This window comes from Camelus ferus, chromosome 13 (genome assembly GCF_009834535.1).
Source record: "Camelus ferus isolate YT-003-E chromosome 13, BCGSAC_Cfer_1.0, whole genome shotgun sequence".
NCBI classification, from domain to species: Eukaryota; Metazoa; Chordata; class Mammalia; order Artiodactyla; family Camelidae; genus Camelus; species Camelus ferus.
The window spans coordinates 46,727,944-47,016,301 of NC_045708.1; the positions used below are offsets into that span (position 1 = coordinate 46,727,944).

At 37.8% G+C, this 288,358-nt stretch overlaps 6 protein-coding genes, 1 long non-coding RNA gene, 2 other non-coding genes and 1 pseudogene across 20 annotated transcripts; 7 read left to right on the forward strand and 3 right to left on the reverse strand.

Moving 5' to 3' along the window:
- The first annotated feature begins 17,656 nt into the window (after positions 1-17,656).
- FOXD3 (forkhead box D3) lies at positions 17,657-20,173 on the forward strand. Its single transcript, XM_032494461.1, has one exon. It carries the CDS (start codon positions 18,114-18,116, stop codon positions 19,557-19,559), a length of 1,446 nt encoding a protein of 481 aa, XP_032350352.1. The 5' UTR covers positions 17,657-18,113; the 3' UTR covers positions 19,560-20,173.
- A 15,256-nt stretch (positions 20,174-35,429) lies between these two features.
- LOC102505442 (60S ribosomal protein L29-like) lies at positions 35,430-38,652 on the forward strand. Its single transcript, XM_014556370.2, has 2 exons — positions 35,430-35,580; positions 38,084-38,652. The coding sequence occupies exon 2, from the start codon at positions 38,174-38,176 to the stop codon at positions 38,501-38,503; it is 330 nt and encodes a 109-aa protein (XP_014411856.1). The 5' UTR covers positions 35,430-35,580; positions 38,084-38,173; the 3' UTR covers positions 38,504-38,652.
- Positions 38,653-49,504: 10,852 nt separating this feature from the next.
- Positions 49,505-102,942, forward strand: ALG6 (ALG6 alpha-1,3-glucosyltransferase). Of its 6 annotated transcripts, none has more exons than XM_032494467.1 (16): positions 49,505-49,653; positions 50,559-50,665; positions 53,226-53,487; positions 67,093-67,177; positions 72,521-72,610; positions 73,771-73,859; positions 75,748-75,830; positions 76,473-76,537; positions 79,947-80,132; positions 80,729-80,864; positions 82,727-82,812; positions 84,156-84,240; positions 87,248-87,318; positions 92,283-92,351; positions 92,484-92,682; positions 102,809-102,942. In XM_032494467.1, the coding sequence occupies exons 3-16, from the start codon at positions 53,406-53,408 to the stop codon at positions 102,863-102,865; spliced, it is 1,383 nt and encodes a 460-aa protein (XP_032350358.1). In that variant the 5' UTR covers positions 49,505-49,653; positions 50,559-50,665; positions 53,226-53,405; the 3' UTR covers positions 102,866-102,942. The 6 variants fall into 6 exon arrangements, 4 of the variants coding, with proteins under 4 accessions (XP_032350358.1, XP_032350359.1, XP_032350356.1 ...); XM_032494465.1 differs by lacking the exon at positions 102,809-102,942 and adding an exon at positions 98,571-99,734 and having other exon boundaries at positions 49,506-49,653; XM_032494466.1 differs by lacking the exon at positions 102,809-102,942 and adding an exon at positions 98,571-99,734 and having other exon boundaries at positions 49,523-49,653; positions 50,566-50,665.
- Positions 99,784-168,024, reverse strand: ITGB3BP (integrin subunit beta 3 binding protein). Of its 4 annotated transcripts, none has more exons than XM_032494472.1 (10): positions 167,881-168,024; positions 150,436-150,478; positions 148,366-148,443; positions 136,911-137,046; positions 127,242-127,299; positions 114,877-114,928; positions 114,351-114,444; positions 113,966-114,025; positions 107,726-107,776; positions 99,784-102,651 (listed from the first exon to the last, which is right to left on the reverse strand). In XM_032494472.1, exons 1-9 carry the CDS (start codon positions 167,883-167,885, stop codon positions 107,727-107,729), a joined length of 576 nt encoding a protein of 191 aa, XP_032350363.1. In that variant the 5' UTR covers positions 167,886-168,024; the 3' UTR covers positions 99,784-102,651; position 107,726. The 4 variants fall into 4 exon arrangements, with proteins under 4 accessions (XP_032350363.1, XP_032350362.1, XP_032350361.1 ...); XM_032494471.1 differs by having other exon boundaries at positions 114,865-114,928; positions 167,881-168,022; XM_032494470.1 differs by having other exon boundaries at positions 114,850-114,928; positions 167,881-168,019.
- LOC116668049 lies at positions 132,286-154,376 on the forward strand. The gene is made up of 3 exons (XR_004325115.1): positions 132,286-132,469; positions 153,355-153,362; positions 154,365-154,376. It is a non-coding gene; the product is annotated as an uncharacterized LOC116668049 (long non-coding RNA).
- On the reverse strand, positions 161,856-161,983 carry LOC116668400. The gene has a single exon (XR_004325567.1). It is a non-coding gene; the product is annotated as a small nucleolar RNA SNORA16B/SNORA16A family (small nucleolar RNA).
- Positions 162,565-162,653, reverse strand: LOC116668401. The gene has a single exon (XR_004325568.1). It is a non-coding gene; the product is annotated as a small nucleolar RNA SNORA16B/SNORA16A family (small nucleolar RNA).
- Positions 168,025-168,244: 220 nt separating the features above from the next.
- On the forward strand, positions 168,245-209,815 carry EFCAB7 (EF-hand calcium binding domain 7). 3 transcript variants are annotated; one of them, XM_032494464.1, is made up of 15 exons: positions 168,245-168,391; positions 170,507-170,694; positions 174,140-174,351; positions 174,965-175,051; positions 175,619-175,814; positions 176,247-176,368; positions 185,323-185,464; positions 188,413-188,522; positions 190,845-191,002; positions 191,642-191,775; positions 195,911-196,059; positions 204,402-204,611; positions 206,758-206,865; positions 207,867-207,918; positions 208,166-209,815. In XM_032494464.1, coding segments are annotated over exons 2-15 (1,869 nt in total). In that variant the 5' UTR covers positions 168,245-168,391; position 170,507; the 3' UTR covers positions 208,168-209,815. The 3 variants fall into 3 exon arrangements, with proteins under 3 accessions (XP_032350355.1, XP_006181331.1, XP_032350354.1); XM_006181269.3 differs by having other exon boundaries at positions 207,867-209,358; XM_032494463.1 differs by having other exon boundaries at positions 168,290-168,386; positions 207,867-209,815.
- On the forward strand, positions 208,411-210,429 carry LOC102504923 (annotated as a pseudogene).
- A 16,476-nt stretch (positions 210,430-226,905) lies between these two features.
- PGM1 (phosphoglucomutase 1) lies at positions 226,906-273,598 on the forward strand. 2 transcript variants are annotated; one of them, XM_006181267.3, is made up of 11 exons: positions 226,906-227,370; positions 248,619-248,781; positions 249,126-249,272; positions 250,517-250,642; positions 252,952-253,142; positions 254,393-254,547; positions 257,003-257,118; positions 265,781-265,916; positions 268,725-268,908; positions 270,402-270,536; positions 272,932-273,598. In XM_006181267.3, the coding sequence occupies exons 1-11, from the start codon at positions 227,125-227,127 to the stop codon at positions 273,019-273,021; spliced, it is 1,689 nt and encodes a 562-aa protein (XP_006181329.1). In that variant the 5' UTR covers positions 226,906-227,124; the 3' UTR covers positions 273,022-273,598. The 2 variants fall into 2 exon arrangements, with proteins under 2 accessions (XP_006181329.1, XP_006181328.1); XM_006181266.2 differs by lacking the exon at positions 226,906-227,370 and adding an exon at positions 243,023-243,637.
- The last annotated feature ends 14,760 nt before the right edge of the window (positions 273,599-288,358 follow it).

The following is a 288,358-nucleotide window of genomic DNA, read 5'->3' on the forward strand; positions in this document are numbered from 1 at the left end:
AACTCTGCTACTATTCTTCAAGTTCATTAGGTTAGGATCCGTATTTAAATAACTTAGTAAGATTTCAACACGTGCTTTCTAAAAGCTGAATCAATGCATTATAGAGATAGAGAGTAGAGGAATTAAAATAAAATGCTGGGCATTTTCAAACAGAAAATTACCAAAGAAAATATATGCACTCTTGGAAAGGGTGTTAGAAGGCTGGATACACAGTAGTCAATGTAATGTATGCTAATTAATTCAATATTGAAATTTCATTTGATGCAATCCAAGTATTTTAATAAGAACCTCTCATTATGTAACTGATGCCTGATCTGAGAATGCCTATTCCTTTTTGTATATGTAACAGGATCCAATCTCCTTTCCTTAGCCTGTAAGACCCTTTATAATCTAGCCGGGTCAACCTCTCCAGCTGCATTTCCTGTCCCTCTGCCACAAAAAACTCCTCCAACTCTTTTTGCCTCAGGGCTCTTGCCATCTGGGGCCATTCTGCCACGTGGAACACACTACCCACCCCTCCTTCTCTCCTCACCACCCACCAACTACCCCAAAACTCTTACATAGACTGGTTCCTCATCTTTCAGATCTTAGCTTAAAAGACTCACCAGCCAACTCTATCTTGAATGTCACTATAGGCTTCCCAGCTATTATTTTCTACTGTAACACTCTGATTCCTCCTTCATCACATTTTGTACTATTTTTGTTTCTAAACTGATCTATATTATCTGTCTGCTCTATCAGATCCTATGGTCATGAGAGCAGGAACCAACCATATCTGGTGTGGTTACCACTGTTATACCTAATACCTGTTGTATAGTAGGTTCTCAGTTCCTTCATTTGAATGAATGAATAAAATATCAAATACATGAATTTCTAACTGAAGTGATAAGGTGACTTTGGTGTCTTAATAAGCTTCAACCTCAAAAAAAAAAAAAAAAAGCTAAAACAAACAAACAAAAAAAGCTTCAACCTCAAAAACTGTAATGGTTAGAACACTGGACCTGGGTTCAAATTCCAGTTTTAACTGCTTACTAGGTGTGTAGTGTTAGTAATTTCCTTAGACCCTGTAAACCTTTTTCTTCAAAAAGGGACTAAAAATAATATTTACTTCTCAGAGCTGTGAGAACTGAATGACAATATTCTTCCCTCCCTACTTATCTATTAAGGACTCAATAAATGGTTGCTATTATTTATATTAGAATATTTTGTCTCCCATTGTTTGCTTGTTCATTATTTGTTTCACATAAAGCAACAATTTTACAATAATGAGGTAATTTTTAAATTTTTTTGGTGTTTTGTAGACAGCTTTATTAATGTATAATTGACATGCCATAAACTGCACTGAGGTTATTTTTTAAATCTGATCTTGGCACAAAGGGTCTTCTAGAAAATGTGTGATAAGGAATGCTAGCCAACAACATTGTGTATAACCTTCCACGCTATATGAATACAGTATGTCCTAGTTGGAGGAATCTTCAGGAAACACAGTTTAGATTCATTAAACAAATATTTACTGGGCACCATCTTGTGCCAGGTAGTATTCTACAAGTTAGAGATGTATTAGTGAATAAAACGGACAAAAAGCCTTGCCTTCCTGGAGTTGACAATCTAGTATCATTTGCTGTAATATAGAAGGATTTTAGAAACTTCATAAATTTTCCTCATAGATTCTTTTAAATAGCCATACATTGTGCTTTAAAAGCATGCTGTATACCAGAAACTAACACAATGCTGTAAGTCAACTATAATTCAATATAAATAAATAAATAAACAAACAAACAAATAAATAAATAGGCAAGCAATCAAATAACTAAAAAGGTTTTAAAAAGCAAGGCTGTAGATCCATCTGTCACATGAAGTGAGTACATCTATAACAAAGGACCACCTCTACAATAGGCTTAAAGTGCACCTAGCAAGTATCCGATAGTAATCAGATACAGTTCTTTCATTCCTTAACAGGTTATTCTCTGAGAAACTTTCTAGCTACAACTTCCTCCACTCTTGAAGCTAGGGGTGATAAAAATTCTTTCCGTTTTTCAATGTGTAAAATCCCAGGTCTGACTACAGCGTAAGGAGAAAATATATGCTATAATATAAGAGGAAAAACATGGAAGACAATGTAAGGGGAGGAGGTTGGTTTCACTGGGCTTCAGAATTCCTAAGAGTCAAAAAGAATGTGCTTATTCAATTCTGTTATCTCTCTACAGTCTAGATAGTGTTTTATCAGACTCTTAGTTGCAACTCATTAGGGGGCCATGAAATTGATTTTGTGGGTCGTGACAAGCATTTTTTCCCCCAGAATAGGAAAAAAAAAAAAATCATAGTACAATGTACATAGTGTGAATCTCATTCTATGAAACGTGTGTTTCATGTATGTATGAATCTAGTTACATGCATTTATATACCTGGTCACATATTTCTTGTCGTGAGTCAAAGATAAAAAATACCACGAATCTTCATATGTTGGGAGGAGTAAGAGGAGGATCACTTGTAAGTACAAAGTGAGAATAAGCTGATTTTTATAAATCAAAGAAAGTTCAATATTAAAACTTCTTCAAATGGTAATCAACTTACAGATTTTTGTTTTAATCATTTGAGAGGAGAGTGAGAAGCATTATGACCAAATGCATTCACTGTTAATTCAGAAAATTGATGCGCATTTATAGCAAACCTATTTTAACCCCTCTCTAAAACATACAATGTTCTGTTCAGAAATAAAATGAAGGGTATGCTGAGTTTACCTTTAGGTTCAATTCCTAGCTTTAAAGTACTGTAATCACCATTAAGATTTAGCAATCCTAGATAAAAAACAAATTTCTTCTGTAATGCACAGGGAACCATATTCAGTATCTGCAAAATAACCTTTAATGAAAAGCAATATGAAAATGAATCTATGTGTTTATATGCATGACTGGGACATTATGCTGTACATAGGAAATTGACACAGTATAACTGACTATACTTCAATTTTTTTTTAAAAGTCTTAGCGATCCAAAGTCCTTGGTCCCTCCCAGGGAGATTTGATCCTTCCTTCCTTTATAAAATAACAAGTGAATATGTAGGGCAAGGATTAATCTCATTGTAAAACAAAACAAAACAAATGTTCCTACCTTAACAGTGGTAAATTCAGGTTTCTCAACCTCAGACTTTTTAATTCTGGGCTGAAAAATTATTTGCAGTGTCTTGTAAATATTATTTGAAATAGGAGCCTCTATATCAGGAAAGTCATTTCTTAGGATATTAATTCATATCCTTTGAATGTTATTTATTTACATGGCTTTAAAAGCAATTAAGACATTTAGGGAACACAAACCACAGATTAATGTACATTTTTCTCTTGGGCAATCTATCATTCAAAGGCTTACCCATACCCTTTTCCACCCAGGGAGATAAATGTTTCAGAACCAGAGAGGCATATTTCCTCTCTGTCTGGTTTCTTAGAATTCATTTAAACATGCTTATTGAAATTTCCTGTCATGCAATATTTTAGCAAGATACCCCAAATATATACAGTGTGCAGACTGTAAATATTGCATGACAAGATTGCTACCAAGTTTTCTTCCTTAGGCAAACAATACCACAGTCAAAATCCCCTATATAAACAATTCCAGTCAGTATGTAAATGAGATTAACACAATAAAAGAATAAGTATAGCTGTTTTCCTCTAAGTCTTTTAAATAAGTAGGAGTGAATATTCAAAAACTGTAAATGCCCTGGGGACATGCAGGCTCTTTGTGAGTTATCACCACTGATCTACAGGAGGACAGGAGGACTGCCCATCTCCAAACTAAGTATCACTTTCTCTACACAACGCCCAAATCAGAGCACAAAGAAAACTGTTTCCTCTTTAAGGTTCTGTGTTCAAAAATTTGTGAATTCCTAAGAAGTCTCAAGGAATTACAGACTGATAAGACTACCAGAGACAGAAGATTTCATGGCTTTTTTGAGGCCAATTTCCTATTCCTGAAAAAGAAAGATACATGTCAAAACTAAATATGACTTCCTTTAAACAACTGGAAAATCAGGGCAGGACACTAAAGGTAAAGTTATCTAAGTCAATACATAAAGATTAATTTCCTTAGGCCTCTTAGAATGATCTCTAGGCCATGGTTTATACTAAATAAAATACTCCAGAAAAAAAAATGGTAAGTATCAGAAATGGTTGCCACCCTTTTTACCAGTTGAGAAGGTCTGGACTGAAATCTTCCTCCTGCCTAGCTGCCCAAGGGTGGCAAAGTAACCAGATCTCTGGGAAACTAGCTCATTTAATAGGCCGGAACTGGTCAGAGATATTAGAATCTTGATCTTGTTTCAAGTTTCAAGGTTTATTCTCCTTTGTTTTAAAGGAAAATAAACACTGAAAGTCTGATTATTCTAAAGTTACAATGTTGGCCCCCACAAGTAGAGGCCTTGACCATAGTTTTCTGTTAATCTACATCCACCAGGTAGATATATGAATTCAACTAGGTTAACACTGAGAGCTAGGGAATGGTCTTTCTTTTAAAAGAGTTCCTTTCACTCCTGCAGAGTGGTTAAAATACAGACTTTGGAATCACATAGGCTTGAGCTGGATGCCTGTTTGGTTACTTCTGAGCTGTATGGCCATGAAAAAAAATTGCTTAATCTAATCTCTCAACTAAAAAAATGGGACTATTAATCAGTAACTGCTAGATGGGGTTGTTATGAGGACTGAGTAAGACAATTCACACATATAAATGGTAGCTCAAAGACGACTGAGAATCAGGAAGCTACCCACGCAGGAGGAAGAAGAGGAAAAAGGAGAAGGGACAGGAAAGGTGGGTGCAGGCCATTAGAAGGGTGAGGGGAGAGGAAAGGAAAAAGAGAGCCATAATGATAGTAATCACTTCTTTGTGAAGTACAGCCACTGTACTTTGCAAACACGTAATCACCAAAACCCGCTTGTATCCCATTATCCACTACTTTCTCCAGCCTTCACCTGAGCGATTGGCCCATAAAACCCAAACCAACCAAACAAAAAACCACACAGCCATGCTGATTGGGTTTCACTTTAAATTCATGACCACAACTAGCAACTGGTTTAAAAATAAAGAAAATTTGCTTTTTCTGACCTTGATTAATGCAGTTGCTCAACTATGTAACAAAGAACCTAAGTGCTTCCATTGTTTTATTCTGCCAGACTCAAGGGCAAAAGATGACAACTGCAAGTATGATGCAGACATAATGTCTAGCAGAAGAAGAGGAACACCTCCTTCCTTGGAGACCTTTTTGTTGACAAAGAAAACCTTTCCTAGAAACCCCTCAACAATCTTCTCCTTCTTTCTCATTGGACAGAATGGTATCACTTGACCATGTCTTAATCAGTCTTTGGCAAGGTGGATGAAACCATCACAGTTGGATTAAATCAATGAAGTTTCAACCCTTCCCACCACCCACACCCAGAGTAGGGTTCATTTTCATCATTATACATGGCTAGGAGGATGACAGAAGACACCTGGGGAATTACATTAGAATAGAATTATATTGGCAGAAACATCACTAGATTGGACTAAAATGGGTATAAACAGCACAAAATCAAAAGAGGTCTTTGGATCCCCCAACACTCTACAAGCAGGAGGCAGGCTAAGAAAACTACTCAGCTGCAAACACGTGCTATCCTTCATGAGAAAGGAAGGATGACATGAAGAGTAGAAATAAGAACACAAAAGTTGGAGCCAAGAGCCACCAAGAATTATTCTCAGGCACTGAGCCCTAATCAAGGAAATGCCAGCCTGTCCCTAACTGAACATCAGAATTGCTCTGGATCAGTTACTCTTGTGTGGCTCCCTATTCCCTCTTTTTGAATAGGAGCACCTGTACAGCAGATATCCTATGCCTATCCTACCATTAAATGTTGGGTGTGTGTGTGGAGGAAGATAATTTGTCTCTTTAGTTCACAGGTCTTCAGAGCAAGAGGAACTGTACTCAAGGAGCTGTACTTATGGAACTACATCTAAGAAGTTTCATTTGCACCTGAATTTGATTTATATGATGAGATTCTGAACTCTGAGGTGATACTGTATTGGAAAAAGACTTTTAGGAACTTTGGGAGAAAAAGAGTACATTTTACATGTGGTAGCAATGTGAGTCAGAGGGAGCAGAAAGTGGATTGTGGTAGCCAGACTCCAAGGTGGCCCCAATGACCCCAACATTCCAGTATGCACATTTGCAGTACAGTGCACTACTACACTGCATCAGTGCTGTTCTGTGTGACCCTTAGAAGTGATAGCATGTGATGAGGCTAGGTCATAAAAGACATCGTGGCTTCTGCCTTGCTTTTTCTCTTACATCATTTGCTCTGGGGACCCAGCTGCCATGTCAGAAAGACACTTAAACAGTCTTATTAAGAGGGCTTCATGGCAAAGAACTGAGGCCTCCTGCAAACAGCCATGTGAGTAAGCCCCAGTCAAGTCTTCAGATGAATGCAGCCTCAGACATCAGCTTATCTGCAGCCTTACAGGATATACTAAGCAAGAATCACCAAGCTATACCCTTTCTGAATTCCTGATCCACAGAAACTATGAGAAAATTAGTATTTACTATTTGTATTTTTTAAATTTAGGGATGATGTAGTGAGAGACAATAATTCAAGGTGTCATTAAAAATTCTATAATAAAGTTTTCCTAAAGACTGCCTGATCTGAGACATTCTCAAACTCAGTTATCAAAAAAGTATTAGGACATGCAATTATATTCAATATCTTATAGTAACCTATAATGAAAAAGAATATGAAAAGGAATGTATGTATGTTCATGTATGACTGAAACATTATGCTGTACTCCAGGAATTGACACACATTGTAAACTAACTGTACTTCAATTAAAAAAAAAAGTATTAGGGTCCCTTTTAAAAGAAAATAGCATAAAAGGGTTGACACATATCTTAATCCCAGGAAAAAACAAAAATCAAAACTCTACAGTAATGACTAGAACATAAAGATCTTCATCTTGTGCATCATCTTCCATAATTCAAATAATTAATATTAAAATTATAGAGGCATTTAATCGATATGCTCCCACTGAAAGGTTTAATTCAGCTGTGGGTGCCAGTGAGAAAGCTATCAGGGATGAGAAAGGCAAAGAAGGGAGCGATAAAAAGAAAGATGGTATTAGAGGGCAGTGCAATATGGTAGGTTAAGAGCCAACTGCCTTCAAATCCTGGCTGAGTGACCTTCCTCATTTGTAAAATGGAAGTCAATACAGTCCCTCCCTTGCAAGATTGTTGTAAGGATTAAATAAATACATGTAAATTGCATTGGAGAGCACCTAGCACATAGCATGTACTTAATAAAAATCACTTCCATCATCCTGGAGGTGTGGATGGGATAGGAATGTATAGATGTATTTTGTGTCACAAAAAGATTCAGTCACAGTCTTACTTGGCACGTTATTCTGCTTTAATTTCCCTTCAGGAAAACCTCAGGAGAATGCAAAGAGAAGCCCTGATTTAACTGGGAGGCAATTAAAACTATAGTTAGTGGCACCTATATTTGCTTTAAGCATTTCTCTATCCATCAGTAGAAAACCTGACAGCCAGCTTGATTATGCTCTAAGTGATGAAAGTTATGTCTACTATGTATGCGGTGACCAAATAATTTACTATCCAAACTGGGACACTTCTGAGAATAAACTAGGACCTAGATATAATTATACTTGAAAAGTAGGCTTAAACTGGAACTGTTCCTGGCAAGGAGCAATGAACATTTTGGTCATTGTGACTTTGGCACAAGTTCATGGAACGAGGCAATACGCATGTTTTAATGAAATCAAACAATAATATTTTGCAACTATGCACAGAATGAAGAAATGATATCTACTCTCAATAACTGCCTATCAGAATTTGAATAAACAATCTACTTATATTGAAATAATTTCTATCAGAGATGGCCAAACCCTTATAATAAGATCTATATAACAATTACACGTAATAAAAATACATCTCAGAAACACTTGACCTTGTTGACTAATTTATCTTCTCAAAAGTCCCTATTCCTTGCTTCCCATGATTGAACTTGCTCCCAGTTTATTCCATTTATTTTCTCAATTTCTTTAATGGGTTCTTTTTCTTTCTCCCATCTTTGGTATTCCCTTGGCCTTTTTCTCATCCCACACACTCCTGTTTGCTGAGCTTATATACTCTCATTGCTTTAACTATCGCACTTGAACACTGATGGCTCCTAAGCCTTTATTTGTAGTTTTGACTTCTCTCCTAAGGTCTAGACCTAACCTATGCAATATAACAGCCATTAGCCAAACGTGGCTATGAGGCACTTGAAATGTGGCTGGTTCAAATTGTGCTGGCTGCAAGAATGAAATACACATCACTTAGTCAGAAAAGAAAGAATGGAAAATATCTCAATAATTTTTGTAAAAACTGTATGCCGAAATGACACTATTTTTAGGTATATTGGGTCAAAATGTGTCATTAAAATCAACTTACTTCTGTTTCTGTTAACTTTTTTCAATGAAGCTATTAGATATGTAAAAGTACATACATAACTCACATTTGTATCTCACATTATATTTCCATTGGACAGCACTGGTCTAGATTTCTATCTCTATAATTATATGGACTCTGAAATTTCACCAGCACCTCAAATTCAGTATGTGCAAAATTGAACTCATCATCTTCTGCATTCAGTCCATTTTCCACACCAATGATAGAGTGATATTGCTAAAACACATATCCAGTCACATCACTGCCCTGCTCAAAATTCTAGAAAAGTCACTTCCAAGATAAAAAATAATAATAATCTAAGCCTCTCAATCTCTACCTTCAAGGGCTTACAATGTCCCCTCTCTCACTCTTCACAACTAAACTGAAAATTCTGAGAAGGCTGGGACTCTGTCTATCAATCAGAAATCAGGAAAAGGCATTGCAAAGACACAATTCATTAAAAAAAAAAAAGTGTTTTTGGTGTGATCCTTAAAACTATGTGTCAAACTCTACTCTGAATGTTTTGGGTATACTTATTACAACAACTCCATAAAGAAGATACTATTATCCCCATTTTACAGATGAGGAAATAAAGTACAGAGTCTTAAGGTATGTGCTCAAGGTCACATAACTGGTATATAATGGAGATCATGGAGTGTCCTGGAAATGGAATATAGTCCCATGGGGCTGGAGCATGAAGTGTAAATGAAACTAGAAGGTAAGTTGGAACCAGATCACATCATGGCACACCTGAAATGCTTTCCCGAAGAGTTTGGGGTTTTTTTTCTATATACAACAAGGTTTTTGATCCAGGAAGTAATTGGCATGCTCTAACTGATATTTAAGGAGATAACTTGGGTAGTCATGTGCATGACCGAGGTGCAGGAGAGTGTTCCTCCATCTGTATTCTCCCTCTCAATACCAACTTTTCCTCTAGACCCAAATTTCATATCTGGGAGCTACTATGAACTTCTCCTTTATTAATCAGACACTTAATACTATCAATTTTCCCTTCTAAATCTTTCTCCAATTCATCCCATCTTCTCCAGTCTCACTGCCAGTAATTTAAGTCACATCTTCATCACCTCTTACTGACATAACAGAAATAGCCTGTTTACTACCTCCAGTCTTACTCCCTCTAGTTTATCCTTCACATGTCCCCAGACAACTGTTGCCAAATTTTACTCTGATCATGCCAATCACCAAGTTATACCTTTCAGTGTAACTTCAGTTACTTAATACCTTCAGTATTAACTTCAGGCTCTTTAGCGCAATATTCAGGAGGCTTCATGATTTCACTCTTGTCTACCTCTACAGCATCGACTCCAGCCACCCTCCCGTTTCAGTCAAATTAAATTATAAGCTGCTTCTCACATCTTGCATACCTCCTACACATTTTGGGAAACCTTCCTACACACTCCTCTTTTCCAGGCAGAGTTAGATGTAACTACTCTGAACCCCTGTAACATTTTGTGATAAATATTTATAAAATTAATTAAACAACATTTAAACTACAAACTTTCTCAAATAAGTCACCCATCACAGTGGGGCTGTGTCTCACTAATTCAGTCATCAAACCAGTATTTTTTGAGTGCTGCCAGTCCCTTCCCCATCCCCTCACCCCCAACTCCAACCCAAACCAAGAGTGCTTGGCTAGAGGCTACGGAAACCACAGTGAACAAACACAGATCAAACTTCCTGCCCTTGTGGAGGTAACATTCTAAAGGTGAAGCCTACCCTCTAAATATTCTAACCCTGCAGTTCTGAGCCTGGCCCTTGAACTAATGTAAGGTTAGAAGAGTAGCTGGGTCTACCAGCCAGACTTTTCAGTAGTCTCTCCCTGTGAGTCCCCTCCCTAGGATCTTTTCCTTTTATCCGTGTCCCTTGTATAACTTCTTCTAAGTGTTAGTCAAAGCACTTCCATATAATCCAAAAGGAATCATACCAGACGTAGACAAAATTTCTAAGCAAAGTTCTATTTTTATACTGTAACTTTTCCCTTCTTCCAACTCTCATCTGCTTCTTTGTCACATTCTATTCTCTATTTCCCTTCAGACCAAGGCACCCTGGCTGTCTAGAAGTATGGTTAGACATCTTAGTACTTTGTTTTCCCAAAGTATTCCAGGTTCTAATTTATTTCTCCCTAATCTTCCTAGTATAGCCCTAAAGTCAGAACAAGCTCATCAGTATTACTTTCTGTATTGGAAAACTTCACACTGTCTCATTCCCCAAAGAGTGGGAAGGCCCTACTCAGTGTGCTATGTTCCTCTATCATGGCACTCATCATCCTGGAATCTTGAGTTTAATTCTTTTCCTCCCGAGCACTCTCCAGAGTCTAGAACTGGTCAACAAAGTATTAATAAATAAGTAAATGAATATATATGTGTGTGTGTGTGTATGCATAGATATCCTTCCTCTCCCCTTAAATTCATCTGGGACTTCCGTCCTTCTCCCATAGGTTGTGGGGAGACCTACAGAAAGAGGCAGTCAGAAATAATCTGCTTTGGACCTAAGGCTAAGAAAGTCCTTTCTTTAATAAGAGTGTTAGAAAGAAAAGAATTTAAATTTTAAACACGTGTTTCGATATCCCAGGTTATGTCACATCTGTATGTGCACCTTTCGTATGTGGCTTTTGCATTTTTTTGGTAAATTCAGTTTGATCTTCTGAGAGAAAAATGTGTGTATTCCCATGGTGTTTCTATATGTTATCCAAGTGGGTCCTTTCCAGCCTGTATCATACTCTTTCTGAGATTTTGCCGAGGGAACACTAGGCTGAAACTGAGGAACCAACAAACTACTTAAATTTAAGTGTCCTGTTGCCTGTGTTTGGGAGTAGGGAGAAGAAGAGGGAGAATCCTGCATTAATACAAAAGCCATAACCTTTCTGAAGGGCAGAGTGTAAGAGGTCTTCCAGGTCACCTGGGTGCTCTGGATCATGCATAAGTAGGAAATGGACTCAATACTCCCCACAGAGAATCCTTCCCTTGGGACGGAATCCTCCCTCCCACTGCCCTCCCCCACACAAGACTGAACCCGCACAGTGTGTGTGCAAGTGCGGTGGCGACTGCTTCTAGAACCAGACCTCTCAACCTCTCCTCTCCTAGCCAAGCTCCGGAGATGTCAAAGATTCTTAAGCAGGGGTTTTCCAATCTGCCCCTGAGGCTAGGCGGGCGGGCCCAAGCTGCGATGTAGAGAATTCGATGTCCGAGCGACCTCCTCGGAGGAGTGGATCAAGTTAAATATAACCGCGCGAATGGAATGGCGCTAAAAATAAGGCAACAGCTGGCCGGTCCACAGCCCCGTCCCAGGAAGGGCGGGGGCCTGAGTGGTCTTGTGTAGGAAGGCCGCTCCCGGCCCTTGGCCCTTGGACGAGGAGGCAGCAGCGTCCGCGGGCCCAGGCCGGAAGGCCGGTGGGTGAGCGTGAGCGGCCCTGGGCCTGAGAGCCTCCACCCGCGCGGGTCCCAGGGACTGGCCTCAGGGTCGCTCGGGGGCCCGAGGGGAAACTTTACGAAGGAATCAGAACCCCGGGTGAACTTGCCTGGATGTGACAAGGTAGAAGGGCTGGGCGCTGAACTCCCGCCCGCCCCGCCGCCAGAGGGGGCTGAGCGCGAGGGAAGGAAGCCGTACCCTCGAGAAGGCCCGGGCGTCGCCGGAGGCCGGAGCGCGGGCGACGTGTGGCGGCAGCGGCGCGCGCGCGCACACACACGAGGCTTCGGTGGCGAGGGGTGCTCGGCCTTTGCGCTCCCACGTTCCCACAAGCCCTTTCCCGCGCGCGCCCCTCCGCCCTGCGCGCCCTCCCGCGTCAGCGCCCCAACCATCAGGCCAACAATTGAAACGTTTCCAAAACGGGCTATTTATTTGCTCCCAATAAATCGATCGCCAGTGATTAAGAAATCGATGTGGCCCGGGTGGGCAAGTCGCTCTCGGGGAGGGAAAGGCGCTTCCGCCCTGGGCCCGCGGGGAGACCAAGGACGGGCTCCGGCCTGTGAGAGGCGTGTCCCGCCCGGGCCATACCCGGGGACCGCCACCTGGGTGTGTGGGCCCCGCCAGGCCGCGTTCCCTCGGACCGCGAAGGGCGTGCGCCCGCCGCCGGCGCTCCTCGACCCCTCTCGCCTTTCCCTCCAGCTCGTGGGGGAGGCCGTGGCCGGCAGCGGCCGCCGCGCCGCTTCCAGGCTTTTGTTGCTCCTCCGCGGGCTGAATGGGGGTTTTGTAAAGCGGGACAGATAAAAATGAGCAGCATCATATTGTTTGACAGAATGATCCCATATGATGAAGTGTCGGCTCCGAAGGGGGTGAAAATGGTGAATTCCTAAAAACCCAGCCCTCGGCTCCTCCGCGAGCTGCCGGTAGCCTGGAGGGATCCAGCGGACAGCCGGACCCGGCCAAACGGTGTCGGAAAGACTTTCAATGCTTTCAACGCCAAGTCATTTCTAAGCCCCGATCCTGCCCGGGACCTTTCTCCTCGCGGATAAAAAGAACAATTTTCGAGAGAAAGGCTCGTTTTGATTAAATCTGACATGCTGCTGATAACTCCATGCTAATGTGAAATAATTAACATAATAGCCATAATTAAAAGCACGCTAACAATGCCATAAATTTATCACACAATTTTACTAGCTTTCTGCCCCTAACTGCTCTCTCATCGTTAATTAAACGTGTTGCCTTTTACAGAATGGATGTTTATACATTTCCAATATAAATAAATTCAAAACCATCCTCTCTCTCTTTCTCTCTCTCTTCCTTTCCCTTTGGTCTCTCGCCATTACAAGGCACTTCTTGGCATGGGCCCTGAGTGGCGGACCCCTTGAAAATAAATGAAGTTTTGAGATGCAAATCCAAACATGAACATTAAATCCTCCCCTCCCCCCCCCCCCCCCCCCCCGCCGCCAAGATATCTGGATAGGTATACAAGGATGGTGGTAAGTGAGTCGAATTCCACCTTCTTGGAAACAGAAATAACTTTGGGACCCGGGTATCATCTCAGCCCTTCCCACCTCCCTCAGTGGTGTCCATCCAGGCAGAGGCGGATAACAGTTTAACACATCTATGAAGATTGTCAAGAAAGAGCCGACTTGGGTTCTTGTTTTTTGTTTTGTTTTTGTGTGGGTTTTGTTTTTTTTTTTTTTTTTGGTGTTTTTTGTTTTTTGTTTTGTTTTTGGCCTGGGGGAAGGGTATATTCCAGATGGGCTCCACCCACGTTTGTTTCCCAGTCAGTAGAGGGAGGGTGGTTGCTCTCAGTGCGGGTCGCGCCTCTCACTGCGCGGAACCTGGTCCTTTCTCCCCGTATTGTAAGAAAAGTGCACTCGCGCCCAGGGAAAGATTCTGTCTCACCTCGGGCCAACGATTTATTCAAACCATTGGTATAGTCTCTGACCTAAAGGAGGAGGAAGAGGGCACCTGGGTTCGCTTCGTCCTGTCGAGGGGGTATGTGGGCCATTCCAGCCGTCCGCAGACTCTGACCGTGCCCCTCCTCCCGTGTTGACCAGTTAAGAACCCAAATTGAGTTGTAATTAATTACCCTTTCTCCGTCATAAATTGTTCCATCCACTTCTCCTCCCCTCGACCCCCATCTCACCCCCTAGGACACACTCTAAATCTTCCCCTCCCCCGAGACATCTCAATTTCCTTCCTATCGATCCGGACTCCACTTTTCTCTCTTCCTGTTGCTAGAACCTCAGTCCTCTCCACCACCACCAGCCCCCCCGCCCCCTACAGCCCCAGTCCTGGTGGATTCCGCAGCTGGGTACCACGGACTCTGCCCGTCCCAAGAGAAACGGAGAGAGCCTCGTTACATTCTCTTTTGGCTGAAACGTTTCAAACATTTGAACAGGTGAGACAGCTGGCTGCCATCTTCTTTAAATCCTCCCTGGGAAGTTTGCTCGTTGTGACCCAAGTAGTCACTCTCACTCATAGTAATTGTGTGTTTGCGTGTTTTCATTCTCCTTCTTTGTACCTCCCCCACTAACCATCTGAGACTCAGAAAATGTTTATCACATTTCCCTTTCCTTCCCCCCTAATATTTCCGTTCCTTCTATCACATTTTTCTCCCCCCCCCCCAACAAATGTGTCACTTTCTCTCTGCATCCATCTCGCTTCTCCCATCTCTCTGTTCTAAAGTTTGGCAGTTACTGACAACTTGGGCTTTTAGCTGCAAAATAAAACTACGCGGCAAACAGGATTTACTTAGCCCGGAATCTAGTCGGCCTAAGGCAGGACCCTGCACCGCGTCAGGCTTGAGCCCTTCCGCCCTGGCGGCGTCCCGCTGCCATCGCAGCGGGAACCTTCCCGCCTCCCACCTGGGCTGCAGCTTAGCCTCCTTCCCGCCACGGAAGGTTGAGCTGCGCTACTGTTCTCTCGGAAAGAGAAAAACGGTGGCCGATTCTCCAGCCGAGAGTGATCGCAGGAAAATCCGCCGACTCCTCTGGAAATCGATAACAAGCCGTTGGGCCGGCACGGGCGCAGGACATCGGGGCCGCAGCCAGTAGGTCCTGCACGTCTCATCATTTAGCTAATAGAGTCGAAAAGTTTCTGTAAGGGCCAGATCCGGCATCAGATGGTAACACTGATTGAACAAGAGATTAGCACAATAGATCTCTAACCGAGGGGAAGCGTTGCTTTTCACGGTATGCACCGTAATTAATGGTATGAATCAATTAATTTGACTTTTATTGTGTGGTAGGAAAAAAGCGCAACAAATGGAACTGACGGCTGGGAGTTGTTCATTCCCCACCCCTTCCCCCAGGGAGGTTCCAAAGAGATACGGAGGAATGGATGCATCAAGCCTGGTCTTGGCCGAGGGAGGCTGAGAGGCAGCGCCCAGCGGCGCGAAGGGAATCCTGAGAGCCAGCCCTAATCGGAATCAAAATTAGGCTCATTTGGAGGCTACTTCAAGAAGACTGCAGAGGGCAGCCCCTGGAGCTGCCACCCTCCCGCGCGCGCAAACACACGTGCACGCGTCCACGCGGGCCCAGCCTCCTAGGCTACGGTGGGGCGCGTGCTGCGGCCAGTGCTTGCTGGGGCTGGACAACCAAAAGCTGAGCAAAAGGAAATTCTGAATTTGTGAATTTAGAGGTTTTTTTCTTGTTTTTTCGACCTTACTTCTGTAATTATTGGGTAGGGCAGTAATTATTGCAGCCGCAGCCTCCGCTGCCAGGGGGGAGGGGCAGTGGGCAAGCAGCTCGCCGCTCCTGTCGGTTCCGCAGGAGGCTGTCTAGATGGTATTGTAAAAGGTTCGGAGCCTACGGGCCAAAAAGCGGTGCAGCTGCGGAAATAAACTCAGATGCTTTTTACAGTCAGGTGTAACCGGGGTATCATTTAGATACAGGAAAATCTTGTACTTTTATGGGTGTCTCAAGGTGGAATAACTGCCCCCACCCTGTCCCCAGATTCACCCAGAAACATCCTGCGACGTGGGGATCCAATGTGCTAGTGTTTAATCCGGGAAATCATCTAATGAAAATTAAAGTCAATCGGTATGTGGCACTGCCTATAATGAAGCAAGTTTACGTGTATGTGTCTGCGCTTAGGAAAAAGGGAGTCGTAGGTGAGAGAGAGTACCACTGTCCGCCAGGCGGACTGGGCGAATCAGAACTACCACTGTTCGCCAGGAAATATATCAGTTTCTTGGTGTCTTCTGTAAATATTTCACTATGTCCTCTCGGACCATCTCCCATTTGGTCCTTCCTCTGGCGAGGCCGACATTCCCCTCCTAGGCCTCAGCGGACAGACTGGGCTTGGGTTGCAGGAGCCTGCCCCACCCGGCAGGCGCTTGCGGCTCGCAAGGAGGCGGCCTAAAAATGCGGGAAGAGGCGGTGCGTCGCGAATTCACCAGGTCAGGAGCACTGTTAGGAGGTGCGAGGTCCACGCGCTCCAGCAATGCCGCGCACCCGCGGGCGGTTTGCGTTCCCCTCCACCCCATCCCAGTTAAATGCCCACAGTCTTTCCTACCATCACTGACTTTCCTTGCCATAGAAACTCGGTGTGCACTGGCCGCATCCTCGCCTCTTCCTCCACCCCTTCTGCTGCTGGTTTCTGCGGAAGTTAAATCTTGGAGGGTTTGTTTACGCCCTAAGAGGAAAGAATTCACATTAGTTAGCAGCAACTAAGAGCCTAGCCCGCTGGCGTAACCGAGGCCGCCCCCACTCCCAGGATGCTGGGCCCCGGTGCCTGAGAAGTCACAATGCCCGCTCCCCGCGTTGTTCTGCCATCCCGGCGTGGGCGCGGCGTCTAACCTAGAGGCCCGAAGCCTCTTCCCGGCCCCACTCGACTTACCCAGCCCGCTGCCAATCCCGGCTCCTTCCCCAGCACCTCATTTCCGACTTTTTCACATGCTAAGTCGTTGAACAACTCCAATCAGCTAGTTACAGCTTCCTTATTTATAGGTTCCCTCTTATTTTATGTCTTTTTTATTTCTCTCGGCAACTATTCTAATAGATTAATCGATAGCCATTTTCTGACCTTGGGGAACCCGAGCTGATGCTGTTGTGGCCGCAAAAATATATATATATATATATATACACACACACACATATAAACACGCCCACATCGAGCAAGGAAAGCGAAGGCAGGACCCAGTGATTTGGCTTTAGGGAGGAGGAGCACCACCCCTCAGTAGGTGTCTCCGCCGACTGGGTACTGAGGCAGGAGGGGCGTTGAAGTCTAATTAGCAAGACAGAGCCGGGACGCAGCCCTTACTCTTTAGAGCTAAAAAGAATCAAAAACAAAAAACAAAATAGAGACTACTTACTAAGTTTTTCTCTTAAGAAATACAAGATGGGAATCTTGTTCTACATTCTACGCCCAGTCCCTGCCAAGGGAGCTTTGGCAAAGAGGAGGAAAGGAGAGGGAGCTGGGAGGGCAGGGCAGCAGAGCCGCGGGGTCCCGCAGACGCTCTCAGGCCCACACCCTTTCTCACGCGCACCCACCCCCACTCACACCCAGAGGCTCCCTTGACCCCCGCGCGGGCTCCAGCCTAGGGTGGGGTCCTGGGGCGGGCCGGGGCACCCTCGGGCCCCGCAGGATGCTGGCGCACGGTGCCGCGCAGAGTTGCGCGTCCCTCGTCCCTTTGTTGACAATTCTCTGAACCAACTTGAGTTTGGCCGGCTCCGCGGCGGCCCTGACGTCACGCACGGTCACGTGGCCCCGCCTCCCGCTGGATCTTTAAGTAGAAAGTAATCTATCAGGCCAGTCCTTAAAACAGGACTTTCGACTACGGGGGCTTCGGCGTCCCTTTTACCCCCCTCCCCCGTTGGCCCTGTCCGTGCCCTCCCGAACTGCTAGGCGCCCGGCGTCCCGCGCCAGCCTGCACCGCTCTTGGTCCCCACGACCCAGTCCAGAGGCCGAGGAAGGCAGGCGAAGTGAGGGGGCGCGTCGTAGAGAAGCCAGCAGGGCCAGGAGCGGTAGCGAGCGCCTAGTACCGAGCGCCGGGGACAGCTGAAGTTTGCGGAGCGTGACCGCGGGGGGCGGACGGCAGCGCCCGCTGCTCGCGATGCCGGGCCGCCGAGTGTGAGCCAAGCCGGGAGGGCCCCGAACCACCTACGCTCCTCTCCCCTCTCCCAATCTCCCATCCCAAACCTCCTCTCCTGAGCTCGGCGGCAGCCCCTAAAGACCCTCCTAGCGTGCCACTCCTTCCCCGCCGCCGCCACCAACCCCGAGGAGGGATGACCCTCTCCGGTGGCGGCAGCGCCAGCGACATGTCCGGCCAGACGGTGCTGACGGCCGAGGATGTGGACATCGATGTGGTGGGCGAGGGCGACGACGGGCTGGAGGAGAAGGACAGCGACGCGGGCTGCGATAGCCCCGCGGGGCCGCCGGAGCTGCGACTGGACGAGGCGGACGAGGTGACGCCGGCGGCACCCCACCATGGGCAGCCTCAGCCGCCGCACCAGCAGCCCCTGGCACTATCCAAGGAGGCAGCTGGAGCCGGGGCCGGGCCAGGGGGCGAGGCGGGCGTGTCCGAAGCCGACGGCTGCAAGGGCGGCGTTGGCGGCGAGGAGGGCGGCGGGAGCGGCGGCGGGCCTGGCTCGGGCAGCGGTGCGGCAGGCGGCCTGGCCCCGAGCAAGCCCAAGAACAGTCTGGTGAAGCCGCCCTACTCTTACATCGCGCTCATCACTATGGCTATCCTGCAGAGCCCACAGAAGAAGCTGACCCTGAGCGGCATCTGCGAGTTCATCAGTAACCGCTTCCCCTACTACCGGGAGAAGTTCCCCGCCTGGCAGAACAGCATCCGCCACAATCTCTCACTCAACGACTGCTTCGTCAAGATCCCCCGCGAACCGGGCAACCCAGGCAAGGGCAACTACTGGACCCTGGACCCGCAATCCGAGGACATGTTCGACAACGGCAGCTTCCTGCGGCGCCGGAAACGCTTCAAGCGCCACCAGCAGGAGCACCTGCGCGAGCAGACGGCGCTCATGATGCAGAGCTTCGGCGCCTACAGCCTTGCGGCGGCGGCCGGCGCCGCGGGGCCCTACGGCCGCCCCTACGGCCTGCACCCTGCGGCCGCGGCCGGCGCCTATTCTCACCCTGCTGCCGCGGCAGCCGCGGCGGCGGCCGCGGCGCTCCAGTACCCGTACGCGCTGCCCCCCGTGACACCCGTGTTGCCGCCCGCCGTGCCGCTCCTGCCCTCGGGCGAGCTCGGCCGCAAAGCGGCCGCCTTCGGCTCGCAGCTCGGCCCAGGCCTGCAGCTGCAGCTCAACAGCTTGGGCGCCGCCGCGGCCGCCGCGGGCACGGCGGGCGCTGCGGGCACCACGGCGTCGCTCATTAAGTCCGAGCCGAGTGCGCGGCCGTCGTTCAGCATCGAGAACATCATTGGTGGGGGTCCCGCGGCACCCGGGGGCTCGGCAGCGGGCGCTGGGGGCAGCGGGGTAACTGGGGGCACCGGGGGTGGCGGGGGCGGCGGCGCGGCGCAGTCCTTCCTGCGGCCGCCCGGGACCGTGCAGTCGGCGGCGCTCATGGCCACGCACCAGCCGCTCTCTCTGAGCAGGACGACGGCCACCATCGCGCCCATCCTGAGCGTGCCGCTTTCTGGACAGTTCCTGCAGCCCGCAGCCTCGGCCGCCGCAGCTGCCGCTGCCGCGGCGCAAGCCAAGTGGCCCGCTCAATAGGGACGCGCGGGTGGCCGGGATGCAGGGCCCGGCGGCGGCCTCGAGCGTCGGCTGCATTTGCAAGCTGCGCGCCCCGCCCCGGTCCTGGCCCCGGTGCCCAATCCTGGACTCTGCCTCTCCTCCATTTCCTCCCGCGAGCCCTCAGCATCGACCTTCGGCGGCCTCCACCCGGTCCTGCACACCTAGGCTGGCGGAGCAAACTCACGCGCGCCTGCGGGGAATAGCTCTCCGTCCAGGTAAAACCGAAAACCGAATTTTTCAAAAACGTACCCGACGGCGCCTGCTCTCAGTACCTTGGGGATGGGAGGGAAATTCTTTGTACATATTTGTAGAAAAATTATTGACTTTCCTTTTGGGGTTTTTATTTTTTTAAGAAAAAAACAAATTCAGTAGATTTAGAGCTCTGAACTTTCATTTTTTTGAAGGTTCACTCTCCGCAGTTTTATGTGAGAAAAAAATGTATAGAGACGTTGGGAGATTTTAAATATAAAAAAATTTTCAAAAGGCAAAAAGTGTCATTCTATTATAAAAGTCTGTTTATATATGAATGAATATATATGGTATTCTAAATGTTATTCCATCGTGTTGTACACAGCTTTGTAAATAAATTTTTAAAAGGCTCAGCTTAGTGTTTTATTTAGGTGTCTGAGGTAAATAACAAGATTTTAAATTAGTATTTGCTTTTTATCTTTCCCAGATATTCGAGGACTTTCAAGTAATGACCTTTTCAGACTTTACTAATTCATAATTTGAGTGTAAGAAAAATAATTGGAGAAAGGAAAGAATATGCCTAATTTAAATCGTATGAATATTTTCTTTTAGTTTTCACATAAAATCGAGATGTGGGTGATGATCTCCTTCCTATCAATCCATTAAATCTAAATGACAAGATAGTTATGTAAAGTAAGCTGTCATTAAAAAAAATTCAACCTAATTCAAAACATCAGCACAATTTTATTTTACTTTTTTTTAAATATCAGACTTTATCTTTCACAATGTAAACTTCCCAAATGAGAGTTCTTGGTCATTTCAATTATCCTTTCAAAAGAATGTGAATTCCAAACATCTCCCTCATTTTAGCATTTAAAGCTTTGAGTTTTCAAACTATTTCTTTTCATCCCTGAAGTGGGATTGGTAATAAACCCAGCTGACTTTTAAAATATATGTTACGGCACTTTAAATTTTGCAGTGGAATTGTATTTCCTATATTAACCTGATAGATACACAGTTGTTTTATTCTTTCATAAAATTTTCTATTATTTTAAAATAAGATACCTCTTTCCTATGTCAATAATCCATCCACAACATAATTTCGAATTCTGAAGGATTCCTGTAGATGCCTCCTTTTCCTCCAACCCCTAGGCTTTCCAAAGGCCAAAAAATAATGGCCTTAATACCCTTTTAAAAACAGATGCATATCACTCCTCTTTTAAAAACTTTTTTTTAATACTTTAGGTTAGTTTAGTGTGAAATGCGAGATCACAGAACAGCATTGGGGAGATGTCCTTGCAAATTCTTTTTAATGTACATTTCAGCTGTTGCAACCTGAAGTATTAAGGTAGAAATGAAACATCTAGACGCGGGAAGCCGATTCCCATCACCAATAAATCCTCAAATGGCATCAATTCTAATTATTCCGTAATTAATTTAGCTGTTAAAATTACTTATGTGAAATCGCTTTTTAAAACTGGAGCGGGCACTAGTACTGTCAGCTCGGCCCTTCTCGCGTGCTGTTTGCAAAACACAGCCAGTCCTTGGCGCGAGCGTCCACCTCGCCTCCCTGGTCTCGGAGATGCCTCCCGGTTGCTGATCCCAGCCTTATTTCTCTGCTTTCGGCGTGGACTAGGGAATTGCTTTGAAAGACAGTTCCTCTCTAATACCGAACCTGTTTTCCTGGTAAACAGTAAACATTATTGTGTCCTGAGTAAACATTCCTTCTGGATCAGAGTCCTAAAATAAAACAGGCTGCCGGGGGTGAGATCGTTTAACTTGATAAACAAGAACCTGATAATCAGCCGCCACTGAGAGAAGCCACAGTAACCTTCACGGAGAAGAGATTATGGACCACACAGTCTCGGGCGGGTCCCTTCTAATCTCTTTTTACAAGGAAAACTAAACGGATCTAAATTTGTTTGTGTGTTGCAGCTATAAAAGTAACAAGTTGTTTCACAGTTGTGTCTGGCTAATCGGTTTTTACACAAACAGCAAATGGTACATGATTTGTGCAAACACATAGAGGTTATTTCTAAATTTAGCTGACACCCCTGGGAAAAGGGAAAGGCAGGGCTTCTTGAATTCACTTTTAGCCTCAAGAAGCTGCTGATCCAAGGCTTCTAAATGACATTGGATAACAGGAGCCTCATTCCATCCCTGATCCTTTGTTACTTATAAAATTACTCGCTCATATTTCCGCGCATAGCAGCAATACCGGCCGAGCCTGCACCCGCGGCGTGACACTCGGCCACAAGCTGCCGCTTGAGATCCGCAGGGCTTTTTTCCCGTTACATTAGGCGGCGGGGTGTAGAGGAGAGATCTGCCGGCAACTTTCCTCCCAGACACTTTATCAACCTTGACATAGAGCCTGGAGATGGTCCCCTTCCTTTATTTCTTGGAGCATAAGAGACTCTTAGACCCAGACACCAAACCGACCAATGGCTGTTTAAAGTCCTGGCAGGTGTCAGGGAGATAGGCCTGGCCGTACCCACTCTGAAAAGCTCTTTTTGGTTTAAGCTTGTTAAACCACGAAGGCTTAGAGCAGAAGGGGAAAATGCAAATATCATATATAATAAACGCAAGCACTTGGAGGAGGGAGGGCTTGCAACCCACATTTGATATGACCGAACGCGGGCACTAGCGAGAAAGGCATTGAAATCCCCCTTTTACATTGAGATTTAAAGGCAACACGACTGATATCCGCTTTTTATTTCACTTAGGCAGATTTATTTGTAATAAAGAGGGGAAGCAGGTAATTTTTTATGGGGAGGATTTTAGCTATCGGCTACACACGAATTTAAACTGGTTTCCACTTCCTCCGGCACTCATTTCTAGAAACTCCATCCAGTTCCAAGGCTTGTGGCCCCTAGAGCATCCCTTGGATGAAGTCCCTGAGTGGGGTCCCGGTACTCAGTCTCTCGGAGAAAGGAGGGTGGATCCGGAGGTCCAGGAAAATGCGTGCGAAGACTAGAGCAAAATACAGGCACCGGCTGTGTAGGACTCTTGCTGCAATGGCGGACGTGGCCTGTAGGGGGCGGCGAGCAGATGGAAAACTTCCCCGTTTGTCTCTGAGGGTCCAGTCCCAACCCTCTGAGACCTCTCATTCCCTCCCAGGCTCTAAGCACCCTTTCTTTTCTCATCCTCCCTGACTGGGACACCCAGCTCGAATCTCGGAAAAGCTGTTTTCTCCGGCCTCTGTCTTGGAAAGGACAGAGTCCCGAGGGGAGTTTGCCCTAAAGATTGTGAAGCAGTAAAGTTTAGTGATGAGGAAACATAGACTTGGAAGCAATTAAGAGTTATATTTGAGGTTATTTATTTTATGTGGCTTATACGAAGAGTCTTGGCAGTGAGGGGACCATGAAAGGCTGGTGTGTGTGTCTGTGTGTGGGCACATTTTAACTAACATGGGTTCCTTGAAGAAATGTCCTGAAGAGAATGTGATCTGAAAGAAAGTCAGTTCCAGAGCCATGTGTCCGTTATACTCCACCTGTGTCTGTGATGGTGGCATAATTAGTGGATGAGCTCCTGTCTAGGAGGTGGCATAGGGAGGTTGGAAAGGTGTTTTCAGAGTGCCTAGGTTGAGTCAAGGGGGAGAAGGGGGGCGGTTGTGTGTATGTCTATTTCATGGGAAGGGATGACAGGAAGCAGTGGAACGAGAGAGGCCTTCCGGAGGGGGAGGGCGTCCCAGACTAGGAACAGGCATTTCCTGACTGTGACCTTGCACAAACTGCTTGGCTTCTTTGAGCCTCTCCATTCCCTTGCCCCCACAACGAGAATTGAGGAGTCTACCTGTCACTTGGACTTGCAGGATTAGGCGAGTTGGTGCCAGCGAAATATGTTGTATAAACTGTAAAGACCTAAGGGGATGTAAGGAGTTTGTTAATGGCTTCTGGAAAGACAAACAGCTCTGTTTCAAACACCTGCAGTGTTTGGCTTGGTTTTGAACAACTAGATTTTAGGTGTGAAAGATGAATTTTTCTATGAGGGATTGCATAGCCTATTCTAGCCCCCTGCTATCTGAAAGGATGGAGCAAAACAGGCTGGTCAGAAAGGGCTTTTTAAAAGGTGGCGTCTCCTCCAGGTCTTGAGTCCTTCGATTCGCCCTGGGCCTGAGGAGATGCCCATAATGCCCAGCTACTCTCAGCCTGCAACCCCAGCTCCAGAGGCCTGGTATATTTCTTTTGGTTAAGCGGTCTACTTTGCTGTTTGCCCCTTTGCTTCCACTGTCCGAGGCAAGTGCGGAAACCTGAGCCCTACGCTGACAGACGCCCATTAGCGCAATACGCAGCCAACGGGGCGAATTAAAGGTAACCAGATCCCAAACCCGTGTAAAAGACCACCCTCCCTTTGCCTCACTCGAACAGTTGGCAGAATTACACCCAGAGCCAACTTCTCTCTTAACCATCCCCATCACCTCCCCTTACCCTCTTAGGAATGTACAAGCATTCCTTGCTCCCCGAAGGCCAGCCAGCCAGCCAAGGAAGAGCAGGTACTGAGAGCAAACTTTGAACTGCTACAAAATCAGCCAAGGAGTCGTAGAAAGCATCATCTTATTTTTATTTCCCGAGGGGTATCTTATATCCTAATTTTTCAAAATAAGGATTAAATTAGTCACCTCCCTTACTTTACTATAAAACTCGTACCAAAAACCCTCCTTCTTCAGATAATTTTGTGCTTATGCATACAGCTCCATCCTGTCAGTGGCGAGGTGGGGAGGAAGAGGGAACACCGTCATTCCCTTGTTTGAGTCCTCCGGGGCTGAATTTTGGAGGCATCTTCAGAAAAAACTGCCCTACAGAACACCCGCTCCCTCTTTCCACCCTGGCCCTGAAAGTTCCGTGACTTCCCCAGGGTCACTCAGCAGCCCAAGTTGTAAGCTATGGAAACACTCAGCGGAGGAAAAACTGTTCTCTACCCAGGAAGGATGTCCTACTTGAGGAAAGGAAGAAAGCGATCAGTGGGACAAGGAAGGCTGGGAAGAGCGGAGAGAAGAAAAAGACAAATGCAGAGAAATACTAGGACTAGTGGGACTCAGCTCGCGGAAGGCCAAGACCTAGACCCTGGGCGGCCGGGCGACCCCGGGCGCCCGCTGCGCCGCGACCCGTCCGCGCCGTGCCGCTCGCCCAGCGCTGGGCCGTTCTGCGGCGACCGACGGCTCGATCCCCTTCTTGCCTCATAATTTAGGAGGGGAAGAAAGGAGGCTGGAATTCCAGGCCCGTGGCTACCCTCACTCCGAGGGGTCAGAGGCCCAGCCTCATCGCTCTGGTGTCGGGAGTCGGTCCCCACGGGTGTCCCCACCCCCTCCCACGCCGGGTCCACCTTTGCTCTAGCCTGCGGGACTCCAGCTCCCCCTGCCTGGAAGGAGGGAAGGAAGGGAGAAGAGAATTGATTAGGGAAGAAACCCATCCGTAAAAGACACCCGCTCCCGCAGCGCCCCACTGACTCGCGACCGGAACAAATCTCCGCGGTGTGAACCCCGGTGTCCGAGAAGCCCCAACCTGGGATCTCTGGGGAACCAGGGACAGCTGTATTAGGTTTTGGTTAAGTCACAGCCCTGGAGGTCTTAAGAAGTGTCGTGAGAACTCCGGCGACAAGGCCAGGGTGGGGGACGGACGACAGTGCCCCCCGAGTCGGGCCTGTGCGTCCGGTCGCTAACGCGTGGCAGGAAGTCTCCTCTCCGCCATCCCTAGCCCGCCGCTCCCGCTTCAACGGACTGGGCATTTGGAATGCTCATCTCTGGGATCCGGCGACAAGAGCTGCGGTGCCCGTCTTACCGGAGAGGGGAGCTTTGGTTCTTTTTCGCCCTCCATCCCTTCCACCCTCTCATCTCGACAGATGGTAAGCGAGACTCAGTTTTCTCCAAAGGATCAACCACACATTTTGTCCGTTACCCTTTTCCGCAAGGGGCGCATGCCCAGGATCGTAGCGAGTTAGCAACCCCAAACCTTAAATTTTCTTTTTGCTCTGAAGCTCCATCCGGGAGACAACGCCTCCTCCGGAAAGCCCTCCTGAGCCTCCTAGCTCAGGTTAGTTGTGCCTTCTTGGAGCCCAGGGTGCCAACCAATGAACCATTGCCAACGATACCCTGTGAGTTCCTACTGTCTAAGATTGCTGAGCACAAAGGGGACGATCAAAATTATTTGACTAATTTAAGAGACAAACTAGGACCATGGGAGTGGGGATGAGGACCCTTAAAGGCTGTTGATTGATCAAATGAGGCCTTTCTCGAGTTGAGGGGACTGTTTCTTCCCATTCCTTTCCTTCAGTCCTCTTTTTTTTTTTTTTAATAATATATGCTTTTTATAAACATCATGTTAATTTTTTAAATGAAGGAATTTAAAAAGCATTTATTAGAGATCTAAAAAGTGTAATATTTTTTCTGCCATTGTGAAATTAGTTGAAAATTCCTTGACCTAGCCTAAAATACCAGCAGACAGTTCCCACCTCCAGCCTAATGAAGAAAACTCCTCTAGAGTACCGTGGGGTTTTCAGCCAGCCTCTGCTTCAGTTCTCCCAGTAGAAGAAGAATCACTACCTCACAAAACGTCCATTGCACTTAGGGGCATCTCTTTCTGTTAGAGTGTCTTTCTTTCATAGAACTCTTTTATTTCCTTAGTAAAGTATAGAGAATTTCAGAGTAATTTGCTTAGATTTCAATATTAAAGATGATCATGTTGTTACTCATTGGGATTCTTTATCTTGAAGCACAAAGAATCCACTGTGGTTTGGCCTTTATGTTAAGACTACTGTTTGTGGAGAAAACTGAGCAAAAGCTAAAGCTTTGAGAAAGTATCAGGATTCTGTATTCAGTAAACATGTTCCAGGGCTGTCCATGGGCCTTGCTCTGAGACCTACTTGCAGAGCCCTGGTTATTTACCACCTCCTCTAGGGTTGGGTTCAGACTATACTGGTAGTAAAAGTTTTGTGGATGGTTGTTAGACTCTTAAGTTCTTTTTTTTTTTTTAACCAGATTTTTTTTTTTTTTAAAAAAGCATTGTTAGAAAGTTAAATCATTTAATTTCTCTTTCATTGTTGTAAACATTGGCATAAAAGTTAAATCTCTTACCTGTCAGTTATCCAAACCATTAACCATATGAAACTAGGACCTTAGATGGCTTCCCTAAATAATATATAGATTCTACTATTTAATACAGAGAAGAAAGAAAATCCCAGATTATTTGGCCATTGCCCTCCAATTGGGATCAAGATGATGTGCTCTTTAGTATTATACACATTATGCATTTTTTTTTGCAAATATATATCTAGTTTATGTGGTTCCTATTGATTTAGTCTTTTTTTTTTTTATTATTGAAGTATAGTTGATTTACTGATTTAGTCTGTATATAGCCCAGTTAGCGTCTTTCTTTCCCATTGTTACAGATTATACCAGTAAGCCATCTCTCAAATTCTACCATCTTGCAAATGTAAATGTTGGTTACAAGAGCAAGGTGGTATCAAGATCAGCACAAATTAATCACAACCACCGTGAAACATCTGCTTTATTGATGGTACTTCAACAGCATCACCTTTCCACATACATCAGGAATTATGACTTTATGATAAAGTTGCTCTTGCTGCTGGAGGGAGTCGAGTACAAGAGTTAATAGATTGGATTAAAAGACAAGACTAATTCTTAGTCCTAGCCCTGACATTGAACTTGGAAGTACCTGATAGACTCTGTATTTGCCCATATAAAGACCACTATCTTTTCTTATTATAGAATATTGGCTTTATTCCCTGTGCTGTACAATATATCCTTGTAGCTTGTTTTATACATGATATTTTGTACCTCTTAATCCCCTACCCCAATGTTGCCCCTCTCCCCTTTCCTCTCCCCACTGGTAACCACTAATTTGTTCTCTGTATCTGTGAGTCTTTTTCTTTCTTGTTATATTCACTAGTTTATTGTATTTTTTTAGATTTCACGTATAAGTGATATCATACAGTATTTGTCTTTCTCTGTAAGGACCACTCTTATAAATTTAGCTGAGAGAAAAAAAGAGAGGAAAGAGAGGAATTATAGTATCATACCTATCATTTCAACAGCCAACAGGTCTTTTTGAGTGACTGTTTAAAAATGCAGAAATTTTTTTAAACCTTAATTTCACTTTGTCTTGATTTAAGATATCTGTTATTCCAAGATATCTGTGATTCAAACTTCTAGCAGTTTGATGACTCCTTCACTCTGATACTGATAGTGTATATTGTATTTCAGGGGAGGGGACTGAATCACCCCCCCACTACCACCCTTGGGGCCCCATGAATAAAGTAAAGAAGCCCCACATGAGGCTATGAGCGAATCCACCCTCCACTTTGGGAACCATCATTCTAGTATAGTACATTCAATATATTATATATGTGTGTGTGTGTATATATATACACACACACACACACTTAATGGGCTACTTTAACTATTGCTTTTAAATATTCTTATATAAATGAGATGAAATGTGAGAAAAAACTTTATTAAATTAGAAGAGCTAAAAACTTACTGTGTAAGAGATAGCTATACTGCATTTTCAATCTTGATTCCTTTACTAGGAAGGGTTTGAGACGCAGAATGATGTTCTGGGAAGAGCATGGGCTTTGGATCTGATAGTCAACCAAATCCTGGCTCTGCCATTTCTGAAATGTGATTTTGATCGAAGCTATTTGGTCTCTCTGAATCTCAGTTTTCTTATCTATGAGATGGGGACTGTAGTATGAAGATTTACTGTGGTATTTGGAGCACTCAGAAATGGCGACTATTAATGCTTTACAGTTTTGCTGATTTTTATAGTGGTCATGTTTTTATTAGGTTACCTTTATTTTTTTCTCTGATATTATGAACCCATAGTTGTTACACTTGATATTTTTAAATGATGTTGCTGATACCACTATCCCTTCCATCTGCTTGAGCTACGTATCATTTTTGTGTTCTCACAACTTAACAAATGTGAAACAATTTACTCTGTAGTGCCACTTGGTAAATCACTTTTTCACTTTCAAAGTATTTTTCAATCTTGTGGATGAGAGGTCTTGACAATAGTCATTAAAGATATGATGGCACTTTCACAAGAGCAAGGACATGTGCCTTATGTCTTTGCTGAAGTCTGGTCTAGGTGTATTCATTTTAACATTTTTCTAGATGTACACTAAGATTTCACTATAAGAAGTTACTGTCTGCCTAGATTGTATCTGATCAGGCAAATACCTAATTCCTAGCTTGTAAAGACTACCTCAGTTACACTATCTGGTTAATGGGAGGATGTGATGTTGTACAGTTAAAGGAAGATAGAATAGAAGTCAGTCAGTTGGGTTTGCTGCCTTGTGATTTTAGCTAAGCCACTTGAAACTGTAAACCTTAGATTATGATAATCTAAACATTATAAATCTGTTTTGCTTAAATTAAACCAAACATCACTTTAAAAGTGTGAGAAAGAGAGAGAAACACAAAGAAAAAGAGACAAAAGAGAGAACAGAAAAAAACATTTAAATGTGAAGCTGCCATGAATTCCATTCAGTGGGCATGGTGTACAGGGAAATGAAGCAAGGGAGGCATGAGGTTGCTGGTTCCAGTTAGTCTCTGTTCCTTTATGCATTTGACACTGTATCTTGCTACAGAAAATAGGATGGGCTCTCAATGTTTATATATACTGCCCTTATATTTTGTACCACATGGCCTCCAAATGCAAGCCATCTCTTATATCTAGAGTTCAACCGAAGAGGCATCAACCTGTTCCAACAATGGAGGAAATGCTGACGATTAGATTAAGGGAGACGGTATGCGTGTATATTATAAGGGCAAACTTAAGGGATTTTGTGACTAATTTTTATTATATTTGATTTTTTTAACCTTATATGTTACTTTAGAATCTAGTTCTTGCACAAAATGCAATTTCCATTGTAATATCTGCCTTAGCAGGGTTGTTCTGGGAATCAAATGAAATAATATATGTTAAAGTGCTTTGCAAAATTCATGGTGCTATAAAATGTAAAATGTTTCTCTCCTCTGGACAAGACTTGGCCGGGAATCCACTTAAATGGTTCTTTCCTGTGTTTTCACACAGAGAGTGAGTTGTGGCTGAGTACAGAACAATAGCATAGCAGTGATAACAAAGATACAAGTGAAGAAGATCAATTGACCACTTACCACATGCCAGGAAATGTGTTTAGTGCCTCCAGTGGATTATCCCAATTAGACACTGCTTTGGAAGGAGTTTTTCCTCTTTGATTTCTATCTTTCCAGGTTCTCCTAAGGGTACCTCAATTTCAAATAATGTATACACTTTCTGGGAAGCCTCCAAATTACTTGCACACGGGCATGCGTGTGTGTAGCCAGTTTGTTTCCTTCTTATACCGCTGAATTTAATAACTAAGAAGTGCTAAGTCAGAAAATACCTATTTCCTACTCAATACGTTTCCATGAGGAGAAATTTTTACTTGAGGACATGTGAGCCTTTCCTTCTTACTCCCTTCTCTTCTGAGGGAGGGAGGATGATTTATCTGATTGGCGAGTTTAGAAGAAGGAACCAGGCATTTGTGGATCAGCCACTTCTGCACATTTTGGACTTGCCTGCTCACAGAGAGGATGCATTCTGGTTTTCAGCCTCTGCCATGCCATGCCCTTAGCAAAACATGCTCTGTGCTTGTGGTTGAGCTCTGCAGCTGTTCAGGGCAGCCTATGACTGGGTAGGTAAGTCTGACTAGTTGAGCAACTATAAGCAAGTCCATCTGGTTGAATATTATTTAATTCAGCTTTCATTAGAAATAAAGCTAACGTTTCTTATCTCTGACTCCTGTGTCTACTTCTCAATTCATTCTAAATTTAGATAGGAAAGAGAAGGGTTATCAATTAACTACTTAAAACTCTGACAATAGACAATATAAGGGAGTGAGCAGTTAAAAGCCTAAGTGTGGAAATGAGATTGCCTAATTTCAAATTCTGGCTCTGTTACCTTTCAGCTGTGTTACCTTGTGCAAGTTACTTAAACTCTCTGTGCCTTAGTTACCCTGTCTGTAAAATGTGGGCAATAATACTACCTACCCTTATAGAATTGGTGAGAGGATTAAATAAGTTAATACATGTAAAGTATTTAGAATAGTCCTGGGTATACAATAAGCATTCAACAAATGTTAGCTTTTCTTATTATTATATTAATATTAATAGCCCAAAGATACAATCTGAATATTTGCAAATAATTTGCATTCAGAGTCTAACTTCCTTTCTTAAAATATGTTAATTTACTAATTCTCATCTCGGGGACTTTCTGCTGGTTAATTCTCTGTGCTAAACATAGTAATGTAGTCTTTTTTTCCTCCCTTTTTCTCTACTTGCCACAATCTGTAGAAATGGGGCTCAGAGTGACATTTCTTAGAGACACTTTAAAAAAATTTTTTTTTTATTGAGTTACAGTCAGTTTACAATGTTGTGTCAATTTCTGGTGTACAGCACAATTCTCCAGTCATACATGAACATACATATATTCATTTTCATATTCTTTTTCACCATGAGCTACTTTTTTTTTTTCCTTAGGGACACTTTTAGACTACTTTGATGAGGTCTTCAGACTAGTCCACTATGCTGGCTCTTATTTCAGAGCCCCTTTCCCTATCCTATACAGTTAAGCAATTAAGTAAGTGCTGTCACACGCAATGTGATGCTGCATAGAGCAGAATTTTTTTTTTAAAGACAGAAGCACCTGAATGGCTCTTCTCAGGATGCAGATATGCTGGAGTAATATTTGGGGAGAATATTCAACATTTTGTCCTGGAAAAGTTCAAACATACAGAAAAATTGAAACATTTTCAACATTTGCAACAAAGACCTATATACTCACCGTTCTACCATTAACATTTTAATATACTTGCTCTATCATGTAATTGATCCAGCCATTCATCTTTTGATCCATCCATCATTCCATCTTACTTTTCTGATGCAGTTCAAAGTAGAGTGTTGCAGTAATATTCTGAAATGCTAACTTTTAATTCTTCCCTTAGAATTTCCTACAACTCGGTTTCCTCTCAGGTGCAGAAGCAGGGTGGCATAGAGATCAGACCGAAGCTTGACAGCCTGGGCTTGAAATTCAGCCCTGCTATTTACCAGCCATGTGACCATGTAACCTTACTGCTACTAGTGTCTTCATCTGTAACTACAGGATAATAAAGGTACCTACGTAGCTCATGAAGCTGTTGTGAGAACACATGTCAGGTGCTTACAACAGTGCTTGGCCAGCAAACAATAGTAGAGTACAACTTGGGTTAGACAATGTGTACAGTTAGTTCTCATTTAATTCTCTTTCATTTTGGGACCACCCAAACCCCATGAGGCAGTACCATTATTATTAAAAAATTTTTGTATATTATCTACTATTATTTGTTACAGCAGAAATTCAAAGAGAAAAAAGTGTCTGCTTAGTTTTTGAGTTTTAAAACAGACATTTTGAAGTTGATGGCAAAAAGGAAGGCTTTGAAAGGAACTGGGCTCCTTGCCTGTCAAAAGCCAAAGTACTCAGGAGAAAATGTTCATGTTGTTAACAATTGATTTTGGAACAACAGATAAAGACTCTCAGCTAGCCAAGTTTTATAAAGTTTCCTAGCCTTGGAGAAGAGAGAGAAGAAGCAACCAGGGAGAAACTGGTAAGTATAAACAGGACCTTCCCCAAGCCAGACTGATTCCCCAAGTTGGGGTAAATGCCCCTGTGGATGAATCTGGGGATTTGAAAGCAGAGAACTGTGCTTCCTGTGAATATTTTCTGGACTCTTGTGCTGTAATTTTTTTTTAACCCCATCCCTCTCTCCAGTTCAAACTAGGACATCACTGCCTCAGAAGAAGGAAACCATAAGAAACAAAATGTTGGATTTTTGGCTTTTGAGCACCAAAACCCAAAGATATGGCAAAGTAAAACAAAACAAAACAAAAAACGTGCTTGGATGAGTACAGTTGTTTCTGGTTCTAGAGGAGATACACATTTTCTGGACTAGAAGAGAACTCAGGGACAGTCCCAGGCAGACAGGGACAGTTGGTAATCCTAGTTTCAGGTGGGGAGTGGGTCTTCTGTTTCCAATTATATTTGATATTTATAAAACGAATTACAAATGTCCTGGACTGGAAGAGAGGGACAGTCTTAGGCAAACTGGGACAGTTGGTCATCCAAATTGGGTTGTGGTCTTCTGTTTCCAATTATAGTTGATATTTACAAAAAAAATTTAGTGTTGTTAGGGTACACTGAGGACTCTGATTCAATATTCTACTAACAAAGGCAAGACTTGGCTCTATTTCAGTGGTCCCATTATATAGGACATAAGTAGATAGATGGAACTCCCCAAATTTTTAGGAGGGATGTTTTATTCCTGCATTACTGATTTCCGTTGGCTATAATTTTCAATTACTTCTATTTTTGCTTTTTAATTTAGAATTATAGTTTTAAGCACTTCATATGAATAAGCTATACAAAAATAATTCACACATATTATTCTCCAATTGTTTTTGTATAACCATATTTATTTAAAATGACTATAAAAAGTACAAGTTATGTGGAAATATAGCTAAGAGCACAGGCTTACAGCCAGACTATTTGGGTTGGAATCCTAGCCTTGCCTGTTACTAGCTGTGTGATATTGGACAGGTTCTATTTCTTCATCTGCAAACTGGGAATTGAAATAGTTTCTACCTAATAAGGTGGTGTGAGGATGAATTTAGTCAATGCATGTAAGGTGCTTGAAGCAGTGCTTGGCACATAGTAGGCACTCAAGGATTGTTAGTTGATTTGCAAGTTCTTTTACCCTATTGATGAAAGCTTAAGGGTGTATTTATAGCTCACTGGCTTTACAATTAAGACTTTACCACAACAAGTTTATACTGTATAGCACAGGGAATTATATTCAATATCTTGTAGTAACTTATGGTGAAAAAGAATATGAAAATGATTTTATGTATGTTCCTATATGACTGAAGCATTGTGCTGTACACCAGAAATTGACACAACATTGTAAACTGACTGTATTTCAATAAAAATTTTTAAAAATACAAATGACAAAAAAAAAAAAAAGACTTTACCAAGAGTTGAGAAGTCAGATGAAAATGTTTTCTGAGATGACACATTGTTTTTTCCTTAACTTTTAATGGGACTGTGCTATGGACTGCATTGTGTCCCATTCAACATTCATATGTTGAAGTCCTAACCCTCCACAGAAATGTATTTCAAGACAAGGTCTTTGGGAGATAAAGTTAAATGAGGTCATAAGGATAGGGAAACAGTCACCACAGTTTTCTTCACGACTTCTGCTCTACACAAAAGTGCCTGATGGAGCAAATGATGAAGTAGGAAGTAGGCCTGACTTCTCAGCCCAGCCCTGCCCCTCGTAACTGAATGACTCTGTGCAAGTTTTCTAGCCTCTTCATGCCTCACTTTTCTCCTTAGTATAAGATGAGGTGCAGGAGATTTATGTATTAATTGGGCTGAATTCCATATTTGAATATATGACAAGGCTGAGATGAAGAAGAAGCAACAATATAGAGATCAAGAACTTAGAAGACAAAATAGAGCCAGAAGCAGCTTCCGTGAGAATAAGTCCTAGGTTTTTTTGGTGATGTGGGAAGAGCATTGGATTTTCCAGAGCAGGTGGAGTGGGAGCTTGAATCAATTGCAGTAGGTCTTAAGAGGCAAGGAGACACTGGCTGCTGTCTGGGTTATGAAGAGATTTTGACTAGAAGCTCTTTAACTCATCTTCCAGCTCTTGGGTTCTACAACTTAAGGACTACAGATGGTGATGAAAGGAGCAAAGAGGGAGGATGAGGGCTCATTTATGTTAAAAATGAACTGAAATATATAATCGGTCCCCAGGTTCCCCTTCACTCCTGAAAACTACAAGGGTCTGTCTTCCTTCTTTCACATACGTTTTTCTCTACCTGCCCTTAATATCCATGTTAACTTGAATGGAGTGTCTTGTCTGGGTCGTCAGCATTCTCTGGAACAGCCCTGGCGCTGTAGGTCACTAGGGGCAATGCTGTCCCCTTTCACTTCATCTCCCATCTACACTTGCAACGTGTGTATTAGATTAGGGTGAGGCCCCTCAGATAAACTTTGAATTCCAGCTCTGCCATTCACTGCCATGAGAGTTTGAGCAAGTTACTTAAGCACTCTATGCTATATGCCATTTTATATTTTAATTTGTTATATAGGGATAAATAAAATACCTACTTCCTATCATGGCTGAAAGGATTAAATGAGATAGTACTTGTAAACTCTCTTCAAATATTAAGCACCTTGGGAACAAGGGCCATATCGTTCTTGTTCTCTTGCCCAGCACGTAGTAGGTGTAGTAACTGTTTTTTGAATGAATAAAAATGGCTTAGCCTTGTATCTGGAACATAGCAAGTGCTCAAGAAAAGAACACTTTATGTATTGCCTTCTTTAGTGATATTCAGTTGCTTTTGTTTGCCCAGCATCTGTTTGCTCATTTTCTGGCAGCAAAGCCCAGATTCTCCTTTGTGAAACTTCCCCTCCCTTATTCTCAGTTCCTGAGGTTCTGGTGGGACTGACCCCATAGCTCTGCTCCACAAGTTGGTATGTGGCCAAGGCCTGGCCCAATTTAGGACAGTGAGAGTCAGGCCAGATCTTTTTCTGGACCTAATGTGAGAGAGATTCTCTCTTTCCATCTAGGTTGCCAAGTTGGTAAAAGGTAAGCTGGAAGCTACTGGTGGCCATCTTGCTCCAAGAGGGAAGAATCTGCCCAGGAATAAAGGCAAGAGAAAGAAAAGCAGCCCCAAAGGATGAGGGGAAGCTGACTCCTGAGGATACCCTTTAGCACCTGGATCCAGTCAAAAGTAAGGCACACACAGGTCTCTTGTTTTTGAGGAGCTTATAGATAGGAACAGTATGATCAAAGAGGGTCATGCTGCCATGGAAACACCAAGGCAGGATATCTAACCAGGGTGTTGGTGAGCAGAGGTAGGTTGGGGAAGACTTCTCGGCAGGCAGGGAGAGATGTCCAAGAAGAGATCAAAATGATGAATTAGCCAGGTGAAGGTGGGTGGCATAGGGGTTGGTACATGTGAGAAAGTGTAGAAAAGAAATAGTGTAGGAAGGCTTAAAGGAAAGCAACATTATGGTGCTTTCAGGGAATTCAATAGGGCCAAAGCAAACAAAACTTTTCCAAACACAATCTCATTTAATCCAACATGGTAAATCTTACACAAATGAAAGCAATGTACCAGTCAGAATGTATTCAGTTGCAAGAAAGTGAAGACCTGATTAATGGTGACTTAAGCAATGAAGATATTTTATTATCTAGAGATAGGCAGTCCACAGTGCTGGTTACTGTAATTCTGTAATGTTTTCAAGCATCTAGGCTCTTCCATCTTTCCATTTTATCATCCTCAGATTTTGGTCATTATGCATATTATTTTTGGTGGAGAGAATAAAAGCTCTCAAAAGATGTCCACGTCCAAGTACTCAAAACCTATGAGTATATAACCTTCGATGGCCAAAAGGCCTTTGTAGATGTGATTTAGTTTAGAATCTTGAGATGAGGAAAGTAACCTGGTTTATCCACATAGGCTTAATATAAACAACGGTCCTTATAAGAGGGAGACAGGAGAGTCAGAATCAGAGAAGATGTGTTGAAAAAAGCGGAGGTCAGAGAAACGGAGATACTTGAAGATTCTGTGCTGCTGGTTTTGAAAATGGAGGAAAGGGCCATGAGCCAAGGAACGCAGGCAGCCTTTAAATACTGGAAAAGTTCTGACCTCCAGAACTGTAATATAATAAATTTGTTTTTTAAGCCACTAAGTTTGTGGTAATTTGACAATAGAAAGTTAATACATCATCTATGATTGAAAGACAGCTGTCGGAGCTCCAGATATACTTTTCGCATTTAATGCAGGAAGACCACACTGCATCTATCCCTTTTGTTAGAAAAGGAAAAACTTTCATGAGTGCTCTCCCAGCTGACTTCCCTCTACATATCAATGACTTCAATGGGACACGATGTCTACTTGTAGCTACAAGGGAGGGTAGGAAATTCTCTCACTTTCCAGCCTCATTTGTTTTGTAGATGGGTTCAATTCACTATTAATGAAAGCAGAAAATGTTATGCTGGGGTGTAGAACCTGGGAGCATGTGATTGAAGCTGTCTTTTCTCTGGGAGAAGAGGCCATGGGAGAGGCTTTGTCCTATGTGCTGGGTGTCATTCTCCCTCAGAGCCTAAGGCACAGTGATGGAGTGCCTCAGAAACTGTGCTTCTCATAATTGGGGGTTCAGGTGATTTTGGAAAGTGAGAATGGAAAGCATTTGTGAGCCTTTGATTGGGGAGTGCTGGTGTCTGCCTTGAACCAGAGTCATATGAAGCCTATGTTCCTGATAAATTGATAAGTTGTGTGGAGAGGGTTGAGCCTGATCCAAAACTATAAGAAGAGGTGAAAGATGAAAAATTACAGTCAGAAGAAGGGCCCTAGAAAGCACAAAAGAAGGTGAGAGCTGGAGTGGAGAGAGGAAAGAGAAGTAAAACCAAGTATCCTATTTGGAATATAATGCAGAGAAATCTAGGCATTATTTTTATCCGTGTTTACTGTTTACCTGTTTGGTAGTTCTCTTCTGGGGACAGGCTTCCCTCCATGAGAGGAAGTGATGAGACTGGTGCTCATTGTCAAAAGCTTAGGTAGACTTCCCAGCAAATGATAGATGTCTGGGCAAAGGATATGACAACTGTAGCTTTTGGCAGAAGTTCAGAAGCCTGCTATAGTGAACCAGCACTGAGAACACATAGCACGAGAACAATAGAGTGACTCTGGCCTGGAGACAAAACTAAACAAAAACCTAAGTTGCCTTTGGTAGGCAGGAATCACCCTCTTGGGCATTGACTGGACAATAGGACTGCCTCCCAAGTTCTGGCTGTTGGATAGCCGTTTGTTGGTGTGGACTCTCCACATATCTGAGTAAGGAAGCACCATCCTTGGTCCCCATTCCCACCTCCTATAGATATAGAGATATACTTACATGTATGCATAAGTGTGTGTGTGCAAAGATGATCATTGTATCAATGTTTGTAATTAACAAAAAAGCAGAAGCAGCCTAAATGTCCATCTGAAGGGGTTTGGTTAAATGAATTATGATATATTATCTGTAGAATAGAATGCTCCAAGGCCATTTATATGGCTGACATAGAGTAAGTTCTATATTATATTAAAGGAATCAAACAAAATGCATAGCAGCGTGTAGAATATGCTCCCATTGTGGGGGCTGTTGCCTCTGGGGATGGAAACTCAGGTTTTGGGGAGGAAAAAAGAAGCATTTTTGCTTGTTCTGAAAAAAAATTTTTTTTCTTACCAGATGTATTATGCCAGTTATCTATTGCTACATATAACAAATCACCTCAAAACTTAGTGGCTAAAGGGGGTGGACCCCAAGTTCCTGAGGAACATGCTCTTTACCAAGAAGCACACCAAGAAGGGCCTGAAGAAGATGCAGGCCAACAACGCCAAAGCCATGAGTGCACATGCTGAGGCTGTCAAGGCTCTCGGAAAGCCCAAGGAAGTCAAGCCCGAGATCCCAAAGGGCAACAGCCACAAGCTCAGTCAACTTGCCTGCATTGCTCACCCCAAGCTCAGGAAACGTGCTCATGACCGCATCACCAAGGGTCTCAGGCTCTGTTGGCCAAAGGCCAAGGCTCAGACCAAGGCGGCAGCTGCAGCTGCAGCTCAGGCTCAGGCTCCCAAAGGTGCCCAGGCCCCCACAAAAGCTCCAGAGTAGAGCCTTTCATCTACTGATGTGAGGATATAAGGACTAGTGCAACCCCTGGGCTGCTGTCTGCATGGGGCTCATGTCTACCTGTCCTGTTTGTACAAATAAACCTGAGGCAGGATCTGTCAGTCAAAAAATAAATTAAAAAAAACAAAAAACTTGTGGCTAAACAACTATTTTCTTTGGTTACAGTTCTAAGGGTCTGCAGTTAGGGTGGGCTCACAGAATAGTTCTCCTGATCTTCTCTTGGTCATGTGGCTGCATTTGTCTGGGGACTGGACAAGAGCTGGATGATCTAACATGGACTCACTAAAGTGTCTGGCTGTCCTGTGAGCCATCTGTCTGCAGCAGGTCAGCCTCAGCTTCTTGATATGTTGCCTGCGTTCAGGGAGAGCAAGGGCTGAAGTTTCAAGGCCTCTTGAGACCTAGAATCAGAGGAACTCATACAACACCTCTGCCGTATTCTGTTAGTCAAAGAAAGTCACATGGCCAGCCCACATACATTCAAGGACTGAGGAAAGAGATCCTATCTCTTACAGGGAGGAAGTTCAAAGAATTTGTGGACAATTTTAATCTACACATGCACATACTACTTTTCCCAATACTTAATTAAACAAATAAATATCAATGCTATTTGTAATAAATTAATAGGGTTTTATGAATTGGGTGGGACTTTGGAGATTATCTAGTATAAAAATTCTCTAATTTTATAAGTAAGTAAACTGAGGATAGAAAGGTAAAGTGTTTTGGATAAGAAAACATGGGTAGTAACAGCATCAGGATTAGAACCAGGTCTTCTGACTTCCAGTCTTGTGCTCTTAATTCCACAGTAGGACTTCCTTTTGCAAGAAAAGCTTTTAGTGATCTTTGATCTAGAGAACTTGACAAGTCTTGGACTTAAGAACTTTATTTATTTTTCTGATGTTATTGTTTTTTTTTTTTTTTTTGAAGTACAGTCAGTTTACAATATTGTGTTAATTTCTGGTGTACAACGTAGTGATTCAGTTATACATATATATTTTTTCCTTTTCATATTCTTTTTCATCATAGGCTACTACAAGATACCGAATACAGTTCCCTGTGCTATACAGCAGGACCTTGCTATTTATATTTTATATATGGTAGTTAGTATCTGCAAATCCTGAACTCCCAATTTATCCCTCCAACCACACCCCTTTTTCCTCCCCTGGTAATCACAAATTTGTTTTCTATGTCTGTGAGTCTGTTTCTGTTTTATAAATAAGTTCATCCGTCTCATTTTTTTAGATTCCACTTATAAGTGATATCATATGGTATTTTTCTTTTTCTTTCTGGCTTATTTCACTTAGTATGACAATCTCCAGGTCTACCCATGTTGCTGCAAATGACATTATTTTATTCTTTTTTATGGCTAAGTGGTATTCCATTATATATATATAGTATACATATGTTTATATATTGTGTATATGTGTTTTAATATGTATGTATATTGTGTGTGTATATATACGTGTGTGTGTGTGTGTGTATTGGGGTGTATGTATCTTAAAATTAGAGTTCCCTCTGGATATATGCCCACGAATGGGATTGCTGGATCATATGGTAAGTCTATTTTTAGTTTTTTGAGGAATTTCCATACTGTTCTCCATAGTGGCTGCACTAAACTACATTCCCACCAACAGTGTAGGAGGGTGCCCTTTTCTCTACATCTTCTCCAGCATTTATTGTTTGTGGCTGGACTTAAGAACATTAAAGGCTACATCTCAACCAAGCAAAGGAAAAGACTAAAGAAAGAATCCAAGTAATTCTGAGAAAAGTAAAATGGAATTTGAATTATCTAGGTAATCTAGCCTCAGCCCTCCATTTTTTTTTTTTTTAATGAGACCTAGACTTAGTGCCTCTGTAGAATGAATAATTTACCAAGTCATAAATAACTCCATTAAAATTGCTTTATAAAATGTTCAAAGGGGCCTAGATGATGTTTTCTTTTGGGATATTTAAAAAAAAAATGTACTCTCAAGTATATTCAAGGTATTCTTGTTGGTCCCACTGGGAATTTAGGAGTTCTCTAACAGCTCAGCTTAGTCTTTAATTACTGTAATATTGATTATTAATTGGTTAGTTAATGAATTTTTAAATTAATTCAGCAAATGTCTATTGTGAACCAGCTGGTTCAAAATATTGCACTGAAAATTATAAAGACTATAGAAAAGAATGAGGCATTTACTTTCCTCTTAAGAAGCATACATTTTGTGGCTGGCCAACCTGTATATAACTAACTACAACATAAGGAGGAATGAATAAGATGCTGGAAGGGAGGCATTAGCAAAGAGGAATAAGAATGTAGAAGAACAAGTGTAGTAATGCCAGCTGGGCAGAGTGGGAAAGGCTATATCATTTGTGGCAGAAAGGAAGAAGAACCAAAAGAAATTTTTTCTTTATTTAGAGTGGTTAATAGAATTTCTTCACAGAAAGTTAAAGTTGGGGAATTTAAAAGGCTTAAATGATTGAGATGTATGTCTGGGCTATTGGGAACCTTCAGAATGGATAGTCTTTTTCTCCCCATAAGGGGATCTTTTGGGTACATAAAGCTCTGAATTGAAGAATATCTGTAATTACTATTACGTATGGATATCTGGGTTAGATGAAGTCTACTGAACAATTAAAATCAAAGTTCTGGCATGTCAAGGAAGCAAAAGCAGGGAAGTAGGCTTTCTAACAGAATTCTCCTTTAACAGACCTACTTCTTTTTGGGTTTGCTAACACAGTACAATAGATCATAAACTGATGAAAGAGGGAGGGACACAGGAAAATAATTTTTTGATTTATATAAGTACTTTTGATTTTTAAATTAAGGATTTATCTCATGTTTATCCACTGATATTTTCTTTTGTGTTCAAAGATCACCTAAATGAAAAGGTAAACAGCCAGGCAAATTTACTTAAAAGGAAACAACAAGAGAAAAATGCTGAAGTTGGTCCAAGTTGCAGTGAGAATGAATGGTAAAATATGTCTGTTCATTAGAAGTCCATCAACCACTTCCTTTACAGCCTTGAAACGCTGAGAGCAAGTTAAGTTGTTGTGAGGATGGAGTTTTAACCAGTTATTGTTGCTTTTTTGGTTCAAAGAAGACTTGGAATCTCATTTTATGAGTGACTATGTTAGTTTTCAACATCTGGTCACCTTATGATATGCAGCTGCTAATGGAGCACAGGATGTATATCATTGGATAAATAAGAACACTGTATTTGTCTTGAGGGACAACACATATTCTTGGGACTTTTATTGAGTTACGTTTTACTAGTCCTAAAATATTTAGAGTTATGTACTTAAAAGATACAGAGCATAGGTATTACATCCACAGAAAGTATTTTAGTCAGTGAATGTTCAATGTAGCAGGTAGAGATGAACTTAGCACGTCTTGTAGACTGAACTGAGAACAGACTCTTCAGCCATAAAATGCACTTAACAGTCTATTTAATAGTGGTGAGGTCCTTGAAAATGCAATATCCATGCTAATCTCGCCTTTTTCTAAATCACAGATGAAAAATAGGTCAGTTAGGTAAGAGCCTTCTCTTTCTATTTAAAGTGTGACATTTAATCTATTTAAACAGCCACCAAAACTTCATTAATTCAATGTAAGATAAGCATGCTGAGAAAATAGAGAACTTTAGTAAAAAAACAAGGTTTTCTAAAATTTGGTCTGGGTGTCTTAGGTTTTAGGACTCAATAAAATCTCTAGTTGGTGGTTTTGATCAAATCAGTGACACCAAGGAGGGACCAGAAAAAAAGCAACCCAGAATGTAATTAAATCTCACACTGTGAAATGGCTTAAAGGAGCTAAGTATTTTACAAAGGTGAGAGGCAAAAATTGGAAAAGGAGCCTCCAGAGAAAAGACTTTCCACTTCTCTGATGCCTCTAGGGAAAATTCATTTGGAAAGAGAAGTATACACAGACAGAAAGCTTCCAGCAGAGAACAAACCTAGGAGTCAAATTAGGGCTTAATGTAACTAGATTCCAGCCTTGGTGCATTTCATTTAAACCACAATGTTCTGTAGAATTCTTTGGAGATGAAAATGCAGGGTATCTGATAAATCGTAATTGCATTTCACTGGGGTCTATTTTGGAGAATGACTTTTCACACTTTTCTTCTCCAGCCCCTCTTATTTATTTAAACAGGATTTAGTACTCCTCTGGCCCCACCCTTGTAATCAGCCCAGATGTATACCTAGGGTAATGCAGTAGTTCAACTCTTTCCCAAGAACAGTTATAAAGAACAATTGCTCCAGTGTTTTGAAAAGTAAACACGATGATACTCCACCACAGCTTTGGATAGGGGTTTGGGGGAAAACTTCTCGTTGTTTTTTGTTTGTTTGTTTTACATTTTTTCTGATCATACATTTCTTGGGTTGCAGATTTGGGTATCAACTGAAGGGAGAAGATAATTTCCTCTTCCTAGCCCTCTTCTCCAGATCCTGAAATAAATCCTGGAGGAGAAAGGGCACCTAGAGGTTATTAACTGACTACTGTGGATTCAATAGTAGTTTAGTTCTGTTCAGTTCAGCTCTTATTCCAGAAAACTAACTCCATCAATTATAGAAAATAACTTTTTATAGATAGCTTTTTCCAAACCTGTCTTCACTGCATATCCAGGAAGGATTATTTTCCTCCACACCATCAAAGCACCTAGGTTCTTCCCTTCATTTTATGAGAATCATTCAGGTGATATGTAGTAGCTACTATTATTGGGCACGTGTGGTATCTCATTTAGATTTTTAAATCCATGTTCCTAGAGGCAGAGTGTTACTATTGACAATATCTGCCATCTCCTTTCTCATTAAAACCAAACCCCAAACCCACTGTAAAACAAAATGGTGATAAAAAAAAAAATCACATGCTACATATTTTGTGTCCCACCCCTCTCCTCAGTGCTCTTTTTTAGTTTGGCAATCTTTTTAAAAAATTGGTGAGCAAAAGCAAATACTCAAGAAGGAAGGAAAGGATTTATTTTGTAACTTACTCTGTTTCCCTGATATGGACTTTTATTCCTCACTATAAATAAAAATTCATTTAAAAATCTGACTTTAAATCTTGATGTATTTACAGTAAAATTTATAAGTTGGAACCTCCTACCATTTTGATTTATATGATTTTAAAATGGAGTTCTTATCATTTCCCTCGGGGAGACTTTTTGGTTTGAATACTTCTTACTGGCAGGTTACCTCCTTTATATTTAGCCCAAATTTTCATTTTCAAAGACCGTTTTAGACAAGTACCACGATAGCTCTAGCCAATGGATCTGTGTGCCACATAATAGAGTGTGACAATCCACTCAGTTGTGAAAGACACTGGAGATAAAGTAATAAAGTAGCATTTGTGTTATCACATTGGCTTTACAAATCTACTTAAACACTGACCCATCAGTGTTACTCATTATTGGAAATTATAGATGTTTGTAATTCTCCAAAATATGTTGGGCTAAGTTACATCATATATCATTTATTAAAATTTAAATTGAAAATCCTGGGCTAAGAGAGACGTAGATTTGTGACACTCCTTGGAGGTTTGGGGTCCATGAACCAATGAATACATTACATTGCCACATTAAAGATCACTTTTTATCTATAAAGATATAAGCACCATCCTATATTTTAATAACTTTTAAAAACAGAGTTTTAAAAATCTTATGATTTTATAGAGCTTAGACTTCCACACCAAATTATACCTGTGGACCTTTATACAAATTTATATTTCTTCCGTCTTATTTATATCTAGATATAAATACAGATGCAAAAATATAAATGTTTGTTCTTAAAATTGTTCTTAGATTCTGTTACAATAACACTGAACCATGTAGCAGGAACATGTATTTTATGGTCCATATGGACAAAATTATGTTCATTGTATGATTATGTGTATATATATTATATATACAGTTGAAAGATCTATATTTGTATGACAATAATTCTAAATGGTATCTGAAATAGATAGTAAAGATAACAATAATTTTTATTCTCCTGGGCTATATATAATACTAGTCTATAAACTCCTTAAAGGCAGGCTATTTATTCAATAATTATTGAATAAATGAATATATCCATAAGTAACTATAAATGAACTTGATTAGCTTCATTTAAGCAATAAAGAAATTTAAGTCATTCTAATTCACAGTAGATAATGCAGTTTTAGGTTGATTCTACTTTGGTCCCCAATCAAAGGAGGTTAGTTTCTGAAGTCCTAAAGCAATTCATCTCATCTATAAGGCGGTAGTTTGAAACAAGGTAGATTCTGTGTGTGTGTCTGTGTGTGTGTGTGTGTGTGTGCGCGCATGTGCATGAGCTTGCGTGCAAGCGTGCGTGCGTGTGTGCGTGCGTGTTAAAGAGGGAGAGGGAAAGGGAGGGGGAGAGAAAGGAGGAGGAGGAGAGGGAAGGAAAGGGTAGGCTAAATACTCTATAAGGAGACTCTGCCATATCAAATATTTGGCTACTCACCAGAGTAATTTATATAACAAAGGCAGAATAACTGCTTGATTCTTTTTCTTTATTTACCAATTTAAAAAATAATGGGTAATTAGCTAGCTTCCTCCATTGGTGACCTTTTCTTTTTTTAAAGTACCTTTATGAGCTCATGGACAATGTGGCAGACAATTCACATTTGATGTGTTTCAGTTCATTGTAGTTATTAAGCTCACTGATGCTCAGGGTGTTCCATCAGTGGCCCATGGGAGTCTCTTCACGGTGGCTCCTGAGTCCTTCTGACACAGACCTCGGTAGTCTTTGATAGTTTCCTTGATATCTGGTGTAACAAAATGTTCCAGATTTGTTTTTGTGTATTTCTTTTCCAAACCTGTAATGAGCTATTTCTCCAGTGATCTCCCATTCTTTTTTAGTAGGAATGGTATTTCAAGACCACAGTCTGTGTGCTAAGGATGCTCATTGTTATTCAGTTGACCTTTGTTTTCAGTCCTTTCAGTAGAAAGAGCTGGGAAATGTTTTCTTTCTATTTCCTCTCTTCCTCTTTTCCTCTACTTCCTTCCTTCCTTCTTTTCCTCCCTCCCCCTCCTCCTCTTCCTCCCTCTTTCCCTCCATACCCTTCTCTCTTCCTCCTTTCCTTCAATAGTTCAGTAAAATAAAACATGAGTTCATATTGATACTTAAGTTCTTTCTTACCTCTTTCCCACACCAAAAATCCTAGTATCAAAATATCAGGATGATGGAATCTGAATATCATATAAATCTTCATATTCTTTATCCCACTTTACAGATACAGTAGTCTTACAATAACAACAGTAATTCTAATGTCAACAACACAATTACTAACAATAATCTTTTTTTTTTTTTTAAGCAGGTCTTTTTTCTTAGGGTGTATTGCACTAGGGATTCACCATTAAATTACTATGTTTTAAAGTCCCTTGTAAGAGTTATTCTCTGTGTAGTTGAGTCACCAATTGGATACACATTTAAGTTCTTTTGTTTCATTTTGTTTCTGATTTTTTAGGGATTTATTTTTTCCATTTAATTTTGTTTAATAATTAACTTAATTTTCGAAGTTCATAGTCATACTAATGACAGTCATCATGTCAATATTTTGTCTTTTTTTGTTTGCAAAAATGAAAATGATTTGAAAATGAATAAAAATAACCAAGATTTATGTTTAATTATAGTCCTGACATCCATTTACTGTATTTCTTAGGGAAATTACACAATATCTCAAACCAGCATTTCCAACAAGTATGTTCATGAACCACTCTGTAGGATGGGACATGGGAGTTGGGGTATGGTATGGGGATAAGATTCCACAGTCAAATAAGTCTGGAAATTCTATATTCCCTTGGAGAGTCATGATGTGTAACAACACATAAAAGGCTCCGGGAAAACCTGGAATAAGGAATCCTTTTTGGATTTGTGTAACACATTGTTTTCAAACTTATCTCTATATCAAGAGATTGTTCTCATACTTTTTTTTTTTTTTTTTGACAATAGTTATTCCACAGAATGACAGTTACGTGGAACATACTTTGGGGAATGTTGCTCTCAAGCTTTCTTGTGTGTCAGAAGGGGATAACAATATCTGTTCTACCATTCTTTCAGAGTTTTTGTAAGGAGCAAGTCAATTGGATATGAACAACTTTTAGTATATAAAAGAGACAACTATTTTGCCAATGAATATATGGAAATTTGGAAATGTGGAGGTTCACTCTAACTCGCTGGAGGGGGCAAAGATATGATGAAACGTGGAGATTTCAAAAGAATGGAAAATGACTTGAAAGGGTCAATTGGAGAAGTACAGATATGAAAAAAATTCTATTTCAAAGAATAGCTATGATCAAATAAACGGTTTTCACCTAGAATCAGTGCAGTCCTGGGCCTGGTATAGAAAAGGGCTCGTTTTCTTAGCAGATGGAAGTGATCTAGGGAAGGGACTAGAAACTACTATAAAAGTATGATTTGTGTGAGGAAGTTCACCTATCACATTGAGTTTTGAGTACCTTTGATAAGGTATATACTAGTTTGTTAGGGCTGCTGTACAGAAAGCCACAGACTAGGTGGCTTAAGCAACAGAAATTTATATTCTCATACTTCTGGAGGCTAGAAGTCCATGATTAAGGTGTTGGCAGGGCTTTTTCTGAGACTTGTCTCCTTGGCTTGTGGACTGCCATCTTCTTCATGTCTTCACATTGCCCTCCGTGTGTAAGCATGTCTGTGCCCAAATTTCCTCATCTTGTAAGGATACCAGTCATTCTGAATTAGGGTCTACCCTAATGACCTCATTCAAAATGCATTTACTGAACATCTGTTATGTACAGGTGCTAGACATTCAGAGGTGATAGTACCCAGTGGAGGAAAAGAGCAGGAGTAGGTATATAGATGCAGTAGTGGGGCAATTCAGTTATGAATTAGAGGCTTTGAAGTTCCTTCCACCATTTATTCAATGAATATTATAAACACCAACTTTGTTCTAAACACTGTGCCAGAAGTTACTGGGTTGGGAGGCAGAAAGGAAAGACTGATAACAACTATCATTTGAAGATATATCTTTTATCACATATTGATATTTGTGAAATTATATGTTTTACAATCAGAACTAGTTTAGATGGTAACTTGTTTCTTTCTTAGTGGTGCATAAAATAATGGTGCTTCTTATAACTGACAGAGCCAATTAGATTTAATACAACACAATTTTTGTTTGCCAAACCCAGTTCTTGTTTATAAGATGCTTAATATTTATGATCCTGCAATGTACAACGTACTGGATTTCCTCCTACCCATGTAATATACTTCATCAGCTTGCCTTTTTCTTCTTAGCCTTAAATATGTGTGTACTCAGATATGGTTGTCTATTTTCCCTCTGTACTATCTCTATCATTCTTCAGCCAAATGAAGACTTTCATATCTTGATCTTTAGCCCCAGCTTCTTTCTTGGGCTCTGATTCATAACTGGCACTTGAATATTACTAGTTTGTTGTCTTGATGTCAACTTGAACTTAATACAATGCATCATCTTTCCCTCCAAGCCAGTTTCTCCTCCAGGCTTCCCCGATCTTTCAGTTTTTCTGGTAATTCAGATTTGAACTGTGGGAGCCATGCTTGACTTTTCCCTCTCCTTTGCTTCACCTTCTTCTACATATCTACTGTGTTACCAAGACCTGTATGCTTCCTCTTGCACTGATCTCTTCCTTTCCAGTTCCACTATTGCCATCTCAGTCCAGGCCCTTGTCTAATCATGCATGGACTACTGTAATGATGTCTACCTCTCTTTCTGATTCATCTCATCCATTATCACTGCTTTAAATTTTCTCTAACACTGTACTGTACACTTGCTGAAAGTCATTAAATGCTAAAAGTCATTTAATGGCCCCTTACTGATAATTGAATAAGTTCCAAACACCACAGCCTGGTATTCACGGCTTTCCACAATTAGCTTCATCACCACCATCTAAACTGGAGGAAATGCATTGTACTTTTCAACTGCCACAACTTTGCCTTGAACCATTTCCTTTCTCAGGAGTCCTACTCCCATCCTCCAGGCTTACTAAGCCTGGGCTTTTCTTCAGAGGTCAGCTGACTCCTCCAGGGAAAGCATTTCCCAGTAGCTTTTAGTTTACAGTGAACCCTCTTCTCAGAACTCCCTCAGTGCTTAATGCATAATCTGACACTTAGCATGTGCTCTTCTATTGCTTTCTAAACTTTTTGCATGAAAATGCCTTTCCAATGAGAATTAAATCTCTTGAGGGCAGGGACTTGGCCATTATATTTCTCCATATTTCCAGGGCCGATGGTCTTTTAAATTGAGGAGGATAAAATTTTAGATCTGGAAGGTTACCTAGCCCACTTAGTCATTTTACAGATGAAGAAACTGCACTCCAGAAACAGTTGTTCAGATCCACTTAGAATAAAGCCATAGACACAGCCAAATATTTGCTGATACTTATTGATTTTAAATTAGAGGGGCTGGCTTATATAGAATGGCAGAATTCAGAAGGGGGTTGGGAGGATGAGGGCATATTCAGACCAGGGGAAAGGAATGTGGTTATTACTTGCAAGTTTGGGAACAGGTGATCCAAGCTGCCTGATGGGGAACGCGCGGTGGCTACTGGACGGCAGCGTTGTTCTTTTGCATCACCTACAGGCTCTCGAAAATGGTCGGATGTTTCATACTGTTTCTCCCATGAAGTGACTTCGCAGACTTCTTCGCAGGTACGCAGCTTTAAGAAAGTGAAGCAGGTTAGCTTTCTGGCTCCTGGAAGGCAGAAGATGGCGCAGAGGAAGACGTCCTGCCCGCTGATGAGGACCAGCCAAGGACTGTCCACTCTGTGAGGCGAGCCAGGACGCGCCCCTGACAGGAATCCGTGGACTAAGCATCCGCTCGGGCCTTGGCCGCAATCCCAGGAAAGAAGAGCAAGGGGCTTTCCACCTGCCCCAAGCCTCACCCGGGACGCCAGGCCTCTCGGGTTCCGGACACTCGTGCCCCGCCTCCGAAGCCGGCCTCCTTCTCTCCGCGCCTTTTCCCCGCCCCTCCCCTCACGCTAGACGGGCTCGCTCCCGCGCCGGGCGCGTGTGCGGCGCGCGAGCACGCGGACGCGGAAGGGAGGCCGCTGGGGCCCTCCGCCGCGGGGGCGAGCGCGCAGGCGCCTTCCTGGGATCCGCGGCGGCGCGAATCTCCGCGTTCTGCGGGCGGCGGGGTAAGAGGCCGGGTCTCTGGGGGTTCTGGAGCGCCGGGCCAGGGTGGGGAGGGCCTGGGGGCTGGCGGCACGGCTCCCGGCTCCCCTTCGCTCAGTGGTTCGGCGCGCGAAGCCTCCTCAGCCCAGTCAGCAGGCCCGCTTGGGGGGTCGAGTGGGGGACGCGATGACGTGGTGGGACCCCGGGCTGCAGTGGCTTGGCATCCTGTTCCTGCGGCCCCGAGGGTCTGGCCCGCCGGAGAAAGAGTCAGGAGGGGTCCCCTTGGCGAGACGTGCTCGCCTGGGAGAGCAGCACTGCCTCATGCGGTGTCCACCCTGGGGAAAGGACCTTTCAGAATAAAAGGAACAGATTCGGCCCTGGGGAGTGGACGGCAGACTTTTCTTCTGTCCAGACGCACCCTCGTGGCAAAGTGGGACGGAAAACTGCTGCCCGCGTGGCGACTTCAAGGAGCGAGGGTGGGTTAGGAAGTTACTGTACTTTGCTTTACAGATGGGAAATGTAATAAAGAGCCCTTATTACCGTTCAAGAAGAGATCGGTTAAAAGCCTTACATAATATCTTTAACCACAAAGGACTCAGTAAAATTAGGAACCTCCCTTCTTCACGCGCGCGCGCACGCACACACACACACACACACACACACACACACACACACACACACACACACACACACACACACACACACACACACACACACACACACAGTACCGGCTTTCTGCCAACATTGTTCTAAGTGCAAGGATCAGAGCAGCGACTAAGATAGGGGGATCCCTGCTTGCATGGAGCTTATACTCTAATTGACTAATAAATGTAATTTCTTTTATACTTTTTTAAATTGGAATATAGCATATATACAAGAAGATACTGTACAGAAATCATAAATTGTAACTGGTTGGTTTATCATTAAGTAAACAGGACTTTTAACCACCACTGAAATCAGGAGACAACATTCACGGCATCTTCTCAGAAGACATCCCTGGGGACTTCCAGTCACCATCCCCTCTCCTCCCCAGAGGTAAACGCTTTCCTGGTTTCTGGCATCACAAAATTAGTTTTGCCCATTTATGAGCCTTTTGTAAATGGAACCATATAATAGGTATTCTTTTGTGTCTACATTTTAATCTCAAAATTATGTTTATGAGATTGTTTCATGTTTTGTGAAAATATAATTTCTGATAGTAAAAAGAATTGGGAAGAAAATAAAAGAAGGTAATGGTAAAAACAAGAAGTGGAGACATTAAAAGAGTGGTCAGGGATGAACTTACTGAGTGGATGACTTTAGCTATAACATAAATGACAAAAGATTGGCCATAGAGCTGGCTTAAGAGCATTCCCAGCAGAGGGAATAGGAGTGGAAGGGAACTGAGGTATGAAGAAAATTGACAGGTTCTAAAAAGAGGGGAGACCTTGTGGGAAAGTGGGAGGAGATGAAATTGGAAAGGTAGGCAGAGGTCAGATCATAGAGGGTCTTATGGCTAGGATATTTGGATTTTATTCGAAGTATAACAGATGTCAGGAGATGATGTTTTTGATGTCCTTCAGTTTATAGCATGAGCCACTTGTGGAGGATGGGATGACCTATCTGTTTTATTCATCAAAGAAACCCTACAAAAGTGGCAATACTTGGCAACTATTGGGGATTAGAGCATAAGTTGACATGTGGGGAAACCAAATCATCTTTTGTATTGTCAGGATTTATGTTAATTTGGGCATGTAATATGCATCCAAAATCAGATTTAGAATGCAGTGTAGAAATTAGTTATCTGTTCTCAACCCTAAAAATATTCTTGTAATGTGGCTGCTTAGCTTCTGTTTGAACCTGTTGAAGAGGAACTCCTTTCTCAAGAAGCTCATTTAGTTTTGGGGGCAGCTCTAATTGTTAGAAAAGCCTTCCTAATATTTAATGTAACATTAATTATCAGTTCTGGTTCCATACAGAACTAATCATGGTCATTTATTATCTGTTGTCTCCTCTTCAGTATTCAGGTCGTTGATTTTGCTGGTTTTTCACATTTAAATACAGGACTTTGAATTTACTTGAATTTATCCCTGTCATGATTTCTGGAGTTAGATTTGGTCCATTATAGATGTTGTCCAAATCTTTTTGGATAGGATTCTTTCATCCATCAGTTAGCTGTCATACCATTGTGTTCTCAGCAGACTGGATCAGCATGTTACTAGTTAAGCATTATGATCTTTTTAAGTTCATTATGATTGTTAAGTGTTATTGGTTGTCTTATTTTTGTTACTTAAGGTTCTTGGGGAAGTACTTAAAGATGGTTATGGAACTGTGAATAATTGATTTAACTTGGTCCTATTAATGATATGTTTCCCAGATGGAGTATTTTTAAATCCAGAAATTAGATTTGTAAAATTGATTTTCAGCTTGATGTCTTAGTAGAAAATAGAATGTTACATTGTGATTCTGGAATATATAGTGTAGCATGTTGATAAAAGGGGCTTTTCAAGTTAGACTAAAAAGGGATTTGAGAAGTTTATAATGACCTATAAACCGTGTCAAACCTGGAATTAACATTGGAAAGTGATTTAATCTTAATTTTTCCTCTTATCTTGGCTCTGTGGTAGAATTTCTAGTGAACAGTGAAATGATCAAAGGTGGATGCCGTAGGAAGGAATAAATACAAGGGGAATTTTTATATAAACCAAATTTGAATAATATATTCACATAGCCTTATTAAATGCTTTGAGTCATTCTGCCTGATTGAGATGCTGGACTTACTTGTTCTAGAGTTGTCCCTTGCTATTTTTATTTTAAGTAAGAAGATACTTTTTTGCCCCATAGATGGACTATGCCAGTTTTCCCCTAAATTTTTCAGTTGATTTGTTAATGGTATTTTTCTGAAAATATTTAAATTAAATTATATCCTGTGGTTAAAATGGCCTACAATTTTTCAAATCTTTTTACTTTTAAATGCCCCCCAACCCAAGGGAAAAAGTGAAAAAAATGAAGCATGTAAGTGGTTAATTGCATTTTACTGCTTTTGTATTTTCTCCTCAGAGTTGGGGCTATTCTTACTGATTCTTGCAAAGTTTCATTCTCTAGGATGGAAAATTGGTGTAGTTAGTGCAAGTGTATTTTGGAAGAAAAGAAGTAAAAATTAAACTATGTAAATTACTTTAGCCGAAGATTTTTCTCAAGCTAAATTGAAAGATAAAATTCCTCTTTCTCTCTATACCAAAGATAAAATCACCCCTTTGTTTACCTTTTTGGTCTTGTCCTTACCTGTAGGTGAGCATATGCTCTGTTTAGAACTGACTGTTCCACTGTCTACACATCTGTTGTTTGTCTTCACTCAGAAGTATTTCCTTGCAAGAGCAGATCCTTACTATACCTTTAGATATACTGAGTCCCATTTAATAGGGAGAGCTACCTTTTGAAGTACATTTCTCAACTAGAAGACTGGGAAATAAGAAACTTAAAACTATCCCCTTTCCTCGATTCCTCCCCAGCTTCCCCACCCCCAGTTCTTCATCTTTCTGTGGTTAATGGGTTTGTTGTTGGAGGTGCTATGCCCAGCTAAGTCTTGGTATCTTTTTTTCTTTTTTCCCTTCAGGCTTCTTCATTGACATAAAAATCAATATTTAACTGTTTGGAAACGAAGCATCACTTAAAATCCTGTCAAACTCCTAATTCCAAAGAATTGATAACATTTCTCTGATCAAGAAAAGAAGTAACTGACTACGTGTTAAAAGTATTCCGCATAAGTCCCCCTCCCTAAATTTGAAGAAGAAATATGGAGAAATGGTACTTGATGACAGCTGTGGTCTTAATAGGACTAACAGTACGGTGGACAGTTTCTCTGAATTCTTATTCAGGTAACACATTTTTCTGTTTAAGATAGGGAATTTATTTTGGCTTTTTGTTTGTTGTTTGGGGTTATTTTTGGTAATAGTTTGATGTTTTCTGATCAGGACAGAGAGGAATTTCATATTTTATTGGTGTGGTCAAGAAAATACACTTAAACATCTAATTCTAATAAAAAGAATTTGTGTAAGAAGTAAATAAAAGCATGGGCTTTGTGACATGAGAAAACAAAAATGTATTCTAACTGGGAAGATGACAAATTGAGAAACAATTATGTATTAGGCATTGAAGAGAGAAATAATCTAGTACTTCAAGAGGGGAGCGGAATCAAAGGAGCCTTTTTTATTTAGGATAGAGAAGGCATGTTACTACACTGGAAGGAAAAGGCCAGTAGAGGATAAGATTGGGAATGATGTGAGAGAGAGGGAGGGGGAATAGATGGAGTGTGGTCTTAGAGACTGGGGATGGGATTAAATTTAACCTTGTACATATTTGTTTAATACCTCTCAGGTTCCAGGCACTGTGTTAAGTGCTAGAAATACAAGGTGAGAATCCAGTACTTAAAGGGCCCATATTTTAGTAGATAAGTATTCACAATACAATGTGATAATTATAATGTTGAAGTATGTGTGAGGTTCAAAGGTAACAGAAATGAATGATAGGATGCATTAGAGAAAAGTTTTTGGAGAAGATGATGTTTGAGTTCAAGTTTGAAGGATGAGTTGGAATTTGCTAGGCAAATGAAATGGGAAAGGTATTCTAGACAGCGGAACATGTGCAAAGCCACAGTAGGTGGCATGAGAGCATGGTTATAATATTCGGTATTGGATAGCATAAGAAGAAGGAACCAAAAGGATGGAGAGGGAGTGGCTAGAGATTCGGCTATACTCTTAGCTTTGGAAATTATTTGTGTTTTAAAAAAATAACTTTTTTTTCAGAGACATAATATGTCTTTTTTTTAAATTGAAGTACAATTGATTTACAATGTTGTGTTTCAGGTGTACAGCAAAGTGATTCAGTTTATATATATATATATATATATATTTATATATATATATATATACACACATACATATACTTTTTCAGATTCTTTTCCATTATTGAAGATAGTCAAGATATTGAATATAGTTCCCTATGCTATACAGTAGGTCCTTATTCTTTATCTGCTTTATTTTTTAAATAACTTTTATTGTAATGAAAAATGATTATAGAAAGAAGGTTGGAGGTAAAGAGACAAATGAGACTATCCTAATAATAGATGTAAAAGCTACTATTTTTTGAATGTCTACCAAAAGCTAGACACTGAGCATTTCCCTCAATACTTACCACAACCACTGAAGATTGGTATTGTTTCTAATTTACAAATGGAAAATGAGGTAACCAATACAAGACAACTGGGACTCAAATATAGTTTTATTTTATTCCAAAATCAGTGTTTTTATGACTCTGCTCTGTGGCTTCTGAGAAAGAAGCTTTGAGTTAAGGCAGATAGTTGAAAGGTGGAGAAATGAGTTTAAGGAATATGGAGGAAGTAAAATCACTTGAATGCCGCAATAGACTTGGGTTCAAATCTTAGTTCTTTCACCTGTTGGCAGCCTGATCTTCGAGAAGGTTCTTAATCTCCATGAATCTTGTGTACTTCTGCAAAGTGAGAATATTAATAAGTACTTTAAGGGATTGAGATAATACCTGTGAATTGTGTTTTATTTTTAATAGTGTAGGAATATAGTTAGCACATTAATGACTCATTAATCAGCTGTTATCTCATTTGATCCTCACATCAGATCATTTAACCCCAGAATATTTATTGAGTGTCTGCCGTGCTGCAAAAATAGGTCTTGCTGGTGATCAAGTCTTTAGGTCTGGTCTTTAGGGTCTTTAGACCAAGAATAATAAATGGTATCCTCCTATGATATTGTGATTCATAATGAGACGTATATATTTGCTCTTCATCCTGGGTTCTGGCACAGAGCTCCTAAAACCACTGGAATTTTTAAAGTGAGAGTGATAAAGTTGTCTTTTCTTATGTTAATGATGTAGCTTTGGGACCCCATCTAAGGATGGGGCCTGGTTGCCAGGTGAACCAACCTGCTTAGAGGGTAGGAACTTTCAGTCCTACTCCCTGATTTCTGGGGAGGAGAAAGGTGGCGTTGGAGGTTGAATCCTTACCTATGGCCAGTGATTTAATCAACCATGCCCATGTAATGAAGCCTCCATAAAACCCCAAAAGGACTGGGTTTGGAGAGCTTCCGGGTTGGTGAACACATGGAGGTGTGGGGAGAATGGCATGACTGGAGAGGCCATGGAAGCGCCATGTCTTTTCCCCATACCTTGCCCTATGCATCTTTTCCATCTGGCTGTTCCTGAATTATATCCTTTTACAATAAATCAGTAATCTAGTAAGTAAAATATTTCTCTGAGTCCTGTGAGTCCCTCTAGCAAATTGATCAAACTTAAAGAGGAGATTGTGGGTACCTCTGATCTACAGTCTGTCGGTCAGAAGTACACGTGATAACCTGGACTTGCGGTTGGCATCCTGAGTCGGAGGGGGTCTTTGTAACCTGCAATCTGTAGGCAGTACAAGACAAGTAGGTCCTGAGACTGATGTCTGAAGTGTGTGGGCGGTGTGGGGATGCAGCCTTGTAGGACTGAACCAATAACTTGTGGAGTCTGTTGCTATCTCTGGGTTGATAGTGTCAGAATTGAGTTGAAATGGGATACCAGAGATTTGGGACACCATTGAAATGGTGTCCAGAGATTTGCTTGTGTCGGGGAGACCCCCCACTCCATGATGTAGTTGGGTCCTAGAATCACACTTTTACTTCCCTAGAGAAGTTCCGTCTAGTGGGTAGGGCAGACGTGTAAATATATGCTACATTAAAATAATAGTGTGATGTAAACAAAGTAGACTGGGATTGCAAGGGACTTCTATTTCAGATGAGAATGGCTTAGAATGTGGTGTTTAAGTTTGTTTTAAAAGGGAGAGAAAGATTTTACTAGGCAGAAAAGTTGATGAGGAAGAGTATTCCAGTAAGAGGAAATCGCATGAGCAGAGAACGGGAGTTCTTTTGAAGTGTAGTGAGGACGTAAGTGTTACTGGAATACAGGGTGCATGGTAAGTGGAACAATAAGAGATGCAGTGGTAGAAATAAACTGGAGCCAGACTGTGAGCCAAAATAATGTGTGAGGGATTTATCTTTTGAGCAATAGAGGTTTTTAAGCCAGGAGTTTACATAATCAGATTTTTTTTTTTTTTAAAGAAGACAGCTTTAGAGGCAGCATTGTGTTTGGAGTAGAAAGTGGAGAGACTGATGGTCGAAAGACCACACGGGCAGCATCTATATGCAGTGGCCTCACCTATGTTCATAGTACTTATTTGAAGTTGTGCGTAGCTGATTGCAGTGGGCTTGGCAAGGGACGATGAGGGCCTGGGCTAGAATAAATTTGAGAGCCACATTAGGTAAAAATCAGCAAAATTTAATGACAAATTTCATATGAGGATACATAAGGAAGAGTTTGAGAATAAGTCTGGTTTCTAAGTTTAGAGATTCTGAGACTGAAAACAGAGGAAGAGCAGATTCAGTGGGGGAACATAATGAATTCTCTTCTGGGTATGTTAAGATTTGAGTGGATTTTAGTCATATGGGAAAGGGGGAATTTCGAGAGATGGAATTTGGCTAGGGGCACGGGAACACATAAATCCATCTTCAGCTGATCACAGAAAACACTTTGTTATTAGTTAGGCTTCAGCTTCATGCTCCAGTGCAGCCTTCTGGTGCTGGTGCCCTAGGCAGGGCAAACAGCAGGACTTCTTTGTTCTTGGCTAGAACCAAAGTAGGCGGGTCTTATTTTTTCCATTTTCTCTCTAAGCTTACACCTAACTTCAGAGCTAGAACAAAGCAAGAACAAGAGATGAACTAGAAATCATTTGTGCCAGTTCCTGGAGCACATTTTATGTAGGTGGTCCATTCTAAGGCTTTCTAATGTTGAGGCAGTTTCCAAGTGGGAGAGTTCCTGTTAACTCCCCATTCTTCACAGCATTTGATAGTGTTAAACTGTTGAATTTTCGCCAAGCTAGAATGAGTGAAATGATAAGTCATTGTGATTTTAATTTTAATTTTCTTCATTGCTGAATTCATTTAGTTTGAATTTATTTAATTTGTATTTCCTTCATTTTTAAAAGGTTGAGCATTTTTTTTGGTTTATTGGTCATTTGTGTTTCCTTTTCTGTGGTATTTGCTTATGTCATTTGTACATTTCTATTCTTTTTTTCTTATGTGTTTTATATATATATATATATTTTTTTTTCTTATGTGTTCTGTATTCTGGAACCTAAACTTTGTATAAATTGCAAATATCTTCTCCCAGTTAGTGGCTTATCTTTTTGCACTTTTAAGATGTCTTTTGTTGAACAGGAGTTTTTGATTTCAAAATAATGAAATTTTTAATTTTTTCCTTTATGATTTGTGGCTTTTGTATCTTTAAAAATCCTTCTCTACTCCTAGGTCACAAAGATATTTTCCTAAGATTTTCTTCTAAAAGTTGTAAGATTTGTTTTTCCTCTTTTTTTTTTTTTTTTTTGCTCTTTCCTCTTTAAGGCTTTATCTCCTTAGAACTGAATTTTGTGTATAACATGTGAGATAGGGAAAAACAGTAGTCCATCCTTTCCCACAAATCTGCATCTCCCACCTGATAGTTCCACTTTACTAGTTTCTTAGCTATTCTAGGCTTTGCTCTTTCATTTTGTAGTAGGAAGAATTCTTAAATGCCCCCCAAAGATGTTCTGCCCTAATTCCCAGAACCTGTGAAAATGATGAGATCTACTTGGGAGTGATTGTGTTATGTTATATGGAATAGTTGACTTTAAGATAGGGAGATTTGCATTGGATTTTCCAGGTTTGCCCACAGTAATCACAGGAGACCTTAAAAGCAGAGAACTTCTCCAGCTGGCAGCGGAAGAAGTCCCATAGAGATTCAGAGCTTAAGGACTCAGCAGTGTTGCTGGTTTGACAATGGAGGGGGCCATATGAGAAGAAGTAGGAGTGGCCTCTAGTTGCAGAGAGTAGCCCCCAGCTAAAATCAGCAAGGTATGGGGACCTCCAACCTGCAACTAATAGTGTGAATGAACTTGGAAGTGATTTCTTTCCCCAGACCTCCAGATAAGAGCCCAGACTGGCTGACACCTTACTTTGGTCTTGTCAAACCCTAGGCAGAGAACCCAGTTAAGCCTACCCAGACTTTTGACCTATAGAACTGTTGGATTATAAAAGAATATTGTTTTAAGCTGCTAATTTTGTAATAATTGTTGTGGAGCAATAGAAAGCTAATACTTCCATATATGTCTTTAAAAATCAGATTGTTAAAATCCTATGAAAAATGCTGTTGAGATTTTGATTGGAATTATATTCTATACTATTGATTAATTTGGGGAAATTGGCAATCATTACATAGTAGGACCTCTAATTCATTAAGATGGTGTGTTTCTCCATTTATTTAAATCTTCTTTAATGTCTTTCAACAAAATTTTCCAGTTTTCTACATAGAAATTTTACATATCCTTTCTTAGATGTATTATTAGGTATCTTAAATATTTTCTTCCTCACCATTAGATAGTATGGTTTTTTAAAAATTACTTTCCTAAAGGCTTGCTCCTGGGGTATAAAAATGTGGTTGATTATTTTATATTGGCAACCTTCCTAAACTTATAATTCTAATAATTTATCTGAAGTATCTTTTGGATTTTCTGTGTAAAAAAAAAGTGATCTGTGAATAATGACAGTTTTATTTCTTCTCTTCTGCTCCTTACCCTTTTTATTTCTTTTTTTTTAATGCTAGGACCTTATAGTGTTGAATAGAAGTAGTGATTCAGACATTTTTGTCTTATTCCTAATTTTAATGAGTGCATTTAATTCACTATTGAGTGTATTTTTGTTCTTTCTAGCATTGAACCAGTCTTGCGTTCCTAGAATAACTGTGGTATGTTATCTTTTTTAAAAAGTATATTGCTAGATTTGGCTTATTAATATTTAGTTATGATTTTAGCATCTGTGCTCACATGTAAAATAGGCCTGCAGTTTTACTTCTTTAAAATGCCTTTGTCAGGTTTGTTATCAAGGTTCTGCTAGTTGCATAAAATGAATTAGGGAGTATACCCTCTTTTCCTAAAACCTGGGATAGTAAGAAAGATTGGAATTGTTTGTGCTTTAAATGCTTGGTTAGAACTTGCTAGCAAAACTTTTTGGGACTGGAATTTTCTTGTGGGAAAATATTTAGTGATTTAATTTCTTCAATGGTTATAGGACCATTTGGGCTTTCTATTTCTTCTTGATTTATTTTATAATTTTATTTTTCTAGGAATTTGCCCATTTTACCTGAGTTTTTAAAAGTATTGGCATAAAATTATTCATAATATTTTCTTACCTTTTATACTTCTGCTGTATTACTGCTTATGGTCCTTTTTTTATTTCTAGTATAGTTGATGTTGTTTCATTAAAAAAATTAGTCTTATTAGATGTTTATTGATTCTGTTAGTATTTTCAAAAACTAATTTGAGCTTTGCCCATCCTCTCAATAGTATGTTTAGGTTTGTTCTTTTGTTAACTGTTCAGTCAGATGCTTTAGCTCATTAAGTTTGTCTTTTCTAATTCAGTCATTTAAGCTATAAATTTCCTTTCAAGTACAACCCTACAGTATTTTCTACTTTCTATTGTGATTATGCTTTGACTCATGAGTTATTTGGAAGTATATTTAAATTTTTAAAAATATTTAGGCTTTAAAAATTATCCCTGATATTTTTAATTTAATTGCGTAGTAATAGGAGAATCTTTATGCATGGGACTAATTCTTTGAAATGTGTTGAGACTTGGCCTAATATGTGGTCAACTTTTGTAAATGTTCTGTGTGTGCTTAAAACAAATATGTTCTCCAGTTTATTATTCTGCATATATCCATTTACTCAATATCAATTGTTTTGATGCAAATTTTTAATATTCATACTGATTTTTGCTCTTTTTAATATTCATACTGATTTTTGCTCAGCTGATCTACCTGTTATTGAGAGAGGTGCAGTTTCTCCTTGTAGTTCTGTCAATTTTTATTTGTATATTTTGGATCTGTATTATTAGGCGGTTTAGATTTTTTTCCTTGTGAGTTGAATTACATGATTTCACTGTTGTGTCCCTGTTTATTTACAGTAATACTTTTGTCCTAGAGCCTATTTCCTATAAAATTAATATAGCTTTGATAGTTTCCTTTAGGTTAATTTTTGCTTGGTATATCTTTTTTCTTTAACTCTCTGTCTCTGAATCCCTATGGTATAAATCTATCTAACCAATTCCCTTCTGTAATTCCACTTTCTCTTTCCTACTGGTTTGGAAGCTATATTTTATTTTGTTCTATCAGGGCTTAGTCTGGAGATTTTCACATATATATTTAACTTAACAATTGGAAGTTCATATTTATATCCTCTCCTTGAACTACAAGGACCTTAGATTTGTAGTTACAAATCTTTACCTCTTGCCGCAAATTAAAATGTTATTATTGCCTAAGATTTTAGTTCTTTCATGATTTTTAGATGTTAGTCACTGTTGTTTTATACAATTGATATTTACATAGTAAATACAATTACATATTTTCTTTGCTTACCCTTCTTTTTACATATTACATCTTCTTTAGAGGTCATTTTCTTTCTTCCTGAAGTACATCTCTGGGAGGGTGTGTGTGTGTGTCTGTTGTTGGCAAACTCCATTTTTGTCTGACAATACCTTTTTTTCGCTCTCAATCGTAAAATTTTTGTGAGTATGAAATTCTGCATTGACAGTTACTTTCTCCTAATATTTTGAAAATCTCTGTTTGTTATCTTAGTTCTGTTGCTGATGTTCAAATATCAGCTGTCAAATTATTATTCCTTAGTAGGCAGTTTGTCTGTTCTCTCTTGCTGTAATTTCACTATGAAGTATCTGTGTGAATATTTAAAAAATTTATCCTTTTAGGATTGTCTGGGATTTCTGATTCTAAGGAATGGTGCCTTCTGTCTGTTTAGAAACTGCTCAGCCACTGTGTCTTATTCTTTTTCTTCCTTGTAGAACTCTGGTTGGATATATGTTATATCTTTGGTCTTTAATTCATTTAACAGATTTGCATAGGACACTTACTGTGTGCCAAGGGTAGGTGATATAGCAGAGAATAAAATAGACAATTTCTTCACTGCATTGACTTATAATCTTCAGTTATCTCTTCAAATATTGCATCTCCCTCATTTCTCTTGTCTATGTGCAACTCTTATTGGATAAATATTGGTCTTTTCATTCTCTCCTCTGTGTCTTATAATTGCTTGTATTTTCCATCTCATGGTTTTTTGTACTGCTTTCTTCATAATCATCAGATATATCTTCCTGTTCATTAATTTTTCTTTTATTCTGTTTTTTAACTGTCTATTGAGCTTTTAAATTTCAGTTATTACATTTTTTATTTCCAGAAGTTCTACTTGTTTCTTTTTCAGATCTTTTTTATCATTTCTGATCATCATCTCCATATTCTATGTCTTCACTTATATCTTTAAACATACTAACCATGATTATTTTATATTCTCTATCAGAAAATTCTAATGTCTGTGGTCTGATTTCATAGTTTGTTGTTTCTGCTGACTCTAACTTATGGTATTTTGTTTCTTCATGAGTTTAGTGGTTTTTTTTGTTTTTTTTTTTTCCAATTGAGAGCCCATATTACTTAGAGCTTTTATCTGTGGTAATTCTTTGAGACCTGAGTTTACTGTGTGTTTTTCCAGAGGGTTTGGGTTTTCTCTTGCTAGGCACCTGGAACACTATTAATGAACATCAAATTAAATTCTCGTTTTAAGATTTCTTTGGCAAATGCTTAGTGTGAATTCAGACCCCAAACTGGGTGAATATAGGCTTACAGTTAGGAATTTTCAGGAAACTTCTTTTTTCCTGTATGACCAAGGGCCAAGGCAAAGATAAATACTATCTTTACCATCTCTCCAAAAGCATTGTGCTTTTCATCCTAATAGAGATTATCTGACATTGAATTCCTACCTGTTCAGGTACTAGGCTTTGCCTGCTTACTCACTGCATAGAGCTTTTCAGTAAGATCATTGGATACCTTCAGGACAAATTCTTACTCTTCTGGATCTACGCTTTAAAAAAAAATGGTTTCTGGCCTCTAAGGAATTCTCTTATTTTGCTGCTAATTCAACCATACATTAAAATTGTATGTGTATAGTATATAAAATAAATAATTAAAAACATATAACTGTCCTGTGCTGGAGGAGTTTTTCTGACCTTCTAAGTCTTTCATGTTGCTGGACACTAGTTTCATCTGTATTTTTTAAAGCTCCACAGGTTATTCTGATATTTACAAAAGGTTAATGTAGATGATAGTTGAAGCCACAGAGTTGGGAGCATCTGTAGTGCAAGAAGAAAACAGATGTAACTGCTGATCATCTTCACAGAGAAGGCGGTAATGATTAAAGGAGACTGAGAAGAAACCATGTAGGATTAGATCCTGGAGAAGTTGTTATCCTGGAAGCCAGGAAATCAGAGAATTTTAGGTAATAAGGACTGGCCAACAGTGTCAAGTTTTAGACATGTCAAGTAGAATAAAGATTAAAAATAGATAAAGGATCACTAGGAGACCATTGTGAGCCTCCTAATTATCAGACCATAATGAAATAAAGACTAACTGGGAATTAACAAGTGGACATAGCAACTTTTAAGAAGTTCTTTAGGGAATGGAAGGAGGGAGTTAACTGATAGCTGGAGTGGAGTGAAGAGAGCTGAGGAAAAGCCTAATTAAAAGTTGTCATATGAAATAGGTGATTTGTGTTACCTTTGCTTTCAATCCATAACTGGTCCTTTGGTTAGTCATTCCCTTTTCTTACTTCAGCACTGTATTATTCCTGGTCATTATTTAGTTTGCAGTCCTGTGTCTTCTAATTTTCCTTTTATCTTCTAATTTTGACAGATACATTAATTTCTTTGCACTCTTTATATTGAGATAAAATTGAAAAAACTAAAATCAGGGTATAAGGTTAAATAATATAATTTTAAAAATCACACCATTTCAGTATTACTGGTTTATATAATCACATGCTTAATGGAAATTGAGTAGAGGACAATATGCATATGTGATACTTTTCCACCCCTGTGGCTTACATATAATACTTACGCTAACATTTCTCTCTTTAAGTCTGAGTTTACTTAGTTACTTCCCTCAACTGGAAAACAGGACTCCTGTTACTTATTTTAAACCTTACTCTTAAATTGTCTTGTAAGAAAGTCAACAGAACAAGAGTACTTTCGGATTACTGTATGAGTATTGTTATTGCACATTAGTAGAATATTTGTAGGCATCTTTTGTAGTTGCCTGTTGGCAAGTTGGTTGTTAAATACTTCTGTCAATTTTTAGATGAGAAAAATAAAAATGCTAAGGATTAAGAAAAATGGTGATTCTGTCCATCATAGTCTAACATTGAGCATTCATAGGTGAAGAACGTCCATATCATAGGAGGCTGGGAGGATTTATCAATGAGTATAACATCTGTGGTTCCATGAGAGTTTTTCCTTCTATGAAATAAAATACTGGGTTTTTTTTGGGTAATTTTTGTTTTTAACTTGCTTATTTTAGTTTGTTTTTTGTTTTTCTTGTTTTAAGAATTAGGAAGCACTGGAGTGAAGAAGCTCAGGTGAACTTGCTTTGTATTAGTCCTTTATTTCTTCTTTGGAAATGAATATATTTTATAGTTTCTCTCAGCTTATTGCTATTTGTAATGTGTCTTCTTACTCACTAAGGGCGGTTATTATGGAAAATTTTAGCTACATTCTCTTCTCTTAGAATGTTTAAAATTTCAAAGGAAAGGCAATTAACATGTATTGTTATCAAAGAAACTACTTGTTTTTAAAATTCTAACATAATTTTAAATAGTTCAGCAGTTAATAAAATGAACACTTAAGAGGTGCTTAAGCTCATTTTCCTAAAATGAGACAAAATTTAAGCTTTGTAAATAAACATTAATATGTTTTCTTTACGTAATTCTGAATCTCATGTAAATGAATTTGTAGAATTAATCACAGTGGAAGGAATCCTTTTTGCCCTTCCCAAGTGAAGCTCCCATAGGTACAGTTGGGTTGTCCTTCTGGGTTACTTTAAGGGCACTTTAGCAGTTTTAAAAACTTAAGTACTAATTTCATAGCCAGTGTCAGCTGAATTTATTGAAGTAGGTCAGACTCTGGATAGAAACTTGTTTCTCAACCCTAAAGAGAGTCATTATCCATTCTTTTATTTGTTAGAGAATGGTAATAAATTCTTCCACATTGACCACAAGTCTAGAGCAATTTCAGAAAATCTAGATAGTTGGATTTTTTTCAGGTGTAGGAAATTGCTTAACATCCTCTATGACTTTTATTATCCCAGTGGACCAAAAACAAACAAAAACAAAACAAACAAAAAATAAAAATCAACTCCTTTCTCCCCATAGACAATGGTTGTATTCTTAAAAAAGAGAAAAATACACACACTCCCACATACACATCAATAAAATGCACATGCAGAAATGCAGTTAATTCATCAGGGAATTATTTTCCTTTTTTAAATTTTTTTAATTGTAGGTTCATCTCCCCATCCCGTTCAGTTAACTAGGCAAGTTTTAACTGAAAGTATGTACTATATGCCTAGCAATATGTTTCCTTTTAAACTCTGGAAAATGACATTCCATGTCCATAGGAGCTAAAATTCTTATTTGGGTAGTGATTAGAAGATAGTTTAATCATGTGACAAAAATATATGATACTGAAAATACAAGTATTATGAGAAGTCAGTGATTAATGATCAGTATGTTTTTAATTTATAAGGGAAGATTTCATGGAGAATTTGGCAGTTGGGATGGTTCTTGAAGGTTGAATATGAGTTGATAGAAGAAACGTATGAAAATGGAGTAAGCAGTAACAGCAGAGGCATGGAATTTCAAAATGTCAGGCAGTAAGTTAAAGATGTTTTGGGGGCAAGAACCAATATATGGGTATTGTGTTAGAAGTAGCCTTGGCATAATTAATTGGTCTTCCATCACAAACTGCTTAGTGTTGCACTTTCAGTAAGTGGAAAATCAGGGACTCAAAAAATCAAATCTTCTTAAACTTAAAATCCTTGCTATATCACAGTGATGACACTGACATCCTTGCTATGTCATTTACTGGGAATCTGCTAGATGCAATTACATCTTGAGAATGCAAAAATGAACAAGATACGATACTTTCTAAGAGAGAGATGGGATAGGTGTGTGTATGGGGGGTGTATATATGTGTCTGTGTGCTGTGAGTAGTTCCTCGTGGTAATCACTCAATGTGTATATGCTTTGGAGATGTTAATCTGCTTTTACCATGATTATCTTATAGTGGGAGTATCTCCTTAGATTGAGATGCTAACATTTAAAGAATAGCAGTATAATAATAGCTGTTAAATGCAAAAATCTATACTTAATGTAGTCTTCCAGAGCTGGGGAAAATCTGGATTACATTCCAGTGAGCGATAATAGGTCATTCTCCAATGTGGCACACCTTCCTAATGGACTAATGAGGATATTTGACGATATGTGATTTTCACTTGTTGATTAAGAAACCTCTGTATATACTGTACCTCTTTGGGCCTTCTCACAATTTTGTAGTCAACTGCTAGCTAAATAATAGTTGTTTACTGTTTACTAAATGGAATTATCTTTATGTAGTTTTAAGTGGTTTAAGGTTGATAACCTACCTAACCAAGTTGTGAGGCAATATAGAGTAGGAGCCAGTCTGCCTAGGTTCCAATCCACACTCTGCTACTCATTACCTGGGAGGCCATTGCCTCTGTTTTTCCAGCTATAAAGTGGGGATGATAATAATACTTCATTGTTGTATTTGACATGCAGTAGACACTAACAATTGTTAGTTATTAAAGATCCATTATCCCTTATTTGTAATTTTGAAATTAAAAAAAAACCATAAACTGGCAGTTTTTATATAACTCATTTGACATCAAAGTCTGACCTAACCAATGTCTTTGTAATTATATAGTCTGTTTTTGGTTCTATACTTGACTTTAAGTTATTTATATTTAGTTTGTAAAAGCCCTTTGTGAAATACAGATATTTGTTACTGTTATTGTGTTATGATACTTATTGGACAGTATAGTTGACGGTCTTTTTCATGAAGTAAAAGTAAACTTGGGTATCTTATGATTAGTAATATCAACTAATTAATTAAAAACTAATTAACATTAATAACTAATGTTAACAGTATTTATTGAATGTTTGTACCAGGTACTATACTGAGTATTTTATATTCATTATCTTCTTTATTACAGTAGTCCTTAGGTAGATAGTATTGATCCTTTTTTTAATGTACTGAGACTTAGGGAGGTTAAGTAGTTTCTCAAGGTCACATAGTCACTCAGCGTGCTAGCAGTACAAGGATTCAGACCTCATCTTTCTCACTTTTTGCATAACTTCTGTGTTCTTTTCTTCCATTTACACTATCTCTGTAATTTAGAAAATTTTCATAAGGAAGTAAAATCACTGATACACTGAAGTATATTTTTGTTTTGCTTTTTTTAACCTTTCTTCTTAGGTGCTGGAAAACCCCCTATGTTTGGTGATTATGAAGCTCAGCGACACTGGCAAGAAATTACTTTTAATTTACCAATCAAACAATGGTATGGATAATTTTAACTTGACTTTATTAGTTTATCAGTCAGTTAATGTAGATTATTTGAAGATACTTAAAAGGAAGATACCATATTTCTTCATCTTGAGCATCCTCATCTCCCTGTAGTCTGATGTCACATTTACTACCCTACATATTGTTGGTTCATTTTGGAATTTCATCCTCCTGAAAGTTATCCATATACTCAGTTACCAGCTGGAATATGGTACTGAACTGGAACTTTGAGGATAGTACACTGTGTGCCACAGAAGCTCCTCAGGACATAAACTGGGGGAGTTTATGGACTAAGAATATTTCTTCTGAAGGTTTCACGAAGTTTCTCTGTTAGGAGCATCTGAGATGTAAAAAAGCAGCTTAGTGGTAAAGAGTGTAAGTACTAGTCAGACTGCCTGAGTTCAGACCCAGGCTCTGCTCTTTACTAGCAGTGTCAGCTTTGGCAAGTTATTTCACTATCTCTGCCACACAGTTTTATCACTTGTAGAATGGAAATAATAGAATACATTCACTGTTATTGTGAGGATTGAATAAAATGATAGATTTGAAGCACCTAGACCAGCACCTGCAATATAACGAGCTCTCAATAAATGTTAGCTGTAGTTACATCTTCACAGAAATCCATGCGTATGTCATTTTTGTTGAACATGATCTGGTAACAGTTGATGACATTACTTACTTATTAGATACCTGGTAGATTATTTTATTCAGACTGGCTCTACAAACTATTCATACTGTTCTGTTGATTGCTTTGGTCACTGCTTTTATATAACTCCTTTGCGAAGAGTTATATACAGGAACTTCATACTGAGCTCTCTATTAATAAGTTGGCTATACCCTAGTCCAAGTTTGGAGTATTTAAAATACAGGTCAGCTAAATATTTGATACTATTCTTTATTGCTCTATTTTGAGCATCTTACAGCTCCTCAGACATTGATTTAACCAGAGTATCACTGTTCAGGTTATTAGCACATTCTCAATGTTTTTCTCTTGCTCAGTTGGTCGAATAAGATGACATTTGCTGAGGCAAACCAGATCACTGCTTTTGGGCTTTGTAATTCTTTTCTATTCTTTTGTAAATATTACATGGATAAAATAATTACATTCTTGGCTATTCTTTAGTATGTAGTTGTCAAGAAAGATTTTAATACAAAATTAAATGTCATGTTTAGTATTGAAAGAATAGAGAAAATTGATAAATTTCAGTTTTTGACTTAATGCTTGGTGGGGAAAACACTGTTTCCAAAGTGAGAATGTAATCTTACTCCAGCAGAGTGGCTGGGCTATTCTCACAGTGATACATCTAAAGTTTTAGGTTTTTTTGTACCAGTATTCTCCTGCTTTGGCCCAGATAATCAAGAGTTGACTGTATTATTCATTTTCATTCTTTTTCTTTATTAAAAACCAGAAATGTATAACTCAGAGAATAATTGTATGATTGGGTTTTGACTATGGTCTGTTAGTCTTTAAAAATTATGAAATGCCTGAAGTAATCTTTGTGGTAAATTTCATAGTGTTGAAATTTTTATCAAGGATTGTATAGCACGAGGATCTGGAACAGTAAGCTCAGAAACAAAGACAGATAGTATGAAGAATTATGATTTATCACTGGTTTATCATAGAGTACTTCAGGAAGTTCATGAAAAATTAAAGTATGATTTACTGTAATGAATGTCAGAAAATGTCTCTTGATGAGTATGGATAGACTGAAAAACCCAAAATATATACCAGGCAATTATAAGAGAAACTGATCTGTTTCAGATTCACGTTTAAATGATATGATTTCTTTTTTTCCTAGTTTGAAGTTCATTGATATGTGATTCATAATGACTATCATTCAGTGGTACAATTTATAAAACAGAAAATATATACTTGGGGCAGGTTGACTATTGTCAACAGTGGATATAAATCTATATTGGAAATAGTATTTTTAATATTTTGAATTTGGGGGCTAATTTTGTCAAATTTGGTTAGTTTGCCATTATTGTTACCTAGTAATGTGGCTGAAGAATGGTTACTTATTTTTTAACTTCAGTTTTCCAAGAGTAAAGCCTTTTTGTCTTCATCTAGAAAGTTAGCTATAGTGTAGCCAGAACTCTTTTAATTGACATAGTTATCTAACATGTGAAATCAGAATCAATCAAAATCAGGTTGACTTTAAAAATGTCAGTTTTATAATCCTAAATTTAAAAACTCATTTTTTTCCATTTCATTATACATAACTGTAAGTAATAGAGGAACACTGAACTTTTTTTTCCTTTAATTTTATGATGAAAATTCCTTTTGTGTGAAATCAGGAGCATTGTTGGCATCAAGTAATAGAAAACCTAAGTAATAGTAGTTTAAGCAATGAAATAATTATCTCAGTCAGTAGGTCTTTGCAAGGCTGGTAAAGTGACTCAGTGATAGCAACCAAGGACTCAGGCTTTTTCCATCTTTCTTCTCTTCTGTACTTTCTTCTTGGCATCCGGAGGCTTTTCACCCCATGGGCAGTAGATGACTACCAGGCTGCGAGCACCATGACTTTGTACAACTACATTCAATCAGGAAAAACAGGAATACCTTATTTTTACCTCTCGTTTTGTTGAGGAGCAAAATCTTTCCCATCCTTAAAGCAATCATTATTGGAAAGAAACACCTGACTCAGTGTAGGCATGGTTTATACTTGGGGCTAGGAGAAGAGTCCACCTACCCCGAGTATGTTGCTTTTTAAACAAAATCACAGTTTTATAAATCAGAAATTGTGGGAATGACTGTTTATTTCAGCATTATTTGTAATAAGGAGAAACCTGAAATACTCTAAATATCTTTTGGTAGGGGAATCATTAAATAAAGTTTATTTCTCCTGTTTACATGAATACATGTTTTTTCTAGGTAGAGTCCTAGAAGTAGAATCTCCAAAGTAACCAGTTTTAATGGATACTAACACCAGAATATCTCTTTCTGCATACCCTTACCAATATTTAATAATAATGTCACCAGATGTTTAAAATTTTCATTTCCTTGAGTACTTGTGATATTGAGCATCTTTTAATGTATTTACTGATCATATTTTTTCTCAAAATTGCATATTCATACCTTTTTCTCATGTTTTTGATGGATTGCTGATCTTTTTTGTAATGATTTATGTGATTTCAAAATAAACAGTTACATTAATTTTCTATTCTGTGTAACAAATGACTACAAATGGTAATTACTTAAACACATATTTATTATTGTAGTTTCTTTAGGTTAGAAGTCTGGGCGCAGCCTAGTTCAATATTACGATCGGAATCTCAGGAGGCTGCCATCCAGTTTTCATCTGGGGAGTCATTCTTATCAGAGAGGCTCAACTAGGAAAATATCCAATTCCAAGTTCCCTCAACTTACTGGCAGAATTAATCTCCTTGCATCTACAAGACTAAGGGCTTTGGTTTCATATTGAAAGCTACCTTTATCTCTTAAAATCTACTTGCAGTTTCTTACCATGTGGCTTCTCTAATATATCCACTTACTAAAACATGACAGCTTGCTTCTTCAAAGTCAGTGAAAGGGAGTCTCTCTAGCTTAGCTAGCAAGACGGAATCTTACATGTACATAAAACATAAGCACAAGAGTGACATCCTATCATCTTTGTTATATTCTATTGGTTGTAAGCAAGTCACAGGTCTTGCCCACACTCAGGGGGAAGGGATTGTACGCACTCAAGGCAGGAACAACAGAAGATGGATTCATGGGGATTACCTTAAAGTCTTTCTGTGACAGTACTTAACAATATATAACAGTATTCTACATTTTTATCATTTTTTGTATGTGTATGTATAAAATAAATATCTTCCTGTTTGTTCTCATCTTTGATTTTTTTCTTATGGTATTTTTCATTAAATAAATTTTTACATTTGATGTACAGAAGTTCTTCGAACTGTTCTTGAAACTTTTCTTTAAGAACTATTTCAAATTAAAATATATTTTTGTAAAAAGCAAAAATACCCATATGTTAGAAATAATTGCATTTTGAAGTTAATGATAGCACTCTTGAACTTAATTTTGTGATTTGTGTAGCAGCGATTTTTTTTTTATGACAAAACATCTACTGAGATTATATGGGAATTCAGTGGGAAAATGTATCTGAGTGCTATTTATCCAATTTTTCAGGTAGATCTAAGACACATAAAGCAGGAGAATAACTAGTTGCCTTGTTTCTATTGGTAGATTTTGAAGCGTTATTTGAAACACTTTTACGCTGTCTTCCATGAATTTCTCTCTTCTTTCTCATGCATTTCCATAGGAATAAGGGAGTACAGTTGTTAGCCCTACCATTCCTTCTTCCCCATCCAACCAAGGGTTTTACTGTTAGTGAATATATCTTTGCATGCTTACAGCTTACTCTCAGTGCCTCTTTTGCTTTTCTCCAGTGGATCTCAAGGTTAAACTAAGTGAAAAAATAGCTTTTGTCTTAGAAGAAGCTGAAAATCAAGTTAAATTGTATTGGTCAAAATGTGATTCTTGAAATTATTCAGTGGTTTTCCATTGCTGTATCCATCCCGGCAGTTGTGTGGCTAATTAACTAATTAAAACTACAATGTGTCAATTTCTGATGTACAGTGCAATGTCCCAGTCATGCACATATATACATGTATTCATTTTCATATTCTTTTTCATTAAAGGTTATTACAAGATATTGAACATGGTTCTCTGTGCTGTACAGAAGAAACTTTTAAAATCTGTTTTTTTATATAGTGGTTAACATTTATAAATCTTAAACTCCCAAATTTATCCCTTCCCACTCCATTTCCCTGGTAACCATAAGATTGTTTACTGTATCTGTGAGTCTGTTTCTGTTTAGTAAGATGAGTTCATAGTGTCCTTTTTTTCCCCTCTTTTTTTTAGATTCCACATATGAGTGATATATAGTATTTTTCTTTCTCTTTCTGACTTACTTCACTTAGAATGACAATCTCTAGGTCCATCTGTGTTGCTGCAAATGGCATTATTTTATTCTTTTTTATGGCTGAGTAGTATTCCATTGTATAAATATACCACAACTTCTTTATCTAGTCATCTGTCAATGGACATTCAGGTTGTTTCCATGTCTTGGTAGTAGCTTCCTCTTTCACTCTTAAGGGTACCTTGGTTTAGACAATAAATTATTTAGTTACTCTATTCAATAACAACTTTGTGAGCTCACAAATTTTTTTAGAAGGAGAAGAGACAAGAAGGTTTAGGTTAATTTTTTTTAACCTTGTTTAACATATTTTTTCACTTTAATTAAGTTAAATGAAGTGAGATGTTATATTTGTGTGTTTTTTGAATATTGATTAATGAAATGATACTTTCTTTTTCCTTTTTTTTCCCCAGGTATTTTAACAGCAGTGATAATAATTTACAGTATTGGGGACTGGATTACCCACCTCTTACAGCTTACCATAGTCTTTTGTGTGCATATGTGTAAGTTTTTCTTCCTTAACATAACTCTAAATATTTATGCCCTTAGCAGATGTAGTAAGGAACAGTTTGTTGAATAGAGGAGAGATTGTTTGTAGCTACTATTGTATTTTGGTTTGTAGAGCACCATACCTTTATAATTGGGTTGTAGGAAAGTTAAATATCAGAGTTTGAACATTCCCATCATTTCTTTGGAGGAAAGGCTAGGGAGAGATACAAAAATCTAGCTTTGTCTTGAAGTAGAGATGTTACCATTATGTACTCATGGACTACTGAGCAGTATGTCTAATTTGGTTAGTTGTGCACAGGGGAAAGGTTTTTTTCCTGGAATGGCCCAAAGTAAAAGAAAAATAAAGGTTTAAATGGTATTCTGAGTAACCTGTCAAGTTAGAAACTAGAGTTACTGTAGTGTTTCATTTATGATTTAAGATCGGGATTGGAATTCCTTCTTCTTTTACAGAAATGGAATGGTTTAGAGAAGATTAGGCACTTCTGTCTGGGGCGGACCCAGTTCTACTCCATAGTGGTATTCCATTTCAGACTTGAAGTGTGTCAGCAGAGATATGAGGAACTTCTTCACAGTATCATCTGAACTCATTTGTTTTACTATTTCATATTTTGTAAAAATTAGCTTCCTGAATTAAAAATAAGTCTCCAAACTTCATGATAATCAGTTATCCTTTGCAGTGTTCAGGGTAATGTAATATGATTGAAAACTTATTTTTAACAATTACATTTAGTTCTGTGCAATGATTTGTGATTAATAGCTGTTTATCATAGCCTATTCTTATAATAACTGAAAAGATTATAAATTATAAAACTACGATTGTCTTGTTAATACTAGTGTATTGCTCTTTACTAAGTATACGTTTAATAAAAGAAATGTGACACATCGGATTGCTTTCATATGGGAGGACTTGTGACAGTAGGGCTTTCAGTGAACACGTTACATGGGTTTGTTGGAAGATGAGCAGGGCAGATTCTGTTTTATAGCTTTAATCACTTTCACGTGGTTAAATGCGAAGACTAAAGCTTAAGCCTTAACTCTGTTGGCTTTGTAAGAGCAATGGCCACTTTTCAAAGTAGGTTCACATGTCCTCAGACGTCCTCATGGCTAAAAGTGATGGGGAATAAAGTGTATGTATATATGCTTTGATTTGCAGGGCAGAGTTTATAAATCCAGACTGGATTGCTCTCCATACGTCACGTGGATACGAGAGTCAGGCGCATAAGCTCTTCATGCGTACAACAGGTAAAAAGAGCAGCAGGTACTGAGTGTAAAATTTTGATTTTAACAAGTTTTTTAAACAAATTGATAAAAGATTCTACTATTGTTCTTACTGACTTTTACAGTTGTGTAAGTATACATGTGCATATATATGTATAATATGTGAGCAAGTGTATATGTAAGCTAAAAAACAAAAGACTAGAATAATTCTGAGTGCTTTACATTTATTATTATCTCACTTAATACTTTGGACACCCCAATGAGGTAAATACTGTTATCCTTATTTTAAGCTGAGGAAACTGAGGCACAGTAGAGGGTAATATTAATAGCTCACCTGAAGTCAGTTTGCTCTAAATTGAAGCTTTATTTGTTTAGGCTGTTGCTTTTATATCCTAATTCCAAATCCTTTTCACGTTTTCCTTAAAGTAAATCTTACAGATGTATATCAAACATTGTATTGCTGTGCAGTGTTGCCAAATTAATCTTTACAGCAAATGTTTATTGAGCATTTATTTTGTGCTGTTCTAAGAGTTGAAAGTAATAAACTTTTATTTCTCTAAAAGCTTTACAAAGACTTAGACTTTAATGAAAGCCTGGGCTTTTTCTTTAATTAGTCTAAATTGAGTCAGAGTTTGTTCTCCTTACTATTCATCCTGTCATGGAATCTCAGGCCAAGAGAAAACCTGTATTGCCTGTCTTTCCCTCTCCCACACGACTCAGCTCTTCCCATGTGCTTTAGTCCTCTCTGCACTGCAAGCTCACTACGTGATCTTCAGCTTCTGAGCCAGTGCCTGTATCTGCAGGGAGCTCACAGCCTGTGGAGACAGTCTGTTCTATCTTCAGAGCGCCTCTGTCATTAGAAATTTCCTCCTTGTCTTGAACCTTCACTAGTTTCAGGTTTTGTTTCCTTGGGCTACATAGAACAAGTCTGATCCTTTATAAACCTAACATCCTACAGGCATTTGAGGTCACTTCTCCAGGTTAAACATTCTTAGATACTTTAGCTGTTTCCTAGATGACTAGTTTCTTGAATGTGATGATGGTTTTGAGGCATCTGGTTGTGCTCCTTTGAATATGTTCCAGTTTGTCAATGTCATCTCAAATGTGGCATCTAGAACTGAAGATAGATTGCAGACATCTAACACTGACAGTTTACTACCATTTACCTTATTCTGAATACTTAAATATGTGTGGTACGAGATAAAAATAGGCTGTTTGGATAGCTATTGTTGTACTGTTGAAGAACTTAATATATTAGTTTTTCTTTGTTCTGAAAGAACTGAATATTCAGAATTATGAATTGCTTTATTTTTTTTTCTTTCAATTTTTTTGGTTTCCTTCTCACCTGGTCCTTTCAAGCTCTTTGTATGTTTTAATTAGAAAAAAATTTATGAATTTTTATAAATATCAACATTAAAAAAGATCCTCCTATGCATCTCTCCATTTGAGGTATTTTTCATATCAGAAAACTTGAAGTATACAGATATTGGGGGGAGGAGTTTTCTACTCTTGCTTTGAGTATTCTTAATTAAAAAAAAATTTACAGTGTGTTAGTTCCAGGTGTACAGAGAGATTCAGTTATACATGTATAATACATATCTATATCCTTTTTCAGGTGAGTATTCTTAATTTTTCAAGTCCAAGTTAGAGCAAAGAGAGAATTGATTCTGGATACATCTAATTGATTTAATGACTGAATTTGTTAGAGCAAATTAAGAGACTCTGTAGTATAGCAGTTGAAATTAGGCACAGGTGAAGGGAACAGAAAGGAACAGACATGGAAAGGACTTGTCCAGAGTGCGTAAGAACCTTGTGTTAATAGAATTCCCACTTAGGGTTGGAGGGAGGCAGTTAAGAGGTTGTTGTAGATCCTGATGGGCTCATGCTTAAAATCATTTGCTTGTTTTTTCAGTGTTAATTGCTGATTTGCTGATTTATATACCTGCAGTGGTTTTGTACTGTTGCTGTTTAAAAGAAATCTCAATTAAGAAAAGAGTAAGTTTCACAGTAACCTGACATTCTCATCTCTGAAATGTTTTATTAGTTTAACTATTAAGTATGGAGTTTAAGGAAGCCATGCTTTTGGAAATAGATGATAGGGAACAGTGTATCTTCTGCCAATTAATTTTCATTTAGAAACATTAACTTAGAGTAATTATTTTAATGCCCAATAATAGTAATGAGATGCACTGAAGTTTAGAAATTAGATACTGCTGAATTACACAGCATGCTAAATTTATTGCTTAATTGGTAAATATGAATTTTGAGTTGGCTTGTGAGAATGACTAAACTGAAATGCATTTTGAAAAGTTGTTATATATTCTCATACTCACAGTTAATGAATATTCTCCTTGGGCATTTTATATAGATTAAGTTTTAGATTAACTTCTGATTTTATATATAAACATGCTTTCTCTGACAAATACCTTTTGGTGATTTTTTTCCCCTTTTTACTGAAGTATATACTATGTCACCTCCATGAAAACTAGTGTTTAAAGAGTTCTTTTATGAAAATGGAATATTTTGATAAGTAGAAGGTAAGAGGGGATCATTTGCTACTGTGTTAAATGAAACTGCACTTTTACTTTGATTCAAGTAACAGATTACTTTCTTATTTCAAAATACTTTTCTTTACAGATTGCTAAAGTATTATGCATATTGCTGTATCCAGGCCTTATTCTTATCGATTATGGACATTTTCAGTATCCTTTACTAATTTAGAAATGAAGTCAGATGCATATCATGAAATCTGGGCATAGTATGTATAATGTTGTCATCTAGTAAATTCTTATTTACTAGGGTTCTTGCTTATATAAACTATTTTGTGGCAGCGGGGAGGGAAGTAATTAGGTTTATTTATTTATTTACTTTGTTTTAGAGGAGGTACTGGGGATTGAACCCAGGACCTTGTGCAAGCTAGGCATGCACTCTATGACTTTGAGTTATACTCTCCCCCATAAACTATTTATTAAATGATATAAGAATCTCTTCACCAAGCTTTTACTTGAAGGGTAAAGTACAGATTTAGTAAAAGTAGAAATGCTTTTTCAAATCCATTTGGCTTGAGAACAGAATGTTTGTAACCAATTAGCTCTCCTTGAGAGTAGGAAAAAGAATGCCAGAATTTATGGTGATGCTCTCCTAATTCTAAAAAGGTGAAACACCTTCTATCTTTTGTAAATATTATCTGACACTGACCAAGGAAAAATAGTTTTACAGTTTTTGAGTTTTGAAACAAGATATTTCTCTAACAGATGGTAGCTGGAAGCTTCAGGAACTAAAACTGAATGATTAAATACGTGGATTTTATGTGTATAATTTTTGATACCTAAAATAAGGAGCACTCAAATAAACAAATTATAGAGGGAAGTGATAAAATCTGTATGTGGCTCTCTAGTTTGTCTTCTAATGTATTAAATGTTACTATCTGTCTCCATCTGTCCCAAAGGAAAAAATAAACATAATCCACAATATGATTGTTTAATTTTTTCCTTTTGATGCCAGTCTGTTTTAGTTATAAAATGAAAATGTGTATCTGCTAAAGGACTTGCAAAAGATATTCAGATTTGTAGTTTTTTCCATCATATTTTTTATTCTGCCCACTTTCCGAATTGAGCTCTTTTTTTTTTTTTTTTTGCGTTGTGGAATCACAGCCAAAGAACAACACCACTGATATAAAGAAAAGGAAAAATAAGTTGTTTACAAGATCTTTTAAACTATATTTGCTTTGTATTAACACTCATACAGAAAAGTGCACAAAATTTAAATGAATTGTCAGAGTATTATTCATGTCAAGATATAGAACCTTGCCAGTATCCAAAACTACACCTGTACATGTCCCAAGTACCTCTTCCTCCTGTTTCTCAAAGGTAGACGTACTGTTGATACTATACAGTTTTGTTCTCCCCACGTTTTGAACTTTATATGAAAGAGACAACACAGTAGCTATGCTTTTGTGTTTGGTATTTTTGCTTCAACATTTTCTTTGTGAAAGTTACTTGTATAGTTGTGTGTAACTGTGGTTTGTTTACTTTCATTGCTTTACAATATTCCATTGCATGAATAGACATAGCTCTGCTGATAGACATTTGGAGTGTTTCTAGGTTTTGGCCATGATGAATATGCGGCTTTGGACGTTTTGTAAACGTCTCTTAGTACACTTGTAAACATATTTCTTTTGAGTGGAACTGCTGGGTTACAGCGTGTGCACATGTTTAATTGTAGGTATACCCAAATGGTTTTTGAGCATGACCTACCAGTTAGCACTCTCATTAGCAATGCTGTCCGGGGCCCGGGTGCTCACCTTCACCAGCTGTCAGTTATTTTCCTTTTAACCATTCTGGGAAACTTGTAGTGGTGTCTCCTCTGATTTGAGTCAAATTCTTGAAGCTTTTGGGGATTTTGTCATTATATGGGGACACATTTTTTTAACCACTGTTTACTTTTCTCATTTGTAAAATATAGATGATAAGAACTTTAAAACTTTTTGGAAATTAAGTGAATTCATGTTTGTCAAGCATTTAACAGAGTACCTGGGAGATACCACACACTACATAAGTATTTGTTGCTGCTGTTATCTGTTATGATTGCTGCTGCTGCTTCTGCTTTTGTTGTTACTGTTTTTACTTTTTGGGCTCTGAAATATTGTGATGATTTCTTTGGCAATTTGTTCTGACAATTGTTTTGAACACTCTATGGGTCATTCATTCTGAAGACTCCTGTTCTTCAGTTCTGGGAAACTCTTGTAAATTATTCCTTTGATAAGATTCCCCCTTTCTTGAGCTTACTAGACAGATGTTAGATCTTTCACCTCCATCTTCAGCATCTCTTTGTCTTTTTGTTTTATGGTTTTGAAGATTATCTTGACTTTGTGTCTGACACTTCTATTAAATTCCACTTGTACTGTTAAGCATATCTTAAATTTCAGTTTACTTTTTTTTCATACTGTTCCCGGAACTATTTCCATTCTTCTAAGTTCTTTAATCCTTTTCACTTTGATCCTTTTTCTGTCATGAGTTTTCCTTAAATGCCTGTTTGATTTCCTTAAATGCCTGTATCTATTCTAAGAACAAGGCAGAAGAGAAAGCTGCATGTGAGCTCTCTACACATTTGGTCCACTGTAAGGCACAAGGCACAGAGCTGGCTGGTACTCTGGGGTCCCTAAATGTCAGAATGTGGAGGAGTCTGCATTAGAGTTAACTTCTGCACTAGCTGCCCAAATAGTTTATTCCATTTCTTTGGAGAAATACTCCTTGTTGTGTTGCCTGGGGGTAAATGTTTTGGCGGCCAGGTAATTTTTGCACAAGGGTAGATGAGATTTGACTTCTCCATCCAGGGATTTTCAGCTAATCCTCTTGTTTTCCTTTCAGCGTACTCAGGCGCTCCAGGGGCTTGTGGGGCCGATTGGCTCCTTGCTGCCTGAGCTTCCTCCTGCCGTCGCTATGCTGTGGCTTCTTTTAGCCTGTTTTGTTTGTTGCCATGTGTCTGTCCTCTTTCTGTCTTCTAGAAAGGTGTTGAAATCTTCATCTCTTGTAACCCATTTTCCTGTTCTCCTTATGGCTGTGAATTTATACTTCAAAAATTTCCTTATCATTTTAAGCAGGGCCTTGGGAAGGAGAGGAGGAAACATGAGTGCTCAGCTCACCGTTTTCAACTGAAAATCTAATTGTGATGTTGTTTTCATGTAACAGTGTTATTAGTTTCTACTTAAGCACGTATGTTAATTTATATTGATTGATTTATATTTTAGAGGAAGTATTGTGATATCAGTAAGGTTGGTGTTTTTGTGGGGTTTTTTTTTTTGTAACTTTTGGAGCACTGATTTTGGTATGTTATAGTAATGTTATGAACAGCCTAGCAGAAAACAAAGCTATGTGTTAACTATTTAGAGTTCTTTCAAAACTAAACAAATCAGTTGCTTTGTTTAGCAGTAGATTTAATATATTTGAGGTTGCTGTATATAATTTCAAATTTTTATCAATTCAATACTTTGAATTTGTATTTAGAAATAGTTTTCACTATATATAATTCTAAAATCACATAAAAATGTTCTATAATATGCAAAATCTATCTCTTTTAATTACTGAGATAATTTCCTTGACACAGGAACATATATAATTCTGTGAGCCTTGGCTTTGCTTTGTGGGGTGTTCTTGGAGTATGTTATGACTGGGACCTGCTAGGGTCACTGGCATTTTGCTTAGCTATAAATTATAAACAGATGGAACTTTACCACTCTTTGCCATTTTTTTGCTTTTTGCTTGGCAAGTGTTTTAAAAAAGGCCTCAAAGGAAAGGGGTAAGTGGCTTTTAAACAGAAGAATTTTAAAAAACTACTTCAGAGATTTCATTTGGCAAACTTACCTGGAGGGAGGTGGTCTCCCACTTTGCCATCTGGTGATTTCTTATTAATGTGTTGGTGGCCATGGGTTGAGTGGGAAAGAGAGATTAAGTCATGTTCTGTATTATTTTATTTTAAATCTTCATAACTAGAGAAATATTTTGATCAGTGTACATTTATTGGAGGTAATGTGGATTGGCTTGTTAGAACATTGCTGTAGGATTTCATCCTCTTAGAACATAATAGATTATATACGTATTACCATGTCCTAATACTAATGTCCTAATTTGACACTTTTCTTCATAGCTTCATAGGAATGTCATCTAAGTTAAATGTTGATAAGGATGGTGATAGTCTTTTTTTTGGGGCATTATGCGTTTTGGTAGTTGTGAATTTCTTAACTCTGATTTAAGTAGACTCTTATCTAAAGCCTGTATTGATGGCATAGATGTATCATTACTATACATTTGCATTAATTACATTTAGTGAGACTCTGATGACTCAGAATTACTAACCTCTCCCTCTCTTACCGGTTACCTTTGTTTTTGTTCTAGGTTTGTGTTGTTAATTAAGCTAGCTTGTACTGTTGTGGCTGCCTTCCTTCTCTGCTGGATGCCGTTCTTTACAGAAAGGGAACAAACCCTGCAAGTTCTAAGAAGACTCTTTCCAGTGGATCGTGGATTGTTTGAGGCATGTTTCAAAGCTTCCCCCTCACTCCTCTCTGTTACAGTACCTTCCCTGTGACCTTTGGGGATTTCATGTGGAAGACGCACAAGGAATAGTAACTTGAGCTGCTCTCCTCTTGCAGTCGTTCCTTGCCAGTTATTTAATCCGGCACATAACCTCTAGCTCAGCTGGCATTTTCTAGTACATTACACAAATAGGTAATACTTAAGCCATCATGAGATCCATAATTGAGTTTCCTTTTTGCTAATGAAATAGGGTCCGTAATGAAAGACAGCGTGAGAAGTTGCAGCTACAAAGTTAACAGCTTTGTGATCTTTTGGTTTATATTCTCCTTTTAGTCTTAGGAAATTATTTATTAAACTAATAATCATGTTTGCTTCAGAAAGATCTCATAATTCCTTGTGAGATATATAACCTTCATCCATAGTAATTTTTAATGAGAATCATTCATTTGATTTCATTTAATGCTAGCTTAATCACTCTTGTTAAACTTTTATTGCATGGATAATTTGATTTAGATTTAGTAATTAAATTAAACAAACCATTTTTCTGAAACAAAAAGGCCTATTAATAAAGTTAGACAGAGACAACATATTTATAGATAATTTGCTTTTGAATAAACAGTTCTTTTAAAAAGAATTAGGAAAGCATATGTATCATTTTAATTTTTGAATATACAAATTGCTATAGAATATCTTTCAATGGGTCTATGGCAGGATGGAAAGAGCATTATAAAAGAGACTAAAATAATTTGGTGTTGTGAAGGAACAGGTATGTGTGACTTGCGTGTCAGTGGGAATGATGACAGTGATGAGACCGATAATCATAATCATTGTTGTTATTAGCACCACTTACTAGGTGTCAGACATTTAACATGCCGTTTTATTTGAGCCTTACAGTAGCACTGAGGTAGCTATTATACCCACTTTACAGATCAGAAAACCGAGGTCAGATATTCATATAGCTCATGCATGCCCGAGCTGTAATTTAAAGTTTGAGAATTATGCTCCTAATGTCATCTTTATATATACTTTAACCTTAACACCTATATAAAGAAAAGTGTAATTCTCCATGTAAGCTGACTAGATGTTTGCCTTGCCTCCCATTTCAGAATTGGTATTTATCATGATAATTATAAAAGTGAGTACCACACATGTTTGATGGTGTTGCTGGTCATCTCCATTTACTTTTTGCCGTCAACATCTGAAGAGCATTTTCATTGGTCTGACAAGAGGCAAGTCGGATGGCACAGTTGTCCGTGATGGGTACTTTCTTGATGTTACGCCTCCACAGCTGTGAATTAAGCAACTGTGTGGAGGATGGGTTTCACAAGCAGAGAGCTGTAGCTACAAATTCAATTTTGCAAGTGATCCTAGCATAACTGCCAGTGTCTTTAAACTTCTTGATTTATTAGCAGTTAACTCTTGTTGCTAGTAGACAGTAGGTTACTCTGAATAATTTCAGATGTGTTATAAAATGGATCAAACAATATGTGTTCTACCAATTAGGGGAAAGAAAACATTTCTTAGAAAAATTTCCAAAGATGAATAACCTCAGTATTTAGAGATGACGTGCTGTTCTTTGAAAAATATTAAATATTTCTTGGGAACATCTATATTATGGTTTGCCAGTGATTTAGGTTACCTCCAGTTGCAAAAAAAAGAGAAAAATCTCATTGTTTGAGTGTGTGTGTGTGTATGTGTGTGTGTTCCTTGAAGAGTTTAATCAACTTAGTTATGAAATTGTCAGCAAACACTTCCCAAGTCTCAAAAGTTTATTTATTTAGAGAATATAGACCATGCTTCATGGAGTATAATATTTCTTTGAATTATACAAGAATGTAAAACTAACAAATTTCTTTTAAGGATAAAGTAGCCAATGTTTGGTGCAGCTTCAGTGTCTTTCTGAAGATCAAGGATATTTTGCCACATCACATCCAGATAATAATCAGGTAAGAGACACAGTTTGTATCTAGTGTTTTATAAGCTGCTCTAAAAGTGTCATGGCAATACCTCAGTCATCTGGCATCATGGGGGTAAGGTGTTCTTCATTAGAGAACATTCCGCATGATGTAAACCTATCCCCCTTACAGCAGAACTCTTTTATTTGAAATACTTTATGTGAAAGTTATCGTTCACTGCTTCACCCCCCTTAAACAGAGTATACTAAGTGTGATTTAACATGATCTTGAAGAGACATGATTTTCAGTGGTGTATCGGTCAGGATTCGATCAGAGAAATAGAATGAGTAAGAGATCACTCTGTGTGTGTCTGTGTGTATTAATTTATTATGAGGAATTGGCTTATACAGTTGTGGGGGCTACGCCCACTGGAATTCGGGAGGGAATTTCTAGGTAGAAGGAAGAGCTATGCAGACCTCAGCAGCTGTTCAGTCTCTGGGTCTGGGGAGGCCTATGCCTTCCTGTAAAGGGCTTCTGCTCAAAACAGCCCTCCTTGATTAACTTGAAATGAACTGAATAAGGACTTTAATTACATCTTCACAGCAGCACCAACTCTCGTGTCTGAGTAGCTAGGAGAAGGTGTGTGTGTGCTGCAGAACTGGTGCTGCCTCCTTCCTTCCTCCAGTTCTTTGGGGCGTATCTTTTGCAGCCCAGCTTAACAAAGCACACTAACCGGGCTGACACACCACCAAGCCACTGCAAGGGGGAAAATCAGTTACTGTTCTGCATTATAATGACAGGGCTTTCAAAGGCTGTTTGCCAGGGTACTGAGCGGCTCCAGGTTGCTCTGCTTGTAGAGTTGTTTTTCCTTCTGCGCCATCTCGGAGAAGCGCGCTAGCAGCTTCCCGCTCCCTTGCTAGCCTTTTTTTTTTTTTCCTGATTTACCATGGGCTTGAAGATCAGATAACCAACTTTTGTGATAGGAGGGTCAGAAAGATTCTCTTTTGAGTAAATTGTATGAATGTTTGTGTTACAAATATAGCATTCTCTCTTTATACCTGGTTATGTTTCTTGATAATTGACTTTTAGCTGTCTTTGTATCTCTTCATAATTGATACTGAATACCAAAGTAACATAAACAACATTTAGTACTACAGTGTTTTGTTCTGTATTATATAACTGTGTATATATTAAAGTGTGTATGTATTTCAGTGTATAGATTTTATTTTAATGTTATTTGGTCTTAAGTTTATTATTTAATACATGAAAAAACTTTAATTTGAAATGAATTTAAGTTGATAGGTAATGTGATCCTTACATTAAAAAATATTTCTTTGTTTTAGCTATATACCTCTACAAAGGAAACAAATGTTTAATTTTTATTAATTTTTTAGCTTTTGCTTTACATTTTTGAGCCTGCTTCCTGCATGTATCAAATTAACACTTCACCCCTCTCCCAAAGGATTCAAATTTACTCTGGTAAGTTTCTCATTACTTTAGATGCTTAATTCTTGCTGCAAATGATCTTTTAAAAATACAGATAATTATTTTCCTGCTCTGAGCAGGGTTTATTGGATTGAGACATATGACATTCATTTATTTGATGAATATTGACTGAGTGTCTGACATACTTAGGTGCTGTGTTGGACACTAGGCTGACACTAGGCTGGACACTAAATCTTTCAGTTTAGTTCAGCAGCTATTTAATTTCTTTTTTATATTAGTCAGTGAGGGAATACAAAGAAGAAGACGGTGGCAATAGACTGGCTGAAGCCTTTCTGCTGTAAAGCAGATGGTATTCCATCAGGTACGATGAAGTGCTTTCATAGTGTGGGGGCAGATTTTAGACAGTTTCTTAAAGCAAATGGGATTAGAACCAAATTTGAAAACTGGGCAAGATTTGGAATCAGTGGTTGTGTAACAGAAGAGAATCTGAGACAGGAGGAAGAGCCTGGAGGTACCAGTGTGGGAAAGGATAGGGATTACTGGGAATAGCTGTTAAGCAGTGAAATTTGTGTGACTTTGTGTGTGTGTGTGTTGAGGCTGCGGGAGGATATGGTAAGAGAGAAGTGTCAGAAAGGATCAAATTGTGTAAGGCCTTGAATGTTGGGGCTGAAAAAGTTGGAATTTGAATTGTGTGCAAGAGGAGCCAAAAAAGATTTTGGAGAAGGGGAGGGGACAGATCTCCATTTTGGGAAGATGACGTGTGTCAGTTTGAGTATATGTCCTACATTTTAGAGTTTCTCTGAGTGGGTTTACAAATTCCTACTGGCTGTATTTCTGTAGTATTTAAAATTTGTTCCTGTGTACCTTAGTGTGTAAGATGACATTAAAGAATGTCTTTTAAAAATATCAAGAAAATTTAGTTTGTGAAAACAGTGAGTCTTACTGGACTTACAAAGGGACATTTTAGAAATTAGGATGTCGTTCTGGGACTGCCTCTTATTTCCCTTGCGTTCTAAAAACAGGCCAGAACAGGGCATACCAGTCGAATATTTCAAAGTGCCTATTAGTACCACAGTGCGAAAGGGATAGTTTCATGTTCCTCTTTTTAAAATTACCTTTTTATTGACGATTTCTGTTGTTTCATTCTGTGAATGAACTCTGAGCATACTAAGTCATCCATGGTTCATATTCTAGCAGATGTTTAGAACAGGAGGGATGTGGTTACTAATACTCTGACGTCTTCAGTAGGCCTAACTTGAAATATTTGCAAGCTTATGTAAGATGTTATTTTTCCTCCTAAATAAAGGTGTATTTCAAAGATAATAGAATAGAATTGAATTTCAGAGTTTGAGTAACTGTAGCAGTGTTAGAGATGATTACTTTTAGGATTATTAACCAGAAAAGAACATTTTTTTCCTTTAATTTCCTAATTTTATTCTGTTTGCTGTGTTTTAATACCAGCCACTGTGTTTAAAAAATAAAAAAGCCATATTAATTACTTATTTTATTTTTGTTGGTAACGTTTTAAATTCTTATTGAGTACTTCTGAGAACTTTAAAAATATTTCCCATTATAATTATTTTAAAATCTTTTCCCTTCCATTTAGATTGAATTATTTCTTAGTATAGGTCTATAATTGAGGTAATTGATAGCACTAACATATCTACAGCAGCAGTATGACTCATTTATTTTTTTTCAAGTAGTATTTATTAAGTGCCTTCTAGTGTGCCAGGTCCTCTTCTAGGTTTTGGTGTATAGATGAATGACAGCTAGTATCCCTGCTCTCGTAACTGGGGTCCTTCCTACTAGTGGCAGGAGAAGGACGATAAGCAAAGTGAATCAGTTAAGAAGAAAATATCCGGGAGAAATAAGGGCCATGAAGAAAACAGTGCTGTGTGAAAAGCAGGCTTTCGGGGTGTGGTTAGGTAACGCTACTCTAGATTGAGTAAAGGAAGGCCTTTCTAGGGAAGTGACATTTGAGCCCAGAAGTGAATGACCAGAAGGAACCAATTACAAGAAGATGTGGGCTCTGACTTGACAAAAGTAAGTTTTTCCTTAAGGCAGGAACACATTTGGCATGTTCACTGCATTGAAGGGACAAGTATGAAGTGGTGGGTGTGAAATGAGTGAGGGACACAGTAAGAAACAGACTGGAAGAGGAAGGCAGGAACCAGATCACATAGGAGTTTGGATTTTTATCCTAAGTGTAATGGGAAGCTATCGGAGGATTTTAAACAGGGAAATTACATGATCTGCTATGGTGGCTAAATGGAGAATGGACTGTAGCGGGCAAGAGCATCACCATAAATTAGGAGGTTAGTACAGTGGTCCCACGGAAAGACGGGGGTGGCTTCAACCACTCTTCTGCCACCATCAGCAGAGGGCAATGGAGAGAAGTAGGTGGATATTGTATTTAGGAGATGGTGTAGTTAGGATTTGCTGATGGTTTGGATCTGTAGTGTGTACAAGATAGCAATCCAGGCTTTTTGCTTGAGCAACTGGATTGGATGTATATAGATAGATGTCTAATATGCAGAAAATAAACTCCTGAAAATAGATCTAAGTAATCTTTTATTTAAAACCCCAAATAGCTAATGATTACTTTATAAAACATTTAATGTATTTTATTTAAGTGCACATTTTAAAAATACTACAATTTATTTTGCCAGTTTTAGTTTTTGACCTTCTTGTCCTTCATGCTTTTTAATTTAAAGTGTCAGAGATTCCAAGGGAGGATGAAGGTATAATTGTTGCATCTGAAGTATTTAGTAGTTCTGTTTATTAATAACTGACTCTCAGTGAACTTGTCTTAATGGTTAAATGTAGTTTTATAATAATTATTTTTTTAAAAAATATTTTGATTATTAAATTTAAATAAAATATTATGCTTACTAGAGTTGTATGTATATTTTCCATTTAACTAGAAGCCATATTAAACTTTTAAAATTTTACTTGAAATGATTTTTAATCAGATTCATAATTAAATTGCTATTAGATTTTATAAGTTGTTATATCTGATTTTCCCCCTTTTCCCTTAAAGGTTAGCTGTGCACTATCATTCTTTTTGTTTTCTTTCCAAGTACATGAAAAGTCCATTCTTTTGGTATCACTGTAAGTAAAAAGGTTTAATTATGTGTTTTATTTATTTATTATGTGTTTATAATTTATAAATAAATTTATTACTTACATATAATCACCTGAATACAAATCAAAACTACACAAATGTTACATAGTTGTATAAAATTGTTTCATAAAACTATATTTTTTCCAGAATGATGATCTTACAGATTTACTTCTTTATGATGTATTTTAAACTGAAAAAAATTTTATAGAATCATTCCTGACTTCTTAACTCTTCCTATTTTTTCATTGGTATTTTCGATATGCTAATAAAAACTGTGTCTTCCCAAGAGGCTCTCGTCAGGCTGGTGCCTCTTTGTCCTCTTTGCCTTTTCCATTTCATTCATTTCCACATCTATTCAATAGTCTTGTTCTCTCCATTAACCTCTTAAGGGGCTTTTATGTGTTGCCTCCTGTCTGGTGTATTTTTTGTTTGTTTGTTTTGTTTTTTTGTCAAAACCTTTATTTAGACCCTATTGGCAATCCTAACTGGATTCCTTTGTTTTAGGAGCATTAAAATTTTTTCCTGGTCTTCATAGAAATTGGGCGACAGTTGGGAGTATCTCAATGTTAAAATAATATTTGCCTAGAACACATTGGAATACTTGCATCCTGCCCTAGATCTGTCCCACCTTTTACCCTGTGTTCCCTAGGTTCCTGTGGAAGGTACATGTATGAAATGACCAATGACAGATACAAGGAAGTATTGCTTTTATTAGGCAGTGCTTTGGATTAAAACCTCAGTGCAGCGCCTTATAATAAGCTGGGCTGGCCTGTGGAGAACCTTCTTTGCTCTGAACAAAATAATCTCATACCGCTGCAGATTGGGACTACAGTGTCATTTCGTCCCCCCAAATCTAAACTTGAGTTAGATCTGACCGCTATTATGTGAGGCTAGGCTGACCCTACACAAATCCTAGTACTAGGGGATGGAACTATGGAGAGGCATTGCTTTCAAACGTGGAATTTTCCCCAGGATTACTACCCTGTAGAAGGGCAGTGACCTGTAATCTGACCATTGTTCTTGGCAATGAATTTTTTTTGGATATGACACCAAAAGCACAAAGAACAAGAGCAAAAATAAACAGAACTGTGCAATCATCACCACTGTCTACTTCTAGAATATTTTCATCACCCCAAAAGGAAACCCTGAACCCGTTAAGCAGTGTCTCCGCCATTCTCCTCACCTCCGAATCCTTGTAACCACTGATCTATTTTCTGTCTCTGTGGATTTGCCCATTTTAGATATGTTATATAAATGGAATCATAAAATATGTAGCCTTTTGTACCTGACCTCTTTCACTTTGCATAATATTTTCAAGGTTCATCCACATTGTAGCACATTATCATTCATTCATTTTTATGCCTGAATAATATTGCAGCACATGGATATACTATATTTTCTTTGTCCATGCATCAGTCAATGGACATTTTGGACTGTTTTCACCTTTTGGCTATTGGGAATAGGGCTGCTATGAACGTTAACCTAAAAGTTTTGTTCGAACACTTGTTTTCAGTTCTCTTTGGTCTATACCTAGGAGTGGAATTTCAGGGTCATATAGTAATTCTGTATTTAACTTACTGAGGAACTACCAAACTATTTTCCACAGAAGCCAAACCATTTTACATTCCCATCAGTAATGTATGTGGGTTCCAGTTTCTCTGTATCCTTGTCAGCACTTGTTACTGTCATTTTTTCTTTTTCTTTTTAGCCCTCCTCATAGGTATGAAGTGGAATCTCATTGTGGTTCTGATTTGCATTTCCCTAATGATTAATGATGTTGAGCATATTTTTCTGTCCTTATTGGCAATATGTATATCTTCTTCAGAGAAATGCCTGCTAATTAAGTCTTTTGCCCAGTTTTAGATGATTGTTTATCTTTTTTGTTGTTGTTGAGTTTTAGGAGTTCTTTATATATTCTGGATCTTAAACCTTTATCAGATATATGATTAGCAAATCTTTATTCCAGTCTTTGGATTTTCCCCTTCTTGATAGTGTTCTTTGATGCATAAAAATTTTTAATTTTGATGAATTCTAATTCATCCTTTCTTTTGTTGCATGTGCTTTTGATATTATATCTAATAAACCATTGGCAAATCCAAAGTAATAAACATTTACTCTCACGTTTCTTCTAAGAACTTATGGATTTAGGTCTCATATTTAGGTCTTTGATCCATTTTGAGTTAACTTTTGTATATCATGGGAGATAGGTAGGCTGTTCTTTAGATGAGTTTTGCTGAAAAGGGGAGCACAGAAATTGAGCAATAACTGGTCGAGAAAGTGGGGTCAAAAGAGGTTTGTTGTTTGTTAGAAGCTAAAAATAATGGCATGGGAATGGTCAGTAGAAAGGGAATATTGATGACACGGGGGAGAGGTAAGAGCTGCTGGAGCAATGTCCTTCAGAAAGGGAGGTGGAGCAGGATCTAGAGCGCAAGTGGAAGGACTGGCTGTGGACAGGTGCGCGCCATGGTTCATTTTAGTACAAAGAGGGAACACACTATAGGTTCAGATGCTGGCGAGAGAGTAGATGTGATGGTGCCATGTGTGGAAGTTCTCCTTTAATTGCTTCAGTTTTGTTACTGATGTGGAAGGCAGAGTCATAAGGCAAGAGTGTTGGAGCTGTTGGGTATATGAGGAGAGAGGAGAAGGTGTGAATTATCTTTCTAAGGAGACACAGAGTATGAACAGACTAGGAAAATATATAGTAATTGCTGGACACTTGAATATCATGAGCATATATTTGAAGTGAGAATAGTTAGTGTGGGTGAATGTTTCCCTCCAGAGCAGCTACTCAGTAAGTCTGGAGTAAGTGCAGGTGGAGAGTTGAGTATTTCCAGGTTTATGTCTCATGAGGATAACTCGCTTGGGGCTTGAGAGTGAATACATGGGAGTGATTATAATGATTGATCTTAGAATTTAACCTGGGTAAGAAGGGAAAAGGACATCAAAGTAGTGAGGCAACGTGAAGATATGGTAGGAACAATGGATTGCAGGTCTTAGTGGGGTCAAAAGATTGTTGGAGTACTGAAAAGATAGGAGATAGCGGTCAGAATGCAACTGTTGAGTTGTGATTTTGGAGGGCCTGCAGTCTAGAGTATGACCCTAAGGTTGAGCGTTGAAGATGAGATCACTAGAAGAGAGGAGTTCCAGCAAATGAGCGGGTAGGGTGTTGGAAGATCATCTGTGTGTATGTTAACGCTGCCAAGAATTGAGATGCATAGGGCTGTAGACAGTGACAGTGTGTAAGGAGTTGAAATCATTGAGTAATGAGGGAAGTGATCCTTGTGGCTGGTGGATAATAACAAAGATGAGGAATAATAGGAGATAAAGCCCGATGACATGAGTCAAAGCTGGAGATTGTAGGGCGGAGGGAGGGAGAGCTGGTGTGCAAGTTGTATGAAGAGCGAGGAGGTGATCTCCCTCCTCTGGGCCAAAAGGCTATGGAAACTACAAAACAGGCACAGTCTAGAGGGCAGGGGGCAGCATTTTCCTCAAGGGGAGGGAGCCGGGATCTGAACACGGTGGTGAAAGGGAAAGCTCAGAGAAGAAGGTGAAGATGTGAGTGGTTTTGCTGGTTGATTGTAAATATTAAGTGCCTTGAAATTAAGGGGTGAGTTATAGTCATCGCTGTCTTCCTTTCAGAGCAGTGCTTGTACATAATTAGTTTTCAGTAAATGCTTACGTTCAATAAATGAATACTGAATGATTAAATGAGAAAAATTTAAGATCCAGAAAGAGAAAATAATGTTTATTGAGCACCTACTGTGTGCTTGTTACTAACATGAATACATCCTGATTTTAAAAGCATCAAGCAATGAAATTGGAAGTCCTGTTATTTTCTTTTAGTGCAGTAATTTTTAGTCAGTTTATAATTCCAAGCCTTACATTTCATATGCTAGTTGACATGAGGAAAAGTCATCCTTCTAAGAAAGGAGGAGAATATTCAAACCTTTTAAATTAAGGAGACCCAAAATAATAACTAATATAACAACAAAATAATTATTATTCAACAAGCACCATTATTAGTAAAAAGTTTTTTATTTTTATTTTATTTAAAAAAATACTAGATAATACTTGCAAAAGAGTTCTTTCAACTACTTAACAAGACAATCCAAGGTATTATTTTCATTTACACATAAGAAAAAGCTTAATAAATTGTTCAGAGTTATACAGTAAGTAAGAGACAGGGACGGGATGGGGACTTAGCCCCGTCCTTCTCTAGCATTGCCGCAGCTGAATCTAGAAGGCAGTGTGAGCAGGGGTGGTGCTAAGGGGGTCACAGAGTTTGGACCTATGGCCTAAACCGCTGTGTGATAAGCCAGCGGTTCTGTCTGTGGGTGCTGACGCTTCCTCTCTCTACACTACTGCTCTTTCTTGTAGCCTCTTCCTACGCAGTTTTTCCTCTTTTCTTTTATTCTGCCATCACAAACCCTTTATACTACTTCTTTGCCTCTCTTGTCCTCTCTTCAGGGGCAGATGACGATCCTGTGTTTTAGTTTCTAACTTAGCTGAGTCTTATGTCACATGGAAGATGATTAAAAAGAAGTTTGAAAACCACTATACCAGGAATTCATTTCATATTTACCAAGTAGGATGAAACACACAAAAAAGCTCTTATTCTCTGAATGTTCAGATCTGTTTATGTGATCCTTTCTTCAAGTTACTGTTTGTATGACAGAGAAAAAAAAATGTTTCATTAATGGATACTGGAAGAAGTTTTCCAGTTACTATGAGGAGTTGACATGTCCTCTGCAACTAGATTCATTTAGTTTGGATTGGGTTATAAAAAAGTGAATCATTGGTCCACATGGAGACCTTGCTGGTTGTGTTTTGTGGTTTGGGGGCTTTTTTTAGCTTCCTCAAAAATCAGACAGATAAAACATTTCATATTTTTTACAAGTAAGTGTTGAAATTATATTCTGTAAGATTAAAATATTTTTCTTTGTCATTCTAGACCAGTCTGCTTAGTTTTAAGTGAAATTCCTTTTATGTCTACTTGGTTTTTGCTTGTGTCAACATTTAGGTGAGTCAAGCCAACTTCCAGTGTAAGTATAGTGTTTTCAGTATAGTACTTGTAAACTCGTTAAAACTTTTTTATGAAGTATTTATGGCTTGAATTGACAATTCTTTTGATTTTTTTTATTTTCCCATATAGTATGCTGCCTCTTCTGTTGAAGGATGAACTCCTAATGCCCTCAGTGGTGACAATGATGGCATTTTTTATAGCTTGCGCAACTTCCTTTTCAATATTTGAAAAGACTTCTGAAGAAGAACTGCAACTGAAATCGTTCTCCATTTCTGTTAGGAAATATTTTCCATGTTTTACATTTCTTCCCAGAATTATACTACATTTGGTAAGTTGTTGCTTTTTCTTTTTTTTTTTTTTTTTAAGTTGTTTTGTTTTTAAGGAAGGGCACTATTTAAAAAATTATTAATATCTTTCTTCATTACATAGCATTTTTGAGATATAATGCACATAAATTCACCATAAAATCCACCCATTTGAAGCATGCAATTCATTGCTTTAAGTATGTACACAGTTTTACAACCACCACCCTAACCTAGATTTAGATTATTTCCATCACCGCAAAAAAGAAACCCTGTACCTTCAGCAGTCGTTCCCCATTCCACCCTCACCCGTACCCCAGCCTTGGACAGCCACTGATCTACTTTCAGTCTCCATAGCTTTGCCTGTCTGGACATTTCATAGCAGTGGAATATATTAGTCTCTTAGGGATGCTGTGGCAAAAATACCACACCAGGGGGCTTAAACAACAGAAGTTTATTTTCTCCCAATTCTGGAGGCTAGAAGTCCAAGATCAAGGTGCCATCAGCACTAGTTTCTAGTGAGGCCTCTCTTCCTGGTTTGTAGGCAAACTTGCTGTCTCCTCATGTTGCCTCTTTTCTGTGTGTGTGTGTGTGTAGAGAGGGAATTCTTTGCTGTCTCTTCCTCTTCTCATAAGGGCACCAGCCCTATCAGATTAGGGCCCCACCCTTGTGACCTCATTTAACCGTAATGTAACCCCATCTCAAAATACAGTCACATCGTATGAATTTTGCAGGGACACAATTTGGTCCATGACATGGAATCATACAAAATGTGGTCTTTGGTCACTGTCTTCTTTTTCTTAGCATGTTTTTGAGGTTCATCTGTGTTGTGGCATGTATCAATACTTCATCCCTTTTCTATTTCCAGTTCCATTATGTGGATATACCACATTTTGTTTATCTATTCTTCAGTAGATGGACTTTAGATTTCTTCCACTTTCTGGACATTATGAATAATGCATATACCTAGGCATCGTAATTCTGTGTTTAACACTTTGAGAAACTGCCATACTGTTTTCCAAAGTGCTGCAAGATTCTACATTCTCACCAACAATATGAGAGCTCCAATTTCTCCACATCCTTGACTGCACTTGTAATTGTCTTTTTTATTACAGCCACACATAGTGGGTGGTACTTGTGGTTTTGATTTGTATCTCCCTAGTGACTAATGATGGTGAGCATCTTACTATAATTTTTTTGGAGAAATGCTTATTCAAATCTTTTGCCCAGTTTTTGGGAGGGGTGGTGGGTGGGGATGTAATTAGGTTTATTTATTCATTTCTTTATTTCAGTGGAAGTACTGGGGATTGCACCCAGGGCCTCCTGCATGCTAAGCATGCGTTCTACCACTGAGCTGTACCCTCCTTTTGCCCATTTTTAATTGAGTTGTCTTTTTATTTTTGAGTTTTAAGAGTTCTCTATACATTCTTGATACAGGTCTCTTACTAGATTGCAAATATTTCCTCCAATTCTGTGAGCTGCTCTTTGATTTTCTTTATGGTGTCATTTACAGCACAAAGATTTTCATTTTTAGAAAGTCTATTATATCTATTTTTCTTTTGTTGTTTGTGCTTTTGTGTCGTATCTCAGAAACTATGTATAACCAAAGGTCATGAAGATTTACTCTTATGTTCTCTGTAAGAGTTTTATAACCGTAGTTATCTTTAGGTTATTGATTCATTTTGAATTAAGTTTTGTGTATGGTGTAAGGTAGGAGTCCAGCTTTATTCAGTTGGTCCAGCACCAGTGAATTGTGTTGGCACCCTTGTTGAAAATCAACAGATCTTAAATGTAAGGGTTTATTCCTGGACTCTGTTATATTCCACTGATCTGTATTATCCTTATCCTGTTACCACACTGTCTTGATTAATGACTTAATAATTAGTTTTAAAATGGAAAATGTGAAACCCTGTACTTTGTTCTTCAAGATTGTTTTGGCTATTCTGTGTGCCTTATATTTCCATATTAATTTTAGGATCAGCTCAACAGTTTCTCCAAAAACCCAGCTGAGATTTTGATAGGGATTTGCTTTGAATATGTATTTCAATTTGTGAAGTATTGCCATCTTAACAAGATTTAGTCTTCAAACCTGTGAACAGAATAGGATGTATTTCCATTTATTTAGATATTCTTTACTTTCCTTTAAAAGTGTTTGTAATTTTCAATGTACAAGTCTTGCACTTTTTTTATTCAGTTCATTTCTAAGTATTTTATTCTTTATGATGCTTTTGTAAGTGGAATTGTTTTCTTAATTTTGTTTTCATAAGGTTCACTGCTACTGCATAAAAATACAATTTTTTTATATTGAATTTGTATTCTATACTACGTTTTTAGTAGATTCCTTATAATTTTCTATATGCAAGATTGTGTCATCTGCAAATCATGACAGTTTTATGTCTTCCCTTCAAACCTGGATGTCTTTTATTTCTTTTCCTTGCCTACTTACTCTGGCTAGAACCTCCACTACAGTGTTGAAAGAGCGAGCGAGAGTGGACATCTTCTCTTCATGATTTTAGGGGGAAATCATCCAGTCTTTCACCATTAACTATGATGTAGCTGTGGGACTTGTACAGACTTTTTTTGGTTAGGGAGTTCTCTTCTATTCCTAGTTTGGGTGTTTTTATCATGAAAAGGTGCTGGATTTTGTCAAAGGCCTTTTCTGTGTCTGATGATAAGATCATGTGGTTTTTCCCTTTTATTCTATCAATAGGGTTTGTTACATTGTTTGATTTTTGTATGTTGAACTAAACCTTGCATTCTTGGGATGCACTTAATCATGATATAAAATCATCTTTTTTATATGCCATTGGTTTGAGTTTGCCAGTATTTTGTAGAAGACTTTTGTATCGTATATTTATGAGGGATATTAGTCTGTAGTTTTGTGATGTCTTTGGTTTTGGAATCAGGTTAACACCTGCCTCATGGAATGAGTTAGGAAGTGTTCTTTTTCCACTTTCTGGGAGAGTTTATGAAGAACTGGTATTAATTCGTTTAGAAATATTTGGTATAATTCACCAGTGAAGTCATCTGTTCTTGGACCTTTCTTTATGGGACCTTAAAGATGATTAATTCTTGGGGGAGGGATAAATTAGGAGTATGGGATTAACAGATACAAACTAATATAAATAAAATAGATAAGCAACAAGGATTACAGTAGTATAGCACAGGGAACTATATTCAATATCTTGTAATAATGTATACTGGAAAATAAACTGAAAAAAATATATATCTGAATCACTTTGCTATATACCTGAGACAACACAATATTGTAAATCAACTATACTTCAGTTTAAAAAAAGATGAATAATTCAATCTCTTGTTTTAGGTTTATTCAGACTTTCTCTATTTCTTTATACAATTTCAGTGGTATCTCTGAGAATTTGTCCATTTCATCTGTTATCCAATTTGTTGTATTACAGCCGTTCATAAATTTCCCTTATCTTTTATTTTTATGTATGATAAGGAGTGATGTCCCTTTTCATTCCTGACTTGGGGAACTTGTACCTTCTCTCTTTTTCCCTTGGTCAGCCTAGCTAAAGTTTGTTGGTTTCACTGTTATTTTTAAGAACCAACTTTTCAGTCATTGATTTTCGCTATTATTTTTGTGTTCTGTGTCAAGTGGTTGATTTCTTCTATTTTTATACAGTCATTCAAACCTATATATACCCCTTGTGCCACTTTTAGACAGTATTCCATAAATTTTGATATATATTTATTTGTGTGTGCTTAAATACTTGGAGATTTCCTTGACTACTTAATTCTGATGTATTTGGAGAACATACTTTGTATTATTTCAGTATTTTCAAATGTATTGACTTTTTGTTAATTTCACCTTCATTTTTGAAGAGTATATTTGCTATTTCTTTCAGCAATTTGACTTGCATCCATCCCACTGCCTTATGGCCTCCATATTTTCTGATGAGAAGTCATCATTATTGAAGATAGTTTATATGTATACTTAGTTTTAGATGCTTATTAGCTACCCAAGTGGGGATATTAAGAATTTGGATATGTGAATCTGGAGTTTAGGGGAGAGGTCCAGGCTGGAGATAGCAATTTGAGTCCTCATTGTATAGATAGTTATTGAAGTCACATCCCTGGATGAGCTCACCAAAGGTGTGATTATAAACTGAGGAGGATTCAGCAAGTCTGAGAAGGATTAACTAGTGAGGTGGGAGGAAACCAGGAGAGTATGGTGTCATGGAAGCCAGGTGAAGGAAGAGTTTCAAGGAGATAGGAGTGATGTCTTATTTAAAATGCTGCTGGGAGATAAATAAGAGAATAAAAATTGACCATCGGATTTAGTGCAGCAGAGGTCACTACGGATCACTGGCCAGGGGAGCTTTACTGGAGTGACTGGGGTGAAAGCCTGCTTGGTGTGGGCTCACCAGTGAACGGGAGAATTGGACAGCACGAGTTACAGGCAATTCTCGTAGGAAACTTCGTTGTAAATAGGAGCAGACAAATGGGGGTAACGGCTCGAGTTTAAAATGAGAGAATTCTAGCATGTCTTTTAACACTGATTCAGGATCATAGTATCATGACATTCCAATCAGTGCCATATTTAAGCTTGAAACTTTTAATTTGATGATTTCACTTCAGAAATTTTCATCCCCTCCCAAGGTTGACTCGTATTTCCCCTTTGGAGGATACTTGAAACCTGTTTATACCTGTCTATAAGCCTTTTTGACTTCCATCCTTCCCACTCTTTCATCTAGAATGATCACTGTGTTACTCTCTTTCCAGGTCTTACCAGCTGTGTCATAATATAGCCCTTAAAGCATCTTTTAGGGCTCCGTTTATGTCCGACTTCCTCCAGGAAAGTCACTTACTGTTTCTCACTGCTTGCTTTCTACATTTACTTAAGCAGCTTCTGTGTCCTTGTCTGGCTGGTCTTTGTCTCACAGTTACAGCTATGTTGTTCAACATGGTAGACATTAGACATTTGTGGATTTAAGCTTAAAAATTCAACTCCTGGGGGGAAGGTATAGCTCAAGTGGTAGAACACATGTCTAGCATGTACGTGGTCGTGGGTTCAATCCCCAACACCTCCATTAAAAAAAAAACTAATAATAAATAAATAGACCTAATGACCTCCCCTGCCCCCCCCCCAATCAGCTCCTCTGTCACAGCAGGGACATTTCAAGTGTTCAGTAGCCACATGCAGTTACTCTTGTAGTGCACAGATATAGAACATTTCCATCACTGCGGAAGGTTCTGTGGTACAGTGTACTTACTGGTCTAGAGAAGAAAACTGCTGTGCAATTACAATAAATGCAATAATTATTTCTACTACTCATTTTGGCATTTAATGAAATGTGACTTTGTGTTTTTATTTAATTATGCATTCCCGTAAATTGGAAGCTCTTTGAGGCCAGAGTACATTTTTTTTTTCACATGCCCCACCACGCTTTAATACAGAACTAGCTCACTAAAAGCGTTGTGACTATGAAATGTAATTTTGCATTTGCTGTAGAAAACTTTTTCACATATGAATTCTTAGATTATCTTAGAGTTTTATATCCTATAAGGGTTCAGTGCCTGGAGCATGCTGTGAATTTAACCCCAGCTAGCAAATATTATCTGTTCCAGATACTTTTCTTACCACCCGGGCACTGAAGAAAAGTAAGATAGGCTTTTGCTACATATGGGAATTACTTGGAGGGCTTTAAAAAATGCTAAGGCCTATCATAGAAACTCAGATTTAACTGGTCTGGGGTGTGGTCTGAGAATTGAGGTTTTTAAAAAATCCCAGATAACTCATACAGCCTAGGTTGAGATCCATCAGAAGAGACTGAACCCCCAACTCTCTCCCTTTTAATTCTGCTCACTTACAACTACAGATCAACGTTACCAGTGCATTTAAATTTTATCTTTCATACTATGCAGTGACACTTTTTATCCCTCTTTGTAGTTCCTTTTCTCAGTAATCACCATGGTCCTTCTGACACTGATGACTGTCACACTGGATCCTCCTCAGAGACTACCGGACCTATTTTCTGTATTGGTGTGTTTTGTGTCCTGCTTAAACTTCCTGTTCTTCTGGGTGTACTTTAACATTATCATCATGTGGGATTCCAAAAATGGAAGAAATCCGAAGAAAATCAACTAGCTATATCCCACAATGTGAAATGTCCATAGTGCTGCAAGGTCTTGTGAACTTTTTTGGTTGTGTATAAATGAAATGATCATCTTGAGAATCATGGAATTATAGGAAAGGAAGTGGTGAAAAGTCACTGTCATCTACACAAAATAAATGTATATGGGGACCAAAGCAATGGAGGCTTTTATTTTCTAACTACTGAGTGGCCAAGACATATTGTAGTTTTATTAATATTCACATGGGAAAATAAGAGAAAAATGTCCTTAATACCAGTGTTTACTTAGGAAATATATTCTATAACTTGTTGTCTTGAAAAAAACCTGCAAATACAATGTGCTTAATAGGAGAATTTAGCTCTTCTTTTTGAAGGAAATCACTGTTTTTGGTATTCAGGTTTAGTTTCCCTTACATTTTAGAATGCAAATAATGTATGTTTCATTCTTTATAAATTATATCTCAGGGATTAAACTTGTGATAATCTTTTAACTTACAATGAGAAGGCAATTTAAACATGCTTAAAGTTTGAACATGCCTTACTGCAAGTGCAAATTTGAATTTTTTTTTAAGAAGGCAGAGAGATTAAAACTGTGTTCTTATTTATTTCCAAGAACTCTGATTTACTTGAATGCAATTAAATGATGAATTTTCCTGGATTTAAATCTAAGTGGTTTGAGTGAAGTCTTTTTAATTACTCATGATCATTAGTTCTAAACTTTCAGGATCATTCCGTTTAAGTTAAATGGCCTTATACAAGAGTTCATCCTTCTGTTTTTTAATTAGGACACGGTTCAGGGCTGCCATAAGCATTGATCCATATCATCTTCATGTTAACTTAGCTCTGTTAATACTGTATCACTCTGTGTTAGAAGAAGCCCATCTTTACTGTAGTAAAAATAATTTATTATAGCCATGTTCTCATGTAAAGATGTGTCTTTAGTCTCTGTAATAAAAATAAAACAATCATTTTTCCATCAACCTATGTTTTTAATGAATATATTTCTTTAATAAGATAGCCATTAAAGCATAATAACTAAGTGGTGGTTTATTTTAAAATAATGTAAGCCAAACATCTATATACACATAAAGAAAATTTAGTTTTAGACATGGAAAGCCACAGGCTGATGCAACAAGGAATATGTTTTTAAGTCTGATAAAGGAAGTGGGTTTAGACAGAGCAAAAAAATCAAGAAGTATTTCTTTCTCAAAGCAAATGTGCATAAAGACTCAAAGGGCAGGTCAGCACTGAAAAGCAGCCTTGAATGGCTGCCGAATCAGCAGGAACATCGCTGTCCATGGTCACCATTTGTAATCACTGTGCCCAGATGTCAGCATCTTGGCTGGCTGGTGTAGTCTTTTTTTTATTTTTTGTAATCACATACTCGCACTTAATACAAGATGTTGATTTAAATCAATGATGAGGAAGTTCTAACCTTTAAAATAGTTGGAATAAAGAAACATCATTACTTGAAAATGAAAGTATTAAATAAACAGTAAAATAGAATGCACACATAATCAAGGTATCTTATAGATAAATTCTAAATAAAAATACATTTCCAGATGATTTAATCTAATCATATTGAGTTACACTGTAGCTTTAACAGAGACTTGTAGCAATTATCTTAAAGTCAGGTATCTCATATATATTGAAAACCAGTTTAAGAAGAGCCCACTGTGAACTTTGAGGGATGAGGTACCAAAATACCAAAAATGTTTAGTGATGAATTAAGATCACAGAAATAGGCAATTCCAAAGCATTTCTCTTAGCTAAATTCAGGATTACAGGGATATTTTAATTTAAAGATATTTAGCTTAACACAAAAATATTAAAGAATTCTCACTTTCTTCACTAAAATATATCTGTCAAAAAATGAACTCTTCTAAGTTATTTTCAAGTTCATTTTAGAGGGAAGAGCTGTTTCTGAAAAATGCAGTTTTCTCTGTTGCCAATAAACTTAGGTTTGCTTCTTAAAATGAAAAGAATAGGGTGTATGTTCATGTATCAAATATGAAGCAACAGAAGTCATTTTCCCTTCAAGCCTTAGGGAGGGGAGAAAAATCCCCGATGTAGCATTCTGTCCAAATGATAAACCACAACTAAGTGACTGAAACATTTACAAAAGTCAGGGCAGCCTCTCTGTTCAATAGAAGGAGAGTAAGAGATGGATAGGATGTAACTAAATAATGGTTGGGGTAACACAATGGTTTTAAGTCTCAATTGGTCTCTCCTCTGTTATGTTCATTGGAAGATCAGGGCCAAGTGTATCCACTGCCTTCTGTCTCCCCCCTCCCCCCATATAAACATTAGTTTTGTGTGTGGATCTTTCTGCTTTGTCCTTCATGTGGCCTCCAAGGGTGATAAAGCGAGAGTCATCTGATCTACAATGAAGAGAACTGGGAAATGATTCTTAGCAGACCCAGCTGTTCTGAAAGGCAAAAGCTTAGTATATCAAGAGGTCAAATATACAGTAACTGACTTAATAGCATTAAGCACATACCTAAATAACTTGGATTATGTATGAAACCAATCTACTTCTTAACCCTGTATTTCCTGACTAATGGAGGCTTTTTTATATGTTTTGCCTTACATTCTAAGGTTAGTTTTCAGTGCTGGAACACAAAGGAATTATCCTTTTTTGGTATATTAGGTAACGTCCTATTATGAGGACTGCATCACAAAGTATTCTTAATATTTAGCAGGTCCTCTTAAAAATCTTATTTAAATAGTACCAATAAAATCATTAGTGAGGGCAATTAGGTTAATTAATTGGGTTACTGTTTAGTATCATTTCAATTAGCTTTTAAAAAATAATTTTCATTTTAAAAGGTGAATCTGAAATTTCCCTAAATGGAAAATTAGTTACTTTCAAACTTAATTTGTTAAATTTTGTTTTCAGATTTTCATATAGTATTTTTATATTCATGATACAGTGAATTAAGTGACAGTAATATTCTATACAAATTTTGTCAAGAGTCAGGGCAAGTACCAAAGGAACAGCATTTTTTTCCTTGTCTAAATGGCCAAAGAAAAGTCTAGAAATTTAAAGAAAAGTCTAGAAATTTTAAAAAACACACTAAGTTTTAACACATTCTGTGATTCCCTCTTCTCCTTTATTTTGTGACAGCACAGATGATGATACAAAACAACCTCATAGAAAATAAATTTAAAACAGTGCTTCAGCATAGTTTGAAGGGGGTCACATACTGCCCCATAAGATAGGTCTTTTCTTTAAAGTCAGTAGAATCTGTGTAGTTCAGTAAAAACAACTTCATATTTAAATGTCTATACTGAAAAGTGTATTCCAATATTTTATAAAAGGAGATGTTAAAGTTTTTAAACTTTGAAAATATTTTTTCTCTATAAGCATTGGACTAACTAGAATATAATAAAAACTCATCCCTAAGATAATGGCTACACAATAAACTTCTAGATAAATTTTTAAAGTTTTTAAAAGAATCTGACTAATATACATCTGGGGTTTTAAATGGGAAAACTGGTACCTAATTCCACTCACCATTAGATTTAATCTGAGTTTTAAAATATACAGCTCTACCAAAGATGCCATTTTCATAAATGCTTTATTAAATCTATCCACAAATGCTAAAAGTATACAGAAGTACACGTGATACAGTATATAAGTCAAGATCCTCTTCTACATGTTGGCTTACTTGAAAGGGTCAAGAAGAAATGTATTATTTACATTGAGATTATCTACTGGTGTGTGTAGAAAGTTTAAATTAGCTGCAAGAAATTTTATCTAGATATGCACCTGCCTAGTGCTATGATCTGGTATTTACTGGGCAGATTAATTACAAACATTTCTTCTGTTCCTTTAAATACGATCAGGCAGATACAGAAGTTGGCGTTCGTAGGGAGTGCATTGCTTCTAAATGCCTGCAGGATATAAAAGATGATTATTAAGTCATCAAGAATTAGTTTCCAAATTAACGTGCATCTCATACATGACTTAAGAAATGATTTAAACACCAATTTATTATGTAATTTGGTGCCTAGTTAGGTACTGATAATCTCTCATTTGCTTATTTTTCAGTCTTCAAAGCAAGATTCACCTTCACAAGTAATTGTCAGTATGACTACTCTGACATAGCACTCTTCACTTTCTGTGAAGATGGACCTGAGATACTTCTGGGAAAGTTCTAAAACTCCAACATGACCTACTGAAAACACCAGATCTTACATGCCTTTTGTCTATAAGCTTAAGGGCCTTTCAGCAGGTGTTTCCTTCAACAGCTGCCCCCCAAAAAAAACAGTCTTTACTGACATTCCTATTCAGAGTATGTCCCTCTGGGGACTCCTAGTGGTGGTAGAAGTTCTTGCCCTTAGGACCCTGTGTGAGAGGAAGCCTTTGAAAAAAGCAGCCAATGGCAACTGATGGCATATAGTCCCATAGGGCATGTGGACTCTTCAATTCCTGAAATATCCCTTTCTTTGCTTATGCTGGCAGCTATGAATAAGCAATACATGGTGCACCCCTATATTTCCCTATTCGTGACAGTCCACATATATTCTTGTCCTGCAAGAAGATAGGTTGCCAACTTGACAACCAATTTTTGCCAACTCATTTGAGTCTGGTCTGACTACCTATAGATTTTAAGCATTGTTGATACAGTTATCAGAACTAATGATAATACTATGGAGGAAAGAAGACTTCCACTTATTAAATAGTTACTATGGGGAGGTACTAATTAAGCCAATTATTTTATACAATCCACAAGGTAAATATCATCAAGGTTAAGTATTTTATAGTTAAGGTTCTGGGGAACCGAGTGCTGTGTTTAAGGCCACACAGCCCAAGTGGGCAGCAGAGCTGGTGCTGGACACCTAGTGCACATCTTGTGCTCTGTTACAAGGCCAGGGCCTGCACAGAAGTGTCATCAGTTGATCAAGGCTGCCAGGACCGCTGTGCTGAGAAAGATTCTGAGGCCAAACTCAGGCTCCAGCAAAAATAAATGCTTTGCTCAGTGTGATGTGTATCCCAGCACCAGAGTAGGGGGCAGCAGCATGTCTTGTCTCTACATGGCCATACTGGCTCTGGAAATGAATATCTCAGAACACAAATGAAAAGAAATTTAGATACAGTGATACAGTTCATGAGTAGTATTTTGACAGGAGTCATCTTTCACATAGCAATTATATTCTTTCTAAAACTTATTTTGGATTGTTACTTCCCTAATAATCTTCCCTGGTCCATTTCTTCCTAATGAGTAAAGTCTGAACTTATTAGCCTGGAGACCGTAACGGTCAATGACATGGCTGGAATCTGCTGTTCAGTCACTGTGCTTCTCTGCCTCCTTTGTTCATGTTGTTCTTTCTGTCTAGTATGTTTACACAGCCATCAAAATTACCCACTTTTCAAGTTCCAGCTTCCTGGTAAAGTACAAAGTTTCCATTACTAGGGTCTGGATGGCGCTCTGTGAGAGATAATGTAGAGCGGAATAACTAGAAGTGATTTTAAAATCATGAACCCTTAAATAATCCCCGAACCACGCCGTCCTGAGGTGGTCTACGCTGTGTATCCTATACTACTGCTTATTCTTCACTTGTAGTTACAGCAGAATGTTTAGCCCTTCACTCTGAAGAGAAAGAAGCTTCTGTCAACTCTTCTGCTGTCTGTAGCCCATGGAAGACTGACAAATTTGACTGAGGTCCAGAACAGCAGTCCACACTTCACTAGTCATGTTCTGTCACTATTCTTACACAACACTCTTCCCCACTGTTTAGTTTCCCTTTCACTGTCTACTCTCAAGTCCAGTGGGCCTTTGTGCTTCCTAATTTCATGCTGTAAGGAGACCAGCACGTTCTGTCTGTCTCATCAGCAACCAGACAGGTCTGTGGTCTTTACTGTTACAGAGGCACATGGACGTGGGTCTATTTCAAAGATCCAACTTTCTCCTCAAGTTCAGGAGAGTACACAGGGTTCAGGATTTAGACTCAGCATAGGAGAGAGGGTCTACTTCTGCCTCAGACACAACCCACATTAGTTACCCCACGCTTCTACTAGAGAGCCTGCCATGTTGGAGGTTATTAATTCCTCCACTAATCAAGTTGATACTTTGATCCTTATTAGACTCATAATCTTTTTTTTCTACTTGCTATTGGCCAGACTCCTGGAAAGAAGGGTCTGAACTTGTATCACTTATCACAGCTTACCTTATATTATTGTTTCATGTATATAAATCTTATATCCTTAGCTTGAATACTAGGTGGGCATTATGCAAAGCGTTTTGTTTATACTAAGCCTCACACTTGTTAACCAAGTGATCTGTCCATACTGTTTCTAGATAATGTATCTCAGTATCCTCTACAGTATCGTCTGTTAACATTAGCCCAAATCATGCCTTCTCCACCCCTTTTGCTGGTCTTCATACTGTCTGTGGCCTATCAGTTGCCATATCCCTTATTCACAGTCTCCCTTATTCTAATATTGTTTTTAAAAGCTTCACTTTTTAAAGGCTCTGGGAGTGAATTTATATGGGGTGCTTACCCCCACTGAACAATATACGTTGGGAGGAATAATCACTGAAGTGTGAGGGAGGGCAGGAGTTGATGTGCAGACAAAATTTGGCCATGGTGGTATTAGGAGTACTGTGACTGTCAGAGGTTTTTGGGGCACAGGACAAGATTAGGGAGTTTAATATCTTCCCTCAGTCATATCATGGGGCAGCTGTGACAAATGCATAAAAGAACAGCATGCAAGAGAGGGATGTGACGAAACCTAGTGTAAGGTGAGTTACGAGCAGTTTTGAAAGATGGGTAAAATTCTGATGATGGGGAAAAGGTATGCCAAGCAGAGGAGACAAGAGCAAAGGTAAGGAAATGAGAAGGTACTTTCTGAAGAATATGTCTAAGAATGAATGGCAAGTAATCTGGAGTGACTAAGGTACAAGGACAAATTGGAAAGGTGAGCTATGGTCAGACCAAGGAGAGTTCTGAATCTGGTATAAATTTGGATTTTACTATGAATATGGTGGAGTGATACCGTCTAAAGCATAATTTGTCCAGCAGGACAGGCTCAAAGGGGAATGAGACCAAAGAGCAGACAGGTTACAATGAGGATGCAGATAATCTGGATGAGAGGTAATGAAGGAATGAACCAGTGCAGTGGGCATGGGAAGAAATAAACGTTTTGGGAGGTGATAGGACTTCGTGGCAGTTTGGTTGTAGAGACAAAAAGAGACAGAATTTTAAGGTGCTGAGCCTTATCACTGGATGAATGTAATCCCTAGAAAGGTACAAGGAGAAACAACTGGGTGGAGGTGGGGGGAGCGATGTACGGGAGCTGAGATTATGAGTTTACAGCTCAGAAGGAGAGTCACAAACAGATTTGGAAACCATATACACTAAGGTGAGAACTTAAAAAAAAAGTCAAGGCGTTGAGGAGCTCACCAAAAAAGCACCCAAAGTGAGAAGAAAATACAATCAAAAGAACCCTGGGAAATGCCTCAAAGGTAAAGTCAAGTTCATTTCACTGTTGTTTTTCTCTGTTGCTTCCCACTAAAAGGAAAGTTGGCTAGTAAATCAACCTTAATTCTTTCAAGTTTTCTGAAAGTACTACTCAAATTAAAGACTCAGAAGAACACCCCTAACGTGTGATGATCTTTACTAGAATCCATGAGCACAAAGCTATTCTCAGTACTCTTAAATTTCCCAAAAGTTCATTAATGAGACTGTCACATACTAAATGTGTTTGTTCATTTGCCAAATGTGAATAACTATGTATTTAGGATCACCATCTAAAAGTTCTCTGTTGGATTTCCATGGGTCAGAAATGCTATAAAACACTTAACCCTATAATGAATGACTATGTGTATTTGTGTATCTATTTTATATGCTTACTACTTCATAGGATCTAAAACCCTTGCTCAGTCATGAGACCCGACATTCATTGATGATTACAGACTACTCAGGTTAGTACCCTGGCTCTGTCTCATAGGTGATTCTGGGACAAGGTACTTAACCTCTTTGTGCCTCAGTTTCCTTATCTATAAAACAAAGATAACAACTGTCTACTTCATATAAATAGTTGTGAAGGTTAAATGGGATATGTATAAAGTGCTTACAACAGTGCCTGGGACATTGAAAGTGCTCGATAAAAGGTAGCTCTTATTATAAGCCATTATTTGTTGTATACTACAGAATGAATATTTTTAAAGTGACACAATTTTCTGTGGAAGATGATTTTTAAATATTTTAAAAACAGCTAGTTTGTTCAGAAGATACTAATCCCTTGAGATAACCATTTACAAAGAAAGGTATTTTCATTATAGAATAGAATTCTTTCATTTTGCATTAAATTTTTCAAAGAGATAGCAGGTAACATCTAGTTAGCTTCTAAAAATCTTAATATTGATGCCACCAAGGCTGGGATAATGCTAGTTCTTAATGTGAACCTTCAGTTACAGGTACACTATACACTAATATTACACTATGACTCATAATGCTTCTAGCTAAGATGTTATAGTAAGTAAGCTATTTATCAATGTATCATTTTTATTTTTATTGCTGATTCCACAGGAACTATTTTGAAGGAAAGGTACAACTAATTAATATGTAATTATTTACTTAATCAATTCAGCACATTTCCAAATAGACTTGTTCAGTCAGACATGCTCTACAGAAACTCTATCCCATCAGTATCTAGTTAGCTGTTTTCACTAAAGGTACACAATAAAGGGCCCTCCTTATACTCACTAAAAACATGCCCTCTTAGAAAACTAGCCTGCTAGGCTCAACATTGTTCTTTTTCAATCAGCCTCTAACCACCGATCTTGTCAGATTACCCTCCTATTAATTATAAGGATAGATTAAATATAATTTCAACTAAAGCTCATGTCCCTATTTTCTTTATAGACAGACAACATTACATTTGATAATATAATTAAAATATTTCCACCTAAAAAAAACAGATGTAACAAAGCTAAACTTAATTATAAAGGTGAAACAATACCTCAGTTTAAAATGGTCTTAAGGAATTCATAGCTGTCAAGATGACACAGTTCTATATGAAAGAAAAAAATTTTTTTAGAAAACAGCTTAAAATTGTCACAGTATATGATGCAGAATAAATGACGAATCAAAATGAAATTAAAATAAAGAACCTCAACATAAAGTTTTATTTTACATTATAAATAACAGCTCTGGGGCTGTAAATTTGTTTCAGCATCCTACAGATTTGCCTGATTCTGTTTCAGAATGTACCTTTAAAAACTTAGGATGAAAACTGCCAGGAAACTTATTATTATAATGTGAGCTTATGCTTTATTATAACTACTTGTCTTTTGTGCCGGATTCTATAATCCTAAGGGCAGGACTTGGTTTGTCTTGTTTCTTAGGGTATCCCCAGAGCTAGAACAGTGCCTGGCTCCTAGTAGGCATTCAACATTAAATGAATGAGACATGTAAAGGAAACAGCAAATTTATCTGTATTTGAAAATATCTGGATAATTCACTTAAAAAATTCTTAGAGTGGCCATTTGTTTTTATTCATTCACTGAACATGCACCGTGGACCTCTTATCCAGGTTCTGTGCTAGGCTCTGGGGCTACTGTGTCTCTGTAAGACTTCTGTTTGTTGGTTTGCTAAGGAGAAGCCCAGCAAGAGCCTTGTAAGCAGACAATTACAATAACTGCAACACTACAACACCACACATTTATAAACATTCAGACAAGTGTTGTAGAAGACTAGGAAGATGCAATTTAGCTTTTTACCTAGGCGAGCTGGGGAGAGTTTCAGAGGATGTGACATTAAAGGCTGACCTTAAAGAATGAGCAGTTTTGCTACACAGAGAAGCAAGAAAGTGCAATCCAGGTAGAGAGAGAAACAGTAGAGAGGCCTGGAGTCCTGAAAAAGAGAGATTCCAGAGGACTGAAGCATACGGTGTGAACAGTGTGAATTAAAATGACTAAATGACTACTTATCTCCTATGTGAGGTCTGAGCTGGAGGGAAAAAAAATCACCTAATATTTGCTGATTGTCCAAGTCCTGCTTTTAACTATGTAATTAGTTATATAACACTATAAACATCTGCTTTATTATTATATAGATGTGTTTAAAATAACGAAAATCACTTAGAGAATTTATCTAACACTTTTGTGAGAAGCTTTTCTGACTACTCTAAGAGTTAAAAATGGAAAAAAAAATGTTCACCTGTCAGGTGACATAAAATCAATTTCTACTAAATGTGCCAGAATAATTTTTCTCCACCTCAGGAACAGTTAGTCTTCAGTCTGTTCATTACTGTCTTTTTATAGTATTTTTATTTAATAAAACCTATTAAGACTACCATACAAATCTCTTTACTTATGCTTTTATCTTTTAACTGATCAATTTTTATATTGCTGACATCCCTTCTTCACCATTTGCTCATTTAAAAATTCATAGTATGTGAGATATGTCTCTGGAGAAAATGTCTATAAAATTTGTTACAGCTGGCAAATGTGTATGAGTCAGTGATAGCACATGACTAAATGCTTCACAGAAAATAAAATTTGTTTCTGTAGTAAGCAGAACTGTTTAAATGTTATTTATTTTTATGTTTCAAAGAAAATATATTGTGAAGTGCTGCATTGATTTAATACGCAACAATGTCTGTGTACACGCTGTAGAAGGAAAATTTATGAAACCTTTGCACAACTCCTTTAATTGAATTTTCCAAATCTCTCACCACACACAAATAATCAATATCTTCTGCAGAGAAAACCAGTCAGAATTATTACAGTCTTTCGTTTCAATTTTGTTGTCATCAGCACATACAGAGCACCTGGATATTTGTAATGTCTGATAGCAAGTTATTTACACCTCTTAAACACATAATTGCTATTAAATGAGTTCAAATCTATGGTTAAATTTTTTTAACTTATTATTTAGAAGATAAAAGCATCATACTTCTAGTAAAGTATAAAAAATTTAAATCATGGAAGAAATTATTTAAAAGGCTTTGAAAACTAATAAACCAGTTTGTTTTCCTTTAAATCCTAGACAGATACTAAGTAAGCAGTTGAAATGCAGCCCCCAAACAGTGATGAATAGTGTAAAACAAGCATTAACATTATTAACAGGAACGGTATGACCTACGTACAGTATATGTGACAGCTGAATCCTTATAAAGAGCTGAGGACTTACAGTTGTACCTTAATGTATATTTGTGTCACCAAAACTAGTATCTCTATTTTTTATCTCTGGATAAACTGAGAATGTTAAAGCATATGGGGATTTTTGTTGTTTCTCCTAAAATTTATCATGTCTAAACTTCAAACCTCAGTGACTTGAAACTGGAGCATTTGTCTGAAAAAAGATATCACTTAATGTTAAGATATAATAGAAAAAAAGGAAAGGGTAGTTGTTTTCTAGGAGTAAAATTATTTAGCTGATATGATGAATACTTTTTCAAGACTGAGTGGGGGAAAGAACAACATATTTTTAAGTTAAAAAATACTTCAGTGGGTGGTTAGAATGAAAAGGCAGTATCAAAATATTTTATAATCTTAGAACAGAAGGAGTTTAAAATTTGGCCTGTGGTCCAAGAATTTGAAAACTTTAAAATCCTATAACCAAGATGAATTTTACAATGTAAGAAGACATTAAGTTAGCTAAAGAAAACCAGAACATTATAGTTTGTGCTTTTTCTTTTTAAGGCCATTGCTAGAAATTCTAAAATATTTTGTATTATAAACAGCTGAAACAATCAACTTTTTTGAACAATGTAAAGTTCAGATGGTTACATTTCGTTTAAAATATGCATACTTCAACCTACACAATTATTCTCAAAACAGATAAAATATGTTTTGGACTGAAGCTAAGTGTCTAAATTTCATATCTAAGTGTCTGGATTTCATATCTTGGCAATTGCTCTACAATTTGCTTACATTCTTTTCAAAAACATTTTGTTTACTGGAAGTACCAGTCATAGGCAAACAATGATGGTATTTTCTAATATCTCTAGAAAAATATGAAAATACTAAATACAGCATAATGCCATCTATTGACTTAGGAATATTTGTATCAAGTTGTGTTATGTAGAGGTTGATTATGTAAAGTAAATAAATTTCATGCCTTCCCATGTGATGGTAGTGTGACATTCCATTTGTATCAAACCACTGAAATGGTCATATGCTTTAAATCTTCAGCATAACAAATTAAAAATAATTTTGGAAATTCATATCTAACTATAGTAGGAAAAAGAAACTTTCATTTCATTATTTTTCTAACAGTCATAAAGCCAATATTATTAAGGAAAGTGAAGTTAGGCTTACTTCCCAAGTAACTGAAAAAAGAAAGAAGCCTTTGTTTAAAAAATTTGTATTTAGCAGAGGAGATCCTCTTTTATTCATACTCTCTACCAAGGCATTGCCTGATTTGCAAGGTCCAGTTCTGAAAACTATGAAAATCTCAGGGTATCTTTTCATGTTATTGTGTATGTTTTAAATTTCCCTTGAGTAGATTATATAAAGCCTTAAGAATATGTGTCAGACATCTATTTATTTAAAACACTAGAGTTATCTTTACAATTATACTCCTCTGCCTGTGATAAAGACTGCAACTGATGCTAAACAAACTAGCACTGATACGAAAAAATAAACAGAACTAAAGGACCAATTCAAAGGGGCAATGACAGGATAAATGCTGAAATTCTTTTGGTATTATCTATTTTAACTATTCTAGGAAAATTTTCTAAGACTCTGAAGAGAAAAATATCTGAAGGACATTCTTTTGATAGTGAAACAAGGAATTTGTTTATTCTCATTTTTATAATTACCTATGAATAAAACAAATCCAAAACATATTATAGGGCTGATATTTATATTATATAATTTTTAACTTTATGAAGAGTCTCAAAACATTTTGAAATTTAAACAATTCTGGGTAATAGTATATAGTAAAAGAAAAAAGTAGAAATTTCTACAAAAAGCTGAAGGCTAGACCCCCAAGTAAGTAAAAATAAGGCAAATTAGTTTGAACTGTCAAAAAAACTAACCCCTCTTAAAATGAACGTATAAATAGAAGGGGGTGAAAGTTAACATAGCAAAGAACTTTACATATAATGTGCATGTGTTGGTGTGCATCATCTTTAACTGAAAAAAAAATCCCTCCAAAATTAAAAAATGCACGTATTAGAACCCAGACAAAAAACAGGGAAAAGCATTCAGTAAAAATATTTAGCTCAAAGTCAAATTACTTAAAAAATGCTTTGATCTATTTTCAGGCAATATTGGTTTAAAAATTAAGTTGAAAAACTAATGAAGATTTGAATATCCCAGTAAATATAAAGAGCTAATGTAGTTCTTGCCAAGAAACAGAAATGGAAAATGACTTATATAGTCTCATGTATATAATATATGTTAATATATAATTTATATTACATAGATATTATATATTTAATATATCTTAACTCAGTCTTCATTTAAACCACAACACATGATCAATGCTTATTAGAAACTTTAAAACATGATTTAGTGATACAATTTCCTCTATGCATGAACAAACACTCAGTTCTTAGGGAAAAACCTGGTAATGGGCAAGTCAGTTTTAATGTCTAAAATACTAGAAAATAGTTTTAAGGCTGATCATGAATTAACACACAAAAGATCAGTATATACTGGATAAGTGAAAGGAGATGACTGTTTTAACACATGGAAATAACTTTAATGTCTTAATAAATGTTTAGGGAAGAAAATAATACTTTTGGGAATTTTTTTCCCATTAATTTCTAGCAGTGACAGTTCACCTGTTTGTTCTACAGTTTCCCTTCCTCATTTCTCAAAACTGTTGGCAAAAGCCTAATGTAAAGCCTAGTTCTAATTAGTTCTAGGAAATTACAGATTAAAAAAAAATTACACCATTGCCATAGAATATACAGAAGAAAGATTTCCCCTAGTTGGGAAGTAAGAAATATTCTAATTTCCCATTGTTATTCTCTAAAATCTGTCAAGTTAGGAGAGATTAAAACTACTGAAAACCAGTTACACACTGAAATCAAGTTACACAGCATTGGCAAGAAGAGATCTTAAGCCTTTTCAAGGAAAGGGCTGCCTTCATACTCTTAAAATTCTTTGGCTCCCAATGGAAGTTAGCTGCTCAACTGAACGGCTCAGGAAGCCTGCTCAGCTCCTTGCCCACATGAACTTTGGAAGAGTTTTGCCACAGCCGCGGCCCTGCCGTGACCCAGCTGGCCTTTGGAACAGACCAGCAAGGAATCTCAGCTTCCACTGCAAACCCATCACGGCTTTGTTAAAGATCCTAAACACAGACTAACATACTAGATTGGTTGAACCAGTTTCAGTTATGCTTCCTGTTTGAATCGGAAAGCTGGGATGACTGAATGATTTCATTTGTTTTAGGAGGAGATGATATGGAATAGTGCAAAAACCATACATACTTTTGGAGGTCAGACTGGGCTTTAGTTGGAATCCCTGCTATGACACTCAAGTAATAGTATATTTGGGCAAGTTACTCAACATTTTTCGTGTCTTTGTTCCTTATATATAATGACAGTTATAGCTATCTTGCAGGGCTGTTGTAAAGATCTATTGATCACAGTGTTGGGAACATAGTAATTATTGGTCCTCAACAAATGGTACTTGTGGTACTTAAAAATGGTAGGGTAAAACATGGCTATCCACTTCAAGGCCTGCCTCTGCTTACAGAGATTACTAAATAGCATTCATGTCAGTAATATTAAAATGATTTCTCTTAAACTGGCTTAAAGGTTTTAATATTTTACAGTCTATGACTATTTATTTTGCTTACTGAGGTGTGAATGTGCATGTGTTATGGGAACTTAAAATATGCTTAGTTTCTCATAGTGTGAAATGCTCAGAGGCATGAGTTGACAAATGTCATTAATAGTCTGAAAGTTTTCACAACACTGGTTACAAAGCAACTTTTTTATGCTTTGCGTATCCTAATTTACCATTAAAAACTGCCATATATTAACACATTGTTGCCCGTGTGTCTGTATTCTCAAAAAGAATTTTTAATAAAAAGAAAAAATTTAAATCTTAAATTGAAAAATTTATCTCAAAAGTTCAATTGTCAGCAAAGTTGGTCTTATCTGACATGATCTTCTGCCAAATGCAATACAATGTTTTTCAAATGAGATTCATGATCTTTTAAAAGAACACACTAAAAAAGAGCTCATGGTGATTGGTGTAAATGTAAAATTATATAATAAATTAAAACACAACTCTACCTTCCTTGGGAAGTCCTGAACTCTTCTTTTCAAATAGTTTTTGTTTTGTTACTTTTGTCACTAAAGAAAAAGAAACCTCATGTTAAAAATTAATATGGAATCTGAGTAATTTCTCATTTTAGAAGAAACAACTTCATAAGAAATAATAATCTGAAGTAAAACATATAAGTACCAAGTACAAAGTGCTATACTTTATATCTTTTTTAAAGAATGAGAACTACATAAACAAAAGCCTAACACCAGTTTGCAAGGTACATTCTTTCCCTTCACATTCAAGAAGATTCCCTGAAATAACATATCCTTGCAAAAGGTAAGTGGCTTCCTGTTCTAAGTCTGCAAACAAGCAATGGAGAGACACCATTAAAAACTCATAAACTTCTCTTACTTAGTTCTTTTGTTTTCTGCATTTCTCTTTTCAAGACACATGATGCACGGGAGATACCAATGAGATTTTCCAGTTCTCTACTGCCCTCCAAAGCCTAAAAGAAAATCATCTTAAATGAGTTAAGTTCTCTACAAATATTACTGAGAAGTCTAGTGAAAGTAAGGTACACTGCTTCCTGCATCTGAAAAACAAACTCTGTGGTAATAAAATTTAACTTTTTCTAGGTTAACTATCGTAAACTTGAAAATAGTCAAATAGAAAATTTATTAACTAAAAAGACTAAACATAACTAATAAATGTACTTTTAAATGTGAAAAAGCCATATATTACTAAAATATTATGTTTAATTAATGTTCATATAAGAAAAATTCCCATGAAAAGTAAACTGAACATATCCTCTGCAAACTCTTTCCAGGATTAGATTTTCGTGGCTTCTCTCCTACTCTTTTTCAAATGGGGTAATAGAAATATGAAAAATTGTATGCCAAAAAAAGCAAACCTGTATACTACTTAAATTTTGCATTACTTCTATGATTTCTTCTGATGATTTCTCAACTTTAGATAGCAACACCATGAATCTGTGAAGAAAAAATATTAAGCAAGATCAAGCACTTAAACATATCAAGTCATTTTCAAAGCTATAATTCTTCTAAAAGCATCTTAGATTCAGGTTTTCTTTACATTTTTAAAAGTGGTACAAGATGTAAATACTCCTCCTTCATGATTTCATTCCTATACAAACAATATATTTTACCAAACAACCTGTCCTTTGGAGTTTCACTTTCTCATCCCAACTGGGCAGCAGGAGAGAAGATGCAGTTGGCTTGTCCTTTCTTCCCCACACTACTTTCAGAAAACTAATACACTGCCATCTCCTTATTTACCTAACTCTAAGTCTCTGAATCAATGTTACCCAGTGATTTTTTTAATGAAAAAATAAATTTTATAGCTTTAATATATTTCAATGTGAAAAAGACACACTCTTTTAAATTTGAAAACAAAGAAAACTTCACTTTACAATTCTACCTCATAAATATATCTCTAGTTAGCATGTTAACATTCTGGAAAAATTCACTTAGGTTTTAAAAAGATTTCTATAACTTTGTATCACACTTTCTTTCCTTAATATAACATTATACACACACACACACACACACACACACACACACACACACACACACACATATATATTTGACCACATTCATGTGTCTGTAATTTTAAAGGCTGTACAATATTGTACTTAATAAACATACCAAAGGTTATTTAACCATTTCCTTATGGCTGTAATTTTAGTCTCTTTTCCAATTTTAAGATCTCATAGCTGTATATGACAATCTATACCAGGGCAGTCTAATAGAAGTATAATGCAAGCCACACATGTAATTAAAATTTTTATAGTAGCCATATTAAAAGTAAAAAGAAACAGATGAACTTATTTAATTTTAATGATATATTTTATTTAACCCAATATATCCAAAGTATTACCATTTCCACTTGTAATCAATATAAAAATTATTCATGAAATATTTTATACTTTTTTTTTCAAAATTCAGTGTATACTTTACACTCGTAGCATATCTCATTTCAGACTAGTCACATTTCAAATGCTCATTAGCCTTGTGTGGCTGGCTAGTGACTACTGTTTCGAAGAACACAAATCTATACTATCGATTTTATGAGAGAAACTAGAAATTCTATTTAAATGCTTTTCAAAATTATATCAGTGTTACCCATTAACATTTGTGTTATTAAAAATATGATAAATGTGACATTAAATGTTTATACACAATGAATATGTTACAGTATGCTTTAACACAGTCTTAATATAATTAAGATATATAATAATAAGATATATAATTATATATCTAAGCATGCAAGCAAGGAGCGGAGAGAAACCATTATGCAAAAGCTAAAATTTATGTGAGGATAGTGGATTACAGGTGATTTTTAAAAAAATGTTTCCTTTATTATTATGCATTTTCAATTAGAAGTCATCTATCTGTCTGAGCCCCCAGTTGCTTACCACCGGAACCTCAGTTTGAGAGAGAGTATCATAAAGGGATTTCAGCTCCTCTAATTGAGCTCCCAAAGCCTTAAGGAGCAAGAAGACTTAAGTGACTCCTAAACAGGACTTTGAACCTCCACCTTCTACATTATACCTAAGCCAACTAAGTGCCTCATGAGTGCAAAGCTGACACAATGAAGCTAGTTTGCTATGAGGAGGAATCCGAGGAGCTCTTTACCTTGCGGCCCTTTCCTGGGAGGACAGGCAGAGCCTCTCCACGTTGTCTTACCATACCTTAAGGAACTGACTACCCTCAGGGAATTGTGTGGAAAGGGTTGGGTCCTGCACAGTTACCATCTTGAATCATTCCAAACAGCTCTGATCAGAGTAAGGTGTGAATGGCGCCCCCAAGAGTTGTGCAATGTAGCAACCCCAACAGACCTGATAGTAAATCTCTCTCCCAAGTTAAGATAGTTACCCAGCAGGCTAAGCAAACTGTCTGACAACCTTGGAGTTTAGGGACTGAGTATAAGTTCTCTGGGTATCAAGATATCCTTCACATGCCTAAACTGCTTTTGCAGGGAAACTTGCCTCCACTGCAGAACCAAGTAGAGCAGTAGACACTCCATCGTTCTTGTCGATTTTATTTCATTTTCCTTTCCTCTCCTCTTCCTCCTTTTACAACTTGCTAGGTGAAATCAACTCCTTTACCCATCTTGATGGCAACCAAATTCAAGGAATGGTTTTTCAACTGTCATTCAACTGTTAAATTTTGAGAAATTCAGGAGCTGTGTTCTTTTCTGTATCTTCTGACTCAGTGAGAAGGCTTCATAGACTTTGGAGATAAACTGCTTGCTAAGCAGCTTTTGGAAGAATGGTTGCCACTGTCTTCATCCTAGACAACGTGGCAATTCTCATATTGAATCCCATTTGTCTTGGGGACTGGATTTTGGTTTTTTTTTTTTTTTAACATTTTTTATTGATTTATAATCATTTTACAATGTTGTGTCAAATTCCAGTGTTCAGCACAATTTTTCAGTTATTCATGGACATATACACACTCATTGTCACATTTTTTTCTCTGTGAGTTATCATAACATTTTGTGTATATTTCCCTGTGCTATACAGTGTAGTCTATTCTACAATTTTGAAATCCCAGTCTATCCCTTCCCACCCTCCACCCCCCTGGTAACCACAAGTCTGTATTCTCTGTCTGTGAGTCTATTTCTGTCCCTTATTTACGCTTTGTTTTTGTTTGTTTGTTTGTTTTTGTTTTTTAGATTCCACATATGAGCGATCTCATATGGTATTTTTCTTTCTCTTTCTGGCTTACTTCACTTAGAATGACATTCTCCAGGAGCATCCATGTTGCTGCAAATGGCATTATGTTGTCGGTTTTTATGGCTGAGTAGTATTCCATTGTATAAATATACCACATCTTCTTTATCCAGTCACCTGCTGATGGACATTTAGGCTGTTTCCATGTTTTGGCTATTGTAAATAGTGCTGCTATGAACATTGGGGCGCAGGTGGATTTTGTTTTTTTATTGCTGCTGATTGCATTTTTCTATATTTTCAATGGATGGTTCAAATTCTACTTTGTTGCCCTAAGACAGTATTATTGTTTACTTAAGAGTCCCATGGCCTTTAATATCATCTTGATGTTCCTTCATTAATTTATTTACTTCTGAAAACCAACAATCGTTTGTTTTGCCTTCAGAATACATTTCTGTTACAAATTTCTAAGTCATTGTGGTTCCTTCTTTCAAGTTGGTGAGTGAAAGTATCAGTGGGTGCCTTTCATATTTTATAGAACACTGTTTCTTTCTTAAACAACTTTGCCTCTGGCTGGACTAAATTGGATCAAATCCCTCATCTTATAATGACTGCTGCAAACTATGAAGATGTTGATGCGTACTGCATCCAGATACCCAGTAACTGCTCCAGTTTCACAGAATCCTTATAAGATTTGGTCAAATCCTATATTATGGCTAAAGACCACTGTAGTACAACTCGAGAAATTTAAAATCTCAGTTCTCCTTGAAGGAAGCTTCTTTTTGTCCATCGGTAGAGTAAAAACCCAGCATCATCTTCTTTTTAAGCAACAAGTATTTTTTAAGCGTCTCGGTTAGTCCTCTAAGATACTTTTTAAAAAGAAACTATGATTCAGTTGGTTTGGCACAACAGAAAGTTGTTCAAGGCTTGTCATTTTCTGCCAGACTGCCTTACCTCAGGGCAGATTCTTATTGTATGTTCACCGTGAATCTCTTTTTCTCTCGAGAAAACCATATGCCAAAACTTCAGGATTTTAGGTGCATTTTCCAATTTGCCTAGAAAAGTCTCACTGTGAAATTCATTTTCCTCAAAGAGAAAATCTTGTTATTCTGAAGAATAACTGAAACTGGGTGCTTCAGCCACATGAAATTCATGGGAGGGATGAATCCATTAATTATGCTTTTAATTTCTTCCACAGTAATTTCTTCAGTCTCATGCAAGTCATATGTAACATAACTTTCAAAACTATTATTCTGCTCCAATTCTGGGTATTTTTTCCTATCTTGACTCCTTTCAATTATTTTCCATTCTTAGCTTCAAATTTAGCTTCATCATTTTCTTTTGCTCTATAAAATTTCCCAGATATATTCTGAGGGAAGAACTAAAATAACAAGGAGAAACTATCACTAAATTGGTGGTTTTTAATTAAAAATTGCTGATACAGGTAGTTAGCAAGCTGTGCCATCCTAGATGTGGAAGAAGGGAGGCAAAGCAGATGGGAAAAGAGCCCACTGACTTCTTCAAGATTCCATAGCATGCAACCCATGGTGTCTACTACACTAGCTGTGCAGGCATTGTGGATGTAGTGAAAGAAAAGGTGAAACCTCTAAAAGAATATAGTTGTTAAAGATCCTGATTTGCCCTTTTCTGTAACATCCAACTATTTGACATCTGCCTTCCTCACCAAATTGTAAGTGCCATGAAGGCAAGGATAGTGTCTACCTTGTATGTTATAAACCAAGTTACCAAGCATTGTGTCTATAGTGTGCTAGGTACCCAATAAATATTTGATGGATCAATGAACAAAATCCAAAAGACCTAGTCCAGTGAACATCCATCCCTAGATCCAAGTGAAATATGCTTATCTTTCATTTTTCTCTTCCTAACATCCTTCCAACCATAGACTTCATGGCTCATCAGTTCATTGTATCATTGAGAAAGTTGGGTGGGGGAAACGAGGAGATGCTGATCAAAGGGTACAAGTTTTCATTTATAAGATGAATAAGGTCTGGGGATTTCATATACAGTATGGTAGCTATAGTTAGAAAAACTATGTTGTACACTTGAAATTGATAAGAGAATAGATCTTAAGTAGATCTTAAGCATTCTCACCACCAAGAAAACAAGGTAACTATGTGAGATGATTGATGGTTAGTTAACGTGACTGAGGTAATGATTTCACAATGTATACATATATCAAATCCATATGTTATACACTAAATACATACAATTTTAGTTGTCAATTATACTTTAATAAAGCTGGGAAAATTTTTAAAAAGAAAAAGATAACTGTCTCAGGCCCCTAACTTTCTGCCACACACATGTCTTTCTAAAGCGTAATCCTGGATTTCCTCCCTATTTCTTTTCTTCACTCCTGGCCTATGCTGAGAGTGCTATAGAAATCTTACATCAGTATTGATGGTTAACATTACAAGTACATATATGATTTTGCTGGGCCCCTGATGCTGCTTAACTCTCCTTCTACTTAATAAATATTCTCTCTTTCACAAACTGTTGCTCAAAATAATGGTCTAGCCCAATCTCCATTTCTTCCAAACTGAAATTAAACTCCAGTGCCTTACTACTCTACTAACACTATACTCACAAAGGACACAAGTGAATTTTTAATTCCATTACCAAAAACTTACCTGAAAGTCACTACCTGCAAGAGATTATATTTTCATAAAATCTCAAGAAACCTAAGAGTTACATGTATATAACAGGGATAAAATCCCTAGGTTTTTCTTTTTAATTTATTTTTCCAGTTTTATTGATATAATTGACTTGCAGCACTGTATACATTTAAGGTGTGCAGCATAATGATTTGACTTGCAAACATCACGAAATGATTACCACAATAAGTTCAGTGAGCAGGTTTTCCTTTATCCTCACAATATTATGTCTCATATGGAAAAAGGTAAATCAGTCACTGGATTTCTGTTTATCTAACTCTATTAATCTAAATTATTCTGGATGATGATAACTGGATTATAACAATGAAATATATTAACATTTTTTGAGCTCTTTCCAAGTATAAGGCACTGTACTTATTACTATACAAGTTGTATCCTATTTGATTTTAAAACAACTCTCTGTGGTAAATATCTCCATATTATAGATATGGAGACCAAAGCACAAATAAATTATTTAAACATTCACAGTTACACAACAGGGGGCACTCATGACTTATACCCAGGTGTTTTTAAAGTTTTCTATTGAGGTAACATTGGTTTATAACACGTAAGTTTCATGTGTATAACATTACATTTCCACTTCTGTATACACTACAGTATGCTTACCACCAAAAATTTAATTTCCATCTGTCACCCCACAACTGATTCCCTTTACCTGCTTTACCCTCCCTCTACCCTCTCTTTTCTGGTAACTACTCTGTTCTCTGTATTTATATGTTTGTTTCTGTTTGATTTGGCTTGTTTACTTTGTTTTTGTTTTTTATATTCTACATATAAGTGAAATCATATGGTATTTGTCTTTCTCTGACTTACTTCACTTAGCATATACCTTCAAAGTCCATCCATATTGTCGCAAATGACAAGATTTCATTTTTAATGGCTGAGTAGTATTCCACTGTATGTATATGTGTGTGTGTGTTTATATATATATACTATATCTTCATTCATCCATTGATGGGCACTTAGGTTGTTTCCATATCTCGGCTATTATAAATAATGCTGTAATGAACATAGGGGTGCATGCATCTTTTTGAATTAGTGTTTTTGTATTCTTTGGCTAAATACCCAGAATTGAGATGACTGGATCACATGGTTGTTCTATTCTTAATTTTTGATGAAATCTCCATATTGTTTTCCATAGTGGCTGCACCAACTTACAACCCCACCAACAGTGTAATAGGCAGTATGTGCTTTGACATCAGTCTTAGCAACAACTTCCTAGATATATCTCCTTCTCTATATATATCTCCTCAGGCAAGGGAAATAAAAGCAAAAATACACAAATGGGACTACATCCAACTAAAAAGCTTTTGTACAGCAAAGGAAACTATCAACAAAATTAAAAGACAACCTACCGAATGGGAGAAGATAGTGCAAATCATATATCTGATAATGGGTTAAATCCAAAATACAGAGAGAACTCTTACAACTCAACAACAAAAAACAACCTGATTAAAAAAAGGACAGAGAAGCTGAGAAGACATTTTCCCAAAGACACAAAGATGTCCAACATGCACATGAAAAGACGCTGAATTGAGGTGTTTTTGACCTATGTTTACAACAACATTTCTCAAAGTGTAACTCACTTACCGTTGGCATCAGAATTCTTTCATTAAGTCTGGTAAAAATACAAATTACTAGGCTGCATTCAAGATCTACTAATCAAGAGTATCACTAGATAGGCTTAGAAATATATATTTCCAGGAGATTCTTATGCACACCAAAATTAATTAATGGCATTTTCTGTGAAGACAGACAGGTAAAAAACCTGGAAAATATAAAAAAAAATTGACACTTCTTGTCAAAAGAATTTTTTCCTGTACTTAGGTCTATTTATTTCATTATATTCTCAAAGGCTTTCTCAGGGAAGCTTTCTTTAGCTGTTCTCTGTAGCTGTTTTCTTATTTAAAATGTTTTTTCTTATTGTGGCAAAATATATATAAAACTGGCCATCTTAACCATTTAAAGTGCATAGCTCACTAGTATTAATTACATTCACAATGTTGTACAACCGTCACAACTATCTATCTCCAAAACTTCTCTATTACCACAAACAGAAATTCTGAAATAGTAAGCAGTAATAGTTAGCCTCTGATAATCTCTAGTTTACTATCTATCTCTTTCAACTTGTCTATTCTAGATATAGCATATAATTGGAATCGTACAATATTTGTCCTTTTGCATCTGGCTTATTTCACTTCCCATGTTTTCAAGGTTCATTTTGTTGTAACAAGTATTGGAACCTCATCCCTATTAATGATTGAATAATTTTTGTATATTCTGTGGAATTTTGATAGGGATTAATTGCACTGAATCTGTAGATCCCTTTGGGTAAAGGTATTGATATCTTAACAATATCAAATCTTCCTGCCAATGAACACAGGATGTCTTTCCATTTTAGATCCAGGTGTGTAGAAACATAATCGATTTTTGTGTGTTGATCTTATACTCTTAAATTTTGATGAATTCATTTATTAGTGCTAGTAGTTTCTTGTACATTCTTTGGGATTTTCTATATGTAGGATCATGTCATCTGCAAATAGAGATAGTTTTATTTCTTCTTGTCTAATTGGATGCTTTTATTTCCTTTTCTTGTGTAACTGCTCTGGCTAACGTTTCCAGTAAAATGTTGAATACCAATGGTGAAAGTGAGCATGCTTGTCTTGTTATTGATGCTTGGGGGGAAGTTTTTATTCTTTCCTGGCAAAAATTTTAAACAGTTGAAAATAAAAGTGAATACTGATTGTCCTCTTAGTCTTCACTCACCTGTAGAATATAACTATATCTTCATTCTAACTTTTTGATAAACATTTTCAACTAACTTACCCCTAGAAAGTGATTCATAAGTCAATATTCTTGTTGCATGATTAAATAGTTAAAAATACAGTAAAGAGAAACTGAAAATTCTCAATTGTTGTTACTGGTTACAATTAAATTGTATAGATAAAAAACAAAAGCAAAGCCCAGTACTAATATTACTATTAAAACAGTTAATTACTATTATAATATTACTATTAAAAAGAGTTTCATTTGTATTAGTATAGAAATAAAAGTTACTTTTCTGCCTACAAGAGAATAAACCAGTGATTAAAAACACACTTGATACAGCAGGAGAGGAGCGATCCTTGTGGTAATAGAACTATTCTATATCTTGACTGTGGAGGTGGATACATGAATCTACTCATGTGATAAAAATGCATAGAATACACATACATCCATACAAATAAGTATATGTAAAACTCAGGAAACCTGAATAAAGATCGGTGCATTGTGTCAACATCAATTTCCTGGTTCTGATACTGTACTACACTTTTCCCAGATGTTATCATGTCAGGAAAGTGGAAAAAGGGTACACATGATCTCTCTGTTGTACTTCTCATAACAGCATAATCTACAATTCTATGAAGATAAATTTAATGAAAATAAACCTTGCAGAAGGACAGTCACCATTACTGCACTTCTGTAGCTGTGCCAGCAGCAGCAGAAATTGCCAAGAGGAAGAAAAGCCAATGGCAGTGAATTATATATTTTCCTTTTAAAGCTTAAAGAATATGGAAGTTCACATAAAATATTAATATGTAGGTGTTTGTATATAAATGAGCTTTATTGACATGTCAGTAACTGCTTGTTTTCTGGGGAAAAAATCTTTTTAACCTAGAACATGGAACTATATTTTCTTGTTGGGAGAATTCTTACATTTAAAACTTGCCAAATTGATTAATAGGGAGTAATTTCATGACATATTCATAAATGAAAAGGGAAGTGTAAAAGAGTATACACTGTGTGCCATCTTTGTATAAGAAGAGAAATAAGATAAACAAAACAGCTTAAAAGTTATAAAAATAAACATATGAAAGGTAAATCAGAAACTAATTGATTTGGTTACCTACAGGGAGTAGGTAGAAGGAATGGGACAGGGAGTAACACATCTCTGTGTGTATTTTTCTGTGAGGTTTTGACTTTTAGAACCATATTAATGTTTTACATAGTCAATAAACAAAAAGGGATGAGAGAAAAAAATAAAATTGAATACAAACAGAAACAAGCTAACCTAACTACTTCAAATGAATAAATAATTCTTCAAATGAAGAACTAATCCAAGTAGTTTTGAACACAGTAACCTGACTACATACCTTCTAACTAAAGACAAAAGCCTTGCAGGGTTGTTTTCAGCAGTGCTATGAGTACAGGGATTCTGAAACTATTTTGTGTATGTTGTAGGAATAAGCAAACGTGCAAATATATTGCTGCTGTTAGGAGCCAGAGATCTTTGAGAAGGGGTGTAAATGCAGAAAGGGGAAAGGCAAGGAAATAACTTCTCTCACTATGAACTCATGAATTTCAAAGAGGCCAACTAATAAAAGGAATGATGGAGTTAGAAAATCACTGCTGTGCAACCATCTTACTAACAACTGGCTCAGTAAATTGCCCTCCCCAGTGTGGGTGGGCATCATCCAATCCAGTGAGGGTCTGAATAGAACAAAAAGCAGAGGAAGAGAGGATGAGATCCCTGGCTGCCTGCTTGAGCTGGGACATTGCTCTTCCGTTCTTGAACTGAGATTTACACCCCTGACTCCCCGAGTTGTCAGACCTTTGGACTCTGACTAGAATTACACCACTGGCTTTCCAGGGTCTCCAGTTTGCTAATGGTACATGGTAGGACTAGGCCTCCATAATTGCATGAGTCAATTCCTCACAATAAATCTATCTACATATGTAATTATATAAATATACAAAATTCATCATTAATCCATTATTAATTAATAAGCATTAGATCAATAATGTATTTTACTGCCATTATTAATATATGTCTGTCTGTCTATCTATCTGCTAGTAGTTCTGCTTCTCTAGAGAACCCTAACCTACTACAATTGCCAAAACAAAACATAAAATGTTACAATCACTTAAAATTGATCTATAAATGTGAAATGTTACATTTAATTTCATATTTTAAAAATCCAAGTCTTTAGAATGGTTTTACAAAATAATAAAAGAAATCTAAACAAATGGAATAAATACAAAACCCATTCATTATTAAAGCTAATAAAATGGCTTTATTGACTAGGTTGAGTAGTTTTATAATGGGTGGAAAAAAACAAACAGAAACACATAATTTTTATATATTGTAAAATGTCTTGGCTTATACTTACATTCACTAATTCTAATACCAAGTCATGGAGTGATATACACAAATAACAGGGATCTTTACAAACAATATTGAGAGAAATTAAATAAATACAGGCAAATTCCTAAGTGACCAATAACAAAAGTTCTTGCTCCCTCCTTGCTACTTGAAAGCTCACTGCTATGAGAGCTATTATGAAAAAATCTGGAGCTGTAAGCAGATTGATGGGGTAAGAAGACGACAAAGGGGAAAACACTACGAAAAGTTAGGATAGCTTAAGTGGAGCTGATTCAGGGGAAAGCCACAGTTAAGTTCGGTTTGTTTACACAGTATTACTGTTGTCCAGAAATATTTTCTCCTTCCCTGTCTATCTACTTTTACTTTTGAGTTTGTTATGCTTCATATAATTATATCAGAAATTCATCTGGTTTAGCAGGTAACTGCTTTCAACTACAAGATATGTGATTCAGAAATTGTTATGCCACTTGCTTTCTATGTCCTTTTGTACAATTTGAGTTTTTTTTACTATGTACATATATTGTCTATTTAAAAAACAAAAATGTACATATATTGTCTATTTACTATGTACATATATTGTCTATTAAATGAGTTAGACAAAAAAGAGAATGCTTTCCTTATGATACCTAGTTGAGATTGGTTTCACCAAGAAATTGGAACTTTGGTTAGGGGAAGGATGAGTAGTAATTTACAACAAAAATATTCATGGGGAGGGGCACATGAAAATATTTGGAGCTGAGCGGAGTGTGACTAGGGAAAGCAGCTGGTAAAAACAGACAAAGGGGTACAGGGGTAGATGGAAGAGACGCCAAACAAGGAGAGCTCTTGGAGAAACTCTTCCCTTTGTCTTTCTCGTACTCTAAGTGGCACTCACATTCTATATCTCTTAATGTAGACAACTACTGATTAATACTGTACTTCAGCTACATCATGTAGTCCTGACCTGGGGTTATGATCACAAATTACAACATAATTTGTACAGAAAACGCATTCTAAGTCCCACTCAAATACTTAAAAACCTTTTGTAACATAACCCATAACCCATTTCTAAGTTAGAGGATGTGTATTAACTTATAACATGAGACAATAAGCTCCCAATGGGTAGAAGTTTCATTTTCCTCATCGTTACCCATCCATCATATTGTGTAGCACACAGAAGATACAGCTGAAAAGGTAAATGAGCTGAATACATGAACTACTTTGAAAATTTAACTCCCTGTTCTGCTTAACTCAATTTTTCCAGCCTCGGTGGGTAGATATAAATATTCTTTCCAGAGTACATAGGCAGTAACGTTCTGCAGATAATGTCAAGCACCCTTGACAGGCCAATAGGAAAATGGTTGGTTGTTGGCAGGTAAGCCTTCTACGTCGCTGCAGATCTCTTGACTCTGCTGGCTTCACTGTGTTCCTAGCTCTCGAACCAGCTATTTGTTAGGCATTATGTTCCCAAATAATGCTTTACTTCTCTATCCCTCTAAGTCCGAAAAGGGTGTTTTCTTCAGTTTTACCCTAAGCTAGTCTCTTATGTGTAGGCTGGGGGAACTGGGCTAAATGAGTATTTAAATTAAGGTATCATACATCACCACCATATGAAACCTGCAAAACACATCATAAATAAAGTATTTCACTTCTTTAAGAAAGAATACTTCTACTCAGGTATAAGCTATTTATTAATTTCTACAAAGAAATGATTTATCTTAAATTATCACTTTAACAAATATGACGCTTTTCTTTCAAGACACTTGTGTACATTATTTCAAAAGCAACAAACTTACTCATCATTGTCTTGTGTAGTAGATTCCTTTCTTTTGGTTATACATGTTTTCCTCCTTCCTATATGTGTACAATAAAAAGAACATAAAGTTAAGGCAAAAACTGTCAAATCTTACATAGAATTAAACTGCCAAATTTTAAACAGAAAATAAAAGGGTAGATAAATGAAAAGAAAGTAGGTAAAGAAAAAGTATCCTGAAATATGAGAAACTTTTTCACTATTGTGAATGACTTTTCAATAGCTATTTTGGTTTTTATTATTTCCCATTCTCCTAATTTTTTATTCATGATGACATTATACAGAAAAAACAATCTTTTGAATAAAATTTCCATTGGGGCATGGTATATTTAAAAGAAACCTAGATAAATCCAATTGGATAATATAATTAGTTTAAAACACATTAGTAAACTTTACTAAATAAAGGATACTTTCATCAAATATTTTAATCAAAAATATATTCAAATTCCAGTTCACATTATTTAACCCCTGTTTTTTGTCTCAGAGTTAACAACAAGGGATTGTTGATACTAATATGTAGAAAATAGTGAGTTCCTCATGATATTACTAGAAAATAAATTTGACTTTAGGGGTAAAAGTATGTGACTGTTTGAATGCATATTGATTAGTGAATTCATAGAAAGATCTTTAGTGCCTATTAAAATATTTCAAATATTGTGTATCACCTACATGTGAAGTCTAAAAAATAATACAAATGAATATACATGCAAAATAGAAACAGACTCACAGATATAGAAAACAAACTTCTGATTACCAAAAGAGAAAGGGAAGGAGAGAGGGACAAATTAGGGGCATGGGATTAATGGATACAGACTATTATATATAAAATAGATAAGCAACAAGGACATACTGTATAGCACAGGAAATTATACCCATTGTCTTGTAATAACCTATAATGGAATATAATCTACAAAAATACTGAATCATTATGCTGTATACTTGAAACTAACACAATATTGTGTATCAGCTATACTTTAATAAAAAATGTATATTGATTTAGTAAATTCTTGGAAAGATCTTCAGTGCCCACTAAAATATTTCATTCATTAAAGTATTTATTTTAGGTATTAATAAAAGATAAATGATTAAATTACATCCATTTAAAATGCTATTATTTACTGCCATCGCTTAGCTAAACTTTCACAAGTTGACAGTCACAAATGAAACTAAGGCACATATATGACTAAGTTATAACCCCTCAAATGTGTGCTGGGTTGAAATATAAATTTGATTTTATAGCAGAACATGATGTTTACACTTATCAGTGGTCAGGGAGTCAACTGTTTTATGAGCTGACTGTTTAGTTATTTGTTCTACAGTAATTTATAGTGCTATATGCAAGATACATGTTAAACATTCAGTGCATGAATATTTGAGGACACATTAGCATAGGTAAAGATTCTCAGTATCTTACATATACTGGCCTTTGGTAAATGTTTATTGAATGAATAAACAAAATGAATAATCCAAACCTTTACTACTAATTAAAATCAGTCAAGAGAAATCACTTTTTAAAATGTATAAACATTGGCATCCTCCTCAAACTATGTATTTTAATGTAGTTCTATCTGTTCAACAACTGGCACAGGAATTATTATTTACTCAATGTTCTTGTTATTTTTGTAAAAAGTTGTTTGACATAATGTACCATGAAAAACTAGCTCACACTCTCCAAAAGAAATACAATGTGAGCCACTTACGTAATTTAAAATCTTCTACTAGCAAAATTTTTAAAAAAGGAAGAGCTTAAAATTTAAATATTTGATTTAATCCAATATACCCCAAATATTCTAATTTTAACACATAATCAATATAAATTATTAATGAGATAATTCATATTCTTTTTTTCACATTAAGTTTTAAATATCTGGTATGTATTTACACCTCATCAATTCAGATGAGTCAAATTCCAGATGCTCAACATGTACATGTACTGTACAGTATAGTTGTAGAGAATACTGCAGGAAGATCCAGTACTTCCAGATAAAAACCAAATACACATAACATGAAGGCAATTTCTTTAAATCTTAAATATAATTTTAACATATTAGGAATATATTGTCCAGGACAAACTACCCAATGATGGTTTACATTTTCCCCATCATTTAATTTTTATTCCATTACTCTTATTTGCTTCCATTACTAGAGGAAAGGCTTATTTAAAGTATATTTTCTATTCCCTGATATTTATAATTTCATTGAGTGAGTTGGTTCAGAAACTGATTAACAACAATTTCCCTCATTGTTACTTTGGACCTTATGTCTTCTCTCCTCAATATTATGCCATAACTAAATTGTTATTTAAAAATTGTCCTTAATGCCACAAAGAGAAAAACTTTTGATTCAGAAATTTTGCTATAGTACTAGTTACCTCTCTTGTTTATTAACTTTTCATTATTTGATTTGTCTGTATCCTTAAATTCCAAACAGAATAAATTAATATGGTTAAGAGTTTGTTTAGTGAGATGAAAGGGAAAAAAGAGTATTATTTTATTTATGATCTTAGAGAACTTTGGGGAAGTAAATCTATTAAAATCTGTCTCTCTTAAAAAAAAAGTACATTTTATCAAAAACCACAAATGAAAACTCACAGTACACATTAAACCTTTATTTCATAAAATCTTTGCCTAAAGGTTAATACTAATTTCCTGGATTTTATATTATACTATCTGCATTCAATAATGCTCCATATTAAAATCACTTTGCTTCTTTGATGTATGTATGTTAACACACACACACACACACACACACACACACACACATCTATCTATATATAGTTGTGCACTTGACTCCCCTTAAGTGCAGTTTCACGAAACACTTGTGATACCATCACTGAATCTGGACTACTTTCAAGGTTGTATTTGGACTTCCTGGTAAGGCTCCTGGGAGCCTGTTCTTCAACTAATGAAGACAGCTTTCAAGAGATTGCAACGTTTAGAAGTGTAACCAATGATGATGATGATAATGGCTAACACTTATAAAGTATCTTTAGGACAAGGTAGTGTTTTAAACGTTTTATAAATATATACATAAACTAATTAATCTGCACAACTCTGAGAGAGTCACTCTTATTCTCATTTTATAAATGAGGAAACAGAGGCACAGATGGTTATATAACTTACCTAAAGTCCCAAAGCCAGTAAGTGTCAGAGTCGGGATCTAAAGCCAGCCATTTGTCTGCAAAGAGCATGCCATTAACCATGATGCTATGCTTGTTTATTAATAGATTAATCTAAAGTTCAAATAGGTTTAGTCTGGTATCATGCTGCTTCTAGCTACATATACTTTACAGCTGGCACACATCTCAGGCATCAATTGGTCCCAAAACAAAAGTTACAAGTTGAGGAACTTGACCCAGAGAGGTTCAAATGATTTGTTTAAGAGGTGTCACACACTAGTTTTCTTTCTAAAAAAGTTACTGCCAGATAAAGTTGGAGCCTGTAGCCTAAGAGGCAAATGAGATCCTGTTGTTTTTTTAATTAATCACTTCTATGCAATAATTCATGTTTACATCTTTTACTATTTCCTTTCCTCTACTTTTTAGAGTTTGCGCTACTGTTCTATCTTTTTGAGTTGAATGCTAAGCTCATTAAGTTTTCAATCATTCTTACTTCTAAAATAAATGCATTTATAAGTATAAATTTTCCACTAAGGAATCTTTAAGTGTCATGCAGTGTTTAGGTATAAATTTTTCCCTGTAAGTGCTGATATGTTTTCATTATCATTCAGTTCTAAATATTTTATACTTTCCAACACAAAACACCCCCAAATAGCCAAAAAAAACTTGAGAAAGAATGAAGCTAGAGTTTCACACTCTCTGATTTCAAGCTACCCTGCAAAGCTACAGTAATCAAAACAGTGTGGTACTGGCACAAAAGCAGACATATGGGTCACTGGAACAGAAAGAGCCCAGAAATGAACCCACACTTATATGGGCAATAAATCTATGACAAAGGAAGCAAGAATATATAATGGGGGAAAACAGCCTCTTCAATAAATGGTGATAGGAAAACTGGACAGCTACATGCAAAAGAATAAAAATCTCACACCATGCACAAAAATAAATTTGAAAGGGATTAAAGGCTTAAATATAAGACCTAAAACCATAAAACTTCTAGAAGATAACATAGACAGTAAGCTTTCTAACATCAGTCTTAGTAATACTCTTTTGGATATGTCTCCTCAAGCAGGGAAAACAAAAGCAAAAACAAACAAATGGGACATCAAATTAAAAAGCTTTTTTGCATAGCAAAGGAGAAACTATCAACAAAGCGAAAAGGCCACCTACTGAATGGGAGAAGATATTTGTAAATGATATGTCTGATAAAGGGTTAATATCCAAAGTACACAAAGAATTTATGCAGCTCAACATCAAAAAGACAAACAAGCTGACTAAAAACATGGGCAGAGGAACTAAATAGACATTTTTCCAAAGAAGACATACAGATGACTAACAAGCACATGAAAAGATGTTCAACATCACTCATCATCAGGGAAAAGCAAATCAACCACAATGAGATATGACCTCACACCTGACAAAATGGTTATTATCAAAAAGACAAGCGCTAACAAGTGTTGGCAAGAATGTGGAGAAAAGAGAACCCTTGTGCACTGTTGGTGAGAATGTAAATTGGTACAGCTACTATGGAAAACAGTATGGAGGTTCCTCAAAAAGGTAAAAATAGAATCACCACAGGACCCAGCAATTCCACTCCTGGGTATTTATCCAAAGAAAATGAAAACACTTATTAAAAAAGATATACGCACCCCTATATTCACTGCAGCATTATTTACAATAGACAGGATATGAAAGCAACTCAAGTGCCCATCGATAGATGAATAGATAAAGAAGATGTGGTGTGTGTGCATATATATGTTACTCACCCATTAAAAAAGAATGAAATCTTGCAATTAATAACAACATGGATGGACTTAGAGGGCATTATGCTATGCGAAATAAGTCGGACAGAGAAAGACATGTACCATATGATTTCATTTTATATGTGGAATCTAAAAAACAAAATAAATCAACATAACAAAACAGAAACAGTCATAAATACATAGAAAAACCATGTGGTTGCCAGAGGGAAGGGAAATGGGAGTGGGGATGAGAGAAATAGCTGAGGGAGATTAAGAATACAAACTTCCAGTTATAAAACAAATGAGTCACAAGTATGAAACGTACAGTTGGGGAATATAGTCAAAAATAATGTGATATCTTTGTATGGTGACAGATGATAACTAGACTCACGGTGGTGATCATTATGTGACATATTACTGAATCACTATGCTGTGCACCAGGAACTAACATAGTGTTGTATGTCAATTATACCTCAAAACCAAGCAAAAAAATGAATAGAAAAAGAGATCAGATTTGTGGTTACCAGAAGCACATGGCAGGGGGAGAGGGGATTGGAGGAAGGTAGTTAAACTTCAGTTATAAGTATAAAGTTCAGTTATAAGATAAATAAGTACTAGGGATGTAACATACAACATGATAAATATAATTAGCACTGCTGTTATGTTATATATGAAAATTGTCAAATGAGTAAATCCTAAGACTTGCCATCACAAGAAAAACAATTTTTTTTCTTTTTCTTTTATTTTATATCCATATGCAATGGTGGATGTCCACCAAACTTACTTTGGTAATCATTTCATGATGTAAGTCAAATCATTACGCTATATACACAAACTATATTACACAGTGCTGTATGTCAATTCTATCTCAATAAAATTGGAGAAAAATAATATTGCTTGAATGATGATAAAGACAAATTGTCTATATACTTCCTAACTTTTTATCCATTTTATCAGTTTCTGAAAAAGGTAGTTTAAAATGTCCTACTATGATTAGGGATTTGTGAGTCTCTCCTTGTAATCCTGTCCTATTTCGTCATGTTCTGTTTGAGTTTTATTTTAGACGCACATAGGTTCAGGATTCCTTTTCTGGTAGTGAATCTTTCCTTCTCTCATTATGTAAAAATTCCTGTTATCTTCAATAAAGCCTTTTTGTCTTAAAGTCTATTTTGGCCTATATTTTCTTACACCAACTCTTAGCTTTTTTAAAAAGCTAGTATTTGCTTTTTTTTACTATCCCTTTACACTAAATCATCCTATATTTTTTCTTTAAGTCTAAATAATAATAATATTAATACCAATAGTTAAAATGTGTATTGAACACTTACTGTATGCCAGGCACTGTTTTACGTGCTTTTTGTATGTTAATTCATTTAATGCTCATGACAATCCTGAGGTAGATATTACTATTTTCCCCATTTTACAGGCAAGTAAACAAAAACACTATTAAAAAGTTAATTGACAGATACTCCATCTGCTTCCTGAGAATTACAAGTATCTTAAAACTTGTAATCCCTTTCTATTTCCTCACCTTCCTGCCATGCTGCCATGCATGGTCTGTTAGTATTTGTTTATAACTTCCTTTCAAATTGTTTTCCTTTTGCTTTATAGTCAGCCAAATTTGTAATCACATTTTTATAATTATATTTACAGATTTGCCAGCATGTTTGCTAATTCATTTTTCACTATTGCTCTTCGCATTTCATTCCTTTATTTGAGGCTCAGTTACGAGGATGTACTTATAGAAGTATATTCCTTAGTAGTCCTTTTAGGGAATACCTGTGAATGATAAATTCTTTGCAACTTTGTCTGAAAATACCTTTATTTTATTCTTACTTCCTGAATAAAAAAATCAACTGTGATTTTTAGTTGGTATTATTAGTCCATTTCCTGCAGCAGCCTATTGATACTGATGAGAAAGTCTACTGTTAGTCTGTCATTGTCTCGTTGCTTTTAAAACTTTTCTTTGTCTCTGACGTTTGCAGTTTTACCACAATATGATTAGGTATGAATTTGTTTTAATTCATCCTGCTCGATGAAGCATACTATTCTACTCTAGAAATTCCTGTCTTTTCTCAATTATGAAAAACCGACAGTCCTTATATCTTAGGTACTGCCTCTGCTCCATTCTCTCTTTCCTTCTTGTAGAACTTCTATTTGACATATGTTGGAGCTTATTCTACCATCATTTCTCTTTAATGTTTTATCACATTCTCCATCTCTTTATTTCTCTGTGCTGTTACACTGTACAGTCTGGGTGATTTCTAGAGATCTATTGTCTTATTTACAAGTACTCTCTTTGACTATGCAAATTTGTTGTTTATCCCTCTACCCTAAATATTAAAAAAATCTGATGCAATCTTGGGAGTAAAAGAGAGGACAGTTTTACCATCCTTCCTCTTCTCTGAAAAGGATAATAGCTTGGAAAATTTTGCTAAGGGGTAGCGGAGGGGACAGAAATATAATTATATACATACAAACATATATAAATATAATAAATATATATTACAGTAAATAAATATGTGTGTGTGTGTATATATATAAATACACATATATATCTTAAACGTATGGATTGGAAGTTCATTGTAGTGTAGCAGTTCCTGAATTATTTAGGGGCATGTTTGGGCCATGGAGTGTAAGCAGAGAGAAGACTTAAAACCAGATTTTCTTTCCTTTCATAACTACAGATGGATTTAAATTTAATATTGTCACCTGTTTACACAGCATATGGTTCAAATGTACATAGAAAGTACATAAAAATACCTGGAGGAGGACTATCCCAGATTGAGAGAATTCCAAGTACAATGACCTGTGGAGAAGGGGCTTAGCACGACTGACAAACGGCCAGAAGTAACAGTGGCTAAAGTAGTGTAAGCATGGTAAGGGCAGTAGAAAACGAGGCAGGTAAAGTGGTCAGGTATTAGATGATGGATGGCCCTAAAAGTCAAGAAGAAGTTTTGAATTACATCCTAAATATGATGCGAAGTGAGTAGCACCTAAAATGTCCTTGAAAATGTTATTTAAGTAAAAGTACTTACTTAAATTTTACCTTACATTATGTACAATATTTTAAAAATGAGAATTGTTAATAGAAGTTGTGACTTCATTTGGAACTTAAATTACTTTACAGGAGTCACACTTTCCTATTTCTAAAACATATATAAAATGACATATTAGGACAAGCAATGTAATGATCATAAATGACATAATCTGATACAAGATCCTAGACAGCATTCTCCTATTCTGAGACTTCTGAATGTGATACATTGATATATATGAAAGAGATATAAAACACATAGATACAGATTAATGAATAATTATAGAGTGAACTAGCATAACCACCATATAGAAATAGAATATTACCAAGCACCCAGAAATCGTTGCCTTCTGACTTTTTAAAAAAGAGCTTACCTAGTACTATAATCTGTGATAATTATCCACCTAAATGTCAACTGGGATCATGTGACCAATCTTTTTATGGGCAGAAGAAATGTTCTCTTAAGTCCATATTTAATTTCAATATGGAAATTGAGTATGTATCCACTTAAAGTCTATTCAGATGTGTCATCTCTAAGGCACTAATTTTTAACTTTAAACAAAAGACAATATCAAGTGAATTAAAAAAAAAACCCAGAACTATAGAGCCTGTAGAAAACATATACATCTTCATATATTTTTGTGAAAGCAAACCTAATAGTGGTAGCTTTAAGATAAAAAGCACTTGATTAAAGTAAAATAAAAGTCATTCAAAAGTTTAAGATCTCAAGTGAATTAAAAAAAAACCCAGAACTATAGAGCCTGTAGAAAACATATACATCTTCATATATTTTTGTGAAAGCAAACCTAATAGTGGTAGCTTTAAGATAAAAAGCACTTGATTAAAGTAAAATAAAAGTCATTCAAAAGTTTAAGATCTCATTATGGGTTTCATTACAACAAATTAGGTAAAACGAGGAGACTTTATTTCTGTATAGCTTCTAGTATATGTTTAGCACTCAATAAATATTGAACAATAAAATATGAATCAGGCTAATCAAAGCATATCTAAAATATACTTTATTAAATTTGAGCCTACTTCATATTTTATACTATAGAAACTTGACATGTCACTGATTCATGACCTTTAACAATATTAAAAATTAAACTTATGAAATCTAGATTTCTGTATCTTTTAAATAAATATATTAGCAATAAACTACCAGAGAACAAGAAATATGTATGGTCAAAATTAAACTAATAATACTTTAAAATAAAGAATTCCATGTTAAAAAAAAATTCTACAAAACTTCTGCAAATACATTTAAAATACTAAAGGAAAAGAAGGTACTGAAATATAATAAATAAAAGCAGGCTATAAAGACACGAAATGTGAGTAAAACTAAATGGACAACATGGATAAAAATAACATTTAGAAGTATCACTCTTAAACTGCAGTGTAGCAGTACCTGAATCATGTGGCCTTTAATGTATGCACATGATGGACAGCGTGTTAAGGAGCGTATCTGTAACCATTATAATTGATCGTGGCTGAAGGCAGTCAGGCCATAATTTCTATTTAATGGATGGGATAGTAAGGGAACAAAGTCTGCAGTAGCATTTTAAAATAACTGCCTAGAAAGTTTACATTTATGTCCAAAGTGTTACCTATATTCTCGTCTAGTCTATGTTGAATTCTTTAAAAAAGAAGAGAAAAATCAGCTGCAGCAAGATCCATATATTATACAATCAAAATTCTGATTTAACCAATAACTAGAAAAATCTTACAGTAAGTGGAAAAGAATGTTCAACTAACCATTTGATGGTCCATTTTTGTGCTCTTGTTCTTTAAAGCTTGTGGGAGAAGCAAATGGGCTCATTTGACAAGTTCCAGTTGTTGGAGAATAGGAGGTAATACTTTTTTTCCTTGTGATTTTTGGAGAATCAAATGACTAGAAATAAATATTAATTTGGGACAAAAATACTTATGTTTAGTTATAGATCTTTGGAAATACATTTGAAAACTTGCAAAATTCAAACCAATACTCTTTTCCTTGCTCTTTCTTTTTTTGGGGGAGGTGGTGAGGGAGAGGTCCTTCAGTCCGTTCTTCCTTTCTTTCTGGAGGTACTGGGGATTGAACCCAGGACCTTGTGCATGCTAAGCACAGTGCTCTACCATTGAGCAAAATACCTCTCCCCTTCTTTTTAAATTTTAAATATTCTCAATTATTACCTTTAAAGTGAACATTGTTCTTTCAAGTTATGTACATTTTCCAGTTCTCCACACTAATTAGGGCATCTCAATTTGATGTTATGAAAGGCCAGGGGAACTCTCAGAAGTGACTCTCAGTAAGACCTACAAGGAAATCCTAGGGAGGATCAGCGATGTCCTTAACCTTCACAAAGTTGCTCTAACACAGTGTCTTGTCTTAATAATAACAAAATAATGTTCAAACAATTGAGTATGGGATTTAAGGCCTTTGAGAATTTGGCCTAGCCTACATAAGTCCTCTCTGTAGCTTCCTACTCTGTGTTCCCATAAACCTTGTGCATACCTCTTAACTGGAGTCAGTAAATTTTAATAATTTTTTATATTTCTGTCTATGTCATTATAATCTGAATTTCTGAAAATATTATTTCATCTTTGTACTCCAGAACTCAAAAATGTGTGATCAATGAATGATTTAAAAGGAACAGTCCAGTAAACTTAGCCAGGCCACTCTATCAGAATATATTCATTCATTCATTGGTTCATTCATCCATTATTAGATGATACCTGTAGTCCCAGGCACTTAGGCTATGCACATTTGGGCCTCAGCTAGTCCTTCTTCGGTCTAGGGGGTCATTCATAATCCACTTCCTCCAAACATCCATTATCATGTTTTCATTGCTTGCTGAATTACTTTAAACTTGTTTTCTATAATGTTTACTAATCACCCAGCATTTTTGAACTTATGTGTATACAGGAATAGAACAAATTGTTCTGGCCTCATAAACAGGAAAGAATAGGTCTGAAGCTAGGATGTGTACCACAGAAATTCAGAGAAGGGGGAAAATCAAAGCCGGCAGCAGTAATCTCTCGGAAGGATTCTTATGAGGAAGAAGGGTGAGGCTTAGATAAGTAAAAATAAAAGGTACAAAAACCTGAAATCTAGAGGTGAAACAGACAGCATAGGGTGGATTTTGGGAATAAAGAAAAGGTCTGAAGACTCATGATATGTTGCCAACATTGTAGAATTAAACTTTAGCTTGGTTGCTGACTTGAAACAGTTATATAATTCTCTACTGTCAACTATTCTTTATTTTTAAGACACCATGGCAGAAATAGTGACTGTGTCACCTTTTTTAATAATCTTGGTATTAGTTCCAGAATCTACAGCATCCATTTTTTTACAGTTAAGATTTTAAATGATAAATACTTCTTTGTATTGGGGGAACAAAAGGCATTCCATTTTTTATTTTATGTATCCACAGTAGCCACAAATGTAACCAATATCTTTTAAAAAATCAAATGATAATATCAAGTTATAACTGTAAAGCAATCTTTTTTTGTAAGGTGAAAGGGTTTTAAGTCTCTTTATCAGGTGGTTATTATTACCTCTCCATCTTGAGTTTTCACCTGTTTATATGGATTCAGTCATAAACTATGACATTTATCCAATCCTACCCCACTTTTCTAAGAATTTATTGCCCAGAACTATTTCACTGTGTATGTACAAGAAATGAAAGTCGCTACCCTAATGTACATTTATGTCAATCTGTTTTCCTATTTTCACCAAAAAATTATATTTTCCAATTGCCAAATATCTAAACATTGCAACTGTAGATCACACATTTCTCCTCAAAAACAATCTTCTAGCTTTCATAAAATAAGTCTTAGTGTGAATGTATGGGAGTGCATATGTGTGTGTGTGTGTGTGTGTGTATAAATTTTCTCCCCTCACCTTAAAAATAAGACTTCTCTTCTGCTTTTTTTTTTTTTTTTTTTGGTGATCTGTGTTGATTAAAAGAAAGAATGTCTGTCTACAACTGTACTATACTTAGAGGGGAAAAAAGAAAATCTACCATTTCCTACCATCCTACTAAATATTCTTCAGTAAATAATGCATTTTTATGTATCTGTCTTCTTATACATACAAATAAACACAAATGCTTAATCTTACTTCTTTAAGTTCTTTTTCCCCCTCAAAGTTTTACCAAGGTCCTCTGCTTTTCAAACCCTGAAGATGCTGAAACGTGACCCTAGAATCTATTTAAGAATTTCCATTCTGCCAGCCCTCAAACACTGAAGGACTTGGCCTACTCATTAATCTCCCTCAACAGGAAGAGTTAAGAAGACTGGGATTTGAGAGAAGACTGAGCCACTAATTGAAAAGTCTCACACTCAGCAATGATGAGTGTTATCTTCTAGTTCCTTTAGAAAAATAGAGGAAGAAAGTGAGAACAGATTTGGCTAGAGAAGGGAAAGAATTCAGGATGCAAGCAAAATGTAAGGAAATAGGAATCAGATAAGTCACAACTACTTCTATAATAATTTACACCTGCTTGTAATATTTATTGATTCAGGGACATTTAACATTGCACCACAAAAGAAAGAAAGAAAGAAGGAAAGATTCTGTCTATGGTAAGTCCAAATGCCACTGTACTTTCTATAAGGAGGTCAAACCTTGTACATTAGCAAAATTAAAATCTGGGCATTGATTTTTCTGCCCAGAAGAAAAGAAATGAATGTTCTCTCTGTAATTTCAAATATATATGACATTCTCCTTCAGTATCTTTCACAAATTGTAGCTTGCTTGGTCACCTTCTTTAAAGAGTATTCTACCAAAAAGGTGCCTGTATTTTATTGATTTTTACCTATGATAAATAGTCTTGAAAGTACTAACTAAGGGTTCTTCCAGGATGAAATATTGGGATATAATAGATCTCTTATTATTATTATGAACTACTAGCCTATGCTATCACCAAAATATTTAAAATACAGGTACTACAGTATCTGAACAACAAGAAACAGAAGAAAAATTAGTGTAGCTAAAGGAAGATAATTCTTTATAACTTTATACTGGTTAATTAGGTTACTGGAATGTCTCACCTAAGATATTATTATGCATCACTAGTACTTATGCAATTTATATTAGAAAATTCTAAATACTAGTTGTCTCAGGGATTTTTCACAATTTGGGCCTAGAGTTCCTAGAAGAGTCTTAGATACCACTAACATTTTATCAATTGCCACAATTATCTTCCTTAATGATTCTAACAATATTTGGGTTTTGTTATTTTTAATGGTAGTTATGGAGAACAAAAACATTCTGTACTTATCTCAGTGACCTTACACGGATAGCAGAGAAAGGATATAACCAATATATTAAATTTGTGGTGATGAAAATATTCTATTTCTTGATTGTTTGATACACAGGGGTATACATTTGTTAAAACTTATTGAACTGTATACTCAAGATCTGTGAATTTCAAAATATAAATTTTACTTTGACAAAAATATTTTAACAGGAAAAATAAAAGAAAATACTGGCTAAAAAGTCAATACACTGGTGTTTCTGTTTTTACTCATTGTTCCACAATGATATCACAATATTAATTTTAATATTAAAGACATCACTATTTTATTACTCTCTTGTACTGTATAATGCTCAAGAAGTTTTTAATGATATATTTTCACAGTTATTAGCACTCCTTCATATGTCCTCACATTTTTCATAATATAAAGTGAATACAACCTCAAATATATTTTTGTTTACTGAAGTATGATTTACATATAATAAAACGCACATATCTTAAAGCGTTTGGCTTGATGAGTTCCAGCAATTGTATACACTGATGCCACCACCACTCAAGATACAGAACACTTCAATCATCCCAGAAGATTCCCCAGTACTCACTTCCACTCAGTTCTCACTCCACAGCCCAGAACCAACCACTTTCTAGTTCCTATAACCACAGATAGTTTTGCCTATTATTGAATTTCATATAAATATATAACATTTGTGTTTGGCATCTTTTATTCAACATGTTTTTGAGATCATCTATGTTATGTGTGGCAGTAGTGTGTCCCTTTTTATTGTGAGTACTATTCCTTTATATAAATATACCAGAATTTGCTTTCCTATTCTCCTGTTGAAGGACATTTAAGTTATTTCCAGTTTGGGGCTATTATGAATTAAGTTGCTAAGAATATTCTTGTATATGTCTTTTTGTGGATATACGATTTTGTTTCTTTGGGAAACCCAGGAATGGAATTACCAGGCTATAACATGAATATAGATTTATTTTCTATATGTGAAATAAAAGCTAAATAGTTCTCCAAAGTGTCTGTATCATTTTAAACTCCCAGCAATGAATGACAGTTCCAGCTGCTGCACATCCTCACCAACCTTTAGGCTGTTTTAGTCATTACAGTGTTGTTTTTCAAGCTATTCTGTTTTGTTGTTGTTATTTAGCTATTCTAGTGAGTGGGAATAGTATATCTTAGTTGTTTTAATTTGTATTTCCAATGATTAATGATGTTGAACACTTTTTCATGTGCTAATTTTCCATGTAAATATTTTGTGAAGTGTTTGTTCAAGTTTTTGTACACTTTTTATTGCATTGTCTTTTTATTTTTATTTATATAGTCTAGATACAGGCCTTTTGTCAGATAAATGCATGACAAATACTTTTTTCTCAATTCATGGCTTGCCTACTTATTCTCTTAGTTGTGTCTTTCGATGAATAGAAATTTCTAATTTTGATGAAGTCTAATTTATAAATTTTTCTTCTACGGTTGATATTTTTTTGTGTTGTATGAAATTTTGTCTGCTCTCAGGTCTCAAAAATAGCTTCTTATGTTTCCTTCCAGAAGTGTTATGCTTTTGGCTTTCATGTTATATCTATGATACTTCTCAAATTAATTTTGGTATAACAAGTGATGTAAGAATTGAGATTATATTTTGGATAAATCTTATTTCTAATGCTGTTTTGGGGTCATATTATCTTTACAGTTGACTAAATTTATAAATGTTCTTAAATATTGGGTTGACTCAATAGGAAAAAAGAAAGTCATATACATTGGGTTGTTGATTGCCTCTAGAACTCTTGAATGATTTGTGCAAAAAAAAAAACCTGAAGAAGCTTGGAATCATGTCATCCCTTGTGCCCAACCTTGAGAGTTAAGACTATTTCTTGATGTGATTCATGACAAACACTTTTACTGGTGTATAGATGAACCAAACCTACTTAATCTATCACAGGAAAAAGACAAGCAATGGGGGAGTTTCAAGTAGAAAGAGGGAGTGGGAGACCAAAAGGGAAGATGAATGTGTATTCAAGTCACTTGGGAACTTTTATGTAGGTGAAAAAACTTAAGTCAAAATTTATGTTTAATAGGAAATGGATAAATGTAACTCCATACTTACTACTAGAAACCAGAGCTTTGCACTAATTCTTAAATTTATGGGGAGGGAAGGCTAGCATGTACCTGGTCTGTTCTCTCCCTGATCCCTTCCTCTCATTTCTTAACTACAGAAGACTGAGCTCCCTTGAGTTTTGGTGACTCTATCACTAGTGTGTGTTTATGGTTGTGCTGGGTACTTCCTTACCTTTCTGCTATTCTTTTGCTATATACTGATCCATTCCCCTTCCCCTTCTTTTTTCTGAGAAAACACAATGAATAAGTAAATACTAACTAGTACTGAAAAAAAGAAGATGTAACAATTATAAATAAGTAAATAAATAAGCAAACATACACACATATCTAGCAAGAGGGCCCCAAAATACAAGGAGCAAAAACTGACAGAATTTAAGGAAGAAATAGAAAATTCAACCATAATACTCAGAAACTTCAATGCTCCACTTTCAATAAAAGATAGACCAACTAGACAGAAAATCAGCAAGGAAAGAGAAGACTTGAACAACACTACATACCAACTAGACCTAACAGACATCTAGAGAACCCTCCACCCAACAATAGCAGAATACACATTCTTCTCAAGTGCACATGTAACATTTGTCAGGATAAGAAGATATGTTAGACCATAAAACAAATCTCAGTAAACTTAAAAAGACTGAAACCATATAAAGAATGTTCTCTAATTACAATAGGATGAAATCAGAAATTAAAAACAAAAAGACATTTGCCCCAAAAAAAGAGGACATTTGGAAAATACGAAAATACATGGAATTTAAACAACACACTTCTAAATAACCAAACAAAAAGGAAACTATAAAATACATTGAGGAGAAGAAAAATGAAACACAACACATATAAAAATGTATGGGATGCACAGAAAGCAGTACTTATAGGGAAATTTAAACACCTACATTAAAAAAGAAGAACGCTCTCAAATCAATAAGCCAAACTTCCACCTTAAGAAACTAGAACAAAGAGCAAACTACATCCAAAGGAAGAAGAAAGAAAGAAATAATAAACGTGAATATTAAAGAGAAAACAAATGAAAAAGAGAATAATAAAACAGAGATCAACAAATTCAAAAGTTGGTTCTTTGAAAAGAAAATTGACAAATTTTTATCTAGACTAACCAAGAAAGAAATCAGATTCAAATTACTAAAATCAGGAATGAAAGGCAGTATATTGTAACTGACCTTGGAGAAATAAAAGGGATTTTAAGAGGTAGATACTATGAACAATTGTATAATAACAAGTTAGATAATCTAAATGAAATGGACAAATTCCCCCAAATACACAACCTACCAAGATTAAATCATGAAGAATGGAAAATCAGAACACATCAATAGCGAGCAAAGAGATGAGATCAATTCAAAAAGACCTGTAAAAAAAAAAAAGTGCAGGACCAGAGACATTCATTGCTGAATTCCACCAACATTTAAAGAAGGATTGACACCAATCCTTTTCAAACTCTATCAAAAAGTAGGCAACACTTCCTAACTCATTCTATGAGACCAGCATTACTCTGATACCAAAACCAGAGAAATATCTTATAAGGGGGAAAAAAAAACAAACTATAGACTGATATCCCTAATGAAATGCAAAAATCCTCAACATTCCTGCAAACTGGAACCAGAGATAAAAAAAAGAATTAATACATTATGACCAAATGGGGTTTTTCCTGTGAAAACAAGACTGGTTCAACATACAAAAACCAATCAATGCAGCACAGTATATTGAAAGAATAAAGAAAAAAACCCCCATCATCTCAATAGATACTTTAAAGGCATTTGATAAAAATCCAATATCCTTTCATGATAAAAATACTATCAGACTAGGAATGGAAGGGAACTGTCTCAATTTGACAAAGGGCATTTAGGAAGAACTTACAGCTAACATCATATTTAATGGTAAAAGACTGGATGATTTCCCCTCTAAGATTAGGAAAAAGACAACAATATTTGTTCTTGCCACTTCTATTCTACTTTGTTCTGGAGGTCCTAGCCAGGGCAATAAATAAGAATAAGAAATAAAATGCATCCAATGGGAGAGAAAGAAGTAAAACTATTTCTATTTGCAGATGACATGATCTGATATAAAGAATATCCTGAATAATCTATAAGAAAGTATTAGGGCTAATAAACAAGTTCAACAAAGTTGCACAATACATGATCAATATATAAAAATTAGCTGTGTATCTATACACTAGCAAGGACCAATCTAAAGTGAAATTATAAAAACACTTACATTAGCATCAAAAAGGAGAAAATACTTGGGAATAAATATAACCCAAAAGCACAAGGCTTGTATACTAAAAACTACAAACCATTGTTGAAAAAATTAAAGAAAATAAAAATAAATGGAAATATATCCTATTTATGTTCATGGTTTAGAAGAATTATTAATATTAAAATGGCAAATTCCTCAAACTGATTTGCAGATTCAGCGTAATTCTTATCAAAATTCCAAATGTCTGTTTTTCAGAAATGGACAAAGTGATCCTAAGATTCATATGGAATTTATAAGGGATATGGAATATGAGAAGCATTTTTATCTTGAAAAAGAACAGCAAAGTTGGATTCACACTTCCTAATTACAAATTTAAAGTAATTAAATTTTTTTATTTTGAAAACTTACAGTAATCAAGACAGTGTGGTTAGTGGCAGGCCAGACCCACAGACAAATGGAATCAATTTGAGAGTCCAGAAATAAATCCAAATATTTATAGTCAACTGATCTTCGACAAGGGTTCTAAGGCCACTCAATGGGGAAAATAATAGCTTTCAACAAATATCACAGGGACAACTGAATAGCCACAGGCCCCTACTGCCATACTATGTACAAAAATTAACTCAATTACGTCTTTGACCTAAATGTAAGTGCTAACGCCATAAACTCTTAGAAAGAAACATAGTGAAAATTTGTATTACCTTAGATTGTGCAACAGTTTCTTAAACATGACACCAAAAGCAAAAGCAATAAAAGAAAAATTAAACTGTACTTCATCAAAATGTAAAACTTTTGTATATCAAAGGATATAATCCATAAAGTGAAAAGATAACTCACGGAACTGATGAAGTATGTGCAAATCATGTCTGGTAAGGTAACAGAATTCAGAATACATAAAGAATTCTTATAACTCAACAATAAAGACAAATAATCCAATTTAAAAATGGATAAAAGATTTAAATAGATATTTCCCCAAAGAAAATATAGAGATGGTCAATAACTACATGAACATCAGAACATTATCAGAGAAATGCAAATTAAAACTGCAATGAGACATCACTTCACACATAGTAGGATAGCTGGAATCAAAAAGCCAGATGAAGTGTCGATGAGGATGTGGAGAAATTGGAACCAGCATACTGTTAGTGGGAACGTAAAATGGTGCAGCCACTGTAGAAGAATTTGGCAATTTCTCAAAAAGTTAGATAAAATTACCATGATAACTCTACTCCTTAGATATGTAAACAAGAAAACTGAAAACATGTTGATACAAAACATACAAAAATGTTCATAGCAGCATTACGCATAATAGTCAAAATGTGGAAACAACCCAAATGTCAGCTGAGGAATGGATAAATAAAAGGTGATATATCCATACAAAAGACTAGGATTCCATAAAAAGGAATAAAGTACCGTTACATGTGACAACATGACTAAACCTTGCAAGTGTTATGCTAAATGAAAGCAGCCAGTCAGAAAAGGCCACATGTTGTATGATTCCATTTACACAATATGGTCAGAATAGGCAAATCCATAAAGACAGCAAGTAAATTAGTAGTTTCCAGGGAATGAGGAAAGGAAGAAATTGGGACTGATAATAGCTATGGAATTTCTTTCTGGGGTGACGGAAATGTTCTGAAATTAGATAGTGGTGATGGCTGCACAACGTAACAAGTATACTACAAACCAATGGTGTATACTTTAAAATGATGAATTTCATGTTATATGAATTATATCCCAATGAAAAATGCTGAAGCAGAACTGTCAAAAAGTATACTAGATAACTGGAGAATTTGAACAAAGATGTTTATTTGATGATTAAAGAAATACTGTTAATTTTGAGAGACATAGTACTCTTATAGTTTTTTTAAAAATCTTTATCTTTTAGAAATAATTGCTGAAGTATGTATGGATGATATCGATGATGTTTGACATTTGTTTCAAAATAATCTAGTATGGGGGGTACTGAAGTATGCATGGGAATATAAATAAAACAAGATTAGCCTTGTGTTGACAATTATTGAAGCTAGGTAATGGGCAGTGCATTCTCTGTAATCAAAATTCTCCCGAATCAAAAAGTAAAAACAGTAACTGTAACTGTAATGAAATGAGTAACTGTAGTGAAATAAGGGATCTAGAAAACAATCATCAATGAATTAAAAAAGAAAACATTAGAAGATTGACAGGGAATTTTATTATGTGTAGAACAGGTTGATAACACCTGAAACCAATAATCAAGATCATTGTGTGCCTCCTGAGGTAATGCAAAAGGAAATACAGATTACCTATGAGGCATTCTTACCAAAAATTTGAACCAGAATCTAATTAAGCTGCTAGCTTTGACTGTGAGTTTTATAGGAAATATGAAAATTAGAGAAATCATTTAAATGACACCACAAGAAAAGAACCAAATCTAGAATGTGGAATATACTTATAACAAAAGTTTCAGTTTTTCAAAAAAAAATAAACTACAAGAAAAAGGGTGAGATATAAAAAGATTTTAGAAGAACTAAGATACGTAAGAACCACTACAATGTGTACACCTTGTTTGGATCCTGATTTTACTAAGCCAACTACAAAAGGACATTTTGAAACAACCATGGCAATGTGAATATGGACTGAGTGAAAGGTATTAACTAAGGAATTACTGCTAATTTTGTAAGGTATGATAACAGCACTATAATTACGAAAGAAGTTGTTATCTCTTAGAAATGCATACTGAAGAATATTCTGATGAAATAATACGTCTGGAATTTGTAAAATTCTAGGAAAAATATTCAGATACATATATGGTATATATATACACACACACACAAACATATGAAGCAAGATTAGCAAAATGCTGATAATTGTCGAAGCTGGGTGGTGGCTGCATGGGAGTTCATTATCTTATAAAAAGGTAAGGAAGGAAGAAAGGAAGGAGAGGATAGGAGCGAGAGAAGAAAGTAGTAGACTGGAACCAGATCAGTAAGTAAGCCAATAGAATGTGAACTATAAAATTCCTAGTGCCCTCAAGTCCAAAGTTTTAATTTCAGGAGTCAGTGGAAGCCTTGTCTCAGAGAGATAAGATAAGGTTAGATCGTGGGAATGATCAGACTTAGAAGTATCCTACTAATGGTCATGGAGTAATTTCGACTGAGTATATATGTCAAATCAGCAAATTTCTCCAAAACCTGCCCTGCCATTCCTTCTAGCAAGGCCAATTGAGTTGGCCTTGGTAGGTATGCTCCTTCCCTTCCCACATGTAACATCTGCTTCTCCCATTCCTTCTCTGAGGTGGCCTGAAAGAGATTAGGTCAAGCTGGCCAGGTATCTGACCAGATAGCCAGTTGTTGCTATATATTCACCTGGACAGCCACTTTGTAATAGTCTGTAATAAATAATTCAACTTCATTTCTGAAAATTCATCTAGAAATAGTGCTTGGAGTGCAATAACTTGAGCAATCACAACATTGTAGGTAATGATATATCAAAAACTTCATCACTCCCCTCTAGCCCCCAACAATGTGGGAGGTTCAGCAAATAGTGGTACTACTTGTAGTATATACTCTATATATTAAAGGACGATCACAGGGGATGATCCATACCTCTGTTTCTCCCATTAGGAGAATTATAAGGAAAATTACTTTCACAGACTTGCCTTAACATCATGGAGCACTATTTTCCATAAAAGTTTGTAGTCGCAGTGGGAATACTGGGATTTGTGAATTCTAAATATCTGTGGGAGAGGAAACACCAGTTGTTTAGGATGAACAGGCTCCACCTCAAACAACTGGCATATAAGGATCATCTCCTTTCCTCGGACACCAGAGTCTTTTTTCCTCAACATCACATTGGTAAGGCAAATTGACCACAAATTTACTACTAGTTTCTCTGTAGCTTCACAGTAATTAGGTACTCTTAGAATTATAGGTGTATGTTGTATGTCCTGAATGTCTGATTTTCCTTTGCATGAGCTAAGGCAGCCTCAATCAGATCACTGGCATGCGGGAAGATTCTTGGGAACCAGGCTGCTTCAGTACTAAGTTGTTACTGGAGTGGACAGAAGCATAAATGCAGCTAGGGAAATAAGCCTAGACTTAGAACCAGAGCAAAAGCTGTCAGATGTAAGAGCTACAAATAAATGATGAGGCAAGAGTGGAAAAGCTAAAAATATCGGAAATAATAATAAATATTAGAAATAGGTCAGAAAATAGAAATGTTGAAGGCCCAGGTTAGGATGCTAGGAATCTGCATTTAGCAGTTGGTGGCCATGTGTTACCAAGCTAAGTCAACTGGTTTAAAAGTACAGAATTTGGGCCAAACACAACAATATATTTTTCTAATACAGGATATTAGCTGTGTCACTGGCTACCTTGATATATCCTAATCTGGAGGAAAAATGGATAAAAAGCTTGCCATGATGACAACTGTACTCCATGAAAAGAATGAATTCCTAAGTGGCCATTCTCTTCCATTCAAATAATGTTACCACCTCCCAAAGAACAGTTTTGGGGCAGGAAAGAAAAGTATTTCATTTCAAGCTGGACTACTCGTCTACCAAAATACCATTCTGACCAAAGAAACAGATGCAAAATTACAGTCACAGCTGCATTCTGTAAAGAACAAGTTGGATAATGGTATTCTAAATTGCTAATTACACCGCTAATGATTTTTTTAGTGGCATTGCAGTATTTTGCCACCTTTGTTTAAATTTTTTAAGAAAGCATCTAGGACGTTTTAAAAATGGTAAATTGTTAAATACCAGTGAGTCTTCCAAAGAGAAATTCATACAAAACCCATTTCATGAAATGGCATTCTCATATGGGATTTTGTAGGAGCCCATTAATTGACTAGCTATTTGTTTTAATTTACTTTCTCACCAATTTACTTGCATTTAAAATTACTAAGGCTATAAGTATCTCGGTATTAGTGTTTGTATCCAGATCCATTGTTGGTATGAAAAGATAATAAGCCAACATATGTCATCATATGCTGGCATAGGGAATGTGCTGTGACTAGATTTACAAAAAGTAATAGCAATAGTACAAATTTTATTTTTATTGTGACAACCATGGTGAAATTTACTACAGTGTTAGTATTTTATTGTTTAATCATGCCAGCAGAGCTGAGGGAGGTAATTACATTTTGATATAAAATTGTTGTTAATGTTTTTATTTCAATTTAGCAGATTACAGAATGCAGATTAAAGCATTGCCATTGCTCCATCTTATTTCTTGTGCATTTAAGTAGCAGAGTATTTTTTCTATAAATAGTAAATTAATTTCTACTAAGTTATTTCATTAAGGTTTCTAAATAATTTGCCTCTTAAATAAAAACCTCAAGCTGGCCAGGAATTTCCATATATGAGATTTACAAAAAAAAAAATTTATATGTAGAAAATGGTATACCAATCACAATTATGTCACAATGTGGGGTTTTTTTGTTGTTGTTTTTGGGTATTTTTTACATTTAGTATAAGGGTAAATTAGCTGTTAAAAAATTAAAACAAAATCTTTTTTTTTTTCACTTTCTCTCTCTTTTTTGTTTAATTTATTTTTTGGTGAGGGGAGGTAATTAGGTTCATTTATGTATTTATTTCAAGAGGAGGTACCGGGGATTGAACCCAGGACCTTTTGCATGCTAGGCATGCATTCTACCACTTGAGCTATATCCTCGCCCCAAAACAAAATCTTATTACACAATTTCAAACTGATAAGTAAATACTTACATTTGCTTTTAACAGACCATCCAATTTCAGTGATCTTTTAACTCTGCAAACAAAATATTTAAAGCAATCTTAGATTTAATACGCTTTACGTAGCCAAATATTTAAGAGTAATATTTTATATAAACAAAGATTCTAAGTTACTTTCACTAATTAAAGTAGAATATCTATGAAGGTAATTTTTGCAATGATGAAACTGGTTTTTTTTTAATAGCATATATCAAGATGAAATCATAATTAAATATTTAAATAGATTTTCTATATGTGGTTTTATATAAATGAACTATCATACAATTCAAACATTCAAGTTTTATTTTAAAATAATATCAGTAAAAATTAATATTTTTGTGTTTTAAAATACCACTAAGAAAAAATTATACAAAAAAGCAAAATAATTTACATACCTTCAATGGAGATGTTGTAAGTATATTATTTGCAGAAATAATGCACTCAGTATTACAATAAAGGTATGAGCAAGGTGAAAAAGTTTTGCACATTATTCTAGCTTTAAACATGATTCAGTGCTACCAGACTATGACTTAACTGAGGAACAGATGCTCTATGTCTTTATAAGTCCCCAATCCATAAGAAACTATTTTTTGTCTCCTTCACTAAACTGATTCAGGAACACGCCAGGCTCTCTCTGTGCAAAATCTGTTCTGCTAAACTGGATGCCCAGCTGTTGGTGACAATGCTTAGAAAGGAAAGCTGAATATTTATAATACTTTATTTCGTACAGCTGTCTTCTAAAGAGCAGTCATCAACATTTTATTGAATGCAGACTAAATGCTCAAAGGAGAAAAAGGTCAATATAAATTAAAACTAGTTTTCCCAGTGACAAGTGCTGCGTTAAAAGTACTTTCTTGATCCCTGAGAAAAGGAAATTGTTATTTAAAATATTAGAGAATTTGAGCATGAAGCAAAAAAAATTTTTTTATTTTGTTTTGTACTACATAAAACAAAATGGTTCACTTAATTTTGCTATTATACCTACATTAGCCTATCACACAACATTATTTCTTGAGATTAACTAAATTGGTTTAAAGAAAAACTCCTATCTTTTAGAGGTCCACTTGAAATTCATTTAGTGTGAATTCTCAACAAAGCAAGAAGAGAATAGAGGTATGAAAAATAAAAATGGCAGATAATCCCAAAATGTACTTATATTTAGCTTTGGAATATATATTGCCCTATTCAAGTGTGTGAGATGTTTTTGTATTTATAAAACTTCAAAAGTAGAAATCAAAAACTAAAAGTACACAATATACTATTTTTTATCCTTTCTTTTAAAAAAAATGGCTGTTAATATGCAATGCCACGTTTTAGTTACAAACCTCACCCTGATATTAACTGTTCAAAATATTATTGCTTTATTAGTGGCAGTTGATTCTTAGAGAAACTAAATGTTTGTATTTAAAAGGTTTCTAGTTTAGATCTTGTTTATCTAAAAAGCTCAAGAAAATATGTAAAAATACGAAAGTGAGCTGAGTTAGACTGTTATCTCCCATTCTAACAGTTTAGTGAGAATTTGAAAACATGATTTATTGTGGGTAATATGGCTTTCAGGTAATTCAGGCATCTAATCCTGAGTCATAAAAACACTTAACAGACAAGCCGAAGAGAAATCTAAGAAATCACTTAGTTCCTCCAATGGGGAAGAGCTGGTGTGATATGCCCACCATCACATAGCCTGAGAGAGAGAAACTCAGATTTCAGGTCCTGTTCAAAATTAATCCTTGCTGAATTGATGGGAAGGAGTTAAAGAAGAGCAAACCTACTAGAGGAATTTATGACTATATATTCTTACCATTCTGTTAGAACTGGGCCCAGTGTCAAGATATCAATTATTAAATTAAGCACTTACTATACACTTTTACCCTTTTTTTAAAACCCATGAACAACTATAACACAAACATGAGATGATATTAAGTGGATTAGGATGATGTTGACAGAAACAAAGAGGAAAAGATAGATGAAACACACAAAGGAAGACAGGCAAAATTTGATTAGATATGTGAGATAAACATTTTCCTAATGTATTTATTCATTTGCTTCCAGTATTAGTTAACAATTAAAAATGATATATCTCCAATAGTTTTGAAAATTTTTAAGCAGCTCTTGTGATTACTACCCTAGTTTTAAAAAAATGGGCACTCAAAGAAGGGCAAAGAACTGAAACAGACATTTCTCCAAAGACTGTATACAAATGGCCAGTAAACACATGAAACAATGTTCATTATCACTAACATTAGAGAAATGCAAATCAGAACCACAAGATACCACTTCACAACCATTAGGATGGCTACTATCAAAAAATAAATGTTGGCCAGGATAAGGAAACTGGAACTCTTGTGCTGGCAGGACTATAAAATGGTATAGCTGCTGTGGAAAAGTTTGGCAGTTTCTCAAAAAATTAAACATAGAATTAACATATAATCTAGCAATTCCACTTTTGACTATATATCTAGAAGACCTGACAGTTGGGATACAAACAGATATTTGTACCCCCATGTTCACAAAAGCATTATTCACAATAGCCAAAAGGTGAAAGCAATGCAAATGTCCATTGACACAGGAATGAGGAAACAGAATGTGGTGTGTACATACGTGTATATAGGTATTATATGGATATCATTCAGCCTTAAAAGGAAAGAAATTCTGATACATGCTACAACAAGGATGAACTCTGAAGATATTATATTAAGTGAAATAAGCCAATCAAAAAAGAACAAATATATAATTCCACTCAAATGAGGTGCTTAAAACAATCAAATTAATAAAGACAGAAAATAGAAAGGTAGTTACCAGGGGCTGGGAAAAGGGGTGAATAGGGAGTTAATGTTTAATGGGTAGAAAGTTTCAGTTTTGCAAGATGAAAAATGTTTTGGAGATGGATGATGGTGACAGCTGCACAACAACAAGAATGTACAGTTGACCCTTGAACAACACGGGTTTGAACTTTGAGGGTCTACCTATACTCGAGGTTTTTTCAATAAATATGTACTACAGTAGTACACAATGAACAGGTGAATCTGTGGATGCAGAACCAGGGATACAGAATGCTGACTGTTAAGTTATGGGTGGATTTTTGACTGTAAGGAGAGTTGGTTCCACTAATCCCCAAGTTATTCAAGGGCTACCTGTACTTAAGTGCCACAGAACTGTACATTTAAAAATGGTTAAATGGGAAATTTTATGCTATGTATATCATCACAATTTAGAAGTAAATAATTCATTTTTAAATGGGCACCCACTTATTATACCCTAATTACCTCTTCCTTATGGGTAAACTTATAACCTCTACAGGTTATTTCTCATTTTCAACTTAACCCAAATTTTCCTATGCCTACAATTTAAATACTATAGTCCATCTTTAGGTGTACTAGGTTTAGGTTTACTGGGATCAAAATGCTGTTTGCTACCAGCATTACTGCTGGTGAGAATTTAAGATAAATACATTTGATACGCAATTTTATATTGACAGAAAAAGAAAGTAACTATATTTGTAGAATTAGCTACACTACTCTCTAAGACCATCCTCTCCTAATTTATTTAACTTGCCACATGGCAGTATTCAGAACAGAATTCTCTGATTCATCAGAACAGAACAAGTGGATGAATTTCATTATGTAACATTATTACAATATGAAAAAATTATTCAAGGAAAAAAATGAACTATCATTTGATTCCTAATTAAGAACCAGGAATGACACCTCAAAGGTTCATAAAGCTACATGATTTGAGGTTCCCTTACAGGACTTTTAAAACATTGGATTAAATATTATTTTGAATAGCAGAGCTGAGGGTAAGAGTATGTGTGTGGGGAGGAGATAAACTTAGTAAGGCAGATAAGACTCAGGGAACCTTGATGCTATGCCAAATTCTTCCCCTAAGGTTGGGCAAATCACATAATCTCACTAAGCTTCATAAAGTTGATAATAATACTGGCCTTTAAGCCACTAGGAAATTTCTGAATGGAAGATAAAAATATCACTTAGTATGTCAGTGCTTCCATTTACTACTCTCTATAACGGAGATGATAATATTGCCAGCTACAACTTCAGAAGAGTGTTTAGAGGATTAGGGACTATGCTTATAAGATTCTTAGCAATCCTTTGATGAAAGGCAATGGCCAAATTCACATCCCATGTGACTCTTTAGGTATAAATTGAGAAATCTGAAATGATGTATTTTCCATTCTGTGTATGGGAATGAGTAAAGAAGGGAGAAGGATCTCCTATATCCTTTTCCCATTCTCCCTTTCACTCAAGCCTATGCCATTTTGTGTTCAACATTCACAGTGGTCACATAATAATTCTTTATCACAGCATGGGTAAGTGGGAATATCACTCCACTACATGTAGCAATATCGTCACCATGTGAATACACATAAATAAATGATTAATCCTGTTATTCTTCATGATGAAACTGGCCAAAACCTTAACCAGTTATTGAGCAATCCTTGTCTATGATGTCAAAAGCTTCTTTACCAAAAGATTAATAAAGAATTAGCTAAAGAATTCTTACAGAAGTAAAAGGGATATATTTGAGAATGCTGATCCCAGAAGGTAAATGGAAGGTGAAATGTTTTGGGGGTTGAATATAATGAAAAATGCCAAAAGATCATTTCACTCCTTAATGGGTACTCTTAAAAATGAGTATTAATAAAATATTCACTACTATTACTACCTGTGAGAAACATACATACATACAGTGCATGTATCACTACACATACATATATAAAGGACATAAATAAATCCTTTAAAAGAGCCTATTAAAAGGGGCCAAATAGATTCATCAGAATTAAACATGGCAGATGGGTGATACTTTACATACCTTTTATATGTATTATATTTTACAACATAAAAATTAATAAAAACAAACATTGATGTCTACCTTTCCCTTGAAATTTCAGCACAGTCTGTGTCTGAGAAGTTTTCCCTGACACCGTTCAGACTGCATTAAAGATCTTCCCAAATCTATACCTAGAGCACTTATGCATGTCCTCCTCACTAAATTTATATTGAAATATTTATATATGTCTTTCCTCCCTCACTTAAAATATTCATATTATTAGCACCTTATGTGTTAACTGGTAGAGTATGAGTTCTATGTGTGTATTTATTTATTTGGTGGGGGAGGTAATTAGGTGTACTTATTTATTTATTCTTAGAGGAAGTCCTGGGGATTGAACTCAGGACCTTTTGTATGCTAAGCATGTGCTCCATGGGAGCACATAGGAGGGAGCTATACCCTCCCCCTAGATTATGAGTTCTAAAAATTCTTGTTGAACTCTCTCTCCCACTAAAATTAAAAGTCCTACAGAGTACAGTATCTGTTCATATTTGAATCCCTGAAACTTGACACAGTAATTGGCACAAAGGTGTTTAAAAAATCATTAACTTATGTAACTTAAAACTTTAGTATTAAATTCAATAATATATTTAATTTGTTATAATCCTTTGATCCTATTGAAGGTAGCTCAAATGTAGGTTCCCAAAGGATGTCATCTTAACAGTCTTAGCTCTAAGGTAGTTTCTTATGTGGACTTACCTCCTATCAGTTTTGGAAAAATCTAAGTCATAATCTCTCCAAATACTAACTCTCCTTGATTCTACCTTTCTGAGACTCTCTCTAGAAGAAATTTTAGATTTCCTCATTCCATTTCCCATATCTTTAAACTCCTATTTCTTACCATTGATCTCTATGCTATCTTTTGGGCAATTTCCTCAGATCTGTCTTCCAGCTATCTAATTCTTTCTTCAATTGTGTTTAATTTATTCTTTAATCCATCCATTACTATATATTTTTTTAATAATTTGATAAGGATTTGGGGGTAACTTTCAATTTTTTATTTTTTAAGTTAAAAATATTCTAGAAATAAGATTGTTACTCCTTTACTCAGATTTAACACTTGTTTACACTTTGTCTCACTTGCTTTCTCTAGAGAAACATACACACATATATATTTTATGCAAAATCTTTTTTATGATCTATTGAGAATAAGTTGGAGACATCATATACCTTTACCCATAAGTATTTCTCTGTTCTTTTCCAAACACAAGCCTATTCTTATATAATCACAATGATTATCAAAATCAGCCAAATATTCTGATATATAATTGATATATTAATTTCAGATGTACAACATGATTCAATATATGTATATACTGTGAAATTATTATCTTAAGTCTAGTTAAGATCCATCACCACGCAGTTATAACTTTTTTCTCATGAGAACTTTTGAGATCTACTCTCTTAGTAACTTTCAAATATACAATACAGTATTATTAACTATAGTAATCATACTGTACATTACATCCCCAGTACCTAACTTATTTTATAACTAGAAGTTTGTACCTCTTGTTTACCTTCTTCCAATTCTTCCCTCTCCACTCCCCACCTCTGCTAACCACAAATCTGATCTCTTTTTACATGAATATGTTCTTTTTAAAGATTCCACACTTAAGTGAGATTCATATGGTATCTGTCTTTCTTTTTCTGACCTACTGCATTTAGCATCATGCCTTCAAGGTCCACCTATGTTGCAAATGGCAGAGTTTTCTTATTTGTTAAGGCTGAATAATATTTCACTGTATATAACATCACATTTTCTTCATCCATTAATCCATTGGTGGATACTTAGCTTGTTTCCATGTGTTGGTTATTGTAAATAATGCTGAAATGAACATGGAGGGGGTGCATATATCTTTTTGACTTAGTGTTTTCACTTACTTTAGATAAATACCCAAGAGTGGAATTGCTGGATACTACAGTAGTTCAATTTTTATTTTTTGAGGAACTTCCTTATTGTTTTCGATAGTGGCTTCACCAGCAGTGCATAGGTTTCCCCTTTCTCTACATCCTCATCAGCACATGTTATCTCTTGTCATTTTTGATAAAAGCCATTCTAACAGGTGTCAAATGATATCTCATTGTGGTTTCAATTTGCATTTCCCTGATGATTCATGATGTGGAACACCTTTTCATGTACTTGTTGACCATCTGTATGTTTCCTTTGGAAAAATTCTATTCAGATCCTCAGTCCATTTTTTTTAATTGGGATGTTTTGGGGTTTTTGGGTTTTGTTTTTTAATTTGTTTTGGCTTTTTTTGTTTTGTTTTGTTTTGTTTTTTGTTACTGAGTTGTATGAATTCTTTACATATTTTGGCTGTTAATCCCATCTCAGATACATGATTTGCAAATATTTTCTCCCATTCTGTAGACTGCCTTTTCATTTTGTTGATGATTTCTTTTGCTGTGATGAAGCTTTTTAGTTTGATGTATTATTTTGCTATTATCACCCTTGCTTTAGATGTCACATCTAAAAAATCACAGCCAAGACCAATGCCAGGGAGATTATGGCCTTTGTTTTCTTCTAGAGTTTTATGGTTTCAGGTGTTTACCTTCATGTGTTTAAACCATTTTGAGTCAATTTTTTTTATTTATGGTGTACAATGGGGTCCAGTTTCCTTCTTTTGCACGGGGTTGTCTAGTTTTTCCAATACCATTTACTGTCCTTTGTACTGTATTGTACATTCTTGGCTCCTCTGTTGTAAATTAATTGACTATACATGTGGGTTTATTTCTGGGTTCTCTATTCTGTTCCATTGATCTATATGTCTGGTTTTATGCCAATATCATACTGTTTTGATTATTATACTTTGTAATATAGTTTTAAATCAACACATTGCCTCCAGCTTTGTTCTTTCTCAAGATTGCTTTGGCTATTTGGGGTCTTTTGTGGTACCACACAAATTTTAGGAGTGTTTGTTCAATTACTGAAAAAAATACCATTGGAATTTTGATCGTGATTGCACCAAATCTGTAGATTGCTTTGGGTAGTATAGACATTTTAACAATATTAATTCTTCCAATCCATGAGCATAAAATATCTTTCCATTTACTTGTGTCTTCTTCAATTTATTTCATCAATGTCTTATAGTTTTGAATGTATAAGTCTTTCACTTTCTCGGTTAAATTTATTCTTAGGTACCTTTTTTTGATGCAATTGTAAATGGTATTGTTTTCTTAATTTATCTTTCTGGTAGTTCATCATAAGTGTATCAAAATGCAGCTGATTTTTGTATATTGATCAAAATCAGAAAATTTATCATTGATACAATATTATTATCAATAGTCCACATTCAAATTTTATCACTTGTTCCAATAATGTCTTTTTTTTAAATTGAAGTATACTCAGTTACAATGTGTCAATTTTGGGTGTACAGCATAATATCCCAGTCACTCATATATATACAAATATTCATTTTCCAATGTCTTTTACAGCCAATTCCACCCCACCCCCACCAAGTCTAGGATCCAATCCTAGATTATTCATCACATTTAATTTTCCCATCTCTTTAATATCCCTTATCTAAAACAATTCCTCAACCTTTCTTTTTATTGACCATAATATTTTTCAAAAGTATACATCAGGTAATTTTATAGAGTATCTGTCAATTTGGGTTTATCTAGTATTTTCCCATGATGAGGTCATGCACTTTTTTTTGCCATAAATATCACAAAAGTAATGCTGTAGCCTTTTGATTATAACTTGAGGAGCATGATATTGGTTTGTCACATTGGTTTCTATTTTGATCATTAAAATGCTATCTGCCAGTTTTCTCCAATGTAATAAATAAACCTTATATGTAAATATCTTGTTTCATAAACTTTCTCCCAACACTTTTAAAGAACCACTGATGATTTTCTAATCCTATCATGTTTATATTTATTAGCGTTCTACTCCAAGTACTAGCTTCCCTTTTTCCTCTCCTTATTTATTCACTTACGTATATTACTAGAGAGTCATGGAATTTTATTTTTTCCAACAGATTATAATCAATTTCTATCATTTATTTTGATATATAGAAATTATTTTTATAGAATTGGGATGTGCCATTGTCCTAGATTTGGCAATTGGACCGTTCCCTTTTTATACTGCCTCTAATGTACCTTATGTACCCATAATTCTTTGAGCATTTCCTTATTTTCCAGCACAAAAAAGTTTTCTGCCTCATCCCTGGAATTAGCTTTTGCTTCAAAGAGACCTGGTTCTATTTAGTATACAACGATATTTAGAAATAAAAATCTGGGCACTAAATATGTTCATTGCTATTTATTTCACTACTTACAGGCAATGGACAGAGCTACAACAGAAAACACACACACACACTTTTGTATCTACCTACATCTTTATATCCATGACATCATATTGATATCACCAATGCAAAGGCAACATATTTTAAATTCCTCATTCAATAGCTCCCATTATCTGCAATATGCTTATTACTCTCTCAAGTATAGAGTATACAGAAACTAGTTTAAGAAGTGCCAACTCATACCTCTGTGCAAAGCAAATCTACTAAGATTCAATATTCACCTAATATTCTTAAAATTTTAAATGCACATATAATTGACTCTTGAACAATGTGGGGGTTGGGGCATTGACGCTGCAGTCAAAAAATCCACATATAACTTTACAGTAGGCTCTCTGTATCTGTGGTTCTGCATCAGTTGATTCAACCAACCACAGATAGCGTAGTACTAAATTGCATGTAAGTGGGCCTTCGCAGTTCAAACTTGTGTCTTTCAAGAGTCAGCTATATAGTCATTTCACTGGGTATTAAAAAGAATTTCAATTTAGTTTTAACTTGTATTTCCCCAATGTCTAATCAAATGCTTATTTGTCATTTATGTAACTTCTTTTATTAGGTATTGGTTCAAGTCTTTTAATTATTATTTTAATGAGGTTTTTGTCTTTTTACTATTAAGTTGTAAGAGTTCTTTACAGTATTTTAAATATAAGTCCTTTGTCTGATATGTCTTATATTTTCTCCTAGTCATTACTTTGCAATTCATTTTTAATGGTGTCTTTTGATGAGAAGTTTAAAATTTAGATATAGTCTAACTTATCAATTTTATTCTTTTATAGTTGCTATTTGAACCTTGTATGAAATTTTATCTACCCTAAGTTGTAACAATATTCTTATATATTTCCTTCCAGAAAGTTTACTGTTTACATTTAGGACTATGCTATATCTCAATTTAATTTTTAATATATGGTATAAGATAGAAGTTAAGGCTGCTTGGTTTGTTTTTCCATATGGTTTTGGGAAGACTTCTCTTTCCCCCATTGAATTACTTTGGCACCTTGTTAGGTCTATTTCTGGATTTTTTTTTCTTTTCCATTTTATCTATTTGCTCTTATGCCTAAACCACATTGATTTCATTATCACTTTATCTAGTAGTTAAGTCTAGTTAGTGTATGTACTCCAACTTCATTCTTCTTTCCCAAGAGTATTTTGGATACTGTAAGTCCTCTGCCTTTCAAAAAATTTTTGAAAATCAGTTTTTCCATTTCTTTAAAATGTTTGCTAGGATTGAGAGGAAATGCATTGAATCTAAAGATCAATTGGAGAACTAACATTTTAATAAAGAGTCTTCTGGTCCATAAGCATGCCCCTATTTATTTAAACCTTTATTTTCCTCTAAGCAACATTTTGTATTTTTCACAGTAGAAATCCTGTATGTCTCTTGTAAAAATCATAAATATTTTATTTTTTAACATAATTATAAATGGAAAAATGTTTCAATTTCTAGGTGTTTATTGTTAAAATGTAGAAAAATAATTGATTTTTATATCACTGATCTTGTGCTCTGCATCTTTGCTAAATAATTTTGTTTTACAGCTTCCTTAGGATTTTCTATGTTCATGATCATATCATTGGCAGATTGTCAATTTTACTTTTTCCTTTCCAACATTTATGCATTTCCTTTCTTTTTAGTGCTCTGTTGAATACAAGTTGTGAAAGGATGAATTCTTGCCTTGTTCCTTATCCTAGAAAAAGTATTCAGTACTAAGTATGGTATTTATTAAGTTTTTCATAGGAGTAAATTCCCTTCTGTCTTAGATTGCTGACTTTTTATTTTATCATGAATAGGTGTGTTTTGCTTAGAACTATTATCTCCTTTAGTATGTATGTATGTATGTATGTATGTATGTATGTATCCATCCATCTATCCATCCATATCCAGGAGTATTTAATTGGTCACTTAAATGCCAGGTACCAACATTAGCAAAAAACAAAGGTCAATGTCTCTACCTAAAAAAGCCTATAGTCTCCTAGCTTACCTCTTCCCATAGTGTTTCTCTCCCAACTCTGTAGATCCACAATCACAGATGAAGACATCTTTACTAGTAACAGATCTTATTCTAAAGCATAGCTCTAGCAACAAGCTGATATATTCAAGATTCTTCGGTATCAGACACAGCAAGGAAAATTCAGGGGAAACCAGGTCCTAAGGCTGCTGTGTTCCAACACTGTCATGACTCCAGAGTCCTCTTTCAGCAGAAAGCTCAACTTTGGGCATCATGGAATCTTCCTCTGGCACAGCTGAGAAATGGCAGGTACAATGGGAACTGTCTTTTTCTGAAATGTTGCAGATTGGTTACAGCAAACAGAACAGCGACCACCCAGGAAAACTGTCACTCTTCACTCCTTTTCTTTTTTTTTTTTTTCCTTTTTCAGTTTTATTAGGTATAATTATTACAGTTTGCACATATATATTATACTGCATGTAAATACATGTATACAATATACTACACATTATTTTTTTAGTTTACATATATGTACTGATGATTGTTTCTAAGAATAGATTAGAGCTTTAGCTTTTTAGCCCTACATAGCTATCAAAGGAATAAAGTCAACCACAAAATAAGAATCAACAGAATGCAGTAGTCCAATCATAAAGGACAATAAAATGTGCTTACACATATTCAAGAAATCAATCATTTAAGTTATAAATAATAAGGAGTTCACTTGTGTATTATTTTTAAGATTCCACATATAAGTGATATCATATGGCATTTTTCTTTCTCTTTCCAGCCCACTTCACTTAGAATGATGATCTCCAGGTCCATCCACGTTGCTGCAAATAGTATTATTTTATTCTTTTTTATGGCTGAGTAGTATTACATTGTGTGTGTGTATGTATGTGTATATGTGTGTATATATATACACTACATCTTCTTTATCCAGTCATTCATTGATGGACATTTGGGTTGTTTCCATGTCTTGGCTATTGTAAATAGTGCTGCTATGAACATTGAGGTGCATGTGTCTTTTGAATTTTATTTTTCTCGGGGTATGACTCTGAGCTCCTTTTTGACCAAAGCAGCTAGGTAGAGGCAGCTGCAGCTTTGATAAAAAACCATCCTTTATTCTCTGTTTAAAAACACTGATTTTCAAATATTGAAAAAACTGCATTCTTGGGATAAAGTCTATTTGGATGATGTATTGTCCCTTTTATAATTGCTGAATTATATTTGCTAATTTTTTTGCTATAAATTTTTGATTCCATGTTCATGAAACATATTGGCTAGCAATTTTCTTACAATTACTTTATCGTATTTTGGCATCAGATTAGGGTGTTATCAGTGTTAAGAGGATTAAATGAGTTGGTATATATATATATATGCACACATATATGTATATATACACATATATAGTATACATATGTGTTTTAAAATCTAGTCCGATGTTCTCTACAGTTTCATTGGTGTTCTTACTGCACTTGGACTTAATGTAATTATACAGCTGGATCTACATTTTGCTACTTGTTTTTTATTTGTCCCATTTGTTTTTCATTCCTCTCATCTGCCTTCTTTTGAGTCAACAAAATATTTTTTAGTATACCATTTCAATTCTTCTATTGATTTTTATGTACACCTCTTTGCATTATTTTTAGAACTTACTCTGAGGATTACAATATGCCCTTTTAACATATCATGGTTCACTTAGACTTAATATACCACTTTACGCAAACGTAAAACTCTTCTAGGATCCTTCATGTGTCCTTTCATTATGACCACATTTTTTTGCCTTTAAGTTCTTGAATATATTTATAGTAGGTGCTTTAAAGCTTTTGTCTGCTAATTCTAAAATCTAGGTCATCTTGGGGTCAATTTCAATTTATTTTTTCTCTCAATGATGAGTCATATTTTCTTGTTTCTTTGCATGTCTGGCATTTTATTGTATTCTGGACATTGCAGATGGTGTGACAGAGAGACTCTGGATTCTGTTATCTTACTCTTAATAGTGTTGTTTTGTTCTAGCAGGAATTGAACTTGACTAAACTCAGACTGTAAAATCTGTCTCCCTAGTGATGGGCAGCAGCTGAAATCTCTGTTCATCATCCCAGCTGTCACTTCCTGCCAGGCTTCATGGAAGATCTTCAACTCATGTGCAGTTAAGGGATCCACCAAGGATTCTGGCAATTTATAACCAGATTTGGGGGTTATCTGCTTTTTAGGATCTTCTCTTTATTTTCCAGCAACTGTGGTAATCCCAAGCTTTTATCTCAACTCTTTGAGCCAGTAAAACTGGAGCTTTCTGCTTGAGATCTAGCTGTAATACACCAAATGGACTGCCCTTGGGTAAAAAAATTTAAATGCAAACTTTGCACATTGTAGTTCTCTTTTTTAAGGGTCAACTCCCCTCCAATTTCTGCCTGGTATGGTTACTCTCCAGTGCCTTCAAGAAGTTGTTTTTTATATTTTGTCCAGAGTTTAAAATTTTTATCTATGGAAGAGTCAGTCCAATATAAGCTACTTTGAAATGGAACTCCATCTACTGAGCTTTTATTTCAACAATTGTATTTTTCTGTTTCTAAACATTCTAATCATTGTAGTTTAAAATCTGCCTGGTCATTTTGGGTAGTCTCATTACTTGCTAATTTTTGTGATTCAACTTTTTATTTCTTTAAGTATTCTGTTCAATTATTTTATACTGTATCTCTGACAATTTCACTTTATAAAGTCTTTGGGATCTAAATCCATTGGTTACTACGTATTTTAACTCACTCATAGTAATTTGTTTCCTTTTATGTTTGGTTATCTATAATTTTGGATATTTGGTTGATCTTAACCTGTGAAAAATGTGGGGGTCTAAATTGAGGATGCTGTCCTCCAAAGATGTACATTTAATTTCACTAGCCAAGGGATCCATACCAAATAAGGATCATTTATACTCCCTTAACTATAAGAGACTTTCCCAGCTTAACTGTAAAGTTTCCAAGTTTAACTCTTCCTTACCTGTACCTCAAGGCTTAGTCTATCAAATACCTCATGCCATTATTACAAGGCTGTATTATACCTTCATAATTTCTGTCTTTACTTCTTTCATTGACTTTTATAAGGAGGAAAGAATTGTGTTTAAAATTCATGTTTTTCATACTTACATCAAGTATTAACAACTTCTAGTCTTCTTTTAACAACTCATTTAAAGTAAAAGAATTCATGTAATTTTGAATATCTACTATGATTCAAAGGATGTTTATTAAATGGTTAACTTTTACTTGCCCTGACACATTATTTCATTCCCTTTTTCTTTATAATCAATCCACAACAGTAAAAATCACTGTACTGGGCACTACTACCATCAAGACTACAAACCCAAATAGGTGTAATAAAATAGTTTATCATATCCAGAATATTTATATATTTTCTATTATTAAGGAAAAGAAAGTCTATTTTAAAGTTCTCTCAGAAAACTCAGATTTTTATGAATACATCATCAGAATGAACCCCACAGAAATTCTGTTGAAAACAGTTTCCTCCAAGACTAAAGCTATTTCAACTTTATAACCTTAATTCAGTCTATAGCTTGGAACAGAATAAAATTAACTCTCACAGGAATAGATGGAATGTTCTTGGCTGAATTAGCATGATGATCCACACCAATTAGAAAGACTAAGCAAGAAGTACTAGGAAGCTTTGCAAAGGAAAAGACGTAAGGTGGAAAAACGCACTAGAATGGGATTTGATTATTTATGGCAAGAGCTATTATATTATATAAGTGTGACTGACTTTAGTATTGTGTAAATATAAACATGGTGTGAAATTTGTCTATATAAGATGAAATCTTTTCAAAGCAGCTACTTAGTCAATTAATAAATATTTATTGAATAACTATACTAATCTATGATATCACTGAGTAACAATCTAAGGGTCATACAGTTGGTAAAGCAGCAGAACCAAGATTCAAACCTTGGTTTGCCTTACTTTGATGTCTTCAAATAAAAAAAAAAAAATTAAGGTTTCAACCTAGACAGAGAAATGGTGGTGCCACTAATTTATGTATACACAGGAGGAGCAAATTTGAAAGGGAAAATGATTAGCCTAATGAAACTAGGAGCAGCATTTTCTAATTCTTTTGTTTCCCCAGTTCCAAGATAGCATCTGCCTTACAGGACCAAAGTGAAGGCAGAGAAAACTATACTTATTAAGAACTTAATTCAAGATAAGTAATCTATAATTCCTTTAATAACATTTTAAGTGGTATATGATGCATACTAAAGAATACATGAAAATAATCAAATTATGAAGCATAATAAGAAAATAAACACCCATAAACTCACCACACAATTTAAGAACTAGATCATTACCAATCTGGATGGGTACACCTGTATGCTCCTTCTCTATTCCATCTGCTTTTCCCAGAGGGCAACCATTAAACTGAATTTTCTGTTTATCATTTCTCTGTTTTTTTCCCTCCTTAAAGTCTTATCACATACATACATAATCCTAAATGATAGTTTATTTTTGCTTGTTCTTAAGCTTTATAAAGATAGTATACTATATGTAGTCTTCTATGAATTGGCTCATTTACTCAGTGTTTTTAAGGTTCATCCACCCACTCTAATGTCACTGGGCATTTGCTCCTTATTATTTATTTTAGATTCATTTAGGCCATGTATATTTCCACAGTTACTCATTACATTTTTTCCAGTCAACGGTTCAAAGAAATTAGAAAGGAGATGGATCACACAATTCCATACTAAAAATACCAAGTACATAAAAAGTCATTATCTCAACATCAGTTAAAACTATACCACCTTCATATGTACCTTGCTATATTGACTTTTTGCAACACTATTTGTGACCCTGCAATTTAACTACATTGAAAAATAAGTCTACTAACAATTGGGGAGATCCTCTACCAAAATACTTTAGCATTTAAGACCATTAATTTGGTCTTAAATCACTTTGCCAAAATAAACTCAGTGAAGATGCTACATATTTGAGATGTTAACCTGAATTTTAAGGTTATGTATGTATTGTCAGAATATAATTACTACAGACTCCTCTAATATAACATGTACCTGTTAATACGTAAGGAAAATGGTTGTCCAAAAGTTCCATATTTAACAGTTTGTTTTGTTTTTTTGGTTCCCTACTACTTATAGCAGAACAGGAGCATAGTTCAGGAAGTATCACCACTTGTTAAGCAAATACACCCCAGTTTCCATTATATTCCTATTTGGTAGGGATTTTGCCACATTATCCTTGCAGCTTTGTAGAAGTGCTAACTGGGTTATTTTTCTATGGCAACGGTAGGGAGACAAGTCTTTTTGCTTAATTCTGGGGAAAGGAAAACCTCTTCAATAATCCATAACTTTTAAGGGTACAAGTGAAACATGTATTTATTGATAACCTGTCTGTAGGATACCTTATTAGGTGTTTAGTTTCCCTCTCTGGAAATTTGAGGTAACAGCAATACGTACATCCTAAGGTCCTTTTTTTAGGATTCAATAAGAAAATGTAGGTAAATTGCTAAATACAGTACCCAAAACATAACTAAATATTCAGTAAAGGTAGGTTATTATATCTGCACATCTTTCCACTTTAATGTCAATTCCTATTTGATACAAATATCCTCCCTCCCACGACCCTGTGTTACTTTGCATTGGCTCAAACCTGAAAATCACCGAGGAGTAAGTTACTCTAGAAGAGCACAGGAGTGGGTACTTAAACCAGCCTGGGGACAAGAGGCAGCCAGAGAATTTCACATGTTATCCCCCTCACCGCAAAGAAAAAGTTCTTTATTGTACTGAAAAAAAGTTTCCACAGGGCAATGAAAAGTAAGAAAACTGAAGCCCAGTGTTCACAAGTGAATTGCCCAACGTTGGACAGTTCTTTACAGAACTGGCTACGCTTCCTCATTTGAGAGCTGCATCCAGGTCTCTTGGAAACCAGCCCATGTGTTCTCCCACAGGTTTATATGAACTCGCCACACTAATCTATGTACTAAAGGGCTTTAACAAATTACACGGCGTGTTTCAAGTCTACACTGTCCTACTCTTGGTATGTTAACCACATTTTGAATTATTTCAAGCAATACATCACTAAATGCGGCCTGTAAATAATCTGTCAAAAGCCTTGGACAATCAGAATTAAAGTGGACAAAGACTACCGGGTAAGAACGGCTGGGAAAGCAGCAGAGGTGGGGTGAGAGTACCAAGCACGAGGAACTGTCGACGAAGATACAAATATACCCTCAGAAAAGTAGGAAAACGAAAAAGGTTAACGGACCACATAACATCCACTCTTCTAGCACAGAGAGGGGCCCAACACACAGAAACACCTCGGGTAGAGATACTTACGGCATTTCAACATTCGAGGAGGCACGTCTGCCGCTGGATACAACCACTGAGCAACCTCTCCCGAAAACAGCCTCTTCCGAGGGAAACGCCGGAGTCTGAAAAGCGCGGGTGAATGGGCACTCAACGCTGTGTCACACTCAACGCCTTCCGCCGAAAACCCTCTCCCGGCAACAAGGGATCCCAATGTATGCCGGGAAGGAGGGAGAGGAGTCTACGCTTAGGGCCGCACCCAGTACCTGCTAGGGCAACGCAGGACTCTCTCTCACGACTCTGACTAGAAGAGCCCCCCGACAGAAGAGGGACAGAGCCATCTCTGGTCGCTCTGGATAAACTGTCCTTAGTTTCTAGCCGGACCGTTTGGGGAGGTGCTCTATACCTTGTTTCCGGTGGCGGAGAGGTGCAGTTGCCATGGTAATTGAAGGAAGGCCGAGGACGGTCCGGCGGCTGTGAGAGGATCGTGGAATCCGTGAGGAGAACTGCTTGCGCTTTCTCGTTTGTGACCTGCAGTTAGGTATCAAGCAGCTCGTTGTCTGTGTCTTCGCCCGCTGCGTCCCTCACTGTTAGGCTTCCTTTTCTCCACCTGCTTCTTTTACTTCTCCGTCTTCCGTACACTTGCTCCATGTCTGTACCTGAAATGTACATGTCAATGCAGTGTTATGCCCAGAGGAATACAGAAATAGAGAGATGTAGCCCAAGATCAGCTGTGAAAGTATTTCTCTGTGTAGGGACGGTGACTGGATGGCGCTCTGCCTTCGCCTTGCCCTTTAGAAGCCTTAGGCGCTTGTTAACAGTTTATTTTTCTTGCTATTGTGTGGCTGGTTATTTATGGAGCGGTTTGCTGCAGTGAACTCTCTAGGCCCCTGTCTTGGTCTCTGGCTGGACTTTTAAATGCAGGAGGTTTCCAAGCCTGAGGGGTGCAATTATATATTTATTTAAGATTCAGTTTAGTCTCTCGTCACAGAGAGGGGGAAAAAATAGAATTCTGGAACATTTCTGCCGTGGGATTTTCACGTAAGGGAGTCACCTTGTTTGGAAAGAGTATTCGAGGACGATCTTAAAAAAAAAAAAAAACTTACATTTTAAAACTGCTGGTTGCAAAATGAACGTTCATTCTCTTCCTTATTGGAACAGTTTTCTTTCACATTTGTGAGGAGATGCGTGCATGCATATGTGTTTAAAACTATGATGCTTAATTATAGTGATACAATTTGCAGTAACCAGACTGTGACACCACATCCCTATGGGGTCCTTCTAAATCTGGTATAATATGAAAGTGTCAGGCAGGCGGTCTGTGTATTATAAATAGGGTACTTCATCCACGATAAGCGATTATTATCTTTCTTTCCCAAGTGTAAAAGACCTATATAATTCAAGAAGGTGCAAGTGATTTAGGCCTCCTGAGTAAGAATCCAATGAGTCCTGAAGGGGACCCTACCTGTGTCGTCTTATTGTTGAACTTGAAATATTCAATTTATTAGGTTGGAATGTATTTTTAGAAGTCAAAGCTGGATAAAATAATGTTGGAAGCTGTTAGAACACCAGCACAATTTAGTGCTTCATAGTAACTGTTATTCAGGAAGCCTTCATTCACATTAATAAAGAAGAAACTGTTATTGAAATTTACTGCCTTTTGCTACTTACTATTAGCTGAATGACATCTCTGCCCCTCAATTTCCTTATGTATAAATGGGCAAAAAATACCTGACCACTGTAGTAGGTATAAATCAAGATATATACAGTTCTTTAAGCTCTTATGAGCAGAGGTGCTATAGAATCCCAAACGTTGTTGTTGTTGTTGTTGTTATTAACATCATTATTGGGAGTCATAGGATACAGTAAAATCTCAGGATAATGCTATACATGGGATTTTTAAAATTCAGTCATTTAAAACGTGGGGTTGCATTATTGAGATGTTAGTGAAAAGACAGTTGACCTTACTGTGGAGATGGATACCAACTGCCAATCACATTATATTCAAATTCTCATTATTTTGCAATTTCACCCTATCTACAGTTTATTTAGCACTTATTATATGCCAGGCACTGTTCTATGTGCTTCATATGTGTTAATTTACTTTATCCTCATGACAACCCTATGAAGTCTCAACTGACTGTCCTCTAATTTTGAGAGAATAGATGTGTGCCTTTCCTTTGCCCTATGGTTCTTCTTTTGTATTTATGTTACATCTTTGTTTTGCCTTTGTTCTTTTGGCTCCCGTATACATATATATGCTAAAGATTAAAGTTAGGTTAGTAGTTACTAAATTATACCTATTTCTTAGATATGGGAACATCTAGTTAGTACATGTTTTGGCATAATGAATTTTATTCTGAGAAAGTTGTTCCTTTAAACAACTTAATACATTTAAAAAATATTTTGTTATTGAAGATAGCAACAAGCATTTATATATATATAAATCAACTGCCAGAGGCTTATTCTAGCTTAACATGATAATATAACCATAAAATATTATAATGTTTATCTTTTTTCCACATATAAAAACCGTAATCTTAAAAAAAAAACCAAAAAAACTTAATCTTGATTTTCCCCCCATTTGAAAGGCAAAGTGACATTTGCATTTTAGGATTAAATGACTAAAACAAAATTTTAAATTATTTTCTAATAGGATGGCCAGCAGTCCAGGAAGTGATGCAGCTTTCTCCAGTCAGAAATCAACGCTTTCAGAGAGTCCTCAATCAAAGAAATTTCCACTAACTGAAGAGGAGATATTTTATATGAATTGTAGAGCTGCCTATTTAACTGTTTTCAAAAGCAGCTTAGATAACATTATTTCTAAAGATCAACTTTACTTAGGTAATTGTTCTTTAATTTAAGTATTTTGCCTTATTTGTTGAAAGTTAATAGATTGGAAAGACTGGAATTAGAATTACATTGTTGAATCATTCCAGTTTCTTAGTGATGTTTGAGGAATGGAACTAAATTATGCTATTGCGCTGTTTCATGTAACTACATAGTCCACGAGCTTCAAAATAAAACTTTCAGTGTTTATAGACTAGGTTAGTATTTTTAAAACTTCCATCAATTGCTTGCTTAAAAATATTTTTAAAATTCTTAACCTTGGTATTTTAAGATTTATAATAATAGATTACAATGCTTTTGGCAACTGAATCACTAATCTGAATTTGACCTACACTGGGGAAAATGTAAAGGAAAATAAAAATGAGTAGAATGATTGTAAAAGAGCAGTATTAGGAAATTAATGAAACTTTAAAAGAGAATTAAGAGTTTTGGTTTTTGTTCTGTTTTTTAGGAGGGAGGACTTGAGAGAGTTGGTCTTTTTTTGCTTCTTTCCATTATATCTTAAATTCTTCTGGTTGCAGATATCCCCCAAACCAATGAACTTGCTCCTTACTAGGTGTATCAAATAACTTGGAGATGTTTAGTCTTGAGAGAATGGTGAACAACAATAACAGATAACACTATACTCATGTCAGTTTCATCAAGGCTAATAACTTTACAATTACAGAAACAAAGTTGTTTTGCCAACTTCAGAAGCAGTTTCCTTAAATTAAAAAATATAATATATTTTCACAGCAGGTCTTGGGTTTGTATGTAATAAGATTGCTATTTGAGGAAATCCATTTTGGGAAATACAAAAATTGAAAAGATTAAAATTTGTATTTTACTATAAACTATAACTTTGTTTTTTTCTCTTTATTCTTTTGAAAATAGGCTGAGATTATGAATCTACTTAGTTTAAAAGTTTAACATGCCTTCTGCTACTATGGCATTTAGTTTGTAAATCAATTAATATGTATTACTAAGGTGCTATCAGTCTTATAGAATTATCTGTGAAGATAATGGAGTGTTTGTCTCTTCAATTTTTGGTTTTATGGTGGAATACTCTTTATAAAATTGTAATGATTAATCTCAGATAATCTAGATTTTTTAAAATTGTGTGAACCACTGATGTCTCTTTCTTAACTATTGTGCCTTTCATCTATATCCTTCTGCTACTTATGCACAGAACATGCGCTTTGACATTCCATGTCAAAGTAGGATAGAGCAGTACCAGTACCAGAACTTTAGAGTTCCTTTTTCCCCAACTTGTAAGTAATATAAGTGCTATAAACTGAAGTCAAAGCTTAAAGCAAACCCTGGCAAAAGATCAGTATTTTGGTATAAACCTTTAAACATCTACAGTTACATAGTGTTTGCTGTTACTGGACTTAATAAGGGCTTCCAACTAATTCTAAAACTAAAGATTAAAGTTAGGTTAGTAGTTACTAAATTATACCTATTTATTAGATATGGAAATATCTAGTTAGTACATGTTTTGGCATAATGAATTTTATTCTGACAAAGTTGTTCTTTTAAACAACTTAACAGTACATTTAAAAAATTTTTGATATTAAAGATAGCAACAAGCATTTGAGCTGCCACTTGTGAGAAAGTTTTACGTCTGTTTCCCAAAGCTGGACAGAAAATACCATTTTCTTTTACATGGACTTTTGACTTTAAATCACAACTTCATTTCGGTCCTACTTGTATCCCCAGATTTTAAAGGTGGAGGTTGGCTGGGGATGGAACCATAAAACACATGATCCTTTTTCATGATTCTCTTGATAAATGAATTAAGGAATTGTGCATTTATACTCTAGGCAGGATACTTATGTTTTATTCCTAGGGTAGCATGGTAGTTGCGTTTGTGTACATCCAAAATAAACCTGTGGAGATTTTAAAAAATTATGTTATCTCCACTGTTATTAATTTCCACAAAGGCTTTCTAGGTGAATGGAAGATGGCAATTGCTATAGCTACTTTTGTTAGACTCTGAGAGTCACCTCTAGTTGAGGATCTTGTTTTTGTTTCTGTGCCAAAGTTTAAGTTATCTAGGTACAATGCACTTGCTTGATCTGGAGGATGAGAACATTTATCTTAGTCCATCAACTCCTAATATGTTATTATCATAAATCTTAATCACAAGTAGCAATTTTACACTTCAGGTATGGATTTCCCATTTAGATTATAAAACTTCTTAGGAACCAAGAAGCTTGTAACTTTGAAAATAAAAAAAAAAATCACCCTGTATTATCCTTGTGCACAATGAATGTTCAATATAATGGGCTCACAAATGTCTGTATTTTATTACCTTGATCTTGTTTCTATTTCCTTGAAGATATTTCTCTAATTAAATTATTTTTATATATTATTCCTTATTACATTAAATTGTAGAATATCTAGATAATCAATTTTTAATGCTGATTGACAATGTATAGAATTGTAAAATCTTACCTAAGATAGTTGGAAATACCCAATATAAAGTTTTTATAATAGAAGTTCGTAGCACAACTTGGGACAGTTACACCTTTTAAAATCTTGTTAATTTTTGTCTGTGGTGTTTAGGAAACATATTATTAGATCATTTTAGATAGTCTTAAGTCTTAATATGTAGACATTAGTCTATTTGCAAATTACCAAGTTACTTTTATTCAACTATATAAAATATCTGCAGTTGCTTAAACCATTATATGTGAGTAATAGGACATGCAAATATACAATGCCTTTGTCAGATCATAATTCTTTGCCTCTCATAGTTATAACGGATGGCATGGCTTTTAAAATAGCAATGTCTAATGAATAACTGGTTATAGGACTATTTTTAAGTGTTCTGGTTAAAAGTGAAAGGTAATTTGACCATTGCATCTCCATAATAGATGTCTCTCAAAATATGTTCACATTCTTGATTTGTAGCAGGGCCATGGCTACAAGTAAGATGCGTTTTGTGCATTATTTGACATTTAGGGCATGATTAATGTTCTAATAGCTGGCAATGATGAACATTTTAATTATCTTGACTTATTAACAGTAATATTCTCAAATTAATGATTTGATTGTTTCATTAAGATATTTGTTGAACCAGAAAAGTAATATGGTTATTCTTATGTCTTCAAAACAATTAAGTGGATGGTTGTTTTTAATCTTTTTTTCCTCCAGGCAGTTTTATGAGGTAAATCTGATATTATTAGTAATTAAACTATTTAAGTTGAGACCCCATTGCCAAAATAGGAAAAATCTATTTAATTCTGACATTAATATATGTTAATATGTATGTATATTTTCATTTTTGAAAGTCAGGCATACACTGATATCACTAGATTATCAACACTGAAGGTAATATATTGGTGTATGTGTACTTCTGTATAATATTGTAGTATATAATGATTTATAGAAAAAATACACTTAAATACCAATTCCAAATGTTGCTATAACAAATAATACTTGTTTTATTGGGCAGCTCTTCAGCATGCAGGAAGAAATCCATCCCAAAAGACCATTAATAAGTATTGGACTCCTCAAACTGCAAAACTGAATTTTGATGATTTCTGTATAATTTTAAGAAAGGAAAAACCTACTTCAAAAGCAGAATTACTAAAATCATTTAAGCAATTAGATGTAAATGATGATGGCTCTATTTTACACACTGACCTTTATAAACTTCTAACAAAGGTAAGATCTATGAAACTGTTTGGTAATATGCATATTTTGCAAAACAACTTGGAATCTAGCTTTGGCTACCAAAGTGCACATAAAAAATAACTGTTTCATGGGCAGGTGAAATGAATCACGTGTATGTTGTTTGTAAACTACTTAAGGATCCTTCTGGATGAATAAAAGATAAAGTATAAAATTGAGACCATGTTGTAATCCTCTTGTGCTCCTTTACAATTCTTTCCTGCCCAGAACTCTTTGTAAATCAGTGATAGGTTCATATGTGATAAGTAAAAGAGAACTAAAGTATAAATAAGATTCAGAAACCATTCTGTTTTTTGATACAATGTGAGAAATATTGTTGCTCTTAATTTAATAGTTATTGCTGAATCTATGACATATATTGTTGAAATTTAGTAAACGAAATTCAGCACACTTTTACAAAATTTAATAAAATTGTGAAATTTTATTTCATGTAACAGTTTCATCCTTGCTGGACATAATACTTATTCTGAGATTTTTAATTAAACCATATATTCATACTTGTAGAAAAGACTAAAATTAATTTCCATTCTCCACGCATAACAAAGTGATAGTCATATTGCTTTAAAATAAATCCTCTTTCTTTCAGAGAGGTGAGAAGATGACTCGAGAAGAAGTAAATGCCATAGTAACTTTGGCTGATGTAAATGCTGATGGCAAATTTGACTACATCAAGGTACAAAAGTTCATACTGATGTGAATTTGCTTACTGTATAGAAAAAGTATTTTTAAAGGGGCACATCTTTTTAATACTGATAATGAATTATTTATATATTATGTACTAACTGGACTTGAAATTTAATCTCTCCCAGTCCCACAATTGTAATCTGATGACTACATTAAAATAATAAAAACAAGTTAAAATATATACATGTGCATACACACACACATACAGAGACTCTTCTTAGAAATATGCTTTTTCTGGAGTGGAAGGATCATAAAAATTATTTAGAACAAACGCAAGTCTACACATGTCTCGTAAAAAAAATAATAATAAATCACCTCTCTTTGTGTAACATTTTATTTTCACTCAGAGTATGGCCTCATTGAATCATGGCTGCATTTCACTAGGTCACCTGAGGGTGGTCAATCTGATTCAAGAAAATAAAATGAGTAACCTAGTTCAACAGGAAATATATTCCATCTATCAGTCTATCCCTTGCCTGCTAATATGCATTTTCTTTCTCTTCCCAAATGTATGATTGACTATTTTACCCACTGGAATACTTTTTGTTTCCTGTAGTTTTGTAAATTATATATGACAACCAATGAACAATGTCTCAAAACTACTCTAGAAAAACTGGAGGTTGACAGTAAACTGAGGCGTCAACAGTTTGGAAGTCACATTGAAGAGTGCCCTGAAAGGGACCCATCACCAATACCAAAACCATCGCCTAGAATCCTAAGAAATACTGATCAGGAATCATTCCCAAATAAAGGTATTTTTTTTTCTTGTTCAAGAATTAAGGATCACATTTCAGATAAATTTTTCCTTCCATCTTAGCTTATCAGTGGTAAAAAAATGAGAATCCAACTTTTGCTAGCTAACATTTCTAGACTCACTTAGCTATAAAAATCTATTGAAGTAAAATTTTATTACGGAACTTGACTTGGCTATGCTCATTATATTTTATTAAAACTAAAATTTCAGGCTAAAAGGTGACATATTGAAATAAAGAATCTTATTAGTAGACCATAAATTACGAACCATTAAAGCCTGATAAATATAAAACTTTTGACTTTACTTCAATAGGAAGAACAAAGAGAATAAAATTAATACATAGACCTTTTATACTACACTGTGTTTAGAAACAGACTTCCTATTGGCAACTTTTCATAATGTGAGACTAAATAACTATTACCTTTTACAGGTGACACCAGGAGTTCTTTACTGGCAACAGCTAGAAAGTTCAAAACATCTGTTTCTTTCACGATTACCATGAGTGCTATTAGTAACCAAAATTCAAAGTTAACTGAACCAAACTCAATAAAGGTATAGTATTTTAAATGAATAGATACGATATTTTCTGAAAACAAATTTGACATTAAGTTTATTAACTGTTTGGTGTTTATAGAGAACAAGTAGTTTGTGAACTTTGAGGTTTTCTGTGGATTGCAACATTTCTTCCTATAAGCCAGTTCTAATACAGTTTAAGTGAAAATGATGAATATTATTAAAAGGTCTTGAATTCGAAAATGATGACTCTTCAGTTTTTGAACTTGATAACTAGATTATGCAATTATGTACTTGGCCGAGCAATTTTTTTGTTTTGTTTGACAAATACTTTTCATAGATGTTTCGTATAAATAAATCATTCATTCAGTATCAATTCCTTTGAGAGAAAGACAACAAAGTCACTTTGCTAAGTCAATATTTGTAAAGTGTTAATATTGATCTTCCTTTGTTTTCCCTTCCTAGACTCAACCTTTACTAGTTTTCTTTCAACAGGAAATAATAGCTACAGAAATATAAAACATTAACTGGAAACTGCTAGGATACATTAAAAATGTGTACCTAGAGACCTCTGTAAAAGGGGGAAAAATGGTTATGACCACATACTATAACTACTGTTAGAAAACTGAACTGATTGTTCTCAAGAGCTACATTTTTGTTTCAAATAACAACTCTGTATTTGTTATTGAACTCTGAAGTCCCTTATATCTTTAAATTGCTGGACAGTGACATTTGTTCTATATTAAAATTTTAAAACATTATCTCCAAGGAATTTTGTTCAGACTGTTTAGGAATCTATACACCCTAAGCAATTTGGTGTGCATGTCCAACATGTTCACACGCAATATTTAGTGTTCCAACAATATTATTTTCTACCAATGGAAGCTTTTTGTATTTTGCAACTAGATTAAATGCTAATAAAATCAACTTAGTTAAATAATTGTCGTTTACCTGATTCTAAAGTGTAAATAAATATAATTTTAGCCAATATAAAGAAAGTTATAAATAAATATTAAAATGGATTATATTAAAGCCATAGTAAAACTTTTTCTCTTTGTCATGCTCTTGTTAATCGGGCCTGTACCAATGTAGTTCTTTTAATTTAATTCAACTCAACAAATATTCATTAAAAAGGTAACATGCAAGCTATTTTGCTTACCATACTGGGCCTTGAAGTAAAAAATAAAAATTTTCATTTCATTATTAACAATATATGAAGCTGGTATAGCATAGTATTTCATTTATTCATTAATTTATTCAACAAATATTTATTGAATGACTACTTTATGCCAAACACTGTTCTAAAGTGCAGATTAAAACCTTTGAATAGAGACAGACCTGTGTTCAAATTTTAGCTTTGTCACTTAATAACTGTGTGACCTTTAATAAGTTATTCAGCAGCCCTCTGAGTTTCAGTTTTCATATCCATAAATTGGGAATAATTATGTTTAGTTGGGAATAGTTATGTTTTTGAAAAATCTATGTCATCTAACATATATAAACCACTTAGCACAGTGCCAGAGATATAGTTTCACTTTAATAAATAATATTGTTGTTAATACTATTATAGAACTAAGAAATTACTGTAGGTCTTTATATAGGAGTAACATGGTGAAAGTGTAGTTTAAGAAAAGTTATTCTTCTATTATGTTGTATGTTGTGTATGGAGACCTCAAATTAGGAAGACTATTGAGAGGCTAATAGTGTCATGCAAATATAAAGTAAGGACAGCTAGGTCAAGGTAGGCCTTGAACATAGTAAAGAAGAGACAGATCTAATAGACAATGCCAAGATTAATTAACAAAAGACTAAAGTTTTGAATCTAAGACATCAAGAGCAGGAAAAGGTAATTAGGAATTAGGTAAAAGGTAGTAGGAAAATTTAATGATTAAAAGATGGTGTACTTTCAACTCTTAAATTCTGTGACATTCATATAAAATTTAATGTCTTTTGGAAATAATTCATAGACTTCATATTAGTTACCTGACTCTTTATGTCCTTTTTCTCATCTTGATGTTGTCTGCTCTCCAATGTTTCTTACATGAGCTGAAGTGATTTTTAAAAAAAATCTGTGACGCTTTTGTTATTCAGCAGGATTCAGTTCTTTGCATTTTATTTTGAAGTTATTTTTAAATTTTCTTAAATTTTATATATTTCTTAACCTTCACAACAACTCTGAGAAGTACTTGGTTATGAATGTTGTTATTGTATAATTTGTTTAAATCGAGATTGATAGAATAAATTACTAAAAGAATTGTTAAATTAATTTCCTTCAAATACTTTAAATCTATTTTAAACAAGTTTGGGCACCTCAATTTCATGTGCAGTGGAGAAGTATGGAATTGGGACAGAAAAGAAGGGTCTTCAGAAATTAGAAAATTATTGTAATCGGGTGTGCATAAGCCAGATTTTAAACCGTAAATCCACACAGTTGGTAAAAGACCTGAATTACAAGAGGAAAATACAACCTTCAAAGGGAGTATACATGTATTACATTTTATATACTATACGTAGGTACTGTAGTATTATTCTTTTTTAATCCTGAATTTTATCCGCTTACTTAGGTTTTTATCAGAAATTTTTCTTTGAGAGAAGCATAGGTTCAATTGACAGTCATGACTAAAATTAGAGAAAGCTCCAGAGATGCAATATTATATCCAGACTCCTAATTAGAATATGCCTATATATGTTGTATATATATGTGTGTGTGTGTGTCGTATAACAGACATGTTGTATATGAATGTTGTATAACATGTAGGTTATATATGTCTCTCCTTTTTTAAAATTGAGGTATAGGTCTATCTCTTTATATAAATATTTACAAGACGAATATAAACATTTTAAACTTGAAATGGCTGTCTAACTTAATTTTTGTGAAGACTCTAAATAATACTTTTTTTATAAAAGTTTCTCAGATTTTCAAAATATTGATCAATTCAACTTGTCAATTAGGTGGCAATCCATATAAATTTGTCCCCTTATAAATCATCCATTTAACCTTTTTTAAAAAGTATATATAGTTTATAATTCTTTAATAACAAAAAGTTTAATAATAGTCTAATTACCCCTTTTAACAAAAAGTATGTGACACAGGGTATCTGTATAAAAAAACAACAGTGATGATGATGTTAAAGTTCTTTCTTTGACTACGTCTGTGGCAGATCTACTGCTTAATAATTCTACCTCACTAAAACTTTAATAATGCGGAATTATATGTCAAAACAAATCATGTTCTCTACAGTGTTCCAAGAAAAATGTCATTTTACTGTGTATATTTAAGTATTTTGATAGCTATAATTTTCAACTTTACTATTTTTAGTTTGTGCTTTTAAGCAATTCCCTATACATTATGAATGAAAATAAATAAAATTTGTATATGACAAATAATTGAATTAACAGTCCTTTTACCTTTTATATAAATTTACTTGAATTGGTAGAATATAGCACCACCTTATGCCCTATGTAAGAAATACAAGCTACTATTTTATTTTTGCTTTATATTATCAAAAATTATATCATATGTGGAATTTCTTAGTCTATCATTTAAATTTTTTTTAAACTCAGCATTCTCCCATTTTTCTCATGATATTCAAACTGTCAACTTAATCTATAACCCTTTCAAATTGATTTATTTCAATGAGCCAGCCAATTTGTCAGTATTTTTTTCTTTTAATTCATAACACTTTAGTCTAGGTCCTAGAGAAAAAACTTTGTGTGATTGAAAGCCTGTTTGTTTTAAAGGGAATTTGGGGTTGAGTAAGCACTGTGTCTTTAATAACTCTGGCAGATCTTAAGAATTTGAATTCTTCCTTTTAAACAGGAGAGCTACATATTCTCCTAATAGTGTTATTTATTATTCAAAATAATCTGATTATCACATTGAAGTTTAGTTGATGTAAATAATAGGGCATTTGTCTTTCTTCCTGTTTATAATAACTGTTGTCTTACCATTTTCCAGCTTTATTAATCATCTGTTGCAGTATTCAGGTTGATTGTCTTTCCAAAAAAACTTATATAGTCTCTTCTACTTGTGCCTTTTCTAGAACTGGAACTTAGGAAAGACCTCTAATAAAAATATTTAACTCCCTCCCCAGCTGAATTTTATAAAGACATCTTCTGTCACCTGGAAATACCATAAGCACATGGAAAAATTCTTCCATCTTTGAGTTTCCCAAATACCACAAATCCTGTTCACTATCAGTGTACCAGGCAAAGCACATTATTTTTTAGTTTCACTTAAACATTTTTTTAACTAGGAAGTAGGAGGCTGCCTCACCCATGATTACAATACAAATTTAAGAAATTTTTTAGCTACTAAAATCTACTTTTTTAAATAAGAAAACCAAACAATCATGTTTATCTTAACACTTCAATATATATATAATTCTGAGTGATAATACTTTATCATACTTATAATAATTTCATAAACACAAAATTTCTTTAAATATTAGCTTTAAAAAAATCATGGGAGATATTTAAGTGTGAAAAAACCTCAGAATTCTGAATATAGCTGGTAGTTTGGAATGAAAGTAAGGATGCCTAGGTTTCAGATCTGGTTCTGCAATCATCGAGAATTCTGAATTAAGCATATCACTTTATTTTTCAGACTTTCATCAATCAAAGGAGAAGTCTTCACTGAATTGCTTTTTAAACTTCTACCTTTAATATTCTGTAATTCTAAACTAGCATCCTTTGCCATTCCAGATGGGTAAATGTAAAAAATATATTCATAAAGTATATTAGATGAAGTTCTATCTAATAATGCTATAGTAAAAATTGATTGAAAGGAAAAAATTTAATGTCAGAATCTTAGTTCAAACTGTCTCAAAGGGTAATATCTCTTAAGTTCCATATGAGTGTCTCTTTCCTTTGTTCTCTGGGGCAGTCATCGTCTTCCAAGGTTATGTTGATTATATTAAGGGCTGTTGGCTTTGAGGTAATGATAGCATCTGTTATTAGTCCATAGTATATTCCCACTGAAGAGATTTACAGGGAACCTAAATGAAAGTCTGTACATACTCTTACTCATCATTAATAGTTGAACTTTTGACTCAAGCTCAAGTTTCAACCTCATTATGTTATAAAAATTTTGAATTTAGTACTCTTAGTATGTTTTCTTTTAGAAACGTGATCTAATGGTAAAAGCTTTGATCCGAAAGTACCAGACTTTACACCTAATATTTCTACAAGTTCCTTGTAAATCTCTGAACCCATATAACATGTGGGTATCTCAATTTGCCTGTTTATTAAAGTGACTAATTTGTATGTACTCCATATTGTCTCATAGGGATGTTGTTGAAATATCATATATAATGACTTGTTTCTGTCATGGGAAATATTCTTGTGAAGATGAATTCCAGTAATTTAAGGTCACATTTTAATTTCTCAATTAAAAGTACACATATCTTTTATACCCCAAAGGTGTGACAGTGCATGTGACTAATGGATAAGTAATAGTCAGCAATAGTGGTAATTTCTTAAAATTCAGTTTAGGAGGAAATCTCCAAAGAAAAGATCAATATAAAAATGGAAAACTTACATAATTGAAAAAAAAAACAAAAATAAAATTAAAGGAAATAGAGAAAATGCATGCATCAGAACTTACAAAAGTGGTTAATATATAAAAGGTCAAAAGAATTTATTAAAACATGTAAGAAAAATACCAAGTCTGCAATAGATCTTTGACAATAGGGGATACATAGGCAGCTCACACAAAAAGAGACAGAATGATAAACAAATGGGGAAATGCTCAACCTTGCTAGGAATCAAAGAAATTCAAATTAAGGCAAAATTATTACAATACCATTTTAGTTTATTGTATTATTTTATTGCATTAATATAAATTATTGCAAAAATAATTATGATACCATATAAGAAAATATATGAGATACTCTAGTGAATATTTTATGTACCCACACCTTGCTTAAGAAATCATCCCCAACCAATTTTTTAATGGTAACACTACATACTAAGTTATGTAATGACAAATTATTACATTATACACTATTGGTGGTATTGTAAAATTATATCACTGTTTTATAAAGCAGTATGGAACATGTGTCATTAGCCTTGAAATGTACATATTTTTTGCTTTGAAGTTCTTCTACAGGATATTATTCATCAGAAGCAAAACATTTGAACAAAATAGTATTCATTTTAGCATTATCTATACTGATGAGAAATGACTGCATGTTCAACGCTTTAGAAATGGTTAAGTAAGTAGTGGCATACCAACTCAATGGCTAATTACAGAACCAGTTAAATTGAAATGTGAATATTGCTTAGCAAAGTTTTTTTTTTATTGGGCTAAAATATACATAACATAAAATTTACCATTTTAACCATTTGTAAGTGTACAGTTCTGTTGCCTTAAATACATTCATGTTGTGTAACCATCACCACCATCCATCTCCAGAACTTTTACATCATCCCCACTTGAAATTTTGTACCCATTAAATAGTAACTCCTCGTTTTCTCCTCCCCTGAGCTCCTGGCAACCACCGTTCTACCTTCTGTCTCTGAATTTAAGCACCCTAGGTACTTCATGTCAGTGGGAGCATACAATATTTGTCCTTTTGTTTTTTGTCTGGCTTGCTTCACTTAGCATAATGTCCTCAAGGTTCATCCGTATGCAGCAAGTTTCAGAATTTCATTCCTTTTTAAGGTTGAATGATTCCCCATTGTAGGTATATACCATATTTTGTTTATTCATTTGTCAGTTGATATTTTATATATTTGAGTCTTTGCTTTCAATTCTTTTGGGTTAGGGATCTACCCAAAAGTGGAATTTACTGGATCATATGGTAATTCTGTGTTTAATTTTGGGGAGGAACTGTCAAACTGTTTCCATAATGGCTTCATCATTTTACATTCCTAGCAGCAATGCACAAGAGTTCCAATTTCTCCGCATCCTTGTCAGCACTTGTTATTTTCTGTGGGGTTTTTTATTATTATTATAGTCATCCTAGTGGGTATGAAGTGGTATCTCACTGTTCTAATTTGCATTTCCCTGATGATAGTGTTGAGCATCTTTTCATGTGCTTATTGGCCATCTGTGTATCTTATTTGGAGAAATATCTTTTCAAGTCCTATGGCCATTTTTAATGAGGTTTTTTAGTTTTTTGTTATTGACTTGTAGGAGTTTTTAATATATTCTGGATATTATTCCATTTTCAGGTATATGATTTGCAGATATTTTCTCCCATTATATGGGTTGCCTTTTCACTGTGTTGATAGTGTCCTTTGATGCACAGAGGTTTTTTAATTTTGATGAAGTTTATATATTTTTTTATTGCTTGTGCTTTTGGTGTCATATCCAAGAAATCATTGCCAAATCCAGCGACATGAAGCTTTCTTCCTATGTTTTCTTCTCACCGTTTTGTAGTTTTAATAACTTACATTTAGGTCTTAGATCCATTTTGTGTTAATTTTAGTATATGGTGTAAGGTAGGGTCCAAATTAGTTATTTTACACTGGGATATCCATTTTTCCCAGCCTCTTTTGTTGAAAAGACTCTTTCCCCCATTGAGTTGTCTTGGCACCCTTGTTGAAAATCATTTGGCCATATATGTAAGACTATTTCTGAGCTATCTCTTCTGTTCCATTTGTCTATATATTTGTCTTTATACCAGTATCACAATGTTCTGATTACTGTAGCTTTGTAGTAAGTTTTAAAATCAGGAAATATGAGTTCTCCAACTATGTTCTTTTTCAGTAGCACAATGTTTTGGATATAATATTGAAGGAAAAAGGCAGAACATAAAATAGTGTTAATTAGAATATATAAAATAGGTTTTTATATAAGGCCAGAAATAGAAATGATTACATAAAAATCAAACTAGATTGGTAGAACTATGGGGATTTTTTTCCCTATTTTTAAATTTCTAATTTTAAATGTATTTTTGTGCTATGAAAATAATATAAAATATGAAAATAATTATAATTTACATAGGAGAGACATGATGTGTAAGTATATGTTAAGATGATTTAGCCTTTGAAAAAGTGAGATATCAATCTTAATGTAAATTACATTTGTTCTTGCCTTTTTGGTGCCACAGTAATAAATCCTTCTATAGTGTATTAATAATATTTTTGATATTATTATTATACAGCATAATTTTGATATTTCTGTTATACAGCTACTGCTTACCTTTTAAGTAATCTTAATGTTATTAAAGCCTTGAGTTTATTATCTAAATATAGATAATTTTTCAAAATCATCCTTTATAAAGTCAAAACATTAATATTCTATTTTGGAAGTTATTAGGAGTAGAACAGAAATAAGTCTTATAGGTAGGCAAGGCTGCTAATGATAGAGTGGAAAGCATTTTTGCTTATATCTATGGTAATGGAACAATTTCTCATACCTTCAATAAAGAATCTTTTACTTTTTGCTAAAGCTGCCATCTTGAAGTAAAATTTGTTATGAAATTCTAGTTGTGAGATTCTATACGGATAAGTTAGTTTGGACTAGGAGGAGGAATTTAAGACCAAGAGATAGTAGAGCCAATTTTATAGAATTCTCAGAACTGATATTTATCAGCATTTTGCTATGACCATGAAGTTTATGGCCTTCTTTTAGTTGCCTAGACTTGAAACACTTATTTTGGTTTTCACATACTTTATCTTTTAAATACCAAATCCTATCACTTTTTCTTTCAACATACCAGTCTTAGCAGTACTTACTTCTTCATTCTTACTATGCTCTAAGCACTAATTTCACCCTGATTATTGCAGCAGTATGTTTATTTATTACTTTGTTTCAGTACTTCTCCCACTCTCATCAACTGTACTTTTTTCATATTTCTACTCTCCATTATGTCTTTTCCTAACTTTCTGTTATCTAATATTACTTCTTAATGATGTTGCAAATTCCTGGAGGGCATTAGCTCTATGTGACATTTCTTTTATATGTTCTCTAGGTTTCTCTTCATTGCTATGCATGCTGGAAACTTTTAATAAATATTGTTTGAATTTTTTTCCCTTCATTTCAGGAGTGGCAATGTGTGCATTCAAAAGGTTGCTTTTTCTTGGAAGAAGATGGTGAAATCATTAGTCATCAATACAAGATGCAAATAACTCAGAGATCCATGGTTTACCTAACAATTAAGCCATTAAACCTGAGTCAAGATGAAGGCAAGTTTAAATATTCTGGTTTTTTTTAAAATATCAACTTATGCCCACTTTGGAAATACTTATGTAAGTATTTGATGGTTCTAATTAGTGAAGAAAATAATCTGCCTAAGAAACATGTGGTTACATACATTTAAATAAAATCATTTATATTGACTGGTTATTGTATTATGCAAAGCAAGTAAATTGTTTTTGTACAGGTTTAAAGTATGTTTTATTTTAATACCTTAAAAACAAAAACAGAATGTTACATGGTTTCCTCTTGACATAGAATTAACTTTTTATTTGCTAATTAATCCTTAACTCTTTACATTTATCAATTTTTTATGATGTATTTAAGAGATCTTTTGTAGGAACATAATTTGGGACAAATTTGAACTGCAAGTATTTTTGAATACCTTCAAAGTCCTATGTCACATGACTTAGACAATCTTTATTAATAATCTTTGCATTCATGGTAATGTTCTTTTTTTGATCAACATTAATAATTTCCTAGAGTTTAAAGTGGTTATTACATAATGTTTAATTAGTGAAAAATGGCTATATGGGTGTTTTCCCTAGATATACTTTTAATGATTTTTGGGGAGGGAGGGAGGTGGGAGATATAATCAGGTTTATTTATTAATTTAATGTGTTAGAAGGTGATAAGTGCTATGGGAAAAACAGAGGGAAAGGGGCATTGTGAATGCTGAGGGAATATAGATTGCCACTGAAAAGAGGTGGTTAGTGTATATTTCATTAGAAGTTGACATTTGAGCAGACTTTGAAAGAGGTATGTCAGTTATCAACTGCTATGTAACAAACTACCCCAAAACTCAGTGGCTTAAAGCAGTTAAACATTTGCTCATGAGCAGGTCTGCTGGACAGTTCTTTTGGTCTGAGCTGGGGCTGGTTTTTCTTTGAGGGCTCACTTATATATCTGTGATCAGCTGCAGGTTAGCTGGTGGTTGGCTTTAACTCATCTTGCTTGGGCTCGCTTCTCTGTATGAGTCTCAGCTGAGACCGCTTGATTCTGCCTTGTATAATCTCCTATCCTCTAGTAATTTAGCCAGGACTTGTTCTTATGGTGTAACAGGAATTTGAGAGAGAAAGCAGAAGCACTGTAGGCCTAGACTCAGAATTGGCACATTACTTCTGTTACATTCTGTTATTCACAGCAAGTCACAAGGCAAGTACAGATTTATAAGGTGGAGAAATAGATTTGATCTCTTGATGAAGGAGCTGTAAAGTCACATTGCAAAGGGCTGTGGATATATAGAGGGACAGACATTTTTGCTGTTTTCCATAGGTGGCAAGGGAGTAAGCTTTGTGGATATAGGGGTGGTGGAAGGGATGGGTGAAAAGTGGAGGAAGTGGCCAGTGGAGTCTGTTTAGAGGTTCTGATGTGAGAGTGTGCCTGGTGTTAGAAGAACAACAAGGTGGCTGGAGTGGCTAGGTTGAAGTAAGTAAGGAGAAACCAGCAGAAGATGAAGACAGGGAGAAACAAGGACAAAATCAGGTAGAGTTTTGGAGTGGGCTTTTTTTAGTGGTGTTTGTTTGTTTGTTTGTTTGTTTGGTTTCCTAAATAGGGACTTGGGCTTTTACTCTGAGAGAAATTGGGAACTCTTAGGAGGCTGCTATCAAGATTTTCTCTTTGATTTTCAATAGCTTGAATGTTTGTCTAAGTGTTTTTCTGTTTTTCTTATTGATGCTGTTGAGTTTTTTGAGAAGGTTTTTGTTGTTGTTGTTGTTGTTTGTTTTGGTATTTATTCTGCTAGGGGCTCTCTGAGTTTCTTGGATTTATGCCTTATTATCTATCACTATTTTTAGAAAATTTTCCATCTTTACTTCTTCAAATATTTCTTTAGCCCTCTCTCTTCCTCTTATAAGCCTGACATCTTTTTCTCTGTGTGCCACCATGGAGAAGCCAGTGCTTGCATCTTCTTTCTCCTTGAAAGTGTCTCTTTCCTTGGATTTCAGGCTGCCTGGTTGCCCTGTGACTTCAGCTCTGATTGGTTCAAGAAATGTTATGATTTTGTAGTGCATGTATTTTCTTCTTATTGTTATGGTGGGAGAATCATTCTTCTAACTCTCAATTCCTTTAGAGGATTCTGAGTAGAGACAGGACATAACCTGACTTGTATTTTAACAGGAGCAGTCAGATTGCTTTATTGAAAATAAATTAAAGGTCACCCAGGAGAAAGCAAGGAATCCAGCTAGGACTCTATTGAAGAATTCTGGAAGGGAACTGACGTTGCTTTGAACCAGGGTGTACAGGGAATAAGAAGTAGAGATTCTGGATATATTTTGAAGGTTGAACCATAGGATTTTCTGAGGATTGGTTCCTGATGGATTAGATTCCTGATGATATGTGAGAGAAGGGAAAATTTAAGATGGTTCCAGGATTTTGAGTTTGAGCAGCTGGAGGGAATGAGTTGCTCTTACCTGAGACAGAGAAGAGTATCTGAACAGGTTGGTTTTTGGGGGGTCGGGGATTGGGAAGGTCAGTTTTAGATATAGAAATCCATGTGGAAATGTCAACTAGGCAGTTGTTCAGAGGAAAGGTCCAAGCAGGAGATATAAATTTTGGAGTGATCAGTATATAGATCTTGTCTAACATCTCTTCCTCCTATGCTCCTTCACAGGTAAGCCAGTGCTTGCATCCCCTCTCTTCTTGAAAGGTTTTGTTTTTCCTTGGATTTCAGGCTCCTTGCTTGCCTTAGACCTTGGCTCTCTGATGAGTTCAAGAAAAGTTATGATTTTTAGAAAGTGTGTATATAGAGACTGTTTCTAACAAGGTCACTGTATAGAGGAATGTGCCTTATTGCAAATGCTATGTTTACATATAAAAATGGGATGTGTATTTCTAAAATAAAATCGAAATAGAAAAGAAACCACTAACTTCTTTTTTAGGTAGGAAAGACTAAGTGGTGACTGCTTCTTTTAAGACATTTGGGTTTTCTTGTTTATAGGAAAACCATCCCCTTGGTTATCAGTTGATACTGTCTTGTATATTCTTAAGGAAAATGAGAGTCAAGCAAATCTACAGCTCACATGTTTTACTGAACTACGAAATAGAGAAGTATACAATTTATTTTCTTATGTTTACTTAAAGTATAGTATGATCTCAAGTTTGAGGAGAATAATATTTTCTATGTATTTTTAACTTTTAAAATCTTCCCTTCCAATTAAGGTATATACAATACTTAAAACACTATTCATATTATATATGTTTTATTCATTTTGAAGGCTCTTTCTTACTTGCTGAGATTTAATAATTGAGGATTGATAGGCAATCTTGGCTTCATAATGTGCAGGTTGTGTGACATTGTACTTCACTCTTCTCTTTTTTAAATGCCCTGATACCCCACATGTGAACATTTTTGGGTTATACTCAGTAGGAATGATTGATGCCAGTGGATTTTTTTCCCTAAATACAAGCAATTCAAGACTTTGAAAAAGTTCCTTTAGATGTTTATCTTACCTCTACTACTGTAAAAAGAAAAACTTCAAAATTACTATCCTCAGGCTTGACTCATATTATAGGGTCCAAAATAAATTGATCTGAAGAAATGCTTTAAAATGATTTTATATGTTGCCCATGGGGTTGTCGTGATCTTTTCTAATTATATATTTACTCAGGGGCCAAATATGTGAGGCAGATACATAAATGTGGCTATTTATTTTATGAGGACTACAAAATACATCTGCTACACAACAGGAATAATACTATTCAAGGGCTTACTGCAATATCATATTTAATCTTTATACAGGCCCAACGACAGACAAACCTTTCCCTGATGGAATGTTATATAAAAGTCTTTATTGTAGGCTTCCTAACAGACAAGAATAGTTACAGCTAAGAAACAAATAAAATGATAGAAGTTAATGTTTTCACTAGACTCTTCTTCAGAACTGACCACAAAGTATATCTTTTCCAACTGTGTTTTGGTTAAAATTATTTTCATATGAGATTGCATATGTAAAAACGTTAGTACATAGCAAGCCAATAATAAAATTTGAAAGAGTTTTTATTTGCCTGTTTACTATGTAGGCCTCTGTTTATCTGTAATATGTCATATTTACAAAGGATTTTTAGTTTTAGTTTTAGTTTCACAGTTATTTTCTCTAGGAAGAGTGTTGTGCCCATGAAAGACTTTCCATCTGCCAACCACAGTGGCAGTTCAAGGTTATATGTGGAGATAAGGGAGGGTCATGGGATAACATATATTAGGAAGCAGCAAGAAATGCTTTTCACTCCTGGATATCACTCTACCTCTAGGCAATCTAAAAGATTATGGTTTCCAAAGGACGGTTTGGGTCAATTTTAGTCTTCAAAATGACCCTGACTTTTATTGGGTTGCTTCTTGTATCAAAATAGGATTAGGATGTGGTCACTGTAGGACGATTTATGGTTCCTCTGACTTTTGAGGGCAGAATAGGGCTGAACCCAGAATTTGGATGAGCAACTCTGTTTTGCTAAGAGTCCCTAGGATGACCTAAAATATACCTGAGATTTGAAAGGAGTTTTTGGACACAATACCAGACAGAATTCCCTAGGGTTACTCTGTGCCGAAGGACAAGTAACTGTTAGCTTAGATATTATACACGACTAGAAAATGCTTAGGCTTAATATATTTGACAGTGGCAACCCCTCCTTTTTATAGGAAACCATTTGGCTCCAGAAAGCACCTAGAAGTTTGATAGAGGGATGCCATTTTGTTCTCTTTTATAGAAGAGGAGAATAAAATTTTTTTCTATACAAGTGTCTTGGCACTCATAAATATCCTGTAATGAAAAGATTTTTGTATAAAGTAGGTTTATCTGAACTCTGCCATCGTGTTTTATCATCCATATTACATAGATAATAGTAAAATTCCAGTGCTTTTGTCCACATAATTGGATTTTTACAAATATGGCTAATTCATACAAATAGTGAACTCTTTTAAATATATTTAATTTTTATTTTGTAACATTGAAATCTGACTAGAGATCATATATTTATATTTGAATCAAATTGGGCAACTGTAACTTGGACAAATTACTCTAAAATTTTTCTCTTTTCTTCCTGTTGAAATATTTGCATCACAAACATTTTCGAAGATTACTGGGAAGATTTAGAAGTTATATTACTTCTTACCTGCTACAGTTTCAGGCATTTGTTTTTAAAAGATATAAAAAACCACATCTAATATTACTAGGCTTACCATTAACAAAAAGATTTTGAAGCCTATAAAATGTTGATAGAACCGTAATAGAATTGATGAACATAATAGAATTGGTGATAGAACATAATAGAATTGGTGAAAAACTATTCATAATGCTCCCTTTTCATAAGAAAGATGATAAGTCATTAAGACTCATGGTGGTTGTTTGTTTCTTTTTAAAATTCTTTTGAGAAAAGGTGTTTGGGTGGACTGGTGAACTAGGACCTGGAATTTACTGGTTAATTCCTTCCACAACTGGCTGTAGGCTAAGGAGAGAAATAAAACCAATAGCAGAAGAAGCCCAACTTGTGTATAGAGATGAATCAGGGGAATTATTTCTTACAAAGGAATTTAGGTAAGTTTTGTTTATTAAAATTAGAAATATAACATCTAGACTGGATGTATATCAGTAGCCTGTCTTCCATCCTTTCCTTTGGCTTGCCACCACCCCCACCCCCAGATTCTAATCAATAGCTCAACTCATCCACTAGGCATCTATAAGTAACCTTCTATTCGTGGGTCTGAGGTTGCCATTCATTTCCGGGTTCCATACGTTCAGCAAGTCAACTTTAGTTACGTATCTATGGATTTCTCCCCGACTAGAAATAGATACTGCTAGGCGCACTATTGACTTAGATAACTGTCAGATATGAAATCCAAATACTCAGGTAGTTCTCCCATACCCTAGATATACACGGTAAGACCTGGCTGCAGGTAGAGAGGAAGAAGAAAGTAAATTGGAAAAAGGAGAAGAAAGAAGGAAACTATGATTCACTGAGTTCCTACTATGTATTGAGATACTGTGTTTGCTTTAGAAGCTTGTTTATCTCATGCAGTTTATCTCATGAGTTAAAAATACATTTGGATACATGAACTTTATCATTCACAAATACTGTTTGATGCCTTGGTATTACTTTTGAAAATTATCCTTATAGAAACCTTCAATCTAGTTTCCTTAGAGACAAAAAATAATTCTCTATTTTTATAATTTTAGGTCAACTTTATCAGATATATTTGAAGTAATTGATTTAGATGGAAATGGTCTTCTTAGCCTTGAAGAATATAATTTTTTTGAATTGAGAACAAGTGGTGAGAAATGTGATGAAGATGCTTGGGCTGTCTGCAGAGGTAAGCACTTTTCTTTTTCTTAATGGATATGTTAAAAACAAACAAACACACAAAAATATATATATAGCACCCTTTCATCCTTAAGAAGTTAAATGTCAAACTTATCCATGGAATATGATTGCAATTAGGACAATTTCAAAGTAGTAGCATTGTTTGTAGACTGTAAAAATTTAGACTTTTATATTCCTTAAATTCATAGTTGGTGTAGTATTCAAGTTAAAAGAAAATGTAAATTAATCATAATTTATATGCTTTATGGAGTTTAGAATGTAAAAAACTTTGTCCTAGCTCTGATAGCAAAGGAACTGAAGCGGTTAAGAGTCCCAAACTCTGCCCAGAAGAGGGCAGCAAAGAGCTAATCGGCTAGATTTGTGTTAAAAATTAAGCGGTTTCTAGGCAGTTGTTTATATATGTTAAGAATTCTTTCATTTTTTATATTTGAGTTGAATTGGTAAAGTTCATCCATGGATGTACAGAAGCTAAAAATATTAATGTGGGAAAGAAAAATACTGAGAATGAGGCAGTTAGTTGTCACTTAGGAGAAGTCTGAGAAGAGGGGTAGGACTTGTGTACGTATTTAAGCCAAAGACTGAAAGGTCAAAGGGGAAAACTAGAAAGCCATAGCCAACTGTAGATCACAGAACACGAAATTTGAGAAGGCTAGAATGCAGTCAAGAGAGAGATTAACTCACATGTTGCTGGCACTAGGGTAGAGATGTGTTCTATTCCTCTGGTTCTTGAAGTGGTCTAAGCTTGGCAGAGTCAGTGAGCCAGGTGGGAGTCTGATAAATCTGTTTATCTAAACAGCAAATATGGTAGAAATGTTATTAATATAAAAATTTTAAAAATATATCTTTTTAACTGAAAGTTTATATAGTGTAATGAAGAATAAGAAATGTATATTGATTTATAATATTAAACTTTGATTAACAAGATTGATAGCATAGAATATTATCTCTAGGAAGATGTAATCATCTTGTAACTAATGTTATAACATTTTGATTCTCTGTTGTTGGCACTAGATCACATTCCATAAGAGTTAATCATAATTAGGATTTTCTTACTGTAAGTTGTTGTTAAATAAAATTTTAGTTTAATAATTTAATTAAATTGGTAAAATTGATAGTTAACTTTTTTTTTGAGGGTTTACCATGTATCAGGTGAGAGCCCTTCTACACATTACCTCTTTGAGGTATATACTATTATTATTCTCATTTTACAAATGAGAAATCAGAATCGAAGAAGGTAAGTCACTTGACCAAGATTGTACAGCAAGAAAATTTCACAGCTGAATTTGTAATCCAGACAGTCAAGCTTCTGAACCTTCAGTACCATGCCACAAAAAGTCCCCAAGAACGGTTGACTTAAAAAATGACTTGGGGGAAATGTTTCCTTCAGCAACATTAATAATGCTATGAAGAAATGGGCTTTTTAAGTTCTGAAATACTAATCTTTCTAACCATTATATGTAATATTAATTTCATTTATCCTTCCTCTTAATAAGAAAATATATTATTTACCTGTAAGATCATTTTATAAACCTTTTTAGACTTAAAGATGCCTTTTTAAAAAATTTTTTATTAATAGACTTTATTTTTAGGGCAGTTTTAGTTTACAGTAAAGATTGAGTAGATCTCCCATGCAGCCTTTTTCCCCACTCTCCCAATCCCCCCTCTTATTAACATCTTGCATTAGGATGGTACATTGTTTAAAGTTGATGAACCAATACTGATACATTATTATTAACTGAAATATATAATTTATGTTAGAGTTGTATTGTGTTATACAGTTTTATGAGCTTTGACAAATACACAATGTTATGTATCTGCCATCACAGTATTAGACAGAATCATTTCATGGTTCTGAAAATTCCTTATGCTCTACATATTCATCTACCTATTAATCCCTTCAAACCCCTGGCAACCACTAATCGTTTACTGTCTCTATAGTTTTGCCTTTTCCAGAGTGTCTTATTGTTGGAATATTACACAGCATATAACTTTTTCAGACTGGATTCTTTTGTTAAGCAATATGCATTTAAGTTTCCAACATGTCTTTTCATGGCTTGATAGCTCATTTCTTTTCAGTCCTAAGTAATATTTCACTTGATAAATGTACCGCAGTTTGTTTATTCTTTAACCTATTTAAGGGCGTATTGGTTTCTTCCAGTTTGGGGCAATTATGAATATAACTGCTGTAAACACTCATGTACAGATTTTTGTCTGTATGTAGTTTTCAGCTCATTTCAGTTCATTTCAATTCAACAGTAGTTGGATGGTATTCTTGTCACCATTTGATATTGCCAGTTTTTTTGTATTTTAGCTGTGCTAATAGGCATATAGTGGTATCACATTGTTGTTTTAATTGCAATGACATGACGTTGAGCATCTTTTCATATGCCTATTTATCATTTATATATCTTTTGCTTAATTTTTGATTGAGATGTTTTCTTGTTGAGCTTTCAGAATTCTTTGCATATATTGGATACGAGTCCTTATCAATGTATGTTTTGCAAGTATTTTCTTCTAGTCTTTCTCTTAACATTCTCTTAACAGTGACAGTGTCTTTCATGGAGCAGAAGTTTTTAATTTTTATGATGTCTCACATGTCAATTTTTTCTTTCATGGATCATGCTTTTGGTTTGTATGTTTTTGGTGTAGTATCTAAAACCTCAACAATACAAAGTTATCCATATTTTCTCCTTTTTTCTTCCAGAAGCCTTACAGATTTGTGTTTTGGGTCTATAGCCCATTTTAGTTAATTTTTGTTAAAGATGTAAGGTCCTTGTCTAGATTTATGTTTTTGCATGTGGATGTCCGGTTGTTCCAGCACCATTTGTTGAGAAGACTATCCTTTCTCCATTGAATTGACTTTGTATCTTTGTCATATATCAGTTGAATATATTTCTGTGGGTCTTTTTCTGAGTTCTCTATTGTATTCCACTGATCTGTTTGTCTTGTCTTTCACCAATACCACACTGTTTTGATTACTGTAGCTTTAAAATAAGTCTTGAAGTTGGGTATTAATAAACTTTAAAAAATTAATGGAAGATTGGTAATTTTAAGTTTTAACAGTAGTTTTGTTATTGATAGTTTATATAACATATTATCTAGATACATTTTTCTTGAAAGTAATGATTTCTTTGTAATGTGTATCAAATATTAATTTTTTATCTTTTTTACTACATAGTAACTCCAGCCTCCATTTTAGGCTACCATTTCTATGATCTAATTTAGTCTACATTTACTTTTTTTCTTACAAAACTTATGAGTCACTTTACAAACTCTAAACATTTTAAACTGTTTATTAGCCAACCAGTTTTGAACAGTTCTGTCTCTGCCTCTTTCCTCACAATAATGTATACAAAAGGGAACTCAGGTAAGAGTACCCATTTGCTTTGGGTATATTACAGATAGGAGTTGAAAAATAAAATATTTCTTTGTTGTAGGGCAGTTAAAAGAACATAATCCAAAGTGAGTAGCTGTTTATTGTCTTTATTATAGACAAATGGAAGAATTATATGTATCTAGATACTTCTACATGAATTTTTGCTTTTAAGTAATGTTAAAATAGACACATTTAGATTTGTTTGGGACTGCATAATGTTCTCCATTATCTAACAGTTTTTTACGGACAAGGGGACAGTTCAGTTTAAATCAGAACAGCTAAGTATATAGAAGTCTCCTTAAATCTGGCACCATCCACACCTCCCTTTTTGAAACACCAATAGTTTGGGGGGTATGTATTACATCAAATTCAGTTGGGTGGCAAATAAATATGAAGCATTTTACTTTTTAAAATATATATCAATATATACTCTAGATAAGCAAGCAGGTTAGAATTTACCCAGAAAAAATTAAAATTTCCTCTAATTTTGGAATGTATTTGCATTATTTATAACTTCAGATTTTGTTGAAAAACTAAATCATGCACTGTGATGGTGCTTACGCTGAATTGTGAGAACATTATCTCTCAAACATGTTTTGAGCCATTCTTATTTCACTTTTACACTGCTCACAGATTCATAAGGCCTCCTTTAAAACAAACATTTATGAATAATAATATATAATAGACATTTTATTAAATATATAATTTTAAAATTATGTAAGAAAGAAACTTTTGGTTGTTTTGACAGAGAATTTTGATACAAAGAAGAATGAACTAACAAGGCAGGGCTTTATGGATCTGAACCTAATGGAAGCCAACGATCGTGAAGGAGATCCTCGTGACCTTTGGGTAACTCTACACTCGATGGGCTACAATAAAGCTCTGGAACTGACAGAGGTAAAGCAATCTTAAACGTTTGCAGTGGATTCAATGTACATGATATTTTACCCCATGAACATTTTCCTGATACAAGACTTTTGAATTGGTCTCTCAAAATCTTCAATATATGAATGAATCCTGGGTGCAGCCGTGTTTTTCTGTTAGTTTGTGCAAATTCTTCCTTAAAATTTAGTTACTGCAACATTTAAATAATTCAGAAACAAAGGAATGTGAGCATATGATATGCAGGAAAAAGGTTGGTAATTTTAAAAATTATATTTCTTAATTAGCAGTGGCTGTTTGAGTTGCTAAAATTTCATTTCCATATGGAGACTTTTTGTCCTAATAAAATAAAGACTCTCTCAGAATAAGGAGAATGTGTCTGTATGAGAACTGGAATTCTAATCTTTTTACAAAGAGTACTCCTTGGGTTAATATTTGTAAAAACACTTGGAACAGTGTTTTGCTCATATAAAGCAATATGTATGTATTCGCTATCATTGGCATTATTTATTAACATGATAAGGTATAAAAGTTGAATAAAACTCACAATGAACCAGAGGGATAATAAAAATTAAGCCTATTTCTTAAATTTTATATTTTGTGTCCTTTAATAAAGTTTAAAGTAAAGGATTTAAGAGTTTCAGGCCACACATTTAGATAGCAATACATTTGTTTATATTCTTAAAATTAAAAATAATACCCCCTTCTACAAATAAATCAACTTAGTACAGTAACAGTAGCATCAACAGATTTTGCCTTTTTGATGTATTGAGATTTTGGTTTAGTTCCTTGTTTTGACATGATCTGAAATCTCTCATAAACCTGTTTTGAGAAGTTCTCTATGTTTTTGCCATTTTTATTAATAGGAGGTGAATAGTTATAGTAACTTTTGCATCGTATTTTAACCTAACATTTAGTGAATCCCACGTTTGTAAGCATCTTGCAAAATCAGTATCCAGTCTATGAATAATACTGTGTATGCTGCACATACATTCATTTAATAGAGGAATTCATTAAGAGCAAATTAAGACATAGCATTTACTGATGGCACTGACCTTTGAAATCATAGGCAAGACGGGTTTCTGAGGTAAAAATATTTTTATTTAAATTTATTTTATTGAATATATAATACATTCACATCATTGAAAGTTCCAAAAAAATCATACAATGAAAATGTCAAAGGATGATGAGACTACCACTCAATAACTGAAGTAAAAAGACAAGGCTGAACTGATTGCTTACTACAAGGGAGAGCTATGCTGGTCAGGTGCAGTCTCTTCATGCAAAGCAGAATGTTCATCGTATTCACAAAGGGTTTAGGGGAAGCATGACTACTTGGGTGAGACTGTTGATTGGTTGGCACTCGGTGGTATATTTATTTACATGAGTCTGTCCCTGATGCCTGGGCTTTCAGAAGTGAGGAGCTGACACTGGCTGGTTCCAAAAGTGTGTTCACTGAGATGAGTTGTTGCAGATCAGTTGAACAGGTTTAAAACATGTTCTGATGACTGCTCATTACCATGACAACAGAATGATCAGTTTTCTCATAAGTTTGTGGAAACTTTTTTATTCCCAGTCTTTCCTTTTGATTTTCATTCAGCTAAAGCCATAGAAGAAACCATTAAAGATTAACTCAACCACTGTTGTTGAATCTCTTTGAAGAGGTTTCATCTGTGAAGATTTAATTTTCAGGTTGTGCATATATCATGATTTCATCCTGTTTTTGTCTTTAAGTCATCTGCTGGGACAGTAACTATACAGAAACATTTTTAAGATTCTGGATAACATTTAAACTGAGACAAGGACAACTTGAAGTATTATAAGAAAGGGCTGGAGGGCACTCCAGAATCATGACTCTAGGTTTTCCAGACTTGGCCAAGAAGAGTCCTGAGGACTCCCCAAGTCTAACTTTGTATAGCCTTTTGCATTCGTAGATGGTTTTACTTGTTCTAGTGTTAATCCAGGTACAGCATGAAGTATTAGCATTAGTGCAGACTCCTCCCTGATTGAGCAAAAGAAAAATCGAAGCCTTTAATCTATAACTGCTTGAGTTAAAGAATTTAAACTGGCTTGTTGTGCCCTCAGGGCTTAGGCTACATTAATTACTGTGTCAACCAAAATGAAGGAACAATTTTGTGGTGATCATTTGCAGTAGTGTAACTACTGTGAATGGGCTTACTATCTTCAGGGGTCTTTTTCCAGAAAAGCTTTATTCTTTCGGAGTATATGTATGGAAATGTAGCCCACTGAGGGTGCTGGGGAGTCACACCCTTGGAGGGGCCTAACTAGTAGCTGCACAGAATAACTTACCTTGATTCTGATTTGGCATTAAATAGTCTGACTTCCACATAGGAGTTGCACAAGACATATAATCATTCTTTGTGGAACTGTGGGTATATTGTTTCTTGGTGTTTTGACAAATAGTTAAGTACTGCATTATATATTTTTCATAGTTCAAACACATTTTCCTTAAAGCCTAGACTTAGGCAAGTCATTGTTACTAGTAAGGAGAACATGATAGGCCAGGTCAGACATACACACCCTTAAATCAGTAAAGAGGAAAGCTCTGAATAAACAAGAGTGTGCAGAGAGGAGTGTGACCTGTAGAAGAATCTTGCTCCAGTGGTCTCGAGAGGAAGCTGCTTCTTCGTATGGTCATATGCTTATTGAAAGATTTTTAACAGTTAATTCTTCTGGAGGTTCTCTGGAAAACCTCACTTTAGGATCTTTAAAGGATATATTTTTCCAGTGCTGTTAAGGCCCTTATTATTTTCCCAGAGATTTTGGAATCATAAAGACAAAAAGCGTTTTGAGTAAGGAGCAGAGCCTCACTCAAATTTATGAATAACTGTTCTAGTTAAATGTGTCCCTTGTTATGGGATCAGTAATTTGGAATGTCCTAAGCAGTCATGATGGTTGTGGCCTTGCAACAGGCAAATATTTTGATCTATTCTGAAAATAAATGTATTATTATTAGTGCTACATATTCATAAACCATGGCGGGAGAGGCAACTGTACAAATTCAATTGGGAAAAGCTCAGAGAGTCTTTTAGAGCATAGTCTCATTTCACGTCCCACAGTTTTTCCGGGTTAATTTACTTACAGATAAAGCATGGAGTGACTTTATCCTTTATTATCCTAGAAAGATTTTTCCTTAGTGTTTACTATTATAGCCAATTTGTCCTTATTGGAATGAGTTGTTTCATGGAAGGTTTTATCTAGTGTCCAGGTGGCCATTCTGGTTTTGCCAGATCTTAATACTCATGGTCCTTATAACCTAATGTGCTTGTTGTGTCTTTTCAGAATTTGGCAAGCCAAATTTTGTGTATCTACAATGGAATCTTTGAACTTTTCCATGGATTTTATTTTGTTATTCTTACTTCATACAATGTTTTTACGTAAGGACTTTAGTCAGAGTAGCCCGTTTAGTATAATAATCTGTTAAAAGTATTTCTATAGTATTTTTGTAATACTTCTAAAGTATTTCTGTGGTATCTATAGTATAGTATATTAGCTTCTATAGAACTTCTTTTACAGTCTCTTCCTTCATGATAGCAATTATTTTAGTATCAAATAATTGTTGTTCATTTTTAAAGGATACTTGAGAAAGTGCAAAAACACCATTTTTCTATAATATCTTTAAAAAGCCAGTTATTCTAAAAGTATACTAGCTGTTAATTTACATGTATTTTAGCCTGTTAGTAATTTGATATGCCTTAGAGAGAACCATAATTTAATCATTTGAGCTAAGCTGTTTCCTGATAAGGAAATAGATTTTATAGAAGAGACCTGGCTACTTATTGTATGTCAAACCTGGTGTTGTCCTTTTTATTTTTTAATATAACCCCATCAACAAAACCCTATTAACAAATAACAACAGTATTAAGTTGGAATTTGGTATTGAAGCATCCAAAAATTTTGTTCTGCGCATGGATATGTCTTGATTTACAGAATCATAATGAAGAGATTCTCCTCATTCAGCAAGGGTTATAGAGTTGTTGGATTGAAAGTATTACATCAGAAGATGTTATAACAAGAAGGAGAAAGTAAAAATTCAGAATTAATTAGTATAAAAATGTTGAGTGTTTCCACTAATGATAGGGATATATATAGATATAGATATAGATATATATAGATATAGATATATAGATATATCTATATATCTATATCTATATATATATATGGTAACATTTGATTTAAAGGATTCATTTAAAATCTGAAGATATTTTGACTGATTTAGTTTTGACTGATACTTGTAAGTGATCTAAGACAAGGAGGCAATTCAGTTATGGTATTGACTTTGATAGGCAATGGTTCTTTGACATGTGCTATGTTACATTTTCATGTTTATAAAAAAAAAGGTTTATGATAATCGAGGAAGAATTCATTTATAATATTATGTGCTGTGTTCTAATTGGTTTGAATATGTCTGTAGAGTCTTTTGCCTGTAAGAATTCTGGATCCATAGCTATTTCTTTGGTAATTTCTTGAATCATTTATTATGTAAGTAATCTAATGTCTAGGTGAGCTATATTTTGATCCTGCATATTAAGTTAGTAGGTGTTGTTACAAAGAATAACCAAAGTATCAGTTACAAGCTAGGATTTAGGAAAGGGCTTAGGATTGTTTGAAATCTCATTAATTGAATGGTTTTAGTAAACCAAGACAAAGCTCATTTTATTTTAAGCATTCTGTAAGTTACTATGCACTCTGTCTTTTATTATTTTTTTCCTCCACAATCAGACAAATCAGCCATCATTTTTACTTTATTTTTTCTTATTAAACCCCCTAATTCATGTTTTAGAATTATAGGTTATCCATTCCATCTATCAACTTATAAAGGCAGATCCTCTTTCAAAGACAACATAACTTTATTGTTCCTCCTGCAAGAGCAGTGACCTATGTCACCGTAAAAATAATTTACTCCTTTATTGAATGTTGGTAAACAAAACATATGTCTAGTTTTTCCTTCTCTTTTTAAAAAAGAATTTCTGGTATAAATTCCTTTCAGAATTCAGAACTAGGAAAAATTTACTTCATTTTTTAGATTTTAAGAGCTATGTAATACATTCCATTTCACTTTTATCTTGGCTAACAGATAGCTAAGAGCCACATTTTGTGCAAAATTTAAGGGGTATGCCCTAATCGAGGTTTTATTGTTACAGTCTTCCCTATCTTCCTTATTATAGATTGTTAATATTTTTACAATTAACAATGAAAAGTTTTCTTCCTTGTTGTATGCTTCCTATGTTAACTTAGTAGGATAAAAAGAATAAGTAAATAAAAGATCAAGCCCATGAAGAGGAAAAAATAGCATAAAGGGTAGCTTTTTTAGAGTAGGTAAGATTTTATTTAAAAGATTTTAGAGAACATGTCTTTAACAAGGACTTTTTAAGATGTTTACTTTTAGTGAATCTTTAAATTTTGATACTCTCTGGTTGAATAAAACACATAAGCAAGACTTGAAAAATGCAAAATAATACCAGAATTTATTCAGTATTGAAAAAATGAACCTTTAAAATGCCACAATAATAATTATTATCATCTTCTTTCAGAATTCTATATTGTAAAGTATTTTGACACATATTACCTATTTGATATTTCCAGCAACTCTTGGTAGAATGTTTACTGTTTATCCCCATTTCTCAATGAAGAAACTAAGCCTCACAGAGGTTAAGTGACTTCCCCAGATCACGTAGCTAGTAAGTGGCAAAGTTCAATTAAAAACTTAGATCTTCTGCTTTCTAGTCCAAAGATTTTTCATTCTACTAGCTCTTTAAAAGTTAACTTTATTATTGCCAAAGGTTGGAGTCATTAAATATTTTTTAACTTTTTTAAAATAAAAATGCCAGTAGTTCTACTAACTTCAGAGTTTTATCTTTTGTCCCCCAAATAAAAAGCTGGTTGTCAATGTGTATGATTTCTTTCATTTACTCAACAAATACATTTTAATGCCTGTCATAGGGTAAGCTTGTAATAAAGAGGCACTGAGGTTACAGTGATGAATAAAATAGTCAAAATTCCCTCCCTTATAGAATTTACACTCCATGAAGGAGAATGATTAATTAAATATAGAATAATAAAATCATTGAAAATGTTTTGAAGGAAACAAGCTAGTGTCAAAGTAGAGAGGAACAGAAGGAGAGTGAAGGAGATTGGAGGACCAGAGCAGCTCTCTCTGCAGACATGTCATTTTAAGATTTAACCTAAAGGAGGAAGATGAGGTTCACATGTGAAAAGATGTGAAAGAATCTTCCAAACAGGGAGAACACTACATGCAAAGGCCCTGATACAGGAAAGAGCTTTATTTGTTCTAGGATCCGAAAGATCAGAGTAACTGGAGCATAGCAAGGCAGGAGACTGGGTTGTATAGAGAGGCAAAGGCTACTGCATGCAGCGTCTTATAGGCTGTGGTAAAGACTGAAGAGTAGACATTAGAAAAATCTACTTCTAAATGCAGAAAATCTCTTTAGAGCTCAGATTTTAAAGATGCTTTTACACTAACTTTAAACTGTGAATTGATTTTTCTACATTTAGTTCTTTTTAGTGCTCTATATTCATGCATTAAGTTTCAAATATAAACAATTTCTTTAGAACCCTTCAGTGAATTCTTTCTGAAACCTTAGAGTTAGGAAAGGAAATTAAATGACTAATATGAGATGAGTTCGCTTTAAACCAAATGGAAGCATGGTACTAAGGCTTAAAGGAGTTTTCTTTCTTTTTTTATATGGAACATTATCAGTTAATATGCTACCAAAAATTAGATTTTCATGCATTTTTATTACTCAATTCATAGTACTAAAATTATCCTCTAAAAGTGTATCAGAAGGATAAGCAAGAAAGTGTAGTATGTCTTCTTAAATCATATGATAAACATATTAATAATAAATCATTTATTTTTTAACTTTTTTTATTGAGTTATAGTCATTTTACAATGTTGTGTCAAATTCCAGTGTAGAGCACAATTTTTCAGTTATACATGAACATACATATATTCATTGTCACATTTTTTTTCCACTGTGAGCTACCACAGGATGTTGTATATATTTCCCTGTGCTATACTGTATAATCTGGTTTATCTATTCTACATTTTGAAATCCCAGTCTGTCCCTTCCCACCCCCCACCCCCTTGGCAACCACAAGTTTGTATTCTATGTCTATGAGTCTGTAATTGTTTTGTATTTATGTTTTGTTTTGGTTTGGTTTGGTTTGGTTTTTAGATTCCACATATGAGTGATCTCATATGGTATTTTTCTTTCTCTTTCTGGCTTATTTCACTTAGAATGACATTCTCCAGGAACATTCATGTTGCTGCAAATGGCATTATGTTGTCAGTTTTTATGGCTGAATAGTATTCCATTGTATAAATATACCACATCTTCTTTATCCAGTCATCTATTGATGGACATTTAGGCTGTCTCCATGTCTTGGCTATTGTAAATAGTGCTTCTATGAACATTGGGGTGCAGGTTTCATTCTGAAGTAGGGTTCCTTCTGGATATAGGCCCAGGAGCGGGATTCCTGGGTCATATGGTAAGTCTATTCCTAGTCTTTTGAGAAATCTCCATACTGTTTTCCACAGTGGCCGCACCAAACTGCATTCCCACCAGCAGTGTAGGAGCGTCCCCTTGTATATATGTACAAAATATAATTGTACATACCTATAAGCATGACACCTGGATAGCATCAGTTATTTCTCCACAGCTTCTCCAGCATTTGTCATTTGTGGACTTTTGAATGATGGCCATTCTGACTGGTGTGAGGTGATACCTCATTGTAGTTTTTATTTGCATTTCTCTGATAATTAGTGATATTGAGCATTTTTTCATGTGCCTTTTGATCATTTGTGTTTCTTCCTTGGAGAATTGCTTGTTTAGGTCTTCTGCCCATTTTTGGGTTGGGTTGTTTGTTTTTTTCTTACTAAGTCGTATGAGCTGCTTATGTATTCTGGAGATCAAGCCTTTGTAGGTTTCATTTGCAAAAATTTTCTCCCATTCTGTAGGTTGTCGTTTTGTTTTACATATGGTTTCCTTTGCTGTGCAGAAGCTTATAAGTTTAATTAGGTCCCATTTGTTTATTCTTGCTTTTATTTCTTCTAGGAGAAAATTTTTGAGATATATGTCAGATAATGTTTTGCCTATATTTTCCTCTAGGAGGTTTATTGTATCTTGTCTTATGTTTAAGTCTTTGATCCATTTTGAGTTTATTTTTGTGTATGGTGTAAGGAAGTGTTCTAGCTTCATTGATTTACATGCTGCTATCCAGTTTTCCCAACACCATTTGCTGAAGAGAAATAAATCATTTATTTTAAATTCTATCAAAAGGCTAAAACAAGGTTTGCTTTTCTTTCATTTCAGGCATGCCCATTTGTCATCAATATCTATGCAGATAAATGCAAACCAAGAATTAAAGCTGTCCATATGGAGGCATGCAGTGGGCAACTTGAGAAGGCCATTTGTAAATCTGTTCTTAGCAAAGGCAATGCCAAAGTAATAGATGGCTATGAAAATATAATTGTACATACCTATAAGCATGACACCTGGATAACATCAGTTATTGAAAACAAGGTATCTGTTATGAAGCGGTTCTCATAACCACATTGTTTACTAATATATTCCATCTTCTTTCTTACCCTATTCTTGCTGAGTAATTAAACATCTCATTATATAAATAATGTTTATAATGGATAAGTTATTCTTTTTTCTTCTCAGGTTTCTAACTCAAACTTGGCATGATAATTTTTATATATTTTTATATGTATAATATTTATTTATGAGATACCTGTTTTTTGTATTTCTTTATGACATAATTGTTTTTCTCTTAAAATATTATGAAAGTTATATATTTGGGTACGAAGATAGAGTATAATATGGGTACAAAGTATTTTATTTAGTTTGTTACTAAAAGTCTTTAAACATACATAGCTGTTTTAAATAATAAACATCATGTTTTAAAGAATTATAAACAAAGTAAAGAAAAAAAATTAGCCCAACTTTTCACACAAGCTGTTCAATATCAGAAATCCTACAGATTATCATAATTTTATCTAATTAAATATATTCTACTGTCCGGGACCGGGACCTATTTTTATCAGGCCAATTATATCTCGCTTTGGCCACATTCTCTGCCTCTTGATATTGCACATCAAGAGAATACATACATAAATTCTTAAAGTGGGAGATATCCAGTTTTCTGTAAATTACAAATTCTTATAAAAATCTTACACAAGATGACTGGGTTTTTAGAACTGTTGGCTTATTTCTTTTAGTTCCTCGATGAGATTTATATTATTTTTATGTCTGCCATAAATTTCTTGAAGTGCTTAAGATTAGGCTGAGGATTAGTCGGTGTGAGTATGTATTATGTAACTAATGCTCCTAGTCACAGTAAGGGCCACCAGAAAGTATAACATTGTCTCTGCTTTCAAAGAGTTCCTGGGCTAGTAGTTAAGTCAGAATGATAGTCTTGAAAGAGATTGGAGAATAAGAGTTTTACTGTATTCATATCTCTTGTAGTTGGTGTTAGTTTGGACTGCAGAAGTTGGGGGAGGGTTTGTTTTGTGACTCAGGGGAAGGGAACTGTGATGTGGGATTTGAGCATGTGGTATGGGATTTGAAAGATAACTAGGATTTAGACATATAGAGAGACAGCCTTTAGAAACAGAGGAAACAGTGTAAGGAGAAACATAAGAAAAAGTTAATGTGAACTATGGATGAAAAAGTGAGAATATCACCTTTGCAGAAGCAGAGAGCTTTATTTGGAGGAGTATTTGGAAGGTAAATAACATAAACTGAATGAGTCCAGATTATATATGTTATCTTGAAAACAAGGTAGAGGAGTTTAGACTTGATGAAATAAGACAGAGTCCCCAGCTAGTAGACTGCAGTCTTCAAATAGATCATAAAGCCTTGGAGAGTGATTCCTAAGATCTGGCATGTTTCCCTTTCTCCTCTCCATGTTTTGTTTATTTGTTTGTTTTTGATTCTTGTGTAGGTGGGTTTTTGGTGTGTGTGCCCTCTATGTTTTATTAGGAATAAAGGGTGGAAGAGAGTCACTACCCTACCCCAGTTCCTCTGCTCTGAAGGCAATTCTTCATTTCTCAACCCTCCACCTCCTTTTCCCTCAAGGAAAATTAAATTTCCCTTCACCAAAATGAGGTAGTGATAATATGTTAGAGCTTACCATGTGCCAGGCACTTTAACACATTTACTTCTCACAACAACCCAATGAGGTAAGTACTATCCCCATTTACACACAAGGAAACTGAAGCACAGGGTCATTAAATAACTTGCGAAAGGTCGCACAGCTAAGTAGTAGAATTGCTGAGAGATGACTCCAGCTGGTCTAATGTTATATTGCCTCTTTGTAGTCATTAGAAAGTGACTGCAGGTTCTTTAGCAGGGGAATACTTTGACTCCTATAGTTCTCTCATTTATCAGCTCCATCCTGCTTTCTCTTGCTTGTTCTCCATCCTAGAGGCTGTTATCTATGATCTAGTATCTCTTCTTCCGTAAGGTCTCACTTCTTTCGTAAGGTCTTCCTTGATACCTTAGTCTGAGCTCATGTTTCTATTTCTATATTATCTTCTATGTTTCTATAGAACCCTGTGAATACCTCTATCGCAAGACTTGCAAAATATTTTGTAATTATCATTTTATTTGTATATATTTAGTAAAGAAAGGATTAACAATTTATGAAATCTTTTTTTTGTAGTCAGATAATAAAGTGATTATTCACGTCAACAATGAGCTAAGTAAAAACTGCGTAAACAACAGAGGACTCAACATATTTGCAGTAGAAGTGGCACCAAAATCTACAATGGTAATGCATTGTTTTCTAATTAAAGCCTTTTGTTTTATCAATTTGAAAAAAATTTTCTTGCTATTAATGTGATGAATAAATGTGTAGATGTAAAGTAGAAAATTATTTATGTATGACATTTATATTAGTATCATCCTGTACTAGGAGGTAGGAGATTGGTTCTAATCCAGTTCTCAGTATTTGGTTCGGTGATAATGGGACATTCACTTAACCTCTCTGTGCCAGTCTCTTTAAATCTAAAATTAACATAATATCACCAGTTTTAGGTACTTCACAAAATTAATGTAAAGGGAAAAAATGATATATACGAAAGCATTTTTGAACATTAGATAGAAATACGAAGTAGTGTTAATAGTAATAGGAATTTTGATAATTCAGCATATTTTATCTACATTATTAAGATTTTTCTGAGATAACCTAAAAGAGAAAATGCCTCTGAGTTTTATATAACCAGCTAAGTCAGTAACTAGGAACAGCTGAAGTTCTGGTGTTAGCAGAACTCCAGTTTTCTGATTCAGCCAGGAGATTAAAGATAGGGAGAGATAACTAGACCCTGAAGCTAGTCTAATCAAGGGAAAAACAAAAAAAGCTTTCTGTTCTTACCCTTTCTTTCTCCATACTGTCCAAGAAATCCTAAAACATTCTAAAACTGGATAAAGAGAGTTTATCTTTTCTATTATCCCAGTGAGGATTATTAAAAGTATTTTAGGCTTAGTAAGGAAAAGATATTCCCTTCCCACCATCCCTCTTTACCCACATTCACAAATACCAACTATCAGTTACTATGTTATAGTAGAATTTAGGCTGGATTATCCTGTTAGACATCAGATCTTAGATTGCAGATCCCTGCTAAGGACAAATACTCTAGAATTTTATCTGAATTTTATCTATCCCTGCACAAGGATATTTTTCAAATAGGTTCTGGTAATGTCCTATTGAAAAACTGACCAAACGTTACACTTTATAAAAAGAAAGTAAAAGCTTTCTATTTTTGTATGCAGGTTTGTCAACATGTAATGCCTCTGAATGAACGACAAGAATGGATATATTATTGTGTGTATTCCCTTATATCTTAAACACTGTTTTTAGGAAATAATTTTGCTTGAGATTATCAAACTAAGATGAATTATTTCAAAGTTTAGTGTGTTATTTGTTGATCAACTAAATGCTAATCAATTTAACTGATATACATAAATAATCATCTTTAACTTATATGCATTTACATTTCATGTCCATATTATATCCTTTATTATTAAAATAGAAATAGTTTTTTAATGTGTGGTTCTTATTAATGTAACAGGAAATCTGGACACATTTCATTTATGACTGGTAAGTTAAATTACAGGTAAGCTTTTAAAAAGTAATACTCAAATGAATTCTATAAAATCCTATACACTTTTGATTTATTCCTCAAAAAAAAAAAACCCTGAAATAAAATGTAAATAGTCCAGCTGCACCAAGTGCCTTGTGCTTTATCCCTGTGCTGTGGCCTGGCCAGGAGCCCAATGGATCCCAAACTGCCTCCTCACTGGTGTAGTCACAGGCATGTGGCTGCGGGAGGACCAGGGGACCTCCGCGTCCCCTTATCCTTCCTGCTGCTGCTGTGGTTGGTGACGTGCAGCTCCTTCAGGGCCTGCCTCTTCGCCAGCGGCCTCTGCACCTCTTCAGCCTTGCGCATGTGCCCTCCGCGGGGCTCTGCTGGTGCTCAAGCCCTGGGGCCGAGTTCCCGCCGGTGCCCGGCAGCGGCGGTCACAGTACCGCTGAGAACAGTTGGACGTTGAGTTTACTTCTGATGAGATTCCTGTCTTAATGCACACGTAGCTACAACGACTGATAGGACTGGTTGATGTGTGATTTGACATTTGAACAAATTAGAAAGTTTAATCCTGCAGCAGATCACAGATTCAGGACTAATATTCCTGATGAGAAGATCCCTACGCTGAGGGAAACTGGGGCAGAGTGCCTGAACCATAACTTCAGAATCTTCTTTGATGTCAAAGGCCTTGCAAATATGGCTACTGATGATCTAAAGAAAATCTATATGGAGTTTCTGCAACTTTACAGTAACAGTGTTATTTGCTCTCTCTTGCCAGCAGTCATCTATAAGATGAGACAGACAAGTAGTAATGGCTTTAACTCACAGACTTCGGAGCCTTAGCCATGCAGGGGATGGGACTGTGACACTCTGGACACAGCCCTTGTTTGTGGTAGTGGGCATTTTGTTTGCGGTAGTGGGCATTTTGTTTGCTTGGAGCATACATAATATTTTGTGATACCTATATGGAATTCTAGCTTTCCTCACGCAAAAGAATTTTGTATCCTCTTGAAGAAGTGGCCAACTAAAAAGCATTCAGGTTGTTGCCTGGACTGTTAATACCTTTGATGAAAAAAAGTTACTATGAATTTAATCTTGGTTCCAGCTCTGTCACCAACAGCATGTTGGTGCAAGTCTCAGTTCTAGACACTACCCCAGCCTCCTGCCCAAGGGAACATGTACAGAAACTGCCTGCTGGTCTCATGCCAGGATACTGAAATACCCTTTATGCTAGCCCAAGCCTTGGGGAATCAGGTGGCTCACACAAGCAGTAGTCAGTCATTGCATTTTTACCTGAACCAAAGCAAAACTTGGTGTTGCCAACATGCTCCATGGAATGCCTGAGTTCAACACTGTTGCTCTTGAAAATCTGGGTCTGCAAAAAGGCAAACAGCTCCTGCCCCAACCTAGCTGAGGCATACACCTTAACCCAGCGAAGATAAGCACAGATTGAGTTGTGCAGTTCGGGAGTACAGATGAAAATGCATGAGAAACACACCATCACTCAGAGTTGACATTTTAAAACTTGCCACACTTTTGTAACTTATTTCAAATACTGTATTCAACTATGTTATCACTGTACTGTGGATATCAAACTTGTGACTACACTAATAAAATCATTAAAAGGGAAAAAAAGAAAATGTGAATGCAGAAACAGCCATTTAATTATATACCATATTTAATTTTCCAAAGAGAAAATATAATTAAAGCAAAATTTGGAGAAATTCATTTTTGTATTGAAGAAGCCAAAATCTAATCATAACAGTACAAATATTTTGTTCTGACAGTGAATTTTTAATGAATTTACTTGTGGATTATTTTTAATTAAATGTATTTTGAAATAATAGATATTAAATCTAAATAGCATTTAGTGAAGTAGTACAGTGCATGAAAAGCTATATTAAGCAATTAAGAACTGTGTAACCGTATCAGTAACAGAATACTTGGCTACTAAATGTCAGCTTTTGAAATATGAATACCAGTAAAGCAGCAGATTATTTTTACCCAGCACATGCTAGCACATAGTTTAAATGTCACTTAGATTTTTGGCCCTTGATTAGATGTCTGTAAAATGGGTTGTCATTATCTAGCAGTTTGAATTCTTCAGATGATGTCTTAAAAGGTAATGCAATCTTGAGAGCATTTTATTAATTGCCAAATGCTTTAGAAGTCAAATAAATGTGACCACATATTCTATTTCACTGAGTGTTGAGTTGCAGGAAATAAATTATCTGTCTGTGTTATCAAAAGCATATAATAAAGTTGCTATCTTTGCCCCAAGTTTAAGAAGACTTTATAATAGGATGATACATGACATCAAATGGTATCATGAAGACTCAAGAAAGAATAGTGAGCACTTAAGCCTTTTCTTCCACTGCTGTCACCACTTAGACATACCAAGCCTTTTTTTTTCCTTCCCATCACTCACTTATTAGAGGAAGAAAACTCCAGCTATCTTATGGACCCATTTTCAATTAGTAGAAAAGAAAGATATTTTGTTTCAAGTTAAATTTTCTTCCAAGTGAATGAAAACCCAAGGGAATCAGCTAGTTAATGAATATAACACTGGGTGACGTTTTTGGACCTTTAAGTAAATAACTTTTTAAGGGTTAGTTCAGTACTGTGGTACTAGGCGATCCAGAAACATTTAATTCAAGTCCTGAAATACGAGACTTGTAGGTTAATAGTGATGCTTTATTTAACCAAATATAGTTAACATACAAGAATGTTTTCTTTAAATTTGAGAGGTGCTACCCCTTTTCAGGGTAGTTTTGCACAGATTGTATTATTTTCAAAGGTAATTTTGCATGTTGTTTAATTTAAAAAGCACAAAGATTCAGCTTTTTAAAAAAGACATCTAAATGCCCCAAATCTCTCCTGTGCTCTAGATCCCATTCTTGCCTGTCTACTTAGTATCTGCATAAAATCTCCCTATAAATGAATTTTATCTACAAACACTCCCTCAGTATTGCCTTTTTTACATTATTTTTATACATGTTCTAGACTCATCACCTTTAAGAAACCTCTTATTCCCCATCTTTCTGTATCATTATCGTCCTCCCGTTCACAGCAAAAGGAATTGGAAGTATTGTCCACATTTGCTGTACGCACTTTCTTGACTCCCGTTCATTCTTTCCAGCTAATTCAACTGGTGGTTGTTCCTCCAAGGACACCAATAAGTTCCTTATCATTAAATCCAGTGGGTATGTTTAAGTCTTCTCTCCAGTGTTAGACATTGTTGATCTCTCTGGGACACCATATTCTCCAGATTTTCTTAAATCTCTGACCATTCCTTTTCAGGCTTCTTTCCAACCATACTTCTGTAGCTTCTCCCAATTTCCACATTCTCCCTCACCTCCAGCCCTTTGGATGTAATGTTTCCTACTACTTTAGTAGCCTTATTACTTTGTGTTCACTCTTTATTGTCACACTCATCATACTATACTGGAATTACTGTTTACCTGTACCCTTCTTCACTAGTCTGAAAGCAGGGACTGTTGTAATTCTAGCACATGCCGTAGAAACCATAATAGATATGCAATAAATATCTGTTCAATGGTCGAATAAAGTGGGCAGGAAATTAAAATAAACTTACATGTAGTATAATTTTTTCCTAATTCCTGGGCTATTTGTAAGTTGAAAATGGAAACATAAGAAAAGAAACATGAGAAAAGGTCTCATTACTATTCAGTTCTATTTATGCAGACTTTGTTTTTCATGTCATTAATTAACAGATTAAACAACTAAAACAAAATGAAATAAAAATTTAATTTTTTATTATCTAACTTGCAGTTTTAAATAGGAGGGGAATAGACTAAATGATCACTGTAATGCCTTCCTACTCTAAATTCTATGGTTTCAATATTTTAAAATCAAACTAGTGTTGAGTATCAAATGCTGCCTTAAGTAATTATTAAATTACTATATTTAATAATTTTGTTGATTTTCCATTAGGTATTATAGTAGACCTGTTTTTTTAAGCAAGTGGCCTTCTTTTAGATCTATTTTTGGTCTTGGTTAAATATGAAGCAGAAATTTAATACTCCACATTAATCATATTTTGGATATAATCCAGGAAAATGGAAATGTATTTCTGGTTTTGTCCACCAGAGGGTGAGCTTATTATTTCATTATTCGTTATCACACACATATGACAGAGAAAGAGAGAGAGAGAAGGAGAGAGAGAGAGAGAGGCTGATACTATTTCTTAGCAATGGATTAAATCCTTTATGACTTCTAAGACTGCTTTGGGGAAATATTTTGTGTATTGTGGATACATCCATACACAGACATACACCCCACTATTAGAGAATATATAAAAATTATTTCTAATTTGTTAAGTGGATTCTAAATCTTCTTCTTTTAAAAGGGTACTGACTGTTACTTCTTCATGAAGTTTTAAGTATAATGGCATATTGAGATAGCCCTGATAGCATTACATAAGATTATATGCCTGTTTTTGCTACTCAGTCTAGGGCTTGATTTCTGGGAAGAATAAGAACTGTGTAATGACTTGAGGAAAAATAAGGCAAATAATGGAATTGATTTAAGGGAAGTGGATGGGATTCATGTGGAGACACAATTTAGGGGCCAGGAACTAGGAATGGTTGCTGAAAGTCTAAGGGGTAAAGAATTTTGATTGCTTTGAAGTGTCTGTACTTACTAACTACAGCTAATTGTTGTCTAAGGAAGATGAAAAGTAGGCAGCTGCCTGTATTTGTGATATTTGACCACAGTTGATTTGTAGTTTAAAAGTAGATTCTCTGTTTTTTACACAATTCATTTCTAAAGATACATATGAATGTTAAAAAAGAAGACCTAATTTTTTTTGTAAAGGGTTAGAGATATGATTCTATTCCCCTCAAATTAAAAACTATTTTTTCAATTTCTTTTAGACACCATTGGTAAATAGGCAATATTTCATAGTCTTAATTTTATTTTTTACAATTTAACACAAGATCATCCAACTTAAATTCAAAGCCAGTTTAAGTTCAGTCATCTGTATGAGGCTAATGTCAACATATAACATAAATGCAATAGTGCCAGTTACAGAACACCAGCATTGTAAGTTTTCCGGCTATTACAGGTATGACTATGCAGCATTACTAGAAAGTACCTTTCTCTGTGCCTTTTCTAATCATGTTGCAAAAATTGTTTGGATTTAGCTTTTTGAAAGAAGTGTTTTCTTCTTAGCAGAGCAGTAGCAATTTTAGAAGACAAGTAGACTGGTGAATGGTGTGCAAGGACATGTAATTAACAAGTGTCTATAACACACTGCATTAGTTACAATAAAGAAGTAGTAGACATGATCTCTATCCTCAGGAAAAGAAAGAGCTGAGGAAATGAGTTACATGTTAGTCTATTAAGGAATAATACTACATCTTAAATTAGTAAACATTGATCATTGAACATAAATAGTGATGAGGTAGGGTATCAGAACAGAAGAGGAAGGGAAGATTTGCCCAATTTGGGGGGAGAGAGGTGATAAGATTCTCTTGGAGGAGTGAAGGAATGAAAGAAGTGTGGTTTGAAGCTAAGTAGTGCTCTGATTTGCTTTCAGTCATGCAGTATGATGTATTTTAAAATTTAAATAATAGAAAAAGGCACCTTTTAATAACGATTAAAGGAAATGAGCCCTAGGCTTTAAAATACTGAGTAGTACTACACTAAAATATTAGACTATGTTAGGTAGAACTAGTTTGGACAAGTTGGAAAGATTAGTGTGGCAGGAAGAATCGGGGGGATGAGCAGGAACTTCAACTATCCTTGAAGGGATAAGAGAGATTTAAAGGATAGGGGGAAACAAAGGAAATTTAAGGCATTTTCTCATGTTTTTCACTTTTCCTAGAATTTCCTGTATTGTATCTCGGCATATTAATATCATAGACAATAAGTCAATTAGTCAGATACTCATTGAGTGCCTAATATGTATAGAGTACTGCTTTATTTACTGCATATACAGAGGTGAACAAACTAGACATTGTTCCTGGCCTCATTATATATAGTCTATCAGAGAAGATAGATTGTGAACAAGTATTACACACTGGACTTTTTAACATACATTTTTTAAATGCTGCATCCTTCATGAACCCTTTAATCTTTTCCCCAATCCAGAAGGAACTATTCTGCTTCTTGAGCTTCTATTTTAAAATCAATACTTTCTTCTGTGAGATTTTAATTCCATATTAAATAATTATTATTCAATAAATTTGACCTTTCTTTGGGGGGAGGTGAGGTTGTACATTTCTATTAATTTAACACATGTGTAAATTCATTTAACCACCACCACCATCAGGAAACAGAGCAGTTCCATCACCAAAAAACTCCCTTGTACTATCCATTATGGTCCCCTCCTCCAGGTCCATACTCCTAGCCCCTGGCAATCACTAATCCGTTTTCCATCACTATGGTTTTCTTTTTTTGAGAATGTCATATAAATGGGATCGTGTTATTATATAACCTTGTGAGACTGAATTTTTCCACTTAGCATAAGGCCTTTGAGAATTGTCCACGTTGGTATATCAATAGTTTGTTGCTTTTATTACCAGGTAGTATTTCATCATAAGGATGTGCCACAATTTGTTCATTCATTCATCTGCTAGGTTGTTTCCAATTTTGGGCAATATAAACATTTGAGCTGCTATAAACATTCAGGTACAGGTTCCTATGTGAACATAAGTTTTCATTTCCCAAGGGCAGGTACCTGGAGGTGAGATTGCTGGATCATATGTTAAGTGTCTGATTTTTAAGAAACTGCCGAAGTGTTCTCCACAGTGGCTGTACCAGTTTGCATTTCTACCAGCAATGTATGAGAGTTGTTCTGCCGTTGTTCTGCATCCTCATTAGCACTTAGTATTGTCAGTATTTTTTATTTTAGCAGTTCTAACAGATGTGCAGTGGTATCTCAGTGGTTTTAATTTTCATTCACCTAATGGCCAATGATATTGAGCAACTTTTCATATGCTTCTTTATTATCTGTATGTATCCTCTTCAGTGAGTCTTTTGCCCATTTAAATTGGGTTGTTTTCTTACTGTTGAGTTTTGGGGATTCTTTATAAATTCTGGACATATCTTTTGTTGGATATGTGATTTGCAAATATTTTCTCCTAGTCTATAGTTAGTCTATTCATTCTCTTAGTTGTATCATATGGAGAGCAAAAGTGGTTAATTTTGGTAAAATCCAACTTACCAATTTTTCCTTTAATGGATTATGCATTTGGTGTCAGGTCTAAGAAGTTGTTGACTAACCCTTGGTCACAAAGATTTTCTCCTGTTTTCCTCAAAAAGTTTTATAGTTTTACTATGTACATTAATATCTATGGTCTATTTTGAGTTAATTTTTGTGTGAGCTGTAAGGTTTAGATTGGGGTTCATTTTTTCCCCATATGGATGTTAATTATCCCAACACCATTTGCTGAAAAGATTGTCCTTTCTCCATTAAATTGCTCCTATGCGTTGGTTGAAAATCAACTGACCACATAGACCCATATATGTGTGTGGGTCTATTTCTAGACTCTCTATTCTGTTCCCTTGATCTATCCAGTATAAACAATACTACACTGTCTTGATTACTGTGGCTTTATATGTAGTAAGTTTTGTTAATCAGGTAATGTGATTCCTTCAATTTTATTGTTCTTTTTCGAAGTCATCTTAGCCATTCTTGTTTCTTTCCCTTTGCAAGGAAATTTTAGAACTAGCTTGTTTATGTCTACAAAAAGTCTTGCTGGGATTTCAGTTGATACTGTGTTAAATGTATCAGTCATTTGGGGCAACGGACATGTTTATTATGTTGATGCTCCCAATCTGTGAACATGGTATATCTCTTCATTTATTTAGGTTTTCTTTTATTTATTTCATCAGCATTTTATAGTTTTAGCATGCAAATCCTATATATCCTTTAATAGATTTATGTCTAAATATTTTATTTTTATGAGCTAAAGTTTTTTTTATGAGTAAAGTCTTTTTATTAAATTTCAGTTTCCAGTTGTCCATTGCTAGCATATAAAAATATGACTGACTTGTGTGTTGGTCTTATATCCTGAGACTCTTGCTAAACTCAATTAATAGTCCTAGATTTTTTGTTTGTAGATTTCTTGGGATTTTCTACATAGAAAAATGTGTCATCTGCAAATAGTTTCATTTCTTTCTTTCCAATCTGTATGTCTTTTCTTTTTTACTTTTCTTATTGCACTGTCTAAGACTTCCATAATTATGTTGAATAAGAATGGTGAAAGTGAATATCCTTACCTTGCTCCCAATCTTAGGGAGTAAAGAATTCAGTCCTTCACCATTAAGATGATGTTAGCTGAAGATATTTTCATAGAAACCCTTAATTAGGTTTGGGGAGTTTCCTTCTATTCCTAATTTGCCAAGAAAGCTGAATTCTGCCCTTTTTTTTTTTTTTTTTTTTTTTTTTTTTGCATCATCCTATGGTTTTTCTTCTTTAAACTGTTAATATGGTGGATTACACTGGTTGATTTTTAAATATTGAATTAGCCTTTCATTCTCAAGGTAAACTTTACTTGGTTGCGATACATTATTCTTTGTATATATTGTGGATTCAATTGACTAGTATATTACTGAGCATTTCTGTGATTATGTACGTGAGGGATATTGGTCACTAGTTTTCTCGATTTGTAATGTCTGTCTGGTTTGGGTATCAGAGCAATGATGGCCTTATGAAGTGAGTCTGGAATGTTCACTCCTCTTATTTTCTGGGAGAGATTGTATGGAATTGGTGTTATTTCTTCTTTAAATATTTGTTTGAACTTGCCATTGAAACCATCTAGGTGTGGAGATTTTTTTGGAGGTTTTTAAGTACTAATTCAATTTCTTGAACAGTTATGGGACCATTCAGTTTATTTATTTCATCTTGGGTTGGGGGTAGTTGGTAGTTTGTTGTTTTGGAGGAATTGGCCCATTTTATTAGGTGTCATACTTATGCACATAGAGGTTTTACAAATTATTTATGGGTTCTGTATATCCCCCTTTTCATTCCTGATATTACTAAAATGTATCTTCTTTTTTTTTCTTTGTCACTTGCTGGAGGTTTATCAATTTTATTGATCTTTTCCAAGAGCCAACTTTCTGTTTAATTGATTTTCCCTGTTCTTGTGTTTTCAGTTTCATTGATATCTGCTCTTCATCATTTTCTTCTTTCTGTTTGTCTTGGGTTTATTTGTTCTTTTCCTAGTTTGTTAAGGTAAAAGCTTAGATTATTGATTTGAACCTTTTTATTCTAATACTAGCTTTTAAAATCCATACTTTTGTGACTCATGCCTTGTTTCTTACATTTTATTAATTTGTATACATCTGTACTTTCCTACTTTAAACTCCTTGAGTACAGGGATATTATCTTATATGACAAATCTGAGCCTACCTAAGTATCTTGTACTATGTTTTGAGTAAGTATTTCATAGGTGACTTGAATGGAAGGATGGATGGATGAAAGGAAAGTAAGTGAAGGTAATGAATATAAATTATTTCAAAGATATCTTCAAAATTAAGAAAATATACAACAGGAGCTATAGGAGTCAGTAATGTCAAAAAAAGGAAATAGAACAATTCACTCATGAGGAAAAATTGCTAAAGCCAATCTAAGCTACTTCTGATCAGGAATATTCAGAATCTCAATGTGGTATATAGAACACTCAGAGTGTGTTGTGTTCAATTCTACATAGTAGGTGAAACAGGGACTCTCTCTCCTAGACAACTGAAGAAAAAATTTAATTTGTTCAGATAATTTAAGCAAAAAAAAATTTGGAAATAATTACCTCCATGATTTTCTTGGTTCCTTTTTTATTTGTGCTATACCTGATATACTTTCCCCTGTTGTTTAGTCATTGGTAGAGCCTTAGGATAGTCTTCTTTTTCTTTTTTTCTCTCTTTTTAAATTTCCATTCTTTTTTATTGAAGTATAGTCAGTTTACAATGTGTCAATTTCTGGTATACAGCGTACTATTTCAGTCATTCATATACATACATATATTTGTTTTCATATTCTTTTTCATTATAGGTTACCACAAGATATTGAATAGAGTTCCCTGTGCTATACAGTATAAATTTGTTGTTTATCTATTTTATATATAGTAGTTAGTATGTGCAAATCTCAAACTCTCAATTATCCCTTCCCAACCCCTTATCCCTGGTGACCATACATTTGTTCTCTATGTCTGTGAGTCTGTTTCTATTTGGTAAATAAGTTCATTTATGTCTGGTTTTTTTTTTTTTTTTTGAGATTTCACATATAAGCAATGTCATATGGCATTTTTCTTTCTCTTTCTGGCTTACTTCACTTAGAATGACAACCTCCAGGTCCATCCATTTTGCCATAAATGGCATTACTTTATTCTTTTTTATGGCTGAGTAGTATTCCAATGTGTGTGTGTGTATATGTGTGTGTGTGTGTGTGTGTGTATATATATATATGTATGTGTGTATATATATATATGTATATATATATATATGTATATATATATACGTATGTGTGTGTGTGTATCTTCTTTATCCAGTCATCTGTTGATGGACATTTATATTGTTTCCATGTCTTGGCTATTGTAAATAGTGCTAGGATAGCCTTCTTTTTCTTATTCTATCTCTTGCTGACCACTTGAAGTCACACTTTAGGCCCTAGAGAATTAGGCCATGAATTTCCAGGCTCACACATCTCTGTAAAATTAAAGCATCTATATTAGTTTCCTATGACTAATGTAACAAATCATCACAAACTTTGTGACTTAAAATAACAAAAATTTATTTTCCTGTAGTTTTGGAGGTCAGAAGTCCAAAATCAGTATCATTGAACAAAATCAAGGTGTCATCAAGGCTGTGCTCTTTCCAGAGGTTCCAGAGGAGAAAGCTTTTCTTGCCTCTTCCAGCTTTTGGTGGCTCCTGGCATTCCTTGGTTTGTGGCTGCATTGCTCCAGTTTCTGCCTTTATGGTCATATTGTCTTCTCCTCTTCTCAAGTCAAAATCTCCCTCTTATAAGGACACTTGTGATTGCATTTAGAGCCTACCTGATTAATCCAAAATAATCTCCCCATCTCAAGATTCTTAATTATATCTACAAAGTCCCTTTTTATCAAAAAAAAAAGATGACATTCATGGATCTTTTTTGGGGGGGCATTATTTAGCCTACCACAACATCTTGATTTTGTAATCAAGAACATCGATGAAATGGGATAACAGAAGACATTCATTATCTCTTTAAAATGTCCTTCATAATCTATATATTTAAAAATCTTATCTTTTGTCATTTAAATTATTAATATTTGCATATCAAATATTCATATAAATTAATTCTGATATCCTTTGTAGTAGATTCCAAAAATGAATTCTAAGGAGAGTCCAATTTATCATATACCAATCTTTTTCACATAGAGCTTCATGAATAACTATTTGACACTGAAACATGAGTTCAGAAACTATTATTATTTTGGTACAGGAACAAACTTAATTTCAGAATCACTGATTTCAGATATCCATTAACGTTAATTCAAATAAAAGTTTTAAGCACTTGAATAACATAGATACAAATAAAATAGATATTAAATGGTTTCATACTGCTTCCATATGTAGGAACAAGTCAAAACAACAAGTTACAAACAGATCAAAATTTAACATAGTGAACTAAATTTCCAGCCACAAAGAGCCTATGATTTAGGTTTAACAAAGAACTAAAATGACTTTTGCAATGTTGTTCAGTATTACTTTGTGTGGGGATGTGGAATCATCAGTTAGTTATCTGACAGCACTAACTAATGAAAATTCTCGTAGAAGATTATCTACAACTAACCTATTCCATCAGATTTCTCAGAATTGAGAGACTGCTTTTCAGACCTAGTAGAACTCTCGTGTAGGGGAGAGATTTGGGTAACCATTCTAGGCCTAAACTTGAGACCGCTCCAGTATTCTTTAATATATATTTTACCTCAATACATATTTTCTTGATACCACCAGATAGGAAGTTGAGTGTGAACAAATACCGAGTTGTGTCTTGTTTTTAACAATGTGATACATGTTTTTATTATATACTACATAGGTGCTAAAGGCTTATCTATATGTTAATGAATTATTTTTCAGTATTTTTTATTTTGATAATCAATTTCTGTAAGAGCCATATAACTAATAACCGTTAAATGGTTAATCCCACTAGATCACTGACTTCACTATCCAGTGTTTCCACTATAAATTCCATATATGTGTTTTTCATTATAAATTCCGTGTATATACTATTTGCAATTTGTTAAAGTCATCAAATATTGATATCCTATGGTGAACACATTTCTTAAAATCATTTCGTTAGAATGCAAATGATGATTTATGAATGGTGAAGGTAAAGCTGCTTAAATGAACAGCAGGGGCCAAGGTGGTAGTATAACTCAGTGATAGAACAGTGTGCATAGCATGTGCCAGGTCCTGGGTTCAATCCCCAGCATGTCCATTAAAATGAATAGATGAACAGTGTATTTGGAAATGGGATTTGACCAAGCATTGTACATTTATTAAGCAAAGTTGTAGCCTACGTCCCATTTATACACACTTGTATATGTAGGCAGAGAAATCATTTAACCCTGTCACAGAATTGCCTACTGCTCGTTCCTTGACCTAGATCAAACCTAATGAAATTCTGGATAATTTGGTTTATAGGAAAGCTCCTAAATGGCATATTAGTAACTTACTTGACAAGTAAATCTTCCTTCCCTTTGAGTGTAACCCAATAGGTTTGAACTCAGGTTTATGCGAGGCTGGATGGCAGGGAAGAAACACATCTAAATCATCCTGCTGGGTTGATGTTCCTAAGGAAGTTCTTTTTCGAAGGTAGAAAAGCCTAACTTTTTCACACTGCCACTTCTTGGCCTTTAAACGGAGGAGTTTCTCAGAACTTGGCGTTGGACTCTATTTTTTACCCTGTGCTATATAGTCTCTCCCTGGGTGGTCTCATTCACTCGCACGTTTTCAAATGGCATCCATATGCTAATGGGTTATAAATTCATGTCACTTGGCCAGGTCCTTTTTGTAAACTCTAGACCTCTATGTCTAATACCTTATTCTGTAACTCCTCTTGGATGCAAGACAGGCACCTCAGACTTCACATGTCTAAAGCAGAATTCATCTTACCCTTCAACCCCACATTTCTTATAGTGGTCCCAGTCCCAGATTGCTAGGAAACACCACTCCTTGTCATGCACCCTATACATATAGTCTACCAGCAAGTTCTGTTGAGTCTACCTCCTGAAAATATATTGAGTCTATTCGCTTCCATACATCTCCATTGACTTCACCCTAGTACAAGCCACTGTAGCTTTCCACTTGCCCATCTAGTTTCACTTCACCCACTTTTTTTTTCCTTTCATTCATTCACACAGCAGCCAGAGTGATCTCTTAAAAATGCTACTATGATTGTAGTATTCCTCTGCTTTTAAAACCCTTTCTGTATGCTACAGCAGGGATGAAACTTGAAGACATTATGCTGAGTGAAATAAGCCAAACACAAAAGGGCAAATATTGTATGATTCCACTTACATGAGAATAGAATAGTCAAATTCATAGAGACAAAGTAGACTGGTGCTTTCCAAGTGCTGAGGGAGGGAGAAATGAGAGGTGATTGTTGAATGGGTACAGTGTTTCAGTTTGGGCTGAAGAAAAGTTTCTGGAGACAGTGGTACCATCTATCTCAGTGATAGACTGCACAACAATGTGAATGTATTTAATGCCACTGAATGTACTTAAAATGGTTAAAGTGGTAATTATATTATGTATATTCTACCACAAATGAAAAAAATCACGCTTTTGGTTGCTCATTGCTATTATGATGAAGATCCCAATGTTTGACACCATCTAGACGGCCTGACATGATCAGGCCCCCTACTCTCTTCCTCAGCTTCTATGCTGCAGTTACACTGGCTGCCTTTCTTTTTTTTTTTTTTTTTTTTTTTTTGCAGTTTTTTAAATAAACAATTTATTTTAGAATAGTTTTAGGTTCACAGAGATATTGCAAAGCTAGTACAGAGAGTTCCCGTGTACCCCACACCCAGCTTCCTCTGTTGTTGACATCTTTTTTTTTTAACATTTTTTATTGATTTATAATCATTTGACAATGTTGTGTCAAATTCCAGTGTTCAGCACAATTTTTCAGTTATTCATGGACATATACACACTCATTGTCACATTTACACTGGCTGCCTTTTAAATCCTTGATGACACAAAATTTCCTTTACTTCAGACCTTCCGCCTTAACATTCCCTCTCATGGGATGGAATATCCTTTTCACCTGGCCAACAACTACTTCTTACTCTTCCAGTACTCAGCTTATACATCACCTCCTCCAGGATATTTTCCCTGATAGATCCTCCTATTTACATTTTAAAACACCAGTGTGTATTTGTAGCACTTATCACAATTATAATTTGTTATTCAGTATCTGTTTCCTCCAACATATTGCAAGCTCTGTGGGACCAGGGACCATTCTGACTTGTTCACCTAACACCTTTTAAAGAGCTGGTGTTTAGTAGAAGTTCAAAAGCAACATATTTGTAGAGTGAATGAATCAATACATGAATGAATTAATACCATCTAAAAGATAAAAGAAAACTCATTAATGAAATAACATGAGAATTATCACTTAAAAGAGGTAATAAAATGTATTATTATTATAAAATAATACAAATACCTGATATAAAACATGGAAAATCCATATAAAGCATATAAAGAAAAAAATTAAAATTAGCCTATCCCACAGCCCAGAGGTAAACATTGTTATATATGTTGACCTATTTCCTTCTAGTCTTTTGCATGTGTGTTTCTTAAGGAAAAAAATTAAAACACTCAAATAGGATAATATACATAGAGTTTTGTTTCTTTCATATTATACTATTTACCTAGGGCCATACTATGAGTACTTCTGAGTTAGAATATCTTTTGATAAATCTTTGACTGCATCTTTGATTTTTATTAGGATTAATTAATGAAAGTAGATCTACTGTATAAGCATGAAAAAGTATGAATCAGGAAGAAGACAAAAGGGGTACACATCTCACCATATTCTAACTGCAGGAAAGAGAACTTCCTTTTTCTATTACAACTTAATGTTTCCAAAAGTCCATTCTCCTCAGGTGGCAGAGAATTAGATTTCTACAAGTAGATACAAATATCAGTTCATGAGAAAGGTGTCCAGGAGATAATATTTATTTTTCTAGAATTCATCTTGATTTCTATTTCATTTGACTGACATAGTCCATCTGGGGCTATCATTAGGTACACAGCACCAAAGCACTGGGGAAGAATACCTGGCCTCTGATACACTGGAGGCACACAATCATCCTGTGTAATTATTGGTCATTTGTCCACACAGCAAAGAATTCTCATTTCTGTTTGTATGGGCACTTCAGGTCCAGTGGCTTCTTTTCCTACTTCAGTTGCCACCCCGGAGGGAACAGGAATCATTCTGCTGCTTCTCTCAGCACTACAACTTGGAATTCTCTTTAAGTCAGTTTTTGAGTGTAGGCAGAACCTGTCAATATGATGAGATATCACTTCCATGATAGTTGTTACATGGCAAAAGGGAGAGTATCCAGGTATGTCTAATCTAATCACACAAGCCCTTTACAAAGTAGGCATTTTCTCTGGCTGATGGTGGAAGAGGGAGTCAGAAATTGCAGTCATGAGAAGGACTCAGTGTAGGCAGCCGTGAGGAGCAGAGTGGAGCCTGGCTGATAGCCAGCAAGGAAACAAGGAACTCAGACCTACAACTGCAAAGAAATGGATCCTGCCAACAACTTGAATCAGCTCGGGAGCAGAATCTTCCTAGAGCCTCCAGATAAGAGCCCAGCCTAGCCAATATCTCGATTTCAGCCTTGTTGTATATTTACTATGAACATTCAACCCGGCCAAACCTGCTCAGACTTCTGACCTATAGAACTGTGACAATAAATGGGTGTTGTTTTAAGCTGTTGACTCTGTGGTAATTTGTTACACAACAAGAAAAGTTAAATAAATAAATAAATAAACAAATAAATAAATAATAAATTTTAAAAAAAGAAAAGTAAGGGATTACATAATGGTATGTTTACCAGAAGGTGAGGATTGTGGGGCCCACCTGCCACAGGAGCCTGGCCAAGATCAGCTGAGTCTTGTCCAGATCAGCAGGACCACTCAGTTAACTCATAAAATCATGGGCAATAATAATAAATGGTGATTGTCTAAGTTTTAGAGTGGTTTGTTATGTAGTTAAAGCTAACTGTTACAACTTCTGAGTTGAGAGAAGTATGGGACTATTCCTCTTGAATGAAAAGCCTCACCCTAGTTCCAAAGAGTGTAGAATAGAGATCTGAATTTGAGCCCATGGGATCTGAATTTGAGTCCACTGTTTTACAATGGGTTACCACTTACTGAGTAAGTATTAGTACTATGTGAGGAGCCCAGTATTCAATATCTTATTTAATCCATACAACTCTGAGAGGTAGGTATTTCTAAGACTCAGTGATTCTATGCTATATTTTCATTTTTTTGGAGCCAAGTAACCTTGATTACATTCAACATTCTATTCCCAATTCTCTAGTCCATAAAAAAGGGGTTGATTTATACTGCTTAATTCATAAGATGATACTACTCTGTAAGCTTTGTGAACTTCTACATTAAATATTAGAAATCATTACCAGCAATCCAGGATTCAGTTTTCTTTTGTTTTAATTTTTGGTGGAGGGGGTTCGTTTATTTAATTATTTATTTGACGGCGGTACTGGGGATTGAACCCAGGACCTCGCGCATGTGAGCTCTACCACTTGAGTTATACCCTCCCCCTCCAGGTTTCAGTTTTCACATGTTATTTGCCCCTGAAATTTATCTATAATGACTATCAAAACCCATATCTATATCTACATAACACCTATATCAACATGTATATCAACACTTTTCTGCGAGTCAGCAGTCATTTGCATCTGTCAGCCTTCCTGCTGGATCAAGATACACCAAATAATCGTTAAAGGGGCATGAATATAATCAAATTCACAGGTTAATGATACACTCTGGTTTTGGAATTGGGGAAAGGGAGCTAATATTTTTTGATGGCCTCTATGTTTCAGGCATCATGCTACCTGAATTACTTACATCAGCTGATTATGATTGAACCTGTTTGGAGCAGAGCATGAGTAATTACCAAAGTGTCTCAGGTGAGTCTACTGTGTATCCATGATTGAGAACTACTGACATACAAAACCCTGTTAATTCTTGCAGAAATTCTCTAAGATAGGTTTTATAGTAAAGAAAGGGATGCCCACAGATATTAACTAGCTTTCCCTAGGTCACACAGCTTGTAAAGACACATTTCTCAAGCAGAGGAGACAATCACTCTCACCAGCTCAAGGGAGATGCTGAATCTAAAGGAAAGACTGAAGATTCTTAATAATTGAGTCTCTTTCATTAAGTATCTTCCAACCCTTTATGGCTACCAGTCCTTCTTGATCTCTTCCTCTGTTTTCTACTGCATGAATAACTTATTTTGATGGTAGTCATACTCAGCCTTAACTTGTATTTGTACATGTTTATCAAGCCTTCCCTGTACATTTCCTACTTCTCAATCCTGGTGACAGGCAGGCAAATCATGGTAAGAGCCTTGGTTTTGGAGCCACACCCATCTGAGTTGGCCTCCTGCATGTAGTTATCTCGACAAGCCATTTTATTTTTTGAATCTCCATTTTGTAAGTGTAAAATAGGGAAAAGTAAAATTTGTACTTTAGGAAGGGTTAGAAACATTATATTAAATAAGCCTTACTTATTGGTATACCCACCATAACCAGTGGAATTAAAGTGTGTGGTCCATCAATAAACATATGTAAAGTAGTAGGTCGAATTAGACCTTTAGAGTTGCCTCCTTTTTCTAACACAAATACTCTAGTATTTAGAGAGAAAACAGAAAGAATAAGGAGTGATAAAAGCTAGCTAAGGCTGGCACTCCTCCTATTCCTCAGAATGTGTTTCCAGAAAGTTATTTACATATGAAACTCTAGCCAAACCACAGGAAGTCAGTGTACAGATCTTTCTCCCCTTAGATGGGGTTACCTCCTGAGAAACCCATTATAAGTTAAAATTATCAGAAGGGGGAAAATGCATTTAATACACCTACCAAACATCATAGTTTAGCCTAGCCTACCTTAAATGTGCTCAGAATAATTACTTTAGCCTGCAATTGGGCAAGTTCATCTAACACAAAGCCTATTTTATACTAAAGTGTCGACTTTCTCGTGTAATTTACTGAATGCTGAAAATGAGAAACAATGGTTGTGTGGGGACAGAATGGTTCTAAGTGTACGGGTTGGGTTGTTTCCCTTCCTGATCAGGTGGCTGACGGGGAGCTGCGTCCTGCCCGTCACACACATCTCAACATCACCAGAGGTTGGAGAGCGTATGTACTGCACATTGCTAGTCCAGGAAAAGATCAAAAATCAAAATTAGAAGTATGGTTTCTACCGAATGCTTATTACTTTCACACCATCATGAAGTGGAAAAATGTAAGCGCAACCTTCCTAAGTCTCCTAAGTCCGGCTGTGCCTACTCTATTTTTCCCACTCTGCCTCCAACCCTTGCCCTGTGACCCAGTCCTCAACCTAGGCTCTGCTCTTCCACTTAGGGGTGGAGTTGCCGATTTCATTTTACAGTGGATTGGCTTAGGAGGGGAGGGTAAATCAGAGAGGCTCCACCCATCTCACAGGAGGCCTGGGGGTGAGCGCTGCCCATTCCCCACCCTCCGGGACCTGCAAGGAGGTGGGCTGGCCGCAGAGGGAGGGCCCTGTCCACTGTCTCTTTAAGGAGGAGGGACGAGCACGGCCGAGAGAGCCGGCGTTACCCCGACCTCGTCCGCGCCCTCATCCCAAAGCAGCTGCAGCCACAGCTCCGGCCGCCCCTCGGTTGGCAGAGTCCGCTCGGGCCCCAGGAAGCAAGTCGCCACCATGGTGAAGATCGTGACCGTTAAGACCAAGGCGTACCAAGACCAGAAGCCGGGCACCAGCGGGCTGCGGAAGCGAGTGAAGGTGTTTCAGAGCAGCGCCAACTATGCCGAGAATTTCATCCAGAGTATCATCTCCACCGTAGAGCCGGCGCACCGGCCGGAGGCCACCCTGGTGGTGGGCGGCGACGGCAGGTTCTACATGAAGGAGGCCATCCAGCTCATCGTCCGCATCGCCGCCGCCAACGGGGTAAGGGACGCGCCGACTCCCGCCTTGCTCCCGCAGGGCCACTTCCGCGCGCGGCCGCCGCAGTCTCCACCCCCACGCTCCTCTGCGCTCGCCCTTCCCGGCCTGGGGCCTCGGTGTGGCCGGAGAGTGGCCACCCAGCCCCGTAGAACTGCCCTTCCGACCCCTCCTCCCACCACCCCCCTACTCGGGCCCCGGGGAGGCGTGAGCGGGGGAGCCGGGCTTGACCTTGGGAGGCCCATCTCTCCTCCGCCTGCCCCTCCCTTCTCTCTTCTCCCCAACCCCTCGCCGCCGTCCAGGCCTCTGACATTTATATTAGCCTTTCCTGCCGGTGAAGATACAGTTACTGAACAGAGTGCAATCGCCCTAACCCGGAAAAGGTTAGAGGCCGCCTCCTTGCTCAGAACCCTCTCGCATCCTGCCGAGTTGCCTGCTATTCTCGTCTGGGGCTGGCGTTTCCCGCTGGCTGTGAACCCGAGGCTCCGTGCAGCCGCCCCCACAGTGGTCAAGCGCGCAGATCTAAGGAGGCGGTTACAAAGGGTCCCTCCCCACCCCTTAGTTTGCTGGGATGGAGCTTCTGCCCTCGGGCGGCCTGGTTGCTGGGGCGCAGGCTTTTGAAAAGGCTACTCTTTGCCTGGTGTTGTTTCTGGATCTGTTCCACTGAGGGGACTGCAGCTGAATTTTCATTAAAACACACCCATGGGCGCTCTTTTGCAAGCAGCCTTGGCAGACCAGGAAATTAACGCAACACCTTAGTTCTGCACCCCCAAGGAACGTTAACTGACTTAATTAGGCAGGTCCATTCAGATGAAGCTTTGAAGTAGGTTTTTCAGTAAACCTGGTACATACTTAGCAATGTGGATTTATAAAATAGGTAAATCAGGACTGGTTTTCACTAACTCATAAAAAAAAGTTTTCTGAGTTTTTTTTTTTAAGTTTTCTTTCTATATTTAATGTAGATTTGACTTGTACCCACCTCTTCTGGAACTCATTCCCTTTAGTAATATTTTTATGTATTTTAGCAATAATTTATTTCTTTTCTTTTATTAACATATAGAGTGCCATTTTGCCAAGCCCTGTGAAAAGCACTTCACTTGGCAATATCTCATTTATCCTCCTGCAGCCTGATGAGGTAGAAGCTATTATGGGCACCTTCAAGTTGCCAGTGAGAAAGTTGCCTCAGCTGAGAAAGTTGCCTCAGTGAGAAAGCTGAAGCTGAGACAGGTTAAATAGGAACTGTAGTGGCAGCACTGAGAACCTAGTACAGACAGGCCAGCCAATTCCAAGAACTTGAACAGCTTCTGAGAATGGGAATGAAAGGACCCTTAAATCTAAAAATCTATTTTCCAGTAGCATCTCAAATCTAAACTGGGCCCAGTCTACATCTGCCTTCCTGGTTCAAACGTTTATTAGCATCAGTGAGTGAAGATTGTCTGGATTTGTTTTCTTTATGCTCCTGGCTTTTCAGAAAACCCCAAATTCCCTTGAAAGAAGAACAGAAGCTGTATCCCAGTAGATCCCTTCATTTCTCTGTTAGCACCTGTGTTGAACTTGCATTTCATTCATTCCTTCAACAAATACTGAGCTACTATGTACAGAGTGATATGTGGAATAAAAAGATGATTCAGCAGCAAGACTTGTCTTTAAGGAACTTACAGCATAGTGAGAATATTAGGGATGTGCATGTGGGGTGGGAAGGAAAGAGTTGGTTAAGACTGAAAATATATGTTCTTAAAACCTCATCACCCTTTAGCTACTGCTGTATTGCTTTCCCTCCCTTTTAGCCAATCTTTGTAAAAGTTGCCTGTGTTCACTGTCACCAATTTCTCACCTCTCGTTCACTCACCCCCTCACTGCAATCTGGCTTCTGCTTCGTCCACCACTCCACTGACATTTCTCTTGCCAAGGACTTTCTGGTGGCTAAATCCATTGAACACTGTTTAGGCCTTGCTTTATTTGACCTTCCTGTTGCATTTGGCACTGCTGACTTTGGACTCTTAAAGTTCTCATTCCCTTGCCATGATCACTCTCTCCTGATTGTACTCGTCTTTTTGAAAGTTCCTATGTAGACTGCTTGCCCTACCCACACCCTAGCTGTTCCCTTGGTTTCTGTCCTTAGCTTACTGCTCTCTGATTTTATTCTCTCTCTCTCCTCACCAGGGATTTAAGTATGCTTCTCCTTTTCTGGTGCAATTCAGATAGCATCTTCAGAAAGCTTTCCCCAACAGCCCCTCTCTGCCACTCTCTCCCCTAATCTTTCCCCATAGATATCTCTAGAATAGATGAATCCAATCCCAGTGAAATTATCAGTGTACATGTTACACTTCCTCTCTGCAGTACCTAAGACAACGTAGCATTCAATGAATCCTTGTTCAGTCAATCGCCCTGAATTATGAATTGTGAAGTGTGTGGAATACACTTGAAATGTGTTCCAGCACTTAAAGCTAGCATATAGTTTATGACCAATAAATTTTTCATTAAACATGTATTATGTACTTGAGTCTTATCAGACATTGTGCTGAGTACTTGGGATACAATATATTCCAGCCCTCAGGAAATACATAGTCTAGAGGGAGAGGTAGACAAGACTAAGCAGACAGCACAGGATGTTAGGTGTTATGAGGGAGGTATTTGCCAAATACTAAAGGGGCAAGAGCATGGAGCACTCTACCTGCGGCGGGGAAGATGACCGAAGAAGGTCTTCACTGATGGATGGTAGCGGAATTGAGGTTTAAAGGGTGAGTTGGAGTTTCTAAGGTCAATTTGTTGGGGGAAGAATTCTAGGCACAAAGAATAAAAATCACAGGACTTGGGGAGGGTTCTCTTGGGCAAGTTATTCAATTTCTGATCCTTTTTCCTCCCTTGTCTGTAAAGATTAGAAATGATAATACATAACCCAGAGAAGCTCTTGTGAGTATTGCATGAAATAACATATTTTAAAGTAACTGGCAGCCCCTTCTCACCTGGAAACTCTTTGAATGACACTTGTGGGGAAACCTCAGTATGGCCTTGAGGGGAGAACTTTATGTTACCAGCGTTTGGCTAATATGGGGACACTAAGTTAATCACACCCAACCTGATGCAGGTATTAACACCTCCCTCCCCACCTCTTCCCCCAGAGGTATCAGCTTTGCCTCCTACCTTCCTCTGACCCTCAATGGCCCCAACCAATGTAGAGGGACGCCATGTTAGTCAGACCCAACTGGGTGTAAGTGACAAACACAACTCAGATTAGCCCCAGTGAAGAGAATTTGAGGTGTCTTCCAAATGCTCATTTACTGCTTAAAATTTTACCCAGACTGACAGTGTACTTAGCCACCCCCAGTGGGAATCTGGTATTCAGAACACAGCCCTGGGGTGTCTGTGTTTTCTACAGTAACATCTTATGAATTCTAGGAACAGAGGGGACAGTTCCTAGTCTCTTTTCCTGACTCTGTGACTGTGGGCCAGAGACACATGAAATGTTTGTTCTAGTGAGGAAATGAAGCAGTACATGCAGAAGTAACTTGTAAAATATAAAATGTGAGGTGTGTTTCTAGTGTGGTAACTAGATTGGGGGGGGGTTAGGCTTATTTATTTATTTTAATGGAGATAGTGGGTATTGAACCAAGGACCTTGTGCATGCTAGGCAAGCACTCTACCACTGAGCTATGGCCTCTCCCTGGATTTTTTTAAAAATATTTTTTATTGAGTTATGGTCGGTTTACAATGTTGTGTCAATTTCCCGTGTAGAGCACAATTTTTCAGTTATACATGAACATATGTATATTCATTGTCACATTTTTTCTCTGTGAGCTACCATAAGATCTTGTATATATTTCCCTGTGCTATACAGTATAATCTTGTTTATCTATTCTACATTTTGAAATCCCAGTCTGTCCCTTCCCACCCACCTCCATGGATTTTTTTGAAGAGACTTTGAGTATGATTTATTTCAATTACTGCTTTCAAAAGGAGCCAAGGCACAGTCATTCCCATTGTGGAGAACTTTTTAAATAAAACTACTTTATTGAGATGTAATTCACAAACCACACATTTCGCCGATCTGAAGTGTACAACTCCGTATTTTTTAGTATATTTACAGTTATGCAACCATCACCACAATCTAATTTTAGAACATTTCCATGACCCTGAAAGAAGCCCCATGCATTAGCAGTCACTCCTTGCTCCCCTACACCTTCATTCCTAAGCAACCACTACTGTACCTTAGGTCTCCGTACATTTATATGGGTGGATTTTACATGGACTGGATTTTCAATTTTGGTTGCCAAGAAGAGGAAATTTTATTTGGCAAGTGAGGGCCTGCGTGCATGAGAAGCAAACGCAAAGGGTTCATGTCAAGGGCAGGAGTTAGTGTCCTGTACTTCTGTGTGCACTGTCTGAACACCAGAGATACAGAGTCGAAGATAACGTTCTCGTTCTCAAGGAGCCCCCAGTTGAAGAAGGAAAATAAAAACAGACAATCACCCCTAAGTTTCATAACCACTAATACCTAAGGAAAAAGAGATGGCTATGGACAGGTGCTCAGGGCAGGGACACCTGCCCCAGCTTGGGGTGGGGGTGTGTGGGAGGGGTTGTGTGTCCAGCGAAGTCTTTCTGAAGGAGATGAGTCTACCTTCTCAGTAGACTCCTTGTCCAAAGCCAACCAGGCTGTCAAAAAAAGGAGGAGAAATCTGTCCAGGAGAATAGCTTCTTCATTTTCATGAGTGTAAGCAATCAGATTTCTTTTTTTTACAAACATATTTGAACTTATATATCCAAATTAGTATTGTACTCTGCCGAATCACCACTCTGGGAACCGTACACTTACTCCAGTGATGCGTCTAGCGCGCAAAGCATTTTGAAACTCCTCTATGGAAATTATTTTTCAGCCAGTCGGTTTATGGGTCACCTAGGGAAACCAGTCACATTATTTTATAGTCATGCCTCATTTTTCACCTAAAACGATGTAACAAGATTTGATCACCCACTTTATTCATTAGACATGGCTCCAGCCAATTTTTGTCTCTTTCCAAAGTTCAGATCTATTCTCAAAGGATGAAATTTGTTATGACTGAAGACTTTCAAAGAAAGTGCCGCAGATTGTAAAGACAGTTGCCTGAAAAAGAGTTCTAGAAATGTCAGCTTGTTTGAATACATATGTTGCTTCCCATGGTGGTGGTTTTGAAGGAGATAATATTAATTTAGATGAAAATACTCTGGTATAACAGTTCAAAATGTGTTGCCTTTTATACTGTTCAAGCACACTGCCGTGTGGTGAGGGGTCTTAGAAGACAATCCATGCTGAGGGAGACTGGCCTTCTCCTTTCCTTCTGCAGTTCATTTCAGTGGCCTGGGGACCTAGTTTTCTTCTCTCCTGGTAAACGTCTCAACATGCTTGGGTGCATTTGGAAATTGTACACAATAGGCAGGTTTGTGAAAGCGCAGCTAGACAAAGTGGCCCTGCCCCTGGACTGGAGTCCTGTCAGCTCGAAGCCACAAAGCCCAGAAACCTCAGATGTTAAGCCCGTGCCTGCCTCGATCCTGAGAGATCGTCCCATGATGGCAAGGAGGCCAGAAAATGGAGCTGGGATGGCACAAGTAGGTGCGGATGGGGAAAGACCTTTGCTTTAGTAACAAAGCTATTGTGTTATGCTGCCCCCATGAGGACTTCGAAAAATGCATTCTGTGGAGCAAAATGAAATCCATTTAAAAATGAAGCAAGAGGGAAATAAGTGTAGGAAACGCAGATGGAACTGGGAGTAAGGTTGGCTCCTGTCACGAAAGCTAAATGCCTCTCTAGGCTGGGCCACGCAGTGGGTACCAAGTCCTCTGAGGCCAGATCCACAAGAAACACTCTTACCATAAAATTCACTGGAGCCAGCTACCCTGTAAATAGATTTGGTGTAAAAGAATAAATAACATCTGCCTTAAAGATTCATGTGGGGATGAAGTAGAATTTGTGAAGCACTTATCATAGTGCCTTACATTGTATTTAGTAAACAGAAGATTTTGATGCTTTTAATGATTATTATGATTATCCCAAACTCTGAAGCCAGTGGAGGGTCTTCTGTGTCTGCCATCACCTCCACCTGCTTGTCTCATTCTGTTTCTGTCCGTACATTAGCTGTTGAATTTGATCTGTGAGGCGGAGGTTCACAGTTGCTGCAAGTGTCAGTCACCGGCCCATTGATTTGAGGCCTTCCCCTGACTAGAGTCAGCGCTAGCAGTGGCTGGCTGAGGATGGGTATTTTAGGATGGCTCTGTGGAGTGGTTACCTGGCCCAGGCCGATGTCATGCTGCAGATGGGAAGATGTGAGAAATGTGTGCTGGCATTTCTGTGAACATCCTGGTCTGCGTGAGTGTTCTTATTCATCCAGTATTGCTGAGTGCTCTGTGCACCAGGCACGGTGTGAGATGGTTGCCGGCACAAAGGTGATGACAGATGACAAAGTCTCCGTCCTCAGGATTCATGCTAGTAGAGGAGAGTCCCTAGCTAGTTACAAAAATATGGTGTGAATACTAATGTATTAGTTTCCTGTTGCTGCCATGACAAATGACTCCAAACTGGGTGGCTTAAAACGATGGAAATTTATTTTCTCACCATTCTGGAGACCAGAAGTCTAAAGTCAGGGTGTTGGCAGGGCTTTACTCCCCTTCAAGTCTCCGGGGGAGAAGTACAGGGAGTCACAGGAGCACAGAGCCACCCAGCCCCACCTTGAGGGGGAAGGGAGGAACGAAGATGTCTTCTCTTCCCCGACAAGGTGATTTTTGAGGCAAGTGCATATAGTAAAGAGGAATCAGGGAGACCTTAGCTGAGATTGAAGTGAGGGTGGAGGCAGGGCACAGTCACTGGTCTAATGCATATAGCTAATACCGTTGTGGTCCTGTTGAGAAGTACACTAATGGTAATCACTGACAGGATTCCAGAGCTCCATAATGCACAGTGCTTCTTAGACTCCTAGATAATGTCAAGTGGAAGACAGGCCACTTTGTGTCTCCCTGGGTCCTACCAAATGACTTTAGTTCATAGTGATGGATTGAAATTGAAGATTTTGGTTCAAATCTCAGTTGTGCAATTTACTGTGCCATGTATTCTGCTTAACTGATCTAAAGCTCAGTTTTCTCACTTGTGAAATGGGATTAATTCCAATATCTGCCCTATTGGAGAGTTCTGTGATAGTTAAGTTAAATCATGGTCATGCAAAGCTTTTGGGAACTCTAAGGTACAACTCAAATGTGAGTTATTATGGTTGTTTTGAAATTCCACTGCTGCTTTAGGACAATCACCCCACTGGACTGATTTAGGCCTCCTGCCAAAACAAATCTCTACATGCAATTTTATCTAGCACCTCTCAAAGTCCAAAACTCAGATGTGCTAAAGAATAACCAAAAAGTAAAGATACTATGCCATTTTGAGGGTGCTAGTGGGACATGAAAATTACCTCTTTTACATGAGAATTTTATTGCAGTGTAACTTTTGATATCAGACAGACTTGAGTTTGATGCTCGAATATGCTTTTTATTAGCTGTTTACCTTGAGCATACTGCTTTAACTCTGTTTTTTTTTTCTTTATTTATTCGTAAAATTAAAACAATATATCATAGAGGTGTCTTTAAGAAATAATAAGGTAATGTGAGGGAAGTCACCCAGCACAGTTCCTCACACACAGTCATAATAAGCAGGTTGCTACACTGGACAGTGGGAATTTTGATGGGAAATACAGATGCTTTAACCTTCTCTTTGCTAATAGTCCCTTAGGCAGCTCCCAGCTTCTCAGTTTCACTTCTCTTCTTCCAGTTTGCCAGTAACCTATCAAGATACTCCACACCTGTAAGCCTATAAATTTCAGAACAGAAATGTCTTTCTTACGGAGAGTAAGCATTTCATGCACAGGGCCTGGGGTCAGGTCAGGGACCTGTTCTACAGAATTTTTAGGTTTCTGAAATTTGTTATCAGCTTGATACTCAGTTATCTCAAAAGCACACAATGCCAGCCCCCAGCTAAGCAAAACTGTCCCTGAGTAGCTCAGTACTTGTCACAGTGTTTGGTATTTGCCCATCAGTTCTACTCGTTAGGGCTTTAGTGTGGTGCCTCTAGTGAAAGTTGGATCTGCTTGCTTGGGCAGCTTCTCCTAAACACCATTTGAGGGGATCCCTTCACCCTACAAATGCATGCTGGGTGTTCTCTCATGGCTCAGTATTGGGCTGTGCATTTGGGGCACACACACCGCACAGGCTGTTTCAGATCCTCGCTGTTCAATGGACGCTGCATAGAGTGCGACACGGTGTCCTTAGGGGGTCGTTGGGAGCCTAGGGAGGAGATCGTGGAGAGGTGGTCAGAGGAAGCCTCCAGGAGAGATGTATTCATGCCGGGTCCTGAGGATCACAGAAAGCAAGCCAGGAAAAAGTGGAGACATTCTCCGGAGAGGCAGCCGCAGGGACAAAACAAGGAGGCCATTGTGGGAGGTAATCCGACGGGCCTTGACTTTAAAAGAGAGCTCGTCTTAACTCCTGAAATGCAGGGAGGGAGGAGGGCAGCAGGGCAGCCAGCGATGAGTTATCCTCTCGCAGGAACTTAACCTCAAGGCTTTCAGTTATGCACAACCCAACCTAAGCCCCAGTCTGAGAATGATCTTATGACCCTGATGGGAAAGGAGAATCTTGGTGACTTAGGTTAACAAGCATAAAAAGCTATTTATAAGGAGGCCGGGGTCACAGTATTTGCCCTGTAACGTATGAAGACACTATCTGTTTGCTGAGATTGTCTGTCTTTAACCAGCAGATAACATAACATGTGACCTAATGTTTTCATCAGGACCAGTCTTTTAACTTGGGTTGGTTGATCTAAATCCATATTGTAGAATGAATGATGCACAGTTTACTAAATTAAAGCACACATTTACAGACATAAAAATTTACTGAAAAAAAAAAGGAAGAAGAAGAAAGAGAGAGAGAGAGGTACAGTGTGGCTGTACTGTTTTATATAGATCTGACTTTGACGTTAGTAGCGGGGCTAGGACGCTGGGTCGGCCGTGACCTTTTGCTCTTATTAGCTTTAGTCCCCATCTCTCCGCTCATCACTTTCCTACCCAACTCGAATGAGCACCGTGAAGACCTCCCCGTCTCTGTCTGCAGTTACCCACTGCTCCTCTTGGAAGCAGCACAAGCTTTTGGCCTCAACCACAGAGACTAACCCAGCTCCACTTCCTTTGCTGTTGCAATTTCTGGTCCTGTTCCTAATTGTTACTTCACAAGTCTTGTGTGCTACAGAAACTACCTGAAACGCCAGTTTGCAGGCAGAGGGTGCTCTGCTGGGGATGCCTTGTGCTTTGGGGAGTCATTGGTGATGGTGGGAGTAATTTTATAGTTGAGGTTGGTCTCAGGAGAGGGGACAACTTACTTGACTGCTGCCTGGAAAAACTCACCTCTGTTCATCATAAACCCTTGTCACAGAGGTCATTTAACGCTCTCACTCCAACAGTTTAGCCATGCAAACATTTATTAACTTCCACTATACTTCATTCCAAGTACCAGGGTTACAGAATGAAGGAGGGGCTGTTGTGCGCCTCACCACTGAGCACGGGGGGAGGCCTGTGTGTATAAACCAAGCCATGGCACATACCGTGTTATTTACTGATCTGCCCCAACACTCTGGGGCAAAGAAGAGAGGCGTGGGGAGGGCTCTCCCCGGGGGCCTCTCACACCAGCCACCCAGCTTCCAAGGGATCAGTGTCCGTGGAGCTGGGCTCCTTTTTATTGTATTAGTTTCCTAGAGCTGCTGTAACACAAACTGTGTGGTTTAAAAACAACAGAAACTCATTCCCTCACCGTTCTGGAGGCTGACAGGTCCAAATCAAGGTGTTGGCAGGGCCGCGTCCCTCGAAGGCTCCAGGGGAGAATCCTCCCTTGCTTTTCCCCGGCTGCTGGTGCTGGCCCGCAGTCACGGGTGCACACATCTCTGGTCTCTGCCTCTGTCTTCGCTGGCTTTCGGCCCTAGTGTCTGTCTCTGAATCTCCCTCTCCTTATAAAGACACCAGTCATTAAATTTTGACCTCATCTTAATTTGATCACATCTGCAAAGACCCTTTCTCCAAATAAGGTCACATTCTCAGGTATCTGGGGTTCAGAATTCAACATCTGTTTTTGGTTTGTGGGGTGTACAGTTCAACACACAGCGCCTGTGCCCGGTCCACCAAGGGCAGGGGGCTGCACAGGCACCACGACTCATATGCTTTGCACTTGGACAGAACCCCTTGGAGAGTCACCTGGGATCTATTTACGTGCCTTTCCTCCTTTAACATCGGAACCTCTGAAGGAAGTTTTAGTAGCCCCACTTCATAGAAACTCAGGCTCACAAAGGCCATAGAAAATGACGCCCCCCTCCTTATGGCCACCTTCATTCAATGTCTTTACAGCTGGACATCCTAGTTTGGCCAGGCCACATAATTGGAAAATCCTTAGTGATGAGACAGACAGAATAAACTCACCATTCCTCTTCTTCTTAAAAGTCCAGAAATCCTCCACATTTTAATTATTGGGTAGAGGGCCAGCCACTCTCTGCCATAAAACCCCAAGGGGCATGATCCCTATTGTATTCCAGGTGAATGGTCCCCTTGGAGTTGTGTCATGCCACTGCAGCGGGTCAGCCCACCTCTCGGGAGGCTGTTGGGAAATCTCGCTTGTGTTTCCATTTTCTACCACAAGAGGGAAACATACAGCCATGAATGATTTGAAAATAAAGCAGTAGAAAAGAATAGCCTTCCTTTTACCAAGGGATTTTAATACAAGGTTCCTGGTAATAGCCAGAATATGGGAAAATACTCTATTAGCACCAGATGAATATTCTTAAGGAATATAAATGAAAGAAAAATTTGAGGATCCTCCAAAAAGGAAATAAAATAAAAGATACATATATAAAAGTGTTATATGAACCATAAACATTGCTGTTTTTGTAAGTCGAAATGCTTGACTATTGGTAATGTCTAATGAAACAGGAGTCTTCTTCATATGTACTTTTTGTATGAAAGTGATTCCTAAGCCCGGAGCATCTTTACATTGGACAGATGGTTTTAGGTTCAACCACACAAATTAAGAATGGCATCTGTGGAGTGGGGAGTGCCTTCCAAAACTTGTTTCTCTTCTGAGCGTTAAGAGCTCCCTTGTGAGCTCCCAGATTTTACTCCATTTTTTAATGACTCGACTTGTTTGTCTCTTCTTTTCGAGCAGAAGTTTGACAACTTGAGTCTGTCATCTTCCTGTGGTGCACAGTGCCTGGTGACATGAATGCAAAAAGTCAGTTACATACTAATTGTTGGACACATGGGTGGGTAAGCAGAGAGACGACAGACTGGCGAATGCTAAAGGACATACACACTCCCGGGCAGCTGTTTTGTTTGTTTTTAACTCCAAAATATGCTTCAGGAGTCTTTTGTTTGTTTGTTTTGGGTTTTTTTGAACCTGGGATTCTATTTGGTTCTAAGCAAGCCTTAGGTCCTTACAACTCTTCTGGCCTTGTACCTTCTTTACAGTTTAATGTTGTTTCTCCTTTTCTTCAAAGGATACTTCCTAATGCCTATTGAAACACAAATACCTATAGATAGGTATTAAACACAGCTGCATATTTTCAGATTGGTTCAGGGCAGTCATAAGGCAGTCACCGTTATGTAGGGCTCACAGGGCACTGGAGCCAGCCAGTGCTAAGCTCTTTACATTTATTAACTCATCGTATCTTTATGCATTAACTTGTGCAGTAGGTACTATTTTCTTTCTTTCTTTTTTTAAAACTCTCTTTAAGGGATACATTTTTTAAATCTTGAGGTAAAATTGACATACAACATTGTATTAGCTTCAGGTGGTCTGATATTGCAATATTGTGAAGTAAGTAACTTGCTCAAGATTGTACCTCTCATACATTTTAGAGTCAAAGATTTGAGCCCTGGTTGTGTCTGGCTCCCGGCCCTGTGGTCTTTGCATTATCCCGCAGTGCCTCTCCTGGGGCTGGCATTCACTACATGCTTACTTACTGTTGGCTGGAGAAATGAATGACTTTCCCAGCTTGTGTTTCCCGTCACGGGGTCAGAAACCCCAAGCACTCGGGCACCTGCAGCTGTCACAAGTGCAGGGCTTTGGGCTGGGTGGGGGTGTGGGGGTGGAGGAAGTGGGGGTCTAATGATCCCTCCTGCGTTTAGCCCAGTTAGTAGCTTTCCTTTCTGTTCCTTCCGCTGAGAGACAGGTTCTATACCCTGTACCCACACCTGTGGCATTTGCTAGAGACTAATTCTTGGTGTGTAGAGGTAAATCTTTTCAGACCGTGGGTCCAGCCCTCCCATGAGCCCGGGACATAGCATTTAGCAACCTAGTGGGTATTTGTTGATGGAAAAAAAGAAAAAAGATATAATGGATAAAATATTGGCAAGTCTTGTCTCTGCTGTGTTCTACTCGGAAAGCATCATTGCTACTCAGAGTGGGAGCTGGAGTGTCTGCGAGGCCGGGAGCAAAGGGGTTCATAACTCTGCCGCTACAAAATTGATTGGACCCAAGACCAGTATGAAAGTTCCTTGTCTGAGGGGAGTAATCCTTAAATCCCCCATATGGTTTAAGTGTAATTTGTGTCATTGTGAAGGAGCACTGGCAATGCAGGCGAATTCATTAGGCCAAATTGGGTTCGCTATGCTCGACAGTAACGTTTCCGAAGATGAAGTTCAACCTTTGCTAGAGAGCTAAAACAAATGAGTTTCTTAATAGCTGCCCCACTTATTCTGAGCGTCTTAGGAAGCTTAATGTTTTTAATGCTTCTTTTTTTTACCACACTTCACAGTCCATCTAACATTCCTGCTTCTGGTAATATTTTTATACAGGGTTGAGTTCTACAGTGTCCATAAAATTATGTCTCAGGCCCATTTTAGAATAGAAGCTTTTCTAGGGCAAGGACTATATCTTTTTGGTTTAGTTTTGCATGTGGACAAACACCATGCCGACATACATAGTTGGTGAAAACTATACTCTTTGTTTTTGGGTGTGGAACACTTTCCTTTGAAGCCTTAGATTTGATCTGTGCTCAAAGTGCTGGATATTCATTGGCACGTGCAAGAGCCATGAGAGATGGGTGTCCTTCCCGGTCCATGCCTTGCTGTAAAGCTGGCCCATATACAATGAAGTAAAAAAGTGTATGTGTCCACACAGACATTGCCATCCAAGGTGGGTTTCACCTGGTGACCTGATGCCACAGGTTTCACAGGTATGACTTCTTGATGCTCAAACACTGCTATCTATTTCCATTTGTGTGAAATATTTTGTAAACTATGAAGATGCATTACTGGGGAGAAATATTTAAAAACCTTGAAACTGAGGGGCAAACCGATGGTGAACCCCAGAGTGGCACTTGAGGGTTTTGGAAAGTCAGGACTGGAAGAGCACCACCATTATTAAGTTCACAATGATCCTTTTAAACTAGTTTAGAATATATATATTTTAACCTCTAAGGATCAGAATAGCGACACTTGGAATACTTTCTGTAGCAGAGAATTTTTAGATGGTTAGAAACTGGTACTAGGCCTAAGGTCAGGCTTAATTCTGGAGAAGGGTAGCTTTTACAACAGTTTCAGTGTGAAAAAATATTTTTAAAAGACAAATTTTGGTTCATATGAACACATACTGATAAGCTGAGGTGTTCTAGTATCTGATATGGCCACTGTCTTGGAGGAAAAAAGCAACCATTCACCACCCTTTGACATAAAACCCAGTAGATCTTATGTTGACAAACCCACTTTTATGCTTATGTTTTTTGTGTTGAACACTTAGTTTGAGTTTTCATAATTATGCCTTGATTCTTCATCATTTCTCATTTTATGGAATTAACTTGCCTTGACCACAAACTGTAAATAAAATAAATAAATGTGTGAGAAGAGCCTCCAACAAAACGTTACTCTCCCAGTTCCGGCTTCAGAAAGAACTTTGAGACAGTGGCCAACCACCAGTGGAGAACGTGCTGGAACGTGTGGGCGGAGAGGCTTTGGTTGGGGTTGTTGGAGCACCCTTGCAACCAAGTGTCCCTGCGTCTACGCTGGGATTTCAAGATCTCGTGAAGGAGACTGCCAATTACGTGGTTTGTTGCTCTGTTATTCCCAATGAAAATATTATTGGGTTGGTATTTCATAAACCTGGATCTGTTATTATTAAATATGTCAAGATGCAAATGTTGGCATAATTTGCAAGCCAATCTAGGACCAGAGAAAACTTGTCACAAACTGAAAAAATATGAATTAAAAATATGCATTTGTAGTAAGTTGAAACATAAGGTGTGTAAATTGTTCATAAAGCAAGCTTACTTCGTAAGAATTTGAGTCTTAAAAACTAGGAGGCAAAAATAAGCTATAAGAAGCAATTGTCTTTTGGCCGACTGGTTTTCAACATAATAGATGTGTCCTGTGGCTTGTCTCGGGTCTTCCCTGCGTATGGGCCAGCCCCGTTTGCCACTTGAAGACCAGGTTCCCTTGCTAATAGCCTGCTTTCTGCTCATGGGCCTGTTAGCTCTGCTAGTCCTGTGTAAGCCACCCTGAAACACAGAGACATTCTAGCCCTAAGAGGGCAGCCTGCTGCTCCCAGGGGCCTGTTTGCTTTTAGACCTGGCTTGGCAAGTTAGCAGAAAAAATACTCAGATTTTGTTTCTCAAGGGATTACTGACTTTCCCTTTGAAAACTTTATTTCTCTGCGCACGTCACACTCCCCGGCCACATGATGTAACTAGTCCTGACTTACTTTTTAAGCATCCTTAACAAGCTCACTGAAACCTTGACAATGGAGCCTCATAATTGACAACTTCTGCCAAGTCGGATAAAGAACACAAGTGTATTTATTGAAATAGGTTATTAATAAAATCTCAATGAAATGGCATTAGATATTAAATGTATTCAGGTAGGATTTTTTCAACGTCTTAGGATCTTTAAATGCAAAGGACTTAAACTTCACTAAAAAATGTTTTCTTCAAAGTCAAGTCTACTGTAAAACTGAGACTATTAAAACATAAAATTTAACCTTATGTTCATGTTATTTTCCCAAATAACTTAATGAAGCCTCATGCCCTCAGAAAAACATACTCCCCACCCCTCCCCCCCATTCTGCTTATGTTTTCAAGGATTTGGTGCGTCTTCAGCCCCACTTTTCCATAAGCTCAAGGGAACGGCCAAGCTGTTGTTCGTTCAGGGCATATTTGTAGGTCTCTATTCTTCTAGAACTGAATACTATTTTGTTACATCTTCGGTGTCCAGTAGGCCAGTGAATAGATCTGTTCTGTTATGTGATTTTTTTCCCCCTTCTAACTGGCATTGCAAGTGGGAAGTAAAAAAATCACTTGGGTATCAAAATGACGGTGATGTAAGGAAACCAGAGGTAACCGAGATCCCTCACTTCCATTTTAAGATTGACCTTTAACTTGCGAGATGGCATGGAACAACTTTAGCTGCAGATGGCCTTCTCAGTGATGACTGCCCAGGGAGGCTCCGGTTTAAGGGGTGTCAGTAGCAGTGGGCGCCACACCAGGGTGTCCTGTTGACGAACCTGCTTCTTGGGACCGAACTGGCTCCGCCTTTGCCTGGCTCTGGGAGTGGAGTCTGGCAGCCGTTTCGTGTTTGTAACTGAAGTCTGCTGCCTGCAGCGCCCTCTGGACCTGTCTCCACCCTAACGGGGAAATGAGGCAAAAATAATTGAAGGGTATTTGGCTTGGTTATGTGGGCAGAATGTCCTCATCCAAACAACTCTGAAGATCTGCTTTGTGTGTGGGTGTGGGTGGGTGGGTGGCCCTTAACTTTTTCACAAGGGGCGACGACAGCAGGAATTAACCCCGCTTCCTCACTGACAGGGATCATCCAGGCAAGACCTGTAGTTTAGTTACTCAGGAGACGCTGTTGCAGCTTCAGCTGGGACAGACTATTTTGGGGACCCTTGACTGCTTTCTGGACACCATCGCTGAGCCAAGTGGTGGAAATGAAAGATGAGTGATTTTGATGAATGGATTTCTGGGAAACATAGAAAAATGGAAGAAGGTCCTCTCCCTCTGTTGACTTTTGCGACAGCTCCCTACCACGACCAGAAGCCAGGAACTAGTGGATTACGGAAGAAAACCTATTGTTTCGAGGAAAAGCCGTGCTACCTGGAGAATTTCATCCAGAGCATATTCTTTTCCATAGACCTTAAAGATCGCCAGGGATCCTCACTGGTGGTTGGTGGAGATGGGCGGTACTTTAATAAATCGGCAATAGAAACAATAGTGCAGATGGCAGCCGCCAATGGGGTTGGTATACAATAAGTATTGCTGTGCTTCTGGCTGTCCACATAACCTCTTAATTTTGCACAAATGCACACAAGTACAAAGATTTGTGTGTGGTATGCACCTCAGTGCTACTAACATCCAGTCAGGTTTCTTTGGGACTTTAGAGATTGTATACTGTGATATTACCCCTGAAATTACATCAGTCCCATTGGGATACGGGAATGTAAGTTCAGTTTCTTATGTTGTGTTCTGTGCCTGTTGCTTGAAAAAGTACCTGTTGCCTTTAAGCATTTAAAGCACCCCAGCCTTAAGCTGTCTTATCTACAGTCTAACTAGTTTTGAGGGGCACTCATACTCTCCTGTGTATGAGGCTCTAATGAGTAGCAAAGAGAGGAGGATTTTGTTTTCTTTCAATGGCTCCCTTGTTGAAGTTCAGTCACTTGTCAAACAGGAAAACAAAAGCCAGGGCATGCTGTTATTTGTGGATCCTGGTAGTCATGCAGAAATGCTAGGAGGGGATTGGAAAATGTTAGGTGTGAGCCTTCCAAGAGGACCTGTTATGGGGGAACCCGCTTATAATGACGCTGAACACAAAGAAGCCCTGTGTGTGGTGAATTTGTGCAGCAGGGTAGAGATAATAACTCCTGTGAGACTATAATATAAGGAGGCTCTGCTAAAGCACTGCTTCGTGAAAAATTGTGTTGGCTGAATTAACCAAATCAGGAGGAATCTTGCACCAGAAAGCACTGATCTTGATAATCTAACAGTTTGCACAGTCCCACTGATTTACAGGAAGGCAGGCATCAGGACTTTGCTGTTTTTGCTCTGGAAAGTCCTCTGCGGGACCAAAAAATACATTTTTAGTGTTTTAGATTGCACTTAGCAATAACTTGGAGCACACAGTCCTTCAGTACTCATAAATTTTAAAAATCTGTTGTAATTCCCTTCTGGAAGTGATTCTGATTCTAAGAACATAAAATTTAGCATTGCAGCCAAACACGTTGGGCATTCATTTTCAGTCTATTTTAATAATATGCTAAGCAGGTGTGATTGCAAAGGCCAAATTTAAAAATCCATGCATTATCAAATTATATTTAGAAGTGTTTATAGATCCTGTTGTTTATAACGTGAAGTGTCCTTTATACCCATTTTCAGAATCTGAATGCCTCTCATGTAAAATTTGCTGATGAAGCACTCAAACATGAAATTATTATGAAGCATACATATTTTTAAGATAAAATGTGACATGCTGTAAATTTCATCTTTGAGGAGAGCAGCAAAGGGAATGGTATTAAGATGCTTTTAATCTTTTGGGAGAGAACGAATGGAACATTATTTCTCTGCATATATCTAGATTGTTGAGTGGCTCTGGTACACTGTCCCTTTTGCTGTGATATATTTGGCTTCATTTCATTTTTGTGCAAAGCTAAAGGATGTGGAAGAGGTGGTAGGAATATGTAATTCAGGCAGACCCTATAGACTTCCTCAGATTTATGATCTGAAGGTTTGCTAAATAATACATTTAAGTGATAATAATTGACTAAATACGGTAACTGCCTATTTGTTAGAGCTGAAGCAGCCCGAGCAATATTTTCAAGTCTTTTCAAGGACATTTCTTATTAAAAATAGTGCTGCAGTTAAAGCAGTCATGCTCCCCAGCTGAATCACGTGAAACGTTTAGTGGGCTGATAAAGCACTTTAATCTGATAAAACCTATCAAATCCTAGATAGTTTGATTTCCTTTTCTAACATATCCTAAATTCTCACTATTTTAACATCCCTTTGATTGTGGGCAGATCCTCTTAGGGAGGCAATCTAAAGGGAAGTGATTTATTGCCACAGGTTTTGGTAGAAGTCAGCGTTCCTTCCTCAGCTTTGTCAACACCCCTCCACCCATGAGCTGATTCTAGGAGAGCACTTCAGCCTAGTGAGCCAAATGGAGATCATTTCTTTTCTGCTCTTTGGTACACTTTTCTTTGGTACATTTATGGATAATAGAATATACTCTGCCTCTGATTTTATTTGCACAGAGCTGTCTGCATTTACAGGCAATTTTCATGTACAAAATAAGACATTGGTGGGGCTCCCTTTATGGTACTGATATCTCATTCAGTCCCCAGAGCTTTAAACCTAGAGATGTTTTAGAAATGAGAGTAGAACCTGTGTGTGTGACTAGCCGAGCAAAGAAAATGAAACTTGTTTTTTGTGTGTGTGAAATGTGAGAAACCACTAGGCCCTATTGTCAAGTAAAAGGAATATTTTAAAGTTTGCTTCCTATCATGGTTGACTATGAAATGCTGGGGGTGGGGAGTGAGGTATCCAGCTTGGTAGCAGGATGCGAGTTACTCATTCATAAGAGAGTAGTGGGCGAGGAGGGAAGGCAGGAAAGGCTGTTTGGTGAAGGACTCTCAGTGCAGGGCTAAGGGTGTATCTCTAAGTTGGTAGACACTTGGGGCCCAGGGAAGGGTTTTAAAGAAAAAATATGGTAAAGTATACATAACATAAAATTTGCTATTTTAACCATTTTTAAGTGTACAATTGAGTGGTATTAATTACATTCACAGTGTTCTACCATCACCACTAGCTGTGTCCAGAACCTTTTCATCTTCTCATTTGCAACTCTGTACCCACTAAACAGTAACTCCCCATCGCTCTCCCCCAAGCCTCTGGAATCTTTGGTTCTACGTTTTGTCTGTGAGTCTGCCTATTCTGTGTACTTCATACAGGTGGGACCATACAATACTTGTCCTTTTGTGTCTGGCTTATTTACTTAGTATAATGTTTTCAAGGTTCGTCCATGTTGTAGCCTGTATCGGAATTGCCTTTCTTTTTAAGACAGTGCTATCCCATTGTATGTATATACCACATTTTGTTTATCCATTCATCTTTTGATGAACATTTGGGTTGTTACCACCTTTGGCTATTGTTTTAACACTGTTATGAACATGGGTGTGCAAATATCTGTTTGAGCCCCTGCTTTCTTTTTGTCTATACCTAGAAGTGGAATTTTTGGGTTATATGGTACAGAGAAGGTTTTTAAGTAGAGGAGGGACACAGATCTACAGTTTAGAGAGATGAACTAGGTGGGCCTAAGTAGGTCTGGTGGATTCGGGCAGGGGAGGGCAGGAGAGGTACTGGAGGGAGAGAGGCAGGGGAGACTGAGACAGGAGTAGTTACAATGCTCCAGACATCCTTAAGGGAAGGAGGATAATAGAGTCATGTCTCCCCAATATCAGACTGAAGATGAATATGCCTGAGGATAATTTACAGGAAAGAGTCTGCCCTGGAAGGGACTATTTTGGCCAGCTGTACCTGTTCTTGGGCTCAAGAGAAAGAACCTGCCATGGATTTCCCTTTGCCTTTCTTGACTTTCTTACTCTTGCCTCCTCATATAATCTTCTCAGTCTTGGACCATTTCTGACTGCAGATCTCACCATAAGGAATGGTAGAATTAGGGGGTGACTTGGATGGCATAGCTTAATATTCATTTATCAGTTTCATCTTCCACAGTAAGTATTCACAGGGTCCCAAGTAAAAGTCAGTGTGCTTGATGCACAAAATTTTCAGTTAACTCCACCAGCCACTAAGCTGATTAAATTGCCATCTGTAAGCTCGTCCGATCGAAATTATGGAGCTGCTCGACCATAGGCTTTTATTTTCATTAGAAGTTTACCAGGAAACTGCTGGAGGGGTGAGACATTACCAACCCACTGTATTGAGGCAGGGAGCTACCACTTCCCAAGGGAGGCAGGATGTAAGAAATGCATTAGTATAACTGAAATTGTTGAGAGAGAGACGTATGAGAGCCAGCAGCTGCTTCCTGGGAGGTGGTTGGTAGTGGAGGGGCTCAGTTATAAGGCAGTCAAGCTTTCAGTGACCTACGGGAAGGTGCAAAGCTAACAGACCCAGGAAGGCTTCCCAGGGAATCCAGGTATCTCATGGGCATTTTCGACATTAGAAATACATCTTCCACCATCAAGTCATTTCTTCCACCTTGTCGAGCTGGGCAAGAGGAAATAACAAATGGAAAACTTAAAAACATTCCTGTCTCTTCCTTCTCTCGGGGGGAGGATGGAGGAAGGGCACAAACTCCTCGTTTTATAAATCTTTTCACATAGCAGCCGTGTCTTCTCTAGTCAGAGGAACAGACAGAACTTCTTCCTTCTTTTCCAACTTGGGTCATGTTGAAACAGATTGAAATTACTGTCATTTTAGCAAAGGTGCTGTGCTGATACCGTCTGAGAGATACAGGAAGGTGAGTTAAGAACGCTCAACAAAAGTACCGCCAGTAGCTCTTTGGTGTAGGTTGTTCTGGCTGGTTTACCCAGTGACACTCCCAGCGTCCCCCACCCTGGGCCCAGGAGGTATCCCAGGGGTGCCCTTGCCTGTGTAGGCGTGTCCTACTTTGAGGAACCCCCTATATCACAATCCAGGCTTGGCTGGAAACAAATTTATGAGATACACCTTGTAACCTTCTTCATATCAAGTTTGTCCTTTTAATTTTTTCAGATATTTTAGTTTATAAAAGCCTTGTCTTTGGGTTAAAACTCCTTAGTTAAACTTATATCCTCTCTCCCAGTGTGGATTGAAAGTGTGATTGAATTGGATAGAAATGTCAGTTGTCTCACAATTTTTTAATGTGTCCAAATTATGAACTTGGTCTGAAAAGGCTCTGTTGTGAATACTCTGTACTTCCTTGCCAGAGCCTCACAGCACCCCCGGATCATACACTATTCTAAAACTGAAAGTCCCCAAAATCTACTTAAAGGAACGACTTTGTTCAGTGATGCTGTTTCTATGTCAATAATAATATTACTCAACAACAATAATAACATTCTACTTCAATATAACAACAACAACAACACAAGCTTCAGATGTTCATTAAAGGACATCTTTTCTGGTCCAGTAGAGCATTTCTTTGTCCATCTGCCTGTTCTGGCATTTCTGTGTGGTAGCTCTGGATTTATTGATGTTAAAGTGTGTTCTGGGTTTCTTCTCCTAGATTGGTCGCTTGGTTATTGGACAGAATGGGATCCTCTCCACCCCTGCTGTGTCCTGCATCATTAGAAAGATCAAAGCCATTGGTGGGATCATTCTGACAGCCAGCCACAACCCAGGAGGGCCCAATGGAGATTTTGGAATCAAATTCAATATTTCCAATGGCGGTGAGTTTGCTGTCATTGTGAGGACAGCCAGTTTTATGTTCCGTAGGACAAACCGGTAACTGAGGCCTTGGGAGGAGAGGGTTCTCCCTCTGATCCTTAGCAAGGGAGCTCTTTGTTTCCTTTCAGTGAAACGAGATGCTTCTCATTCTGTTGATCCTGAATTTGAGAAACCATGCGTGAATGATCATTGGCATATTTTCTTTTATAAAACTTTCCTGAAACTTTGTTGCCTAAGTGAGGGCACGGCAAGATGTGCTAGTGAAGAGAAATCGTTGAGCTTTTTGTTCTTTGTCTTTCCACGTCAGCCACGCGACATGACCCACTGTTTGCTGTTTGATTTCCAGGTCCTGCCCCAGAAGCAATAACTGATAAGATTTTCCAAATCAGCAAGACAATCGAAGAATATGCAATTTGCCCTGAGCTGAAAGTAGACCTAGGGGTTCTAGGAAAGCAGCAGTTTGACCTGGAAAACAAGTTCAAACCTTTCACAGGCACGTTTACTCCCCTCTTCTACCTACTCCTCATTCCGACTTAAGGGGTTTTCCTTTCAAGGTTTTAATAACGTGGGTCTTTATCTTTGGAAAGGTTGTGGTCACCAAGCTTTGCATGCATTAATTAGCAGGTGTGGAATTGGGTCTGGGAGCCTAGAGACCTGAGTGGTCGGGGCCCTGCCAGGGATCAGCTGTGTGACCTTGGGTAAGTCATTTCCAAATCTCTTAGTCTCAGTTTCTGTACCTCCCAAAGGAACAGGCCTTGATGAGAAGACCTATAAGATTATGTTCACAGCTGTCTTTTACGGAGCTTTTATTATCTATTGTTTTCAGGAAAATCAATTTAGACCATTTTGGGGGCTAAACTGAAACTCCCTCTGTAGCGGCTGTGATAAACATTTTGTTGTTGAATGCCAAAGTATGACAATAATTGGTAGAATAAATGTTTATAAAATTACTCATATTAATAAAACAAGGATGAATTGGTTAGCAATGTGACTCACTTTTGGACTCTGCTCTAACATGTATTCTTTCCTCTGGACTGCAAGTTTATGGGATGCATTTTTTGTTTGAACCTACCCACCAGGAGCAGACAGTTGCGTCCCAGCAAAGAGAAAGGGGTCCTTTGGTACATCTTGAAGACATTCTTAGGGCTCAGAAAACACCAGGAGAGAATTTCTTAAACTCTTCATATTTTGAAAATGTTCAGAACCCTGAAAATGCAACAAGAACAATTTTTATATTGTTTTATTCCTTTAGCAGCGCATATGAAAGTGATTCATTAAAAAATTTTTCTCTGCTTTTTTACTGTTAAGTCTTGATGGCAGTGGGCCTGGAAAAAAGAAAAGAAAAGTATGTGTTACATTTTCTGTTATTTTTGACACCAGTATGCACTTCTCATGGAGACAGACAGGGAATCAATGTGGCAGCACCATAGCGTTTACCAGCAGGCAAACCTCTGTCAGAATCCCCCCTGTGCCCCATCCCAGCTATGCAGGCAGGTGACTTTATCTTTCAGAACTTGAACTTGCTCGTCTATAAAACAGGACGGATAACATTTACCTCTTAGGAAATTTGTTAGTATTGAATAAGAGGTCATGTAATAGCCCTGGCAGATGGGAGCTGCTCCATAAATGTCCTTTAAAAATAGCCATTGTATGTTCACAGCAATATAGTCATTTCAAGGGGTAATATTTCTAAATGTGTTTAGTTCCTCCATCTTTTCATGTTGCTTGTTCTCACAGTGGAAATCGTGGATTCGGTGGAAGCTTATGCTACGATGCTGAGAAACATCTTTGATTTCAATGCACTGAAAGAACTACTTTCTGGTCCAAACCGACTAAAGATCCGAATAGACGCCATGCATGGAGGTAGGGGGCTGCTTCTCTTCCATTCCCTTCTCTCAAAGATATGAAGCAGCGCTCGACTTTGTGTACATTGATGCTTTAACCAGCCTTTTCGTAGGACTCTCTCTGACGGTTTTTAAACAGTTACTTTGCAACCATCTCAGAGTAATATTCACGCAGATAAAAATCTAATTGCATGCAGCAAAAATTCCTCACGGTAAGGTAGTGTGAAGGTCAGTGTTTCCACATTAAGCCTCAGGGTTTGAGTAACATGCAGCTATTTTTGTGGCCTCTCCCTCCCCCTCAGAAGATGCCTGACATTCCTCCTAAATGCCCCCGTCTATTTCCGAGGGGGCCCGTTGTTTGCTCTGTGTGATAACCACACTCCTGAGCCGTGCACCCCCACTCACCTGCCCCCCACACGTGCCTTTTCTTAGAAGATGACCAGAGCAAGCTGAGGATTAAATCAGGAGCAAGAGGATGTATGTCTCTCCCTCTTCTTCCTCTGTGGGTTGTGTGGCCAGGTCAGTGGGGACGGCAGCCATCACTGTGAACCAGAACCCTGAGTTCTCTTCCATGTAGGAATATGGGGATTCCTGAGCACTTAGGTTGTCTGTTTTGTAATAATTTAGAATTTTAGAATCTTTGAGTGGCAGGAATTTTCCCTGGTGTTGGAATCCATCTGCCTGCCTGGTTGGGGAAGACCCTTTCAATGATACGGTCCAGGGCCTCCTGTTACACTGCAAAAGCACAGTGAGTTAGGAAGCTTCTCCTGATGGGCCGAAATCTTCCATCTCTGGAACTTCTCCCCTTGGGGCCTAACTTGCCGCTGGAGTCCCGCAGAACAGGTCTCCTGCTCTGTTCAGACAAATGCTATTCTGACTTATCAAAGCTTTTCACAGACATGTATTGAGTAGCTGCTACATGTATGCTTGGGGCGGGGAGGCAGGGACTCAGTTGGGACCTCCTTCAAAGAGCTTGCGACGCTTGGGGAGAAGAGGTGGGTAGGAAACCAACCACTGCCAGGCCAGCAAGACCAGGGTTAGATAGAATTTCAGGTCTTCTCCTTGAATACTCCTTGGGGTGTGGAGGAAGGCATCGTTTGACGAAATGTATCAAGAGAGGTTTCCTGGAGGAGGTGGCAACCACTCAGCTTTTATGAAGAAAGATCTAGGGCGGTGGAAAGTCGAGTGATGGTCATTCCCAGCTGAGGCAATGGCTGTAGAAAATGCAAGAAAGCTCAAAAATAGATGTCCCATTAGGGGAATGAGCAGAGCCTGGGCCAGGAGAAGCTGGTCACGAAGCTGACTTCTTTCTCCAGGCATTTCAGTTGTTCCTTGAATGCTTCAGTTTCTGTCCCCCTCACAGCCCTGGCGGCCTTGACCTCATTATGTGTGTGTCAGGAGCCTCCTTAACATGAAGCCCCTAATGGAAGACACGGATTCTATACCATTCTGACCTCTGTGGCTTATATTGGTGTCAAACCTTCCTTGGTGAAAACACGTTCTCAGCATTTTAGAGATGAACATCCTTGGTCGTTACACTGGCTGCCACCATTAAAGTGTGCGACTGGTTTTTCCTGTTGTCCACTGTTACTGTTATTTGTTTGGTTGTATTCTTTTAATTGGTTTGTCAAGTAGCTTTACAGAGGAGAAAGGTTAGGGCTCTGAATCCTAGCTCCCACTCTTCCTGTCTGTGTACTTTTGAGCAAATAGCTTCATCTGAGAACCTCAGTTTTCTTATCTGTAAATTGGAGGTGATCATCATCATGCAGACATTTGTAACATATGTGCTTCCTCTCTGTTAACTCACTCAATTCTCAGATCAACTCTTTTAGGTGGCTACTATTACTGTCCTCATTTTGCAGACGGGGTAGACAGAGGCACAGAGAGATTAAACAGCTTTCTTAAAGTGGCACAGCCAGTGATTGGCAGAGCAGAGATTTGAACCCAGACACTGATTCCAGAGTCCAGGGTCTTACGCACTAAGCTGGAGTGCCTCATGAGCCTTTTTGAAGGACTGGGCGAGAAAACAGTTGAGCAGCAGCTGGCGTGGGTGTGTGGTGGGGTCTTCGTAATGGTTCACCCCCTCCCTTCCCCCCAGTCTTTCCTTCATCTCCTGGCCCCACCCCTTCCAACCTAATCTCTCATTACTCCTTTGTGTAGAACTGTCTACTCTAGTCAGATTTCTCTCTTCACCAGCCGCTACATACAGTTTGCACGTTCTCTTTGCTGTTCATGCCATTCTCCCGAGAACGCCTCCACCTTGTCCCCCAGTCCTCACACACTGTCAGATGTTTTGTTTTCTGGTTCTTCATTTCATGCCCTGCACAGTGGTGGGACCGTATGTGAAGAAGATCCTCTGTGAAGAGCTCGGTGCCCCCGCAAACTCGGCAGTTAACTGCGTTCCTCTGGAGGACTTCGGAGGCCACCACCCTGACCCCAACCTCACTTATGCAGCTGACCTGGTGGAGACCATGAAGACAGGAGAGCATGATTTTGGGGCTGCCTTTGACGGAGATGGGGTAGGTACAAGTGCATTTAAGTGGACCCTGATGCAGGTCAGGTCTGACCCTACAGATGGGGAAAAAGCAGGCCCTGTGGGCCAAGGAGTGCCAGTCAAGCTCCCTCATTACACCTGGAGTCAGGGCTCAATTACTGGAAGACCTTCTTGAACAGAATAAGAGTCCTTGAAATGTAACCCATGTGTTTAATGTTTGCTAAGAGGGGCAGGGTGATCGGGGTCTGGTTATGATGGCATGACTGGTGCTTCATGAGCTGGTTGGGTTCTCAGTACCCATCCTAAGGTGGGTTTTTGCTCGCAGCCAGCAGTTGGCTACTTATTCAATCTCTGGGAAGGGTTCTGGCCTTAGAATAGACTCATCTGTTCATTCACATTAGCAGAAAGATGAAACTATAATGAGAGAATTAACATTTTATTCCTTTGCTACAATTAATGTTTTAAATAAACATGTTCTTTCATTTACGTTGGTGAGTATATAACAGGCGAGGAGGGGATGTATCTTGGGTTTGGTATTTCAGAGATAGTAAATGCTACATATGTTAACATCATTGAAAATATATTTGGGGGGTCGCTGTTGTTCTTTAACATCAGTTGGAATTCACTATTTCCAGAATATAGTTTTTCCCATATCAGAATTTGGGGAAATTTGGAGTCCCCAGCAGGCATTGTTTGAGTGCATCTTTCTGTTGCAGTGCATGACGGGTGTTTTCCCTCCGTACTCTGTTACTTGAGTGCCTCCTGTATGTCAGGCACCAAGGAAGCAACGAAGGTGACCCCATGCTTTGTTGGGTCCTGCACCAAATGGAGGGGCCCAGATTTAGAAGCCTTTCCTCTAGGAAATCCGCTTTGTTCCTCGAAGGATGCCTTGTAGACCTACCTGACTCTAAACAGCCCACATTTTTTCTCATTGTGATCTCTTGTCTCTTCTGGGAGAGAAGAGAGGTGACTGGTTCCAGAGTTTGGAAAAAGTCCGGGTGGTTAAACTCTGCTGGCCTCTGGAGGGAGAACAAAGAATTCGACCCAGAAGAGTTGGTGCTTGCACTTTAATTGAAAACAGTTTTAGCTCTTTGGCGTGGAGGTGCCATCGGCCCAGTGCTACTGCACAGATCCATTAGGAACAACATCCAGAGTTTAGAACCCAGTCTGAATAAATGTATCCTTTTTAAATTGTATAAAACCTCCATGTAAGGGAGTTTGGTTTCTTCAGCACTTTGATTAAAAATCTTCCTTTGAATCCTCCTTCTCCCAAAGGATCGAAACATGATTCTGGGCAAGCATGGGTTCTTCGTGAACCCTTCCGACTCCGTGGCCGTCATTGCTGCCAACATCTTCAGCATTCCATACTTCCAGCAAACTGGGGTCCGCGGTTTTGCGCGCAGCATGCCCACCAGCGGTGCCCTGGACCGGTAGGTCTCTCCACTCCCCTGGCTCTCACCAAGCCCATCAGAGTGCTGGGAACAGCCTTCCCCCTCTTCCAGCAAGGGTGTCTGATGCATAGTCTGTGCTACGTAAGTGTTTATTTTATAAAAGAATGGGTGAAGTTTTTTTCTGGATTCGATGTCCCCCTTCTGTGTTCCCTTAGCACCCTGCATGTCTTCCATCCCAGAACTTATCACACTGTGTTCTGATAGCCTGTTTGCTTGACTGTCTGCCCTGCTAGACTCAAAACTTCTACAGAGAAAAGACTGTCTTATTTACCATCCTAAACGCTGCCTGACCATAGTGTGCCTGGCATATAATAGGACACACACACATCATTTTGAAAAATGAATGATGCAATGTTAATGAATAAATGAGTGGATGGCATTTTTGTTGTAGTCAAGACATCATTCTAGAGACCCCCTTTTCTTCAGCAGTGTGCCCAGAGTTTGGGTGAAGGAGCAGTCTGATGTAAGGTCAGTGTTCAGACAGAACTTTCAAAAACCACTCATCATTCAGCCCCCATCCGATGTCCACACAGACACAAACATAGTAAATGTTCACTTATCTAAAATGTGAAATATAGAAATTAAAATAGTTTTAAAAAAAATACATTCAGTTTTTGAGAAAGAAGGGACCCAGGGACAGTAAACAGTTAATATCTCTGAGTTGCTTATTGATTTATTTATTGAATATTATCTCATTTGCAAAAGCTTTAGGATAGCCTATCAGATCACATTAAAACAATGAAAAAACATGTCCCAAATGAGGACAAACCAGGGAGAATATTAACTAGATCGTGTTAGGTGTCCAATAAAGGTTTCCTGGATGAAAGGATAAAGAACAAGTGAATGAATAAAAACAGGCGAATGTATGTATCCAGGCTGTTTTAATAATAACTAGTATTTATTGAATGACCTTATGCTAGCACTTGATATGTTATAAGTCACTTAATTCTCAGGCCAGCTCCAGGAAGTAAATGCTGTATATAACCCTGCATTACAGGGTGGGAAAACAAAAGGACAAAGACATTAACTGATTTGCCCAGGGTCACTCAGCTAAGTAAATGGCAAGCAGAAGTTGAGCCCAGAACCTTTGCTCCCAACCACTGGACCGTGCATTGATTTCCTGTTTTGGGTGTGTGTGTGTACGTGTGAGTGTGTGTTTTACAGAACTAATGCTGACTTTACTTCAGCTAACAAGAAAGTAATGGCTAATATTCACATAGTAGTTTGTAGTTGGCACAGTGCTTTTTCACATTCACCATCTCAACTGATCTTCATAGAAGTCCTTATTTTAAAGAAGAGGAAACCGAAAGAATGGCTGGCAGTTCTGTCCAGGACCCCACAGCTAGAATTAGAATTAGAATTAGAATTAGAATTAGAATCTAGAATTAGAACCTGGGACTTCTGCCTCCACACCTTCCATCTGAAGTCGTGAGCTGGTTTGTGGCTGCACCATCGTACATTAGATCTATCAGGTCCTGAACTACCTTCTGTGTAACGCAAGGATAGTTTAACTCCCAATTTTTGGAAAAATGGATAATCCACATAAAGAATCACAATGGAAAGTACCTCATTGCCCAGAAAAAAATTTATTGTATTTTCAGTTTTTAAAATCATAGATTTAATTTTCCTTAAATATTAGAATTGAAACATGGTATCGTTTTGCTAGCAATAAGACCAACATCTTAGAAAGCACATCTCACTGAAAGAGTGAATGACATGTAGGTAACTCTTCTTGTTCAAAGGGAAGAGGATCTTTAAAAAAGTCCCTTCAAGGTTTCAAATAGTGTAAGGACAAACAGGGAGAAGTGAAAGATGTGTTGGAGGGGACGGGTACCATGGATCCATGTGGATGTAGCTGGTGCAAATGAGAGACCCCACTGGGCTCTGTCCTGGCAGGGCCTTCTGGGGAAACGAAAGGAGCATTGGCTGGGCGGCTGAACAGCAGGCAGTGGGTCTTCCTGGCCGTGTGACCTTGGACTGATCACATAACATTCTGGGTCCTGTTTCCTTCTCTGTAAACTACTGACCTCCTAGACCCCGTATTCTATGACTCTGTGCTTACAGGCACGTCAGAACATCACTCTTTTGTCCGTTATGGAATGGCGAGAGATGCTGTCTGTATCCAAAACACTCGGGTTTAAATAGCCCCCAAACAGCCTTGCCCATTTTGCCACTGTTGCTTCTTCTAAAATATTAAACTCTGTGACCTGAATTCTTTCTTCTTCCTCTTCTCCCCGCTCCTCTGACTCCACACAGAATAGCCCATTGTGCACAAGTTTTCTTGTATGATTTTCCACCCATCTGAGAATTATGTGTACCTCTGAGCGATGCTAAATGGGACCCTTGATTACAATAACGGTTGCTATTTTCCATGCATCACATGGCTACGCTCGCAGTCCTGCTGTGATGTAACTTTGATTTCATGCCTTTGAAGGGTGGCTAATGCCACAAAGATCGCTTTGTATGAGACCCCAACTGGCTGGAAGTTTTTTGGGAATTTGATGGATGCAAGCAAGCTGTCCCTTTGTGGGGAGGAGAGCTTCGGGACCGGTAAGTGTGCAAGCCTGTGCCGCCGTTTTCTCTCCTGTAAACGCTGCCTGCAGTGAAAGCTTAGCCTCTAAGGCAGCACTGAAATAGCAACGGTAGCTGCTGTGTCCTAAGTCAAGATACAGCTTATTTATAACAACCCTGATGAAGTGTACACATCTGAAAAGCAGCGAGCATGTTCAGCCAGGGAGGGCTAATTTTACTTCCAGAGGATCACATTTCCTGAGACAGGAAGTTTGGGGGCCTTCTCAGCAGCATGCTCACTGAATCTGTGGGGATTAAACAGAGCGATAAACATATTTTTCTTTCCTTGGTGGCCAAGGAAACCTTTATAAATGTTTTCATTTCTAGGAAGAAATACGGTGGAGTGAGTCAATTTTTCGTTTTTATTTAAGAGAAGGTTTCAGCACAGCATTAAATCTTTGTCCTTAATAGGTGCAAGTTTGTTGTAGCAGCCAGTTGTGATTTATTAAGGGTGAGTGGAGGGAGACCATTAGGGTCAAACTAAGTTGCTAGGTGATCAAGAAACTGAAAATACGTCCTTGACCCTGAGGATCTGTATGTAAATTGTGGTATGATGAAAGAGTAGAACATGGTGTGCTTTGGGGGATGTCCCAAGACCCTTAGACCCCACTTGCCTCCTCTTCTGTTCCTGTTCAGGATTGACCCGAAGTCCCACCTCAGTGACCTTCCCAATGACCCCATCTTACACCAGTCTCTCTTTTCTAAACATTCATTCAGGCGTGTGGCCCTTTCTCACATGTTGTCTCCAGTCAGGTTGCAAGGTACTTCAGTGGCTCTATTTCCTCTCCTCCTGTTGTCTCTACCCAATATTTTGAAGTACAAGGACCAACCTTTTTGATCCTTCAATACTAGTCTTCCATCCTTTAGCAAAGAAGAGATCAAAACCTAGCATTCTATCAGCCTTGCCACTGAGTTGCAATTCATGCTAGGTTAAACAGAACAGAATACTGATTTCACTTCTTTTCCTGCAAGTCCTAGGGTAGGGTGGGTAAAATGAGCTGGTAAATTTGAGACACCTGTTGACAAAATACCTAAGCAATTTAATATCCTTGAGGGAGTGGCAGTACTTCTTGGTAATAAATTGGCTCGATGGAATTAGAGGGTATTACAAAAGATGGATGAGTTTGGGGGTTTAACAATGTTTACAAAGAAGGCTACATGATTTCTCAAGGTTCTAGGTCTTCAGTCAGAGATAACAAGGCCACTGCTCAGTCCTTTCCTACCTTGTAAATGGATGGTGCATGTTGCCCCACGGGGCACTAGATAAACACCCAATGGACCTGTGAGGTGGTCTTCTCCCATGAAATCCCCCAAGTGTTTTCCAGTGCAGGCTTGGTATCACTCATTCCTCCTTATGGATGAAGCTGTCTTTGAAGGCAGGTACCATGTCTAGACCTTTGGTTTCCTGACCCCATGTACCTATTTCAGTGCTGAGACTAGTGAAAAGGGAAAAGTCTAGAGCAAGGATTCCCAGGGCGTTTGGGTGTGCAGAAGGATACTAGTTACATGAAAGTGTTCTGAGTTGAGTGAAGACTGTCTTATATTCACAATGTGGATATTCACAATGATATTAGCACTTGAAGGTTCCAAACCATTCTGCTATAAGGAATCATGTTTGTACAGTTTTACCTAAATAGAGTTGAATGCAGTATCTCTTTTTGACGGTACATCTAGTAACATTTTGCCCCACAGACCCATGTGGGTAGCCCTGGGCAAGGTGGCTCAGAGTCCTAGAGCCAAGTAGCCATCTAGGTGCTGGCTGGCTGGGGACAGGCCTGAAGGCAGGACAGCACAAGCTGCTTCTTCCTCACATGACAGGCCTTTAGACACCAGAGGACAGATCTCAGGTCCTCTCTTCTACAGGCCACCCATTCCTAGTCCTGCAGTCATTCCTTACCACATCGTTCATACACCCAGCACCAGCTTCTAGATGCGCCCCATGCACCAATGCCCTCTTAGAAGGTCATGTCCAGAACTGAGCCCAAATCCTTAGGGTTGACCTGACGTGTAGAGAGCAGAGTGGAACAACTGTTTCTAGAGCACTGGACCCTGTACTTGTCTTGCTGTAACTTGCGTTTATGATAGCCTTTAGGATATTTCATAATACTGTTTAGCCCATGTAATGTTGTAGACAGTTAAACCCCTTTAAATTTTTGCTCAGGAGCATTTGCCAAGAAAAGTCCTCATATTACATTTGTGGAATTGATTTCTTTGAACCCAAGTATTAGACCTTAAATTATTCCTGTTAAAGTTTGTTCTTGCTTATTTATTTATTAACTCTTTCAACAAATACTATGTGCCAACCATGGCTTTATGTTCCGTTTGATATCTTTCATATCCAAAGAGAGAATTAAGTATGAAATAATCCACAAACTCATTCTCTCTCTCTTTGGAAAAAAAAAAACAATTGTTCTATAATATTTCTGGAGATAAACATTTAAAAAACCAGGCTGCACAGCCATGGGTATCCACTGCTGTGAGTGAGTGCCACTGAATTTATTTAACTGAATTTCTGATCTCCTTAATATAGAGGAGTTAATTTCCACCTACTATGTCCCTTCTTGGCAAATGCTTCCAACAATTCCTTTACAGAATTTCTCAGGGCAGACATTAGTGATTCTACAGGCTCTGAGATATTTGAATTCTAGAGCTTAATTGAATACTGGGTCATTTATTTATGTATTTTTCCAGGGTGAGAGCAGAGGCAGTTTCTCAGGAGAGCCTCCCTAACCTGCCGGGGTGGATCAGAGCCCCTTATTTTTGGCCTTCATGGCACTGCCCACTTCTTCCTTGCACGTATTAACAGCTGTAATTTTACAGTTATTTATGATTACTTGATTTTTGTCTGTTCGTAATACTAGACTTTAAGCTCCATGAGGACAGGAGTCACATCTCTCTTGTTCACCATACACCCAGAGCCTCCGATAAATCCCAGAATAGATTAGGTGTTCAGCAAACGCTTGTTGAATGAATGAGAGAACATGCTTTTCACTTGGCACCCTCAATTCAGACAGACAGAATCCTGGTGTTGGAAAGGAAAGGGCTTCAACAGTTATCCGACATAATTTCCTGCGTGTTGCAGGAATTGTAAGGGACCAGTCAGTGCTCTTCTGCTTAGACACGACCTTGATGGAGAATGCCCACCTCACCTCGGGCAGCAGTCTGGGATCCTTGTGGGGACTCAGCACCACTCCCGCTCCATAGTCCAGAGTTGAGGCCCCCAGGTCTTTGTGAGATGAGTTTCTATAAAAGAAAGGGAGCAGTTTGCTTGCTGAGGTACAGAGGAGTCAGACGTCAGGAGAACTGGCTCATCAAATAAAACAAGCCACTGACATTTAAAAGCACAACCGTAATATTACCCTTACTAAGTGTACATCAGTCTGTTCATGGTGGAGAAACAGCAGCTGTCTCACATGATTACTGTAACCACCAAGGCTACAATGCTTCCTCAGACATCAGCATTACAAGCATCAGGGATAAAGGTGTTTTGTTAGGGCCCCAGAGCCAGACAGGGGGAACCTGTTGTTTTTCATTTATCTCATGGTGCAGTTATTTTTCCGCCTAACTGTGGATGATGATGTGTGTGCCTATACATGATTGGGGAGGGAAAAGCTCTCAGTTCTGTCCCACCTTGAACTTGTTGGGAAATTGGGAAAGAAATAGGAAGTGAAGTCACTGAACAGAATATAATGTCACAGCTTTTGAAACTCCTCCTCGGGAAAAAGAGGGGCTTGGGAAAGAGGGATAGGAAACTAGGTTGAGGATTAACTTGGTATCATATGGAAATATATCAGTAAATTCTGATGTGGCCAGGTCCAGAGATTAACAATACATTTTTTTCCTCATCCCATCTCTAAAAGGCTCCAGTGATGGTGCCTCATACAGGAATGATACCTTGAAGAAGTGTAGCATTCATGCTTTGCAGTTTTCTTTTAAGTTGTTATGAAAAGGCCTTCATGTTTGTACTTCATTTCATCAACTCATTCCTCAAATGTTTATTGAGCTTTGACTGTATCCTAGGTACTGGGCTAGGCTCTGGGGACACAGAGGTAAGCATGGCCCTCTTGTGGAGGGCTCCGTGGAGGCTGTCCCTGGGGAAGGAAGTCAGACCCTGGCCAGGTAATTACAAGTGTACAAAGTGACAGAAGAAGTAGAGGATGCTCTGGGAGCTGTGTATTCAGCGTGCCTAGCCTGGTTCTGTGGTACAGGGGATTAGATTGTCCATCTAGTTCTCTGTTCTAGTTTACATACCTCTTGAGTACTTTTTCCTGTAGGTAAAGCTCCCCCGCCCCCACAAGGGTAGCATCCTATCTCCAGAGATTTCCCAGACGGAATATCCCAACAGAACTGAGACCCTAATTATAACAAACTCAGTTAAACTGTTACCTGCACGTCTGTCTCCCTCACCTGTGTGTCTGTGCTCATCTGTGAGGTCAGAGAATACATATTATTCATCTTAGTATTTTCTCGTATACTTGGAACCTGCTAGGCACTGATTCAACTTTGCTGAGTATAAAATGGAGTTTGGGTTAAGACACATTTCCTGCCTATCAGGTGCTTACCACTTTCCCCTAAAGGGAACAAAGTTCCAGGGGCAGTCATGAGGCCGTGCAGGATTAATTGCTAAATGGAAAGTCCAGGGGTTGCTGAGGGAGAGCCCCCTTGAGGACTGGAGTGGTCTGGAAAAGATTTTTCTAAGGAGCTTACTGGCCCTTTCAGAGGGAAGTCTTGTGCAGTGGAAGCAAAGAGGACTGCACTGTGGACAGAGCTGGTCTACTGAACCTCCCAGCCAGTCATCTGGGGTCTGACCATTCTTTGGGCAAACCTTTATTGAGAGCTGACTGCATGCCAGAAATAGCTGGGGATACAATTCATAGTGTAGGACGGGTAACGGGCGAGGTGCGACAGACTACGGATGAGCACAGAGGGCAACAAGGAAGGCATCCCAGATAAGGAGGAAGGTGAAAGTAACTGCAGGAGCTGTTAGCCAGGCTGATCAGTATTTGTGGAGGGGAATTTCCAGGCAGAGAGAACAGCATGTTTAGGAGATTGAAGGAGAGATAGAGATGGTCAGAGAAAGAGAGAGACAGAGAGACAGATGCCCGGGTTTTCACAGAACTCTGTGAAGCTCTTTTTCAGCTGCCGCATCCCATGCACAGGCCTTGCCTGGCAGGGGCAGGAGCCCGGGCACCCCCGAGATGCCCACACCGGTAAATGGAACCTAATCCCTAAACCGTTGGCTCTTGGCTCCCTCATTAGGGGTTGACATTTTTCTTGGCTGAGAACCAGAGCGTGCCCTGACTGAGCAGAGTTTACACGTATCACAAGGTGCTGATTAGGCCGAAGTAAAGTGACAGGTGCTTGAAGATGCTGAAAGGGCAGAATCCCCATGCACGCGGTCCGCGAGCTGGAGCAAGTGTGAAGAGGCCTACAAGCAGCCAGGGTGAGTGGTGCCTGCTGATGGTGTTTCCCTTTCCCTGCAGTTACATGGGCCTGGCTGCTGCTTTTTTTAAATTAAAAAATGGTACCAGTAATTCACATTCTTAATAGAAAAATTAGATAAGAAAGAAGAAAAAAAAGCACAGTAATCCCACTGCCCAGAAGAAAAAAGAGCATATTGGGTTATATTCCATTTTCTTCCCTAATATGTATAGTTAAGCAGTGTTATTTTTGAAAGCTTAAAGAGGTAGTGGAAAGCACTAATTTTCCCTAAAAGTTTTTTTTTATTTTCCCTTATAATGGTATCTTGCATTTATATGGTACTCAACAGTTTATAAAATATTTCCACTCTCTATCATAGTAGTCCTAAAATTGCATTATCCCCATTATAGAGCTGAAGAAACCGAAGCTTAGAAAAGTTAAGTGACTTGTCCAAATTCAAACAGCTTATAAGTTTCAGATTCAAGTTTCTGACTCTTAAGTATAAAGCGTTTCCATTGAACCATAGTTGCCGCAACTGCAGAAATAAGAGCAGGTTAAGAAATACATTCACATATCATTGCCTTTTTTTCATTAGTAACTCGTCTTCATTCATCAGAACCCTAAAGAAAATGAAATTTACCCAGATTTTCTGAGTATTGTCAGAGTTACGTAGAGTTTTGATACATTTAAGGTGATTAGTGAGACTAGTCAAAATTTTCAGAGGCTAGGGATCGTGTAAATGGAATAGAATATTTACATTATTCAAGGCTGATGCTTGGTTTATAATATGAGGTGTGTGACTTAGTTATCTCCAAGTAACTTGGTCAGAGTTGGGTAAAATTTTTAGATTTTATTTTCATTTCTACATAACAAAGGAACACTGCCCCCTATATTTTTGGTCTGGCACCCCACCCCTTGCAAGAAAAGGAAAAGAAAAAGGGAGGAAGGATGGGAAAAAAAACCCCAGGGGCTCACAGAAAAAAATTCCAAGCTGTATACTTTGGTCATGAATTCTCAATATATTGGGGAAGCTGCCAGAATCTTACTGCTCAGAGTGAACTGTTGCCAAAACATCATTTGCAAAAGCTGTAGGAGCCAGAGGGCTAACTTTCTGTTCCTTGAAATAGCAGTAAAGGCAAATAAAAGTCCATAGCTAATAAAATTAGGCAAACATTTCTAAAATCTGTTACATAAAGTGCGAAAAGTATTGCCTAATATCTCTAGTTCTGCCAGCATCCAGGTTTTGAGAATTGCTGCTTCTAAAAGTGATGTCTTACTGAGACTCTTCTGGGGGACAAAAAGTTGTGTATTTTTATGAGCCAAAAAGAGAAAAAGATGTTGGAGTAGATTAATTAATTTATTAATTAATTCCTGCACTCCTTCACAATTAGTTATTTAATATATTCCATGTGCTATGCCAGTCACCAGACTTAGTTACAAGGATAAATAAGAGATGCCTCCAAGAAATACATGGTTAGTGGGGCTAAAGGCTCATAAATGGATGATTGAGGCACAAGGAGCATGGTGCTGCACGAAGCTTTTTGAGCAGGTCACTGTAAGAGGAGGGAGAGTAGCTCATAACTGTCTAGGGAAGCGGGCAGCTAGTCTCAGCTAGGGGAGGACATTTGAGCTGGGTCTAAAAGGATGAAGAAGGGAAGGAAACAAACTTACCTCATGCCTCCTAGCCAGCATTGTGCTAGATACTCTGACAGTTCTAAGGAGAATAAGACCAAGTGGGAAGTCAAGAAGGACAGATGGGCACATAATGAATTCAAGGCATGAAAATATACAAAGCATTATAGAGGGATTGCGTCAGGTCCTCTTCAGAATTCGGAAAGTAGAGCTCAATATCATCTGCTTTTTTTTTTAGAATAACAGGGTTAAAAGCAGAAGATGAGAGTTCTGTTCCACATCAGGCTCTTAGAAGAGGGTCTCCATGCATATAATAAGCACATCCAAAGGAGCCAATTTGTTATTTTTGGTAAAGATTTTAGCAAGGACCTTAGCAGGAGACAGAAGTTCCATAGTCTATTTAACCAAACCCCTTTTGATTAAAGAATGATGTCCTAAAACTGGAGTTCCTGGATCCACAAGTAGGTCCATTTTTAAGGCTTTCATGCTTTTTGCCAAGTTGCTCTCTGGAAGGACAGCACGTCACCGGCAGCAGTCTGTTGGAATCCCATTTCCCTTTTACCTCCCCTGATCTAGGTGTTCTCATTTTAAATCTGTGGCCATTTGTCAAACAAGTAGCAGTGTCTTTATTGTGGTTTTAACGTTAGTTTCTCTTCTTAAATACAATCCAACTTTCTATTAATGTTAATTGGGCACCTGTATTTATTCTTTGGTGAATTTCCTATTTATATCCCTGGTCTGTTTTTCTATTTTTTGCTTTTTTTTTCTTATTAATATATAAGAGCTTTTTCTATATTGAGCGTAATAAATTATCTCCTTTATATTGCAAATGTTTTTTTAGTTTGCCAATGCCTTTTAATTTTATCTATAGTAGTTTTGCTGATAGAAATGCTAGTTTTTAAGTAGACAAATACAGTTTTTTTCTTTTTGAATTCTGAATTTACATGTATTTAAAAAAATCTCAGATTTTTAAAAAAATTGTATATATCTTCTAGTATTTAAAGGTTTTCAATTTTTACATTTGAATGGATAATCCATATGGAATTCTTTTTGGTATGGTGTTTTATAGGGAAGAAAACTGATTTTTTTCTAACTGTTTAGCTAGTTATCCAAATACTATTTAAAAAGTAACCCATTCTTTCCCTACAGCCCTAAAGTGACACCTCTATCACTTTTTCAAGTCTCATATGTGTTTGGATTTCTTTGTGGGTGCTCTCTTTTGTTCCATTCAGCTACCAGAAGATTTTAATTTTTAAAAATTTACAATGGTCATGTTCTGTTTTTTATTAATTTAAGATTTGTTTTTTCCACTCACATTCATGTTTTATAATTGATATACCAAGTTCTACCAAATTATTTCACTGACATTTTTATTGGCATTTGCCATAAAATTCTAAATTTCTTTGGGAAGCAACAGCTTCTTTTCAGTAGTATGTTGCTTTATTTAGCACGTGGTTCCTTCCATGTATTCAAGTTCCTCAGTAAAGTTTTAGGACTTTTGTGGTTGGATCATGTTTACTGTTGAGTTTAGCCCCAAGTATTTTGGAGAAATCCTGGTTCTCACAATTGCTTGCTGTCCCCCCACCAGGTTCTGACCATATCCGTGAGAAAGACGGACTCTGGGCTGTCCTGGCTTGGCTATCCATCCTAGCCACCCGCAAACAGAGTGTGGAGGACATTCTCAAAGATCACTGGCAAAAGTATGGCCGGAATTTCTTCACCAGGTAAGCTACAGCCTGGCTGGATGCAGAGGTAGCATGGGGAAGTGGGCAGAGAGAATTCTTATGCATACAAATTCTTTCCTGTCTTAAGTGATAATAAAACCCCAGTTCATTCAACCTTTATCAATTAGGGATTTTTTAAATAATTCAGTCAGGGTCGAGATGAAGGCAGCTATTATGTTAGCCATAAAGAACAGGGCTTAAAAATTTTAGTTAACGTATTCAAAAGAATAAATGTTTTGTCTGCCTTTTAATGTAGCTATCCGGTGGACATGATAATAGCATTGGATTTGGATTCAGAAGAAGGGATTATCATTTTATTTCTGCTCCCTTGTAGACTGGGAAGTCATTTAACTTCTCCTTGTACTCAGTTTTCTCATTTGTAGAAGTGGAAATAACAGTCCGGCTATTGAGTGGATTAAATGAAATATGAGTCTGAAAGTGTTTTATAAACTCTGGGACACTGAAAGTATGGAAACTTTTTATGAAATTACGGAAACAATTATGCTTAGTCTAAATCAACTTTTCTGACTCATTAAAATAGGTCCCCAAAGGCTGTGTAGTTGTCAGTACTTCATTCATTGATTCAGTAAGTGTCGACTGTGTGCCTGCTTTCTGCCAGGCACTGGGGATTCGGCAGTGGACAGAATACCTAGAATAGTTAGTAACCTGTCTTTACCATGCGCATTTCTATTTTTAAGAAGCATTAACATTTCTCTCTAATTGTGCTTTTCACCAATTCCAATTTGCTTCCCCCCTTGTAAGTGTTAAAAAAAAAAAACTATCAATTTTTTTCCCTTGGACCTCACTATTCTAATCATGGAAAAGAAATATGAGAAGAGGGATAGTAGATAAACTACTTATCTGGAAGAAATGTAAAGGTACAATTTCACTGGACCTCAGTTGCTTTTTCTATAAAATAGGTGAGTTAGACTAGAGAATTTTAAAAACATCACAGATCTAGTGGTCTGTGATCTCTGGATAGTCAAGGAAGAATTCAACCTTAAGCAATTTGGCCTCTGTAATCAGAATCCTTTCATCAACTTTGGACAACTTTGTTGCTGTCTTCCTCCCTCAAGTTGTTCTTTTGTGGAAGGTACAAGTAATATCTGCCACGCGGTACCCACAGTAGCCCTGGGAACCAAGGCAAGAATCTCTACTTTCTAAGAACCAGAAAAACCTAGTAATTCAGAACAGCAGTCAGGAGCTCTCTAGAGCTTAGAGTGTCATGAAGGCAGGACCATGTCTGTTTCTGTGCTCCATGGGATCGCTGGATACCTAATCCGTAGTGACATTGTGTAAACAGGCTTTGAATGAGAAATGAATCAGTTAACAAGTGAATAGCAGCCAGGGTGGAGTAAGGTTAGGATGCTTTGTGCAGAGAAAGGGTCACTCTTGAATCAGTTAGAAGTCTCCATCTAAAAACTGTTTTAACGTATTTTTTATTAATTTCAAATGACTACTCACCAAATATTACAAATCAAGCCTTAGAACCTGCATTTAGTTAAGACTCCATTACACCCTCCATTTACTTAACAAAAGTGCTTTCTGCACGCATTGTTTCACATCCGCCTCAAAACAGTATTGATAAGGCAACTGAGATTCTGAGAGATGAAGCAACTTGCCCAGAGTTGCACAGTTACCTGATAAAGGCTGGATTCATAGCTCGTTCTGTCTCATTGCAAAGCCCAGATTCTTTCCATTATACCCCTCTGTGCCTAGAATTTATAGAACATTTCCCTCCAACACCCAAAGGTCACAGATGTAAAGCACAAACACCTGGTTGTAATTTCTTGCTGTTTATCATTTTAACTGCAGGAAAGAGCTGACTTCAGGATTAAGGGAACTGATGTCCTTAATTCATAGAATCCTGGAGCCAGAATAGTTGGCCTTAATTCTTTGGTATTTCTCATGTCTCAGAGGTGTCATCTTGCACATATCATATTTGTTTCACTATCACAAATAAATATAGGCTCTTCTATCTTGAGCCTCTAAAAAATAACTCTCTCAAGAGGGTGTGTGTGCACCATTAGGTCAAGAAAAGCCACTTGTTAAGAGTCTTTAACCTCATAAGAAAGAAGTCAAGAACCATTCTTGGAGGAAAAAAAAAATAGTCGTGGAATTTCCTTTGTGGTGCACTTTTCTTTTTCTTGGCCCTGTTGCATCCACACGGGGCCTCCTCTGTCGGGGTGACCCCAGAACGCCATGGGCCAGAATCCACTCTCACTGAGAGGAGGGAGGCATTTCAAGATGTAAAGAGTTACGGTTTGGCTCCTTCGCCTGGTCAGTGAAAACTTGGCCTTACTTAAGGAAGCTCCTGTGGAGACTGGAACTCTCCTTAGCCAAACTCTCAGCAGCCTCAGGCAGGTCCCAGACTGGGAGCCTTCCCAGCATGGATCCCAGAGAAGCTCCCGGAGTTTGGAGGAGAAGTGCCTGAGTCACGTGGGCCTCTATGCAGCCGTTCTCCAGAGATAACATTGCTTTTGTTTCTAGTCCTCAGGATGTGGTGATTAAATGTTAGACAGTATCTCTCAAAAGCCTTTGAGGCTTCTAAGAGCCTTTATTCTGTAGAAGAGCAAAGGTGGTAGTTTTCTGCTTATTCAGAAGCTCCTAGCCCTTTCCTGAAACCCTCCAAACCCTTCCTTTCATCCCTGGCCTGCTCCGTCCCTGGAGAATGACCGTCCTTTTGCCAGCTTCTTCTGAAGTTGGACGGTTTGGCGGGAGCACCAAACAAACGATGGAGAGAGCGCAGATGCACACTGGTGTGATCTGATGTTAGCCCGCGGGCCTCAGAGTGGTGACTTCTTCCAGGTATGATTACGAAGAGGTGGAAGCTGAGGGTGCGAACAAAATGATGAAGGACTTGGAGGCCCTGATCTCTGACCGCTCCTTCGTGGGGAAACAGTTCTCGGCAGGTGACAAAGTCTACACTGTGGAGAAAATTGATAACTTTGAATACAGTGATCCGGTGGACGGAAGCATTTCAAGAAATCAGGTAGGAACAGACGTACGTGTATGTGGGAGGGAGGCCTCAGAGCTTCAGCTCTAAAATCTTAAGAGAGAAAAAGAGAAAGGCCTCTTGGTCATTTCTCCTTTGCTGCCCAGTTTTCTCAAGTGGCTTTCTGCTGAGTCACCCGTGATTTGCACAGATACTTGTAGGCAAAATGATTTTGGCCCTGGTTCTTTGCACACCCCTTTGCCCTCATTCTGGGATGCTTCATCTAGACTCCAGAAGGATTTTTACATTCTGCAGAATTCTCTGCAAGATGTCTTGTTGAATGTGTGTGCAGAAAAGAGCCCTAGAACCTAAAAAAGATGGAGAGCTGCTGTCTTAGATCTCAAACTCCTCCTTTTCTCTTGAGAGGTTGTAACAATGCCAGCAGGAGAGTGGCATCACCACAGACGTTTCTGTGATACATGTTCTAATTTCTAAAACAAGAAGAAGAAAGTAGACAAGCGATCCACAGACTTAGAAACATTAGATGTTACTATCTGTAGCACGTGACTTGCATCCCACCCTCACATCGCAGTGCATAGGAGTACATCACAGTCGAGACCCAGGCTGTGTCTGGATGGGGACAGAGCTCTTAGAGTTTCCCTCACTGGGCACCAGGCACCCAGGGCTGCAGGCTGGGTCAGCCCTTTGCCAGGGGCCTGGTGACTGATAGCAGATGAGAGGTAGTATCTTTCCTTCTGGTCGGTCATTGGCTTTATGCAAAGTTCTTCTTTTTATGGAAGAATTGACAGACTCATCAAAACTGAAGGATCCTCACATAATTTGCCTAGCCTTCCTACCTCAAGAGTCCCCAGCCTTCTTCCTTGAATCAAGGTTACTGAGGAGAAGAGATGTAGCCAGAGAGGGAAGGGAGAGGGCAGAGAGTTAGGGGCTGGGCTTGGCATTACACCCACATGACCCTGCTTTGAGTCACCAGGCTGGTGGAGACTGACCACTGGATCCTGCCTGGCAGGTGGGAATAGCTGGCCTCTGCCATTGAGAGCACATGGCCTCCTGTTCTCTCTTTGAGTCTCCATCTCCCCATTTTACAGTGTTCTTCCTCTCTTCTGCCTGAAACTTCCTCTGCTCTGGTTTCACCCCGTTCTCTCCATGATTCCCTCCTGATCTGGAAATCAGATTTCTGTATCTAGCAGTTTATTTATATATTAACTTGTTTATTAAGCTTTGAACTGGAATGGCTAATCCATAAATCACAGGGAGATGGCGTGGAGAGGGCAGGTCTTGTGTCAGCCAGCCTCCCCAGGATCCAGTCTCCCACCCAACCCTGGGAACGCTTCTCCCCCGTAAGCTCAGCCCCCACTGGCTGGATTTGGTGACAGGCTGACTGAGGTCAGACTCACGGGGCTCAGCTGTAGCCCCCTGACTGATTGGGTATGGATGAAATTAGATCTCCAAATGGACCCCTCACAATTTGCCAGCCTTCAGTCTCCCTTCCAGCATGTAGGGAAAAAAACCTCTGTTATCTTTCCCAGGGCTTGCGGCTCATTTTTGCAGATGGTTCTCGCATCATCTTTCGACTGAGTGGCACCGGGAGTGCGGGAGCCACCGTTCGCCTGTACATCGACAGCTATGAGAAGGACGTCGCCAAGATCTCCCAGGACCCCCAGGTAACGTCCACGCCCTGCGCCCTGGCTCCTTCTTTCTGTTGGAGGGAATGATCGTGCTTCCACCATCCATCTCCCAAATGATCGAATGCTCCCTTTCCTCCCTGTCTCTTTCAGGTCAGAACAACAGTCATAGCTAACAATGATCTGAGCACTTTCTGTTTGCCAAGCTCTGCTCTAAACCCATTACCCCAATGGACATACTCATTTTATTCTCCAATGAGAATTATTTTTCTCACCTGTTATTTAATCTATTAATATCCCTACTACAGATAAGGAGTCTGAGGCTCAGAAAGTTTACGCAGTAGTTAATAGGTTCACATGCCCAGTAAGTGGCAGATTCAAAATAACTAATCTTTAAATCAGCCCCTGATCTGGTGTTCCGGCCTGTCACTGATTATTTGCCACTTTGCTTGGTCTGATCACCTGCCCTGGCAGAACACACACTGGCTCTAGATTTTGTCGGAGGTCAGGGGAAGGGAGGGAGGGACTGTTTCATGACCCAGCAAGAAAGGTCTTTATGGGGGAGTCTTCGGACTTGCAGCCTGTGTTTGGGTTCCCAACCCCACCCAAAGAGTCTCCAGAAGTATGTCAGAGTGAGAAGGGACCCTGGGAGGCCAAGGGTGGTACAGAACTTGGAGGACGGCCACCCAATTGGAGGGGAGGGTTTCCCCACCTGCGTTTCTCATCTTGGGAGCTGCTCCCCGACCAGAGCCAAAACAAGCTTAGGAAGTGTTACAGTACAACAGCCCCTTCTTGGCAGGTCACAACATACACTGTACCTTAGAGCTCTGAGAAGACTTGCAGTAAAGACGCCTGTTTAAATAGCCTTCACCAGGCCTATTTTCCCATAAAATCTTTTTCCTGCTAACACCTAATTAGAATCCTGTGAAACTCATTTGGAACCCTCTGGCATGATGCATTTGAGCATCTGTTCTGGAGTTAGAGAGATCTCATTTTAAATTTGGTGCCTGCCACTTAATAGCTGTGTGTCCCTGGATAAGTCTTTTCAATGTTGTGAGCCTTGGTTTCTTTGTCTGTAAAATGGCAGAAGGCTACTTACCTTGCAGCAGTGTTACAGAGATTTACGGAGACAATGAATGCAAAATTCTGAACACTGTGCCTGCATATAGGATTAGCTTTTGAGAAGGTGACTCTTACGGTTTTTTTAAAATTATTATTACTATTACAAAAAGAGAGAAACGAGAGGATGCTTCACTTTTAAAGTGTTTTCAGTGACAAGGCACCAGCACTAGTCATTGCCAGACCCCTGCGGTGTTGAGAAATCCCTAAAACTAAAATCAAAGGCAGTAGTGTCTATGTTGTAGACCCATATAATAATAGAGCAAGAGGAAAAGAGGAAGGAAATTACGTTTCTTTGTCTGAATACCTGGCACATGGTAGATACATTTCATGTAGCCCTCAGGAGATGGGAGGGCACTGAAGGATGCAGGGTGCCCACACACCCAGGTGTACCACCGCTCCAGCTGAGGACATGCCTTCCCCGACTCTGCAGCCGCTGGACCCCAGTCTCAGCACTTTGTTGGGATTGTTGGAGCCCTGAGGGGAATGGCAAGTGGTGTAGTCATCTTGTGCAGTGGTTCTCCAACTGTCTTCCAGGTACAGTGAGTTGGTGGAGATTTAGATGAGGGAAAGCACAGTGGGTGATAGAAAAGGTACTACTCTTGACTCTGCCCTTGAATCACTTGGTCAAATCACCTCACTTCTTTGCGTTTCAGTTTCCTCATCTGTAAAATGGGCAGTTTAACTAGATGCATAGTTTTCTTTTTTTAATATTAAAATATTTATTTATTTAAGAAACGGCAGAATTCTTTTTTTTTTCTTTTTTCCTTAAGTGAGAGGTAGCTGGGAGGGAGGTGGTGTTGCATTTTGAAAAGATCTCTCTGGGTACAGTGTGGGGAAAAATTGGAGGATGCAGAAGTGAATGTGGAAACACTATTGTTCCAGGTAAGAGGGAGGACTTGGTTCAGCAAGAGCTATGGCACTGGGATGGGGAGAACTGGTGCCCATGAGAGCGATGCAGAAGGAAGTCACTTGGGCTGCTGGTAGGTTGGACAAAGGGAACATGAAAGGAGAAAGTGTCAGGAATGACTCTTATGAGACAAGAGACAATGAGACATGAGACAAGACGTAACTTGTTCTTTTGCTTTATGTGACAGACCATGGTGTCGATTCACTGAAATAGGGAATACTGGAACTAGGTTTGGGGGAAACCTAGTCTTTGCTTTTAGGCTTGTAGAGTTGAGGGGCCTTTAGGATTTCGGAATAGGCAATCAGACATGTGGTTCTGGAGCTCAGAGGCCAGGTAGGGGCTGGAGCTATGGATCTGTGTCTAGAGAAAGTGATGTCAAAGGTTGTTCTCTTGTGTCTCCCTCAGGTCATGTTGGCCCCCCTCATTTCCATTGCTCTGAAGGTGTCCCAACTCCAGGAAAGGACGGGGCGCACTGCACCCACTGTTATCACCTAAGAAGACAGGCCACATGCGGTACGTCCCTCCACCCCAAGACCCCCCGAGACATCTGATTGAAGAGCATGGACAGAAGCAAAGTGTGTTCACCCAGGCATTTTTAGGATTCAGTTTTTCCACTAACCAATTGTTGACAAATGGCATGATTCCAAGGCACTGCCAATTAAGAAGCCCGCAGGAGCCGTGTGGGAAAGAGAAAAAAAGGACCCAGGGGCTTACACTCACGTCAGTTTCTTTTCGTGTCCTTGTGCACTGCGGCCGTGTGGCTGTCTGTCTCCTCAGCCACCAGGTCCTGTTTACACTACAGTGTAAGATGGAGGTTGAGCGTCAGCGAGTGAGGCCAGCTTTCATCCTTAAATGAAATCCTGAAATGACAGTGCAAGTTCCTTTCTCCTTTGTGAACCTTCTCCCCCATTTACTGTTTACATGGAATCCAGCAAAACGCAGTTTCTGGTGCCTTCTCTCCAATCAGGTCTTCCGTCAGAGTGAGACGTACTTGTCTACAGATTTCCGTCTTGTTTTGCAACATATTCCCATTCACAGATATTTTGGGATATTAAAGCAAAATAAGCTACCATTTCTTGATGTCTTTTTTTTTTTTTTTGAGGGGGAGAGGGTATTATATTTTGTTTCGATGTCCTACCTAGGAAAAAAAAAAAGTTCTCTGTGCTAGGTTTAAAATTAGACTCAAGAACTATAATTTCAAATCTTTGCAGGGTCAACTGAGCCCTGGATCTTTCCAAGGTGGATAAATTAAGCTTGACATGGTTAACTTGGTACAAGGAAAGGAAGATAGTTTTCAGGAGATCTTAAATAGCAAAGCACTGCCTTGTGCCTTGTGGTACTGAGATGCCACGCTGCCTGTTGAGGGGACAGAGGCCGAGCTCCCGGAATCTGAGAGCAGGATTACTAGCATTTGGCTGGAATCTTGAGCCCACTGGCATCTAATTCATCTTTGAACATTTATATTCAGGCCCATGAGTGTAACTTAGTAGTTTAAAGCATAGACTTGGGAGGTAACAGATGTGAGTTTGAATCCTACTTGAAAACTTGAGTGACGTTTGAATATCATTCTCCTTATCTTTAAAATGGGCATGAAAATGGTTCTGTCTTTGTAGGGTCACTGAGACCACAAAGCAAGTGCATCTGTGAAAAGCCGTGGGCACAGTATCTCATTCATGGTAGGCTGTCAAATAAGTGGGAACTAGGATTATGTTTACAGTATTGTTTCTCGATTTTAAAGTATAGGAGAAACAAAAACTTTAACACTAATATTTGAAATGCCTTTTGTGGTTTGGAAGGCACTTCCTGCAAAGTTGCCGTGCCATATGGACCGTTCCAGAGAGACAGCCCAGTTCTGCATCCCTCCCTCCCCCACCTGGGGTGGACGCCCCATCCCAGACGGCAGGGTCTTTATCTGGGGTGAGATTTCCAATGTTGACATTTAACAAAAGAGCCCAGCCCAGCAAGCAGAACTGAGCTTCAGCAGTGATGAGATGAAGATTAGAACTTGTTGAACATCAGCCCTACGCCAGGCACAGTCCTGAGTGCTTTCCATCTGCTCTTTAGATGCCCCCCCATAGCGCTATGGGCTAGCTACTTGGAATCTTCCCATTTCACAGATGAGGTTCAGCTAGTCATTCATGCTCACAGCATGGAAGAGGGTGGCCTGCCCCTGTGCAAGGGCTCTAGTCCCTCTAGTCCTACACGGCTTACCGATGCTTCGTATTGCCTCTTGTACTGACTGGCTGCTTCCAAGCTACTCCTATCAGGTAGAAGAAAGGCATACAGACGCCCCTGTATTTCACTTATCAGACGGTGACACTATGTGCCTTGGGTGCCAGAGACCCTGTTAGTTTTGGGCATTGCTGTCCAGCCCCCCACCCCCCACCCCAGGGATCTTGGTATCTGATGTATCGGTCAGCCAGGAAACACATATGGAGCCACATGAAGTGTAAGATGCTGTGAGAAGCCCACAGTCACTCCCCCCCCCCACCTGCTGCCTGTGAGACTGCTGGAGGGCTGATGTCCCACATGGATGGAAGGCTGGATGGGATAAGTGCCTTAGGACTTGCGTAAGGAGACACCTGCTGTTAGAATCCAAATTTTCCAAGCGCCTGTGGTGTTTCAGATGTTGGGGTAGATGCTTTTCAGTAACCCTCCAAGTGAGACACCCTGTGCCCATGTTAGAGCTGAGGCAACTGAAGCCCAACAGAAGTTTAAGTGATTTGCCCCAGGTTTTCAGCTACCATGTGGTGGAAGTGGAATTTCCCTCCCTTTTCATGACCCTATTCTGTCTCCCCATCTGTTGAATCAGCTGCAGGTACTCCCAGGTCTGTGGCCCCTGGAACGTCTTCAAAAATGTCCTCCTCAACCCTGGTTGTAATTTAGCTGCTTTCCCTGACTCCACTTGGCTACAGCGTTGGGAGCTGATAGCTCAAGGGAGGAAGAGGAGGTGGTGGGGCCGTGTGGCTGTGGGTGTGGGCAGGGGTACGGGCCACCCTTCCTTCTCTGTGGCTTCCAGAGACACACCCCAACACTTGTGGCCCCTGGAGTGCCGGGAGACGGAACCCTGAGAGGCTGGCCAGAAGCTCACAGCCAAGCTTCCCCGCCTCCCAGGATTGACGTGGTCTGAGTCAGGCCTATTTTCTTTGGGGTGTGGTGAGGATTACAGGGAGAAAGTTGGGCTTGAACTGTCTGGGGCCCAACCCTGAAATTTCACTTTTCCCCTCCTTCTTGACATTCAGCTTTCATCTCGGAGAAGCAGATTCCTGTTCAGGGCTGTTCCCCGGGTCCAGGAAGTGGCCAGGCTTCCAGGGGCAGACCCTGCCCCACAGAGAACGAGGGCAAAGGCTGAGCTCACTGCAGCGCTGGGGAGGCCGGCTCTGGGCCCAGGTCGCTCTGCCGCCTCTGCCCCGGAGCTCGTCCACGCTGCTTCTGCTGCATTTCCTGTTGGCTCATCAGGCCGAAATCAGCCTTACTGTATAAGAATCTGCCAGAAAACATTATGTGTAGGAGACACACCCCTCATGTTTTTACGTTCTGAACCCCCAGCAAAGGGGGCTGGATACAAGTGACCGCAGCCATCACGCACAGTCATTGCATCCCGCCCGGGTTACGGCAGAGGCCTCCTCGTGGCCCCTGGCCTTCATTCTTGTCCCCTCATCCAGTCTCCTCGGCACCAGCTAAGTGCTCTTTCAAATGCTGAGGTCCCACTGCCTTTGTGTGCATACAAGACCCCCGCAAACCTGCCTGCTGCTTACCCCACCAGCTCCTCTTCCTCTAACTCCTGCCTCATGTCGGAGGCTCTGGTCAGGGGGCCACCTGCAGTTCTCAGGAAACTCTGTGCTGTCTTGTCTCCAGGCCTTTGGACCTGCTCTGCTCTCTGCCTGAATCACCTTTCCTCCCCACCCACCCTCCCCCATATTCCCCACCTCCCACTCCTTCCTCAGGTCTTAACTTAAACACTGTTTTCTTCCAGAAGCTTTTCCTGAGCGTCCAGTGTCCGGTTTGGGAGCTTTGTCTAGCATTCCTGCAGCAGTGCCCTGTCCACGGCACTGACTGGGCTCGATGCTAACAGTGTGTTTACTCTCCATTTCTCCTGCTGCCCTGGAACACCCAGAAGGCGGGGGCTGCCTTCTTCACCAGTGTTTACCCAGGGTTAGCCCCATGCCTGGCACATAGCAAAAGTTCAATGAACAATTTGGGGAACGACTGAGTGAAATCTGCTTCTTGTGTGGCAGTGTTCCCTTATGCTGTGACCTCTCCAACCTGTGAGGTCTGATTATCTTCATTTTACAGGTGGCAAGGTAGGTGACCAAATTTTACAGCCAGTAACTGGCTAACCAAACACTTTTTCATGAAGCTTTAGAGGCTGAAGGTGAGAAAGTGCCCAGGACAGAGGGTCGGGGTGGATCCTGGCAGCAGATGGGAGATACGTATCAGGGTCACTGAATAAAACTAGATTTACACGTTAAAAAGTATTTTCTCTCCCACTGCTGCTGAAGTTCATTGAGGGGTGTAGGTGGAGCAGGGTTCTACCAAGTTAGCCTGAAGCCAGAAAGGAGTTATTTTTCTTCAAGGAGTAGAATCAAAGGCAGGCCTGAGCCCCAAGGCCCTGCTCTGAGCAGGTTCATGGACCAGCAGCCACCATGGGACCAGATGGGCAGGCGAGCCCAGGGCCCCACACTCGCAGGGCACAAGGCAGGTCCTTCTGGATGACAGAGGGGCTCCCCTCCCTTCCTAGTATCAGTAGCAAGCAGCAGCCCCTCAAACCTAGCATGTCATTATCCAAAAGAAGTGAGGTCACTGCCAGTCAGAGCGTGTCTCATGTCTGTCTGTTTGTCCTGTGGGGACTCCTGAGGGCTTTGGTTTGGTCTTTTACCAAATGTGGAAGCTCTGCCTGGATCCATTAAGTCGGATTTGCGGGTGCGGACTAATAACTGTTTTCCCCAAAGCACGTCTTCTGTGGCTCAGAGTGCCGCTCTCCAGTCGACAGAAAGGCTCGGAAAGGTAGCAGTCTATCTGCTTTTCAGGACAGTGTTGTTCCGTAAAACATCCCATCTCATAAAAGTTCGGTCTCCTTTGGTTTCTGACTTCATTTCTGCACTGTGATAGGAAGGCTGCCATTTTCCCAGATAAAGAAATGGAAACGAGTGTTCCCCTGTTCTGCACTGTCTCACAATCATGATAAAGGAGAAAGTTTCTATGGATTTGCCCCATCTGGACATTTCATAGACATGGAATTGTATGATGGGTGGCCTCCCGTGTCTGAGGAACTCTCATTTTAACACAGAGCAAGTGCCCCTAAACTAGGAGCTCCTCCAGTATGGAGGCTTCCCGTTCATTTTTGTGTTCACAGTGCTTGGCATCCACTCTGCTCATTAACTGAATGACTGTGCAAATGAATGATGAGATACATGTGTGCAGACACTAAATAAACTCAGAGTCTGACGTGTGCTGAGCGCCCACTGTGGGCCCGGCAGGGTGCTAAGTGCTTTGCAGGTGCCCTCACTTCATCTTGACAACACCCTCATGAGATGAATGCTGTATTACACCCACTTCACAGATGAAGGACAAGGAGGTTAAATAACCTGCTGCAAATTCGAAATAGTCGGTGGTGGAGCCAGACCACACTCCTGCCCTGGGTCTCTGAGTCTACACTTCTAAGTTGTATGCCAAGGAAAGTCCTTTAGAGAAAGAGTCTAACCTCCCTTGTCTGCAGCAAGAAAATGGAAATCTGTAGTGCACCTACAGCTGTTCACTGAGCCCGTGCTCCGTGCCAGCCACCACACTACACGGGGGCCAAGTGCTGGTCAAGAACAAAGGCAAGTAAACCAACAGTGTCAACTCTCTGCACGGGCACCGGGGGAGGCGGGTGCGCACTCAGGGCTGTGGGAATGGCGGGCCCCAGGGCCTGAGCCAGCTTCTCTCCACCGCTGGTAGCAGAGCCACCTCCACATGCGAGCCCGTGGGCCCGGCTCACCCTCCTCCACACCGTGCGGGGCTGCCTGGGAAGGGCGCCTGGCCTGCCGGGGCTGTGAAGGCCCTGCCCTGGTCTCTCAGGACAGCGGGAGCGCGGGCCTTTCTCCCCACTTCGGGCCCGCAGGGCAGGGCGCAGGCGCCAACCCACTCCCTCAGCGCTCCTGACCTGCCGGGGGCTCTTCTCAAAAAGGCTGCTGTGTTGCGTCTGTTTGTCTAAGTCAGACAGGTATTTGATTTCCACCTCAGAACTCAGTGCCAGCGCTCTGCGTTGCCAGCCTGCCCGCCACAGGCCATGGTGTGTGGAGGACCGTCAGGGACGGCCCTCCTCAGTTCTGGGGAGCTTCCCACACCCACTGTCTGACTCGGGCCTGGACGGCGGAGGGCAGAGGGGGTCCACTAGGCCACACCACCTCCACCAGATGCCACAGACTGGGGTGAGGACCAACCCAGAGCCTGCCTGGATCCCCTTCTCCTTTCTCGTGTTGCCTCTGCCTTGGCCCAGCACGCAGGGGCCCGGTGAACTTAGAGGGCATAGTGCAGGTGGGCTCAGGCCAGGATGGAGGGTCTCAGAGCCAGGCTGGGCCTAAGAGGGGGAGGAAAATTGCCACTGGGGGCAGCCAGGGGCCTCGTAACTAAAGGAAACCCCAAATTAGGTTGAGAAGGAGACAGAAGTTCCAAGCCAGAGAATTGATGCAAGTATCAGGGCTAGAGCGGGCTCCCTCCGGCCACAGGCAGGAAGTGGAATCATGAGGACAGATGCTTGGAAGATCAGAAGTGGACTGGGAAGGGGTCAGGAAGGCCCTAGTGGCCGCTGGCCAGCTAACGGTCCATGTGGTCGTCACAGGGGGAAAGAGATGGCTGAAAACCTCAGCATGGGATTGTGAGCACATACTCAGTGGGGGCATCCTCGATTAAGGGTCTCCAGAGAAGTCTGTGTTTGTTTCTTGCAGGCACTCCCAGGGTATGGCTGGTCTAGACTCTTGTTGTTGTTGTTGTTGTTGTTGTTGTTGTTGTTGTTGTTGTTGTTTGGGGGGGTTGTAATTAGGTTTATTTATTATTTACTTAGTTATTTAAATGGAGGTACAGGGGACTGAACCCAGGACCTCTTGCATGCTAGGCATGCACTCTGCCACTGAGCTATACCCTGCCCCCCACCCCCAGACTCTTTTTAAAGTAAGATTTCAGGACCATGAATGTGGAATGACTTTCAACCCCAAACCCATGAGAAGACTCATGTCTATAAAGTCTCAAGGGAGATGGCTTTTTTCCTACCCAGAGCCCAGCAAGACACAAATGCTGTCTTATTATCTCTCCTTGACAATGGGTACATTTTTTCCCTGGTCCTTTATTTCACCAATCACTAAAATCCCCTGCTTTATGTGGGGTGTGGGCAGGGGTAGCAAGGTTCTCAGATCTAATACCCATCTTGTTTAGGCCTAAGACCCTCTCCCCTTTCCCCACGTGACTGTTAAAATAGAAGTCTCTTGGTTGCCTAAGATTGGGAGAACTTTCCAAGGAAAAGTAGCTTCAGCCACTCACTTAACTGTATGTTTTTCAGTTTCCTCCTTGCCTTTGCTCCCGTGAGGATTTCTTGCACTTTCTTGCAACTTCTACTGTGCATTTAGAAGGCTCTTCGCTGTGCATTTCTAGATAATTCCTAGGCAGTTGGGAGGTGTTCTGTTTGCCTAGAATCTGAAGTCCTTTCCGCCCCTACCCTTGAGCTTCCATTCTAGTCTCACAGTAGCCAGCGTGATTTTTTTTTTCTTTTTTACAAACCTTATCTTGTTTTTCACTTGCATACAACCCTTCAGTGGTTTCTCGTGGCTTTTTGCTAATTATGCTGGTGTTTTGTCAACGTTATTGTATGTCCCACAGTTTTGCCCACGTCTCTTCTACAATCAGTACCACTTTTTCTTGGGGAAATCTCTCCCATATTCCATATGACCCTGGGGCTGTCTGTCATGGTGCCTCCTTCTCCTTTCTTCACTCTCCACCCACATTCTAGCCCCAGTGGGAGGAACATGGCCCAGGTTAGGCGAATCATTGCATCGCATTCCTGTAGACGTAGTGATGGGTCCAGTGCGTCCAGTGGTCTCAGCAATTGCCCAAAACTGAGCCAGTTAGAGCCTTTCCCTGATTTTCCCTTTTAAGATGGAGATAGTGGGGTAACTTTGTCTTTCTTTTGAATCATAGATTATAAAGAAATAGGCCTGGTGAATACTGGTTACAGGTTTCCTACCAGCTTGATAGACTATGTCAGTGCAGGAGCAAATCAGGCCAACTAATAAGAAATGCAGAAACAAGCAAAGACAATTAATTCATTAAAAAGAAAGTCTTAATGATACTCTTTGAACTCCTGGATCCAGCCATACCTGAAGCTTTAATTCCAGACTTCCCAGTTATATGAACTGATAAATCACCTTTTCAACTTACACTGGTTTGCATTAGGTCTTTGTCATATGTAACTTTATAAGGAGATTTGACCAACATAGGGCCAGATCCTTAGCATGGCATTCTGAGGCCCTGTGAGATCTGGTTGCTGCCTCTTCCTCTGCCCTCACCTCACACTGCTCTTTATCTCTCCCTGATGGCCCATCAGTGCAGAGCTTCTTTCAGTTCTTCAAATGCTCCAGCCCGTTCTTCCTGTCTCAGGGCCTTCACCCATGTTGTTCTCCTAAATCACTTTGCTTGGCTAATTCCTGCACATCCTTCTTGTCTGCATGTAGATCATGCCCTCAGGGAAGACTTTCCTGACTGACCAGGCCAGAGTCCTCCTCTCCCTTTGCACATTATGTGCTCCTACAGCATGATGTGCTTTTCCTTCTAAACACTCGTCACAGTAATAATGAACGAATCCCTTGTTTACAGTAAGACAATTCCTTGTTTACAGCCCATTTTCTTCACTGGACTATAAAATTCATGCAGTTAGAGACCATTTGCCTTGATCATCATTGTGTATTCCGTGCCTAGCACAGTGCTTGGCACAAAACAGGTACTCTGTAAATATTTGTTGAATGAAAAAAAATTGAAATGAATGGGTCAGTGTTTGATTTGGAAGCCCATGCTTTCGATCTCCGTGGGCTTTGTTAACTAATCAATAAACACTGGGAGTCCTGATTCATAATGTGACCACAGAAGGCTCCCAGGGTCGGGGAGCAGAGAAACTAACACGTCATTTAGTCAGGTATTCTGAGCTGGATTTCTGCCTGGCCAGGCCAGACGGATCTTGCTCCCAGGAGGGGGCAGTGTTGTACAGTCTGACTCGCCAAGCCTCCCAAACTCACTTCTCTGAGGCCCTGGGAGCTACTGGGCCTGGCCTTGACAACTCAGGCCCCAGCAGACAAAGTTCATGGCCCTTTGAAAGAGCTGCGTGTTCACAGCAGCTCAGAAGCAGAGCCTTTGTCTCAGAGACTGGCAGTCTCCAAAGCCAAGATAAACAATCCTTGACGGATCGATTGATCGATCTGGTTTAAGAACTCCACTCCATCTTTCTCAGGGTGGCTCCAAGGCTCCCTGTCAGCCTTTTTGCTTTACAATCTCCTAGGAGAGTGTCAGTCCCTCCTGAGGTTGTGGAAGATTCTCACTACTCATAATCTCTCAAATCCAGAGGCTGCTACTGACGATGCAAAATAGCACAAACCACCACCATCTACCCACAGATGGATCATCCTCTGTTTAGATCCTGGCTCTGTCACTTACTGGGTGACCCAGGATAAATGCCTTCCCTTCTCTCAATAAGAAAACAGTAATGCCTCATTCTCAGCCTTGTGCTGGTGATAGAGCCAATGTCGCAGAGACCACCTGGCGCCTTGCCTGGGGCATAGAAGGTGCTAGTGAACATCAGTTCCGTTCCCATGGCCCCTCCCACCACGGGGCGGCCACGTGCACGGGGGAAAGGTGAGATGGCTCCTCAGCAGGTTTTTACTGGTAAACGTCTAAAAACAACAACTCTTCACTTCCTCCAAGTACCTCCCTAGCCCTAGTGTGACTGTAAAGCCAGATTAAAAAGTGCCCCTGGACACTGGAACACGCCCCAGTCAGATATGCCAGGTCACCAGTCCCATCCCTGTGAGCCTCGCTCCTGCTGCGCCCACTGTGGGGACCAGGTGCTCCTGGAAATCCTGAGATCCACCCTGGCCCAGAGGCCTTGGCTCCTTTTCAGTTCATTTCTTTCTTCTGTGATGGAGCATCTGGGCCATAGCGCTAGGGGTGTTTTGGCCCTGGTGCTGGGGCCCTTATCTCTGTGCTGTGTGAGCACCATTCCTGCCATGTCAGAACCCATTAGAGGCCACTCTGCTGAGGCTTTTGAAGGAGTAATCGGTTTGTAGAGGGAAGGGGCCGTGCCAAGCCAGGCCAGATGGAGCAAGTAATGAAGGCCCCAGATTAATCTCACTTGTCTCTTTTTTCCAATATGAGGGCTCAACCCAAGAGCTTGGCAGTCTCAAGACAAATTGTACTTGTCAGCTTCAAAGCACAAGTTCCCTTCCAAGTCAGAATGTTTGCATGTTCTCTCTCTCTCTCTCCCTGTCTCCTTCTCTCTCTCACTTAAAATAAAAAAACTGGAGTGAAAAATAGGGTGCATATGAAGTGTTGTGACATTTTTTGCATCATTGTAATAATAAGAGCTTCCTTTGGGCATTTACAATGTACTAGGCAACATACTGAGTCCTCTACAGGCATTCAACTCATTTATTTCTCACCATAACCCTACCAAATAGGAAGACACTAATATCCCCATTTTACAGATTAGGAAACCAAGGTTCAGAGAGGATGACTGACTCGAGGTCATATAGTTAGTAAATTGTGGAGCAAGAACTCAAACCTAGGTTTGTGTTATTCCAACACTACACTTTACATACTCTTCAGTCTTAAGAGCTGCTAATCTTTGGCTTAAGTCTTTGCCTGAAGGGAGAGCCCAGCTCTGAAGCCAAGAATGCAGTTTCCTGCTCCTTCCCATTGTTAAAAATTCCCCCTGGAGCCTTGGGCTGAAAGCAAGGGGTAAAGATTGGATTCCCAGAGAAGCATTTCCTGAAGTATACTTTATACAATCCTAGTCTTTGACATATATGGGAACTCAGATCCTGTGGTTAAATAAATTTGGGAACCACTGCATATAATCAGTCTCTCCTTGAGTCACAGGGCATGTAAGCAGGCAAGACATCCTGAGAGTAAGGGAGCCCGATGAACTTTGTTTTACCCACTCTTTCCCCAAATTATTTGGCCCAGTTACGTTTTTCAAGGCGCACCTAGAAACATCCATGGAACTGGGTCCTTAGAAACTCATCTGCTCCTCAGCCCTGTGACCTAAAGCGCTGTGTGCAGACCAGCAGTGCAGCACCGCCTGCGAGCTCGCGGGAAAAGCCAGGTCTCCGGCCACGCTCCCCACCCACGGAGCCCCCAGGGGCCCTGAAGGGACTAACCTCTGCGAAGCCCTGCTCCAGGTTAGAGGACGGCCAGCAGGCCGGGGAGCTGACAAAGTAGACAGGCCTCATTCAGCCACTCAATAATTTAATTTATTTGAACAATTAAATTAGGAAGACCAGTTTCTTCCTCATCCAAACAGCCCCAGCCCCACGACTAAACACAAACATGACACGGAGGAAGAATGCCACATTTAACCAGGGCCCTGCTCCTCCTCTAAGTTTTTGGTAATTCCTCATTAGGAACAGTTAGCTCGACCAATGATTATTTTCTCCTTCATTTCTTCCATGCTGCCTCAGAACCAAGTGCCTATCATTTGGGTTAAAATTTTCCAAATGTTTGAGCACAGCCAGATCTGGCAGCCCCACCATCAGTCACACTCACAGCCCTGGTCAAGGGAGAGCACTCCTCCCAGAGCCTCCGAGGGAGAGACAGTCCTACGTGCTCCAGTGTCCCTTTGTGCCATCTTCTCACATCTCCGTCAGGCCAGGGGCACCTGGACCACAGATGGGCCCTTGAATTCAGAGCAGCCAACCTATGCACCGTCCGGCAAACTGTGTGCCCTTAGGCAAAATACAAACTACAGAAGACAGTGAAGTGAGTAACGGCTCCCTAAACCGAGAGGTTCTAATTCAGACAGGAGCCGGAGAGGACAGGGACAGGCTCAGTGTAAGCCAGCATCATTAGAGAGCAGAAAAAGTGAGGAAGCGGGGGCTCTGAGCTGGAGAAAAGATACGGCAGAGGATGAGAAGCAGGTGAGAGGGCGGAGCAGATGTGAGCAGGCGCGGCTCGCTCCAGGCAGAGCAGCGGGCCGTGAGCCGCACCTCGTACTGGTTTCCTGTGGCTGCTGGGACAAATAGTGGCAAACTTGGTGGCTTAAAATGACACATTTATTGTCACAGTCCTAGAGGGTAGAAGTCTGAAATAAAGGTGTCTAGGGGTCGTGCTCCCTCCAGAGGTTCTGGGAGAGAATCCCCTCTGCCTCTCCTATCTTCTGGTGGCTGCCAGCTTTCCTTGGCTTGTGGCCATATCACTCCAACTCTGCCACTGTGGTCACATTGCCTTCTCCTCTGTGTCCAATAACCTTCTGGCTCTCTTATAAAGACACTTGTAATTGCATTTAGGGCCCACTTGGGTGATCCCGAGTAATCTCCCCAGCTCGAGATCCTTAATTTAGTCATATCTACAAAGTCCTTTGGCCAAATAAGGTAACTGCTATGAACTGATTTTGTGTGGGGACACCCCTCCCCCATTCCTATGTTGAAACCTTAACCCTCAACGTGACTATATTTGGAGATTGGGCTTTTAGGAGGCAATTAAGATTAAATGAGGTCATAAGGGTGGGGTCCTAATCACCCCTTAGTGGACAGCATTGGAGAATTGGTGGCCTTGTAAGAAGAGACTCTCTCTCTCCCTGTGCACATGCTGAGAAAAGCCCATAAGAGAACACAGAAAGAACCCATCTGTCTACAAGCCAGGAAGACAACTCTTAACAGGAACCAAAATGAGCAGCACCTTGATCTTGAACTCCTGAGCCTCCAGAACTGTGAGAACTACGTTTTTACTGTTTAAGCGACCCGGTGTGTGGTATTTTGATATGGGAGCCTGAGCTGACTACTACAGTGACATTTACAGGTCCCATTAGGACATGATATCTTTGGGGGCTGTTGCCAAGCCCACTGCACACCTCAAGCCCAGGGTCCTAGCTTTGGGTCTACATTGGCTTTCCAGTGTCTGTTCATGCTGGATGGCAGGGTCAGCTCTTGTTTTTTTTCCTCTGTTCTGATGTGGTGGTCACTTGGAACAAGTCTCTGTTCTTTGTGATTCAAGAGTCCAACTGACCCAGAAGACGCACACACCTACTTACATGATGTGTTATGAGAGGCCAGCAGTCCTAAATCTCCCCTCGCCTGTAAAGTAAAATTCCGATATTTCATTCCTCTGTGATACACGTTGCCCTCAGTCTATATTTTTCTTTTAAAATGAACAGCCCACTGGGAAAGATAACAGATTAAGCCTGTATTTGTCAGAGTCCAGTCAGGAAATAGGACTCAATAGAGGGGGTTTAATTCAGGGAATTTGTTACAGAGGTGTCTGAAGGGCTTAAAGTGTAACCAGAGGAAGTCCAGGCGACCCAGAAATGAATGAATGGAGGAGATGTATCACGAGAGCCCAGGACCAGAGCTGCCTAGTGGGAGCGGGAACCTTGGAGGAAGGGCTGTGGGAGGGGCCCCGTGGCCTGGCTCATCAGTAGAAGCCCACAGCAGGGGCTGCTTGCCAAGAGCTGAGACCACCGAGAGAAGGGTGCTCAGTGGGACGTGGACCCACAGAGGAGGTGTGACCACTGCTAAAGATGCTGCCTGGAGCTGAGACAAAGGGAGCGAAACACCTGGCTTCTCCCCAGCCCAAGCCCTCTGTTGACCGCTAGCACCTCCTGTTGGCTGAACCCAGCCAGAATCCTATGGACAAAGGAAACTAAGGAACATGTGCTGGGACGCAGTGAGATTCAGGGTAGAGCAGGAGAAGGGTGGGGATGGATCACGGCCAGCAAGCAAGTGACCGGCACAAGCCCTGCACAGCCATGTGAGTGAGGGTGCCAGCTGTCTCCTTCCTTGAGGATGGGGCTGCAGCAGGGAACAAGGGAACCCGGTGGGGAGAGGATGAGACAGCTCGTGGAGCAGAGGGGACCACCGGAAGAATGGAGAACCTACCCCACAGCACTGCCTGCCTTTCACCCTGACTGTTCCATTATGCTTCCAGCATATCCAGCTATTGTACCGCCAGAAGCACCTGCAGGCCCTGCTGGGGGCAGTCTGGGATCCATTCAGACCACCTCCCCTGCATCATATAGATCCACCCCGGGTCCCGTGTTCCCAGCTCTTGCCTTTCTGACTGCTTTTGTTCCAGAGGCTCCAGCTCCTGACACTCACTTAAGGCCACTCTCATTAGGGAGCTTGAGGATACGCCTCTGTGGTTTTGGCTCCAGGCCCTCTCCTGGACCTGGTCGCGACATCTCCCATTACTCATTTCCCCAAAGGTGAGGCAGAGACGCTGCCCAAAACGGTTTTTTTTTTTCCAGGAAATCTTAAATCTTCGAGACATAGGCATTCTAGTGATCTTAACTGGCAGGATGAAGTAACAAGCAATTATTGGTAACAAGAAATTATTGAGTAGCTACTGTATGCTCTTTGCTGTATTTGGGATCATGTGAAAGGCACACAGGCCACTGAACGCTGGCTTATCCCTTTTTTTCTAGATAATTCTTTCTCAAAGGTCACTGAGAAATTAACTTCCTTCTTTCCCTCCTTCCTCCTATACGTCGTCATCAAATACTTAAATGCCAATTGGAGATGCAATCGTGAGCAAGGAAGGACATGGTCTCTGTCCTTAAGGAGGCTCAGTATGATGAGGGAGAAAGCAGCACCATTATAGTTCGAGGAAGAGGGCCTGGGGGAGGAGAAAGGCGTGGACGGAGGAGTGACGTCACCAGGAGGGAGGCAGAGGTCTGTCCTGACCTCGCTCCTCTCACACGAACAAGACACCACTGAGCGAACCCTAGAACACGGGGTGAGGCAGAAGCATCCCCCTGCGCCTCAGGGACCAAGACAGAGGCCTTAGAAGGTAGGAGAAGCTAGAGGTCACGCGCGGCCCCGCCCCCCGGCCAGCGCGGCGCCACGCGGGGAGACCTCCCGGGAGCATCCGGGACCTCCGGTGGGAAAAGCGACCTCGGAGGCCAGCCGGCCCTCCCGGCGTTGTGGCTCGCTTCGCCGGAGCCCCTGCTCTCAACTCAAAAGGTGGATCTTGCGGGGAAATCCGAGGGGCTCAGCCACGGTCCACACCCGCTGCTGTGAGTAAATCGCGCGGTGCCTCCGCACTGTGGCCGCACTCTAGTTGCAACGACCGCAGACCGCCGGGTCCGTGTGGATGGACGCCATTCTTTCCCAACCATAGTCCCCTGATTTTCATTAAGTAAACAATAAGTGCGCTCAGATTGAAAAATGACTCTATCCAGAAATCTCTGCGTTTAAAGTTCCTGTGCTGCTCAAGTATCTTTTAGATTTTAGAAGCTTGCTGGCTCTAAATTCTGGTTTCTGGCCTGTCACAGTGTTTATTTAGAAGCGTTAATTAGCATGCTTCTATCTAGGCTGCTTCTGTCTCCCTGAAAATGGTTTAATAAATGATAGATCTTGCTTGTCAGGTAGGCTCCTGGCCACAAAAAAGCCCCAGGTTAATTAGCCCCATGGTATATATTTGTGTTGGAGGTTTACTTAACTTTTATTGAATGCCATGCACTGTGTTAAGAGCTTTACATACATTGGTTCATTTATTCCTTTGACGAATACTGTGAGGTATTATTCTCATTATATAGTCGAAGAAGCCAAGGCCCAGAGAAGTTAAGAAACTTTCCCAAAGTCACACAGCTAGGAAATAG

Excerpts from the sequence above, each read along its gene's own strand:
- FOXD3 (XM_032494461.1), top strand. The coding sequence starts at position 18,114 with ATGACCCTCTCCGGTGGCGGCAGCGCCAGCGACATGTCCGGCCAGACG.
- ALG6 (XM_032494465.1), top strand. The coding sequence starts at position 53,406 with ATGGAGAAATGGTACTTGATGACAGCTGTGGTCTTAATAGGACTAACA. Across the intron at positions 53,488-67,092 it reads TTCTCTGAATTCTTATTCAG|GTGCTGGAAAACCCCCTATG; the intron begins GTAACACATTTT and ends CTTTCTTCTTAG. Across the intron at positions 80,865-82,726 it reads TGGATCGTGGATTGTTTGAG|GATAAAGTAGCCAATGTTTG; the intron begins GCATGTTTCAAA and ends ATTTCTTTTAAG.
- EFCAB7 (XM_006181269.3), top strand. The coding sequence starts at position 170,508 with ATGGCCAGCAGTCCAGGAAGTGATGCAGCTTTCTCCAGTCAGAAATCA. Across the intron at positions 185,465-188,412 it reads AAACCTGAGTCAAGATGAAG|GAAAACCATCCCCTTGGTTA; the intron begins GCAAGTTTAAAT and ends TCTTGTTTATAG. Across the intron at positions 204,612-206,757 it reads CATCAGTTATTGAAAACAAG|TCAGATAATAAAGTGATTAT; the intron begins GTATCTGTTATG and ends TTTTTTTTGTAG.
- PGM1 (XM_006181266.2), top strand. The coding sequence starts at position 243,338 with ATGAGTGATTTTGATGAATGGATTTCTGGGAAACATAGAAAAATGGAA. Across the intron at positions 249,273-250,516 it reads CAAGTTCAAACCTTTCACAG|TGGAAATCGTGGATTCGGTG; the intron begins GCACGTTTACTC and ends TTGTTCTCACAG. Across the intron at positions 268,909-270,401 it reads GAAGCATTTCAAGAAATCAG|GGCTTGCGGCTCATTTTTGC; the intron begins GTAGGAACAGAC and ends TATCTTTCCCAG.
- LOC102505442 (XM_014556370.2), top strand. The coding sequence starts at position 38,174 with ATGCTCTTTACCAAGAAGCACACCAAGAAGGGCCTGAAGAAGATGCAG.
- ITGB3BP (XM_032494470.1), bottom strand. Across the intron at positions 127,300-136,910 it reads CAAAAATGGACCATCAAATG|GAAGGAGGAAAACATGTATA; the intron begins GTTAGTTGAACA and ends GTACACATATAG. Across the intron at positions 114,026-114,350 it reads GCAGAAAACAAAAGAACTAA|TGACAAAAGTAACAAAACAA; the intron begins GTAAGAGAAGTT and ends CTTTTTCTTTAG.